Below are 239,354 nucleotides of genomic sequence, written 5' to 3' on the forward strand. Positions count from 1 at the left end.
TTCTCCCCTAACTTTGTTTGTTTTCCTTTATAAAGACTTTACAATAAAAATGATAAGCTATGTGAAACCTATTTGGAGTTCAAGTCATTTGGCTCACCAGGAAATAGATGGCTGTTTGCCAGGCTTTTTGACTATAAAGTTGTCAAAGCCCAATGTGAGAAGTTCAAAGGGAGGAAGTGAACAGATCACCTTAGGCAACTCAATGCGCATCAGACACCCTAGTAGTGGTTTCTACTGCAGTTCAGCCAACACTTACAGAGGTGTCCTCCACGGCGGGGGCTTCCCGGGTGGCTCAGCGGTCAAGAATCTGACTGGCAAGAGGAGGCTTGGGTTCAGTCCCTGGGTCGGGAAGATACCCTGGAGAAGGGCATGGCAATCCATTCCCTGGAAAATCCCATGGACAGAGGAGCCTGGCAGACTACAAGTCATAGAATCACAGAGAGTCAAACATGACTTAACGGCTAAACAACAACAAAATTCCATGGCAATCACTGTACTGAGAATAGTTGAATAAAACATAAAATTTAGTACCTTTTTTCTATTATTTACTGATTTTTAACAATATTGCCACATTTTCATTCTCTTTATCCCTCCAAAATCCTCAGTTACTGAACCATTTGAAGTAAGCTGTAGACATCATGACACTTAACCCCTGAATGTTTCAACTTCTGTATCCTAAGAACAAGGGTTATTCTTCTACAATAACTACAATATTACCGTCATCCTGAGACCGTTAACACCAACATGATAATATTGTCTAAAATGCACTCTGTATTCCATTTCCCCAAGGGTCCCAGGAATGTTCTTTGTAGCTTTTTTTTTTTTTTTAAAGCAATCCAGGATATACTTGTGGATCATGCACTACACTTGGCTCCTTCCTAATGTTTTGATGGATGTAAAGAAAGAGTTAGAGCTGTCCAATAAAGACTTTTGAGAAGGAAACTTTAGACTTCAACTAAAAAGACAAATCTGTCCATAAGGACCCTTGGATGCTGCATAATTCTTGTTCTTCACCACAGATGGGCAGATTATTTCTTAGAGGGGCATATGGACTCCTAATTATTCCAACAGTTTAATGCCATCTGCTCGCTATGAGGAGGAAAAACTGTTCAAATGTGGTGTCGGGGAGTCTTAGGTCTTGATCAGGGTTTAGCCTGTGTTCTGTGACACAAGCCCATGTCAGTGTAGGCCTGTAGTAGGCACTGGAGAGGTGCCTGCTTGAAAAACAAGCCTGCCCTCACAGGGCTTCAGGTCTAGTTGAAAGTAACAGTGTTAGTCGCTCAGTTGTGTCCGATGATTCTCTGCGACTCCATGGACAGTAGCCCGCCAGGCTCCTCTGCCCATGGAATTCTCCAGGCAAGAATACTGGAGTGGGTAGCCATTCCCTTCTCCAGGGGATGTTCTCAACCCAGGGTTCCAATCTGGGTCTCCTGCATTGCAGGCAGATTCTTTACCATCTGAGCCACCAGGGAAGCCTCCCAGGTCTAACTGGGGAAGGGAAAAACAACGAGAGAGAGGGGGAAATGACGAGGCTGGATTTCTGGGTAAAGTAGATGAAGGAACACGTAACTCAAGCCTGGATGGTGGGGAAGAGGTCTCATCTAAGCCACAAGCTGAAGAAGGGGTGGGGGGTGATGAGGGCCCACCTAAACTGAGCCTTACAAGACATATTAAGGTACTTTGGATCTATCCTAAGACCAGTCAAGTGCCACTGAGGGGTGGGACACAACCAGATGTCCTGGTGCACTGTCAAGGATGATGAGCAAGTGGGCAGAGGAACCACAGCTGGGAAACTGTACCAGGAACAGGTGATGAGCGGCTGCAGTTAAGACAGTGGAAGTGGGGATGGACAGAGGGAAACAGACAGATTTTGCATTTTTTAAATTTTTTTTAAATTGAAATATAGTTAATTTATGATGCTGTGCTAGTTTCAGATATAGAGCAAAGTGATTCAGTTATATATATATTTTCTTCTTCAGATTCCTTTCCACTATAGGGTATTACAAAATATTGACTACCATTCCCTCTGTATTTAGTAGGTCCTTGTTGATTATCTTTTTTTTTTTTTTAATTTTATCAGAGTATAGTTGATTTACAGTGTTGTGTTAGTTTCAGGCATATAACAAAGTGATTCAGTTATACTTATACATATATTTATTCTTTTTTAGATTCTTTTCTCATATCACATGCATGCATGCATGTTCAGTTGTATCTGATTCTTTGTGACCCCTATGAACTGTAGCCCGCCAGGCTCCTCTGTCCATGGGATTATCCAGGCAGGCATACTGAAATGGATTGCCATTTCCTTCTCCAGGGGATCTTCCCCACCCAGGGATCAACCTGCATCTCTTGTGTCTTCTTTACCAGTAGAGCTATCTGGGAGAGATTATCTATTTAATATATTGTTGTTGTTCAGTTGCTAAGTTGTCTAACTCTTTGTAACCCCATGGACTGCAGTATGCCAGGCTCCTCTGTCCTCCAGTATCTACTGGCAGTTGCTCAAATTCATGTCCATTGAGTCAGTGATACTATCTAACCAATTCATCCTCTGCTACCCACTTCTCTTTTGGCCTTTAATCTTTCCCAGCATCAGGGTCTTTTCCAGTGAGTCAGCTCTTGGCATCAAGTGGCCTAAGTACTGGAGCTTCAGTTTCAGCAACAGTTCTTCTAATGAATATTCAGAGTTGATTTCCTTTAGGATCGACTGGTTTGATCTCCTTGCTGTCCAAGGGACCCTCAAGAGTCTTTTCTAGCATCCAAATTCGAAAGCATCAATTCTTTAGCACTCAGCCTTCTTTATGGTCCAACTCTCACATTTGTACATGACTACTGGAAAAACCAAAACTTTGACTATACGGATCTTTGTTGGTAAAGTGATGTCTCTGCTTTTTATTATGCTACCTAGGTTTGTCATAGCTTTCCTTCCAAGGAGCAAGAGTCTTTTCCTTTCATGTCTGCAGTCACCCTCTGCAGTGATTTTGGAGCCCAAGAAAATAAAATCTGTCACTTCTTCCACATTCTCCCCTTCTGTTTGCCATGAAGTGATGGCACCTGATGCCTTGATCTTAGTTTTTTAAATGCTGAGTTTTAAGCCAGCTTTTTCACTTTCCTCTTTCACCTTCATCAAGAGGCTCTTTAGATCCTCTTACTTTTCGCCATTAGAGTGGTATCATCTGCATATCTAAAGTTGTTTATATTTTTCCCCAGCAATCTTGATTTCAGCATGTGATTCATCCAGTCTAGCATTTCCCATGATGTACTCTGCATTTAAGTTAAATAAGCAGGGTGACAATATACAGCCTTGACGCACTCCTTTCCCAGTTTTCTGCTAGTCAGTTCTTCCATGTCCAGTTCTAACTGTTCCTTGTGGTCCTGCATACAGGTTGCTTAGGAGGCAGGTAAGGAGGTCTGATATTCTCATCTCTATAAGAATTTTCCACAGTTTGTTGTGATCCACACAGTCAAAGGCTTTAGCATAGTCAACGTGGCAGAAGTAGATGTTTTTCAGGAACTCCCTTGCTTTCTCCATGATCCAATGAATGTTGGCAATTTGATCTCTGGTTCTTCTGCCTCTTCGAAACCCAACTTGTATGTCTGGAAGTTCTCAGTTTATGTACTGCTGAAACCTAGGTTGAAGGATTTTGAGCATAACCTTGCTAGCATATGAAATGACTGCCGTTGTATGGTGGTTTGAATATTCTTTTTCATTGCCCTTCTTTGAGATTGAAATGAAAACGAGCCTTTTCCAGTCCTGTGGCCACTGTTGGGTTTTCCAAATCTTCTGACATATTGAGTGCAGCACTTTTAAGAGCATCATCTTTTAGGATTTGAAATAGTTCAACTGGAATTCCATCACCTCCACTAGCTTTGTTCCTAAATTTATAAATAGTAGTGTGTATATGTTGACCCCATACTCCAAATTTATCCCTCCCCACTCACCCCTACTATCCCCTCTGGTAACCATAAGTTCTTTTTCTATATCTATGTGTCTATTTCTGTTCTGTAAAAGAGTTCATTTTTATCATTTTTTTAAAATTCCACATATAAGTGACATGACATTTGTCTTTCTCTGTTTGACTTACTTCACTTGATATGATCATCTCTAGGTCTATCCACATTGCTGTGAATGGCAGTATTTCATTCTTCTTATGGCTGACTAATCTTCTATTGTGTATATATACCACTATACCACATCTTCTTTATCCATTCCTCTGTCAAAGGACACAGGTTGCTTCCATGACTTGGCTATAGTAAACAGTGCTTCTATGAACATTGGGGTGTATGTATCTTTTTGAATTAGATTTTTCTCCAGATATATACCTGGCAAAGGGATTGCAGAATCATTTTTTAGTAACTCTATTTTTAGTTTTTTAAGGAACTTCCATACTATTCTCTATAGTGGCTGCACCAATTTACATTCCCACCAAGAGTGTAGGAGGGTTTCCTTTTTTCCACACACTCTCCAGCATTTGTCATTTGTAGATATTTTGAAGTTGGCCATGCTGACTGATATGAGGTGATAACAGACAAATATTTTGGAGATAGGATCCAAATAGAATAGATAGAAAGTACATAGGAAGTAAAGAAAAGTAAGAAATCTAGGACAAGGCCTATTCTGTAATTCAAATGAAGTTTTGAAACAGGGGTGGGCAAATTAAAACCTGAGGGCCAGTGGCCTGTTTGGAAATAAAGTTTTATTGGCACACAGCCCCACCATTTGTTTACATATCATCTGAAGCTGCTTTCAGCTACAACAGAGGAAATGAGTCCTTATGACAGAGACTGACCATATGGCCTGCAAAGTCAAAATATGCATTATCTGGTTCTTTGCAGAAAAAGTTTGCATTCCCCTGCTTTATAAACATTGTGTTCCAGAGATGCCTCAGGAAGCAAAAAGATGTTTTAGTCAAATAAGTTTAGGCCATTCATATTCTATGTCATTTTCTTGATTATTTACCACAGATGTAGGTACACTGAGAGCTCCGAGAAGTCTCATAGTAAAGAAATCTCTTTATTAAAGTCAACATTTCCCAAATTCATTTGCTCCCAGACTATTTTTTAGTTTGACTCTGAAGAATGCACCTAGGGACACTTGCTTTAATAATTTATTTATTGTATTTTGGGCTGTGCTGGGTCTTTGTTCCTACGTGGCTTTTCTCTAGTTGCAGTGAGCAGGGCCTACCCCCTAGTTGCGATGTGCGGGCTTCTCATTGCAGTAGCTTCTCTTGGGAAGCACGGATTCTGGGCGCACACACTTCAGGAGTTGCGGCGCACAAGCTGAGTTGCTCCTCAGTCTGTGGGATCGTCCCAGACCCGGGATTAAACCCGTGTCTCCTGCATTGGCAGGTGGGTTCTTAATACTGAGTCACCAGGGGAAGCCCCTGGGGACAGGTGCTTTAGAAAGATGAGGAGGGGGACTTCCCCGGTGGTCCAGAGCTGAGACTCCAAGCTTCCAACACAGGGGCCCCAGGTCTGATCCCATCCTGGGTCAAGGAAATAGATCCCGCTTGTCACGATGAAAAGATCCTGCCTGTTGCAACTAAGACCCAGTACAGCCACATGAATAACTCAATAAAAATTTTTTAACATTAAAATAAATTTTAAAAAAGTAAGATGAGTAGCTACACTGAAATGGTAAAGACGAATGACAGTACCAGTCATGAGATCAGTTAAGAGACCATTAAAATGACAAGAATCAGATAAAAGAATCTGGACCAGGGCTCACATCAATAAGGAAGGAAGCGACATAAGGGAGACCATGAAGGCAGAGTCCTCAGTTTAGTATTAGATAGCTGTGAGGAACGTGAATGGCGATAAGGAGACAGAAAGTAGAGGAGGAACAGGAGGAAGAGATGCTGGCTTGAGAAAAAGTGAATTCCAGCTTAGATACACTGGGTTTTGTTGGCTCAGAGTAAACAATGAACTTCTGCTTCCAGGATTATGCAGTAGGCATACTTCTTCCATTCCTCCCACTAAGTAAAACCAAGACAAACTTTGGATGTTATATACAAAACCCAAGAAGACTCTGAAAGTGCAGAGAGGAAGGCAGATGGCTAGGGACCTCAGGATCTGATGAATGGTATGGTGGGGAGTTCTCTGGGCTTTCTTTTTGCTACATATCCCAGACTGGGTGCTGGAGAAATGGAAACCCACAAACACCAACAGTCCCAACAAAAGTAAGTTCAGCAAAAGCCTGCTCTCTCTAGCCAAGACCTAAAAAAGAGGTAGACTGGCAGACAAAAAACTTTCAGACAATAGCCACCCTACTCTAGCTAAATACCATGAGGGGAAAAAAATGTGGGCACACTTTCACTTACATAGGCAAAGGCTGAGGAGGGACCCTAAACTTTCACCCTCAAGAGACTGTGATGAGATTCCCGACATTGCCCTGGATGACGTTAGAGAAGGCCCGTGAGCAGTGTGGACCCCCCCACCTCCAGGTGTCAACAAGGCCCAAGTGGGTACCATGACTACCACCTCTACCTGGCAGTAACAAGGTACCCCTCCCCCCCATCCTTCATTCCCCTGCTGGAATGGTATCAGAACAAACCAACTAAAACCGGTTTGCAAAAGATTCAGAGTCTCAGGACATGTAAAAATATCCTGGTTTCAGTAAAAAATCATTCATCATACCAAGAACCAGGAAGACCTCAAATGGAGTGAAAAAAAAAAAAAAAAAGGTGGTCAATAGATCAACCCCCACCCCTAACAACAACAAAAAAGAGATTTAGAATTATCCAACAAAGAGTTTAGAGCAGCCATGATAAAAATGCTTCAATGAGTTACTTATCAACACACTTGACAAAAATGGAGAAACACCCTCAGCATGGAAACAGAAAATCTCAGCAAAGAAACAAATGACATAAAGGAGAACCAAATGGAAACATTTGAACTAAACAACTTATTACAACTGAAATGAAAAGCTCAGTGGCTGGGTTCAAGGGCAGAGTGGAGGGACTTCCCTGGTGGTCAGGAATCAAGATGGTTAAGAATCCATCTTGCAATGCAGGAGTCAAGGGCCTTTGATGGGAATCATCAAGCTACAGCTTCAAAAAGCTGATTTGTAAATGTCAAAGAAGATAACTGTCCCTCTACCCCAATCCTGTTCCAATTCACATCATGATATATAACAACGTCTAAAAGTAAAGACAGAGAAAGCGAAGTACCCAACCTTTACTAGGCTGTCTTCAATTCTTAGAGGCTTCTGCAGCTGAAGAGCATGGACTAGGGAGCAGGGACTCTGCTTAGCCTGAATCAGGATGTCAATGACGGTGCAGGAAGACACGTGATTGGGGTCAGAGAACCTTGGAAGGTTTTAGGGCAACCACCCACTAGCTCGAATCCCTCAAGAAAAACAACTTCCCATGGTTTACAGAGGAATAGAAACAGGATTCTTTCGATGTGTTGAACACACCAAATCTTTGCGTGCTTTCTATCTGCTGCTCCCTTAACCAGGAATGCACGTTCTTTGCCCATTTACATTGCCAGCTACATCAGTGTGAGTGTGTGCTAAGTGACTTCAGGTGTCTGACTCTGTGTGATCCCATGGGCTATTGCCACCAGGCTCCTCTGTCCATGAGATTCTCCAGGTGAGAATACTGGAGTGGGCTGCCATGCCCTCCTCCAGGGGATCTTCCCAACCCAGGGATCGAACCTGTGTCTCTTTTGTCTCCTGCATTGGCAGGCGGATTCTTTACTGCTAGTGCCACCTAGGAAGCCTGCTTAAATATCACTTCCTCAGAAAGGCCTTCTCCTCTGGGCATATTTAAAGTAGATTTTCCACTAACAACTGCCCGAAAGAAAGAAAGTGAAAGTTGATCAGTCGTGTCCGACTCTTTGCGACCCCATGGACTATATAGTCCATGCAATTCTCCAGGCCAGAATACTGGAATGGGTAGCCTTTCCTTTCTCCAGGGAATCTTTCCAACTCAGGGATCGAACCCAGGTCTTCTGCATTGCAGGCAGATTTTTTACCAGCTGAGCCACAAGGGAAGCCCAGGAATACTGGAGTGAGTAGCCTATTCCTTCTCCAGGAGATCTTCGCGACACAGGAATTGAACCCGGGTCTCCTGCATTGCCGGAGAAGGCAATGACACCCCACTCCAGTACTCTTGCCTGGAAAATCCCATGGACGGAGGAGCCTGGTGGGCTGCAGTCCATGGGGTCGCTGCGAGTTGGACACGACTGAGCAACTTCACTTTCACTTTTCACTTTAATGCATTGGAGAAGGAAATGGCAACCCACTCCAGTGTTCTTGCCTGGAGAATCCAGGGACGGGGGAGCCGGGTGGGCTGCCGTCTATGGGGTTGCACAGAGTTGGACACGACTGAAGCGACGCAGCAGCAGCAGCAGAAACTCCTGCATTGCAGGCAGATTCTTTACCAACTGAGCTATGAGGGAAGCCCAACACCCACCCGACCATGCTATATTTTTTCATAGCTTGCTGTCTTCTTCTTATCGGTCTCAATAGGCAAATATTTGTTTGTTGATTTGTTTATCTCTATATACCAGGGATACTAAACTGTACTCTCTCTGAGACCAAAAACCACTCTCTGTCCTGAGGGCTTGACCCATTGTCTGTTACAATTGACAGACAAGAGTCTTTTTTTTTTTTCCCCAGACAAGAGCCTTGTTGAGTGAATGAATAGCTGAGGAGGGAAGGGACCTACCTTTAAATGAACTCCTATGTTTCGGGGACTGAGCTAACACTTTATTTGCATCACTTCATTTAGTTGACAGGGAGGTAGGTACAGTAGCTCTCATTTCACAGATGAGAAAACCGAGGCCCAAAAAGGTACTGTTTCATACCCAGAGTCACACATCCACCATGATGCAGAGCCACATTTCACAAACAGGTATTTCTTTTCTGCCCATGTATTTTCCACCACTCCACCCAGCCACCCTGTTCAGGCAGGTTATCTGGGCTTAGGTCCCAACCCTATATTCTTCCTGATAGTATCTTATAAAATTCAGTCTTTTTGCTCATATAGAATTCTGAGAATGAAGTATCGAACCTTGAGCAGTGGACAGGTACAGAATACTTCATTCCACCAGTCTCTAAGCAGTTGTGCTTCAGGCTAAGTCGATTCGGTCAAACTCTGTGCGAGCCTATGGACCATAACACCCCAGGTTCCTCTGTCCATGGGGATTCTCCAGGCAGGAATACTGGAGTGGGTTGCCAGGTCCTCCTCCAGAGGGATCTACCCAAACCAGGGACTGAACCCATGTCTCTTTCATCTCCTGCAACGCCAGGCAGGTTCTTTACCACTAGCAGTTGGGGTGGACTATAAGTGCCTGGATACCATGGCGATGCAAGTCCTATAAATACCCTAGAAAGGCTTCTTTCAGCCAGCCTGTTGGTTATTGCGCTTGCACCCCCACTCCTATTTCCCACCAGGGCTCCTCTTCAGAGGTTGGGGTGGGGGTGGACGAAAGCACTGCTTTGCAGGAACTCCTTCCCTCTGTTCACACTCTTTCTTTCTCCTCTCCACACCCCCGCCCTTGAAACTGAGATTTCATCTCCACCTCCTCCTATGGTTCATAATTCATTTTCTCATTGGTGAAAGACACAACAGCTCCCAGCCCCCAGGACGCAGAGGCCTCTGGGATGAGAGAGTGGAAACCTCTCCTGGTGGCCCCAGGATAACCTCCCATCGGGAAGAAATCCAGTTCAGCTAATGAATGAAGCAGCAAGAAAAAGGCAGGGAGGTAGGGAGGCAGGCTGCATAGGGAGAAAAGTGCCCCTCCTTCCAGAGACAGCGCCTCTGTTAAAACCCCAGCTATCTAAACCCCAGGTGGGTCTTGTTGACACATTGCTGGAGGCTGAGAACCAGGTTGGTCTGTCTTCAGCTTGGAATTCAGAGCCCCCACCTCAACTCTGCCCTTTCATTGTAAACTCAGCTATGACCTCAGGGTGCCCTCTCCCACCTCCAACAGATATGCAATCTGAGTGAAAGCAGAGACTAGTAGTCTCCAGGCTGCTCTCTGCCCCCTTCCAACTAGACTGTTTATAAGCTGAAGTCCCTTCTTGGTTGACATTCTGGAGCACACACCACCCTGAGTTCAGAAGTAAAAACTCAACTGAGAGGAACTGAGTTGGATTCTTGGCTCTATTATTTACCGTGTCACTAGAGGAAAGTCACTTCGCCTCTCGAGTCTCAGTTTACACATCTGTAAAATGGGACTAATAAGAAACCAGGGCAATGAGTCAGTATTCAGAGACACTCCATCAATCTGTAAAATGAATCGACTGTGCTAGACTTATTTTGATGTATTTTCAAGCTATTAAACACTGAGGTGTGTGCTCAGTCACTTCAGTCATGTCTGATTCTTTGCAACCCCATGGACTGTAGCCCACCAGGCTCCTTTGTCCATGGATAGAATACTGGAGTGGGTTGTCATTTCCTTCTCTGGGGGATCTTCCCAACCCAGGGATCGAACCCACATCTCTTGCGTCTCCTGCATTGGCAGGCAGGTTCTTAACCAACTGCGCCAACTGGGAAGCCTTAAACACTGAAGACCTAGAGATAAATATGTCTGTATTTATCTCCACTTCTGTCTCAGCTCTCATATTGCCAAGGTTTCCTGCACCCTAATTTTCCCTGGCTTACGACTTGTTTTCCCATTATTGAAAGAAAATAGTTCATGGGCCCAATTATGAATCGCACATAATGCATGACTAAAGAAAGGGCACATTATCAGCTCCATCACAGAAATGCAACTGTGCATCCCGCAGGGTGCGTAGGAGGGAGAGCATGATGTAGGGAGAACAGTCATGGAGTCAGAAAAAAAAAAAATCTCCGCAGAGGTTTCTTCCATTTCCTTGAAGAATGTCGATGCTAACAGGAAAGTACTGCTGGTATTTCTGCTCCTTTTTTTTTTTTTTCTAAGCTAATTTCTTCTCCTTACCATCTTCATAAAATATGTTACCCGGCCGCTCTGAAATTCTCTGAAATGAGTGTGTGTTCTCCTTTGCTGCTGCAGTGGGGGAAAGGATTTTAGTGGGTGTCTTAAGAAAACAAAACCCCCAAAAATACAAGACCATCTGTTTTAGGCTCAGGTGTGTCCAATGGGCAAGCTGGCTGTGAAAGCAGACCAAGAGAGGGTTATCCCGTGGTCACTTCTGCTTGGCTTCAACAACTGACTGCGCCTCCAACTTCCTGGGCAGGCTTACGCAGCCCCAGCAGGAAGGCTGGGCTTCTCGTCTTCGCTTCAGATTCCTGCAGTTCATTCACCTGTAGAATAATGTCCAATTTGCCCTATCACGTGGCTGAGCTGGTTTTTACCTTTAATCCCTTTCACGTTTGTCCTCAGCCTCAAAGAATGCCTGGGGATGATTCACCCACCATCACATGGGGCAGACAGTCATCTGTTTTATTACCTCACCCTTCTTGCAGCTTCTGAGAGATAACCTAGGATTCTTCTGTTCTGGGAGGGGGGGGCGGTGGGGGAGGGCAGATGGAGGTAAGGCAGGCAGAGGAAGGCTTTCAGGAGTCCATTCCTGCTCTGGTCTTGATTTCCTACTTTCCAGCTCAGGTCAAAAGATCTGCAGGAACAAGTCATGTGGAAACTCCAGGGCTTAGGCAAGAAAGTTGGATTTGGAGATCTAAAAGGGGTTTTCCCTTCACTACCAACATCAGCCGTGGGAAGTCTTGGTTGCAAAACAAGACAGAAAATGAAAGCAGGAATTAGGAAGCTTGTCAAACACACACACACACACACACTTTTCAGGAGGGGAAAGGACATGGGCTTGTGTTTGACACAGAAAATACTTCAGTTTCACATGAGTACTTGGTGTTCTGTATGTACCAAAAGGAGAACCCTGAAATGATGGCATACTGTGACATGTCAAGCCCCCTACATTTCTGATCTGTAGTCCTTACAATAAGCCCTATAGAGTCTATATTATTATGGTGTCTTTCAGGACTAAGACTGAAAATTTGATCAAGTTACTCAAGGTCACACAGTTAGAAAAGAGGGAGGGTTTAAGACCCAAACAGACTGATTCCAGAGCTTTGGCTTTTCAGCCAAATAATGACAAAACAAGCATCCAAAGAGACAAAGTCATCAGCATCTGTAATATTCCAGATCCAGACCCTGGGTAGGATCAGGAGTTTCAGTGTAATTAAATAGAAAGAAAGAATAGGTTAATGGTGGATAGCATGAGTACTGAAGTCAGACCTATGTTCACTTATTAGCTTTGTATCCCTGGTCAACAATATAGCATCTTGGAGCCTCGGCTTTCTCATCAGTGAAATGGGTATAATAAGTAGTATTCCTTATTCCAGAGTGGTGGTGTGAGCTTATGTGAGATCATGCTTGTGAAGCAGCTAGCACCATGTTGGCTTTAATTCTGAGCTATTGCCCTCATCGGGGCTTCCCTGGTGGCTCAGATGGTAAAGCCTGCAATGTGGGAGACCTGAGTTCGATCCCTGGGTTGGGAAGATCCCCTGGAGAAGGAAATGGCAACCCAATCCAGTTCTCTTGCCTGGAAAATTCCATGGATGGAGGAGCCTGGTAGGCTACAGTCCATGTGGTTGTAAAGAGTCGGACACAACTGAGCGACCTCATGCATGCACGCATGCATTGCCCTCATCACTAATGGGAGTATTTTGCACCCAGTGGCATGCATGCATTGCCCTCATCATTCATGGTAGTATTTTACACCCAGTGAAGTTGAGGAGTGAGTTGTAGAGGGCAGTGGGAATCTCCCCAGAAGAAGTAGGAGGGTGAACTCCTACTTCTAGGTATTCTGAGGCCAGCCTGAGGTCTGTGTTTCTGGACTTTTGTGCATGGCATCTATGGAATGAGGGAGGGAGGGAAAGGTCAAATACTGAGCCCATGGGCCTGGCCGTAGGGAAGTAACTGGCTTAGCAGAAGGCATCTGGAGGTAAGAAGCTGCCACGACAGGTCTTCTGTACCAAGAGCAGAGGAGACCACAAACGTGGGATTCTCCCCATGTGTTTGGCACTCCCTGGCCCACACAGCACAGGACGCTGGCTCCTCTGGGAGACTGTGGGACCCAGACGAAGGATCCAGCAAGCTGGGCTTCATCCCTCCAGTCCAGCTCCCTGCTATACATCCAGGGCAAAAAAAAAAAAAAAAGAAAAGAAAACAGTTAAAGACATTCAGGAGACACAGACAGCTGATTCTTAACTGTAATTAAATAATTTCTTTAATTTCTCAAATTATTAATCTTTAATTTCTCAAGAAATATTGATTTTTAAAATTTCTCATTTGTTCAACATGGAATTTTGCTTTGTTTGCTTCCTTTTTTTATAACCCTTACCCCCCCAAAGCCATGACAGATCAACTAATATCTCAAAGAAGGCAGGAGAGGCTGCCTAGGACAGGTTACCTATTCAACTTAACGAACAACAACATCATTACTATTACAAAGTGCCTCCCCGACACCCACTGGAGGTCTTTGGGGTTTGGGGGTGGGAGATGCCTAGCACTCCTCATTTTAGGGACCCAGGGAAGAGCCAGCTACACTTGCAAGTAAGAGAGGTGGGGGGATGGGTGAAACAACGCGCGGAAAGAATAGAATAAGAGGGAGACAGATGGTGTGTGTGTTGGGGGAAGGGATCAGAGATCCTGGAAAACTTATGTTCCCCGATTTGCAAGAATGTTTCCATTTAACCACTTCTTGTCTGACTCCTGATTCTACAAAAAGAGAAGCCGGGAGTTATAAGATTGGGGACACCTGTGCCAAGCGCCCGGCCACTCGGGGTGGAGACAGCCCGGAGCGCCGGGAAGCCGAGGCAGAATGGGGCTGGCTCGCGCCTCCCGGGGCCCCAGCCTGGGTCCGGGACCCAGGTAAAGGGCGGGCTCCCATTCCTCCCGGCAGAAGCCGCGAAGGGGCGGCCGGCGGTTGGGACTGTCCCACGAGGGGGCGCGTCTCGGGCCCTAGGACCCGCCCTCGCGGCGCTGGGCGCGGGGAGGGGACGCGGGAACCCTGGCGCCCGGCGCTCCGCCTCCAGTTTCCGGGGCAGCGCGGTTACCTGCACGGCCCGAGCCGCACCTGGCGCAGGCAGGAGTCGCAAACCGAGCGAGCGCTGAACGGCGGAGGGAGAGCGGGGACAGCACCCGGCTTGGGGGAGCGAGAGGCGGCGGCGGCGGCGGCGTGGAGGCTGCAGGGCGCCGCGCGCCGCGGAGGAGGACAGGCGGCAGCTGCGCTCGGCTCGCTCTGCCCCGCCGGCCGGGCGCGCACCCGGGCCCGCACCGCGCCGCTGCGGGCGCACATGGCAGCGTGAGAGGCCGGCGGCGGGAGGAGCGGGAGGTGCCGGGCCGGGGCCGCAGGGCCGCATGGACAGCGCCGCCACCCCGGCCGGCCCTCACTAGGGGCCCCCAGTCCGCGGACGCCACCTTCCCTCCCCACCACCCCGATCATGGTGCCTCGGCGGCCGCCCGAGCCGAAAGGAGCCGGCCAGAGCCGCTGAGCCGGGGGGCCCCCGTGGCGGCCGGGAGCTGCATGGGGGAGCGCGGGCCGTGCTCGAGAAGATGCCCCGGCCGGAGCTGCCCCTGCCGGAGGGCTGGGAGGAGGCGCGCGACTTCGACGGCAAGGTCTACTACATAGACCACACGAGCCGCACCACCAGCTGGATCGACCCGCGGGACAGGTAGGACCCCGTGTGGCCCCCCACCCCGCTCCTGCCCCGGGCGCCACCAGCCGGGACGTGGCGGGGGACCCCGGGGAGCTCTGCGAGCCTCTTGCGCTGTCTTCAGTGCACCCCCCACCCCCCGTGCCCTTCCGGATCGCTGGCTCCTGCCGGGTGAGCTGCTGGGAGGAGGGGTCGGCCGGTGAGTTGGTCCAGGCTACCCCCTCGCCCCGCGCCATCCTCTGAGGGAGGACTCAGCCCCCCGCCGGCACCTGCCGGGAGTTTTGACCTTAAGCTCTAGCCCCGCCTCCCGCCGTCCCCCCTCCCCCTTAGTTAGGTCGGGCGGGGGTTGGGGGAGCGATCTAGCCGAGTGATGCTGGGGCTTCCCGGGGAGGCTTTCCCCAGCACAAGATGGGGTGGGGTGGGGGGGAGAAGCGGGGGATGGGAAAGCATCTGGTTTGGAGGGGGTGGTAGGCACCCAGGACTCAGCGGAAGGCTGCTGGAGGAAGGACACTGCGTGCTGGGGAAGGCAGCCCGGAGTGTGATTTTTGACAGGTGCCTCCCAGGCTCGGAGTGATGGGGCGCAGCGGCATTCTGGGGGCCGGGAGGCCGACCGTGGGAAGGAGAGGAAGGAGCGGGGGAGGGCTGATCGGGGAGACTGGTTCTCCAGGAATCTCACGGCAACTTGGAAGCTGTTAGGATGTAGATGGAGGTGAGAGGCCGCCGCAAAGCCCTGCCCATCGCCTCTTCTCCTCCCCGCCTTCCTCTCCTCTGAGGACCGGGGTTCCTTAATCCTGCACCATCGCGTCCTGACCTTGGTGGGCCCCACGCCGGTTGGAGCACCGGATTTTTTTTTTTTTTTTTTTTTTTTTTTGCTGAGGCAGGTGGAGTGTGAGATGGCTGGTGTGGCTTTTATTTAGCATCCAGACTTTCTCCTGGTTTTGACTGCTTGGCATTTTTTTCTCTTGCACAGCACCTTCTCTCCTTGAATATCTTGGGGGCGGGGTGTCGAGGACCACCCTCTGGGACCGCTGGTTGTCCTTTTCTGTTATCTCTGTGGTCAGTGTCCCAGGAATGTGGAATTTTCACCTGGTAATTGTGACCTTGAGTGTCAGGTGCTTGTAAAGCAATGAAGTTGAATTGTTTGGCTGCTTCATCTTGTGGGGTGGGAATGGAGGTTCCAGAAGTCTAGGATGGGGTGTGTAATCAAGATGAGAGTTGAGAAAAAGAAAAAGCAAGAAAGAAAATATGAGCTGAGATTGCTCATAGTTTCTGTGAGCACTTTGGTTCATTCATTCAACATGGACTGGGTGTCGCCTCTGAGTTCAGTACTATGCTGAATGTCTCATCAATTTAATCCGAAAGAGACATTTTTAATGCTGAAGACTCAGTGTCCCATGGGCGAGCTGTTTAACCTCTGAGCCTCAATTTGCCTGTTTGTCAGACAAGGGAAAGGGTAATAGTGGAACTCTTGAAAGTGGAAGGGATATGGACAATCGGGGCCCAGGTCCCATTTTCAAACATGAGACAAACTTTGGGATCTGGAGGTGGGATGTGCTTGGGGGTTTGACCTTCTCACCACCACTCTGCCTTTTGCCAAATTCTTTACCAGCTCTGAAGTTCTCGCCTCCACAGTCCCTTGTCCTTGCCTAAAACAGACACAAGTTCAAGTTTGTGGGTCTTCCCCCATTTAGGTCCCCGCCGCTACAGAGTCCAGTGTGCTGTCAGCAGTTGAATGTCGAGGGCATTGCTAACTCACCCCAGGTCCTGGGAACTTCTCTGGGGCACTGAAAGGATAACACAGCTGCAGAAAGCTGCTTAAGCAGCGGTCATTCTTTACCCTTGGAAGAGGGCACTCAGTATAGCTTCCTTGGAAAACTGACTTGGCTACGGCATAATTTCCCAAGTTTCAGTATTATGTAGACCACCTTTTTTGCTATATCACTTGTGTTATTGCTGACTTAATACTTGACATTGAATCTACCCAGTCTGAATTCTTTTTAGCCACTTTTGCAAATGGGAAACTAGCAATATCTATTGCTTCAAAGAGAAAGAAACCTTTAAAAAGTACAATGGTGGGGGGTTGGGGGGAGTGCCTTTCTATTTGAATTCACTCCTGTGGCCAGTCCATGGCCCCAGCCACAGGCCTCCGCAGCCTGTTTTTAGGCAGATTGGCAAGCAATGGAGAGGAATTAAAAATGTAACTGGCGCTTAAAGAACTGCTCACTTTCTCCGCCTTGCTGTTCACTGGTTTTACGCTGTGCCTTTGTATCTCCGGTCAGCCCACCTGCACCGGCCTGGAGTGGGGCCCCTGATCTTGGGATGCTGAGGGTTTCTGAGCTCACTCTTGCAGTGAGCCAACTTTGAATATTTGGGGAAACAGCTGAACAGAGGGTGTCCACCTCTGCCTCCCTGGAATTCCCTCCCGCACACCCCAGAAGGGAGATCGACCTTCTCACCCTATCTGTGTGGCCTCAGGCAAATCTCCTGACCTCTCTGAGGTGCAAGCGCTTCTTTAGTGAGAGATGAAAGTTGAAGAGATGGTCTCTGAGGCCCCCTGCCAGTTCTCAGATATGATCTCATGGACTCGGGTCTGGCCTCACCTTATCCCCCCTGATTCCATGGCAGAATTGGGAGGAGGGCAGTAGGCAGAAAGATGAGGGAGCTGTAAGGAGGAGGAAAAAAATTGAGGAGAGCTAAAAAAGAGCCAGACTCTTTGAGGTGGTGGGGTCTGGGAGGGGGTGGGGGGCAGAAATTCTGCCAGGGTGGTTGCATCTCTGCAGCTGGTTAATGCTATGATACAAAATATCACATAAAAGAAAAAAGATTCTGCTGGGTGTGTGTTTGTCTGTATGTCTGTGTGTTCATGCATTTGTCATTTTTTTTTTCCTTATCTGAATCAAGGAGATATGCCTGCCCATTCCCCTGAATTTAAAAGAAGTAAGTCAAATGGTCCTTCAGTTAGAAAAGTGATTTCTTAGCCACCAAGAACAAAATAGCGTCTCGGGTTACCAACCCTGAAGAATGTCTTGGCACATTCCTCCCTCCGGCCTGAGCTGTTTTGTGTGCTGTCCGCCATGGAGGCTGCTGGGGGTAGGGAATCCAGTTTTCAGCTTCCCCTTTCACCAGGGGGTTGGAAGAGCAGCCAGGCAGCCAGCCTTGCCAACTCTCTCCCCTTCTCACCCAGGGGAAGACTGGGAGTCCGAAATTCCTGAGGACGGTTGTCCCAACAACCAGAGAGGGACCAGTGGGCAGCTCGGGGCCCTGCCGACTGGGCCAAAGCCTCCGCCAAGCTCCGCGGGCTCCTCCTGAGGTCGGGCTGGTCTTAGAGAAGGTGCCAGGTCCGTGGGGAATCAGGTGCTGCCGATCTGGCCACGGAGCAATACCCCTTCAGCAGAATAACCACAGATGCTTCTGGAAGCTTCCAGCCAAGGGCCAGCACTCCGGGTGTATTTAACTTAGTGGTATGCAACAACAAACGCACTGATTGTTCTCCGAGGAAGAATGGATTGTTGGAACTGGCGCTGCCAGAGAAGGTTCCTGAAGCCTAATTCCTGCTCCTTGGTGTGTGGGGGGGGCGGGGCGGGGGGGACTGTGTTCAGACTTTCTTCACCTGGGAGCTCTGTGGGAACAGTCTCTGCATCTGGGCGATCAGGCCTGGAGGCCCACGTGGTTGGCAGGCCTTGTTGAGAGAATCCAGCAACTTCTCTCATGATATGCAGAGGAATTTTTGCCAACCCTGTTATTACAGGAACAATTCACAGTGTAAGATGTTGGGCTTTACAGCAGGCAAAAGATCTTAATCTCCTTCTGGTCACAGACCCTTAGAGGCTTCCAACAGAGGTTAAGGACGTTTCTCAAAGAAAAGCATGATCAGGGCTTTTGGCACATCTTTTCAGGGGGTTTACCGACCCCAGAGTCATAACCCCTGCCATGGATTAGCTTAGAAACTGCTCATCACTACCTGTATGTTCTCCTGTTTAGCTGAGACATAATGATTGAGCCCTGACTGTATTCAGGCGGTCTGCTGAGCACTTTACATGGAGGATTTCTTTTAATCCCCCTAACAACCCTGGGAGTAGATTATCTACCTGAGAAAGCTCGGGGCTTAGGGGGCCTAAATTTGGAGAAAACCACTCAGCTTCTGAGGAGCTGAGATGTGAATGCCAGGCGTGTCGACTCAGAACCCACATTTCTGGCCACTCAGCTGCCTGGAATCCCTTGCAGAATCAAAACCTCTGCTCTACTGCCTAAGGAATTCAGCCTTGGGGAATGGAGCCGGGACAGGCATGATTTCACTTACCTGCTGCCGTTCTGGTGTGGCCAGGCCAGTTATTCAGAGAGCAGTGTAGAAAATGGAAAGAGGGGACTCCCCTGGTGGCCCAGTGGTTAAGATTATGCACGTCCACTGCAGGGGCTGTGGGTTCAATCCCTGATTGGGGAACTAAGGTCCCACAAGCCATGTGGCGGGACCAAAAATAAACAAATAGGTAAAATTAAAAAACAAAAGAAAATGGAAAGAGTCTTTGAAGAAGAAAATGGAAAGACATCTTTGATCTGCTGCTTATTACCTGAGTGACCTTGATAAGTTATGTATTCTCTCTAAGCCTCAGTTTTGTCTTCTTTAGGATGGGATGGTATACATGAGCTGTCAAGAGGCATTATGAGCATGAAATAAGTTAAATTGGGCAGGGAAACTATCATAGAGCCTCATGTAACAGTAGACACTTGGGAATGTCAAATCTTTTAGCTTTTACAAGGAGGTCAGTAAAGAATCTGCCTACAATACAGGATCTCCCAGAGTCAGGAAGATCCCCTGAAGAAGGGAAAGGCAACCCATTCCAGTATTCTTGCCTGGGAAATCCCATGGACAGAGGAGCCCAGTCAATGGGGTCACAAAGAGTCAGACTGACTAAGCAACTAACACTTTCACCTAGAAAATGCTTGAGTCAAATGGAGACCAAGTCCCCATCCAGTTCTGTTCAGATCAGTTCAGTCACTCACTTGTGTCTAACTCTTTACGACCCCATGGACTGCAGCACGCCAGGCTTCCCTGTCCATCACCAACTCCCGGAGCTTACTCAAACTCATGTCCATCCAGTCAGTGATGCCATCCATCTATCTCATCCTCTGTTGTCCCCTCCTCCTCCCACCTTCAATCTTTCCCAGCATCAAGGTCTTTTCCAATGAGTCAGTTCTTTGCATTAGGTGGCCAAAGTATTGAGTTTCACTTCAACATCAGTCCTTCCAGTGAACACCCAGGACTGATCTCCTTTAGGATGGACTGGTTGGATCTCTTTGCAGTCCAAGGAACTCTCAAGAGTCTTCTCCAACACCACAGTTCCAAAGCATCAATTCTTCAGCACTCAGCTTTCTTTATAGTCCAACTCTCACATCCATACATGACTACTGGAAAAACCATAGCTTTGACTAGACGAACCTTTGTTGGTAAAGTAATGTCTCTGCTTTTTAAAATGCTGTCTAGGTTGGTCATAGCTTTTCTTCCAAGGAGCAAGCATCTTTTAATTTCATGGCTGACATCTGCAGTGATTTTGGAGCCCTAAAATATGAAGTCTCTCACTGTTTCCATTGTTTTTCCATCTATCTGCTATGAAGTGATGGGACTGGATGCCGTGATCTTAGTTTTCTGAATGTTGAGTTTTAAGCCAACTTTTTCACTCTCCTCTTTCACTTTCATCAAGAGACTCTTTAGTTCCTCTTCACTTTCTGCCATAAGGGTGGTGTCATTTGCGTATCTGAGGTTCCGAATCGGGAAAGGAGTACATCAAGGCTGTATATTGTTACTCTGCTTATTTAACTTATATGCAGAATACATCATGTGAAATGCCAGGCTGGATGAAGCACAACCTGGAATCAAGATTGCCAGGAGAAATATCAACAGCCTCCAGCTCTGTAGCAGTTTGCAACTGGTATGGACCTTTCTGGTCATGTCTAGCCCTCTCATTTCACTTGATGAAACTGAAACCAAGGCCTTGCCCCAGGTCACACAGCAAATGTCAACCCTGAGTCTCTGGTGAAAAGTGAAAGTCGCTAAGTCGTGTCTGACTCTTTGTGACCCCATGGACCATACAGCCCATGGAATTCTCCAAGCCGGAATACTGGAGTGGGTAACCTTTCCCTCTTCTAGGGGATCTTCCCAACCCAGGGATTGAACCCAGGTCTCCTGCGTTGCAGGCAGATTCTTTACCAGCTGAACCACAAGGGAAGCCCAAGAATACTGGAGTGGGTAGCCTGTCGCTTCTCCCAGGGATCTTCCTGACCCAGGAATTGAACCAGGGTCTCCTGCACTGCAGGTGGATTCTTTACCAACTGAGCTACCAGGGAAAGGCCTCCTTTCTTCTTTCTCTTATGTAAACTTTTCCTTGAAAATCAGACCCAGTTTCTTCTCATCCACTGTAATAATTTGAGAGCATTTTATGGTTGTGGTTCATTCTCTGTAATCCGTTTTGGCTGTGCTGATGACCAGCAAGTTTCTTTCATAGCGTCACAATCATGTGTGAGTCGTGTCATAGGAATGTGTTATGTGTCGAGCAAAGTACAGCAATTGGAAGTGCACTACTATTTTTATAATCAGTTTAAATAGATTTAAGGTTATTGTCAGACTAATGTCACTTTCCACCAATTTACATTCTGACATGCTTTCTTAAGCGGGAATTATAACCAGCCTGCCAGGGAATTTACCCAAAGTCTCTATTCTCCATGCTTCTGCTCTTAATGATCCACTAATACCTTTATTTGGGCCTTTACAATTATGAGAGGGCTTTTCTTCTCCTTCCAAGGCCTGAATTTATGATCTACATGTCTCATGGGCATCTGCAGTGCATGGGAGTATCTTATGTCATTCATTAAGAAAGAAATAAGGTTAAAAGGCACTAGTCTAGCTAACTGGAAGAAGTAAGAGGCTTTGGAACCCACAAATGAATAACGATAAATGTTAATATGTACTCTGAGCTGCACGCAAAGTGTTTTATATTATGATCTCATTTAATCCTTTTGCCAATCATGTAAGGTAAATAGTGTTACTCTCTCCATCTTTAGATAAAGAAACAGAGACTTAGAAAGGTTACGAATTTATATTTGCTCAAGGTCCCCACCATGAGGTGATGCACCCAGGGATGGAGCCCAGGTGTTTGAACTCCTGAATCCACACTCGGATGGTGCTTTATGCTTAGTCGCTCAGTCGTGTCTGACTCTTTGCCAACTCATGGGCTGTAGCCCACCAGGCTCCTCTGTCCATGGGGATTTTTCCAGGCAGCAATACTGGAGGGATTGCCATGCCCTCCTTATTGTAGCCATTTTAGGACTCCAACTGCTGTGTCGACAGACTGGGCTGGAAGGTTACCATTCACTCCTAAAATGAGGCCAGCCTGCTGCGGATCTCAGGGAAAGATGCTGGCAAGGAGGCTTGATCAGAAAAGCCAGTGAAATCCACATGGTGGCTTGGGAGACCAGCGGGCACAAAGGCTACCCTCTGGGAGCAGCCAGCCAACCAGAGCTCTGGGAGGGAGGCAGGGAACAGAGACGGAGGCAGGGAAACTCTGAAGGATGCAGTGTGTGGAGAGTTCAAAGCCATTCCCAAATTGCTTGGATAAATGCTCCCAAGCATTTTTACCAAGCCAGGGATTTAGTAACCACTAAGGCAGCTCCTCGCTGTTACCGCCCCTCCTGCTTTTGGCCTCACCAAACTGACCTGATTCCCCACTCCCCCGGGAGTCAGGGGAGCCGAGCAACACGGCCCTTTTGAAGAAAAGAGAGTCAGGTTGCCTTAGTTACTGGGAAGGTTGGAACGCCAAGCTCAGGTGCACATAAGGAGAGACGAGGCTAGAATAAGTGGGAGGTGGAAGGTGGCGGCCTGCTGCTGCAGAAGCCTCGGTCAGGTTTTGGCCGCATCTGCAAGGGTGCCAACTTCACGGCACTTGCCTGTCCATGCCGGGTGCGCCTGCAGCTTTCTCTCTGGCCATGTTCTGCCTTTAGGCAATGAGGATCTGCCCCCAGCTCAGTGAGGGGCCCAGGATAGGAGAAGCCCCCTCCCTTGGAGAAATGGCCTGGGTAGCATCTCCTTGTGCTTCCACTTGGACAGGGCGGAGGGCTGGATAGGGGCTGAGTCTGGGTGAAAAATACATGCCCTGCTTCTCCCAGTACAGAGGGGCCAGCCGCCCAGCCACACACACTTAGGTGGAACAGCTAGAGGCTCTGGTTGCTACTGCTGACAAGCTTCTCAGCTGCCCTGGATGCCTGTTTCAGACTGAGATAAAAGAAGAGAAAACTCAGAAACTGGATACAGTGGCGTTTTGTTATTTAACCTTCACCAGCAGGCCATTAAGCCTCTGGCTCCTGAGCAGCAAATCTCCTGCCAAAATAACGGGGCCGGGGCTGGGGTGGAGGGTGGGGGGGTGGGGGGAGCATTCACTGTTGTGTGGGAAGAACATAGAACATTCTATAAAGATGCTGGACCAGGGAGAGGGGGTGGAGAAGAGAGCAGAGAGGGGGGAAAAAAGGACTAGTGCAGTGGGTTACGTCCCTTCACCACCACCCCCACCCCCATCGCTTCTTCAGTGCTTCTAGCCATGACATCTCACCATTGCAAAGAAACGGGATCTTTCAGTTTCAAATGTCTGCCAAAGAAAAAGGACCGAGGCTTAAGTTCTCCTTCAATGGTCGGCCAGGAAAAAAAAAAATGAAGTTGCATCAAGATTAGGGACACCTTTGTTGGCTTTTTTTCTTCCCCTGCTCCATTCATCACTCTCTGGCAGCCAGGACGCCAGGCCAGCAGCAGCTGCTGACTTTCCCCAGCCGGCTGCCTGCTGCTGCCGGGCCCAGTCTGATGGCAGCCCGGCTGTCCCCAGGCTGGCTTCCTCCTGGCCCAGGGGCAGTTACTTGTCTCTGGGCTGCCCTTAGGATCCGCTGACTGGTGCCTGACTAGGAAGGATAAAATATCAAGATCCGGGCATCAGGTGGCTGTTCGGATGAGATGATCCTGGGACAGCCTTCTGATCCTGCATCTGTTGTGGCTGTTCTTGGATAGTTAGGGCTCTGAGCGCGGCGCTGTGCAGCCCAGGAGTTTCTTCCACATGCATTTATGTCACAGTGAGAACCGTAACCGGCCCCTGGCAATCACGATGATAATGGTTATATTTAGTCATCTTTATCTAGTACCTGGCATGTGCCAACCACAGTCTTTTGCACATAGTATTTTTCTGACTTAATGGGGAAACTGAGGTTAAGAATGGCCAAGGGACAAATTCAAGGTTGCACAGGTAGAAAGGGGCAGAGTTGGAATCTGAATCTAGGTCTGTCTGATTACAGAGCCTTAATCTTTGCACTGCTGCAAACTTTTCAGTGCATTTGGCGAGAAGAAGGGAAGAGAAGAGGAGAGCAAAGGTAAAGGGACCTTTTTAACTACAGAGATAACACGCCTATTAGCATATACACCTATTAGCATATATTAGCATATATCACTATGGAGGAAAATGTGCGGCTCCAGCCCAATGCTGGTTTGACATATCATACAGTTCCCTGCAGTGGATAAGGTCTCCATAAGGATCTCCAGAGGCTATTAAGTCAAGTCCTGCCTCTGTCATTTCCAGGTAGTAGGTCACCTTGAACAAATCCCTTCTCAATTGTGTAAACCACAGGTAAGAGGATGGCTTACCAACCCCCGAGGGTTATGGGGAGAGGAAAGGCGGGTCTTACCCAGTGCCTGCTGCACACCAGATTTTCACATGGGAGCTGGGACTAGATAGGTGAGTTTACCCTTCTTTGCCTTGGTAGGGGAACAAGAACCATTGTCTCCTCCTTTCCAATTCGTTTCTTCCTGCTGAACCAGGGTTCACTTGAGCCACGTTGACATCAGAGTTTGCAAACCACCTTGGGGCACTCACTGTATAAATAAATCAATAAATTCTTTTCCCCCTGGTCTTATCAGAGACAAGCCCTTCTTTGGAATTTCTGGAGTGAAGTGACTCTTGCCAGGGAGCTGGCACTAGGGCGGTGTGTGAAGCAGGGGTAATGAATTGCAGTGGTCATAGCTGAGCAAAAATGGCTGCTGGGGTCAGTGGGGAGGGTGCAGGGGACAGGCAGCGTCTCTGGAATTCGTTGATAACTGCTTTGATATCCTGGTCCTTCACTGGGGCTTCCCCGTGCCCTGCTGAAGAGCCGTTTGAGAATCTGTGTGGAGGTGGTACAGAAGGGCATTGGTATTTATCGCGTCCCACCCAGCCTGGGGTTGGCCATTCATTCAGCAGGTATTTATTGAGTGCCTACTGGGCTTCTGGCCCTGTTGCCCTAGCCGAGGATCAGAGCAAAGTCCCTGCTACAATGGGGTGTACCCTCGGGTGAGGGAGATGGGCAAACAGTTAAACAGGTAAATTACATTATGACCAGGGGCTTGGTATTTGCTAGAATTTGACCCATCTCCGGTAGATGGAGGGAGGACCCTGTCTTAGACACCAGTTGGTAGTTGTGGTGTGAGCTTAGATTTGGATCTGAGAGACCTTTGTGCCTTCCATAGATAGAGTGTTACCCAGAACCAATGAGGATGAGCTGGTCTAGGAATGCAAGGGTAACACAAGACCATCTCCAACTCATAACATTTACTACAAATTAGTGAGAAATAGTCATCAAACTGTGCAAATAGAAATCCCAGCCTCTCTGAACCTTGGTTTCTTTCCTCTCCTGTTTCATTTGTACTCAGTTTAAAAATATTTATGGAGCGCCTGTAAATGAATAGAGTATCTGAAATATGCTGGGCATTGTTCCAGCTTTGGGGATTCAGCAAGTGATTAAGCCAACAAAAATCCTGTCCTCATGGAGTTTACATTCTAGAGCAGTGATCATCACACTTGGGAAGCATCAGAATCACCTCGAGGACTTGTTAACCCCAATCCCGCCTCTCTGATCCCACCACTGCCCCTAGTTTGAGTCAGTTGTTGTTTAGTCACTAGGTCATGTTCGACTCTTTTGCGACTCCATGGACTATATCCTGCCAGGCTCCTCTGTCCATGGGACTTCTCAGACAAGAATACTGGAGTGGGTTGTCATTTCCTTCTCCAGGGGTCTTCCTGACCCAGGGATTGAACCTGCGTCTTCTGCATTGCAGGCGGATTCTTTGCTGCTGCTAAGGGGCCCGGAAATTTGAGTTTCCAATGGGTGATACTGCTGGTTTATGCCCTGTGCTTTGCACACCACAAATGGTTGGTTTATTGACTCCTCAATAGTAACCTGGAAGTGGGGAGAGTAGGGGAGCACCAACTCAATCCCTGTTTCACAAACAGGGAACCAAAGAAGGCAGATGAGGTAGCTTGGCCCTCTTTTTTACGCTAAGTGGGCTAAAGGAAGTGACTTCAGGAGCAAGCCTTGTTTACCTGCATCCCTATGATGCTACGAGCAGTTCTCTTCTGGTTCTTTTGCTGACCCGAAGCCTCAGTGGTGGCACAGTCCTGTAGGGTTTTCTCCCACATTGTGAAATACAGCACAGGGAAGCGAGAGAGCTGAGCAGATCCAGGGAGGACATTCTCTTTATCCAAGAATGTGTGGAGTCACGTATCCATGGTCTCAGAGAGGAGCAGAGGGAACAGTCTTCCCTGTTCCTCCCTGGGCTGAGCCAGGGTACCTGTGCCAAGCAGCTCTCCTATCCCAAGTCTAGGAAGAGGCAAGGTCCTGCACCCAACAGAATCCCCTAGGGAGGCCTTGCCCATTGCTCTTCCCCTTGACCATGACTTGGACTGTCCATCTCAGCCTTGTCACTGGCTAGTTCACCAATCTTGGTTAAGCCCCTTAAAGCCTCCTGAGCCTCAGTTTCTTCATTTACAAGATGGGAATACATTAGAACCTACCTCATAGGCTTGGTCAGAATCAAATTCAAGGTCACTGTCCGTATAGTTCTAAGTGTGGTGATTAAGGTCTCTTTGCTAGCTTTATCTATACTTTGGTAGTTTCTGCTCAGTTCATGTATTTTGAGCACCAGGATTTTTTTGGATATAAGCCATTTCTCATTTCTCTAGAAAAAAAAGGATCATACTTAAGCATATACACATCTTCCTGGTCAACAAAGACTGGGAGGAGTATCTTAATAACTCAAAACATTTCAAACCAACCTGAGTGGTTTATTCCCACTGCTGATATGAAACAAATATTTGCCAGCTGCTAGTGGAGGACCTGGGTGTTTCTTCAGCCTCCTTGCTGGTCACCAGGCCTGAGTGGTTCTCAAAATGTGGTCCCCAGCTAGGACATCAGCTTCACCTGGGAACTTGTTAGATCTGCAGACTCTCCTGTCCCATCTTGGACCTACTAATCAGATACTGTGGTGGGGGCCAGGGGATGGTTGGGAGCCCTGAGAGTTGTCTTTCAAGGAGCATCCTAGGGGACTCTGCTTCCCCCTGAAGTCTGGAAACTACTGGCCAAACATTTGTAGCCAGAATGCCGTAAGGTATTTTGTGGGTGGTTGCTGGCAAAATCTGGCCAGGGTTGAACAGCCTTCCAAGTACAGGTAGATGCAGCCTGTTGAGGTGGTCATCATCCTGAGAACATTTTTATGTCAACCCCTAAACACTTGTTTCTTTTTAAAAATATTTATTTATATATTTGTGTCTTAGTTGTGGCATGTGGGATCTAGTTCCCTGACTAGGGATCGAACTTGGGCCCTCTGAATTGGGAGCATGGAGTCTTAGCCACTGGACCATCAGGGAAGTCCCCCCAAATACTTATTGTCCAAGCGGGACCTCTGCACTTCTCGCTCCAGGTGTCACTGTCACTTGACATCTTTGCATCAAGATTCAGCTCACATCCCCCTGTCCCTGGTGGTGATCAGCCTCTTTGCTTCACCTTCTTCACAGACCATTGTGGTCAAGGGAGCCCCATCTCTTGTTACTTCGGCGTAAAAGACTTATCAGGAATCAAATTTACCTTGGACACTTTGGTATCTGAAGGGCCTATGGACTTGGACTGCAGCATTCTTGCTTGCCCAGTGGCACATCCGTCTGGATGTTTGTTTGGGGTTCCCTGGAAGTTAGTTGGGTCATCTCAGGTCTGAAGTGGCTCCAGCCATGCATGAATTACTTTCCACTTCTGTTGCATGTTGGCTAGAATTGAGAGCAAAGGATGCATTGCCTTGGTGTGTTTCATTCCTGGTGAGAACGGTGCTAAGAAGTAGGTACAGCAGTGACCACAGACAGATATCATTCCTCATGAAGCTTACAGACACATAATGAGGGCATGAACCAAATCCTTACAGATCGGGGAAATAAAGAGGATGCTGTGTTCAAAAATAATAGGCCTTGTAAATGATTCCACACGTCAAGTTATAGAATTTAAAAGTTCTGTAGTCAGAAGAACTGTTTGCTTTTAGCTTTAAGTAAAAAAAAAAAAGAAAGATGGATCACTATTCATCTATAGTGATGACCATGAGACCTCTTCAACTGAGTTTTCTTAATTCTATTCCGAAGATCATGGCACTCACTGTAGTGGCAACAAGAGGTGTTTTTCTTTCTTTTGTTTTTGAATGAAAGATTCTTTCAATTCTGTAGTGCTTTACAACTTTCAAAAGTTTCGCACATATGATTTCATATGGTCCCCTAACCTCTTCCTAACCCTCGCCTCCTATATTGTCCCTCTCCTCTTCCCTCTCCCCACTGGTAACTACTAGTTTATTCTCTATATCTGTGAGTCTGCTTCTTTTTGGCTTTATTCACCAGTTTGTTGTATTTTTTTAGATTTCACATGTGAGTGATATCATCATTCTTTCCTTGTCTGACTTATTTCACTTAGCATAGTGCCCTCAAAGTTCATCCATGTTGCTGTGTATAGCAAAATTTCATTCTTTTTTATGGCTGAGTGGTAATCCATTGTACATGTATATCACATTTTCTTTATTCCTCTGTTGATGAACCTTTGATACCATCCTAAGTTTAAGAAACGATGATCAACAGACTTGTCCCAAATCATTCTGGAGACCCACCCAGGACTGGAATCCCTTCAGCCTGTCCCCATGACCTGGCCTGCTTCTCGGCCCTCACATCCAAGACATCTCTTCCTTTCTTCAGGCGTCTATGGATGTTTCTAGTGCTCAGGTGTTCTCCTTCCAAGAGTAAGTCTTCAAGTCTTCGGTCTGATCAAAGCTCCAGAAGTGTCACCAGGCGACATGCATGTCATCTTCCTTGACTTCCCTGTCGCATCTAGCGGTGTTGCCAACTTCTGCCTTTACCGGCGGTCTTTCTCATCCCTTAGCTTCTCCCTAGTGGCGGCCTGTGTCCAAGCCTTCAGCCACCTCCTGTGCAGTGAAACCTCAGGTGCCCACTTCCAGTTTCCTGCTGGATATCACTTCTCTGCCCAGACAAGCACTTCAAACTGCCACGGATCTAAAGTCGAACCCAGTCTCTGACCCAACCAATGGCTTTGCCCACTGGGGCCCATCAAAGCCACCCCCACCTGTGTCTATTGAAACCCCACCTCCCCATAGCCCACACCCACTGGTGGCCATTGAAACCACGCCCACCTTGTCCTTTGAAGGGCCACCTCCCTCCCTGGCCACTTGGGACACCACTTGCTTCTCGAAGCCTTCATCATCTGTCATCTCCCCTGGCTGCTCTGCTGGAGGGGATCTACTTTAGTCAGGCCTAGTCAAAAAAGCAACATGTTGCTTGGCTCTAGGAAAGAGGCTACTGTGAGATTTGCGGTTTCATTGGAATTTAAGGAAGGTCATGGCAGCCCCCACCGCTGGACTGGCAGGAGCTACAGGTGGCATCCGTGAAAAACAGCGTCTCTATACATGCCTCTCTGTTCCCTCCTGTTGCCCCCCTGCCCCCAAAGTCATGGTTTCCACTACCTCCTGAGACCTTTATACAGACTATACAAGCCTAAAGTTTGTCCATACATTCGTAAACCACGTTATTAATTAGTTCTGCTTCGAACTTGCTGTGTGACCCCCAGGCAAGTTACTTAATCTCTGTGAGCCTCAATTTCCTCTACACAAATAAGGCTAAGAGTAATAAAATAATAGCCCAGATTTTATTGAGTGCCAAGCCCCGCTCTAAGCGCTTTACATTTATTAACTCAATTAACTGTCACACTAACATTCTGAGGGAAGTACTATTACTATCTTCTTTATAGATGAGGACATGGAGGCACAGAGAGGATAAGTAATTTGCCCGAGGTCACACAGCTAGAATGTCGCAAAGCTAAGATTCAAACTCGGGCTCTCTGGCCCCAGAGCTCATGCATTGTGAGGGTTATTGTGAGAATTACAGCACGGATTCTCTTATTTAGGACACACAGCCCAGAGCAAGACCCGGAATAATTACTTAAGAATGCTAACAGTCATGACATCATCACAGCATTAGCTTGCAGGTGACCCACATGACCTTCGCAGCGCCAGCCAGTCTCGTAATTCTTCACCTCAGCAACCACAGCTAACCCCATGTCCCCAGCTGAGATTCTTGCGAGACACTGATTTGGAAAGATGACAGAGCCGGCCTTGAACTGGGTTCATCCGGTTACAGGAAACCGCATCAGGGCTCAGGGGTCATGTACCCCCACGGGAGCTGTCCACTCAGGTGAGGCTGCTGGCACCCCGAGACTGTTCTTGCTCAGAACCCCCAGAGTCCATTTTTTGGAATGCTGTGGCAGTTTGGGGACCCAGTGGTTACTCTCTGAGCACATGCTCCATTCTGAGCCCTGCTTTTGGCCTCATCCTCCTTGTGACAAGTTCCCATTCATTTGCGTGACCCTGACTCGTGCTCCTGGAAGTGGGGACTGTGGACCAGCACACCAGCATCTCCTGGGAGCTGGTTAGAAACGCAGACTCTCAGGCTCCACCTCAGACCCCTGAGACTGCGTTTTGACAAGATCCGCAGCGGTCCTTCGTCAGGTTAATGTTTGAGTAGCACTGGCTGGCCAACACGACTGATGTTTGCATAGCCCTGTTTTATTCTTTTGTTCTGTAGCTGACTCTGCCTCTAGACGCAGATAGCAGGTAGTGTCAGTAAGCAGTGGGTTCTCGCATCCAGGTATAAACACTACCGAGGACCAGGAGCTTCTCAGCCTGTTCCTGGAACTCCACTTGGGATGAGGGATTGAAGCTGGATCTGGAAATGGGGGTGGGGTAGGGCTCAGTGGAAAGAGGATCACACCTGCCGAGAAAAGGCCTTAAGAAAAGGTCTTGAGCCTACAGCATGCCCAGCGGCAGGGTCAGAGGTCAGAACCGATGCAGGCTACAGGGCAGTCCATCCCTGTGGCCCCCGGGGGGCAGGGGACAGTCAGAAGATGGGAACTTTGGTGGCAGGGGCAGTGGCCCTCGGCTGTAACAAGGAATGAGGTGGTGGCCCGGCCGGCACCTAGTAGAAACCACAGAGGCAGGATTCCAGCCCTAGACAACAGTGGCAAGAGCAAGACAAGGAGGTCTGGGTCCCAGATAAGCTTCCCAGACAGGGGCATGAGCTGGCGAAGTAAACAGCAGATTCCATGCAACTCTGTCCCTAGAACTATCTTTGAACAGGGTGAGATACTGCCCTGTGGGGACTAGTAGAAACAGTGCTGATGGCCAAAACTGGGGGCCAACTGAGCCAGCGCCCATCACCCCCTCCACACACATTCCCCCCTACTCCCACCCCCGACCCCGCCCGGGTGCAGCCCCTGGCTGGGACCAGCCTGAGTGGGATGGCCCCCCGGGCTGGAGAAGGCAGTCTTCTTGAGGGGCCCCCGGGGGTGGGAGGGGCAGGGAACCAGCCTCAGGCTGCAGAGAAGTCTGTACAAGGCCGCTGAGGACTGCCTCACCTTCCTGGCAGAATCCCAGAGGGCTTTCCCATCGCTGCTCCCTGACCCAGCTTCACCTGTGAGCAGTGTTCCTGCCTAAGCGTGGACCTTGCCCCGTCGCATTCCTGAGATAACCGCCCACCAGCATCCTGGGAGCGCAGTGCCAGGGCCTCCGGGAGAGCGAGGCCCCTGACGCCCTCCCTGCATTCATTTCCAGTTTGTTGGATATTGTCTGTGTGTCTGTGTAAGATGACTGAAGGACGAGTCATTAGTGAGCCGTCCAAAGTTCCTTTGGGGACATTCCAGAAAAATGAACCAATATCCCATCAAAGCCAGGGATGGCTATTTTGCCGCATTCCTTCAAAGCAGAGCTTCTCAGTGTGGTCCACAGATCTTCCCTCCCTCCCCTGTGAAGCTTATAAAACGCAGATTCCTGGGCCCCCATCTAAAAACAACTGGATTTGAATCTCAGTGAGGTTTCCCAGAATTTGCATTCTTACTAGGCTCCCCAGCCAATTCTAATCCACCTTAAACTTGAAAACTTGGAAACCTCTCCTCCCACCGCCCATGGGGCAGGTCCTCTCCCTTCCTGGGAGCCCGCCTTGCTATCTTTGTCCCAGATCATGTAGGGGGGCCACTGTGCCCCCCTTCTAACACGGCTCTTGCTGCATCGGTGTCATTTTTTTCATATCTGTGTTCTCTACTGAATGATAAAGCATCCCGTCAAAGCTCCCCAGGCTCAACACAAAGTTGTGTACATAATTAGAACTAATAAATGCCTGAATGTACGTGAAGGCAGCTGAGAGGGATTGATGAAGCCACAGAGCAGGGGTGAAAATTCAACACACCCCAATAGTAAGCTACCATATTCCGATTCTCCTCTCTGTCAATCTGAAGCCCTCGGTTAAGTTTTGGAGCCAGAGAACAAGTATTGGGCCCAAGGAGAGTTCAGGGTTCTGGCTGGCCTGGGGCACAGCCCACCCGTGTGGGCCTGAGGTGTTCCCAGTGGAAGCCTAGCTCCCTATCTACATTTTAGAAAAACTCCAGCAGGAAAAAAAAAAGGGTGGGGGGTGTGATGCAGAAGAAAAATGACTCAAGGATGGTTTGCTAGCCCCAAGCCTGACTCCAAACCCCAGGCCTCTAGAATGTTCAACACCCCCTCACCTTGTAAGGCAGAATAGGTCAAAGAATAGAGCTATCAGACCATGAAACTCCCAAGAGTCAGTCCTCTCCCCCAGCCTTTCTCAGAGATCACTACCACCGTTTTCAGTGTGAGGCTCCAAACTGCCATGTGCCAAACTGGGAAATGTTGACCCAGCAGAAATCGCACAAAGATAGGAGAAGCCCCGGACTGTCTGCCTTCATGGAGTCGGTGAAGGGAGAGCCAGGGGCCTGTGAGCTGAAGAATGTGGCCCATCTCCTCTCTCTGAAAAACAAAATGCATTTCCTTATTCTTAACAACTTGAGCACCATGAAAACCTGCTTTACCAGTCCAGGGTACCTCCTCTGATCTCTGCCTGTCTGTGTATATGTGGGGTAGGGAGGGGAACAGGGTGGCTTTGGAAAAAGACCTGGCCTGGTGAGACTCTAGGGTCAGCCCAGACGCCTGTGACCACAGAGGACCTCAGCCCTGCAGGCAGATTGACTTGTTAACGTGTCACCGTGGTCCAGTCGGAACTTTCCTTGTTTCTTTGAAGAGAAAGGATTGGCTGAATTGTAGGTGACTGGGCAGAGCAGCTGAGGGGGAGCTCCCAGTGTTGAGTGGGGGCTCTCGGAATCCTTCAGACAGTTGCTGATGAGACGCGGAGTATTTCCTGCCCTATCAGTGAACAAGGATGTCCAGTCGTCAGCGAGTGCGTCCCTCCAGTGAAAGCCGTTGAGCCCTAAGGGAACACAGAGAGTAAAAGAATACCTGCCATCTAGCAGCCATCAGACTATAGCCATTCCCTTCGTTGAGCCCCAAGGAGGCTCAGAATGTAAAAAATATAAGATGCTGGCCCCAGATAGCTGAGATGCACATCAAAGGAATGGTTTCATGTGCACCTCAGCCCAGATTCTTGCATCTTCCCTTGTGTAGAAAAGCACTAAATTCCTTAATCTGGGTTATCTAGTTTTCTTGAGTTAACAGTAATCTTTCAACGTTCAGACTATCTGTTCTTTGTTGTAGAGCTTCTATATAACCTGGCTTCTCTCCTCACCTCATGCAGCAGTTCTCTCAGGGTTACTTGAGATGTTGTCCTCCAGGCTTGAAGTCCTAAAAATTCCCACCGAATAAAACATAACTCTCAACTTTTCAGTTCAGTTCAGTCGCTCAGTCGTGTCCGACTCTTTGTGACCCCATGGACCGTAGCATGCCAGGCCTCCCTGTCCATCACCAGCTCCCGGAGTCCACCCAAACCCATGTCCATCGAGTCGATGATGCCATCCAACCATCTCATCCTCTGTCATCCCCTTCTCTTCCTGCCCTCAATCTTTCCCAGCATCGGGGTCTTTCCCAATGAGTCAGCTCTTTGCATCAGGTGACCAAAGTATTGGAGTTTCAGCTTCAACATCAGTCCTTCCAATGAACACCCAGGACCGGTCTCCTTTAGGATGGGCTGGTTGGATCCCCTTGCAGTCCAAGGGACTCTCAAGAGTCTTCTCCAACACCACAGTTCAAAAGTTTCAATTCTTCGGTGCTCAGCTTTCTTTATAGTTCAACTCTCACATCCATACATAACCACTGGAAAAACCATAGCCTTGACTAGACGAACCTTTGTGGACAAGTAATGTCTGTGTTTTTTAATATGCTGTCTAGGTTGGTCATAACTTTCCTTCCAAGGAGTGTCTTTTAATTTCATGGCTGCAATCCCAATCTGCAGTTACTTTGAAGCCCAGAAAAATAAAGTCAGCCACTATTTTCATTGTTTCCCCATCTATCTGCTATGAAGTGATGGGACCAGATGCCATGATCTTAGTTTTCTGAATGTTGAGCTTTAAGCCAACTTTTTCACTCTCCTCTTTCACTTTCATCAAGAGGGTCTTTAGTTCTTCTTCACTTTCTCAACTTTTAGGTGGTAAATATTTTTTAAGTAGACACTGAAATTCTATGAAGGCATCAGTATGATAGGATTTTTAGGTCATTACTGAATTTCTTTCATACTTAAAAAAAATGTTATTTATCTATTTGGCTGCACTGGGTCTTAGGTGCAGCACACAGGATCTTCTGTCTTCCTTGTGGCTTGAGGAATCTTTTGTCAAGGCATGCAAACTCGGTTGCAGTATGTGGGATCTAGTTCCCTGAGCATGGATCGAACCCAGCCCCTCTGCGTTGGGAGCACAGAGTCTTAGGCACTGGACCACCAAGGAAGTCCCAGAAGGATGTTATTCCTGAATCCCCTCTCTATCTCTTCTCATGTCCTCAGATTACACTTGGATAGCTTCCAGGAAGAAGACAGGATGATGTTACTGTTTGTTCACTTTCAAAAAATGAAACAAGTTCAAAAATCTTGTTTGATGCCTCAGCAGTCGCTCCACCTGCCACCCCAGCTGGAGGTTGTGACAGCTGCCATTTACTAAGGAACTTTACTGATTGACTTGCGCCCCCCTTCCAGAGGAGGCAGCTAAGGCCCAGAGAGGCTAGGGAGTTTATCCAGGTCACACAGCAAGTTGGAGAGAGAGTTGGTTTTTAATGCAGGCCTTGTGACTCCACAGCCCCAGGTGCTTCTCATTGCTGCGTGGTTGTCTCATAGAGGTCATTGGTGCTTGGGGATATAACATCACTTACCATTTCCCCACCATTCCTCAGAGCATTTTGTGTACATGTCCTGGTTAGAGGATTAGTTAAGCTCTCACACTCTCCAGGGAGCAGTGGCTAGACTCCTGGCCTCCTTCCTAGAGTCCACAGGCAGTCAGATCCCATAGACCCTAGTTGGTAGGGCGGTGAGGATGAGAGATCTGTACCTGTGACTGGGGGAGCCAGCAGCCAGGTCATGATGACCCATGGGCCATGTGCTCCCTGTCACTTCCCAGGTACCCTCCGCCTCCCAGCACCTCCTCTCCTATCTCCCTCTTTGCTACCTGCCCTCCTGGGTTCGACAGCTGTTTGGAAAGGTGAGCACAGAGACCTTTCCAGAAAGAATTCTGTTCTCCCAGCATCCTGGTATCCTTGCTCACTCGAGAGAAAGGAGAGAAAGAAAAGAGGATTGTGTGGGAGCGAGAGGCAAGTGTATGGGAACAACTTAGACGCGGTTGTTCATCATCCTAGAAGAAGGTCTGGCTCCCGAACATCCCCGTTTGCAGTCAGGGGTGCCGCTCGCCTTTCTGAGGGGCCATGCCACGCCTAGTGATGTGTTATCAGTGAAATGCAATAGCCCGATGATGTCATGAAAATCCAGGCTTTGGGGGAGAACATGTTCACAGGCAAGAATACAGAGATGAGGAGATGGAAGGGCCCGGTTACCAGGCATAAGCCAGCTTTTATTGTATAACCCCTGAGTTTATTGGCCCCTCGTTCCTATTCTCTTTGACAAAGAATGATTTTTTTTTTAGACTTTCTGATTAGCAATCAGTAGTTTAAGCCTGCTAATCACCTCTTTAGCTTGGCATGTGGACCAAGGAAAGGCCATGGCTTGTAATCTGTTCTCTCAGGTCCAGAAATTCAAAAGTGTTGTCAGCCCCAATTTAAAAAAAAAAAAACAAAAACTAGACTGTTATTCAGGATAATTCTTATCATAATTGTAATAAACATTCTGAGGTTTATTAAGTAGAGATTTGTTTTAGTTCACTTTAAAAATGTTTTCTTATTCTTTTTTTCCAAAACTTTTTTAACTGGGTAAAGCATACATAACAAAATATCTCATTTTAACCATTTTTAAGTGTACGAGTTCAGGGGCCATAAGTACATTCCATTGCTGTGTAGCCATCACTACTATCAGTCTCCAGAACGCTTTTCCTTCTTGTAAATCTGAAACTCTATCCCCATTAAACACTAACTTCCCCCTTCTCTCTTCTCCCCCAGTCCTGGCAACCACCATTCTACTTTGTGCCTCTGAATTTCACTGCTCTAGGTACGTCATATGAATGAACTCATACAGGACTTGTCCTTTTCTGAACAGCTTATTATACTTAGCGTAATGTCCTCCAGGCCCATCCATCCTGTGTGAGTGCACGCGAGCATTGTGCTCAGCTGTGTCCGACTCTTTGCGACCCCACAGACTGTAGCCCGCCAGGCTCCTCTGTCCATGGAATTTTCCAGGCAAGAATACTGGAGTGGGTTGCCATTTCCTTCTCCAGGGGATCTTCCCGACCCAGGGATCAAACCTGAGTCTCTTGCCTTTCCTGCCTTAGCAGGCAGATTCTTTACCACTGCACGCTGTAGCATGTGTCAGAACGTCCTTCCTTTTGAAGGCTGAATGCTATTCTATTGTATGTTTACACTATGTTTTGTTTATGCATTCATTTATTCATGGACACACTTTCACCTTTTGATTAGCATGAATAATGCTGCTATAAATATGGGTATACAAATACCTACTTTACATACTTGCCTTCACATCCTTCTGTGTACGTACCCAGAAGTGGAATTGTTGGGTCATATATTAGTTCTAGTTTTCGTTTTTTGGGGGACTGCCACACTGTTTTCCACAGTGGCTGCACCATTTTCCATTCCCGCCAGCATGTATAGGGTTCCAGTGTCTCCACACCCTCACCAACACCCTTGTTAGTATCCGTTTTTGTTTTGTTTTTGATAGTAGCCGTCCTAATAGGTGTGACATGGTATCTCGTGATTGTGATTTGCATTTCCCAGTTGATTAGTGATGCTGAGCATCTACACAGATATTTCTTTAAAAAACTAACTTCTCCTATCATTTCAAGGCTATGCCTGCTTAGTCACTCAGGCAGATTCTTTACCACTGGAAAGAGTCGTGTCCAACTCTTTGCGACCCTGTGGACTATAGCCCACCAGGCTCCTCTGTTCATGGAGTTCTCCAGGCAAGAATACTGGAGTGGGTTGCCATTCCCTTCTCCAGGGGATCTTCCCAACCTAGGAATCGAACCAGGGTCTCCCACATTGCAGGCAGATTCTTTACCATCTGAGCCACCAGGAAAGCCCAGTATTTCAAAGCTAAAGGCAGTAAAATGTCCGGTTCAAGCGCTGAATCTGAGAAGCCACACTGCCTGCTTTAATGCTGGCTCTGCTTCTTTCTGATTGTAGCTGCAGGTCGCTTGCAGTATCTCTGTCTGCTTCAGTTTCTCATCTGTAAAATGGGGTAATCAGCAAGCTGTCTCACAGGGCTGCTGGGAGGATTCCGTGATCTAATACAGATCAGTCTCATGGAAAGTGCGAGACGGGCTGAAAGTGTCTGCTGAGTGCTGGGCTTCATCGCTCTGAGTGAACAGAGTAGCATCTGTTGCTCGTCCCGCCTCCAGGGCTGGTTTTCCTCTCTGCCTAGTCTTTTCCAAGTAGGAGCCTTGGGAATCTGAGGTGAGATGGCAGCTGGGACCTGAGGTTGGGCATGTCGGGGAGATCCATCCTGGAAGTCGGCAGCATCTGGTTTTGAGGGTGAGCGCTTGCAGAGCTGGAGGCCAGGAAATGGACCGTTCCTGGGAATCCAGTGCAAAAGTAGCTGCTCTGGTTCCTTCGGCCAAGAGCTGTTGGAGCTGATAACCACGTGGATGAGGAGTGGCTCCTCACTGCCTTGAAGTAAGGCGGCTGGCTTAGGGTTTGTGCTCCTGCATGTGTCCTCGTGGGACACTGCGCCCAGACCCACCTGGAGAACTGTCCGCGGGCATACACACTTAGTCCTCCCCGGGTTTTGGGCCTCCCTGCGGTGCCCCACCCATAGGACGTCAGCCTCCTCCCGGAGAGATTAGGGCTTCGCCTGTCCCTGGGGTAAATTCCAGGAGTGTCAGACGGCCCCTGGGCTCCACTTCCCAGGACAGATCTCTGGCTTGGTCACTTAGCCCAAGCGAAGGAGTCATGGGAAAGTAATCCTCATCTCTGAGCCTTCTCTGAAGCCTAACCCAGCTTCCTTAGGAAACACACAGAAGGTAGGGGAACTTCCACCTCTTCTGCCAGTTTACTTGGTTAACTCCTTCTCAGGGCCCAGCTTTTAGCCTCAGTTCCTCAAGGGATCATCCTCTTACTCCCCGAATGGTGCCAGTGTTCACATTTTCTCACAGAGCAGTATTCTTTCCCTTGAAATCAAAGGTTCAACTATTATTAGTTAAGATCTCACCTTTTTTTTTTTTCTGTTTAATGTCAGCCTTGGACTTTTCTAGACCAGCCATTCCCAAAGTCTATTTCCTAAAGGTCCTCAAGATTCTCTCAGAAGGTCTGCAAAGTCAAAACTGCATAATAATCCAAAGAAGTCATCTGCCTTTTTAACTTTCCACCTGTTACTAGAGAACTGTGGCATTTCCTGGAGGCTATATGACATGCAGTTTTGCAACAGACCTATGCAAAAGCAACTCTTAGGACCCAATTGTCTTCTGTTATTAGTTGCTCAATTGTGTCCAACTCTTTGGGACCTCATGGAATGAAGCCCGCCAGGCTCCTCTGTCCATGGGGTTCTCTAGGCAAGAATATTGGAGTGGGTTGCCATGCCCTCCTCCAGGGAATCTTCCCAACCCAGGGATCAAAGTCAGGTCTTCTGCACTGCAGGCCGATTCTTTACCATCTATCTGAGCCACCAGGGAAGCCCTTGTCTTCTGTCAAATCATACATTAAAACAATTTGCAAAAATGTGACATAATGACACTCTTCTCACAATGTGGGGAAGGGGAGCTTGGAGAATACAATTAAGAATCTGATTTGTGTTAATGTGCGATAGGTTTATTATTTTTATTTTCAAAATAATAAATATTTTCAAGTTTTCTCTGTTTTCAATTCTAGTATAATACATACTGATCAATAAAACCCATATAGGGACTTCCCTGGTGGTCTCAGTGGCAAAGACTCTGTGCTTTCAAGCCAGGGGCCTGGGTTCAATCTCTGGTCAGGGAACTAGATCCCACATGCCTCAACTAAGAGTTTGCAATACGCAACTGAAGATCCCACATGCTGCAATGAAGATCGAAGATTCTGCCTGCTGCAGCTAAAATCCAGCACAGCCAAATCAATAAATGCATAAATAAATAAATATTTTTTAAAAACCCACATAAACAACAACTCTTTGGGGTCCTCAAGTTTTAAGAGTGTGAAGGGATCCTGAAACCAAAAGATTTGAGTGAGAATTGCTGTCCTAAACAGGGATTAGGAACTTTTTTCCATAAAGGACTAGAGGACCATACCCTCTCTGTCTTAACTGTTTAATTCTGTAGCATGAAAGCCCCATAGATAATGTGTATACAAATAGGCATGGCTGTGCCCCAATGAAAACTCTCTTCACGAAAACAAGCATGAGTGAGTCTGGCCCCTGGGCCATATTTTGCCCTCTTCTGCTGGAGACCATAAGCTCCAAAATGCCAGGAACCACATCTAACCAGTGAATTGCTTGATCCGCAACAGGGCCTACTACTTAGTAGATGCTTAGGGATTGTAACAGAAATAATGTTTAGTGGCTGGTCATCCAAGTAAAAAACAACAGTGACTTACTGAATTTAATAACATCAAGGTAGATCTTGACTTCTTTAGCACATTATTAAAAAAAAAAAATCAAGAGACAGGCCAGTTAGGGCCAGGGTGATGGCTCCAGGGATGCAGGTTCCTTGTGCCTTTCTGGTACCCCATTCTTAGCATGTGACTTCCTTCATTAAACTCACCTCATGGCCCAACCAAACTTAGACCCTCAAGAGATTAAGTTGATCTGCCAATAAATGAACTGCCCTTCAGAACAAAACTTAACATTCTTTAAAGAAGGAACATAAAATCCAGATATGTGTAGCATTCAGAGGGTCTAACATCTAATAGAAAAGGTACTAGACTTAGGAAGAAACAGACCCAGGAATGGCAGAGTTGTTGACATTAGTGGAAAACAAATTTAAAATACTTATTATAGATATGTTTAAGGATTTTTAAGGAAAATAAGTCAGTAGGGAAATGGAACCAAATAAAGATTCTAGATGAAAATGACAATATCTGAATGAAAACTTCACTAGATGGATTTAACAGTTGATCAGATACTACAGGAAAAAAGATCATTGAACATGAGCTCAGGGCTGTAGAAGCTATCCAAACTGAATCACAGAAATAAAAATGTTGGAAAAAAATGGTCAGAACCTCAGTGATCTGTGAGATGTTATTAATCAGTCTAACAAATGTATATTTAGATTCCCAAAAGGAAAGGAGAGAGAGAGAATGAAAAAGAAAATATGCTTGAAAATATAATGGCTGAAAAGTTCCAAATTTGGTGAAAAATATTGACCCATGGATCCAAGAAGCTCAGGGAACCGTAAAGCATAATAAACATATGGACAATTAAACTTAGATACATTGTAGTCACCTTGCTGAAAACAAGAGAAAGAGGAAAATCTTAAAATCTCCCAGAGGATAAAAAGATACTGCATGTAGGAGAACAATAAGAACTGTTGTTATCTTATCAGAAACAATGCATGCCAAAAATTAATTGAATAATATCTCTAAGGTGCTGAGATATGGAAAAACAGCCAGTCTGCAATTCTATATCAACAAAAGTATCCTTTAAAAATGAGGGTAAAGTCAAAACCTTTATTTTCAGATAAAGGCTGAGAAAAATGTCAAAAGCAATTCTTCAGGCTGAAAGAAAATGCTATCAGATGAAAACTTGGATCTACATGAGAAATTAAGAGCACCAGAAATACAGAAGACTTAAATTTTTTTCCTTAATTTCTTTAAAAGATAATTGTCTATTTAAAGCAAACATGTATTATTTTTATTGAAAATTGTTAAAAAGCAGGAAAAGAGAATCAAGGAACAGCTGAGACAAATAGAAAACAACTGGTCAGCTAGTAGACTTCATTCTAGCTATATTAATTATTCATTAAAAGTAAACAGACTAAACATGCCAGTTAAAAGATATTGTCAGGTGGTGGGAAAAAAACAAAACTGCAGTTTACAGACTGCCTACAATAGATGCACTTTGATATGAATACACAGGTAGGTTAAAAGTAACAGGATGGGGACTTCCCTGGTGCTCCAGTGGTTAAGAATCCACCTGCAATGCAGGAGATGCGGGTTCAATCCCTGGTTGGGGAGCTAAGATCCCCCACACCATGGGGCAACTAAGCCTGTGCACTGCAGCTAGAGTCTGTGTGCCTCAACGAAAGACCCTTCATGCCTCAACTAAGACCCTGCACAGCCAAATAAATAAATATCTTTTTAAAAAGAGAAAGAAACTTTCCAAGGGAAGCCAGTTTGCCAACCACTGGGGCTTTATTCCTCTTGTGATTTCCCTGGTATTTAGGAGGTGTGCAGATGCTGGAATGCCTGAACCAACTGTTTTGAACTTTTGTTGTTGTTGTTTAGTTGCTGAGTCATGTCCAACTCTTTTGTAGCCCACCAGGGCCCTCTGTCCATGGGATTCTCCAGGCAAGAATAATGGAGAGGGTTGCCATGCCCTCCTCCAGGGGATCTTCCTGACCCAGGGATAGAACCCACATCTCCTGCATTGGTGGGCAGATTCTTTACCGTTGAGCCACCTGGGAAGCTCTGTTTTGAGCTTACTTTGAGGAAAAAGGACAATTTGGTCATCTGGTTTTGGCAGCAGTCAATGCAGAGGAACAGCGTGGAAGGGGTGAACTCTGGCTGCGTTGAGAGGTGGGACGTGGTTCAGATGTTCACCAGCTGGATGGTATCAGGCTCTACTTCTCAGATGCATCTGTGGCAGAGTGGAAACTCGTCTCACTTATATATGATGTGTGTGTTAGTCTCTTAGTCGTGTCTGGCTCTCTGCCACCCCATGGATTGTAGCCCATCAGGCTCCTCTGTCCATGGGATTCTCCAGGCAAGATTATTAGAGTAGGTAGCCATTCCTTTCCCCAGAGGATCTTCCCAACCCAGGGATCAAACCCAGGTCTTCTGTTTGGCAGGCAGATTCTTTACCATCTGAGCTGATAGACTGTACTAAAAAAATATATATTTTTTAACAATGTTTATAAAAAAGTTAAAAAGATGGAAAAGGTAATATACAGATGCTAATCAGAAGAAAACTGGAATGGCTATAATGGTGGCACAGAGTATATCCAAAACAGAATCGGCAGAAAGAGAAAGCTTTTATAGTAACAAGCCCACTCATCAGAAAGACATAATAATCCTAGATGTGTACACGCGTAATAGTTGAGTTCAAAATACATGCATAAGTAAGTGACTGGATCCAGTAGAGCAAGCTTGCTGGCTCTTCGAAAGGGGAAGGGCTGATGGAGACACTTCCTCATTCCCGGCCTGTCTCCTCCGAGTCAGTGACAGGACAGGAGTGGGCAGGGGCAGGCTGACGCCACCGCCGGTTCTGCGCTCAGCCCGGTGCCCATGTGTGCCTCGAGTGCCTCGGAGAAGGCAGGCGCTGGGGCTGTCCCCTGGGAGCCCCTGCAGAGAGTTCCCACAGGCTGCTTCACCTCTTCTTGCCATAAAGAGCTTTCTGGAACCTGCTACCCTCACATGGGATGCCAGCCAGGCCTAGAGGCTGCGCACCTGAGGTTGGAAAAGACTGGGGTCCTGGAGTGATGGATGGGGTCAGGGTTGGTCACGGGGAATCCAGGAGTCCCAGGACACAGGAGAGGGTGGCCGTGTCTCCTACTCTCGGGCTGGCTCCCGGCATTCAGATTCCGAAAAGGGGCTGAGTCAGCACCAGGTGGGGCAGGGGACGGGATTAGGGGAATTTTTCAGCAATAACGAAACGTTGCCTGGAAGGGAAGGAGGAGGAGGTTTCCAGATAGGGTGTGCCTGGCTGGCAAAGAAATTGCATCATTTTCAGCCCCATTTGCTGACAGTCCAGCGATACTTTTTCTCCTTTCCTCTCTTACCCTCCCCTCTCCTTCCCTTCCTTCCTTCCTTTCAAACTTTAAAAAAAAAAATTGTGGCAAAGTACACATAATATAAAATTTACCATCTTAAACATTTTCAGGGTGCAGTTCAGAGGCATTAAGTATTATACATTCACATTGTTATGCAACCATCACCACCATCCATCTCCAGAATTCTCTCCATCTTGCAAAGCTAACTCTCTGTACCCATGGAAACATTAGCTCCTCATTCTAGCCCCTGGCTTCCACCATTTGACTTTCTGTCTGTATGAATTTGACTATACTGGGTATTATTATTAGTGGAATCATGCAGTATTTGTGTTTTGATGACTGGCTATTTCACCCAACATAATGCCCTCCAGGTCCATCTATGCTGTAACCTGCATCAGAATTACCTTTTTGAAGGCTGAGTAATATTCCATTGTATGCACATACCACACGTTTCTTATCCATTTATCTGTCAGTGGACACTGGACTTGCTTCCATCTTTGGGCTCTTGTGAATATTGCTGCTCTGAACATGAGTAGAGAGCAGTGATTCCTTTTTGTGTAATTTTGCTTTGTGTTAAGGTAATGAGGTGAAGGCAGGGTTAGAAGTTAGTGGTTCAGGTATTTCCCTGGCAATCCAGTGACTGGGATGCTTCCACTGGAGAGGGCGCAGTTTTGATCCCTGGTTAGGGAACTAAGACCCCAAGTGCAGTGTGGCATGACCAAAAAATAGAAAAAAAAATAAAAAAATAAAATTCAACACCGTTTCCCCCTCCTTACCCCACCTTCTTTAAAAAGAAAAATAAGAAATTAGTGGCTCAGAACACTTGACAGCCTTATTTCACGTGGGTAACTTAGAACAAAAATGAGCGCCCGAGAGAGTCTAGCCCTGCGAATCTGTGTATTTGATGGTACAGAGCTGCCGACACCTTTGCTAGTTGTGTGCTTTAAAGTCCATCCCCACTCTTGCAGTCATCCTTTGTGCTTTGTGGTCCCTGTGGTCACAGTTAAGGTGTCATGTCTTGCTTTGGCTTTTGCAACAGGATGGCCAGGTTCCAAGACCATTTTCCCGCAACTCATGTTGCAACTACTTCTGGAATTTTGTTCCGCAGGGTTTTCCAGAGCAAATTGCTCCCCTTCTCAGAAACTTCTCATGGTTCTCCAGTGCCCATAGAAAACCCCAAAACTTCTTAGCATGACTCAGGGCCCCACTGCCCTTCTGAGGCCCCTCCCCTCTCCCTCCTTCCACTTCCCTCATTTATTGATTGGTCTATTTGTTCATCCTGTGACCTGTATTTCTGAATGTTTCCAATGTGCATTTCTTATATTGACGCATTGAAATGGTGTGTTAAAGAGCCCAGTACACAGGAAGTGCTGGAATGTTTCTGATGAATGAGTTTTACCTGGAGTCTTATTAGCTCTTCAGGGATAACCTTGTGCGGTAAATTGTCTCACTCCCCAATAGACTAACCAGGAAATCAAGCTTTAGAACTGTTGAGAAATGAATTGTAATGTTGGTCCTTGAATTGAATTCAGAATCAGAACCATGCCGTTCCTCTGAGCAAGACTGTGGCTTTTTGAGATCCTGGAAAGCCCAAGGCAGCAAGAATAAGGGTGCTTGGGGGCTCTGGGTGCATTCTTTCGCCAAGTAAAGATGAATTTTTGCTGGGGTTGAGTTTACCTGAAGAACCACGAGAGGTCAGTGCTTGTAGATGTCCGCTTAGTGAAAGCCTGAGTGTAAAATCCCTAGTGGAGCATTAAGTTGGCCGCTTTTCCAACTTTGGAAGGATATATAGAGAGAATATAAGCTCATGTTGGAAGGAATATGCTTCTCCATTTATAGGGAACCCAGGAGTAAGGAAAAGTCTTACCAAAATAGGTTGCATTCATGCTGGTAAAATTCTGAACGCTCAGCTGGATGGGTTAGGAAGTTGGAGCAAGTGGGTGGATGCTGACTCCTTCCTCCAATGGGGCTGCCCGAGGAAATGCTGCAGCTGAGGACAGGAGAGAAATCAGAAACACCCACGGTGAGTGGGGGTGCTGAGGGACTTGCTCAAGGTCACTCAGCTAAAAAAATGCTGAACTGGGCCAGCCACAATTTAGGAGTCTAGGTCCAGTGGTTCTGGCGTTTCATGCGGGCTGCTCTTAATCCACGTCTTCCAGTTGGAGGTCTGTAGTACAGTGCAGAGAACATGGACTTTTGAGCATCACTTGCAGTCTTGGCCAGGTGGGCCAGCCTCAGTGCCCTCACCTGCAGGGTGTGTATAAGAACCCTCATACACTGAGTCGTTGAGGACTGGAGAAGGCAATGGCGCCTCACTCCAGTACTCTTGCCTGGAAAATCCCATGGACGGAGGAGCCTGCCAGGCTGCAGTCCATGGGGTTGCTAGGAGTCGGACACGACTTAGCGACTTCACTTTCCCTTTTCACTTTCATGCCTTGGAGAAGGCAATGGCATCCCACTCCAGTGTTCTTGCCTGGAGAATCCCGGGGACGGGGGAGCCTGGTGGGCTGCCGTCTCTGGGGTCGCACAGAGTCGGACACGACTGAAGCGACCGGGCGGCAGCAGCCGTGTTGAGGACTGGAGAGCAGTCAGCTTGAGCAGCCGGCAGGCGCCCAGGACAGAGTCAGCTGTGGATGCTGCTGTTTCCTGGCGAGCTGTGCTTCAGCAACTCTTCCCTCGCGTGCTGTTTACGACCATCACCTGGGTCTGCCCCACGTGGTCAAGGTTCTTGGTCGACTACACCTTCGATGTGTGCTCGCTAAAGGAATAGAAGGTTCTGATTGGATCCAAAGGCCAAACAAGTGCAGCTTCTTTGCTTTTCTTGTTAGCGCTTTTCCAGTGGCCACACCAGGCAATCGTGGGGTGGGGTAGGTTTGGGGAATTTTCTCACTTCCTTTCCCCCCAAAGTATCTGCATGACCTCATGTTTGCCGTGGCATTTGGCGCTTACTCCATCAGCTCCATCAGCATCCACCCTGACTGGCTGTGCCCCAACCCCTTCCCCACCTCCAGTCAACCAGACATGCCTCATTGAGAGCATCAGGCTTGTCTGGAGCGACCAGGTGTACCTCAGACCCGCTTCCTGCCTAGAATATTGCCTCGCCTTTGGCTCCCCCTTCATAGGGTACCCTTTTCTTCTTCCCTCCTTGATGATATCTCAGGAAGAAAGTCCTACCCTAGAGTTTCCAGGAAGCCACTTGATTGATAACTCCATTTACCCTGGAGCAGAGGGACCCATAGTTCTGAGTTATGCTCAGAATTTACCATGTGCTGACGTCAAGGCCCAGGTGAAAAATTGAGAGGGTCTGGTTATGCGGAGTGCCTGCCAGACACCCCGGAGAAGGCTTTGAGGTCTCTTATTTTATATATTTTTTAAAAGGGCTCCTTCTTCTTTTGAGACAGAACTTCAAAGGAAACATTCCAGGTCACACTTCCTTTTGGTAAATCTTAACCAGTGTAAATGTTTGCTTTTGTGTTGTAAATCCTAGGAGGTGAGGTGGAGGTGGGGAATAATTTCAGAAGCAGGTGTCCTGCCAGCCAAAGTTAAAACTTAATCTGCTCTTTAGGGTGTTTGGGGAGACGGGTGGCTGCGGAGCGGAGCGTTTATAATTAACGAGCCATGCTAATGAACAGGGATTTGGAGACAGAACCTTTTTGCCAAGTTGTGCAAATTCCTGGACTTTGTGCCTGTGGTCCCCTGGAAAGGGGGAGAGTTTAGGAAAGCAGGACTCACAGGTGGAAACATCTGCTGGGGAGGTTGGTGAATGAATATGGGAGGAGCAAGGCAAGACAGCAGTTAAAAGGGTAGAAAGATCAAGGGGGAGGTGAAATGATATAGAGCAGTAATCGTTAACAACTAGCATAGTAGCTCAGTTGCTAAAGAATCTGCCTGCAGCGCAAGAGACCCGGGTTTGATCCCTGGGTCGGGAAGTACCCTGGAGAAGGAAATAGAAGCCCACTCCAGTACTCTGGCCTGGAGAATTCCATGGACAGAGAAGCCTGGCAGGCTACACAACTGTGCAACTAACTTCCTTTCTTTCTTCTTTGGTTGAAATGTCAATTCTTCAAACAGTTATTAAAAGAAGTATCCACTTTCCTCCCACCCCGGCCAAGTCCCCCTCACCACACACAGGAACATAATACACTGAACAGGAGGGTCTGGGGAGTTGGCCTAGGACCCACCCACGGGCTTCCCTTGTGGCTCAGCTGGTAAAGAGTCTGTCTGCAATGCTGGAGACCTGGGTTCGATCCCTGGGTTGGGAAGATCCCCTGGAGAAGGGAAAGGCTACCCACTCCAGTATTCTGGCCTGGAGAACTGCATAGACTGTATAGTCCGTGGAGTCGCAAAGAGTCGGACACGACTGAGTGACTTGCACTTTATTTCCACACTCTCCAGGAAAAAGACGTCAATTTGCTGCTTTAAATCTGGGGTGGGAGGGAGTTTGGGGGAGAATGGATACATGCATATGTATGACTGAGTCCCTTTGCTGTCCATCTGAAACTGTCACAACATTGTTAACCGGTTATACTCCAATGCAAAATAAAAAGTTAAAAAACAAAAACAAAAGCCAATTTGCTGCCTAAGATATACCCCCTTGGAAGAAGCCCTTGAAAACCTGGGCCATTGTGTGGAGGGAGGCCACACGTACCTTGTACAACTTGGGCAAAGGCATTCGCCTTCTCCTGGACTCAGTCTTCCTGAGCAGCTGACATGTGCAGAGAGGTGAGGATTCATTATGGTTGTGGGTGTTCGCTCTGGCATTCAGTGGTCATGATTGCTACCCTCACCGCTGCAGAGCCCATCCTGCGGGTGTGGGATGTGCTGGAGGGGGTGGCTTAGCAGGAGGGGCGTCTGGGGACCTCCCTCCACCTCCACCGCACACTCCCTGAGACCCCTTTTGCCTTTCTCTTTCCTCTGTTCCTCTAGAAGGGGTTGGGGCTGGTAGGGAGGGAGAGGGACAGAGCACAGAGCAGAAGGATGCTGTGAGGTCACTGGCAGGCCAAGGCTGGGTTTGGGGACTACAGGGCTCTGCAGTTCCGTAAGAGGAAGATGGGGAAAGAATGGGGTCCCATCCTGCTGAGTCCTCACTAACTCTAGGAAGCAGCTGGTGCCTCCAGAATCCTGGACCTCCAATCCCTCCCCGCCTCCCCTGGAGCCTGCAGTTGACCTCAAGGCAGAGCTGCCAGGAAGTGAGCTGGGTGACTCACTGCCTTCCCCAGGTTGGGGCCATCAGAACCCCCTCTCCCACACTGCGGGGGTCATGCTTCAAACCACAGCTTTGCCCCTTCCTCCTTTAGCCTTGAGCTTGAGAGCAACCAGGAAGTAGACTAAACATCTCACGCTGGGAGCTGCCTACGTAAGCTGGGGAGCATCCACACAGTGGGGCACCGTACATGTCTCACCATAACAGTGAGACAGAACTATGCTTGCCATTATGGAAAGAATTCCAGGGTGTATGGTTCAGCAGACTGCAAGATTCAGAAAAGTATGTTTTGTGTTTAAAAATGGGGTTAAAAATACACATCCATATGCAGTTGAGTCTCATAGAGGGGCTCCAAAGTATCATGTATTCTGCAGGAACACTGGGCCCACACGGGGTGAAAACACACCACTGTATATAAAATAGGTAACTGATAAGGACCTATTATAGACCACAGGGAACGCTAGTCAATACTCTGTAATGGTCTCTATGGGAAAAGAATGTAAAAAAGAGTGGGTGTATGTATACAGATAACTGATTCACTTTGCCATACGCCTGGAACTTAACACAATATTGTAAATCAATTACATTCCAATGCAAATTTTAAAAATAAAATTACTGAGAACCCCCTGCTCTGCCCCCCAAAATAGCCACTGGTCCAGCATCACCCTTTGAGCATCACTGCCTTGGAACTACTTTCTATTCCTACAGCCTCACCTTGCCCACTTCACTCCGTTACCTGCCTGACTCCTGTTGTAATCTGAGTTTGCAGCTCCCAGTCAACGGAGAGAGTGGAGGGAGCTTGTGTGTGATCCATCAGTTTGATGAAATGACTAATTTTTGTTTGCTTGTTTTACAAAAACAAAATGTTAACCTCTTCAAATGTTAACATGTTGCCACCTTCAAACTGGGGATGCATCTGAGAAATGTTGGCGTGGTCATTGCCGACACATGCACAAACTCTACTTTTCCTACAAATGTAGCTGGTACTATGACTCCTCTATTTCAGCCCCAGACGACTTAAGATCTCTTGTGGATGGACCTTTGTTCTGATCAAACAATCTGTCTCTGACATCTTCTGGTAAAATCATGAAAGCATCAGAACCCAAACTCAAAGTACTTTTCAGTAGCTTGGGAGAAAACCAGAGGCATTATCACGTAGTGCCCAGCAAAAGAAAGGCCCGGTGGAAGCCACAGGTGCAGATGAGTCAGAGCTCGGGAGGGTGCAGTCTTATCAGTCCCTGAGCTAACGTCATTCGCCTGTGTTTTTCATTTCGTGTATGGAAAAGAGAGCCATATAATTAAGTCCATATCTGAAGAAGCCTAAATGAGCGTTTTTAATGCATAAAAAGTAAATATTCCGAGATAAAGAAAGCGTTGGGACCATAGTTGATTGGCGGTGCTATTCTTTCTTTTTTCTTTACATCATAAAACTTTTGTTGGTGAGGCTTGCTCTCTTAGGTATGATGCAGTCAAGTGGATGTGTGTTGTGTGTATGCTAGGTACATACACATGCTGGTATGTCCATGAATATATTTCTTGAAGGACATACAGGAAATCTTTGAATTGAGGGTAATTGACATACAACATATGTTTTAGGTGTACAACATAGTGACTCAATATTTGTATGTATTGCAAAATGATCACCACAGTAAATCTAGTTAGCATCTATTTCCTTACATATTTTTTTTCTTTTTACTTGTGATGAGGACTTTTAAGTTCTACTATCACAACTACTATGTATAAAATAGATAAACAGCAAGTACTTATTGTGTAGCACAGGGAGCTATATTTAATGTCTTGTAACAACCTATAGTGGAAAAGAATATGGATTTCTATATGTATAGCTGAATCACTTTGCTGTACACCAAAAGCTAACACATTGTAAATCAACTATGTCAATAAAAAAATGAAGATCTATTCTTAGCAACTTTCAAATATGCAATACGTATTGTTCCCTGTAGTCACCATGCTGTACATTATTTCCTATGACTGTTTTGTTTTATAACTGGAAGCTTGCACCTTTTGACTCCCCTTACCCACTCCCACTCCCCCCACTCCCACCTCAGGCAACTACTGATCTCTTGTCTACATGTGTATGACTGGGAAGGAAATCTTAACTTTCCTGTTATTTGGGGGGATTGCATCCATGGGTGAGGAGGGGAAAGGTTTTTGTTGCCTGTATTTGCAGGTTGTTTTGTGTTAATACTTTCACTATATTTTTTCTGGCGTTTTTAGTTTTGTTAATTTTTTTTTTTTTTACTAGCAGTACCTCTGAAGTCTCGAGCCCCATCTCAGACCTCCTGACCTCCTGATCTCTGGGGATGGAACCTCAGGGGCAGGGGGGACAACCAGGTTCAGTTATCCATCTAACCAGGCTGAAAGCCAGTATCTTCCCCCCCAAGCCCCAAGTCAGAAGATCAAACATCCCCTGAGGCTCATCAGGGTTTCAGAGAAATCACTAATTAACTATCTTGTTGCCTTTCCCCCCTCTCTCCCCCTTGCTTCCTCAGATGTTTTTTGAGCACCTCTCCTGTGTATAGCCTCAAACAGGCTTCTACAGACTCTCTCCTTCCAGACTTCCTTGTAGAGCTGCAGGGGGATGTCCATTTTGCACTAGAGGTGCCTGCGAAACATGTTTGTCATTACAATCCTTGCCATCTCTCTGGAACCTTTAAGTCTGAGGGTGTGCCCTCAATGCTGTGACTCCCCGGCCCCTGCCCGCATTGTGGAGACTTCTCCTCCCTGGAGTGATCCTGATGCATGGATGGCCAGGTGCAGGTTTATCAGTTATCAGATTCCAGATGCCTGGCAGCGCCCCTGTGATCTTGGCAACCCTGAGAGGCTGCTCTGACGTGATGTCAGTCTAGAAGGACTAGAAGGAGATCAGTGCTGGCGTGGCTGCCAGGGCTTTCCAGAAGGAGAGGGACATGGAGGAAGAGGACAGCCTCTCCCCCACCTGCACAGCCCCTGGCCACCCCTCCCCCAAACCATTAGCCCAGACCCGTCATTTTGCAGACTTGGACGCTGCTACTAAAGTTCCCTAACTGATAAATCTGTTTCTCTCCTCTCCTTACTCCACTGTCGAAGGTGATCTTAATAGTAATATATATATAGTGTAATCTATAATTGTTTTATAGAAATTCAGTCTGATCATGCCATCCCTGCATTAAAAGCTTTTTGGTGTGGACTTTCCCTGGTGGTCCAGTGATTAGGGCTCTGAGCTCCAAATGCAGAGGATCCCTGGTGAGGGAAGATCTAGCATGCTGCATGACACAGCCCAAAAAAACAAAAAATGGAAAGAAGACACGCTGATGCTCTACCATGGCACATGGAACAAAAATCTTACCCTGATTTTGCCTCTCCTGCCCCCTCTTGCCCCCTTCCACCCCGCATTGCACTCTGACCACAGATATGCCAAGGCCTGGCAACTCTGCATTACTTGCAAACTCTAGTCCCTCTACCCAGACTCTTCTCTCCTCATTTCACCTTTTAATGCCTACTTACCATTCAGCCCTATGCTTAGTCACCACTTACTCAAGGGAGCCTCCTCTGACATTGCTGAGTAGTTCAGACCCCCATAGACAGTCACCATCTCATGCCACTGTGTGCTACCGCTTCATAGACCTGCTCACAGTATTTGTGTGACTGGCTGTCTTCTCTGAGATGCTTGCAAGCTCCCCGAGAGCAAGGGGTCAGGCTGTTTTTCCATAGAACTCCATCCTCAGTGCCTGGCCCTGATAAGTTCTGAACACATATGGTGAACAAATGAATGGCTCACCCTCCTGCTAAACAGTGATGCTTCTCCCAAGAGCCAGTGGCTGGCCCTGCCCCCAGCAGGATGTGACCGAGGAGGCTGATTGGTGGGATGGAATGCGACAGGTCCCTCTGGTATCCTGGATACGCGAGAGGGTGGGAATGTAAACTGGGCCCAGAGGCTGCATTCTTGAAATTTCACTTCAGCCCAGGAGGAGCCTGCAGGGAAGTGAACCTGACCTTGAAGTTCTTGCTTGTATTTTTTTTTTTTTTGCTCCCCTCTGTTGTAAAAGAGGCAATCATGCAACACATTCTTTCTAAGGGAGCTGCGAGGTGGGAGCTTCTAAGTCACGCTCCATTCATCACCCAAAACTACTACTTTCTGGTACAGGTGTGCCTTCCAAGACTTATTGGCCTCATATAGCCTGGAGGAGGTGAGGTTGCAGGAGCATACTCCCTGGGCACTTGCAGAACATCTCAGCTGCAGTTTCCCAAATGAGGTATCACAGACATTTAAAAAAAAAAAAAAGTAGGCTGATAATAATGGCAGGTGTTTACTGAGCATCTATTATGCCCCCAGGAAATGTGCTAAACACTTCGCCTGCTTCATTTCATCTGGTCCTCCCAGCACACCTGTAAGCGAGAGATTATTATGCCAGTTAGATGAGGAATTAGGACCCAAGAATTGAAAGAACTGCCTTCGTCCACACAGCTGGGTGTGGAAGTGCCTGTATGTGAACACAGCTCTGTCTAGGAACTTCCACATCTCTGTTCTAACCCCTGTGCTGTCTCCGAATTGCAGCTAGCACCTGACCAGGTATAGTCTTCCTAGTACTTCACAACCACTCACCTAACTGTTCACAAAACTTGACGAGGAAGATATGATCACTCGCATGTCTCCAATTACTTAACTGGAGCTTAGAGAACTTCATCAGGCAACAGAACCAGGATTCCAACCCAGTTCCATCCTCCTGCAAAGTCCTTGATTTCCTGCCTCTAGGGGACCTGGGAAGTTTGTATGTCTTAGATTGGATCACTTTGCCTCTCTCTGCTCCTCAGTTTCCTCATCTATAAACAAAGACATTGGACTCTCACTGGGGGTTTCAAACACTTTTTAGCCATGGAGCCCTATCTTCAGATGGAATCTTGCATTGAATCCTGGCCTGTGAACTCTTAGTTGTGGCATGTGGAATCTACTTCCCTAACCAGGGATCAAACCAGGGCCCCTTGCATTGGGAACATAGAGTCTTAGCCACTGAACCACCCTGGAAGTCCTACCCTGTATACTCTTATGTGTGGTGGTAAACATCCTTGCTGAGTATCCAAACACCCTGCTGTCAAACCATATGGCACTTGAAAAGAATGGTTTTTATCTTTACTTTTGACTTCCATCTTTCAACAGCTACATCAGTGATTCATAACTAGAGAAGATTTTGACAGCTTTTCCCACCTGTCCCGGGGAATATTTGGCAATGTCCAGGGACATTTTGGTTGCCACGTTGGGAGGGTGCATATAATGGCTAGAAACCAGGGATGCTTCCAAACATCTATAATGCACAAAACAATTCTTCCCATACCATGAAGAGTTATCTGGGCCCAGATGTCAGCAGAGGCTCCTGGTGAAGGCCAAAGTCAAGAAACCCTGTTTAGAAAGATGGTAACGATGACCGTATATGCAAGATGGCAAAAGAAACACAGATATAAAGAGCAGACTTTTGGACTCTGTGGGAGAAGGCGAGGGTGGGATGATTTGAGAGAATAGCATTGAAGCATGTATATTACCATATGTGAAATAGATCACCAGTCCAAGTTTGATGCATGAAACAGGGCACTCAAAGCCAGTGTACCGGGACAACCCTGAGAGGTGGGATGGGAAGGGAGGTGGGAGGGGAGTTCAGGATGGGGGACACATGTACACCCAAGGCTGATACATGTCAATGTATGGCAAAAACCACTACAATATCGTAAAGTAATTAGCCTCCAATTAAAATAAATAAATTAAAAAAAAAAGAAACCCTGAAATCTATGTTACGCACCCATCGTGTAGGCCTGGTCTCTGCCCACATGGATCATGTCGTCTAGTGTGTGTCGTGGGGCGTTTGGGGGGTGGGGACCAAACAAAGAAACAGGCATATAACTGCCCATTGTTGTAAGTTCTGGGAAGAAAATAAAATGCTGCCCTGGTGGAAAATAAATAGGGGGACCTAATTAAGATGACTCTGGTCAGATAAGCCCTCTCTGGGAAGGTGACAGTTAAACTGGGGCCTGGAGACCCAGGAGCTAGCCAAGCAGAAAGAGGAGGAGTGATTTCTGAAGTGATCTGAAATGTGTAGGCTGGCGGAGTGGAGGATGCCTTTGGACAAAGTGGTAAATGCTGAAGGAGGCTGGGGAACCAGCCAGGAGGGGTCTTTACACCTGGGCAAGAGGGTAATGGATTTGGTTCTAAACACAGTGAGAAGCTGTGGAAAGCCTGTAACAGGGAAGCGGCATGCTCTTGTTTATTTTTTTTTTTTTAAGATTTATCAAGTGTGAATTGGAAGGGGTTTTTCCAGTTTTAAAAATGTTGAGGGACTCCCCTGGTCCAGGGGTTAACACTTTGCCTTTCAGGGCAGGGGGTGAGAGTTCAATCCCTGGTTGGGGAGCTGAAATCCCACCTGCTCTGTGGCCAAAAAAGCAAAACATAAAACAGGAACAATATTGTAGAAAAATTCAATAAAGACTTTTAAAAAGTGTTGAGAGGTGCTAAGAAATCAATCCTGGCCATCGGAAGGTCCAAGGGCTCCAGGGAAGTCTTAACCAGAGAAGCCTGGCAGGTGTGAGGACACCTGGAGTTACAGGAACAAAGGTGCTTTGAAAGTGGGGGAAGCAGACTCCCCCAGAACAGAGGGCCGGGGCTGGGGTGGAAGCCCTGCCCCACAGCTAGCTGCCTGCAGGGGAGAAGATGCAAGCGAATAGCTCTTAGGGCCTGTGGGGCTCTCATTTGATGTCAGTGCTGTTAGTTTTTGCCAAGTGGCTTCCCTCTTCAAGTTCACGGAACCCCAGGGTTTAGGAAACGTTGCTCTGTCTGTATGTGATGGTTCGGCACATGGGTTTCGCCTGCTTCTGGTGCTTACCAGCCATGTAAGGTGAATTACTTAATCTCTGTGAGCCTCAGTTTCCTCATCTGTCAAGTGTGTGAGCATTTTCCTGAACGAGCTGTGAGGTTGAAACAAGGTACTCTTTGTAAAGTGCTTAGCATATAATCAAGGTTTAATGAGTATTAGTTACTACACAGTTAGTTTAGGTAACACTTTCACATTTAATTGCCTAAACATTACTATGAGATAGTATCTATGATTTTTTTTAAACAGCTTTACCGAGATATAATTCAAATGCCATACAGTTCAGCCATTTAAAATGTATAATTAAATGACTTTTAAAGTGTTCAGAGAGTTCTGCAACCATCACCCAGTCGCTTTAGAACATTTTTTATCACCCCAAAAAGAAACCCAGCTTCCCTTAGCCATCACCCCATCAATTTCTTCCCACCCTTTCTCCCAGCCTAGGCAGCCACTAATTTACTTTCTGTCTCTATAGATTTATCCATTTTGGACATTCCATCTAAATAGAACCATATGTGGATTTTTGTGTCTCACTTCTTTCACTTAAAGTTTTCAAGGTTCATTCAAATTGTTAAGTCCTGTGTCAGTACTTAATTCTTTTTATTGCCAAATGATATTCCCCTGTATGGATTTACATTTATCCGTTCTTCAGTTGATAGCTAGTTGGTTATTTCAACATTTTGTCTATTATGAACAATGCTGCCCTGAATGTTCGTTTACAAGCTTTGGGGTGTATAGAAGTTTGAATTTCTTCTGGATATGCGGGAGGTACTACCCCTTTCCTTTGGCTCTTCTGGGTCTCTATTGCAGCACGCAGGCTTTCTCTAGTTGCGGGGTGTGGGCTCTCTGGTTGTTGCACATGGGCTTAGTTGCTCTGCAGTATGTGGGATCTTAGTTGCCAGACCAGGAATAGAACCTGCGTTGCCTGCGTTGGAAAGTGGATTGTTAACCACTGGACCAGCAGGGAAGTCCCTGGTAGGTACTACTCTTACCTCATTTCACAAGTAAGGAAATTGAGGCATGGGAATGTTAAGTTACTTGCCCAGGTCCCACAGCTAGGGTGCAACAGAGCTGCAACCAGAATTCAGGCAACCTAGCCCCAGAGGAGGCTCCATGGAGAGCGTCCCATGTAGCAACTACTATGAAAGGAGCCAGAGAAACCAGACACATCTCTGCCCTTATGAAGCTTACTGGGAAACCACAGTACAATAGCCAAAGATGCACAGAACAAGTAGTGTGGCAGTTGTAACAGTAGAGTTACAGGTTCTAGTGGGTGGGCTGGCGGGCCCTGGGATGTGTCCTCGCCGGGGGTTAAAGCTAAGGCTACGTGTCCTCATAGGCTAAGAGCTGCAGGAGGCAGAGTTGCTAACCAGGCAGAGATGGAGGGAAGGGAAGGGCAGCCTTGAATGGGTGTGAGCCCTCCAGGGTAGGGCCAGTAGAGCATATATCCTCCAGGGGCCAGGCATTTACTTAGCATTTATTTAGCCCTCTTAGCAGGCTCAGGGTTCCATGGACATCAAGTCCCAGGGACAGTGTTGACTGAAAAACTCCCTCCAGCTCAAGCACCAGGCATGAGCATATCCCGCTCGGATATTACTGATGTCTCAGTCGGGCAGACCCAGATTTCAGTCCCCACATCTCATCTGAAACATCAAAAGGCTGAGATGCTTCAGATCTAAACCTGGGGTGGTGGTTTTCATCTCCTCCCCTCCCAATAACTGGCCTTTCACATAGGGGAAGAAGAGCCATTCCTCTTCAAAGGGGTCCAGGAGTTGTGGGCTGATGAAAACTGGGTTGGGGAAAAAAGAAGTTGTCAGTCACCAGATATATACGCCTGCTGGGGGTTTGGCCAGCCAGGTACCCCCCTGACTCCTTCTTAAGTGAGCCAAGAAGAAAACTGGGTGACTCACCCACAGGCGGCAGAAGAAAGCGCTTGTCATCTCTTACTGGCAGCGTTTGAACCCACTCCTTTTTTCCAGGTGGGCAGGAATTAGGTGGGGTTAGTTAACTATGACCACCAGGCTCATTCACAGCCCTGCTGCTCCCTGCCAGGGTCAGACTCCAACCTGTGTAATGGGAGGAAGCCCTGGAGGAGGGCTTGGCAACCCACTCCAGAATTCTCGCCTGGAGAATCCCATGGACAGAGGAGCCTGGTGGGCTACAGCCCATGGGGTCACAGAGAGTCAGACACGACTGAGCAACTAAGACTAACTAATGGGAGGAAGCAGCTCCCTGTCCCCAGGGCGCTGGATCCAAGCGTTTCATCAGACCATGGAATGGGCCCCCTCTGCATGCGGGCGTGTGTCAGTGGAGGTATGTGGGGAACCGTGGGGGTCTACTGTAAGCGACTTTCGGACATGGGGAAGATCAGATGCAGCTCCTGTCCAGCTGGCCTGGTTTTCCTCTGAATTGTGTGGAGCAGAGGAAGGGAGAGGGGAATCAGATCATGGTAATAGTTTCTGGGACTGATGAGGCTCAACCAGGGCACAGATCTTGGAGGGGAGAATCACTGAGCCAGACTCAGGGCATCCACAGCTGAGCAGGCGCGTGGCAGGCACTCGGTGGGGTCTGAGTCACAGTGTTAGGGACTGTGTGAATCCCAGAGGCAGGTGGCACAGGCCCTGCCTCAGAGGTTCTTGCAGTTCAGCCAGTGATGCATAAAGGTATGGGCTTCAATTTGTGCTGACAGGTTCAAGCAGGAGGAGATTCCCGGAGACTTAGTGGAGGCACTGAAAGTTGCACAACTTCTAAAAAGGCCAACCCTGACATGGTCCCCGGCAGGCCGAGGGTTTGGGGAAGGCTTTCAGAGGTCAAGACACTGAGGCAGGAAAGGGACACGGTGACCAGATTCTGCTGCATGGAGGAGGGGGCTTCTGGAAGGACTCAAAAGGGTAGATGAGGAAAAGCCCCGGAAACTCGGCTAAGGAAACCAGTGAGGGAGGGAAGCTGAGACCAAGCGGATGCAGGCGTGGCCAGGAGCTGACCATGCTGTGCATGGACCGAGGGCACTGTGTGGAGCCCCTGAGCATTGCTGCCCTCTGGGCAGCCAGACTTGTTCAGGTGCCCACTGCTAAGAACCTGCGCCCGGGCCCAGGCAAGAAGCAAAGAGCGTTTCAGTTCCAATGCTGAGTAGTTTCTCCCTGTTGTACCCTCCAAGAAATGACTGGCTCCCTCGTCCTGTAAACGGGGGGCCCTGCATGTACCTCCCACTGCAGGGATGAGACTCCTGTCCCCGACTTGCCCAACCTTAGTCCCCTCTTCTGTTTGCACAGGCCTGTAGTCGTGGTTTTGAAGGTCATGGAGCCCCCTTGATAGGGGACACAGAAATACCTTCTTGATGGAGAGGCCTAACATTTATCGAGTGCTATCATCTGCCCGGCACTTGGCTATGGTCATGACAGCCTCTGTGCTTTGAGCGTTTACTACAGAGCAAGCACTGGGCTTACTGTATGTCTCAGATTATCTCATATGCTTTTCAAACAGATGAGTGTTGATCCCCATTTTATAGATGAGAAGAACTGACCCTCACAGGGGGAAGGAAGTAACTTACCCAAGGTCACAGAACCAAGGTGCTTGTTGGCAGCAGCACACAACTGGTTGCAAAGATGTTGGTGACCACGTGTGTTTCTTCCCTGTCCTCAAAGATTTAGATCTCAGAGGTTTTGCCAACACCCAAGAAGAAGAGTCAGTCTTCCACTGGTGGGCATTTCTTAATAATTCATGTGCTTCTCCTTTGGCACAGCTAGGGATTTGAGAACATTGCTACCTCTGCCTGTAACTGACTTGCAAGGTCCCTGCATCCTCAGCATTTCCTTTCTTAACATACTTATTTTACTGAAGTATAGTTGACTTACAGTGTTTCAGGTGTAGAGCAAGGTGATTCAGTTATACATATACACATATATTATTTTTCAGATTATTTTCCACTCTAGGTTATTACAAGATATTGATTATAGGTCCCTGTGCTATGCAATAAACCTTTGTTGCTTGTGACGTATCTATTTTTTTAAATTAGAAATCTGGCGTTCTATGCACACCAAGTCAAACAAGTGGAATCAAAGTGTCATAAATTTCTTAGGCAAAAATGCATAAGTTTTCTAAAATATATATATTATACATACTGTTTTTATGTATGTATACAAAAGTTTTCCTACTATGCTTATTAAAGGCTTGAGAAAGAACATCCAAAAAAAAAAAAAAGGAGAGAGATGGAGAAATTGGAGACCAGGAACTAAATGAAATGGGAGAACTGAATATGAAATAGAAAAAGTGAAACAAACTAGAGAAAAGTAAAAGGTCATCATAGAGCCTGGTTGTTTTTAAACATGGCTGCTCATTAGAAACACAACTGGAGCTTTGGAGGAAAAAAAAAAAGAAATACCTGGGCATTTGTATTTTTCAAAAAATTCCAAGGTAATTCTGATAAGCATTTGAATTAGAGCTCCTCTGGTTTCTTTTTTTTTTTTTTCCACCTAGAACAGTCCTGATAAAGCAGTGGCAATGTGTTCATTGTCACTGTTCTGCTTTAAGACTTTGGGCTGTTTCTGTGAAAGGAAAGGAGATATGTCTGGGTGTTTTAAAGCAGATAGTTTCTCAAAAGACTTCACTGGTCTGAAACACTGTTCACTAGCCAGCAGAATTTTTACTTGTCCTTCTAAGTTTGCAAGAACCAGGTGTCGTGTGGGAAAGAATAAGAGGCTTAAAGCTGGATTCCGGTCCTGGAGCTGCCCCCAGTGAGTGAGGGGGCCTCAGCATGTTCTTTTGATCTAAACCTCCATAGAATTCTCACGTGTAATGTGTGAGTGTTATTTTCGCCTGGCACAGTTTTCCTGTTGGTTAAGGTGAGGTCGTAGAAGTGATCAGTTTTGTAAACTATAAAGTAGATGTACGCATGTGGAGTAACAGTGCACAGTTTACTTTGTTTCCGGGGTTCTTGAAGACATTAGATGAAACAGTTGATGGGAAAGTTGTCTGAAGAGTGAGAAACTCTCTGCATCTCTGAGGCTGTGAGATTGTTGTTCAGTTCTTGGCGATGGGTCTCCCAAGGCAGGAGGTCAGCAGGGCTTGACTAGGGATTCCTAGTTCAAGGAGAGATTTCACTTAGAAGAGAAACTACTTAAAACAGATATCAAATTTATAGGGAAAGGATTTTATTAGGTCTTTATTTGGACAAAAAACAGTTTGGACGATCGGTGGATTTTATGTTGTGGTTAACAAAATTTAAGTTGCAGCTGTAGTCATGCCCCAGTTCTTAGTACAAATAAAGTGTTGATTTATTTTTTGTGTAATTGTTTTGACATGATTAACAATAGCTATAAGGGACAGCTTTCTCCTCCCATTTAACTTTCCCAGAAGATGCATAAGGAAAGTCATTTTTGCAAAATATTGGCGAGAACTCCAGCAATTTCCCAAGAGTCTCATCGGATCCCTATTGTCATCAAAGTTCTCCTGTTCTGAAGAACCTCTTGTCTCTTCTTCATCCTCACTTGTTAACCCAGGGACTTTGCCACTCCTTGGGTGTAACTCTAGTAGTTCTTCCGAATCACTTTCACTGACTTCATGAAATGCTGCATCATTTAGAATATTAGTTATTTCCCCTTTAGATGCTGTGCACTGTACTTGCATCACTTTGTCAACATCCAACTAACCCAGTAGGTTGCTGACTTGAAATGTTAAGGTCTGTGCTGGACATGGATGTTAAATGGGGACTGATATTTAAGTAGGCACTGATTTTATAAGTGCTCAGTTCATGGGTTAAATGTTCAGATCATGATGACTCTTGCTTCCCAAGTTGGTCGTCTACGTACCCTGCCCTGTGCCATCATGTCTGACTCTTTGCAACCCCATGGACTATAGCCTTCCAGGCTCTCCTGCCCGTGGAATTTCCCAGGTGAGAATACTGGAGTGGGTTGCCACGTCCTCCTCCAGGGGATCTTCCCGACCCAGGAATTGAACCTACATCTCTTGTGTCTCCTGCATTGGCAGGCTGATTCTTTACCACTGAGCCACCTGAAAAGCCCCTCTGTGTACAGATATTGAGATAAAATCCAGTTTCTCATGATTAAGAGTGTGGGCTGTGGAGTCAGAGCTCTTGTATTTTTTTTGGGGTGGGGAGGGCGTGTGCTATGCCACATGACATGTGGGATCTTAGTTCCCCAATCAGGGATTGAATGCATGCTCTCTGCAGTGGGGCACAGAGGCTTAACCACTGGACTGCCAGGGGTGTGCCCAGCGTTTGGGTTAAAATTAAAGGGCCAAGGCCAGGTCCTCCCCAGGACAGAGGGCAGCTTTGGAGCCCTGGGCTGAGCACTGTTTCCTGGGACCTGGGATGCGGGGAGTTCTTGATTTAACAGGTCTGAGCCACACTCCCTCCGGGGCAGCCCCAGGGGAGAAGCATTTCCATGGGGACTGCTTATTCAGCCCACCATGATGGGGTCCCTTCCCAACTTCCCATCTGCCTCCCTCAGCGCCCACCGTTGTCTTGCCCGGAGAGGGAGCCTATACTTGAGTGCCCCGGATTCCAGGGTCTCCACACACCTTTTGTTGAGTTGCTGCTGCTGAGATAAAGGTCCTGTGAAGTCCTTGCTCACTTTCTTGGGACCTGTTAGTGAATCCCCTGCTAAAGTGGACCTAAAAACCCGCTTTTTGCCATTCTGTCATTTTATGGCCTGATTTGAACGTAGGCTTCATTTTCCCGAGTACACCCTCCACTCAAGCAAGCATCAAGGCAGGGCAGAGGAATCCACGTGGGGCTCCATTTCATTTATTAGCCTGGGTGAAATCTGATGGCGAGTTTTCAGTAAAATCATTGCCAAGCAAAATCAGTCCCCCAAATCAAATCCCTATATATGCATAGTCATCATACAAGCCAGCCTCACTCTGTGTGCTGTCCGCTGGGGCTATTGCAGCGGTCTGAACTGTCCGGGCGCCTGCCCTTGGGGAGGTCACCCTCCCCAGGGGAACAGTGTGAGTCATTGGAGGTCAGGCTGGGATCTAACCTGGTCTGGAGGGTCAGAGGAGTGATGTTCAGGCAGTGGTGACTTAAGCATTCAACATACCTCTCACCAGAGAGTCTTGAGCACCTGCTGTATCCAGGCACGGTGCAGACACATGGCAAGGCTGAGCTCCCTTATCCTCATAAGCGAGGTCCTCCTGTCGCCACATGGGACAGGCGGGCGGTGCTGTGATGAAGGGATGGGTGTCGGGCACACTCAGGACTGCAGGGCCGGTCCTGAGCAGAGGGGATGTGTCTGTGCTGTTGGGATGGAGTGGGGGGGAGGGTGCTGCTCAGGGAGACCCGAGCCGTCATCCTCACCCCCTTTCCTGTCTTCCTGCCAAGGAGGGGCACGTCCCCAGGATGTTTGCAGGCTTTATTCCGCCTGGGCACTTACCCAGGTTCCTTTAATCCACGGCCGGATGGGAAGAGCTGCTGGCACTGCTGGCAGAGGGAAGGGCCCCGCAGCTTTGTCCCTCTCGTGGAGCACACCTCTCAGCAAGTTCCGGGGTGGGGTGGGAGCTTGGCTGGGAGCACAGGCCAGTCTTTATCCCACCTCGACGTCGGATGGCCAGAGGAGAGCGTCGCCGACTTGCCAGCCGGGGGTGACGGCCATCACAAACAAGGGCTTCTCCAACGAGGAAACAGCAGAAGCTCCCCATGGAGAGCTGGGCACCGGGAGGATGAAGGAGGAGTTGTCTGGTTAGGGTCCACTTGGGAAACACAAAGAAAGACAGAAATGACCCACTCGGGAGAGGGCCCTTCCTGAAGGTGGCCTGAAAGGAAACTGGTTGGGAGAGGGGCTGGAGGTGGCTAGTCCCCAAACTTCAGTTTGGATTCTTTGCTTGGGGATGTGGGAAGGAATTTCTTTCCTGGTGGTAGGTTCCTGAGTAGTCTGAAAACTCTAATAGCTAATGTGCCTCAACTGCTTTCCATATGCCAGACCTAATGACCAGAATGGCAAACCCAGACTGCGTATTGAAAAGCAGAAACATCACTTTGCCAACAAAGGTCTATATAGTCAGCTATGGTTTTTCTAGTAGTCATGTACAAATGTGAGAGTTGGACCATAAAGAAGGCTGAGCGCTAAAGAATTGGTGCTTTCAAACTGTGGTGCTGGAGAAGACTCTTGAGAGTCCCTTGGACTGCAAAGAAATCAAACCAGTCCATCCTAAAGGAAATCAACCCTGAATATTCTTTGGAAGGACTGATGCTGAAGCTTCAGTACTTTGGCCACCTGATGCAAATAGCTGACTCATTGGAAAAGACCCTGATGCTGGGAAAGATTGAAGGCAGGAGGAGAAGGGGGCACCAGAGGATGAGATGGTTGGATGGCATTATCGACTCAGTGGACATGAGTTTGAGCAAACTCCAAGAGATGGTGAAGGACAGGGAAGCCTGGCATGCTGCAGTCCATGGGGTCACAAACAGTTAGACACAACTGAGCGACTGCCCAGTGTTATACACACTGTGTCCTGTGAGCCTTCCAGTAGCCCCATGATGGGGGACTACTGTTATTCCCATTTTACAGAGAAAACTGAGACATGGAGAAGCTAACAGACCTGCCCTCAGTTCTAGGACTGGTAACTGGAGAAATGAGCTGGCTCCTCTCAGCTCTACCGAGTGACCATAGCCAAGTCACTTTCACTCCTTCTGCGTTGTTTTCCCCTTCTCCACATGAGAGGCCTGCACGTGATGCTTTCTAAAAGTCCTTTTGCTCCTGAGGCCCTATGACTGTGTCACAGGGACCTGCAAAGTCATTCATTCACTCAGAGGGCAGGTGCTCTTGGGCACCTAGGTTTCTGACACCCCTGCCCAAGTCTTCCCCCGCACACCTGTTGCTGAGCCAGCCTCCTGAATGCTCCTTCTGTATACAGCATCTCCTACCTTACAAACCTAGGCAGGTGTTTTTCTTTTTTTTCTTTTTTTTTTAATATGTATTTGGCTGCACCAGGTCTTAGTTTAGCTGTGACATGTGGGATCCAGTTCCCTGACCAGGGATCTGAGCTGGGCCCCCTGCATTGGGAGAGCAGAGTCTTAGCCACTGAACCTCCAGGGAAGTCCCTAGGGAGGATATTATTTTTGTTTTGTTTGCTTTGGTTTTAAATGTTTTCCAACATGAGGCTCAAAGACCCCCTTTTCCTCTTCTCTGTAAACGCTTTCTGCCTCCCATCCCACTCTGCCAAGCAGCCTTGCCTCCAGCACAGGCTCGTAGGCGGGCATTACCAGCCCTCTAAGAGTTATTGAGCATCTGACATAGGATGTGCCCAGGGTCACACAGTCTGTGGATGGTGTCTCCAAGCTGGGACGTACCTCCTGGTCCGCTGTTACAAACGTGACAGGTGCTCAAGGAGTGCGACTTTCTCCTCCCCCTCCCCACCACCCCCTACATTTAACTGGCTCTTCTTTCCTTGGCTTCTGTTTGCAGACAGAAGGCAGAGCAGGGAGTGGGGTTGACAACCTCCGACCCACTGGGCCAGCTCTCCCAAACCCTCCTGCTGGTCTGGACCAGCAGCTCCACCAGCCCCAACTCGGTGACCAGAAGCATCCTCCCTAGTGCCTTTGCTTCCTCAAAGCAGTACTCAGCGTTTCACCTGCAGAAAGGACACGGGCCCCATCTTGCAAGGCCCTCCAAATGTCAGCTCTCCACCTGTGCCGCTTAATACCTGCTTCTCCAGGTCGATCTTCCAGGAGGTGGTGGCCCTCAGCCATGTTGGATGTTAAATATTATAGAGGTAGATTGGGGATGTACTGGGAAGATCCAGGAGAAGAGGCTGTCAGCTCCAAGGCTCAGGACTTGGATTCTCTCTGTCTCCTGACTGCACCTGCTACCCTCTTAACTTGATTGGCAGTTTCTACATGTCGGGTTTCTAGGATTCAAGACAAGTACAAAAAGAATCTTTTTCCCTCATGGCTCAGACAGAAGTCCTGGGATCTAATCATGCTGGTTCATACATGAGGGTTACTTGCCTACCTCTGAACCAGGAGTCAACATTCAGGGGCATAGAATGGGGTTCAATCAGGCCCACGTCAAATGCCTATCTCTAGAACTTGGCTGAAATCAACTCCCCAACAGAGCACACGGACTAAGAATCCTAGAGAGGTGATTTCCCCAGGAAATTTGCAATACACCCACTAAAAAGGCAGAAATGGGTGCCTGGTGGTAAAGCTCCAACTGTCCTCCATGCCTTCCCCTAGGGGTCCCCAGGGCTGGTCCACAAGGAGGCTGCCTCCATGGGCCAAATGGGCACCTGGACAGAAGTTGAGCGTTCTCTTCTGGATTGACTTTCCCACGCCCCCTGACCCCTCCTTTCCAGCACAGGCTCTCCTCTCGTCCACTCAAAGATGAACCATCTCTGACCAAGGACGGGAGGTAGGGAAGTGGAGGAGAACCTGTCATTATGATCATTCACTCATCCATTCACTCATTCTTCTGCCCGTTGGATTTCTCAACTATTTGCTCAACACAGGTTTATTAACATCTAAGACATCTCAGGCACCAAGTTAAATCGGGATTTCTCAAGCTTCAGTCATTAGCCTATCATCTTTCTAGTTTGTCGTTCAGACATAGGTGTGCTCTCTTTGCAGTTTCCCACTTCTCAATTGTTGGCAAAAGCCAACAGAAGCAAAATTATGTTATCAGTCCCTCGCTGAGAGGTTTGAACCTGTATTTGATCTCTTTTTCTTAAAAGGGAAGCTTGCCAGGTATTGGAGTTGTTAAAGACACTGTATCACCAGACTGAGACTCTATCTTTTAAAAGTTTTTATTGAAGTATAGTTGCTTTACAATGTTATATTCATTTCTACTGTATAGCAAAATGAATCAAATATACGTATACGTGTATCTCCTCTTTTTTAGATTTACTTCCCATTTAGGTTACCACCAAGCGCTGGGTAGAGTTTCCTGTAATATACAGTAGGTTCCCATTAGTTATCTACTTTATACACAGTGCTGTATATATGTCAATCCCAATCTCCCAATTCATCCCACCCTCCCTTCCCCCACTTGGTATCTGTAAGTTTGTTCTCTGCAAATTAACTCATCTGTACCATTTTCCTAGATTGCACATGTAAGTGATGCTCTATGATACTTGTTTTTCTCTTTCTGACTTACTTCACTCTTTATGACAGTCTCTAGGTCCATCCATGTCTTTGCAGATGACACTGTTCTTTCTTTCCTATGGCTGAGTAATATTCCATTGTCTTCTTTGTCCATTCCTCTGTCGATGGACATTTAGGTCACTTCCACGTCCTGGTTATTGTCAGTAGCGCTGCAGTGAACATTGGGATGCATGTATCTTTTTGAATTGTGGTTTTCTCAGAGTATCTGCCCCAGAAGGGGATTGCTGAGTCATATGATAGCTCTTTGAGACTCTATTCTTGATCAAATCTGGAAAACGGAAAGGGGATTTAGAAGGGGTTCACCTTCTCATTGAAAAAGCCATTGCCTAGTCCTGCCTTTGATGTATGCCACATAACACTGTCCTGTGTGCCAGAAAAGCATTGTATACACTTGGGAAAAGTGAAATACTGGTGGAATTCAGAAAGGAATCCAATGCAAACTTTGCCTTGAAGCAAATTCCAGTCTAGTGGGAGAGAGAGCAGGTGCAAATCAAAGTGCTCCAAGGCAGGACGTGACAGAAGGAGGGGTTCAGATGAAGAGCCGTGGGAGCTGAGAGGAGGGTGTGCCCCTCGGGGTCTGGTGGGGGTAGGACATCGCAGGCAGAGCAGGGGCAGGGGGTCGGAGAGCAGCACGGAGGCCCCCCACGGGCATGCTATGCGGGTGCCCACACCACCTGCCCAGCTGTGGGTCCTGTTTACGTGGGTCCTGATCCTAACGGCGGTGTTTACCAGCTCCCCGCTCACAGCTGAGACCAGACTGTCTGCCCGGTGACTTACTCTTTGCCCGCACACTCTCCCCAAGGACAGCCGGGCTTGCACCACGCTCTCTGCCCAGTCGTTCTGGAGGGGCCGCTGGTGTAGCTGGAGGAGCCCCTGTGGATTCAGAACCCGCAGCTGTGCCTTCCAGGGCCCCTCTCCCCCGTGCATTGGCGGTCATCCGAGTACCTACCTTGGAGGCTAGCTGGGAGTGTAAAATGAGACAATGCAGACAAAGCGCTGAGCACACGGTCTGGCACAGGCAAGCACTCAATAAACATTAACCGACATGGTTTGAAAAATGTCATTCCGGATGTACTTACAGCGGAGACACAGTCAGCCTCCCATTCCTATTGCTTCCCGACTCTGGGACCCTAAGCACGTTAACCTCCCTGAGCCTCAGTTTCATCATCTGAAAAATGGGCTATTCTCCCAGCCATTGAAGTAACATTTATTTCAGAGAACCACACATTATCCCTTGGCAGGTATTTTCTTTGCCCAGGCCTTACCTGGGTTTTGGGTTTATCTGGTGATTGCTCAAGTATCATTGAGCTCCAACTTGATTCCTGAGTCTTCCAGACTTTTTTTCTGATTGTCAAAGTAGCTTTGCAAGGCGTTCATATTTTTACTCCCTGATTTACTCATTGGTGTTATGAGCATAGAACCTACTGGCCTGGGTTCAGCTCCGCTGCTTTCCAGCTATAGAACCTCAAGTAACTGGCTCTAGGTCTTCATGCCTCAGTTTTCATCTAAAATATAGACAATAATCCTTAAGGACACCGAATAGTATCTTCTCACTGGATTGCTGGGAGAAGTAAACTGAGTTCGCACTTGGAGCTCGTAGGTCAACGCCTGCCAAACAGTTATGCTCTATAAATGAGAACTGTTGTTGTTGTTGTTATTAAGGAGGTGACGTTACTTACCAGTGGATCAATGAGTGCACTTACACTTGAATCCAGACCTGTGGGGTCTGATACCCACACCCCATCCATTCTGTCAGCAGCCTCGCTCCCATATGGAAACCCTTCTGTGTATTTTGGGCCCTTCTAGAGGGCTCAGGCGGAGAAGGCAATGGCACCCCACTCCAGTACTCTTGCCTGGAAAATCCCATGGACGGAGGAGCCTGCCAGGCTTCAGTCCATGGGGTCGCTGGGAGTCGGACACGACTGAGCGACTTCTTTCACTTTTCACTTTCATGCACTGGAGAAGGAAATGGCAACCCACTCCAGGGTTCTTGCCTGGAGAATCCCAGGGACGGGGGAGCCAGGTGGGCTGCTGTCTATGGGGTCGCACAGAGTCAGACATGACTGAAGTGACTCAGCAGCAGCAGCAGAGGGCTCAGGACAGCCCCCTGGGAGCGGCCTCTCATCGCTGGGGCACCCCAGGCTCACCTCTGCAGGAATGCTCACCTCCCTCTCCTGCCTTTCCTCCTCCTCCCTGGGCTTCCCTAGAGCAGCCCCGTCACCAGCCTGGCTCTTCCTTCCAGAATTTTCTTCCAGACCCTAATGTAGGTCTTGCCCTTTGCAGGTAAACTTCTTAAGCAAAGAGACAAGATGCTCTGGATGTGCAAACATGCGACAGCCTTGTTCTTGGCGTCACCCTGCTCTGACCTTGCTCCATCTTTCCACCCCAAAGAATTAGGGCTGCTGCACCTCCTCTACAGAAGCCTCCTGGCCTGGGGGCTGTTCCTCCTTAGCTGTGTGCCCTCGGGCCAACCTCAGCCCCTCTCCAGGCCTTTGTTTCCTCTGCTGCCTTGCCTGTCTGATTGTGAAGGCTGAAGATCTACTTTGTTACTTACTTGTGCCTACTCCAAGTGCTGCCCTTCAGGACCCAGGCTACTTCCTGCTTCCTTTTGGGAACCTCCTTGGAGCTGCCAGCCCGCGGGCCTCTTCTTTCTTTGAATCCGGTGGCCCCTTTCATGAAAGTTTCATTTTATACAATGTCTTCCTTGTTGTCATGCCTTCATATATATTATTGTGTGTGAATGAGCGTTTGTGTTTATTTCCAGCTGATTGTAAGTTCATATCCCTGGAGGAGGGCATGGCAACGCACTCCAGTATTCTTGTCTGGAGAATCCCATGGACAGAGGAAGGGATTACAGACAGGGGGGCTATAGCCCATGGGGTCGCAAAGAGTTGGACATGACTGAAGCGACTTAGCACAACATACACGTAAGGTCATATACAGTATGCAGTGCTGGGCACATAGTAACTGTAAAAGATATTTGTTCATTAGTTTAGGCTCCTCCAAAAGCTGATGTGTTTTCTTCTGTTTCTCAATATCAATACCATCGAGGAGACATAAGTCAGGGTTCATTGTTGAATCCTTTTACATTGGTTTGCTTGTTCTCTAGGGAAAAGTAACGTTTCAACGATTTTGATAAATTTCTGAAATATATTTTAGCTTGTATACTCAGTTACTTAGTCATGTCAGACTCTTTGTGACCCCATTGACTATAGCCCCAGGTGACAATAGGGGTAAAGAGCCTGCCTGCCAATTGCAGGGGACATAAGAGACATGGGTTCCATCCTTGGGTCAGAAAGGTCCCTTGGAGAAGGAAATGGCAACCTGCTCCAGTATTCTTGCCTGGAGAATCCCATGGAGAGGGGAGCCTGGTGAGCTACAGTTCATGGGGTTGCAAAGAGTTGGGCAGGACTGAAGCAAATTAGCACGCACACATGCACACGGACTATAGCCCACCAGGCTCTTCTGCCCATGGAATTTTCTGGGCAAGAAGACTAGAGTTGGTTGCCATTTCCTATCCCAGGGTATCATCCCGATTCAGGGATGGTCAAACCCGCGTCTCTTGTGTCTCTTGCAGTGACAGGCGAATTCTTTACCACTGTGCCACCTGAGAAGCCCTACTTTAAAAAAAAAAAACAACAACATTCTTTCCTCCATCCTATGAGAGCCCAGGGTGTGTCCAACATGAGCAGTAGGTACAAAAATAAATCACAGTTCCTGAAGTTTATAAGACCCTCAGGTATTCATCCTGGACCCAATTTGAGGATCTGATTTCTGCCAGTCGACAGAGAGACGTTTCCAGAGGCCCATGTCATCCCCTCCATCAGTGAGTTTCTCCTGCATGGACTGTTCTGGCCCTGTCAGTTCAAAGCCTTCTCACAGAGGGCCCTTGGGGCCTGTTCTTGGGCAATGGCCAGTTTGCTATGGGCTGTGTGCAGGGCACTGAGGTTCATGGCTAAACTATAACACCGGGGAGCGGGGCCATGTGCTTGGGGGCCCTGGAACTCTGCAGGAATCCGGGTGCTGGCTTGCTAAGTGTTGGGCTCAGGGACTGTGCCTCTGGAGGGAGGGTAAAGGAAAACAAAGACAAAAAAATAAACTCGAAACCTTTCCCCTTGGGGAGAGAGGGATGCTCACAAGTCCTCTGTCTCATTCATTCAGCAGACAATAGGGCCATCAGCTAACTCTGCTCCACCTTAGGGAGCCAGTGGTGAGCACAGACTGGCTCCGTGGGAGTGGGACAGACAGACAGACAGTCAACAAGGCTGCCTGGGAAGGCGTCTTAGAGATGGCGTTGTGGAAGGCAACAGCCGGGCAAACGGTGGATGGACATGTGGACAGGGACAGGCGGTGGCATCCAGGGCAGAGGGCGTTGTGTGAGCCGAGGCTGAGAGGCGGGAATTAGGTTGTCGAGTTCTAGGAACTGAATAGGCTGGAGAGGTAGGCAGGGGGCTGGGCCGTAGCCAAAGTTAGGGTTTCTTTCTAGTTGGGGTGGCCAGACTTTCAAGGGATTGAAGCAGTAGACGGCAAGGTTGGAGCTATTTGGAGTTTTTTATGGAGTGAGGGGTGAGCAGGAAGGAGGCAGTAGAAGAACTGAGGAAGCCAACAGCTGGAGGAGTGAAGAAAGGGGACTGCGGTGTGGGAAGGGGGGAGGTGGGGGGGTGTGGTGGGGGTGGGTGGGGAGCTAAGGGCCAGAGAAGAGAGGGACAGCAAGAAGGCGATGGTTTCGTTGGAGACCCCGAGGAGAACAAATGGGCGCAATCTGGGGGCTTTCGGAAATCCACCTGCTGAAGGTCCAGGTCATGGCCTGTGAAAGCTCGAAACTCAAGGATGAGTTTCCCCATCCGTGTAAGACATGGAGAGTGAGCCGGAAGGGAAGGACCCTGGTTCTTCCACGGGTGCGTCTGTGCGTGCGTGCTAAGACACTTCAGTTATACCCAGCTCTTTGAGGCCCTGCCAGGCTCCTCTGTCCGTGGGACTCTCTAGGCAAGAATACTGGAGTGGGGTGCCACGCCCTCCTCCAGGGGATCTTCCCAACCCAGGGATTGAACACAGGCCTCCACATTACAGGCGGATTGTTTCTCATCTGAGCCACCAGGGAAGCCCTCTTCCACTGATTCTAGACCCAAATATGTTCTTTTTGCACCATGAAATCTTGTCATGTGATTTCTACTGATCAGACTTGTTAAATAGCTAAAAGAGCATCTTTCTTGGAAGGCTTCACTCAGGAGAAAAAGTAGAGAGAAGTGATGGAGTGCATACTTCATGAGCCCTGTTCTATGCAGAATGGTGGGGAGCCAGCTGTGCACAGCCCACAGAGGTGAAGAGTCTGGCAGGAGATCTCACAACTGGGGACCCAAGCTTCTGTGGTCCCCAAACCCTTGCCCTCTCCCCTGACCTAATTAATTCTCTGGGCCACTGTGTTGATGTCTGTGGAAAAGTAGCTGAAGTACTTGAGTATCAGGCAAGGGTCTTCTAAGTCAGCTGATGGGAACATTCCCAGGCCACCCCCCACCCCCCCGCCCGCCGACCCCAGCTCTGACCTGGGGAACGTATATAGTGATGGAGTCAGCAGAGGCTCCATCCCTCAGAGGATGAATAACCAACCCTCAGAGACAATCCACAAGGCTCGTTTCCACCCTCGAGGGTCACCTTTTCCCAGGACTTCTGAGCAGAGCCCTCCAAGGCCTGCATGTGCTGGGGGCAATTCCGCTTCTGCCTGGTGATGATTACACTAAGGAGAGTGAATCAGGGGTAGGAGCCCCCCCTGGCTGCCCAGTGAGTAATCCACTACCGCGGAGGAGAATTAGCCGTTGCCACACGTCTCCAGTTACCAGCTGGGAATGAGCGGAGGGAGCCACTGAGACAGTTCCGGGTGGAGGGGACTGAGCAATGGGCCAGGTCCGATCCTGGCACAAACCAGGGTCTTGGGAGCCCTGTCGGTTGAGGAGAGCCTCTGAGTATTGATTTGCTCCTTCATAAAATGGGGGAATAGTCAAGATAGTAACGATGCTGCTTTTGTGATGGCTATTTGAGAATCAAATAGGGTCAAGAATGCAAAGGCACTCTGAGGACCTGCTCACAAATTCCTTTGTTGAGTCAAGCCTGACTTGGAACCTGGCAAACCTCTCTCTGAACCCTGCGGGGAATTCCCATGAACCATTTCACTCTTCGTTTGCTCTTTTGTAAGTACATTTATTCATTCAGTGAACGTTCCCTCCGTGTCTACTAATGTAAGATGCTGAGGTTACGGCAATGAATAAGACACCGCTTAGGTCCTCATGAAACTTTTGGAAGTGGCAGACATATAAACAAATAATAGAAGTACATATATTGTTTAAAAAGGAAGGGAGAGTGGGGAAAGGAGGGAGAGAAAAAGGGAGGAAGGAAGGAAGGAGTGTTCTGGGCTGAAGGAACAGCGATGACAAAGGCATAGAACAGGTGAAATAGCATGCAGTTTGCACGGAGTGATCTGGGAATTGGGTCCTTACCAGCAGCAACAGGAAGCTGCTACCATTTTTTCTTTGGCCAGAACCTTCTTGGGGCAGCGAGACTGGGGTGAGGGTTGTTTTAACAGCCCCTGCTGCTGATTATTCTAACGATGGTCTTATCACAGGTTGTGGTCTGATCTCTATCGACTTTCTGTTCTACACACGAAGTATTCCAAGCTGCCCCCTGTTTACTATCCTCTACTAGCCCTCCTCCAGCAAAACTTCACTTGGGGTGATTGGTAATGGTTCGGTTTTTTTCCCAAGGTTCTTCATACCCAGGTGTTGGCAGGGAGAGTACCTAGTAATGATTTTCCCATATCCTTAGGGCCTTTCACATCAGTCTCTAGACAGGCTCCCGGGCGGGTCCCTTCTGGGGTCTCCGGCTTTAGAGAGGAGACCCAGGAGTCTGCCTCTGTTTGTCTGCTGGCTGATGGACCAGGGCTGTGCTGGGGTATCTCTCATTGGCCTCCATGCTGCTTCATGGCCCCACTTCTTCTTCTTTTTAAAAAGTATTTATTCGGCTGTGCCGAGTCTTAGTTATGGCATGTGGGATCTAGTTTCCTGACCAGGGGTTGAACCTGGGCCCCTAGCGTTGAGAGTGCAGAGAAGTGGCCCTGCCTTTACACAGGAATCACAAAACTACTGTTTGTGTTTGTCTTCATTCGATATTTTAGTGCTTTCCTATACTCTGAACTTGTCTATAAGAGGAAAATTAGGATTCAATTTCAAATGACTTTTTTATGAAGAGGGAGTAAAAGGTTCTGGATAGTAGGGCTGAAAAATGTACTTGGTATTTTTAGGGATTTTTGCCTTAGTTCTGGTTATGAAAGCAGCAAAAACAAATGAACAAACCAACCAACCTGAACCCCATCCCCACCAGTGAAAGGCAGACACTGTCAACATTCTGGCATTTTTCCTTATAGTCATTTTCCTTTTTAGTTGCAGGCAGGTAAGATTGTGCTACATGCACAGTTTTGTATCCTGCTCTTTAAACTTCTTTTCAATTCTGTACTATAAGCCTTCTCCCTTTTATCATTCAAAATGCTTCCTGAGCATATATTTCAAACAGTTACTTGAATGATTATAACCAAAATTTTCCACCTGTTCATTCCCTACAGATATTGAGGCTGTGCACATTTTTTTTCTCCTATGATAACTAATGTTGCCTTGAACATCTTTGAATGTAAATCTTCCCTCCTGGGTCGGGTCAGAACAGCAGCTGGTCGCTGGAGCATTTGTGTATTTGTCTTTAAGACAGTGGGTTAAGTTTGTAAGTTTTTAAGAGGCCTCTTGTCTTTTATGCTTCTGACTGCTCCTGTCCTTTGTCAGCTTTGACTTCTGCTCCTGGGTTGTCTAAACTTTTAGAAGTTTGTCTAAAACTTTTGTCTAAAAACTTTGACTGAAAACTTGTTCTCTTTATCTTCCCCAGACAACCACCCCCTTTCTCATAGCCTCACCCACAGCATTCCTAATATCCATTCCTAATATTTGTAGCCAGGGCAAAAATAGCCCTCTAATTTTCCCTTCTTACCAAACTTTATAGTTTAAAGCTATAGGGGGTAGTTTTCAATCCCATGGTATTTAAAAAGCTACCCCTTCTGTCCTCCCAGTTATGTGGAGTCACTGTCTCCACTCACTTTCTGAGTCATAGTTAAGTCCTGAATCCAAATTCTCAGTCAATCTCTTAACATCTCTCTCTAAGGCTCCATGTACTCATGTGTACCATGGGAGATCATCATGAGAACCACGTAACTGGATTGCTATCAGAATTGAGTGACAAGTAGCACATGTAAAGTACTGTGTGTTAGTGATCTTATTCTTTAAAAGCTTTGACTTGCTAAAGGGTCAAAACAGGAGCATGCAAATCATCTCTGAGATGCTAGATTTTTGTGGCAAAATGGTACCATGAAATGTCAAACCTGGAAGGATCAGTTAAGGTGGAGCTCATATCCCTGGTTTCCTTGATGGGGAAGCTGAGGCCCACAGAGGGGAAGGAACTTGTCCAGGGTCTCCTGCATGGGTATAAGGTATGAGATCACAGCACTATTTCTGTGGTCAGGCAGCAGGAGGGGGCTGATGGCTTCAGAGCCCAGATAGAGTCCTTCCACCAAGTCTGGGGGACTCCTCCTTTATGTCCAGACCTTGGGTGGGCCCAGTGTGATGTGCAACTAATTGTCCAGATCCCACCCATTGCCTCCTGAGTCCCCAAATCAACCCCAGAGCAGCTGGGAATCTTGTGGAGTGTTAGAAACACTGTATGCATTCTCTCTTGCTCTGCACAGGTGATCGCCTATGACTCACTCCCCATGCCATATGTGCTTGTGCGACCACACACACACACACATACACACTCTCACCCACCTCTTGGACCAATTGGAAATTCATATATTCTCCCCTGGCACGGGAGCTGAAGGTGTCTGCCAACCTGTGGGTTTCTTTTCCATGTGGTTCACCATCTGGAGTAGCCACCTGGCCTCCTTGTGGAGGACACGTGCGTGCGTGTGTGTGTGTGTGTGTGTGTGTGTGTGTGTGTGTGTGTTTGCGCACACATGCGCACACACTCATTCACGCCCATGTCCCAGGGCCAGGGTATTGTGTCCCCTGCGTGTGCTTGATCGGCCGAATGAACAAGAGCAAGGGAACAGTAGCACAGAGGACAGTGCCCTGAAGTCATCCTGGCAGCGTGAATGAATAATTCATATTGTATCTGCTGCTTTCCAAGGCTTCCCAAAATAGCTATTTTAATTGCTTATTTGTTTCGCCGCTGACTTTAATTCAGCCGCCTTCAGCTCTGAAGGCGCCTTCCTCCTCTGGCGTTTAACGCTGACTCGCAGGTAGGGCTTCCCTTCAGGGAGCAACGGTTTATTTTCTTCTTTAGGAGGAAACGATGGGAGGAAAACATAAACCCTTCAAGTTGTACTTTTCAGAGGTGAAAACCATTTTCTTTTCAACTTCCGTGCAGAGCTCCTTTGTAATCAGTCACCGTGGGCCTCTGCAGTCTTGGAGAATAAAGAAATAGCAGTCAGGTGGACAGGCGAGGCGAGCTTCCGGGCTGGGTCCGCCCGCCACTGTGATGCAGTCGGCACACGCGGGCATCTGCAGGCTCTGAGATCCTTAGACATGGCCGGAACATGCCGTCTTGTGCTTCCCCAGCCGCAGCGTCTAGGGCGGGTATTGGGAAGGCCCTACCTGCCCGCATGGGAGACCTGGGTCTGATCCCTGGGCTGGGAAGATCCCCTAGAGAAGGGAAAGGCTACCCACTCCAGTACTCTGGCCTAGAGAATTCCATGGACTGGATAGTTCATGGGGTCGCAAAGAGTCGGACACGACTGAGCGACTTTCACTCACTCACTCACTCACCTGCCTGCATGAATAACCTGGGGCCGCCCTGCATCGACAGCCCGTAGAATAGTTAGGGGGTCCAGTGCATGTCCTCCGCGGGGCTCTGGCACGATTCCTTCAGTGTGAAACGCATGGCTCAGCTCTGAAAGAGCTTCTGCGGGTGGTCCTAGTGGAATGAGAAGGGGCATTGGGAGATTGGGGTTGACATGTGTACACTACTATGTATAAAATAGGTAACAAGTGAGAAACTACAGCACAGAGAACTCTAGTTAGTGCTCTGTGGTGACCTCAATGGGAAGGAAATTTAGAAAAAAGAGGGTTATATGTGTACATCTGACCGATTCACTCTGCTATCTAGCTAATACAACATTGTAAAGCTACTGTGTGCTGTGTGCTTTTGCTCAATCAGCCATGTCTGACTTTGTGACCCCAGGGACTGTAGCCCACCAGGCTCCTCTGCCCATGGGATTCTCCAGGCAAGAATACTGCAGTGGGTTGCCATTTCCTTCTCTAGGAGGTCTTCCCAACCCAGGGATCAAACCCATGTCTCCTGTGGCTCCTGCATTGCCAGGCAGATTCATTACCACTGAGCCATTATACACCAATAAAAGTTCCCTAAAGTGAAGAATAAAGTTTCTGAAATTATGAGATAGGGGATGTTGTACACTAGTGGGTCCTAAGTAGGGTGCTGGGACCAGAAGCATCGTTATCCCCTGGGAGCTAGTTGGAAATGCAGATTCTCAGTGCATCCCAGATTCAGAAACTCTGGGTCACAGCTCTCTAGGAAGCTCTGTGTGAGTTAACAAGCCCTCACTCTCCAGGGGATTGGGTTGCAGCTCAAGGCTGAGGATCACTGCTGTTTGCCACAAGGAGGTGTCAGAAGGAGTGTTCAGGGAACAAGTGCATATGAACCAGGGGATCGAGGAGAGTCAGAAAGCCTGGGTGCCAGGAGGAACCATTCCTCTGCGGCTGTGTGACCTTGGACAAGTCCTCAGGTCACAGTGTTAGAAACCCAGTCCTGAAAGGTCCCTTAGGGATCAATCACTGTGTCATCTCCTTATGTTGGGAATGGAGTGAGGCAGGGACGTGGCCACAGTTGCTCCATGGCAGAACTGAGACTGAAGCCAGTTAGATTTGCCTCTTGAAACAGTGAGTGTCCCAGGATGTGCCAGCTTGCTCCCTGTGCCTCAGTCTCCACATCTGTAAAATGGAGCTAATAATAGTACTTAGATTATTTTAAACAAGATAATATGTAGCATCAAAACATCAAATATGGGATTTTCTTGTATTTTTTTCCCCTTACAACAGTATTGAGGAATTATTGAAGCACACTAACTTGTATGTATTTAAAGAGTGCAATTTGATGACTTTTGACAGGCACGCACATACATCCGTGAGCCTGTTTTCACAATCAGTGTAACAACTATTCCCATCACCCCCAAAACTTTCTTTGTGCCCTGAACCCCTCTCTCCCTCTACCCATCCCCAGGCAACTACTGATCTGCTTTCTGTCCTTATAGGTTGGTTTGTGTTTTCCAGAATTTTACACACATGTAATTGTACAGAATAGTCTCTTTCCCCCGCTGGTTTCTTTTGCCCAATGTGTTTCTGAGATTCATCTGTGTTATTGTTTGTGCTAATAGTTTGTTCCTTTTTATTACTGAGTAATATTCCAGTGTACACATGTACTGATCTGTATATCCATTCCCCTCTTGATGGACATTTGAACTGTTTCCAGCTTGGGGTTAGTAACACTAATCAACTTAGCACTGATTTTAAGATGTGCCATTATTTTATCTTAGTGAAGAAAGGAAAAATGCTGCCATTTAAATTATGACCCAATGTTTTAAAATTAACTAGAATGTTTATTTCATACTTCTCAAATCTTTCAGATTTTTTTTTAACTCACATACTGCTTTTTTCATACAAAAATAAAAAGGAATACCGAAAGAAAAGTAAAACTCAAGTGTTCCTAATACATTTTCTCACTTTGAATCAAATTCTTTCAAGTCATTTTTTAACTCAGAATTATTGATGTCTATGCTTCTAATGTCCTCGTCCTTCATGCCCTTGAGTGCTGGTGATGCAGCCTTGTTACAGGACCCACAGAGCAGCTCAAAGGCTCTGGTGCTGGCTCTGTGGCCAGCATGGCAATTATGCAGAAGGAGCCTCCCTTGCACGCCTGCTTTGGGAATGTTGCTAAACGTGTCTGTTCACTGCCTCCTCCACCCTTCCCCACAACCGTGTGGTTCCTAGGGGTTAAAAGTGCTCCACTATTGTCTCTGGGATTTCATCCCAAGCCTGTGGCACCTTTGATGTCTGTGCACACATGGGCAGTGACAGCTCCATCAGGACCGCAGCCTGGTTGACACTGTTGAAAGATGTCAGCAGTGCTCACACACATCCCAGTCTCAGAAATGCTAAAATGTATTTTAAAATGTGCAGCTTAGAATCATTGAGACAGAGTCTGTGTGTGGGATTCTGAATTGTGCCTGTACTTTGTAAACACTCAGGGAGATTTAGCTTGTATTATCGTTATTTCATGACTCTGAAACATCAGTTTCCTGGTGGTCAAATAAGGGTGGCTCTATATGCCTCACAGAAATGTTGTGAAGATAAAGGGCTTGATTTATTTCACTTAGAACACATGGTCCAGGAAGATGTTTTGTTTCATTGCAACCTCACAATGCCCTTGACTTTGGGGATTGGCAAGATAGTGGACTTATGAATGCTAAAGCTGCAAAGGGGGCCTTAGAAACATCACATTTCAACTCCTTTGTTTTTCATATGGGAAGCCCAGAGAGGGTCGGTGCCTTGCCTAAGGGCCTGGTTCATCTAGTGGCCATGTCAGGATTGAAACCCAGATCCCTTTCTAATGCTCTGTCTAAACCGTGTAGTCAGGGAGGGAGCCACAGATCAGGATCCCAGAGAAACCTTCACGGCCATTTCCATTTCTGGAAGGACCAGCTCCTCAGGCTGCCTGGCTGGGGTGAGGGTCAGAACTCAAGGAACAGGAATGGCCAGATTCCAGGGAAGGGTGGTGGTGGCCTCTGTCCTTCGAGCGGGAAGCTCCTGGATAGACCAGCCCCTGGGAGGACCCTTGGACACCCAGTTCTTGAGACTGGAAAGGGGCTAAGCTGGGGGTCGAGTGCTCTCAGGGCCCTACATTCATAAAGGAGGAGCTCTTGTGGCTTCCCTGGGAAGGGTGAACACAGTTCTATCCCTAGTCAGGGAACTAAGATCTTGCAAAAAATTTGAAAACAAATCAAAAAGGAAGAGCTCTGCATGCCTGCCCAGCATCACATGCCAAGGGCTCTGCTGACTTATTCCCAGGTACTAATTCATTCAACACTACTAGAGCCCTGTGAGGCAGATTCTGTTGACTGCTTTATTTTAGACCTATGGGGAAACAGGCTTAGAGCTGGGGAAGGAACACCTAAGACTACATGGCTAAGGAAGATGGAACTGGAAATTCCACTTGGTTCTCTTGGCCCTTTCTATAGAGCCAGAACCTCTTTAGCCTAGTTCCCAGTTCGGAAATGAGAATGGTGTTGGAAGAAGCTGGATGAGGGGGGAGCATGTATACCGAGTGCTTTGTTCAAGAGAATTGCCCTTCAGTGAGGCAACAAGCAAGATGAAGGGGCCATGTCCCAACCTTATCTATCCATGAATGGGAACTCCATAGTTAAATATGAGCTCTGGCCCAGCGATCATTCTCCTTTCAGTATAATAGGGCAATACTACCCATAGCTGTTTCTTGAGGGCTGTTCAGGTGATCACTGCATCTCAAATGGAGCTAATCTTAGCACCAGGCCGACTTGACCTCTTGGTGTCATGAGTGATGCAGGCCTGAGGTCGGTCCCCAGGTTTCAGTCTCAGTCTTGCCACTGGGTCCTTGGGTGGCTCTGGCCAAGTCTTTCTCTCTGTGCTTCAGTTTTCTCACCAATGAGACAAGGACTTGATTTGTCAGATCCCAGATATCCCATTCAGTTTTAGCGTTCTTTAATACTCATGCATCAGGTGCCTCATTTGAACAGCAGTGAAAATAATAATGTGTTGCTGACATTTATTGAGGACGTACTGTGTACCAAAGTGCTCTTTCATCCATTAGCTCATCTAATCCTCAGAGAACACTCTAAGGTGGGTCTGAATGGTACTTACTTGAAGGCGTTGGTGTGAGGTCCAAGTGACTCAATATGTGTACAGGGCTTAGAACAGTTCTGGCACAGAATGCATGCTCCATCAGTATGTTATTATTTCTCCTGTTCTGCAGGTGTGAAAACTGAGCCCAAGAGAGTTTAAGTATCTTGCCCAAGGTCACAGAGCTAGAAACTGGCAGAGTCAAAGCCCAGAGAGTCTGGCTCCAGAGTACTCCTGATGACTTTTCTGTGCTGTTTCTTGTTGGGCTTGCTGGGTGAAACAGTGATAAAGAATCCACCTGCAATGCAGGAGACACAGGAGGTTCGAGTTTGATTCCTGGGTTGGAAAGATCCCCAGGAGAAGGAAATGGCAACCCACTCCAGTATTCTTGCCTGGAAAATCCCATAGATAGGGGAGCCTGCTGGGCTACAGTCCATGGGGTTGCAAAGAGTCAGACACAGTTTAGCAGCAGAGCACACACACAGACTGCCTCTTGATAAGACAAGATGCAAGAGAAACATGTTAGAGAGCCGAGGGGACTGTGCAACTAGTGAAGACCTGACTTCAAAAGGCACGCTAACTCCATTCTTAAAGTACAGCATTATAGTAGACAAGCAAACATATCTATAGGCCAAACTTGGTCCTGCTAATCCATAATTTGCTTCTCAGAATCTTAATCTTAAATTCCCAGCAAGTGAGATGTAGAGGAATAGCACAGTCACCACCGTGGCAGTGAGCTGGAGGGTATCTGGGCATGAGTAGGCATAAAGACATGGGGATGGAGGCGAAGGAAGCCTTGGGAAGACCCAAGGCTGGGGCGTGTGATCCCAAGAACTCAGTGCGGGGTAGGGGAGGTGAGCCACTGGTTCGTTGAAGCCTGGGTTGAAGACTAGGGCGGGTAGGGGGAACAGTCTAGAACCTCCCCTCCCCATAGAATTCCAGGAATGGGAGGGAGTGTCCAGGCCAAGAAAGCGTCTGGATAAACCAGCCCAACCAAAGCAGGGAAGGAAGGAAGTCTGGGGGTTGGATAACCAGAATGTCAAGACAGGTGTCTGGGGAGTAGAGGGAGGGAGGGGTTTAAGAGAAAGAGAACTTGGAAATCGCTGGTGTAAATGGCTTTCTTCAGAGTACACAGTTTGAGAGCCAAAGCCAATCCAGCTGTCATCTCTTAACTTTCTCTGATTTAATTTCAAAAAAACCAGGGCACTTAATCAAGCCCAGCTCCTCTAGGGAGGGAGGTGGTGGAATACAGTTCAAGATTTAACGGCTATTAGCATGGACAGGTTTTTGCCTCATCATGGAAAGGAATATAAAACCTCTCAGGGAACTCTACTCAGGGCTCTGTGGTGAGCTAAATGGGAAGGAAAACCAAAAATGAGGGGATATGTGTATACATATAGCTGATACACTTTGCTGCACAGTAGAAATGAACACAGCATTATAAAGCAAATACACTCCCCCAAAAAATTAATTTTAGAAAAAGATGTAAAATCTAACTGATAAGAAAGTGAATGTGGGTGGAGCCCTGTGTGCCATGGGCTCAGCATAGCTCATTTTAACCAGGTAGTCACTCTGAGTATCCCCACTCTACAGATGAAGAAGCAGGTTCAGGCAAGTTAGGGATTCATGCCCAACGGGATAGAGTGAGTAAGTGATGCCGCCTGCCTTGCAACCCAGGTGACTGACTCTAGAGCTTGTGAGTTTTAACCACCACTCATATCTCTTGAGATGAAAAATGGGGACAGTGATTATGAGAATGATAATAGCTAACATATCCAACAAACTGAAGATGAAAGATAAAACAATTCTCACAGCAGAGAGCACGGAAGTCTCTTAACAGCCCACATTTACCGAGGGCTTATCACATGCCAGGCCCTGTACACTTTGCATGGGTTATCTCATTACAACACCCTTATGAGATTGGACCTTCTTCTAAGCAGAGAAGGAAACTCCTAACAAGGTTAGGTGACACGCCTGTGGCTGTGGAAGAGGCAGAGTGTGGGTTTCACCCCAGCGTCACTTCCTCAGCCTATGTGGGTAGCAGCTACGCTACCTCCTTATTAGCCTCAAGGCTGACCACCACCCTCCATGGACTGCTTCCTTCTCCAGCCTCCCCTGACTACGCGCCATCCGCTCAGTCTCTCCCTTCTCCCACCCCTTTGCTCTTTCACATCTGTACAGCGGACCTGGCATCTTTTTGTTTTTAAATTAATTTTTATTTTTGGCTGAGCTGGGTCTTGGTTACTGCAAGGGCTTTTCTCTGGTTGTGGCGAGTGGGGGCTACGCTCCTGTTGCTTCTCATTGCAGTTGCTTCTTCCGTCGTGGGCCAGGGCTGTAGGGCACACAGGCTTCAATAGTTGCAGCACGTGGGTTCAGTAGTTGCAGCTCCCTGGTTCTATAGAGCACAGGCTCAGTCGTTGTGGCCCATGAGCTTAGCTGCTCCATGGCAGATGGGATCTTCCCAGATCAGAGATTGAACCCTTGTCTCCTGCCTTGGCAGGCGGACTCTACCACTGAGCCACCAGGGAAGCCTGTGACCTAGCATCTTATTAACTATCTCTGCATCCTCTCATTGCCCACAGTTCGCAGCCTAAGGTAACAGAACTGTCAGACATACTGTCACAGGGATGAGCTACTCCCTGCTTTAAGTATAAACCTCAGCTGCTTGGCCAGGCCCTCTGTTCTCGAAGGTGGAAACAAGGTTTATTCAAATGTCTGAGCTCTGGTCATGCCTAGCATGGGACCAGGCTATTGTGTCCATGCAATAAATTCTTGTTGCTTGGAGGATTGATGGAAAGTGGGGAGAAAGGAGATGAGGAGAGGGTGAATCAGAGAGCCTCTCTGGGTCACCATCTGTAGCTTGACACTAGGATGGCTCTCAAAGTCTTAACAGGGACCCCCAAAGTCCTAAAAGCCCAGCATCTGCCCCTGTCTATCTCTACTCCATCATGTGACTTTCTTTTCTGTTCCTCACACCAACATCATCCCACCCCAAAGCCGTTGTATGGGCTATTCCTGATGCTTCCCACACTTTGGTCTCGCCTCCAAGATCACCTCCTCCAAGAAGCCTCCCTTGATTGCCCCGAGCTACCCCACCGTTACACATAATCCCACTACCCTGTTGTATTTTTCTGAACAGGACTAATCTCTGAAATGATCCTGTGGGTTCACTTTCTGGTTGGGGTGTCTCCCCGCTGGGGGTGTATGGTCCTCTTGTCCACTTCTGTAGCTGGATGTTTGTTCAGATTCCGCTGTGGTTCGTGTGCTCAACCCTCCTAAGCAAGTATGAGACAGTGATTATTTTCATCCCTAGATGTGTTTAAGGAATGAATGAAGGTGTTTGAACCAAATGGAATTCAAGGAAGGAAGGAGAGCTTCATTGATTGCACTTTCTTTCAGCCACCCCAGCCTTGCAGCTGTGGAAGTCGAGGGTCTGCGTGGCCTGGGGCTCTGCCGCAGTCCCGGAGATGGCTGCATGTCCTCAGGAGTTGTGCAATCCTGAGCTATGGGAACTATGCATGTGAAACACCCCAGGGCGGGAAGAACCGGCCTGGCCATTGTGCCCGGGGTTGAGAGGAGAGGTTCAGCTGAAAGTTTGGACAGTTCTTGGCATGTAGTCCTCAGGGCCCTTTAGAAAGCGATCCCGCCCAGCTGGCCCTGGTGAGAGCCCGGTCGGGGGCCAGCATCATGCTGGCTGGCCATAAAGAGGTTACTGTGGGAAGCATTCAGATTGCTCGGGAGGCACTAGGAACATGAAAGATATGCTACGCGTTCTTCAGGCCCAAGAGAATCACCACCCAGTGTTAGACTTGGCAGAAGGCTTTCTGCTCCTCTGAGCTGCCTCCTTAGAAAAGGCGCACTGTCTGAATACCGAATGCCAGTCAGTCGTGGGGACATGGAGCTGGACAGAGGACAGGGGCCCGCGTTCCCGGACAGGTGATCCCACACAGCACTACCTGTCTCCAAGGCAACACATCCAGGCCCCTTCTTCCAGGAGAGCCTGTTGTGAAACATTCAGGAATGTTTGTGTTCCTCCAGAGATTGGTAATTAAGAAGAGGCAGAACTGGTTCTCTCTTGGCTCCCTCCCTCACTCCCCCTCACCCCACTAGCATTTGGGTCATTTGATTTCACGATCTGGGTTTTTAGCAGCCCAGGACTTGGAGCCTGGAGGCAGGGACTGCACCGGACAGGATGGGGGTGAATCTCATCATCACAGGATGGGGGCTGTGCATTGCAGGTGGGCCCCCAAGTCCTGGCAGCATCTGAAAGCAGACATCTCTTCCCAGCTCACATTCTTGGCACTTGCCCAAGGGGAAACACGGCAGGCCAGAGAAGCACCCACAGTTTCCCAGAGGGGATTGGTTTAAACGGACAGTTCCTCTCTCTGGGATGAGGAGTGGGTGCACACGTACATATACATGTGCGTGTGTGTATGTGTGTGTTTAAATCCTTGTACAGCTAAAAATGCTTCTCTTCATCCTGATTCTCTGAATGACACGTCCCTGCACACTGAATAATTCATCCCCCTCTTGGCATTTGTTCCAGAGAATCTCGCTGTCCAGATTTCTTGTAAGTTGTATAGTCTTCCAATAGAAGCTTTTCTCTTTCCCATGGAAGAGCTGTAGGAGTCAGAATGTCAGTCCTCTTGTTTTTCCCCATGATCACTTTTAAGGGAAGCCTGAATATCAAACCCAAAGCCTTCCTGTCTCCCCTTGCCCCCTCTGGCCAACACTGGGTCCTCTTGATCCCTCTTCTTTATACCTGTTGAGCACAAGATCTATGTTCACCATAGGCGGGAATCAGCATTTCAGCTTTGGTAGGAAATCCAGTGTCAGGTACATGACTGATGCTTGTAGCTAGCATTTATTTCAGGTCTGACTTCTTGATGTCCAAGCCTGGAACAAGCAGTAAAGTTCGTGGTTTTCTGGAAAAGTAATGCATTTTTGGTGTTTTAGACCTGCCTCTCCTCCCCCAATCTCCAGCCTCACACAGAGAGCTCAGTGAATCACTTGTCAGGATGACTTTAAAACAATTAATTGTCTTTTCATGAAACAATTGTGCATTATCCAAATGTATTGAGTAGTTTTGCACCAAGATGTAGAAAACTGAAGGTGCAAATAGGCTGCAGCTCAGGTGCCTTCTGCCTGCTTCTGATTTCCTCCCAGCCCAGCTTTGACATCTGTATCTCAGGCATAGCTTCTTAGCTTCATAGATTATTCTGTGACTCTCTTGGTCTTGTCGGTTTTTATTAGCAAAGCTCAGGTACTGGAGTGAGGCAGTGGGGCTTCAGGTTATACCTCTGGTGTTTGCCAACTGCAAGATGTTGGGTGTGTTTTCTCACTGGTCAAATAGAGGAAAAGCACCTGCTGCCTAGAGAGCAAACAAACTTGTTTTCTAGGCCTCAATTTAGCCATCATTAATTATTTTGATTACAACTGAGATAGGAATATTACAGAGAAACTAATTTTAAAAAGATTAAAAAGAAAAAAAATTAAATTGCTAAAATCCCTCTACCAAGATAGCATTTTAATGTATATCTTTCCAGCTTCTCTTCTACAAATGCACACACATTTCAGGCAAAAATACTGTATTAAAACAATATCCTATAGCGTTTCTTGTTCAACAATGTCATTTTTTTCATAGTATGTTAAGAACATTCTTCCATGTTAGCAAAATATAAAACACACCATTATTTTTTGTTCTTAGATATTCATTGTCATATTCACCCATTCCACAAATATTTATTGATCACCGATCACTGGGGACATAAGATTCTATTGCTTATATGCACCATTGATGAAATCATTCACTTCATCCCCATGGAAGATTTTTGTTTATTTATTTATTTTTTTGCCTGTCCTGGGTCTTTGCTGTGGCACATGGGCTTCCTTGCCCCATGGCATGTGGGATCTTAGTTCCCCAACCAGGGATCAAACTCATGTCCCTTGCGTTGGAAGATGGACTTTTATCCACTGGACCACCAGGAAAGTTCTCCTTCCTCTCCTCCCCACCTCACCCCCCCCCCCCACCCTGGGAGAGGCAAGAGAATTTTGATCCACACATGGATTCAGGGAGCTGTGGCGAGGGAACATATCTTTGTCTTCTTGGTTTTCTGGGTTGCAAAGTGTAAATAACAAGATTCCTATCTTCATGGCCAGGCTGGTAGGTGAGGCTTCTCAGGGCTGCGCCCAGGGAAAGGAATGAAGCAGAAGAATCTGACTGTGGTTGGCCCGAGCACTCCTGTTCCCTCCCCAGGTGTATCTGTCCTCAGTAACAGAGTTGCCTGCTGTGGAGGGGTAGGCCTGCGTGCAGAGTTTTCCTTCAGAGACCTTTTCAGTGATGTGTTAGATGAAATGATGTTGGATGAGATTTCACTGTTGGTCACTGGTCTTCATTCTCCATAAGGAAGAGGGAACGAACCATTTTTACAGGAGTTTGAGGAGAAGGAGGAGGAGGCACTGAGGAACATGATCTCTTGCTTCTGAAGTCTGGGCAGGGCTTGAGGTGTAGTGGCGGGTTGGGCTGAAGACAATTTTTTAGAAACTTTATCCAGGTTGGCATAGGTGCTTCCCAGTGAAGAGCCTTCTAGCCTAAAGAAATCACCTGTGTCTTCCCCAGCTCTTCATTTTTCACTCTTAGGACAGTGGCTTGTAATTTTCATTGGGGCTCAGCCGAAGATGTCAATTTTCCAGAGAACCTTTTGGTTGACAGCAGGGGCTCTGAAGGCAGGGTGCCTTGTTTGAATGTCATTGGTATAGACATTGAGAATGTTCTTTCATCTTTCTCTCAGTCTCCGTTTCCCCTTCTGGGAAATGGAGAAGAGTGTTCTTTGCGCATTCATGCGCACCAGGATATAAATGTTTTTACAATCATGACTTTATTTAACCTGACAACTTGGAGAGTTATTATCCCCACATTTTAGATAAAAATACTGAGGCTCAGAGAGGGACACTAAGTTGCCATACTTACACAGCTAATAAGTGATGCCTACTGAATCCTTATTGGATAGGGCTTAGTCTGTTGTATATCATATAGACCTCTGCCTCATCCTTCTTGTCTCCCATAATACAGAAGCATGATTAACACAGCTTTGGGGCTATCCATTCCTTCAGTCGGTAGATGCTGTTCTCTGTCTGCCAGACCCTGGATATATAGTGGTATGTGAACACACTAGATCTGTCCACCTGGGGCTCTTTCAGTGTTTCTTTTTTCCCCAACACATTTTGCTTTTCTTTCTTTTTTTTTTTAAATTTATTTAGCTGTGCTGGGTCTTAGTTGCAGCAGACAGGATCTAGTTCCCTGATCAGGAATTGGACCCGGGTCCCCAGCCTTGGAAGCACAGAGTCTTAGCCACTGGACCACCAGGGAAGTCTCAGCACGTATTTTGCTTTCAGCTTGATCTGGGTTGAGTTTAAGAGGGAAGGGGATTGCATGGGCTAGGAGAGTCATCTCCTATGACTTGGAGGGAAGTTCTTGACCAGGAACCCTAGACCCATCCCACTGATCTTTCCTCCTGTTGCATTGTACCTCAGTTTGCCAGTCTGTCGAAAGAGTGTTGAAGCACAGCCTTTCAGTCTTCCAGAATTGGGAGGGGACAGGAGCAGACAGGAGAGGGAGAATATTGTTGTTCAGTTGCCAAGTTGTGTCTGACTCTTTGCAACCCCGTGAACTGCAGCACTCCAGGGACAATATTATTTGTGTGTATTTTAGGCAGATACAGTGATGGGGAGAAGCTAACCGGGCCATCCAAAGGGGCCACTCAGGCTGACTTCGGTGTATCCAGATTTCCTGCTTGCTGCATGCTGGCTAAAGTGCTGAACCAAGGGCTTGTGATGCTTTTGAGCCCTGACAAATCTTCGTCCGTTTAGTTGGGTGGTTTGTCTGTCTGACGTAGTTGCCGAGACTGAGTGGTTACCACCACCTCACTCCCCATTTGGGAAGCCCCAATATGGGGACTTCGAGGGTGGTTATGGCTAAAAGATCACTTTGGCCTGGATTGTACAGAGAAGGATGGCAGTGGGTACAGGCATCTGGGAACCAGCCCAGGAAGCAAAAAAAAAAAAAAAAAAAAATACTGCATTTGGCCAAACTCACAGAGAGGGACCATCTGTTCTTCTAGATGCTGTAGCGAGCTAGCTTTTCTTTCAGAAGGGAAATAGGTAAGACAAACATGGACAGAGCCTGAAGGACGGCTGGGGCTGGAGTGGGCCAAGTGCCCTGCGGGTGGAGAAGCCAGAGAGAGATTCGAGTCTGAGTCCAAAAGCCAGGCTTGACCTTCGAGCCCTTCCCTGTGACCCCTCACTTAGAGGCATAGCAGTGAGGCCCAGAGAAGGCAGGCGACTCGCTCGAATCCCTTCCAAGTTGGCGGCAAAGTTGGGACCAGAGCAGATTCCCTGCCTCCCTCCCAGGTGACCTTATCCTGCTGTTCCGACTCGCGTTCATCTTCCCGGGGACAACGGGGCCAGGGTGCAGAGCTTCTGCATCTGGGGGCCAGCCCAGAGGGGCAGGGAGGCTGCAGGCAGCCACGAGTGCAGCTCCCTGGGGACCGTAGGCTGACGGAGTCTCTTTCTCCTCTCCCTTGCCAGGTATACCAAACCGCTCACCTTTGCCGACTGCATTAGTGACGAGCTGCCACTGGGATGGGAAGAGGCGTACGACCCACAGGTCGGAGATTACTTCATAGACCACAACACCAGTAAGTCCCCTCTACCCCTCCCTCCGCCTCCTGGCCAGCCCCCACGTCTGGAAGAGCTACCAGTAGGGGCTTGTGAAGCCAGATTGTGTTTCTTTTCACACAGAGTTGGATAGAGATGTCAGTGTAGATATAGATAGATAATGTATGCTCATATATAAATAACAGTTTAGAAGAGTTTTAAATAGAATCTAGAACTCTATGTCTCACAACCCATCTCCCCAATTTTACAGAAGTAACCACTGCTAGCCATTTCTTGTATATCACTCCAGAAACTTCCCAGTCATGTGTGCATGTACATATATTCTTTTTTTTTTTTTTTTTTAACGTACATTGATTTCCATAGGGCTTCCCTGGTGGCTCAGATGGTAAATAATCCGCCTGTAATGCAGGTGACCTGGATTTGATCTCTGGGTTGGGAAGACACCCTGGAGAAGGGAATGACTACCCACTCTAGTGTTCTTGCCTGGAGAATTCCATAGACAGAGGAGCCTGGCGGGCTATACAGTCCATGGGGTTGCAGAGAGTCAGGCATGACTGAGCAACTGACACTTTCACTTTCATTGATTTCCATGCACCGTATATAAGATAGATAGCTGGTGGGAATTTGCCATATGACTCAGGAAGCTCAAAATGGTGCTCTGTGATGACTTAAGAGGGCAGGGATGGTGGGAGGGAGGTTCACACATACAGATCTTTTTCACAGAAGGTAGATGTGTCCCTGTCGTCCCCAGATTATTTTTTAGCAGCCACTGCCCCTAGGGCAAGTCCCCAGCAGCTTACAGCATGTGTCTGTAATGGATGGTCTGAGTGAGGTGTGTATGTATCTCCAGCCCATCACACCAGTCAGCCCACCCTCAATTTGGATCTGTGGTCCAATTTGGATATCCTGATCCAGAATGAAGATTCCTAGTGTCTTTGTCTCTGGGACATTGATGGAAGTATAGGTTGAGAAGGGGAGAAGCATGTTGTCTGACAGGTGGAAGAACCCAGGTTGAAGTCTTCCAGGCAGGGAGAGTTGATGTGTACTTGGGCCTCATCCCTTGTGCACCTTCTTGGCCAAAATTATTCCTGTCCTCGGGAATTCACTGCCCTATTTGATCATGTGTAATAGAGGAAAGAGGATTTTTCTGTCTCGATCTCAGCCTTCTGAACTGTGAGATTCCTCTTGTCCTTTCAGGCAAGAGGAGAATGGAATGCAGTGGCACGTGTCCGAAGGTTGAGATTAGGGCACTGAATCCTAGTAGCCCTTGTTTCCTGAGCATGCACTCTTCGCCATGTGCTGGACAAGACACTTGATTAGGCATCATCTCATGCAATCCTCCCAACATCCTTGTGGGATGCTAGGATGATTGTGCGTGTGTGCTCTGTCATGTCCAACTCTTTGTGACCCCATAGACTATAGCCTGCCAGAAGGGAAAGAGCCTGGTTCTTCCACTGGTGCGTCTGTGCATGTGTGATAAGACACTTCAGTTGTATCCAGCTCTTTCAGACCCTGCCAGGCCCCTCTGTCTATGGGATTTTCCAGGCAAGAATACTGGAGTGGGGTGCCATTTCCTACTCCAGGGGCTCTTCCCCACCCAGGGATTGAGCCTGAGTCTGCTACACTGGCAGGCAGATTCTTTACCATTGGCGCCACCTGGGAAGCACTAGGATGATTGACTCTGTCTCATGAATGGAACTTAGAGATAGAAATTGACTGCCCAACTGTCAGGGCCAAAACATGGCAGGGCTGGGATTTGAATTCATCCTGGGAGTGGAGTTGGGCTTCTCCATCCACACTTCCTCTCCTGAGTTTCTGTAGCTCCTGGTCAAATCTCCGCTGTGCCCCTCACCATTCTGTAGTATAAACATTTACCTGTCAGGGCGGTTCCCCAGACCTTTGCCTGGCAAGGCACACAGTAGGTGTGCACTCGACCTTTGCTACCTAGAAAAGGGCATACGTGAATGAATGCATGACTAAATGGGTAAGCGAGCAGCCTTACTGGCACCAAAGCATAGGAGTTTCTGAGAGACAGCTAATGACATTAATTGCATTGTTGGGGGTAGCAAAAGTTTTTATTAGCACTCATGATTGCATATTGGCTAATGAGAATTAAATATGTCTAACTGAGTGTGTATGCGGAAGGAGGTTAATGCTTGGAGGGCTGCATGGTATATTGGGTTAAACACTGATGTGCAGGAACCCTCACTAATCCTTTCCTGTCTCTAATTGCTGAGTGAATCCCCCTCATTGAAATTTGATGGCAGGAGTGGGATTTTCAGGTGCTTCTGGGAGTCGTTGCAGAGATGGGAAGAGGATTATGCAATAGTAGAGTGTATTCTTGAGGGGATGGTGGCAGAAATGGGGGTGTGTATAGGAAAGTGAGCAGATGAAAACCACGATAGGAAGAATTCTCTCTGGTAGTTTTGCCAGCTGTCAGGCTGCAGGGTTTCTTTTGGCTGGAAAGTGCGCCCATTGGATAGAGGGCACCACTTCTACCACTCCTAGAGGACGGAGCCAGTGATACAAATGGTGACCATCACGGCCCACGCGTTCAGAGCTGTGGACTCGGACCAATGCTCTGTGAGTGACTGAAATGGCTGTTTTGTTTTGTTTAATAATTTTATTTATTTTTGGCTGTGCTGGGTCTTTACTGCTGCATGGGCTTTTCTCTAGTTGTGGTGAGCAGGGCCTACTCTCTAGTTGTGGTACACGGGCTTCTCATTAAGGTGGGTTCTCTTGTTGCAGAGAACTGGCTCTAGGTTTACAGGCTTCAGTAGTTGCAGCTTCTGGACTCTGGATCATCAGCTCAATAGTTAAGGCACACAGGCTTAGTTGCTCTGTGGCATGTGGGATCTTCCTGGACCAGGAATCAAGCCTGTGTCCCCTGCATTGGCAGGCAGATTCTTTACCACTGAACCACCAGGGAAAGCCCCTGAGATTACTGTTACAGAGTTATAGACACGATAGAATTGAACGCCAAATTAAATCCACCATCAAGCATTCATTCATTCAGCAAATATTTATCGACCTCCTACAATGTTCTAGGCACTGTACTGGGAGCATGGGGTGGATGAGAGTGCAAGGTGGCAATGATCCTTGCCTTCACAGAGCTTTCATTTTGGCAGAAGTAGCAGAAGATAAACAGAATAAGTAAGCCAATTATATAGTATATTTTAAAATTATCAGGATTATGAGAAAAGGGGGAAGCAGAGCATGGGGCTGAGGTGTGCTGGGTGCATTTGTGGGTGGCAGGGGAGGGACAGTGTTGAGAGAATGCTCTCTGAACTAAGACTTGAAGGAGGTGGGGGGAGTTTCAAGTAGAGAGGGTTGATTGAGCAAAAACTCCAATGTGTGATCACGCTTTGCTTCTCAAGGGGTGACAAGGAGGCAGGTGTGCATATAGCAGAATTTGTGAGGAAGTGGGGAGGAGGGCATCAGGCCAGGTGGTGGCAGGGCCTGGATGGGGCAGCAATCCACCTGAAGGGCTTGGACTTTTATTCCACATGATGGGAGCCATTGAAGGTCCCCTAGAGGAGGAAGTGGCACCCCACTCCAGTATCTTTGCCTGGAGAATCCCATGGACAGAAGAGCCTGGTGGGCTACAGTCCATTGGGTCACCAAGAGTCAGACATGACTGAAGCAACTTAGCACAGAGAATTTTAAGCAGATGAGTGGTGTGATCTGTTTTATGTCTTAAAAAGGGTCATTCTGGCTGCTTTGCTGAGACTAGACAATGGAACAAGGACAGACATAGGGAAACTTGTGAAAGAATATTGCGGTAGTCCAGGTAACAAAGAACAGTGGCCCAGACCAAGGCTATAGTGGTGGAGGTGGTGAAAAGTGGCCTGAGGCTGGAGGTGTTTTCAATACAGAGCCAACAAAGCTTCCTGATAGATTACGTGTGGGGTGTGGAAGAAAAAGGAATGAATGAGCCTCTCTGCGCAGGTGACAGGATGGAGCTGCCATCATTGGATGGAGAAAACTGCAAGAGGAGTGATATGTTTAGGAAGGAAGAACAAGGGCTTGCTGGGATGGGTCACATCCTCCAAGCCTGTTATCCATCTGAAAGAAGATGTTGGTCAGTGTAATGTAGGAATCTGGTGTTTGGAAAAGAGATCTGGGCTGAAGGTAGGCATTTGGGAGTTGTTAGCATATAGAGAGTATTCATTTATTTATTAAATATTTATTTGTTAATTTTTAGGCATTTATTTCTCAGATTTACAGTGATTGTAGCTTCATGTTCTTGCATTGATTTTATTTATCATGATTAGACGGTTTTAATCAGTGATCAATTGTGTTTTCTGTTTTCTCTTCACACTACATCATGGATATTTGAGAGATGCTACCATAGTCTTCATATTTGCCATTTTTAATGTATCGAACAGATGCATCAATATATTGTAACAGATAAAATGAGTGTAGGGTAATACCCATTACAACTGACCTTTTGGGTTCTTTCCATTTGTTTGTTATAAAAAAAATAACACTTGAGGGAGAATCTTTAAGCATATTGTTTGTTCTTCTATGATACTTTCCTGGAGTCACATTTCCAAATGTACCATTACCAAGTGAAAGGTTATGGACACTTGTGAGACTTCTAGTAACTCTTCCTAGTTTGATAATATTTCTAAAAGGTCGAGTCAATCCGTATTACTACAAGCAATGAGGGTCCTGTTTTCCTCATACCTTGATCAGTATATGACTAATTTCACTTCTTTACTTTTGATACATTCATCACAGGTTTAAACTGTTACTTCATTGTGTTTCATTTGCATTCCTTTGCATAGCAACAAGGTTGGACTTTCTCCAGATGTTCTGCTGTTTTTAAGACAAACGTAATTCAAGCCCTTGGAAAATTCAGTAGTGTTAGTCACATGGGTGCTTGTGTGGTGCATGTAGAAAGCAGGCGTGTGGTGGGGTGAGGAGTGTGTGAAGCCCGTGAACTGTGAGCTGTGTGGAGAGGGTGCGGTGTATTTGTAGGTAGAGGTTTGGGGCCTGGGGGAGGAAGAACTGGGTCTCAATGATGGTTGTATTCAATCAATTAAACGTTTGTTGGAAGTAGCTACCTTTTAGAGAGAGAGCGAATGAATTGGAGAGGGATGAAGGGATGATTTTATACAGAGTTGATTTTGTGACATGCTGAATGTTTTAACTATGTCCATGTTTAACTTTAATAGAAACAAGAACTGAAAAATAGTTGACCAAGGGCTTCCCTGGTGGTCCAGTGTTTGGGAATCTGCCCTGCATAGCAGGGGACACAAGTTCGATCTCTGGTGGGTGAACCAGGATCCCACATGCCACGGAGCAGCTAAGCCCACTCGCTGCTCTGAGCCCTCAAGTCAGAGTTAGAGTCTGTGCCCACAACGGAAGATCCCACATGATGTAGCTAAGAGCTGACACAGCCAGACAAATAAATAAACAAGGAAATAAATAGTCGACCAAGGGGGTCTCTAAGAACCTGCCCTGGCGTAAAGTTATCTATTCTGGTGAGATGGAAGTTAAGGAAGGAGAGTGAGCATAGATGGGGCTGGGCATGGGAGGATGTCCTCAGAGTGTGATTAGTTCAGGACAAACAGGCCATCTTCACACCTTGTTTTCTTTCCCAGAAAAAGGGAGGAGGAGAGCTTGAAGAACAGCTATTTACAGATAATTCAAACACTGGCCTCGGTGAATAGTTTTGGCTTTATTCTCACCATGGTTTGTTTGCTTTACCTGGGTGATTGCTCTGCAGCTTCCAGGGAAGCAGTGAGGCGGGGCCCCTTGTTCTCTTTAATAATCAGAAAAGTAGATTCAGAGAGGTTAAGTAGCCTGCCCATTGTAACACAGTGATTACTGGCAGGCATGCGAACGCGGCCCTGCTACCTCTGTGATCATTCTCCCTGTCTCTTCTTTCTTTCGTTGGAAATGCTCACTGGGGCCTATTCAGGAGGACCGAGAGTGAAAGGACCTGTGAGCGGAGGCTCTGACTCAATTCCCTGGGAGCCAGACACAGGACATCAATGAACGCAGCGGACAGATTGTGGACCCATGGTGGCCAAATCTTCCGAATGATCAAGAAAAACCAGAGATCAAGATTTTAATGTATAAAACTCCTTGTTAATCTAGAAAAATGGTATGATGAACCTATTTGCAGGACAGAAAGAGGCCAGGATGTAGAGAACGGATCTGTGGACCCAGTAGGGGAGGAGCGCTTGGGATGAATTGAGAGTAGCCTTGACATATGTATAGCATCATGCGTAGAACAGAGAGCTAGTGGGAAGCTGCTGAGTGGCGCAGGGAGCTCGCTCAGTGCTCTGTGATGACCTGGAGGTGTGGGGGTGGGGGTTGGAAGGAGGCTCAAGAGGGAGGGCTTATATGTATACACATACCTGATCCGAAAAAGTTGGACGCAACTGAGCAACTAACACTGCAAACCTGATTTACTTCGTTGTACAGCAGAAACTAACACAATATTATAAAGCAACTATGTTCCAATTTTAAAAAATTTAAAATGAATACAAAAAAAAGCTCCTTGTTTTTATATACCAGTAGTCAATTCAAAATTGCTAAATTTTGGCTAAGCAAAACTTACCTGCAAGCTGAATTTACCATATGGCTGTGATTATATAATTTCTGGTGTGTCCATCATCTCATACCCTACCTTCCAGCTGGGAAATGACTGAGGAGTTGGCAGTCGATGGGCATTGATTCTTTGACATTAACATTGCTTTGACCTCTTCCATATCTGCTCAGCTGCCAGCTACCCTTTTAAAACCATTTTTTTGTCCTATTCCTTTTTTCTAAATTATCACTGTGTATTTTTATTGGATACATAATTTAAAACATAAAGAAGAATGAAGAAAAAACATTCTACCAACAAGACATACCTACTGTCGATAATTTGCTGTTTCCTCCTAATCTGTTTGAGAATGTACATGTGTATTTTGATAAATACAAAACTATTTATGCAATTTTGTTCCCAGCTCTTTTTACTGTTTAGTTGCTAAATTGTCTCCAATTCTGTTGAGACCTCAATACTTACACCCATTTTTTTATTGTAAGCACCTTTCTGTTTTTTTTTTTTTTTTCAAATTTTTTTCCAAAGACATTATTTTTAATGGCTGTTTTAGTGTATTGTGTAAATATAGCATACGGATTCGAGCAGTAATTTCTTGTGTGACCTTGAGCAAGTCACTTAACCTCTTTATGTCTCAGCTTTCTCTTTTGTTTAACCAGAGTAATAAAAGAATTTTCTCTATAGAGTTAATGTGAGGATTAGAGGAGTAAATAAATACAAAGTAAATAAAATAGTGCTTGGCACAGAGTAAACATTAAATAAGTGCTTGTTTATGATGAAGATGATTTTATACAAATGCATCTTTGCTGAATTTATTACTTTTTGTAATAAATTACTATGGGAGGAATTATTGGATGAAGGGTATTAACATTTTAAGTCTCTTGATTTTCATTGTCAGATAGCCCTTTAGGAAGGCTGTTCTAATTTACATACTGTGTGGACACAGTATGTCTACACATCTTTCGAAATATCAGTTATTTTATTTTCCTTTACTGTTTACCAAAATGAATGATTTTAAGCATCTATAATATCGTTGAGCCTCTCTGTCTTACATTGGAATTCATATCTAATCATTCTGGGTATTCTCTGATTAACTGCAGGTTTGGAAATTGATGCTGGTTTTTTGTGTATGTTTGTTTGCTTAATCCAAATGAAGAGTTCTGCTATTCAGTAGGCAAGTTTAACCCATTTACATTTATTGTGATTTTATATTTATTACACTTTTTGTTCTTTGGTAGATTCTACAGGCCACCAATTCAAATCGTTTTTGAGGTGCTAACCTAGGATCTCTGGGTCTGTTCCAGAAACCACTCAGATTGAGGACCCCCGGGTACAATGGCGGCGGGAGCAGGAGCACATGCTGAAGGATTACCTGGTGGTGGCCCAGGAGGCCCTGAGTGCGCAAAAGGAGATCTACCAGGTGAAGCAGCAGCGCTTGGAGCTTGCGCAGCAGGAGTATCAGCAGCTGCACGCCGTCTGGGAGCACAAGCTTGGCTCCCAGGTCAGCTGTGAGTACCTCCCACACCAGCACCCCCACCAGCATGACCTGGAGGAGGAGGAAATGGCCACACTGCGTCCTGCATGTGTCGCCTCTCGATGCTTCTCAGACCTGCCTGCGTTCTTCCTCTCCCTTCTGGGACAAGCCACCACCCTTCTCCTGCTCCTACTTGTGCTTCGCTATGATTCATCTGCCATTTTCATTCCATTTCCTTTCATTCATTTTTCATCTCAGAATGCCAGCTGAGTTACCTATCTCCCTATTTGAAGCCCTTTAGTGAGTGGGAGAAGCGGGGGTAGTTTTTGGTTAATGTATAGAGTTTCAGTTTGGAAAGATGAAGACATTTTGGAGGTGGATGGTGTTGATGGCTGCACAACAGTAAAAATGTACATAACGCCTCTGAAATGTATATTTTGAAATGGTTAAAGTGGTAAATTTTATGTTATGTGTATTTTTTTCACATCACTCTTTCCATGGCTTACACAGCCCCGTGTGATCAGACTCCTGCCAGCCACTCCCACATCTGCCCATGCTCCCAGTCACTAGGATCTAGATGTGCTAAGCACACCCATTCTGCTCCCCTAGCCTGCCCTGCACCTTTCTACCTCAGGGCTTCTGTCCTTGCTGCTCCCCTGCCTAAAAAGATTTTCTACTGATCCGTTTGCACAGCTGGCTCCTCCTCACCCTTCCAGTCATCTCCTCCGAGAGGCTTGCTTCTGACAACTCCATCCTCAGATGCCCTTCCCAGCATTAGCCTCTGTAATGGCTGTTTATTTTGTTCATAGCACTATCACAGTACATCTGCTTATACATCTGTTGGTATTTCCTAGCGGGGGAAATTTCCTGCTTCCCTTGTTACCCTCATATCTGCAGGAGGAGAACAGGCACCCCAGCCCTTCATTCTCAGTGTAGGGAAATGCAGATCCATAGCTCTCAAAGAGCCCATTGACCATTTCTGATGTTTTGAGGGTTTTTTTTTTTTTTTAATCTTCTGCCACTATTTTTTAATAACTAATCCTTTTCTATGTTTACTGAGTGCTTACTAAATGCTTACCAACAATCTGAATATGTTATTTCAGCTAATTCTCATAACAGTTCTGTGGGGAAGCACAATTAATATCTTCCTGTAACATATGAAAAATCTGCAGTGTAGAAAAGACTAATAGCATACCCAGGGTCTTACAGCTGGTGACAGGTGGTAAGTTGCAAACACAATCCTCTCTCCCAGCATCTGCAGTTTGGGCCAAGGGGCCAGCTTTAAGCCATGGTGTCAGGGCGTCCATGCCTTGGCTGGGTCATCCAACACTCCCCCTGTATGAAGCCCCCGCTTTGAGAAATTTGGTCTGGGAGGAGGACAGTGAGTAGGTTAGTCAATGTCCCAGCCCTACCCTTTTCCTTGGCAACTCAGGGAAAAACCCAGAATCTCAGATTATAGAGAAGAACTGCATTACACTCATTAGCTGTTTCTAGGTCAAATGTCCTAGAGACCGTCATGAGGGTTTTAGCACTTAATCTGTCTTAATCAGCTGGGACTGCCATAGCAAAATACCACAGACCAGGTGGCTTTAACAACAGACACTTATTTTCCCACAGTTCTGGAGGCTGGAATCCTGAGATCAGAGTGTCAGTATGGTTGAGTTCTGGTGGGACCCTCTTCTTGTCTTCTCACTGTGTCTTCATGGCAGAGAGAGAAGAGAAAACAGCAAGCCCTGTGGTGTCTTGACCCTTATAAAAGGTCACTAATCCCATCATGAGGGCCCCATCCTTATAACCTCATCTAACCCTAATTACCTTCCAAAGGCCCCCTTCTCCGAATACTATTATAATAGGGGTTGTTGCTGCTGCTGCTGCTGCTAAGTCACTTCAGTCGTGTCCGATTCTGTGCGACCCCATAGACGGCAGCCCATCAGGCTCCCCCGTCCCTAGGATTCTCCAGGCATGAACACTGGAGTGGGTTGCCATTTCCTTCTCCAATGCATGAAAGTGAAAAGTGAAAGTGAAGTCGCTCAGTTGTGTCCGACTCTTCGTGACCACATGGATTGCAGCCTACCAGGCTCCTCCGTCCATGGGATTTTCCAGGCAAGGGTACTGGAGTGGGTTGCCATTGCCTTCTCCGACAATAGGGGTTAGGACTTCGATATATGAATTTCTGGGGAACACAATTCAGTCCATAGCATTATTCTTACCAGAACCCTGGAGGGAGATATTAATATCCCTAGTGAAATTCAGATTCAAATAGATAATTTTTTTTCTTTCTCTAGTCTGAAATAGTGACAAGTGTATAGAAAAAGAAACCTTCCTGTTTTGAAGATTAGAATGTATACAGGGACCCCAAGTATCACCCCCTGAATAACTTACTAACTTTGGAGGGTAAAACTTATTTTTTATATTGAAGAGCTGCAGCCACCACCGCCTTACACAGGGGTTAAATTAGCACCACCGATAATGAGGCAAACTGACATTATATACTTTCTGATGTGATGCAGTAAAAAACATCACCGAGGATTCTTGACAAAAATGTTTACTCTCAATCAAATCATGAAGAAACAACCAGACAAATCCATACTGCACAGTATCCTACAAGATAATTACCCTATACACTTTCAAAAAATAGTGCTGTGAAAAAAACAGAAAGAGAGGCAATGTTCTAGATTACAAAACGAAAAAAGTCTAAGGAGACATAAACCCAATGAAGTGTTTGCACCTTGACTAGACCATAGATAGAGGGGAAAGCAGCCATAAAGATATTCTCAGGCAACTGGAGGATTTTCTTAGGTATGATAATGACTTTGTAGCTGTGTAGGAGAATGTCCTGTTCCTAAGACATTCGTGTGACATCATGTCTGCAACTTAATTCCAAAAAAAAGTCCGGGACGGGGGGAAATGAAAAAACTATGATGTCAGCCTGAGTGAGATCAATGACACATTGATGGTTTTGGATATGGGATGGGTTTTTCCCAATAATCATATATTGAGGGCTTTTATGATCCAGACAGGCATCCTACTGAGAGAATAAGAGTGCAGGGTGGGATAGACAGAACAGATGTGGGGAAATGCTAAAATTGGTAGGTCTAGGTGAAGAATCTTTCAATATTCATCTCTTTATGCTTTCATATTTCCAGTAGATACAAAGTTTTCAAAATAAAAATTTAGGGTGGGGAAAAGAGCCAAGTGGCAGCAATGATACATTCTTGGTGGGAGCTATCCTGTGTGTTAGGGATATTTAACAGCATTCCTGGGCTCTGCCTATAGCATCTCCCACCCAGAGTTGTGATAACCAAAAATGAGTGCAGACACTGCCCCAGGGTGGGTGAAGTTGCCCCCAGCCAAAAACCACTGGTCTAGGTAAACCACTTAGCACAGTTCCCTTAGAACATATTAATAGCTCAATAAATATTCTCCTGATAAGAAATATATTACATAATCTTTTGAGAATGTGGACTCTAGCTGGACTGCTGGGGTCCAATCCAGGATATGCAACTTCCTAGCTGTTCAGCTTTGTACAAGTGATGCTGCTTCTCTCTGCATGAAGTTTTTCATCTGTAAAATTGACAGGGACTTCCCTGTGGTTAAGACTCTGTGCTTCCAATGCAGAGGGCATCTGGTTGGGGAACTAAGATCCCACATGCTGTATTGTGTGGTCAAAAATAAGTATGAAACTGACATAATAATAGTGTTACCTTCCACCGATGTGTTATGGGGCTTGTACTTGGAATACTAGTTATCACATTCTTAAGCTCACGATAGATAATATCAATATTTATTTGATATTATTAATTTGTTGGCATTGAAATGACCAAGATTTCTAACCAGTCCCTGGAACCAGTAAGAATAGGCAATTCCTTATAGAAAGTGATTGAGGCAGCCCTGTCGTATGACTTCAGTGCTTCCACTGAGTGCTCCATCAGGTTCAAAGGCACCGTCATTTTGAATGTTAAAGAAGGAATCAATAGATAGCTAGTGGGAAGCTGCTGTGTAGTGTGGGGAGCTCAGCTCTGTGACCTGTGATGACCTAGAAGGGTGGGGTATGGGGGTGGGAGGGAGGCTCAAGAAGGAGGAGATGTATGTATGTTATAGCTGATTCACCTTGTATAGCAGAAACTAACACAGCATTGTAAAGCAATTATCCTCCAGTTAAAAATTAAAAAAAAAAAAGAGAGAATCATCTCAGATCACTAGTTCTAGGATACAAATCAGCAAGGAATGGGGGCGTCCCTCAGCCCAAGCATCACAGTGAAACAGGCATGACCCAAGGCTCCTCATGACTTTCTTAGGGTTTGACAAGCCAGGTTTGCCTTCCAAGTCAAGCTCTCTGGCATGTTGATAGACCGGTGAGGTCACATGCCTCCCTCTAACTCAGATGACCTGTCAGGGCTTGAGAGTTTTGCCACCTGGCCTTGACTGCGTAGGGCTTGGCTACAGGTGGGGCTCTGCCTTGGGGAAGGAGGCTTTGTTGGCATCACTGATACACTCTCTCACCCCGTGGGGAATGAGGAGAGAACTCTGACTTAACATGCATCTATCGAATTTCTGCAGGTCCATGTGCTGGCCACTCTACATATGTTGTATCAAATAACCTTGCTACACACACACACACACAATCCTACAAGATACTGTTGTTCCCATTTTACAGATAAGAAAACTGAGGCCCAGAGAGAGAAAGTAGCTTCCCCAAAGTTTTCACACTGTTAAAAAGTGGCAGAACTAGTTTTTATACCCATGGTATCTGACCCCAAAACCAATTCTCTTAATTTAACCCAAGTCAGTCAGTCAAATTCTAAGGTTTGAGGGCTGCACTGGGGTTCTTCCATCCTCTGAAAGATGAGAGCTCGGGAGAGCTGTGTTCTTTGGGACCTCACCACACTCCTTCCTCCTCCGTGCCTTGGTTTCCCATTTGGAAAATCAGTCATTGGGCTCCTTGTTGCTAAAAATGCCAGTTAAACCACCTACTTGCTTTCACTCATTCCTGAAACTAAGAAAATATCAGATAAGAGATTTTTAAGGCATACATGCACAAGGACAGGGAGACTTGGAGGAAAAGGCAGCAATAAAATGTGGAGACTTAAAGGCAGAAGGACAGATAGCAACCTATCGGATAGACCAGAGGAAGGAGGAATTGGGCTGACAGTGAAGAAAATCAGGCCTCTGGTCTACCTGAAGCACATGCAGAAGCCTCAGGAATTGGAGGCATTGGCTGTCTCTGTGGCATGGGAGTGAAGTTAGGAGGCCATCAAAGAAGACCGGAGGAAAGTTATTTCTGAGACGCAAGCTGCCAGATCTCTTCCCCAAGTCAGTGAGACCCAGGCCACTGCCCGTCTCCAACCTGATGAAAAACTGGAGGCTTATTTTTAGGAGAGAGTAAAACAGAGTCGCTGGACCACAGGATACCAGGCAAGTTCAAAACCGAGGTGCGCCGTACTGAAAACATGATATTCAATGAACATGAACTTGAGGATTGAGACCCCAGCCAGCATGTACCACTTGACTCCCAGAAGAGTCCCAGGCTATTGCCTGCCAGGCTGGCCAGTAGAAGAATCTGGGGAATCTGAGTCTCTTCTTTTCAGAGAAAAGAGATATAAAGAGAAAAGATGAGACTTCCCTAGTGGCCCAGTGGCTAAGAATATACCTGCCAGTGCAGAGGACATGGGTTCAATCCCTGGTCCAGGAAGATCCCACGTGGTAGGGAGCAACTAAACCCATGTGCCACAACCAGAGAAGCCCGCGAGCCCTAGAGTCTGTGTTCCGCAGCAAGAGAGGCCACCGCAATGCAAAGCCCAAGCACCTCAACTAGAGAGGAGCCCCTGCTTGCCACAACCAGAGAAAAGCCCACACAGCAACAAAGACCCAGCACAGCCGAAAATAAGTAAATCAATAAGATTAAAAATAAAGAGAAAAGATGTGAAAACACTGACAACAAGGATTCTTGGATGAAGCGGTCCAGCTAAATCACATACACCACATAACCCGCAGTGAATCTTGTAACCCATCTCCCACAAACTCTGCTCCAGCCAGCTTTTTGGGTCCCCAGTTTAAGTGTGAGCGGACGGCTGAGTTTCTGGACATCTAAGGAAAGCCTCTTACAAGAACAGTAGAAATGAAACAAACACCTGGCAGTGGGGAGGCCCTGTAGGAAGTGGAGAGTGTGCGTGGAGAAGAAAACATGGAGAAAAGCTCACAACCGTGAAAGTAAAACAGGATGCTACAATTTTATAAATAGGAGCGTTCAGAGAGCACAAAAGAGCCTTTGGAAATTGAACTATGAAAGTAGAAATGAAAAAGCCACAGGAAGCCTGGAAGGTAAAACTGAGGAAGTTTTCTAAAAAGCAGAACAAAAATACAGTGAGATGGAAAAAGAGCATCAGGCCAAGAACTCTATCTGAGTAATGAAAGCTCCACATAGACCAGAAGAAACATAGGGAGAGAAGCATCAGTGACATAATTTAGAAGAAAATTTCCCAGAACTGATAGAGGAGATTGAAAGTGCTCAGTGAGCACCCAACACAGTGGATAAAAGTTAACTCACACCAAAGACATATCATTGTGCAACTTCAAACACTGGGAACGATTCGAGATTCTAAAAGCTTTTGGAGAGGAAAAACTAGGTCACACAAAAATGATCTGGACTCAGAATAGCTCCTGGCTTCTCAGTAGTAACACTGGAAATCTAAAAGACAATGGGGCAATGCCTTCAAACATTTAAGGAAAGTCATTTCCGCCCCAGAATTCTATATCCAGCAAAACTACCTCTAATCATGGATGTTGTTGTTGTTGTTGTGTTGCTAAGTCATGTCTGACTCCACACACAAGTCTTTCCAAGTGTTATTTCCTTCATGCCTCCTTTCTCAGGAAGCTCCTGGAAGTGATATTCTACCAAAATGAGGAGGGAGTCACAGGGGGGAAGACATGGAATTTAGGAAGGAGGAGAGAGAGAGGCGGTGGGGGTGAGCGTGGGGGAGTCCAGCCGTGGGATGCCAGGCATGCAAGGAGAATACAGACAGACATCCAGTGAGACAGAGCCCAAGAGAGGAGCTCAGTGAGAGGAGACTTAGATAACTGGCCAAGGGTGAGGTTGGTCAGTGATGAATTTGTGGAAAGTAAGCACACATAAAAATGATAATTATTAACTTTAAGAAAACCCCAAAAATGGGCTGGAAAGAAAAAGTAAGCAAAGTTGGCTACATGCCTTGGCCCTGAATAGTGTTCACAGAGTAAAAGTAATACAAACACTGACGGTGTCTCCGTCCAGAGTTATCTGTAAGGAAGATGAGGAGCTGAGAGGGGTTGCCCTGTGTGGGGTAAGGGCTGGGAAAAGGAGTGAGGCTAACACTCCATCCTCCAGAGAGAAATGAATAAATGATGCCTAAAGCAGGAAAAAAAAATCAAGAAACGGTGATGCTTGCATATTATCAGACACACAGGTTTGGACGCCCAAGCAACTGGCTGAACCTGTTGAAATGGTTCCTTTTTGCTAGTGAGATAAGCGGATTGGGGAATGCTCTTTTTTTATAGCAAATCTGGGATGTATAAAATATGTAGCATTTTATATAGACTGTTAGAGTGTTCATATATAACTTGAATAAAAACTAAAAAAAAACTAAAAAAAGATGTGATCTTAAAGGCAATCTCTCCTACGCCTTGTTTGAATAGAGATTATTTTGTTGTGAGTAGCTGAGGGGTCACGGACACAGAAAGGAAGTTGATGACCTGTTTCTTGATTGGAGTGCTGGTCACTTGAGTGTGTTTCTTTTGTGAAAGCCCACCAAGCTGCACACATATGATATATGCGCTTTCCCATTCCTGTATGTATTTTTTTTTTTTTACTTCAGCAAAAAGACTGCTTGAAAAATAACAAGCCACATCCTATTAGCAGCTTTGGACAGAAACAGCGCATGTCACAGTGATTCTCCAGAGGGCGATAGTTCCAGCCCCTGGTGAGCCAGTTGGCAGAGCCTCATCCTTCTCGGGTCCTCCCTCGAGGGTTTCTGAGTGTTCCCGTGGAAGAACTCCCGCCTTCCACAATCTGCCCTGGCAGCGCTGGTCCGCACGGCCACCCTCTCCTTGTTAGGGTCAGGACTTGCCGTGTGTCATGGGCTCTCCCCGGCTGCTACCACGCTCCCCTTGGCCCTTCCCGCAGTGACGGCCAAGCCCGGCAGCGCGGGTGAGCAGGGTGGCTGCAGGATCGGGTGCTCACAGAACAGGCACACTCCTTTTTCGGTGTATCTTGTTTCCTCACGGATGACTCTCCTGTCTTTTCACCAAGCTTTTACTAACCATCCGTGGGTAACAAAGATTGTCAATGACCTTAAAATTTTGTCCGGAAGTGCCTATCTGGGCAGTTTGCCTAAATCAGTGCTTCCAGCTTTGTATCCAACCAGGTCTCTCCCCTGAAACTCCGAAGTCCAGCGGAGTTAAAGAAGTTAGAGCGCAGGAAGGGAAAGCTTCAAACTGGAAACAAAACATGTATCCCTGTTCCATGCTCACAACAAGGGCTGTGAGGTCCTTCCTATCCAGGTGTTCCTGCCACTCATCTTTTCTGAGAAAGTCCAGCCTCAGTCACCGTCATCCTCATCATCACCATCATTCCAAACTCCGCAGAGGTGAAATGCTGCCCATGGTGCAGGACATCTTGTCAGTTTCTACGCAGAGCAATTTTATTTCCCAGACTTCCCAGTGTTTCATTTTAACTTTCTGAAAACCCAATTGCACTCATCTCACACATTAGTAAAATAATGCTTAAAATTCTCCAAGCCAGACTTCAGCAATAGGTAAACCGTGAACTTCCAGATGTTCAAGCTGGTTTTAGAAAAGGCAGAGGAACCAGAGATCAAATTGCCAACATCTGCTGGATCATTGAAAAAACAAGAGAGTTCCAGAAAAACATCTATTTCTGCTTTATTGACTATGCCAAAGCCTTTGACTGTGTGGATCACAATAAACTATGGAAAATTCTGAAAGAGATGGGCATACCAGACCTCCTGACCTACCTCTTGAGAAACCTGTATGCAGGTCAAGAAGCAACAGTTAGAACTGGACATGGAACAACAGACTGGTTCCAAATAGGAAAAGGCGTACGTCAAGGTTATATGTTGTCACCCTGCTTATTTAACTTATATGCAGAGTACATCATGAGAAACGCTGGGCTGGAGGAAGCACAAGCTGGAATCAAGATTGCCGGGAGAAATATCAATAACCTCAGATATGCAGATGACACCCCCCTTATGGCAGAAAGTGAAGAAGAACTAAAGAGCCTCTTGATGAAAGTGAAAGAGGAGAGTGAAAAAGTTGGCTTAAAGCTCAACGTTCAAAAAACTAAGATCATGGCAACTGATCCCATCACTTCATGGGAAACAGTGGAAACAGTGGCTGACTTTATTTTTCTGGGCTCCAAAATCACTGCAGATGGTGACTGCAGCCATGAAATTAAAAGACACTCCTTGGAAGGAAAGTTATAACCAACCTAGACAGCATATTAAGAAGCAGAGACATTACTTTGCCAACAAAGGTCTGTCTAGTCAAGGCTATGGTTTTTCCAGTGGTCATGTATGGATGTGAGAGTTGGACTATAAAGAAAGCTGAGTGCCGAAAAATTGATGCTTTTGAACTGTGGTGTTTGAGAAGACTCTTGAGAGTCCCTTGGACTGCAAGGAGATCCAACCAGTCCATCCTAAAGGAGATCAGTCCTGGGTGTTCATTGGAAGGACTGATGTTGAAGCTGAAACTCCAATACTTTAGCCACCTGATGTGAAGAGCTGACTCATTGGAAAAGACCCTGATCCTGGTAAAGATTGAGGGCAGTAGGAGAAGGGGACAACAGAGGATGAGATGGTTGGATGGCATCATCAACTTGATGGACATGGGTTTGGGTGGACTCCGGGAGTTGATGATGGACAGGGAGGCCTGGCGTGCTGCGGTTCATGGGGTCTCAAAGAGTCGGACATGAGTGAGCGACTGAACTGAACTGAACTGAAAAGCATAATCAGAGGCTTCCCTGGTGGTGGAGTGCTAAAGAATCCACCTGCCAATTCAGGAGATGCAAGAGGTGTGGTTTTGTTCCCTGGGTCAGGAAGATCCCCTGGAGAATGTAACGGCAACCCACTCCAGGGTTCTTGCCTGGGAAAACCCATGAACAGAGGTGCCTGGTGGGCTTCAGTCCATGCAGTCATGAACAGTTGGATGTGACTGAGCACTCACGCTACACAAGCATAATCAAAAGGTCCCCCTGGTGGCTCAGATAGTAAAGAATCTGCCACAGGTTCAATCCCTGGGTCTGGGAAGATCCCCTGGAGAAGGAAATGGCAACCCACTCCAATATTCTTGCCTAGGAAATTCTGTAGACAGAGGAGCCTGGCGGGCTACAGTCAGTGGGGTCACAAAAGAATAGGACACGATTTAGCAACTAAACAACAGCAGCAGCAAATCAAAAGGTCCACTCCAGTATTTAAACCAGGTCCAAAGAGCAGAGCAGCAGCCCCTTCATGATTGTTCCTTCTACTGCCATACCCTGAAAATTGCCTGCAATCTCCAAATAAGCCTCTTTAGCCTCAGAAAAATCCAGGTCCCAGCAAGTGATGTTAAACAGAAAGGGGAGGTGATGAAACTGCTCAGAGGGTAAGATTAAGGACTCAGGAGAAACGCTGCTCTGGCCTCTCTGGCCTTTTCCTGAACAGTGCCTGTCCCTTTCCTGGACAGCGGGATTGTGTTTAAAGACACCATGAGTCGTGCTCAGGGCCCATTTTCCTCTTCACATCAGCAGGCAGGAAGCTCAGAGCCAGGTCTGTGGTAGCGGCAGGTCAGAAATGGGACCTCATGCCATGCAGTGAGCCCAGCTTCACGCCACTGGCTTCCTCACTCTCGCTGTACATTTATTTCATTTTCCTTCCTTTTAGATGGCTCGCTCTGTGTCCATTTTTGTAAGCCTTAAAATCCTTTATCAAGACACAAAGACATTCTATTTTTAAAATGCACTAAGATTACAGCTGCAGGCATACCTCGTTTTATTGCACTTCACAGAGATTGTGGATTTTACAAATTGAAGGTTTGCAGCAACCTGGCATTGTCAGATGATGGTTAACTTTTTTTAGCAATAAAATATCTTTTTTTATTAAAGTATGTACATTTTTTAAGGCATAATGCTATTGCACATTTAATATATTGCAATAGTGTAAACATAACTTTTATAGGCACTGGGAAACAAAAAAATTCTTGTGACTCACTTTATTGTGATAATCACTTTGTTTCAATAATCCCTTTATTATGGGAGTCTGGAACCAAACCCACAAGATTTCTGAGGTATACCTGTGTATGACAGAACTGTAGGTAAACATTGAAAGGTAACGTGAAGAGAAGATAATTGTATTAGGATGATAGGGTTACAGGTAATTTATTTTCCTTTTCAAATGTACATTAATATCGTAAAGTACATTAAATGATATTTTTAGTCATTTCTTCTGTTTAGAAAATTATGTTTGTGTTAGAAATGGTAGAAAAGATAGAAAAATACAAAGATGAAAATTAATTTTATTCATCATCCAAATCTCTAAATATAAATATTATCTTTTTAGTCTATTTCTTTCTTGTCTTCTTCCACATATGTGTATGTGTGTTACCTCTGTATATTTTCAAATTTATTCTTTCTTTATAGTTTTTCATAAATTACTATTTTTTATTTAACAGTAACTTTTGGGGATCTCCTAAATATTTAGTATCCTTTATTTTTAGCACCATCATTTATTTGTTTGTTTGGTTTTTGTCATGCACATAGCATGAAGAATCTTGGTTCCCCCACCAGAGATCAAACCTGCACTCCTCCAATGGAAGTGCAGAGTCGTCACCAAGTGGACCACCAAGGAAGTCCCTACACCATCGTTTTAAATCACTTATGTTCTACAGTCCTCATTTTATATGTATACCCTATTTATTTAACAAATTCCCCTTTGATGGACATTTAGGTTGTTCACTAATAGTCATTCCTTTCTGAATTTATCTAGATGGCCAAATAAGCCAACTTGACCAAAATATGTTTCATCTACAGAATTCCTTTTTCTCTTTTTGCAGTGGTCTCTGGTTCGTCATCCAGCTCTAAGTATGACCCTGAGATTCTGAAGGCTGAAATTGCCACAGCAAAATCCCGGGTAGGTCCTCTCTGCTTATGCTATTGATGGGGGTCCCGGAGGCAGCTTTTGGCTAAGAGCCTACCCACAAGACCAGAGTAGATGCTTCAACCAGGCAGTGACAGCTGCTGCTGACTAACAAGCCCCTACGTAACAGCAGCAGTGGCTGCAGTAGCCCTCGTTTTAGTGATAGCTGTTCTGATAGCAGCTGCCCTTTCACAGGCAATCACTCTAACCAGGCGTAGTGCTGAATGGTTCATGAGTGATACCTTATGCTCTCGCGACAATCCTGTGAAGTAGCCACTGTCACTATCTGCATTTTAAAGATGAGCCAACAGAGGCTGGGTGGGATTAAGTAACTTGCTCAAGGTCACACTGGACTCAGGCTTACCCCAAATTTTTCTTCATGGAAGGTGCTGTCTTCCTAACCACTGCTTGTTCTGCATTGTCGTGTTTAATTACTTCCTGCTTACCTTAGGGGACAGATGGTTTTCGTCCCCCTTTACTGATGTGGAGACTGACTGAAGACCAGTACTTAAATGACTTGCTCAAGGTGAAGTCAGTGCTGTGAACAGGGGTTTAGGTCTACAAATCCAGATGCCTGTAAGAAAACATGAAAGGGGAGAAGGGGCTAGGGATGAGGCAGTAGGGGCCTGTGTAGCCTAGGAGGGTATGTCTCGTCTAAAGGAGTAGTGGGATTTTAGCCCTGAGCTCTTGTGCCCATGCTGGAACGTGGGCTCCGCATTGGCACATCTTCAAGTATTTTGAAGAATACTGTGTATCTAGGCCTAGTATATGAAATAGTTCAATATTTAATTATTAGCAACAAATTTTTAAAAATTTTTATTTATTTTTGGCTATGCTGGCCTGCGCAGGCTTTCCTGTAGTCACAGCAAACGGGGCTACACGTTAGTGGTGCACAGGCTTCTCTTGTTGCAGAGCATGGGCTGTAGGGCGAGGGGGCTTCAGTTATTGCACCCTGAAGCTCGCGGGCTCAGTAGTTGTACTTCCCAGGTTCTAGAGCACAGGCTCATTAGTTATGGTACGCAGGCTTAGTTGCTCCCTGTGTCTCCTGGCTTTGACAGGTGGATACTTTACCACTGAGCCACCAGAGACGCCCATCGGCAACTAATTTTTAAAAATTTAGTAGGACTGCAAGCCAAAGCATTTCTGCAGGCTACAGCTGGCTTCCCGGCCAGGTCGTGCCTATAAAGCTACTATGCTGCCTCTCGCCTCCCTGCCCTACAATAGTGAATCCAGTACCTGATTTAAGTAATGCCCAACCCAGAAAATTGCCCTTATCATCATCTGTCAGAAACAGGAAAGGGAGGCTCATAGAAGCAACGACATGACTTGAGAGAAGCCAGCCGACTAGTCGGGGAAGGCCAGACTGTAGCCCAGGTCAGCCAGGTCCTGTCAACTTCCTGTTTCCTCGGAGCGAGGGCTGGCTAGGAAGGACCTCCAGGACCACTGGACTGGGAGGCCGACCGAGTGGGCAGCTGCTGAGACCCCAGCAACATCAGTGAGGGGTGCCCAGGGGATGCTGACCTGAGTCATATGCAGGGGCAGCTGGCGGCTCTGGGTTAACATCAACCTCTGCCCCTCCGTGTGGTCTTCTGCCATCCAGGTTAACAAGCTGAAGAGAGAGATGGTTCACCTCCAACAGGAGCTTCAGTTCAAAGAGCGTGGTTTTCAGACCCTGAAGAAGTAAGTCCATCTTGTGCAGGGCATGGGGGTCACCCTCATCTGTGCTCTCCTCCCGCCCTCTCTGTCCCCCTCTCCTCCCACCCTATCTGTCCCCCCTCCTTCATTCTCTCCCTACCCTCCTTGAAACGGGGCTTTCTAGTTTTTCAGTCCCAGTTCTATTCTACTGAAGACTGTTCCCCAAGGCTGCGGTTTAGAAAGAGAAAAGGGGAATCATTTCCGATTCAGGTTCTCACGGTCCTCTGAATTCCAGAAGTCGTTAAAGTCTGTTCCATTCAGTTGAGTTTTGCCAGCCACAGAAGTGAGTTATCGCCAGGCATGTCTGTGTACCTGACTCCTCCCCTGCTGTAGATGGGGGAGAACCTGACACGCACACGGACAAAACCAGCTCTTTCCGTGGCCCCCAAAGTGAGCAATGACTCTGGCTTGTGCGTTCCCAGAAGAAACAAGGGTCCCTTCCACAACAAACAGATTTCTAGGAGAGTGGGCACCATGCCAGGCACACTGTGCTTTGCAGGTGACTGAAGAGATTTCCAGAACTTTGAACACATGTAGTTTTCCCTTTTAGAAGCTGACTTGCAGCCACGAACATGCAGTTCTCTTGTTCCTAGTCACTTTTATGATTATACTAGCAGAGATTTATTGGGCAGGTAGTCCATGCCAGAGATCACTTCCAGTGTTTCTATCTGGGTGACCCCTCGTGACAACTCTGTAAGGAATGTGCTTTAGCTGACTCCATTGTATAGATGGGGAAACTGAAGCACCTAGCCCATGTTCCTGAGTGTCAGCTTATTGTTGTTATTAAACCACTCATATCACTGAGACTTGTGCCTTGAGTCATGTTTAGTACGTGTGATCGGCTCATGGGACAGTCATTGCAGAGGTGCCTCGCAGCCCTCCTGGAAGCTCCAAAGAGGACGGTCAGTAGCTGTCTCTGTTCTAAGGGCTATCCGCTTAGATTCCCAGAGAGGTCACCTGTACACAGACAGCATCTTCTCCAGACACTGCTGTCTCACTCACACTGACTGTACCTTCTCCTCATTCTCCAGACCTCAAACCACTCTCACCACTCTTGGCCACAGCCCCAAGCCTTTGGGTGTTTATCTCCAAGCCCTATGAATCAAGGGGAGTTGTTCAGTTCAGTTCAGTCCTCAGTCGTGTCCTACTCTGCGGCCCCATGGACTGCAGCATGCCAGGGCTCCCTGGCCATCACCAACTCCCTGGCCATCACCAACTCCCAGAGTTTACTCAAACTCATGTCCATTGAGTCGGTGATGCCATCCAACCATCTCATCCTCTGTCGTCCCCTTCTTCTCCCGCCTTCAATCTTTCCCAGCATCAGGGTCTTTCCCAATGAGTCAGTTCTTCACATCAGGTGGCCAAAGTATTGGAGTTTCAGCTTCAACATCAGTCCTTCCAAAGAACACTCAGGACTGATCTCCTTTAGGATGGACTGGTTGGATCTCCTTGCAGTCCAAGGGACTCTCAAGAGTCTTCTCCAACACCACAAGTTCAAAAGCATCAGTTCTTCGGCGCTCAGCTTTCTTTCTAGTCCAACTCTCGAGGGGAGTTGACCAAAGGGGCCGGTGGGTTCCTATTCACATATCCCCACTCCCCAGACCCCTATTGTCCAGGTGAGCCACCAGGATATAAGAAAATAGGGCTCTGTATTATAGATTGCATTGAGTACCTTTTTGTGTTATGTCTTATGTTTGTGTTTATATAGATAAATATTGTTTGGGTGTGTGTATATACATATGCCAGTCCTGTCTCTCAAGCCAGTTTCTAGTCTCATTAGGACGAGGGGCCACACTTCATGCTTCTTAGTAATCTCCAGCGGTGCCAGGGGCAATCGGGGGCAGTAATGTGAGTTCAGAAAATTCCTGTAAAGCAAATAGCCTCATGAATCTTCCAAGGCAGTGGAGCAGGTTCTGAGCACATAGTTTAAGGGCTACTCACTCTCAGAGCAGGGGTCCTCCCCCTTCCTCTTCCTTCCTTCCCTCCACCCCCCCCCCCAAGTGACTCCCCCACCACTGCGTGCCCGCGCCTCCGTCCCCCCCCAACTCCTTGGTGCCCTGGAGCTTCTGGTTAAAACACTTGCCATTATTCTCTGAGCCACCACAAACCTGTTTTACCACTTTGTCACCCTGTACCAGCATTGATCATTCTTGTTGCTTGGTAAGCTGACGCTGAAACCCCAAAGACAAGACTCCCTTTCTCCCCCTCCCTCAGTCGGCCCACCCCCACCCCTTTGATATCAGGCCCAGATAAGGCCGCCTCTCAGGGCTCCTGGGCCGGAAGCCGCCCCCGTGTTCCCAGTGGAGGAAGGTTTCTGCTCTAATGCGCACCTTGGCAGAGAGGGTTAGAAATGTCGCTGCCAGGGGCGGATGGCCTAGGTTCAAGTCTTAGTTCCCAGGGAACATGAAAAAGTGGTTTGCTTCATCCCCTTGAGCTTCTGTTTCTTTATCTGAAAAATAGGATATTGTAAATATTGAATTGGAAAATCTGCGTCAAGCGCATGACCGTACCTGGCACATAGGGAAAACCCGGTGAGCTGAAGGGGGTGGTGACCTCTAGCTAGTTGGCTGTTGGGACTCGGGAAGGAACTCACATGAACTGTGCCTTCGCCCTGGGCACCAGTCACCTCCTTCCATTGTCTCTACTGAAGCAGCTTTTATTCTGCTTCTTTTTATAGGCCAGGGTACTTGATGGGGCTGCAAATAGAGCCCAGCTCGAGAGTGTCCGCGCTAGACCTCGGACTCTTGGGTTTTGAAGCTCATGTCCTTATACCTGCCTTCCTGGCATCATCCCAGATAAACCCCCCAGGCCCCGAAAACATCAGGCCCCTTTCTTTCTCCCAAGGGACTGCATTCAGTGTCCACTGGGGAACTGTCCAGTCACTTAGCATCCTCTCTTTGTGGAACCTGGAGGAAGCTAAAACTCATTTGGTTCATGGTCAGCAAGGGGCTTCCCAGATGGCACTAGTGGAAAAGACCCTGCCTGCCAATGCAGGAGACACCAGGGACACAGATTCAGTCCCTGGGTCAGGAAGACCCCCTGGAGGAGGGCATGGCAACCCACTCCAGGATTCTTACCTGGAGAATCCCATGACCAGAGGAGCCTGGCGGGCTATAATTCATGGTGTCAGAGTCAGACACAACTGAGGCGCCTTAGCACACACACATGGTCACCAAACCCAATTTTAAAAAGAGAAAAAGGTTGCTGAGGATGGAAGCAGACCTCTCAGAAAAGACTGAAAAGAAAAATCAGGACCAAAGCCAGGGATTTGGCCTCATCAGCTGCCTTGGGCCCTCGTAAATAAGGAAGACTAGGCATACCATCCCTGGGGGCGGTGGGCAGGACAGCATCTCTCTGCTGGTCCCCAGAGCCACCCTGCCCAGTGAGAGTTGTCTGGAAAAGACCCAGAGGAGCCGGCTACCATCAGAGCCTTTGCCCTGCTTCTCTGTGGCTGCCGGGTGTGACTGTCTCAAGTGCTTAGAGAAAGGACAGCCGTGTAATTTGGAAATCCTAAAACACACGTGTCCCGCTCCGCACCCCTCCCAGCACATACACACCCTCTCCTTCCCACCAACCAAGCAACTTTTCTTTCCCTTTAACACACAAAAAAAAAGATTCATTCACTGAGTGCATAATGGTAACCCTTTGTTCCACTCCCCCTATTCCCCAGTCCCCGAGAGTCCGAGCTCCTCTCTGGAGCCAAATTCCAGAGCCTGGGTTGCTAAGGCCCCTGAGAGCAGTCAGGTAGAAGCCCTGTGACGCGCCCGAGGCCCCGAAGACAGACCACTTCTGTCTCTTCCTGCTGAGGACTCAAAGCCACCCTCACCCGGTTGGCAGGGAACAGCGGGGCACAGCCCCCTGCCCAGAGCCCCCAGCCCCTGGCCAGGTTCAGACAATACAGCACCTCCCCTGCGCCCCCTTTCCATCTGGGACAGGGCCACCTCCGGCCCCGGGACATTCAGCTCTAGGGGGAGCCTCCTCTCCACCAAGCATGTTGGTCAGGCCTCTGTTGGGAACGCTCCCTGTAGACTGAGACCAGTCTTAGCCGACCTGGCAGGCTCACCCAGGCCCAAGTCCTCTAAAGGCATAGACAGGCTACTTTTAGCAGGGAGACATAACTGGGGCTTTGTGTTCCTCCGAGGAGGAAGCTGAAGGGATGGGGCCGTGAGACAAGTCTCCTTACCCTTCCCCGCTTGCAGACAAGGAGGCCAGGATAAGAACCTGTGATTCCCCACTCAGGTTATTTTTAGCCCAGGACACTTCGGCCTCTAGAAGGTCAGAAAAGCATGCCTCGGAGTGGGTTCTCATCCTGAAATAATGGCTTTGTGGTGTTCCCTCAGACTACAAAACTTCCTTTTCTTCACTGGGAACTGAAACCTCCACCCTGGATTTTGATGAAGGTGTGAAACAGTTAACATTTCTCTCTGTGCTCAAAGCCTTGTCCACGGCACAGCTCTGCTTCTCCAAGAGGGCTGGGCCCCACCAATAGGATTCGTTTGACCTTCAGAAGATGGCATTCTTCCCCTTCGCCCCCATCTTCCTCTATCAAAATGAACCTGTGTGTCGGGCCTGGATGAGCCGGCAGACTCCCCAGTCTGGAAGTACTATAACCCCTCACATTTGTCTTATACTTCCTAGCTCCCCACCTCATGTTCCAACCTCCTCCCTTTGAACATGGCTCACAGCTCGGTGAACATGGGCGAGGCATATGGCATTATCCAGGTTTTTTTCAGAGGAGGAAGCTGAGGCTCTGTGTACATGAGGGCCATGCCCAAGGTCATGCTTCTAAGTGGTAGCAAGGGGTTCCTTCATCCTTCTAACCTTTCCTTCGTGTGGCCAGTAACTTCAACGAATGCTTTTTTTTTTAATTATCATTATACTTTTAAAAATAGTTTACTTATGTATTTACTTTTGGCTGTGTTGGGTCTTCGTTGCTTCACTGGCTTTTCCCTTTTTGTGGCAAGCAGGGGCTGCTCTCTAGTTGCAGTGCACAGGCTTCTCACTGCAGTGGCTTCTCTTGTTCCGGAGCATGGGTTCGGGGGTGGACGGGCTTCAGTAGGTGCAGCTCCTGGACCCTAGAACACAGGCTCAGTAGTTGTGGCACATGGGCTTTGTGGCTCCGTGGCATGTGGGATCTTCCCAGACCAGAGATCGAACCCACATCTCCTGCACTGGCAGATGGATTCTCTACCCCTGAGCCACCAGGGAAACCCAACAAATGCTCGTTAAAGGCCGTGGTTCTCAGCAGCGGTGACTGCTCCTCCATCCAAGGGTCATTAGGTCAAGTGTGGAGACAGGTTCAGGTTGTCACGACTCAAGGTCCAGACGCTGCCGGCATCGAGCGGGCAGACGCCAGGGTCGCTACTGAACATCCCACAATGCGCAAGACAGCCCCGACAACAGAGAGTGATCCCGCCCCAGGAACCTCGAGGTTGAGAGACCTGAGTTAGGGAACACGGAAAGATGCTCACCATCGCTAATCTTCAGGGAAATGTAAAAGGATTGCCTCACACCTGTCAGCGTGGTCATCGTCAGAAAGAACACAAACGTTTGTGAGGATGTGGAAAAAGGGGAAACCTTGTACACTGTTGGTGGGAATGTAAACTGGTGCAGCCACGATGGCGAACAGTATGAAGATTTCTCAAAAAACTAAAAATAGAGCTACCACATGACCTAGTAGTTCCTCTCCTGGATATATATCTTAAAAATCACTAATTGAAAAAGATAACACACACCCCAGTGTTCATAGCAACAGTGTTTACCATTACTAAGATATGGAAGCAATCTAAGTATCCATCAACAGATAAATGGTAAAGAAGATGTGGTACATAGATACAATGGAATATTAGTCATAGAGAAGAATAAAATGTTGCCATTTGCAGTGACACCAATGGACTTGGCATTATGCTAAGTGAAATAAGTCCGACAGAGAAAGACAGATCCTATATGATATTACATACAACAAACTTTGAGCATAATAAGAAAGAAGCAGATTCACAGATATAGAGAAAAAACTGTGGTTACCCGTGGGGAGAGGGAAGGGGGAAGGGACAGCATGGGGGTAGAGGGCAAAAAGGCATTATTATGGGATTATATGAAATCATGTGTGTGAGTGAACCCTTTTGAAAATTGTAAAGCACTATAGAATTGAAAGACTTTCATTCAGTAAAATAAAATAATGTTAAAAGGGGAAAAAAGGGACTTCCCTGGTGGTCCAACGGCTAAGACTGCACACTCCCAGTGCAGGGACCTGGGTTTTATCTCTGGTCGGGGAACTAGATCCCACACGCCTCAACTAAGACCAGTTCAGCCAAATAAATAAATATTTGGAAAAGGAGATCACATTTAAAAAAAAAAGTATGGTTCTGTGCTATATAATAAAACTACTCAAACATATTCAAGCTTATCAGATGACACCACCACATAAATTTTTCATTATAACACAACATACCGAGTGCAGTGTCACAGCTCTGCAAGATATGAGAACATCTAGTGCAGCCTGGGGACTCAGGGAGATGATCAGGGAAGGCTTTCACTAAGAGTTGACTTCAGGAATGGTGTTGCTTCTGCAGCCTCACACTGACATTTGCAATTTGACAGGGACCTTCTGTGCTTTATCCAATAGGCAGGACCTGAAGAAGAAGGGACAGAGAGGAGACTTCTTTCAGGACTAAAGCTCTGTGGTCTGTGTTTTTTCCCTGGGGGAACCCCACCCATCACCCTGTTTTTGTCTGACCTTTCCCCTTGACTGTCTCCTAGAATCGATAAGAAGATGTCAGATGCTCAGGGCAGCTACAAACTGGATGAAGCTCAGGCTGTTCTGAGAGAAACAAAAGCCATCAAAAAAGCCATCACCTGTGGAGAAAAGGAAAAGCAAGATCTCATTAAGGTACAAGGCCGCCCAGTGACGGGGCCCCATTCCAGTCTCTCCCGGGCACCTTTCTGTGCCAGGCAGGACTCAGGCGGGCTGTTTCCATGTGCTGCCAGATCCCTGAGTTCTCTTCTGGAGTTCTCTTGGGCTTTTAGTCTCATTTTATAGAGAAGAGAATGGAGGCTCAGAAGCATGAAGTGACTTGCCTCAGGTCACACAGCCAGTGTCAGTGGCAGAGCCAGAACAGAAGCCCTCGGGTCTAGTTTAAAGGTCACATCCTGGCCACCAGCTCTAGCCGTCTGGTTTACAGAACCAAATGGCGGGAGCTGGCTTCAACATCGCTAACCTTGGCATCAAAATGGAGCATCCTTGTAAGCATTTCATTGCGTGTTCAGACTCTGTGCTGGGAACTGACAAATGGTGATAGCGGTGATGTACTGTGCCAGGCAGCTGTGCCAAGCCCTTGGCCCACACTGTGCCTCGCTTTCCCCTTATATCAGTGCTAGGTTATCCCCAGCATACAGCAAAAGACTGCGCAGATCAGAGAGTAGGCACTAGAGCCAAGATTCGACCCCGTCAACACCTAACTCAGAAGCCCATGCTCTTAACCGCTGTACATCCTGCCCACCCTCAGCGGAACTGCCTGGACCTCTGAGATATTCTATTTTCGGTCCCATGGGCAGATGAGCAATTAAGCTCAGAGTGTTGTAAATGACTTGATGAGGGAAGCTTTACACTCTGTGACAAAGAGAATAATTTCAAAGCCCCTGCCAGGACCGCAGCCCAGCACAAACACTGAACCCAGGCGTTAGTGGACAGTGAGGCATGTTCCATTCATGCTGAGCAGTTAAGCGTACCAGGCCTTAAGTCAGACAGACCAGGACCAAATCCTGGCTCTGTCAGTTGCCAGCTTCTCCAGGTAACAGCTCCTTCATGGATAAAATGGGGGTGCACATGTGCCTGCTCAGTCACTTCAGTCGTGTCCAACTCTTTGCAACCCTATGGACTGTAGCCCACCAGGCTCCTCTGTCCATGGGATTCTCTAAAGCGGGTTGCCATGCCCTTCTCCAGGGATTCTTCCTGACCCAGGGCTCAAACCCTGGCTTCCTGCGGCTCCTGCTCTGCAGGCAGATTCTTTACCACTGAGCCACCACTGGGGAAGCCCCAAATGGGGATAATCACAGGTTATTCCTTGTAAGATTGCAGTCAGGATTAAATGAGATCATGGTAAAACGGACAGTTATTAAGTATTGACTAAACCAGTGCTTTACACTGGTCATCTTGTCTGAACAATATGAAAGTCAGTATGATCGCCCTATGAGATAGGACCCATGGTTATTCCCATTTTGCAGGAAAACAAACTGAGGCGCAGAGAGGTTAATCAGCAAGGTCAGGGCACACAGCTAGAAGTGGCAGAGCAGGGGATCCCGACTCAGGCCGTGCAGCTCTGAAGCCGTTGTCCACACTGGTTTCTCCCCTGTAAGGGGCCCAGCACAGTGTCTGGCACCTAGTTGATACCCACCCACTGGTAGCTCTTTACAGGAGAAGTGGGGTGTCAGGGCCCCTTATAGATTCCTAGAGAGACAGACCCTGAGCACCCTCCATGGAGGGGGTGTTGCTAAGCCTGCCCTTCCCACTCCAGAGCCTCGCCATGCTGAAGGACGGCTTCCGCACCGACAGAGGCTCCCACTCTGACCTGTGGTCCAGCAGCAGCTCCCTGGAGAGTTCAGGTTTCCCACTGCCGAAACAGTACCTGGACGTGAGCTCCCAGACAGACATCTCAGGAGGCGTGAGTACACAGCACATGCCACCGGGGCCCCGAGAAACAGAGTACCCTTCTTGTTACTTGCCTGAGGAGCTGGCCGGGGCTCTCTCTGAGTCTAGGTGCTGCCCCAGCCTTCCAGAGCGCATTCTCTTGCAGCCCTCTTGGCCTCCTGATGACATGAGATGACGACGTGGAGGGGTAGCCAGCCCTCCACGTCTGGTCACGGGAATGCATCTCTAGATGCTGCACAGAAAGCGTGTTTGAAGGACCAGGGGTCTTTCTCAGGTTTTCCTTGTGCTGATTAGCAGCGCCATTCTGTTTCCGTCTCACCAGCTGAGAGGCAGAAGATAGTTCCCTCCTGTTCACCCCAGAGCAATGCATGTGGCTTTCAGACAGCCGCTCACCTCCCAGTTCAAAAGCTCAGCCCTGATTAGCGTAATGAATAGCACAAGTGCTGTCCAGACATGGCTTCTGAAAGCCTCAGAGCAGGACTGACCCATGGCAATCTGCAACTTTGAAGAGCTTTCGTTTTCTTGGAGCAGGTGACATGGAGTGAACAAGGCTCCATGGCTAAATGCTCTTCTATGTGGTTTCTACAGTCATGTTCCCACTTGTGAGAAGAAACTCCATTCATGTCTGATGGGGTGAGCCTCGTAGTTCTTGACAAACTGGCATGGCCAGTGGGGCCGCCCCCTCCATCCTCACACCACCCATTGTCCAGCTACAGGCCACCTGTGGTGAAGGAACCGTGTGCCTTCTTCCAGGTTCTAGGACCTTCTTGTTACTGGGTGTTGCTCTGCTGACTGCGGGCTCCCTGAGTATGGTGGAGCCCTCCCCAGCGGGCCCAGAGTGACTTTCTCGTGTGGTGGCGGTGCCTGTTTCCTCCTGGCTAGCTGGCCAACACACTCCTACGACCTGAATGAGCTCTAAGCCTTTTGGAGCTGCAAGATGATATTCCGAGCCCTCGGCTTCTCTTCTCGAACTAATGAATGTGTGCTTTGGGGGCTCTTCCCATGCCTGAAGGAAAGAAAATGTTTTTCTCCTAACTAGCTTCCCTGCGATTCACCCAGCCAGCTCAATAATGGGATACTATTTTTAGCTCCTTCCCACACAAGCTGTCAAGTCTCTCAGGAGCCCCCGAAACCCAGCTCAGCCCTGGCCAGCATACCCATGTAATTCCTGACCTGTTCTTTTCTCCAGTTCGGTACCAGCAGCAACAATCAGTTGGCGGAGAAGGTCAGATTGCGCCTTCGATACGAAGAGGCCAAGAGAAGGTAATTAGAGGCTGGGGCCTGGGGGTAGGATGGTCCCACAATAATAACTGGTTGGCCAAAAGGTTTGTTCAGGTTTCTCTGTAAGTACTTAAAATCCGAACACACTTTCTGGCCAACCCAGTACTATTGTAGCGTGTCTGCCCTGTGCCTGCTTTTTACACACTTCTTGATGTTTAATCCTCACAAAGATTGTGAAGGTGGGTATTATCATCTTCATACTTTAGTTTTCTCTGAAATTCTGGGAATGACTGAACCAGGGACACTTAGATAAAGAGTGCAACTATGCTTTGAACCGTACTTTAAACCTCAAACCTAGTAATCTTTCCACTTGCTTGCCTAAAAATCAGCCTCTAAAATCAAGGCTTACCATCAATCATGTAAATAGTTGTGTGTGAAAGAGCACACCTGGGGTTTTAGCAACAGGCTAGAAACACTGCTGACACCACCCACTTCAGTGTCTCCTGCCCAACTGGGAACAAGCTGTGCTTTTAAACTGTGTAGACACCAGGGACTTTAGATATTCTGTGACTTCACAGAATCCTAGGCAGTTGGGTTCCACTACTGCAAATAAAATAGTAATCAAAGCTGATGTTCTTAGAGAATCTGTAACAGTCCAAACAGTGTACTAAAACATCTGTATATTCATAATCTCACTTAATTTTAAAAGCAAACTTATAGCATAGCTTCTCTCATCTTCTCTCCATGTTAAGAGACAAGTAAGATCCAAGATGTTTCATGACCTTTCAAGGTAGATTCAGAATTTGAACTGGACAGTCCATGGTCTTCCTATACACTGAGCCTGTATTTCTAAGAAAAAACTCTCAAGGTCTGATGGTAAATGAAACCAAGCACATTGCATCTGTTCCTCCTTAGGCTACATTGGACATTCTAAGTCAGGCCAGGGAGAGTGTGGCGGTACCCAGCCCTGCCCCTCTGCCAACAATGAGTGAGCAGCAGAAACCCTTGGCAGCAATGACAAGAATCTATAGAAACTGGAAGCAAGAAAGGGAATTCATAGGCTTATTGAACTCCAAAGTGCAGGGGTAATCTAGCTTCAGGCACAGCTGGATCCAGAGTTTCAAATAATGTCACATAAACTCAATCTCCTTTTCTCCTTCCTGCTTGCCTTTGTGTCGACAGGTTTTTCTGTCAAAGCAAAAAATGACCCCTGTTCTTCTAGACTTACATACTGCCAGGCTAGCAATCCCAGCAAAAATAGAGCCTACCTTCCCCACACAGTTTTACAAAGCTTTGGGCTTGAGACTCATTGGCTTTTCTGGGAGAGCCAGTCATTGTCGCAGGGTGGGAGGAATTGGAATTCTCTGAAGGTCCAGACATGAGTCACGTGCCCGACTATAGGAAGGGGACTGAGGTCAGCTCTTTGGGAGCCAAGTGACCTGAAAGTATGAGAGGACATTTCGATTTCCCGAAGAAAACTTGGAATACTGTTAACAAAAGAAGCAGAAAGTGGATATTGTCCAGGTGGGGGAAAACACAGCCTGTGCACTATTTCAGCTCCCCCTAGAGATCCAGCAGAACAGCATGACTTCTTCTTGAGACAACCACTTCTTGGCCCCTCTGAACTCTGTATATATTGCAGTTTGCAGTGGTGGCTATCTTAGATGATCAGTTATGGAGACATGAAAGGGCTGCAATCTTTCCTTTAGGGTTGCACCACTAAACTTCTCACTACAGAGCCTTCTGACTCATCTACCTTTATCCAACGTTGTGCCTCCTCTTTCACCTAAAAGTAGTTTAAGGACAAAGAATAAAGTAGCCTGCTGAATGGGGAAGCAAAGGCTGTGTGACTTGAGGCAGGGAGGGTAGGTGGCCGTAACGCAAGGTCTGCTTGTTGCCAAGTTTGGTCACGTGTGCCTTTCTTGGGAGTGAGTCTAGCAGATTTCTTCAGATTCTCCTAAGGATGTGTAGCCCATCATTAAGGAGCACTGACACAGGGAAAACATCACCAGAAAGTACATTCAAGAAAACGTCAATTAGCGACCTAAAAGGGAAGAAAAATCCAAAAAACAGGGGATATGTGTATGTGTATAGTTGATTCATTTTTCTATACAGCAGAAACTAATGCCACATTGTAAAGCAACTATACTGAAATAAAAAGAATTTTTTTAAGGACTTTTCTGGTGGTCCAGTGGTTAGGACTTTGTCTTTCCAATGCTTTGGGTGCAGATTTGATCCCTGGCTGGGAGCTAAGACCCCACATGCCTCTTGGCCAAAAGATAAAACATAAAACAGAAGCAATATTGTAAAAAAATTCAATAAAGACTTTTAAAATATGTTTTGAAAAAATACGGAGATTGACCCTGGTGGATCTAGGACAAAAAAAAAAAAAGCATCAGTCACCCCTACAATGCCCCATGTACAGTAAAGTGCCTCCACTCCCTGACTTGGCCACACCACCCTATTCTCAAGCAGTTGGCTGGATAGCAGCTACAGTTATCCCAAAGCCGGTTTTGGTGGACTGCTGTATATGTGAGTCTGGGGTTAAGATTAATTCACTCTAAGAGTCCCTGCTGAGACACTTGACTGGGAAGGAGCAAATGGAGATGTGGTTCTCCATGTGAACTTCTCACTACACAGCCTGGAGGTCTCGTCTCCAACAGTGTTTTCGGTAAAATAAGAATTTGGCCACATGGTTTGCAGGTTAGATTACACTGAGGGTCTGGAGGCCTAATACTGGTCATTTGTATGACCTTGCAGTCTTAGGGGAACCGTATCCTCTCTGGCTACCTGTCCCACAGGATTACCACTAGGTCCTGTCCACCCCAGGGTAGGAGAGTGAAGGGGCTTCCCTGGTGGCTCAGATGGTAAAGAATCCACCTGCAATGCGGGAGACCTGGGTTCGATCCCTGGGTGGGGAAGATCCCCCTGGAGAAGGGAATGGCAACCCACTCTAGTATTCTTACCTGGAGACTCCCATGGACAGAGGAGCCTGGTAGTGATAGCTATTAATAAAAATACACATAATTGTTTTTAAGTATTTGTAGCAATACTCTTAGCAATATCGTGAATTTTAATTTGATCCAATAATAATCATACCAAATATCTATGTAGCACTTGGCCTTGTATAAAGAGCTCTTTTTTTCAAGTCTTCTTTAAAGGAATGGATTGTTCCAATTTTTTGAAAAATATATTAATTTTTAAAGGGTTCACTTACATCTGTGTAAAGAGCTCTTAATAATATGTTTTCATTTGGTCCTCACAACTCACCTTGCAGGTACCAGTATCATCCCCACCAGATGAAGACACATGCGTGTGTGCTAAGTCGTTTCAGTCGTGTCTAATTCCTTGTGACCCCATGGACTGTAGCCCGTCGGCCTCCTCTATCCCTGAGATTCTCCAGGCAAGAATACTGGAGTGGTTGCCATGCCCTCCTCCAGGGGGTCTTCCCCACCCAGGGAATGAACCTGTGTCTCTCAGGTCTGTTGCATTGGCAGACAGGTTCTTTACCACTTGGGAAGCCCACAGATGAGGATACTGAGTCTCAAAGCAATAAAGGGCTCCCAGCTCCTTCCCATAACACTTCTTAATGGCCTGCAGTGTAGCAGGCACTGCGCTAGCAGCTTGCGTTACCTAAATGATTTCTTAAGAAGGTCACAGCCAAGACTAACAGGCAGCCTCTGACCTCAAGTCTGCAGTTGTTCACAGGGTGCTTGGACTGAGAACAGCAGGGTAGCAACAGCAGTATTTGCTGTCAGCATAGTGGGCCCGAGACTGCCATTGGTTCAGCACTTACGTGCCAGACATACAGAACACATAATTGCTCATTTTCACACCAATTCTGATGCAGAAGTAACTGTTTTCTTCTATGCAAGGCTCAGGGAGTGTGCCCCGCATTACACACTTGAGAAGTGGTTAAATCAGGGAACGAGCGCAGTAGCAGCAGAAACATTCATTGAGTGCTGGTTTAGTATGTGCCAAATATTGCGCTTGGACATTTTATGAATTATGTCCTAAAACCTGCAACCATTACCCCACAAGGAAGGAGGTTTTGTTATTCCCTGCAGAGTGACAAAGCAACTTGCCCAAGGTCACATAGCTAGCGGTAGGAGGCTATTGCCTGGTGACGGATCCTCTTCTGTTCTCTCAGGCTTCATGTCCCTGAGGGCAAGGACACTGCCTCTACCCCCCTCCCTGCTGAGCCAGGATTGGCAGGTGGTAGGCACCATGTGTGTTTGTTAGATAAAAATCTGTTCCTGGAGACCACACACTGATCAAAAGGAAGCCAGTCAGGGTCAAAGAGGATGCTCTGAGAATGGCAGTGCTCCTCGGACCATGTAACCTTGGTGACACAGTCTGTCCCGCTGCTCCTGGGTTGCCACTGAACACACTGGTCAATGCCCACCCTCTTGGCCCGCAGGATCGCCAACCTGAAGATCCAGCTCGCCAAGCTGGACAGCGAGGCCTGGCCTGGAGTACTCGACTCTGAGAGGGACCGGCTGATCCTCATCAATGAGAAGGAGGAGCTGCTGAAGGAGATGCGCTTCATCAGCCCCCGGAAGTGGACCCAAGGGGAGGTGGAGCAGCTGGAGATGGCTCGCAAGCGGCTGGAGAAGGACCTGCAGGCAGCCCGGGACACCCAGAGCAAGGCGCTGACCGAGAGGTGGGGCTGGGCTGGGGGCATGGGGCCCTTCCCTGCTGCTGGTCATCCTCCAGCCCCCCAGCGAGAGGGACAACCTGGGACGCCGGGGCTCTACTGAGAGCACAGTTTAGAGAGCTCATTACTTTCCAGAATAGCAAATCTAGGGAAGTGACTCACCAGCCAACCATCCCAAAATTTTACCAGAGGGAATCACATTACCAAAACGTCTGCTCACATGCAGATTTTCAGAAATTCTCCTCTGAGATAAGCTCTATGTAATTTAGAGCGGTTGTTCTCCAGCTTTGTGACAGTGACTCACAGATTATTACCTAATGGGCAAAAGTTTCATGAAACAGTGTGTAGTCTTTCTGTGTGACAGTCCTCTGATAGTTTCTTTTATATTGCGTCTCTCTTCACACTGGTCGTGGCCCACTAAATTGGTTTTGCCACGTGCTAAGGAATTGCAATTTGCAGTTTGAAAAACACTGGTTTAGATGGCTTGCAAACTGAGATGCTTATAGGGGTGAGGCAGGTGATATAAATGCCAGGGGCCACTTGGCCATGGGCCATGTTAGACTGCAGTGCACAGACCCCAGGCTGCTAGAGGCCCCATTTTTCAAGAAAGAGTTCTTTTGATTTTTTTTAATATTGGCAACTAATCCAAAAAAAATTTTAATACCCTAGAGGCTAAATTAGCTTTATCCATGGGCTTGATTTAACATGAAAGCCACTGGTTTACATTCTCTGGTTTAGACTGTATAGTGAAAGTCGCTCAGTCGTGTCCGACTCTTTGCGACCCCATAGACAGTCCATGGAATTCTCCAGGCCAGAATACTGGAGTGGGTAGCCAGCCTTTCCCTTCTCCAGGGGATCTTCCCAATCCAGGGATCAAACCCAAGCCTCTTGCATTGCAAGAAGATTCTTTACCGTCTGAGCCACAATAGACTTTAATCCTTTAGTGTCTCACCGGCCTCCACACCCACACTACACAGAGCACATCTCTGTGTTCACAGAGTCCTACTGTTGGTCCTTCAACCCCCAGCTTCTCCATTCATGCAAGAGACGTTTTGTGGCACATATTTTGCATGCAAGGCAATTTGGAGGATTCAGAAGTGAATAGGTCATGATCTCTGCTCTGATACTCTTAAAGTGTATTCAGTTATTTTCACTTTTTTTTTTGGCAGCAGACAAAGTCCCTGCCCTTAATCTCATGGACAGAGGAGCCTGTTGTTTAGTTGCTCAGTCGTGTCCAATGTTTTGCCACCCCATGGAATGGACCGTAGCACGCCAGGCTTCCCTGTCCTTTACCATCTCCCAGAGCTTGGTAAAACTCATGTCCATTGAGTTGGTGACGTCATCCAACCGTCTCGTCCTCTGTCATCCCCTTCCCCTCCTGCCTTCAGTCTTTCTCAGCATCAAGGTCTTTTCTAATGAGTCAGCTGTTTGCATCAGGTGGCCAAAGTATTGGAGGTTCAGCTTGAGCATCAGTCCTTCCAGTGAATATTCAGGAATGAATAGTTCTTCCAATGAATATTCAGGAATATGCAGCATCAGTCCTCCCAATGAATATTCAGAGGAGCCTGGCAAGCTACAGTTAGCAAGAGTCGGACATGTCTTAGTGACTAAACCAGCACCACCACCTGCCCTTAAGGAGCTACAATTGAAGATGTGCTATGCTTAGTCGCTCAGTCGTGTCTCTTTGCGACCCCATGCACTGTAGCCCACCAGGCTCCTCTATCCATGGGAGGCAAGAATACTGGAGTGGGTTGCCATGCCCTCCTCCAGGGGATCTTCCCAACCCAGGGATTGAACCCAGGTCTCCCGCATTGCAGGCAGATTCTTTACTGTCTGAGCCAGCAGGGAAGCCCAGAATTGAAGACAGTGATTTTCAAACTTGTTGTGGGGTGGGCCTAGGCACGAGGGGAAGGGATGAGCAGGGGCATTCCTCTTTCTAGTGTAATCAGAGGCAGAAGCCCAGTGTATAAAGCAGATGAAGCTGTCTGGGCCAGCAGCAGGCCAGGTGTCCTAGGTGCCCGAGTGTGCTCTCTGCATCACCCCATGATGGGGGCGAGGATGTTTTCAGGGAGCCTCCTCTGTGCTAAGGCACCCTGCTTGCAGCCCCCCCTGGTAACTGACTGAGCTCTGTCTGCATATGGCAGGGTGCCAGATGGGTGAAGTTGGCCGCCTCTGCCTGGCCTCCTGTAAGCACATCAAAGAGCCCATTGACTGTCAGTGGTGGGAAACCTTTCCCCACCAAGCCCCTTGTCAGAACTATTCGCAGGGATGTGTCACTTTTCTCGCCTTTTCCTTCCCCTGGAAGGAGTGGCTGATTGCTGACACACCACCGGGCAGGTGGGAGAAGGAGGAAAGGGCTTCAGTAACGGTTGGTTTATAGCCCCAGGAAGCGCCTTCTAGAAATCTCCTTGAGTGCCAAGACCCTGTCCTCCTTTCCCCACGGCTGTGCAGCTTGGGGACAAGGCCTATGACAAGACACCTTTTTGCCTTTAGTGAAGGATGGGGAGGCCTGGTGTGCTGCAGTCCATGGGATCACAAAGAGTCATACACGACTTATCAGCTGAACAACAACAATTGTACTCCTCTCCCACACACAACAGCCTCTCTGTTCAAGATGGCTTTGATTAGGCCAGAAAGAGACACATCCAGGAACAGCACACCACAGGGCCTGCCAAACCCCCATCAGGAATCAGAACCACAAACCTCCCCCCAACCCACTCTGTCCTACCTCCTACTCCCACCTCCCTTCCTGTGGACCCCCCCCCCACCACTTCAGAGAGCTGCAGTGCCTGCTGGAGTGGGGTCTCTGCCCCCACCCCAAGGACCACCTCCTGGACCTGAGATGCAGCCCAGACTCTTGCATTTTTAACCAGCAGCCCAGGTGCTGAGCTGCAGCTTATGGGCATTCCAGCCCCACCCCCTGGGTCCTCTGCGTGCTTCCACGCTTGATGTGTCCTTGGCCTCCCAGCATGTGCCGGGCATCACACGCAAACGCCATATGGCCACTGAAGCCCATTGCCTCTGGGAGGTGGCCTCAGCACCTGCATGCTGTTACTGGCGGCAAAACCCCTGTGCTTAAGAAGTCAAGGCCCCCGGGCTCCCGGTCCCCTAAGCCTCCGGTTGGGCCTCCGGGGGCGCGGAACCTGCGTTTACTCCTGGTGCATGTGCTGTGATCTCCTCCCAGAGGAGAGGAAAACGAAGGTAGAAATGGTGACCCCCAGCTGTGCCTTGGCACCCCCCGCCCACTGCCCCCCAGATCTCACACCTTTCAAGGTCTTGCTCTTATAGAGGGTCACATTCCACAGTCCTGTCCAATCCATTGAAAACCGGGCTTTTGTTCATTACTGGCTCCATCTGCCGGCCTGCTGTCTGCCCCCACCCCCAGCCCCAGACAGGACTCTGGAGTAACAGTGCCAGGGGTCGAACTGGCCAAGATCCGTGCCGAGGCCACTACGCCCGCTGTTCCCATGGTCTTTTCTGAAATTTCACAAGACCAGCTCCCCAGTGACAGATCCTGCCCATCTCTCATCACCCTCCACTTGTGTCTCTGGTCTTCATGGCAGGGCCTGTGTTGGGAGCGTTGGGCGTGTCGGTGGAGGGGTGGCATGGTTAGCTTTTCCATGGGAATGACATTCTCCCAGACCCCAGGCTGGATTGGCTGTGCTTTGGGAGCAATGAGTCAGTCATTCCTCGTCCAGTAGGATGGCATAAGGGGATATGAAGATCTGTCCGTGGGAGAGTAATTTTTTATTTTATTTTTTACTTTTTGGCTGGGCTGGGTCTTCGCTGCTGCACCCTGGCTTTCTCTAGTTGCAACGAGCAGGGGCTATTCTTCGTTGTGGCTTCTCTTTGCTCTCGTTGCAGAGCACGAGCTCTGTCTAGAGCACGGGCTCAGTAGTTGTAGCACACGGGCTCAGTTGCTCTGCAGCATGTAGTATCTTCACAGACCTGTGACCCCTACGTCGGCAGGTGGCTTCTTAACCTCTGGGCCGCCAGAGGAGTCCCAAGGGAGACTGAACATCTGGGTCTTTTAAGGAGAGCAAAGGAGCTTTCCCTATTTCAACTGGGGAGGCGTCTTCCCTTCAGTGATGCCTTTTCAAACTCGTCCATGTGGTGGGCACCGTGCTCGGGGCTGGGAGAGAAAGGCACAGCTCCTGACTTACAACACTAAGCAACTCGGAAACCGCAATGTGCCAAAAAGTCACCTGGGATAGGTAATAACGATGCAGATTGCAGGGAACTGCCTGGTGGGCCAGTGGTTAGGACTTGGCACTTTTCCTGCTAAAGCCTGCGTTCAACCCCTGGTCAGGGAACTAAGATCCCACATGCTAAGTGGCGTGGGCCCCCCCAAAAAAAGAGAGTTGCATGTTCCTGAGCCCAAGAGTTCCCTGACTGTTCAATGGTTAGTTCTCCACGCTTTCATTGCTAAAAGGGTCTGGGTTTGATCCCTGGTCGGGAAACTAAAATCCCGCAAGCTGCACTATACCAGCCAAAAAAATAAAAATAAATAGAAGCCCAAGGATTTTTCTCTCAGGAAGGGAGTTGCAGAACTGAGCATTGTTGTCGGCTTGCCTGGGCACAGGCCTTTGCTCCCGGGCTCTGTGACGCTCCATCACACTCACCAGGATCTTCCCCAGGCGCTCTGGAACCATTCTCTCAAGCTCCTTTGCTGACTGCTTCTTGCCTGTTCAGCCTTGAGATGCTGTTTAGACTCAGAGCTTGGTCATAGACCCTACCTTTTTTTGTTCCTTCTATATTTTGCCCTAAGATGGTACATTTGTTAGTTAGGGCTGCCAAACCAGCATACCACACACAGGGTGACTTCAACAATGAAAATGTATTAAATATTTCCTCAGAGTCCCGGAAGCCAGAAGTCCGAGGTCAAGGTGTTGGCAGGGTTGTTTCTTCTGAGGCCTCTCTCCTTGGCTTCTGGGTCTGCACATGGTCATCTACACATCTTCACGTGGTCGTCTCTCTCTCTGCACACCTGTGCACACCACAGGAAGGGATGGTTGGGTGGAGTCTTAACTCTGCCACTTACTTTCTAGCTTTAAGTAAACCATTTAGCTCGAAGAGCCTCAGGTTTCTCAGGTATAAAGTGAGACGATAAAATTCTTACCAAGAAGGGTTACGTGTGCGAACGATTTAAGGCAATATCAGGGCTTCCCTGGAGGCTCCTTAGTGAAGAATCCTGCAGGTGCAGGAGATGCAGGTTCAGTTCCTGAGAAAGAAAGATCCCCTGGAGGAGGAAATGGCAACCCACTCCAGTATTCTTGCCTGGGAAATCCCATGGGCAGAGACACCTAGTAGGCTACCGTCCATGGGGTCGCAAAGAGCTGGACACGACTTAGCGACTGAACAACAACAACATAAGTCTCCTAGTCAGTCCCTGGTATAGAGCAGGCGATGCATATAGCAGCTACTATAAGATTGTACATAAAGATCATCTCTCTCCAAACATTATAGTATAATGCTCCCAGATGTTCCTGTGTGTGTGTGTGTGTGTGTGTTCAGGCCTGTGGACATCTTCATGAGTACATGCCTATGATTCCTCTCTCAGGGAGATGGAGGCTGGATCCCCCGGGGCTTCCCGCTCATGCCTTCTCTTGCTCCCTTCAGGTTGAAGTTAAACAGTAAGAGGAACCAGCTGGTGAGGGAGCTGGAGGAAGCCACCCGGCAGGTCGCGGCCTTGCACTCCCAGCTGAAGAGGTGAGTGGTGGGCCGTGGGGTGAGTGTTCCCCGGGGAATGGCCAGATGCACTTGAATGCACAGCAGGTCCGTGGATGGCCTGGGGGGGCTTGTGCTGGGCCAGGTGTGGCCCAGGACAGGGTCCTTCACCTCCCCAGACCGCAGCCTCCTCGGCCCTTCTGACAGCTCACAGAAGGCCCCAGTCGGGTTCTAGTGAGTCTCGTTCACATCCCTCACCCCTGCCAGCCAACTTGCTTGACACAAAGCGGGTTGGCTTCAGGCCAGGGCCCCGCTGGGCAATGTGACCGGCATTTTATCACAACATTATGTTTTTATCAGATATTTTTATCAGTTGACGGGGCTTTTCAAATTACAGTTAGGATATAAAAGCTCCTTTTGAAGATAACTATATTTATGTTTAAAAAGTGAGTTGATTTGGAAAAAAATATTAAGCCTTATTAATTGGCATTGGATTCAAATATGGGAAAATAGGAAAATGGAGTGCAGCTGGTGGAGGTTTGAGAAACAGGGATACAGAGGAGGAAGTGGACTCAGAAGGCAGCTGGCTTGGGTTCGAATCCCAACTCTGCCAGCTCCTGATTACACGGCCTTCTCTGGATATCCCCATCAGTGAAGTGGGGGTACATGGTCTGCCCTGGACCCCATCAGGGGGATCCTGAGTGCTTTCCGGGGGAGCTTCTGGGAGGCCCACCCCCTCAGTGTCCTCCGTGCCCCCCTGCCCCAGCCTCTCCGGCAGCATGCAGAGCCTGTCCTCCGGCAGCAGTCCGGGATCCCTCACGTCCAGCCGGGGCTCCCTGGCGGCCTCCAGCCTGGACTCCTCCGCCTCGGCCAGCTTCACCGACCTCTACTATGACCCCTTCGAGCAGCTGGACTCGGAGCTGCAGAACAAGGTGGAATTCCTGCTCCTGGAGGGGGCCACGGGCTTCCGGCCCTCCGGCTGCATCACCACCATCCACGAGGACGAAGTGGCCAAGACCCAGAGGGCGGAGGGGGGCGGCCGCCTGCAGGCCCTGCGCTCCCTGTCGGGCACTCCCAAGTCCATGACCTCGCTGTCCCCCCGCTCCTCACTCTCCTCCCCGTCCCCACCCTGCTCACCTCTCATCGCTGACCCCCTCCTGGCTGGGGACGCCTTCCTGAGCAACCTGGAGTTTGAAGACCCCGAGCTGAGTGCTGCTCTCTGCGAGCTGAGCCTTGCCGGCAACACGCGGCAGAGATACCAGCTGGAGGAACCTGGCCTAGAGGGCAAGCCACTGGGCCAAGGTAGAGAGCGCCGCATCCCCGCACCGCATCCCAGGAGGGAGGGAGGTGGGGACTGCGCTCAATAGGCCGAGTTCTGACCCCAGTGATAATTGTGAAAGTTATGGGCAACAGTTACTACTTTCTACGTGCCAGATCTATACACGGTGTATCGATTTATTCATTCATTCAGTAGGTATTTATTATGTGTTTACTGTCGTCTATATCCTGAGCAGAGGGTTTTTCCATGGTGGGTTCATTCATGCAACAGATGTTAAGTACATATTGAAACTATGTCTTAATGGGTAGGCATGGATTCATTCATTCTTTCATCTGACAGATAGGAGCCTTTCAGGTTGGGGTGGGGCTGCCATTTCAGGCTGGGTGGTGAAGGAAGGCGACATTTGAACTGTGACTTGAACAGTGAGAAAGAGCCAGCCTTCAGAGAAGCAAGAGCAAAGTGTCTGAGGCTGAAACAGGGGCTGCAGGAGAGACCAGAGGGAGGGGGTCACCAACAAGGCAGAGAATCAGGCAGAGAACGAATTGTGTAAGGCAAGGAGTTTACATTTTATGCTAATTGCAGCAAGGATCCTTATGATTGAAGCCAGGGAATGAAAAAAGATCACTCCTGTTATGAGGTCAAAAAGGGCATTGTAGTCTAGACTGAGATTCAGGTCAGAAGCTTCAAAAAGTAAAAGATGATGCCGATAATGATAGCTTAGGTTTATTAGAAAAATTTTCATCTGTAACAGCAACCACATAATAAATTATAATGGTGAATATTTATTGGGGTGCATTGATGTGATGGGCAATATGCTTGATATGGTGAAATAGGCTCCTTCTATTATACCCATTTCACAGATGGGTAGACAGAGGCTCAGAGAGGTACTATCACTTGCCAACAGGTGGGGAAGGTGGGATTGGAATCTGGGTTTTTCTGACCCCAGCGCCCAACCTCTTTATCACCACGGTCCCCTTAGGACATGAGGCAGCTCTGTGTATTTATTCCTAAGATACCCTGACGCTTGCTGATCCCATCTCGCATGTGGTATGAAAGTCAGGCCTGAGCAGGATGATTTATTGAGTTCAGGTGTACAAGATACAGGCACTGTTGCACATACTGATTCATGTAAACCTCAGAACAACACTATGAGGTGGTATTGATTTTATCCTCATCTTACAGACTGAAAGGCATGAGACTCAGTGAGGTTAAGTGACTTGGCTGAGGTCAGTGTCACTGCGCTAAGGCAGGAGAGTCAGGACTGGCCCCAGGACCACCTACCCAGAGCCCACAGTGTTGGCAAAGGTCTCCTGCTTCTGACTCCCATGAAGCCAGCTAGAAGCTCAACCCATCTCAGCTCCAGGAATGGGGGCAGGGGCAGCTGCAGCACCCAGACATATCAGTTCCTTCATATGCAAGGGCCACTGGGAGCAAGGGAGAAGCAACACGATTTCCTGGTTAATTAAAGGCTCTGCTGGGTGCATGCCAGCCACTTCCTTAGAAGAGCTGGGAGATCCCTGGGGCTCCCTCATCAGGAAGGCAGTCTTGCCGAGTCCTCTCAAACAAAAATAAAAACAGGCTTCCTACTGCAGCAGGTGGAAAGCTTCAGAAAATTGTTCCCTGGAGAGGAGGGGGTGCAGGCAGAACCTCTAATGAGGCTCAAGAAGGGTTCCCGGTGCTCCCTGTCTAAAGGGCTGCGATCAGCTGGATCAGGGATGCTCGGACCCCAGTGGGGTGTGGGGAGCGACCCCTCCCCTAGGCCCACCCCCATCCCACAGCGTCAGTGCTTGGGAGCCAGGGGCCGCTCACGTCTCAGGCCGGCGTTTCTTCATGGCATCTCCAGAAGCCTTGCCAGGCTGAGCTCAGACGCTAAGCAGGTTATGTGATTAGTGCCACTGTTCAGTCAGCAGACAAATTAATCTCCTTAAGTGGTTACGTGGAGGGTGGAGCGGGGTGGGTCTGAAGGCAGGAGGGCTCCAGGGCTGCAGATGTGGGATGCAGGCTGGGAAAGCCACGCCCAGATGGCCCCTTGGCCTCTGCCAGGCTCACGGTCACCATCCCCTAGCCCAGCCAGCGCACCCACTAGCCCCCCACCTGTGTGCCTGGCACACAGCAGGTGCTCAGAAGGGCTGGCCCTGAGGTTGGAACACCTGAATCTGTCCTTCTTGTGCTGCGTGGAGGTCAGGAGCTGTCCTATTCATCTTGGCAGCTCTGAACTTGGCAGTGGCCCTGGCACACTGTCTGCGCCCATTACTTGGGGAGGGAAGGAATGTGCAGCGTGTGCTAAGTCTGAGTCCCGGGTCAGAGACTTCAGAGGGCCTCTGTCAAGGGCAGGGGAGATGAGCTGACTTAGGAGTGCAATGGGATAGGCAAGCAGGAGAGCCAGTGCTTAAATCCTTCTTCCCCTTTTTGTCCTCCCGCAAGGGCCCAGGGTCTGTGTTATTGTCCCAAGTGTGTAGGAATTGATCTGCAAGGCATCACTATAGTGATGGGAATGGTAGTCATAGTAACTAAGGATAGCAGTACGGGTTTCTAGAGCACTTCCCCTGCCCCAGTCTCTATACTAAGGACTTCCCTATATCATCTTATTGTGTCCTTCCAACAAAGTAGGTGTTATTATCTCCATTTTACAGATAGGGAATGCAAGGCCTAGAGGGAATAAATCAGCGTCTCAGAGTCATAAAGCAGTGTGTGATTTGAACCCAGGTGGTTTGCCTGTGGAGTCTGAGGTGTTAGACACCACCCTTTCCTTCACCCCAAAACTCACAGGACCTTGCTGTGAAGATCAGAGTTGTAGGATTTTGGGGGGACCATCTTAAAGCGACAGAGGATCCACAGTTACATGTTGGGATGACAGTATCCTGATTTCTGAAGCCTGCCTTTTCCCCCTCTGTTCCTCCAGCTGTGAATACGGCTCAGGGGTGCTGCCTGAAAGTGGCCTGTGTCTCTGCTGCCGTGTCAGATGAATCCGTGGCTGGGGACAGTGGTGTGTATGAGGCTTCTGTGCAGAGGTGGGTCCCTGAGTCCTGGGCCTGCTCCAGTGTGTGGGAGGGACCCACAGGAGGGTGAGGGGCAGGACATGTTTCACGTCTGGAAGACTGCCGGTTTCTCCGAGTGCCATCAAGGGGCGTGTGGCCAGGGGAGCAAGTATTGGGGAAAGAACAGCCCCCTCGAGAGAGGGATCTGGAGTCGCTCTGGGCAGGCAGGGTCCACAGGGAGGCTCAGCAGACCCAAACCTTCTTCCTCAAGAATCTGCTGCTCCCTCCCAGAGAGAACCCTGTCTCTGGGAAATGACTTTGGCGCCAGGTCACTGCAGGCCAGCCTGACCCTCTCTCTCTGTCTTCCCCGTGTTGCCTTCCAGGCTGGGTGTCTCGGAAGCCGCTGCTTTCGACAGTGATGAATCGGAGGCAGTGGGTGCCACCCGAGTTCAGGTCGCCCTGAAGTAAGTGGCAGGGAGGGCGGGGCAGGGGGCGTGGTCTGCATTGGGTGCCCTCCTCCCCCTTCTGCAGCGTGTCCAGCATTTACCCTCCTCCAGAACCAGCAGGCCCCGCTGACAGCTGTGGGCTCCTAACTAAAGGTGGGGGTCTCTTGCTATGCCTCCCAGCTCCCCATTTCACAAAAGAGAAAAAAACAAGGTTTGAAGACTTTGTACCTTGCCCAGTGTCACTGAGCTGGGCAGTGGCCAAGCCAGGCAGGGACCAAGACCGCCTGCCGCTTGATGTGTTTGGTCATCATCGTTACTACAGCTTCTGTCTTATCATCTCATCTGGACTGAAGTCAACCCCTAGGGGGCTACAGCCTAGATTTCCTGTTGTTGCTCATCTCTTGATGGGGAATGGTCTTGATTATTTTTAAATAGGAATTCATTGCCTACATTTAGCTCTCAGGAAATTTTACACAACCTCTGGCTTCCCTTTAAAAAATCAGACTGACAGCTCTGGACCTGTGTCCCTGCATGGCCACAAACACTGGGTCTGTGATCTCCAGCTCACCATGGTCCCAGAGCAGTCGCAGCTCCATCCATGATGATTAAGGGAGAGAGAGATAAATGGGTTACCAACAGGTGCTCTGTATGCCCCCTTTTCATTTCAGGTATGATGAGAAGAATAAGCAGTTTGCAATATTCATCATCCAGCTAAGCAACCTTTCTGCTTTGTTGCTGCAGCAAGACCAGAAAGTGTGAGTGTGTAGCTGACTGTGTATCATCCTCTCGCCCCCTACGTCCGTCCCAGGGGACACTCTCCTTTCTGCCCTGCTCCAACCATGGGCCCCCTAGACTGCTGTGGGTGGTTAGTGCACATGAGCGTGGATGCAGGCAGGGTGGCAGACATGCTCAGTATAAAGAGGAGCGCCCCAGACAGCCTCCCATATGCGTCCTGAGCTCCGACCAGGTGCCAGCACTAAGAACGGGGTGGTGAGCAAACCCCGTCCTTGTGAACTTGAAGCCTGGTGAAGGAGGAGGTCACGGCCCCTTTTGTTTGCTGTAAGCGTTAGTGTTCCATGCAGAAAGAGCTGGGCCTGCCTTTCTCAAGAGCCAGTTTCCATCAGCGTGATTCTGTGGGCAGGTTGTGACGGGTGTTAACCCTACCGCTGATAATACGACAGAGACCTGCACTGTCAGCCTCTCTGCCCGGTGCAGACAGGTTTATGTTTCATTGAACTCATCTGCCTCCATGCCCCTCCTGTGCTAGACCGTAGGCCTCGAGGGCAGCAGTATGAGCTTGTCTCTGTGGTCTGCACCCAGCCAGCGCCTGGGGTGTGACTTGTGGGAAGGAGGAAGGGGCCCGAAAGCAGGCAAAACAGAAGGCAGACGAGATTGGACACACAGCGACTGGGGAAATGACAAACTCTTGTCCTCTGTGGTTTCCTGGGGGATTTGCAGCAGCCATGTAGCCTAAGGCCTGAGCCCCCGACCCGGGCTGACCTGACACCGGCTATCGTGCGTGCCTGCCCCTCTAGGAACATCCGAGCGGCTATCCTTCCGTGCTCCGAGAGCACCACCTGCCTGTTCCGGACCCGGCCCCTGGATGCCGCGGACACCCTGGTGTTCAACGAGGTGTTCTGGGTGTCCATGTCCTACCCAGCCCTTCACCAAAAGACCTTAAGAGTCGACGTCTGTACCACCGACACGTGCCATCTGGAGGAGTGCCTGGTGAGAGCTCTGTCTGTCTGTCCAGCCTTCTGTCCTTCTTGATCCACCTTTGTACTTCAGGGAGAAGGCTTGGAGCAAACACAGCTTGCGGTATCAGCCCAAGTCTTCATGGGTTTTAGGCAGACTTATTGGGAGCAGGCGAGAGAGAGCAGGGAGCTCCTTTATCTGCCGTGGAATTGCAGGGCCACATCCCCTCCTTGTGCCTGAAGCTGAGCCACTAGCCTTCCCCACCATGTGGCCTCAGATGCTTTAATTGCCTCAGTTTTCTTATCTGTAAAACCAGCTAACCCTGTCTACTTCACAGGTGGTTCTCGGGAGACTGAAGTGCTAAACCAGTGCCCCTCGAGCTTTCACGTGCACACAAGTTACCTGGGGCTCTGGTTAAAATGCAGATTCTGATCATCAAGTCTGGGCAGCAAGATTCTGTATTTCTCTCAAACTCGAAGGCAATGTCAGTGCTTCCGGTTCCCATAGCAAGGATATGAAGACTTGAAGTGTCTGTGCACACTGGTTCTCGCTAGAAATCACTTCCCATCACCTTCCTGCTCAGCAGGAGTTCATAACAGCTTCATTGCCACTTATATTGTTGTTATTATTACTGGCAGTAATGCAACAGCTTGTATTAATTGGATGCAGTTTATATGGTGGGCTCTGAACTGAACTCCCTACTTGTATTATTTCTGATGATCTTCCTTACAATCTTATAAACTAGGTACCATACTATTATACCAGTTGGGAAACTGAGGCGCAAAAAACTTTCTCAAGGTCAGAACAGAGTTAGAATATAGGCAGGTCCACCCATGTCAGACCTTGGAGTTTTTTCTGGGCCAGCACAGTGCTCCTTGGAGGAACCCAATACATGAGATGGTGACTCAAGGATTTGGCAAGCAGGGTGGGTGCTGCTGAAGGATGGAGCAGAAAGCTTTTCCAAATCTAGCCTCCAAGAAATTCCCCGGTAGCCTAATGGTTACGATTCTGGGCTTTCACTGCCATGACCCAGGTTCAATCCCTGACTGGGGAACTGAGATTCTGCAAGATGCATGGCATGCCCAAAAATATACGTCTATATTTATTTCTATAATATTAATTTCTATTCTATTCTTTAGGATATCCTTTAGGATTGAATCGAAATTAAATACAATATAAAAAAAAAATCCAGGCTCCTCCAGTGAAGCGTTTCCTCAGCCCCGAGCATTCCTAAATGAGAAGAGACTCAACCCTGTTTTATCCTCCTAATTGGATGCCTTTTATTCCTCCTTCCTAATTGAAGTCTGGCCACTGCTGGTTGCCATGGCAGCAGCCAAAGTGCTCATCCCACCGTGGCTTGTGTCCATCCATGGCCAACCGGAAGCCTCCGTCTCCCATGTCCCATGGGGACGTGGAGTGTCAGGCTGTCGTTTTGGTGGCTGGAGGAGGCATGGAAGTGAGACTGTTGGAGTGAGGGCTGTCGGCTCCCGAATGCTGTCTCCCCGCACTGCTGAGCTGGTGGCATCCCTGGTCTGCTTTGAGCCACGTAACCAGCCGGGCAAGGACAGTAGTACTCATCCTGAGCAGTGTCTGTGTGTCTAGTTCTGGGCTGAGAACTTTGAGTGCAGTATCTCATTTAATCCTCACAACAGGGAAGCAATATTAGCATTAGGTCCATTTGGCAGGTAAGGGATCAAGGCCCAGAAAGGCTAATTAACCAGCTCAGGTCATCCAGTAAGTAGGTAGAGAAGTCTGGATTTGAACACAGATTCCAACTTCCTTATGTCACCATCACACTGTGTGTGTGATCAGTTGTTCAGTCAAGTCCAACTCTTCGACCCCATGGACTGTAGGCTCCTCTGTTGGTGGAATTTCCCAGGCCAGAATACTGCAGTGGGTGACCATTTCCTTCTCGAGGTGATCTTCCCGACCCAGGTATTGAACCGGTGTCTCCTGCGTTGGCAGATGGATTCTTTGCCACTGTGCCACCTAGGAGCCATCACACTACCCTACTGGATTATGGGTTTGGATGGATATGTGTCTTGCCCTCCCCAATATCATGGGCAGCAGTTCCACAGTCACTTCATGGTGGTATCACAGGGTCACAGGCTTTCCAGCCAGGTGCTGGCTGCTCACCCTTCAACCGTGCAGCTTCTGTGAAGGCAGCCCGCTGCCCAGGCTCTCTCATACCCCGGAGCTAACCATCATAACCCTCCCTTGCTCCTTCTTCACTTTGCCATCCACATTTGGCCAAACCCCAGCCCTGTCAAAGTGAACTCTCCCCTCCTTTCTGCCCACGCCATTGGAGGAAAACACTCCCAGCACCAAGTTCTTATCCTCTCCTTTCTCCCCACCCTTACTCTCCCTCCGCGGAGGCCCTCACTTTATACCCAATCCTGGAACCGTAGAAGGAACCAGAAGGGAGTCCCCACAGCTGCCCCGCCATAGTTAGCTGTTCTTGCAGGCTCTGTGGTTCCTCCCGGAGCTCAGGGTGGACCCTCCACACTCCCATCCATGGCCATCCTTGCTCAAGGTCGTCATGCCAGCCCTCACGCTTCTGCTCTGTCTTCTGTCTCCAATCTTCCCTCTTCCACTAGATCTTATCTCTCAATATATGTCTCCATATATGTGCTGTTATTAATCCCATGCTGTAAAAAAAAAAAAAAAAATTTTTTTTTACCCCATTTCTTCTTCCAGCTACTACATTACTTCTTTTGTTTTCTCTGTAGCAACACATGAACGAGGTGTGTGTGTTCTCTCTGTATCTCAGACCACATGGGCTCTGGCCCTCATCGTTCCACCAAAAATGTGCTCATCAAGGTCATCGGGGACCTCCTCGTTGCTAAATCCAGTGGCCAGCTCTCTCCATCCTCGAGTCTCTTGGCCTATCTGCAGTGTTTGAATCAGTTGCTCACTCCATCTTCCACGACATCCTTTATCCTGACTTGGCTTCCTGGACCGCTCGCTCTCTTGGCCACCTTCTCCCATCACTGGCTTCTCTGTCTGTCTGCTCTGTGGATTCTTGCTCATTTCCCTGACCTCTCCCCAACCAAGGGCCCCAGGGCTCAGGCCTCCCCTTTTCTGCTTGCATGCACTGCTTCATTGATCTTGTCCTATCCCCTGGCTTTCAAACACCATTCCATGTAATAGCGCCATCCTGGGCCTCCCCACTCATCTCAGTGCTGTATGCCTGCTGTCTCTTCCATATCTTTTCTTGCATCCAGTCAGCATCACCAGTCATGTGTCCACAGCACACCCTGAGCTTTCCTTCCATGTCTTCATTCTCAGCTGAAGGCAGCCCCATTCATTCATGCATTGCCTAAGCCAGAGACCGCAGGGTCATCTTGGACCCCTTTCTTCCTCTCGTACCCCACGTTCAGGAACTCCTAGCTCTGCCTTCAGAAGATCTCCAGATTCCAGCCACTTCTCCCCGTGCTCCTGACCACCACCATCTCTCACCCGACAGTTGCAGAATCCCCTGCTGGGTCTCCCTGCTTCTGTTCTTGCCGCCCTTCATCCCTTCCCAACACAGTTGCCAGGGTGATGCTATTAAATCGCAGATTAGTCCATCCAGCCCTCTCCTTAAATCCTCAGGAAGGCTTCTGTCTCCACCCAGAGTCCACAGCTGGCCTTGGCCTGCTCTCCCCAGGCCCTCTGAGGTCTGCTCCTTGTCATCTCTCAGATTTAACCCCTGAGACTCTTCCTCCAGCCTCCTTGTGCCCCTTGAACACCCCAGCACACCCCTTTCTCTGGCCTTTCTCACTGCTATCCTTTTCGAATGTAATTCTTTTCTCCTGGATATTGATGGGCAAAAGTCACTCTCTCGCCTCATTCTGTTCTTGACCCAGATGTCACCTTCTCCATGAGGACTTCCTTCCACCCTACGTAAAGTCACATTGCCCCCTCCACCCTCTTATCCCCACCTCTCCACTATGCCTGTATCATTTTCTCTGCAGCACTTTATATCACCTAATATTTCTCCATATCATAGGTATTAGGGCACCTGTTATTTTCACATTTTTATCATCTCTGAAATCAAGATGCAGTGTGTACTAGCTGGCAGGCCATAGTCTAATTGGTAACTATTTTTCTTTCTTAGTGATACATGAAATAATAGTATACTCTATAATTGATGGCGTCTTAGACTCTATGAGACACAATATAGAAGTTACTTACTGATTATCTGATTCCCCCAGACTGGAATATAAACTCAGGAGGGCAGGGATTTTTCTCTGCCTTAAATCCTCCTGTGTTCCCAACACCCAGAACAGTGTCTGACACATAGAGGCAACTGGGCAAGTGTGCCTGTGTCAAATAAATGATTGAATGAATGCATAGATGCTGTCAAAGTGCATCCAGTTTATGAGGCAGACCATTCACACCTGTGAGACAGCCCCAAATAGTTGTTGTTGTTATTCACTCAGGTGTATTTGACTCTCTGTGACCCCATGGACTGCAGCACGCCAGGCCTCTCTGTCCCTCACCATCTCCCAGAGTTTGCTCAAACCCATATCCATTGAGTTGATGATGCCATCCAACCATCTTGCCCTCTGTCATCCCCTTCTCTCTTGCCTTCAACCTTTCCCAGCTTCAGGGTCTTTTGTAATGAGTTGGCTCTTCACATTAGGTGGCCAAAGTATTGGAGTTTCAGTATCAGTTCTTCCAATGAATATTCAGAATTGATTTCCTTTACGATTGACTAGTTTGATCTCCTTACAGTCCAAGGGAGTCTCAAGAGTCTTCTCCAACACCACAATTCAAAAGCATCAATTCTTCAGCACTCAGCCTTCTTTATGGTCCAACTTTCACATCCATACATGACTACTAAAAAAACCCAGCTTTGACCATATGGACCTTTGTCGGCAAAGTAATATCTCTGTTTTTTAATATGCTGTCTAGGTTTGTCAATAGCTTTTATTCCAAGGAGCAAGAGTCTTGTAATTTCGTGACTGCAGTAGACTGTATCTTGTCGGAATTAGACTGTATCTTGTTGGACAGCTCTCTACATTGGTACCTAGAAATCTTCCTTATTTTTTGTACATAGCTATGTAATAACTATATAGATATAGGTTATAGTTTATTACCCCAGTCTCCTGTTGCTAGAACTTTGAGTTGTTTTCCTTGACATCAGTCTTGGTGATTATCTTTCTCAACTCTAATAGCAAAAGCAAAAAACAACACATGCAGCTACCTCAAACTAAAAAGCTTTTGCCTAGAAGAACTTTCATTTTGCATCAATAAAATGAAAAGGCAACCCATTGAATGGAAGCAAATATTTGCAAATTGTATATCTGATAAAGAGTTAATATCTAAACAACCCATGAAAGTAAAGTGTTAGTCACTCAGTCGTGTCTGACTCTTTTGCGACCCTATGGACTATAGCCCACCAGGCTCATCTGTCCATGGGGATTCTCCAGGCAGAATACTGTAGTTAGTGCTCATTCCCTTCTCCAGGGGATCTTCCCAACCCAGAGTTCGAACCTGGGTCTCCCCCCATTGGAGGCAGATTTTTCACCATCTGAGCCATCAGAACCCATCCTTAAAATTAATATTTAAATAGATCTTAACCTATACAACTCGGTGAACAAATAAGGCGGTGAATGAGTGAGTTATTAGAAAACAATACGCAGCCATTTCTTCCTCCCAGGAAGCTTCTCTCTCGCCTGGAGTGGTGTTTCACCTACTTTCCCCAGAATACCTTGTCACTCCCTGCTTATGCTTTTTTTCCATCCTCCACAGGGAGGCGCCCAGATCAGCCTGGCTGAGGTCTGCCGGTCCGGCGAGAGGTCCACTCGCTGGTACAACCTCCTGAGCTACAAATACTTGAAGAAAGAGAGCCGGGAGCCCAGGCCAGCGGGAGCCACGGCCCCCATCCCGGGGCCTGAAAGCACGGTGAGCTGGCCCACAGCTGTGCACCCTTCTCCCACAAAAGGCAGCACCTGGGTGGCTGGAACGGAAAGCCTCTCGCAGAGTTGGAGATGGCTGGACATCAGAGGGGTGTGTGTGTGAGTGTGAGTGTGTGTGTGCGCGCGCACGTCACTCAGTCACTCAGTGTCCGACTCTGCACGACCCCATGGGCTGTAGCCCACCAGGCTCCTCTGTCCATGGGATTCTCCAGGAAGAATACTGACACGGGTTGCCATTCCCTTCTCCAGGGGAATCTTCTTGAACCAGGGTCTCCTGCACTGCAGGCAGATTTTTGTACCCTCTGGGCCAGCAGGGAAGCACGGACATCAGATGTGGAGTGATTATTAGAGAAAAAACTGAGTCTCAGAGACATTAAATAATTTCCTCAAGTCACACAGGCTTCCCCAGCACGGACACCACTCAGGGGGACCCTCTCCCTGACTACTCGATAATCTCCTTATAGCTATAGACCTGTAGTTCTGTCTCAAGCAAACACTAACCTCATCTTCCACATTTTGTCCATGTATACTGAGGTTATTTTCAGTAGAACTGCCAGTTAGAAGAACTAGGGATCATATTTCCAGTTGATGTAACCTTATGGCAAGACACCCTGGTCTTCAGTTTTATCCTCCGTTCGCTGGGAGGGTGATAGGGTCTGATTCCTGCCCAGGGGGGCTCTGCCTGCCACGCACAGAGGACTCATCGGCCTTTGTCTCCACAGGATGCCGTGTCTGCTCTGCTGGAACAGACGGCCGTGGAGCTGGAGAAGAGGCAGGAGGAGAGGAGCAGCACACAGACCCTGGAGGACAGCTGGTAAGTGAGGCTGCCCATGGGAACTGACCTGGTTTGGATCTGAGCCCAGGGCTGAGATCCCCAGACACCAGGGCAACCAAGAGAAGTGTTCCTCTGTGAAAACAGAGATCCTTTCTCATGGCTTCTCTATAGGCAACAAGGCAGTATGTAGTCTGGTACAGTGCTTCCCAAGTCCCTTCCCAGTTTGTGATTTTATGTTCTAGCAGTTATTCATACTGGTTCACATGTTAATGTTTATCATGATGCACTTACATTTATTTTAGTTCAAAAAAGTTCCTAAGAAGGTTTATATTACTAGAAGTGGAAATAAGCACGAAAGTGAAACTCACTCAGTCGTGTCCAACTCTTTGTGACCCCATGGAATATATAGTCCTTGGAATTCTCCAGGCCAAAATACTGGAGTAGGTAGCCTGTTCCCTTCTCCAGGGGATCTTTCCAAACCAGGGATCAAACCCAGGTCTCCCACATTGCAGGCGGATTCTTTACAAGCTGAGCCACAAGGAAGCCCAAGAATACTGGAGTGGGTAGCCTATCCCTTCTCCAGCGGATCTTCTTGACCCAGGAATCAAACTGGGGTCTCTTGCATTCCAAGCAGATCCCTTACCAGCTGAGCCAGAAGGGAAGCAGAAATAAGTATAATTTGCCATAAATTGAAAATTCCTCAGTAAGGAATTGCAATTGATTGCTAGGAATAGGGAGCAGAAATAACAAACTTAAACAAGATAGAATTTTACTTCTTATCTGTCAGCCCCATGATGTTACTGGGAACCCAGGCTCTTTTTCTTATTCTGCTTTGCTGTCCTTACTGTGTGACCTCCATCATCAAGGCTGCTAAGCACAGAATGGCTGCAGAATCACCAGCCATCAGGCAGGCATCAGGAAAGAGGAAAGACAACAGAGTCTCCATGAGTGCCTTTTAACCAACGAGCATTCCTGAAAGTCCCACCCAGCAATTTCCACTTGCTTTTCATGGGCTGGGCTTAGCTACCTGGCCTACCCAGTAGCTAAAGGAAGCTGGGAAATGAGGTCTCTTAGTTGGTTTAAAGTTGAGGATTCTGTTACTAAGGAAGGATGTAGGAGTGGATATTGAGTAGGTCATGAGCCAAGCCTGCCTTAGACGATAACTGTGGAAGATTAAATGTAATAAAAATACAATAAGAATATTAAAATCTACCTGGATATATTGCTAGCCAAGGTTCTAAGACTAAGATCGCTCCTACTGTTAAAAAAGAAGGTCAATTAGCCTCCAACTAATTTAAAAAAAAAGGGGGGGGAAGGTCATACATTCTCTACTTCTGTGTCTCTATTTCTGCTTTGCAAATAAGTTCATCTGTATAAACATAGACATAGAGAACAGATGCAAGGGAAGGGATGGGGGGATGAACTGGGAGTTTGGGATTGACATATATACCCTACTGTTTATAAAGTGGATAACTAATGGGAACCTACTGTATAGCACAGGAAACACTGCTCACTGCTCTCTGGGGACCTCAGTGGGCAGGAGACCTGGCGTGCTGCCGTCTACGGGGTGGCAAAGAGTCGGAAACGACAGGGTGACTAAACAACCATAGCTGATTCACTTTGCTGTACAGTGAAACCAACACAATGTTGTAAAGCAACTATACTCCAGTTAAAAAAAAAGGTCCATGTGTCAGCAACGTTAAAGACATGCCTACTGCCCAAGAGAGACTTCCTTCTTGATGTAACCAAGTCTGAAGGATTGGACAGGACACAGCTTCTCCACTATGTGATCAGTGCCCCTTAGTCCCTTGTGTATCCACAGAAGGTCTCATCACACACTTTAGGAAACAGTGATGTAGACTAGGGTTCACACCCTAGCTTTATCTTTTTTGGTGTAACCTTAGGCAACGTGTTTTTTAACTTTTTATTGTAACTCATGCACATTCAGAAAAGCTGATGTGTGTGTACAGCTCAGTGAATTTTCAGAAGCCAAACTGCCCACGGGTCCAAACTAAGGAGCATCACCAACTCTCCGGAAGCCCACACCATGTCTCCTCCGGTCATGCCTGCCCCCTCAAGAGCAGCCACTGTTAAGCAAGTCGTTCTGACCCTGTCGGATCCTTGGCTCAAAAGTGGGGACATCACACTGACTGTGAAGGCTCATCAGAAGAGACGGAAGGACCAGTCACTGATGAAGTATAAGGGCAAAACTTGTAGTAGACACGCAAGACACAACAGAGATTCTTATCAGGAAATGGAGGAGGAACACGGCTTACGTACCAGCTGGAAAGGGAGACAGCAAATCCCATCTCGGAAATGAGCACAGTCTCAGAACCTTGCTATTTGGGGGAGGTGTGTGTCGTTGTGCTTAAGTGCATGTGCTCTGAATCCAGACAACTGTGAATTCACAAAACCTCGCTCAGCCAGCTCCTTGTGGGATCCTAGGTCTGGGTGAGGCCTGAGCATCAGTACATTTAAAAGCATCCTGGGAGGACTTCCCTGGTGGTCCCATTGGTTAAGATTCCATCTGCCAAGGCAGGGGACATGGGTTCGATCCCTAGTCTGGGAAGATTCCACATGCCCCAGAGCAACTGGGCCTGGGCGCCACAACTACTGAGCCTGGTCTCCGAGCCCACAAATTGCAACTACTGAAACTTGCACGCCTAGAACCTGTGCTTCTCAACAAAAGAAGCCACCACACATTGAGAAGCCCATGCACCAAAACGAAGAGTAGCCCTTGCTGGCCGCGACTAGAGAAAGCCCATGCACAGCAACAAATACCCAGGGCAGTCAAAAATAAATTGATTTGGGAAAAAAAGAAAAAAAACCATCCTAGGTAATTCTAAGAAGAAGCCTGGGCGGAGAACCAGGCTCCAAACCCAGTTTCTCCATCTGTGAAATAGAGATTTAAGAAATAGCCATTACACATAGGGTATTTTGTAGATTCTGAAAATTATTCATGGGAAGCCCATAAAACAGACCTTGACCCACAGACAGCATGAAGGGACTTCTCTGTTACAGCCCTAAATTCTATGTCTGGTCTGACAAGAAGTCTTTCCTTAATACCTTTTACTCCAGGGGTCAGCAGGTATTTTCTGGAAAGGGCCAGATAGTAAATGTCTGCTTGGTGGGCCAGGCAGGTTCTGTGGCATCCACTCAACTCTGCCATCGCGGTGTGACCGCAATCACAGACAGTACACACACCAGCCAACCATGCCTCTGTCCTTGCACCTTCATTTATGGACACGGAAACTGGAATTTCACATCATTTGCACATGTCATAAAATATCACTCTCTTTTTCATTTTTTTTTCCCCCAGCCATTTAAAAATATAAAAACTATTCACAGCCTGGACCTTGTACTGTCCAGAAACAGGCAATGTGCTGGATTTGGCCCCTAGGCTGACTCCTGCCTTCCTGTTCTTGACTCTTCCTCCACGTGATAAAGAATAGGGCAAGGCTCCTGAATTCTTGTGTTTATGTTTGCTTTAGGGTTCTCTCTCGACTGTCTCAATTTCTCTCTTTTCTTCTCTGTCCCACCCCCTCTGTCTCTCCCCACTCTCCTTCCCTTCCCTCCCTCCCTGCTTCCTCCTATCTCCCCACTGCCGCTCTCCTTCCTCCCCTTCCTCTTCCTCCCTCCTCCCTCCCCACTTCTCTCTCTCTCTCTCTCTCTCTCTCTCTCTCTCTCTCTCTCTCTCTCTCTCGCCTTTCTCTTCTCCCTTCTCTTTCCCTCCCTCTCCCCCTTTCTCTCTCCCTCTCTTCCCCTCCCTCTGACACTCTGCAAAGGTCCCAATGCCGGAAATCGGGCCAGGGACCTGTCTTCCAAAACTCTGGCACAAGATCAGTGGTTTTCCACCAAATTCCAAGCTTGTGTTGAGGCTTTTCACACTGTCTCCTAGCAACCACCTTCTGTTCTCTCACCCTTTGTGGCCCCCTCTCTCCCCACCCTTGGCCATTCAAACTTCCCCAGACACTGACTTACAAAGAGGGCTGGGAATCCCCCGGAGCTGCTGCAGTAGTGGGGTGACTGCATCTGCAGCCCCCTCCCCCCACACTGGAGGCTTCCTTTGGTCCCGGAATGTTAACTAGCTCTGCTTTGCCTGCTCAGCTCTGGAGTGGAGGGCTCCGCAGACTGGTCCTCTCTTCCCATCTCCTCTCCTCCCTCCGCACCCAAGGCCCAGGGGAGGATGCCGTTGTTGTTCCCTCCTTTCATTTGTTTGGGTTTCTTTAATGCGTTTAATCAGAAGACTTGATCTTTTTTTAAGATCCACAAACAAAACAAAACTCTCAGAGGATTAGAAAATGTAGGAGAATATAGGGGCTTCCCCGGTGACTCACCAGTAAAGAATCCGCCTGCAATGCAGGAGCTGCAGGAGACGAGGGTTCGATCCCTGGGTCCAGAAGATCCCCTGGAGGAGGAAGAAATGGCAACCCGCTCCAGTATTCTTGCCTGGGAAATCCCATGGACAGAAGAGCTGGCAGGCTACAATCCATAACGTCGCAAAGAGTCAGACACACACACATGCAGGAAAATATAATCACAAACAATGCTAGAGTGAAAATCCTTGTATTTACCTCCTTGTGAGCTTACATGTATTTGTCTAGGACAAAGGTTGAGAAGTGGCCTTGCTGGGTCCCAGGGCATGTGTGGTTTATATTTTACCGGGTCCTGCAGCATCATTCTCAAACAAGATTGTAAATGCTCCCACCAACAGTGACTGAGAGTGTCCCTAAAGCTCCGTCCTCTCTGATACAATATAATCTAACAGTATTTAATCAAGAACATGTACATGTTTTTTTCTAGCAGGTACTGCTAAATTGACTTCACAGTATTCATTGGCTGCTCTAATTAACACTCCTCACAGGGATACACCTTTTTCCCAAACCCTCACTTGATATCAAATACATATTACAAATATCAAATACATAGTTTTTAATTTTTATTTATTTTTGGCCACTTTTCCAAAGGGTGAAAAGATGTGTCTAATTATTTTTCTCTTTGCAATTGAGGGTTTTTGTTTTTTTTTCCCCTTTCCTGGAAAATATGTTGATCAACTCCTTAGTCACAAAGAAGAGACTTCCCTAGCGGTTGAGCGCTTCATGGAATGGAAACCTGGCTGCACCACTGAGCAAGGCCTACTCACTCTCTGAGACAAGAGTGGCTTTCAGCTGTTGCAGGGCCTCAGCCTGGCACCTGCAGGTCATCAAGTCCATGTTTGAAAAGTGAAAGTGTTGGCTGCTCAGTCGTGTCCGACTCTCTGAGACCCTATGGACTGTAGCCTGCCAGGCTCCTCTGTCCATGGGATTCTCCAGGCAAAAATACTGGAGTGGGTTGCCATTCCCTTCTCCAGGGAATCTTCCCGACCCAGGGATGGAACCCACGTCTCCTGCATTACCCTCTGAGTCACCAGGGAAGCCTCTGGTACCCACGTTTAGTGGCTCTTTCATGAGTGGATCAAGAGGCAGAGGAGGGAAAGAAGAGGCGCTTCCATAGCGAGAGTCCCCATCTAAGTGCCAGGGAGGTTTTCAGCACAGGGCTGAGGTGGAGAGCCAAGATCTGTTTTCCCTGTTGGGAAAATCCCAAGGGAGATTTTGTGTTTATCCACAGCCTTACTGAGCCAGCTAACGAGATGTCAAACTCTCTGCTTTTGGCTGAAATTCCTTCAGCTCAGTATGGTAATACTGCCTCATGCTGATCGGAAGCCTGGCGGTTCTGTATGTCTTTGAAAAGTAAAGATGGGAATGGAGATAAATTACTAATTAACAAATGCCATCCATTTGTCACACCAACTCTTTCGAGGCTCAGAGTCCAAGGGGAAAGGATAATTATGAAAAATATCACCAAAAATAAAGTCTCTTCAACAAATGATGCTGCAACCCCATTGGATATCCATACAGAAAAAAATAAATGTTGGGTGCCATGGACAAAAAGTAATCTGAAATGGATCATAGTATTAAGCATAAAAGCTGAAACTAAAAAGCCTTTAAAAGAAAGTACAAGAGAAATTCTTTGCAAAGACTTCTTAGGTACAACATAAAAAGCACAAAGCATTAAAGAGAGAAAGGGATAAATTGGACTTTGTCACAATCAAAAGCTTCTGTCCTTTGAAAAACACCATTTAGAAGAGGAAAGGCAAGCCACAGACTTGGAGAAAATATTTGCAAAGGATTCCTATCTAGAATAAATAATGAACTCTTGCAACTCAGTAATAAAAAGACAACCCATTTTTTAAATGGGCTAAAAATTCTAATGGAAACCTTGCAAAGGAAAATCTGAATGGTCAATGAAATTCTCAACAGGAAAGTACACATTAAAACCACAATAGATTTGAGTACTCATCGGCTGAATGACTGCTTCCCTTGTGGCTCAGCTGGTAAAGAATCTGCCTGCCATGCAGGAGACCTGGGTTCAATCCCTGGGTTGGGAAGATCCCCTGGAGAAGGGAAAGGCTACCCACTCCAGTATTCTGGCCTGGAAAATTCCACGGACTGGATAGTCCATGGGGTCGCAAAGAGTCAGACATGACTGAGCAACTTTCACTTTCACAGTTGAATGACTAAATTTAAAGATGGATATTACCAAGCATAGGTGAGGAACCAGAATTCCCATAACATTGCTATGGAAACATAAAATGATATAACCACGTGGGTAAACCAGTTCACCACTTAGACTTATTGTCTGACCCAGCAGTTCTACTCCTGAGTATGTATACATATCTTATGGTCTGAATTATGTCTCCCCCAGTTACAGATATTGAAGCTCTGACCGTGCTTGAGAATGTGACTGTTTTTGAGGACAGGGTCTTCAGAGCTGATTAAGTTAACATGAGGCTGTTGAAGTTAGGGTGGCCTTAATCCAACGTGACTGGTGTCCTTGTAAGAAGAGGACTCTGGGGCACACAGAGAAACACCAGGGACGCATACGCAGAGGGAAGACCAGACGGGGACATGGCGTGAAGGTGACCGTCTCCAAGTCACCAAGCCTGCCCGCACCTCCATCTCGACTTTTACTAGCCTCAAGATCGTGGGAAATACACTTCTGTTGTTCAAACCACCCAGTCCGTGGTATTGTGTTATGGCAGCCCTAGCAAACTAATCCAGTGTCTTAAGACAAATGAAATCCTATTTCTACACAGAGTTGTAGGTGAATGTCTACAGAAGCTTTATTCATAATTTCTAAGAAATGGAAGCAATCCATATGTTTATCACCTGATGAGCAAACTGTGGTCCATCCATCCAGTGGAAGGTGACTCAACAATAAGAAGGAGTAAATTATTGATACTATGCGCCAAATGTGATGCTGAGAAAATGAAGCCAGAGACAAAAGCATATATCATCTGATTCCACTTCTGTGAAATACGAGAAAAATCAGATTTAATCTTCAGTCATGCAAAGCTGATCAATGATGGGCTGAGGGTGGGGGGAGATTAACTGGGAAATCATATAAGAGAAACTTTCAAGGCAATGGGACATTCTTTTTCTTGAGCGTGGTAGTGGTTACACAGGGGAACACAGTGGTCAAAACTCATCAAACATTACAGGAAATGCATTTTGTTATATGTAAATATACCTCGTTAAAATTGATTATTTTTTAAAAATAAGTGTCCTCAATCTGGAAAACGCTTGGAAGCCCTGCCCTGGATGCACTTAAAGGCAGGTGAGCAGATGAGAGTGGGTGCTATGGGTAATCAAAGTGTCTTGTCCTCAAGGAGGTATGAGGAGGGGACCAGCGAGAACGAGGCCGCAGCCGAGGAGGAGGAGGAGGAGGAAGAAGAGGAGGAGGAAGGGGAAGAGGAAGCCTCCCCTGACATGGACGGGTGCCCAGCATTAAAGGTAGGGAGGGCCGGGAATGGGAAGGGCTGTCTTGGGGGAGATAATCCTCAAGTCTTGAACCCAGGCAGTCAGAAAAGTCTCGGGGCTAAGTCTCATGCCCCAGCATCAGGGGACAGGCTTTCAGAGTGGGGTGACCTCCAGAAGGCTGTGTAGGGGTGTCCCTGCCTGGAATTGGAGTCGTTTCAGTGACAGAAAATCAAGAGGAATTGATTGACCCTCCCATCTCTCCCACCCTCTGTGGTTCTCAGTTCTCTGGGCAGACCCCAGGCTGTGCAGTCAGCTGGCCTGGATTCAAATACTGGCACTGCTCCTACCTAGCTGTGTGGCCTTAGACCGATGACTTCATCCCTCTCTAGCCTTGGCTTTCTTATCTCTAAAATGGGCACATAATGTCAGCCTTGCAGATGGGCTAGAAGATTTCAAAGCAGTGGATTTCTCCATTTGGGTCTACCTGAAGCTCAGTAGGAAAGGGGGTCTAGTTTAGTCACTGTCGCCTTCTGCTCCACTGCTGCACTAGGGTGACATGTTATAAGAGGCTTCATGCTCCATAGAGAGAGATCTCCATGTTCTTTCACCTGCAGGACCTCTGGGAGTATAGTGCACAGGGGTGGAGGTACAGGTTGTACACTGCACAAAGGTGCCTGGCCCCCGGACCAGGGTCAGGGGAGGTAGGGGTGTTGGAGAAGGATCTGGGCCTGCCTTCTAACTACTCCACACCAAGAGGAAATCTTGCTGCAGTTTCTCCAGCCAAAGGGGGTGCCTTTTTCGAAAGCACACAAAGGCGCTGTTTAGGCTAACCAAGGCGTTTCATTTCGGTGTTTTTATTTGTTGATCTTTACTGGTAATTACTGTGAAAGGACAACAGAAAAATTGATCACCTAGTTTTAAAAAAACGAGGTTTGCTAGTTGCTTCCATGACTCCAAGAAAACATCTGCAGTTCTTGGCTAGGGCGATGGAAGCCTTGGCTGTGGCTTTGTCAAAATATGGTTGGCACATTATTCTTGAGGGGTGAGGCCCAGGACATCCGTGCCTGACGTACCTCTGCTGCTCATGTGAGCTTGTTAGGGGACTGAATATCTCCCTCTGACCCCAAGTGCAGGTGCCAGGCAGGACTGGGGGCCAGCACGTGGGGCCTCGGGTGCCGTGCTGGCAGGGCTGGGTCCGCGGAAGCCCCCGGCTGTGTCTGAGGGCCAGGGGTGAGGTGCTCGGAGCGGGGAGCAGCTTCAGTGAGACTGAGGGTGGGTGGCTGAGACTCTGGATTCTCCCAGCCTCACGGCCATGCCTTCTTCCTCAGGTGGACAAGGAGACCAACACAGAGACGCCGGCCCCATCTCCCACGGTGGTGCGGCCCAAGGACCGGCGGGTGGGCACGCCCTCCCCGGGGCCGTTTCTCCGAGGGAGCACCATCATCCGCTCCAAGACCTTCTCCCCAGGCCCCCAGAGCCAGTATGTGTGCAGGGTAAGCAACCGCACGGCCGTCCTCCCCGGAGCACCCGCTTCTCACCCTGCAGCTGAGAGCCCTGGGCCTCGCACGGTTCTGGGTCCAAGTCCTGGTCCCATCCCGTTGTCAGTCATTCTTGGCATGTTAACACCTGTCTCCTTATGGGGTTAACAGACCAATTCTATGGGGTTGCCCTAAGGACTGAACTGGCTAAAGCGTGGGAACGGCTCAGTAACCAGTACGTGGCCAACACTTTTACATGTGTGTGTGTCTGCTTACTTACTTATAGCATATATATTTATTTACTTGTTTATTATAGAAATATAATATGTGTATTTATTTACTTACTTACCCAACCACACGGCACATGGGATCTCAATGCCCGACCAGGGGCTGAACCTGTGCCCCCTGCTATCAGTGTGAGGATTCCTAACAACTGGGCCACCAGGAAATTCGCATCCGAGTCTCTTTATCAATTCAGTTCAGTTCAGTCGCTCAGTCATGTCCAACTCTTTGCGACCCCATGGACTGCAGCACGCCAGGGCTCCCTGTCCATCACCAACTCTCAGAGTTCACTCAAACTCATGTCCATTGAGTCGGTGATATCATCCAACCATCTCATCCTCTGTCATCCCCTTCTCCTCCTGCCTTCAATCTTTCCCAGCATCAGGGTTTTTTCAAATAAGTCAGCTCTTCACATCAGGTAGCCAAAGTATTGGAGTTTCAGCTTCAACATCAGTCCTTCCAATGAATATTCAGGACTGATTTCCTTTAGGATGGACTGGTTGGATCTCCTTGCTGTCCAGGGGACTCTCAAGAGTTTTCTCCAACACCACAGTTCAAAAGCATCAATTCTTCGGCCCTCAGCTTTCTTTATAGTCCAATTCTCACATCCATACATGACCACTGGAAAAACCATAGCCTTGACTAGATGGATCTTTGTTGGCAAAGTAATGTCTCTGCTTTTTAATATGCTGTCTAGGTTGGTCATAACTTTTCTCCCAAGGAGTAAGGGTCTTTTAATTTCATGGCTGCAATCACCATCTGCAGTGATTTTGGAGCCCAGAAAAATAAAGTCTGCCACTATTTCCACTGTTTTCCCATCTATTTCCCATGAAGTGATGGGACCGGATACCATGATCTTTGTTTTCTGAATTTTGAGCTTTAAGCCAACTTTTTCACTCTCCTGTTTCACTTTCATCAAGAGGCTCTTTAATTCCTCTTCACTTTCTGCCATAAGGGTGGTGTCATCTGCATATCTGAGGCTATTGATATTTCTCCCAGCAATCTTGATTCCAGCTTGTGCTTCCTCCAGCCCAGCATTTCTCATGTTGTACTCTGCATATAAGTTAAATAAGCAGGGTGACAATATACAGCCTTGACGTACTCCTTTTTCTGTCTGGAACTGTTTATAATTCCAACCAGCTCTCCGCTCTGTTTACACCCGGCCCTGCCCTTCCGCGCCCCTTGCTGAGATCAGACTGACCCGCACCGTCCCTGAGGGACAGTCCCCCCGCTCCAGGGCAATGACAGCATGTAGCCTGAGTTTGCAAAATAGCAACAGTCCTGGATTACTTAGCCATGGGTTTAGGGGCTTTTTTTTTTAATCGAACTTTTTGGCTAGCATTGAAAACTTAAGAAATTCAATTAAAAATAAAATTTTAAATGCAGCGATGTCACATAAAACTCCAGTTTCTTTGGGGGTGGGGGAGAGGGAGACTGTCTGGCCCCAAGGGCTACACATTCTGGCACAGTGATGAGTGACTGGAGCTTAGCAGTGAGGGCCACTGCCCTTGGAGGAGGGATTGACCAGCCTTTTCAAGTTCACTGTGGCCTCCACCTGGCCCTCTTGAACATATTTGACTTGCTGACCTGCTCTTGCAGGCCATGGAAGATTTAGAAGCCGTGTGGAGGTCATGGCTTCTGGATCCCCTTGCCTTCTTTCCAATTAGTCTACCCCATCTGAGGAGTCATGCCAGTTGCTGGGGCTACAGAACCAAGACCTTGTTTCTGAGGTTCAGACGACACATTGACATCCTTCCTTATCTCCTACCGTACAAAATGAGCAAGCAACACCTAGAGTAATAAACAGAACCTTCCTGCCTTGTGTTCCAGTTAAGTTGTGCAGGAGAGGCCTCTGGAACACCTCATCAAACTGACATCCACTTGTCTATTGTTATAGAGGGAGGGGTTATGGGGGGATTCAGCATCTAATATCTGATATCCAAGGCCTCCAGTTATAAGCTTGAGTGTGTGTGTGTGTGTGTGTGTGTGCTCAGTTACCCGGGTGTGTCCAATTCTTTGCATGCTCCTCTATCCATGGGATTCTCCAGGCAAGAATACTAGAGTGGGTTGCCATTTCCTTCTCCAGGGGATCTTCCCAACCCAGGGATCAAACCTGCATCTCCTGCGTCTCCTGCATTGCAGGCGGATTCTTTACTGCTAAGCTAGTAGTAGTGAAGTTAATTTTTTCATAACGTGACAATTTTACAAATGCACCTGCTACTTTTCAAATTAGTGCCCACCCCAAAACACTCCCTGCAGTACCTCCCAGGAATAACATAAACCTCTCCTCTCTGTGTCAAGTTTCTACTTAATGTCTGAGCTCGTAAACGTCTGAAAAGACAGTGTGAGTACATGTAATGTAGTTGTGTATCTTGCAAAAGATACAGGGTTTCCTGCAGTCACTGAGTATGATTTTAATGCAAGGGACTTCCTGAACCACAAGTGAAGAATCCTGCTTAATCCCAGCTCACAGCTGAAGAAGAGAAAAACCCAATCCATGTTTCAAATGTGAATAACTTGAAGGATTTAGAAAAGCCCTCAGGATAATAGATAATCTGTCTTTGGCAAAATCACCGCCTTTATGAACGTGCAGTGGAAATCAACACAAAATGAAGGATGTTACTTGTTGAAAAAATCACAGCAAAAGAAATGAATGTTTGATTTATCCTTTGTCATCAGGATTTAGAATGCAGTTGTAATTTTGTCAAATGGAAGATATGAAATATAAATCTTTTAAAAAGTGTTAACTCTTTTCCAACTAAAAACTCAAACTTTTCCCCCCAATGTTTACTATAAAATTCTGGTCTCCTGTGTAAATGAATTCACTTTAAATGGCCTTTCCCAGAATTGGCATTCCTGATAACAAAGAGGTTCAGTGCCATGTCTCAAGCATTTTTAACACAACTAACACTATGTTGAGCCCATCCCATATTTTATTACCTGGACCAGTCTCCAACCTCAGGGTTGAAGATAAAGAAATTCCCCATCTGCATGGATCACCTGCCACAGGCAAAAAGGGCCTTTATTAGCAAAGATGTGTATTTTTTCTTCTTTTGCTTTCTGACTACACTTCAGCCGAAGCTTATCTGTTTCTGGTAGATTCTCACTTAAGGCTACAGGAAATAACCAATGGTACAACATCCTGAATTTTTTTCCCTGTCATTTCCCTTAAAACTCTGCAGGGGTGTGCAATCTGCCTGTCAAGATTCAACAGGTAACAATAATGTATCCCTCTGTTTCTCACCCATAAAATGAGCATTCTCAAATTCCCAGCAGGGAATATGTGTCTGTGCTGTGCCCCCTCCTACCTCCAGTACACAGCCAGCTCCCTGTTTTCCAGCCTGTGGTTTATAGCGCTCCACTCCCCTAGTACCAAGTCCTATGCTGGTCAGGGTTCTTAACAGCAAGCAACAGAAACAGACTGGGAGCAGTAAATGTGCGGAAGAAATGTTTGAACAGGAAATTGAGTAGTTCACAGATTCATCAGAAGGCTGTGGAAGCAACCTCTGAAATCAGGCAGGAACAAGGCGGGCCAGACCACAGCCAAAATCCCACCATAAAGACAGGTGAGGACACAAGTGCACTGTAGAGCGTGGCCCCCGCTGGCCCTGCAGCTGCCTTTGGGGTTCAGCACTGATGCCCCCACCAGACTCCTGACGCTGCAGAAGGCCAAGACAGTTCTAGCTGCTGCTGCTGCTGCCACCACTATCACCACTAATGGCTTCTTCTCCCTGAGAAACCAACAAACACAAATGCAACAAAAAAACCAACAAGCATGGAACAGAAGAGAATGGCCTGGCTGAATCCAGGAGGCACAGTGACAGAGATTTGGTCCAGCTGACCAGGTTGTGATTCAAACACCTGGGCGGTTGCATTGAATTGTCATAGTTGAGTCCTGTGCCGGATTCTAGCTGCAAGGGAGGCCATGAAGGCAAGACTCTGGTACTTTTGCCTCATGAGTGGGACGTGGGCTTTGTCTCCCACTGAGAGTCATAAGAGGATGGAGTTTCATATGCTAATTAAGTGAGCATCCCCCATCGCCCCCCCCAAAAAAATCCCTATTTTTCCTGTGTCATCTAATCTCACAAATAGCCCTGTAAGGCAAGTGGCGTTAATCCCATCTCATAGATGCAGAGAGTCAGGGCACTTTGTTGTGAACACAAGCAATCCCTTCCCCTGGCCTGATGCCACATCAAGAGCCCTCTGCTGGGTGTCCCCTTCTTTGGTCCTCAGCACAGCCTGTGTGACCTGGTGAGTTTCCTGGCCTTGGGCTCCCACTGGACTTTAAGTCATGAGGGGTGAGGACAGTGTGTTTTACTCTCCACAGCTCCCCACAAGCCCTGTGTCTCTGATACCTACATACTCATCAGCAGCATGGTCACATGTGTTGGTTGGCTCACTTTGACCTGAAGGAAACAGTCCTCCCAAAATTCTCATTTCCAAGTAGATCCCTCTGACTTCCAGTTATTTCACCTCTCTGCTCCTCAATTTCCCTCTAATGGAGATAACAAAAAGGCAACAATATTCTCTACCATGTCTGAGATCAAATGCACTAAAACATATTTAAGAAAAGTTAAATTCAAGGAATTAGTGTAACTTTCATCACTCTTTTATAACATGGTCTTTAACACATAAACAACTGTGACTTAAGTATCAATCGTCCTGACACATATTTCTAGCTGGTATGACTTATATTCTGTGAGTGCCACTTTTGGATTGAAACAATGCAGAATAAAGCCCCCTTCTGACATGATAACCAGCCAGTCCATTTGTATGAATCCACCCCAGTCAAGACAGTCCACTGCTCTGTCTTTATATTAGTTTCATCTCTGAGCATTACATGCATCCTGAAAAGGACGTGGCCTTGGATGGGACCTTGAACTCTTGTTCTGATGTTTACCAGCCGTATGGCTTATAAAAGTGTGGTAATCTCTCCCAACCTCAGTCCCCTCAGTTAGGATGGCCTGAGGATTAAATGAAGCTGTCAGTAAAGCCCGTGGCACATAGCAGGGGCTCCGTCCATATGGCTGTTGTTTTGTTTGTTTGTTTTTGTTTGACTGCACCAGTTGCACTTGTGGCGTGCGGGATCTTTCCTCGTGGCGTGTGAACTCTCAGTTGCGGCATGTGGGCTCTAGTTCCCCGACCCGAGACTGAACCCCGGCTCTCTATGTTGCTAGCGCAGAGTCTTAGCCCCTGGACCGCCAGGGAAGTCCCAGTGTGGCTTTTGTTGTTACTGTCATCTGTTTCGCATTCTGGTTGACACTCTGCCTAGTGCAGTAGCTATTTCATCAATGTAGCAGGACTGTTAATATCATTATTACTAATAATTATTAATAACCACAAACATGGCAGTGTGGACAGCTTCTCAGAGGAGACCCACCTCAGCGAGCTGACAGCTGCCGGAATAAATAGACTCTGGAGCATCAGCCTGTGACAATCCCACTGACCTGGAAATATGACTCCAGAGAGACCCCCGTCTCCCCTCCCTCTCCCGTCCTCCCGCTGGGGACACGAGCTGTCAGTAGAAAAGCATCCGCTTGACCGTAGCCCTGATCTCTGGCCACAGATGAGGAATGTTAGCCCTCCAGGGAGAGGCTAGATAACTGCGGGATTGAACGGATTCTGATGAGGAGAGAGCTGTGACCAGCACAGCCCTCCCAGAACCTGTCTTCCCCATCTTCTCCAAGGCCTGGCCTGTGGGCTGCCTTCTCACGTATGTGTCAGTCTCGACAGGGGCTCCATTCGAGCCCTGAAGGTGGGCTCTGTGGGTGACAGGAAAGAGTTGATCCAAACAGGCCTTAGCATAGGAGGTCAGGGGGCAGTGACCCCTGGAGTCATCCGTGTCTGGTGTCCACCCCACCAGGCTGCTACCAGCTCCAACCTTGAGCAAGTTGGGTAGCCCCTCACCCGCCGTCTTCTCACTAGTAAAGTAGCGATGCCCTCTCCCATGGGGCTGTTGGAAGGATGAATGAAGTCTTGTGTTTAGCACGCAGGGGCGTGCATTGTTGAATACACACTCAGTGAATGCTCACCCAGAGAGAAAAGGAAGGTCGAATGAAACCTGCCTCCTGCACGCAGTCCCCACGGGGAACACGGGGAGGAAGGACTGGGCTGGGGACCCCACCACCTTCCTGGCCCCAGTGAGCCTTTCCAATGCACTCGCACCTTCATGAGCGTCCCACGCCTCTTCTCTTTGCAGCTGAACCGAAGTGATAGCGACAGCTCCACCCTGTCCAAGAAGCCACCTTTTGTTCGAAATTCCTTGGAGCGGCGCAGCGTCCGGATGAAGCGGGTAAGACGGTCCCATTGTTTCCCCAAGTCTGGTGTCCCCCCTGACGCCTGACCGTTTCTCCTCAGCCACTGGTTGGAAGAAAGCGCTTGAAAGCATGGGGGTATTTGCAAATGGAAGTTGGTGAACTGTAAGGCCTGGGTAGGCACTGGGGAAAGTGCCAATGTAACATGGTTTTTGTGACCAATAAGTTAGGTCAGGAGTGGGCATCCTTGTGTAGAAATCAAAGTCACGAAGAACCAATCAACCCAAGACGTCACAGCTACCGCTGGGAGCCTGCCTCGTGCAGGTCTCTGCTTCCTGTGTCGTCCAACTGACCGAGCAGTTGAAGGTCCCTTGCAACAGCCTCCTTGCGGGAAGAGAAGCCAGGTGTCCCTGCCCCCCACGCCTCCCCACCGAGAGCTGGCCTGGAAGCAAGGAGGTGCGGACAGGACTCAATCCAGCTGGAAACTCCCAGGGAAGAGGCCCCAAGCTGTCCCTGCGGAGCAACCTGGCCTTTCCTTACGGAGAAGGTGGCTGCGGGATGGGGGCTGGCAAGAGGCCTTAGGCCAAGGCCCGACTCCTGCTAGGGACTTTCACTAGTCAGGGCTGCAGGAGGGGCAGGGGACCCTCCCCACTTTGGGCTTTCAGCACAGACTTGACAACAGTTCTGGTGAGCTTACAGAACTAGAAAAAACTCAGGAGCCAGAATGTCAGAAAGAGAAGCAGAGACAGCGAGGCGAAAATGCAGAGAAAGGAGAGCGTGCTGATAGCCCCATGTAGGGGCAGCCCCTTAGCATCTCCGGCAGGCCTGTTGCTGACCGCCGGCCTCGGGAGTGGTCCTGTGCCTGGCCGTACCCTGCCCCCGCAAGTCCCGAGAAAGAACCAGAGACAGCAGGAGAAAGAAGGCAGTGCCGAAGAGGCTCTCTCCCAGAAAGGAGAGAGTGCTGGCTGCCTGAGAACGTGGACATGGCTGCAAGTGACGGGGGCATCCCCTGCCCCACCCCGCCTGCTGTGGCTGGCCGGCACTCCAGTCCCTGGAGCGCTGAGTCACCTTGGGAGCTTGTTAATTATGCAGATTCCGAGGCCGTGCTTCCAGACCGCCTCATCCAGGTGGCTGGGGTGGGGCCCTGGAAGCAGCATTTTTGTAGGCCCCTCCGAGAATTCTGGAGCAGGTGTTCCATGATCCATTTCTGGAAAAATGACACCGAGGAGTTCCTACTCCGTCCCCACTACACGTCTTACAACTCCCTACCCGCAGGCAAGCCCCACAGAAGCTCCTGCTTCTTCACCCCCTCTTCCCCTCAGCCAAGGGGATGCTTTGCAAAGGGGACCCTTGAGAGCTGGCCTAAGCCCATGTTCCCTTCAGGTCCTTTCTATGTCCTGAGGAACAGGGGTGTCCAGAGGAGGCCAGGGCCCATGCACACTGCAGAGCCTCCTCCACTAGCTGCCTGAGCAATGCATGCTGAGAAGAGGGCCACCTGGCAAGGGCCTGAGAGGACTTCTGGTAGCCGTGAGCAGCCCCTGGTCAGCAGCTGAGTGAGAAAATGCAAGGAAACGAACCCTACCCAGGACCTGAGGGAGCCTGGCTGCAAATCATCCCTTTGTCAAATCCCCAGATAGGTACTCAGTCGGTCAAAACCTAGATTTCAGCCTCATGAGACCCTGAGCAGAGGATTCAGCCAACCTGTGTGCTAAACTCCTATCCACTGAAAGTGTGGGATGATGATTTGCTTTATGTTCAGCTGCAAGTTTGCATAATTTGTTTTATATATATATATGATACGCTCAGTCGTGTCCGACTCTTTGCGACCCCATAGACTGTAGCCTACCAGGATCCTCAGTCCATGGGATTTTCCAGACAAGAATACTGGAGTGGGTTGCCATTTCCTTCTCCAGGGGATCTTCCCAAACCAGGGATTGAACCCGGCCCTCCTGCCTTGTAGGCAGATGCTTTACCGCCTGAGCTACCAGGGATGCCCAGTAACAGAAAACCAACACAGTGCCCAATAAAGTGATTTCAAAAATGGTATTAATACAAAAGACATTAACTATGAGACCTGCCTTCACTTCAAGCTGGCCAGCATGCTTTTAGGAATGGGAAACCACTCAAGTGGTTCTGTGCTTTTCTAGGGTGACCATTGTCTAGTCTGTGCTTATAAATGAGCAAGACTGGGAGATCAGCTGAGTGATCTGAGTGACTCCAGGTCTCACGTGAAGATGCTTTTGCTTAGCTCTGCTGCCCCTGTACTGTCCTCAGCCATGTCCTACTCTCCATGACCCCGTGGACTGTAGCCCACCAGGCTCCTCTGTCCTTGGGATTCTCCAGGCAAGAATACCGTAATGGGTTGCCATTTGCTTTGCTCTGGCCAATGGCCAGTCTCAGAAACTTGTCTGGACATGTGGATACGGAGAGAGCCAGAGCTCAGGCAGTAGATAGAAGACAGAGTAAGGGAAGCAACTGCGTGTAGGGAGTGAGTGGGTGGGACCTGGAGCCAGCTGCCTGGGGTGGAATCTCGGCTTCAATGCTTATAACCTGTGTGATTTAACCTCTGGGAGCCTCATTTGTGCACATGATAACAGTCAGGACCTCACAGGGTCATGAAAATGAACTCAGGTAACGGAAGTAAAGCGCCCAGCACCGTGACTGGGACATAAAAATGCTCGCTAATAGAGGGGTAGACATGGAAAAAATCAAGACAGGCTCCCAGGGGCTGGGCGAGCCCCACTTTTGCAGTGGAAGCCCGCGGATGAATGAAGGAGGGTACCTGGGCTCCAGAGCAGGGGAGAGCGCGGGCTCACTGGACCTGGTCCGGTACTAACCATTCCAAACCATCCCCACCCCCGCAGCCTTCATCTGTCAAATCCCTGCGCACTGAGCGCCTGCCGCGCACCTCGCTGGACCTCGAGTTGGACCTGCAGGCCACCAGGACCTGGCACAGCCAGCTGACTCAGGAGATCTCGGTGCTGAAGGAGCTCAAGGAGCAGCTAGAACAAGCCAAGAGCCACGGGGAGAAGGAGCTGCCGCAGTGGGTGCGGGAGGACGAGCGCTTCCGCCTGCTGCTGAGGATGCTGGAGAAGTGGGTGAGTGGCGCAGCGGCGCGCAGCTGCAAGGGAGGGCCGCGAGAGCTCTGAGCCGGTCCTGCAGTTCTGTGACTCACAGAGCGTGCTCCCAGAGCGCCTCAAGCTCATCATCCTCCCCCAGGAAAGTTAATTCACGGTTTACTGGCTGCCAGGTCCTTTTGCTGCACGCCCAGTGTTTGCGTGCAAGCCCGTATTACTCACACGTTTATTCCACCAGCTGGTCCTTCATCAGACGTGTTGGGAGACACTTTATCTACGCTGGGGCACACACATGCACAGAGTAAATGAAAACGCTGACCTGCCCTCGTGCCTGCCTACCCAGTCCCACAGAGCACGTTTCTCCAAAGGGGAGAGGAGTGGGTCCTGGCTGGGCTTTATCCTGATGAAGACGCCTGAGAATACAAGCCTGCTGGCATCTCATCCCTAGTGTAATGAGTTGGAGCGATGTCAGCGCTGCTCAGGGAAAAAGATACAAGCACAAAGGGGCCAGAGCAGACGATGAGTTGGATTTGGGTGGCCGCTGCTCTCACACGTGTATTTGGGAAGGTCTCACACTGCATGAGCCACCCCCAACCCCAGCCTCCAAAGGCAGCTGTTTTGGCGCAGCTACCTAGAGGGGAGGAGGCCAGGCGAACTCCCAGGGGGAAAGGGGGTTGCAGAGGGGACCTAGACATGGCGATGATGTCACTTGGAGCACCATGAGGAGTCTTGGGTTGGAGAGCTCCAAAGCAGCAGGAGTTTGGGGTCTCTTACAGCCCTGGGGTTTAACACATCTATGGCTAGCAGATGTTGGGTGCAGTTTTAGGGGGTATATGTAACAGGCAGGCTCTAAAAGGCTAAAAAAAAAAAAAAAGAACTGTGATTTGAGCTTCATTTAAAACAATTGGATGGGTAAAAATTTGTCTTTGACACCACTGGGTTCTTGAGCTAACAGATCCCAGACTGGTGAAGAAATAAACTCCATAGGACTAACACACAGAGGCCATCTCTGACTCATTCCTTTCATATCTGCCAGGATGGCTGTCCACAGCAGAAATGGCAAGCTTTTGCTAGTTTTCTCTGCACACAGCCAAGCAATGCAAGAGCACCTTGCACACGGTGCCTCACTGGATTGTGGGGAGGGCCATTAGCTGAAATTCCAGCTCTCAATTCAGGTGATGAGAACATATAGCAGGGAGGTGGTGCTGGGCTTCTTAGGTCTGGACTTGTGGGAGCCTCAAATTGACTCTGGTAAATCATAAGTTCCCTAAACATTTCTTTCTTTCTTGTTTATTACTTATATCAGAGTTATAATAACAGCATTAAGAGAAAATAGAAAATTAGAGAAAGTTTTAAGGAAGAGAAGGAACTAAATATGTCTCTAGTGGTAGCTGTCTATTACATTTATCTTGGAGCTTCCTAGTAGTCAAGGCAAAAAGAGGTAAGCAAATAAGTATATATGTGTCCTGCCTTAGGAAAACACCTACCAAGAAAACCTGACCTTTCAAATAGGTTTTTTTTTTAATAGTAAATCTATGACTATCTGATGATGATTCTGTTAAAGAGTCATTTAAACGGTATAGCTTCACTAGCCAAAATTCTGTCTTCTTGCTATGTTTTCAAGTATGTAGAACATGGATATTTGAGGGCTATCTGGTTTGTTCTCTAAAGTGCTTCCTTAGGTTTGTGTCAGGAGGGAAAACTGTATTGTTCCTCAAACCCTTGACCATAATTGCATGATTTGAAATTGGGTTTCTACAATTTCTTAGTTGTATGCCGTTAAAGCAGTTTCTTAACATGCCTGAGGATTCGTTTCCACATCTGTAATATAGAGGTTATTACAAAGCCTACCTTCCTAAGTGGCCCTGAGGAGCAATGAGGTGACATGCATTTCACCAGGTAGCCCTTGTCGCCTTACTTCTGACAGGTGCACATAGGTATTCGGTTCCCTGGCCCCGAAAACCTATCCTGTCTGACACATGTTGGGATCCCTTCCCCTCATCATCATTCAGAATAAAGGGGAACAGGAAGCATCATGGTGTCTGTCCCATGACCCTTAAACCTTTTAACCACAGTAGACTCCTTTATGTGAAGGGTCTCCGTGGCTGACCCACTTCCAGAGACCCTAAGGACCCTCTTCTGTCTCCTCCTGCCCTCCAGATGGACCGAGCAGAGCACAGGGGAGAACTTCAGACAGACAAGATGATGAGGTCGGCCGCCAAGGACGTGCACAGACTTCGAGGCCAGAGCTGCAAGGAGCCCCCGGAGGTGCAGTCTTTCAGGTCAGAAAGTGGGCGCCGGGCCAGGCGGCCTTTCCCTTCCCACCCTGCCCTCCCAGCCTCGGTCTCCTCCTCTCCGTCTTGCTGCTCCCTGTCCGTGCGCCCTGCTGGAGCTGATCCCCAGCTCTCTGTGGCAGATGTTTGTCCTCTGCCGAGTCTTCCCCTGTGATCTGTGAGCCCCGTGGTGCTTCCCCTCGGCTGTCTTTATCGGTCCCCACGCAACTCAACCTAATTTGTTAGATCCTTTTGTTTAATGGATGAGCCACCTGCTCCAGCCTTTCCTCTTAGCGTTCCCATCACCGGTAACTGCAGAGGATTGGCCGAGGGATAAATCAGCCTGGGAGTAACGGATGCTTGCTGGGCCTCCCTAGTACTGCCTGCCACCTGCCAGTATCTTGGGGAGATGCCTTCTTGCCACCCCAGACCCAGGCATGTCCTGGGCCTCCCCGTTCACAGAGGGTTTTGCATTTAGGCTTGTGTTGTCCTCTTGGAAAAGGTATTCACGTTTGTGTATGTGCTAAAATGCATCCCTTTGTGGAATATAAAGATGTAAAATATACTGTCATTTGTCTAACCACACTTGGACATCTTTTCATTCTTAACCAACTGGGAATCTAAAACAGATCACCAGTGGAAATGGCCAAGGGCCCTTTGAGACTTCAGAGGCCCCTGATTGGAACTGGAGGTGACTGTTCCTGCTGATGTTCCCCCAAGGCAGAGATTCTCAGCCAGGGGGCTACTTGAGCCTCCAGGGAGGGCATTTGTCAATGTCTAGGAAAATCCTATGGACCGAGGAGCCTGGTAGGCTGCAGTCCATGGGGTCGCTAAGAGTTGGGCATGACTGAGCGACTTCACTTTCATTTTTTACTTTCATGCATTGGAGAAGGAAATGGCAACGCACTCCAGTGTTCTTGCCTGGAGAATCCCAGGGATGGGGGAGCCTGGTGGGCTGCAGTCCATGGGGTCGCTAAGAGTTGGGCATGACTGAGCGACTTCACTTTCATTTTTTACTTTCATGCATTGGAGAAGGAAATGGCAACGCACTCCAGTGTTCTTGCCTGGAGAATCCCAGGGACAGCAGAGCCTGGTGGGCTGCCGTCTATGGGGTCGCACAGAGTCGGACACGACTGAAGCGACTTAGCAGCAGCAGCAGGGACATTTTTGATTGTCAGAACCAGAGGAGGGCTGGCAGAGATGCTTCTGATGTTTTGTGGGTAGAGGCCAGGGATGCTACTAAACACCCTACCTGCACAGGATTAACCCCACAATGAAGAAATTATCCTGTCCGTAATATCTATAAAGTGAGGTTGAAAAGCCCTGCTCTAAAGGGATGGCCTGGGACTTCCCTGGTGGTCCAGTGGTGAAGAGTCCACATTCCCACTGCAGGCTCACGGATTCAGTACCTTGTCAGGGAACTAAGAGTCTGCATGCCTCATGGCGAGGATGGAAAAAATAAATACATAAAGGAATGGCCTTTTTTACAGGGAGAAGATGGCATTTTTCACGCGGCCTCGAATGAATATCCCGACCCTCTCTGCAGATGACGTCTAATCGCCAGAAAAGTATTTCTTTTGTCCCACTGATCACGCTGTGAACCTAGACTGTGGCTAAAGTTATTTATGTGGTGTTATATGAAGGTACCAAGTCATGAGTCGTCTAGCACTCTTGTCTGTTGGAAGATAAACAGAATTTTTTAGTTTGGGTTCTATTATTATTAAAAAAAAAAAAAAAAACAGACAAAAACAAAAAACCAAAAAAACAAAAAAAAAAACCCAGCATTATAATGACAAGATTGTATAGTTTGTATATTTAGGAATGTATTTTTGAGAAAGAAAATTTAAATGAACTAAAGCAGTATTAAGTTGCTGCTCTTCTTAAAATAAAGTTGTTTAGATTTTTTTTTTTTTTGTACAGATCTACCTACTAGAGGTTTCACTGCAATAAGAAGTAATGTTTGGGGGACAGTAATCCTCAAAGGATGTCCTGAAGGTGTCACAGCACAGCTGACCTTTCGTACTTAACGTATTTTGTACACTCTTTTTAAAAAGACGCACGGGAACTGTGCAGGGCTTCCGAGGTGCGTCCGTGACTCTTCACGCGCTGTGATGTGTTTGTATGTGGCCGCCTGGCGTGGAGCGGGCAGCGTGGGGCTGGCTGGTGACGGGCCTGCCCACGCTGGTCTGATGCCCAGTGAAGCACTGATGCGAGTGAGGGAGGGCTGTGGAGAACACCTTTCAGTTTTATCTCCATCAATAAAGTGGCCTTTCTGAACACACGTCCTCACTCGCTTTTTCTCCCCTACCCCTCCCTTCATCCGTGTTCCCCTGGTTTTTGAATCTCTGCTTCCCACTCATTCCCTCCCAACCCATCCCCAGGCCAGGAGAGTTGTTGTTTTTTTTTTTTTTCCTTTCCTTTTTGTTCTCTCACGTGCTCATGAAAGGAGCAAATGTCTGCTGAGCGGGGGCTGCTGCAGACATCCGAGGTCAGCCTTCAACACCACGGTCACAGAATCTCTTCCTCCTCCCTTCCTCTGAAGGGAGCGCTGCAGCTGTCTTCAGAGTAGGTCACGCTACCCGCCACACCAGAATCGTGGGCCAGCAGGCTTCCCTGGGGGTCCGGTGCTTATGAATTCACCTTGCAATGCAGGGGACGCCGGTTCCATCCCTGTTTGGGGAACTTGATCCCACATGCCTCAAAGCAACTAAACCCACGTGCCGTGACTACCGAACCCACGTGCTGCAACTGGAGAATCCATGCACCTCCAGAGAAGATCTCTCACGAGATCAATGAAGATCCCTCATGTGCCAGCTAAGACCTGACATAGCCAAATAAGTAAATAATATCTTTTAAAAATACAGGGGTCTTCCATGGTGGTCCAGCGGTTAAGAACCCATCTGCCAAGGCAGGGGCCACAGGTTCGATCCCTGGTCCAGGAAGATCCCACATCTCTTGGGGCGACTAAGCCCAAGCCCCACAACTACTGAAGCCTATTTGCCTGGAGTCCATGCTCCACAACAGGAGAAGCCACCTCCCTGAGAAGCCTGCGTGCCACAGTGAAGAGCAGCCCTCGCTCACTGCAGTTAGAGAAGACCCATGCAGCAATAAAGGCCCAGAGCAACCAGAGATCAATAAATAAAAATTAAAGAAAATACAGACTCCTGGACCCGTCCCTCAACCAGGATGGCCCAGAAACCTGCTTTTATCCACACTCCCACGTCAGTCTTACAATAAAAAGTTCGAGGGACCCACTGGCTTAATGTGAATGAATCCCAGGCAGAGGCAAAGTGGAGCAGCTCCACGTCCTAGCAGAAAGTCACACAGGGGACACTAATGGGAATGACCCTCTCCAGGCCACTGAGGACCACTGCTAAAGGGGTGATAGAGTAGACAGCCCCCCTCCCCTTCTTGGCTGAGAGGCTCTCCCCCACTTCCTTACCTGGCTGCCCCTCATGTATTATCCCTCATGTAGAAGGAACCTTTCTGTTGGCTCAGATGGTTGAGAATCTGCCTGCAATGTAGGAGACCCAGGTTCAATCCCTGGATTGGGAAGATCCCACAGAGGACAGCATGGCAACCCACTCCAGTATTCTTGCCCCGAGAATTCCATGGAAAGAGGAACCTGGCGGGCTACAGTCCACGGGATCGCAAAGAGTCGGACAGGACTGAGTCCGACAAAGTCCAAAGGGCACTCAAGTACTATGGTAGCAAACCCTTCCACTTCTGTAGGTGTTGGCATGGTCCCGAAGCTTTACTTATTTGTAAGTCACTTATCTTTACAGTAGCCCTCTCAGGTAGATAGTATCATGATCATTGCTATTTTAGATCATTCCAACTTAAGTTACTTGCCCAACATCACACAGCTGGTAAGTGGTATAGCTGGGATTAAACCTAGAGTGTACTCTTAAGACTCCTCACCACAGTGACATGTCTTCACATTTCTGTCCCCACCAGCTAGTTACCTCCCTGAAGGCATCCTGTATTGCCAGTTTTTCCTGTCTTTCCAGAAATAGGCAATGCATATACAATCTTACATATGTATTCTTTTTTTTCTACCTGAAAGTGCGTACTAACCAGACTATTTTAAACCTCGCCTTTTCTCAGTAAGATATCTGTAAGAAATTTCATTATTTTTAACAACCACAGAGTATTCCACTGCATGTCCAAATGAAGCGAGGGACATTTATGTTGTTGCCAATTCCTTGATTTTACAGCATCTAATTACTCTCTTTTCCATTTAGCCTTTCACAAGTTTATGAGAGTATCTGTAGATAAATTACCACCTGTTTTTAATTTTTTTAACTTTTTAGTTTATGTTGGAGTATTGTCAATTAGCAATGTTTCGATAGTTCCGGGTGGACAGCAGGGGGCTCTGCCAGGCATAACCCACTCTCCCCCAAACTCCCCTCCCATTCAGACAGCCACACAACATTGAGCAGGGTTCCCTGTGCTATAAAGTAGGCCCTTGTTGGTTATCCATGTCAAATATAGCAGTGTGTACATGCCCATCCCATACTCCTTAACTTTCCCTTCCCCACTGTCCTTCCCCACCTGGCAACCATAAATTCATTCTCTACATCTGTGAGTCTGTTTCTGTTTTGTAAATAAGTTTATTTGTATCATTTATTAGATTGTACATATAATGTATATAATGTATATAACATATTTGTCTTTCTCTGACTTAGAATGAAAATCTCCAAGTCCATCCATGTTGACGCAAATGGCATTATTTCATTCTTTTTATGGCTAAATAGTATTTCATTGTATGTACGTACGTACCCCATTTTCTTTATGCATTCCTGTGTCGATGGACACTGAGGCTTCATGTCTTATTACCTGCATTTTTCAAATGCTCCATGTAAAACTGTAAAAGTGCCTCTCAGTCATTTCTTCTCAGTATGTTTGCTGGCTTTATTAGGTGGCATGAAGATCAAGGACGTAATACATTATAGGCACTGAACAGAATTCAGTCATTAATGAGTGGTAGGGAACTTGTTATATTCCAGCAGAAATTATATTCCTACTATATTCTAGATGCTCCTGGGAATAACTAACGGTAGATGTTTGTCCTACACCACCAGTAAGGCTTCTCCCAGGGCACTTGGGACTGGTTTTACATTTATCTAGGTCATATATTTATAAGACTTCCCAACCATAAATATACATGAAGCTAATCAGAAATAACAAAATGACCTCTGCTTAAGATTATAATAGTTTTTACCACTTGAATTTTAGTTCATATTTTGGTTTTGAACCTGTGATCATGAAGGTATTGGACACCTAGGAGCAGGCATCATGCCTGTCTTGTGCAACATTTTAGCCCCTGGGCCAGAGCAGTCCTGACGGATGGCTGAGCCTCAAACAATTGTTCTGTGAATGAATTAGTCTAAGACCAAAGTTCTGACTACAGTCCTGCTAAGTAATAACATGAACCGGGGAAATTTCCAGTGGTCTTATTTTTTGTTTGTTCATGGGGATTTTTTGTGTTTTGTTTGTTTTTCAGGGGTTTTTGACCCTTTGACAGGCTGTCTTGATAACCAATGGTTTCATGCAGAGTTTTCCAAAGCATAGTACAAGAGGCATTGTTAGAGGGTGCCTCGGTGGATTTCGTATAATTATAATCAGATGTTTATTTTAACTTGGCCATCGAACTCCTGAATTCACAGCTACTACTCCTGACGATGAGGATGAACAAGCATTTAAATTCAGAAAGTAATTGATTTAAAAACTGATTTAATTTAATTTCCTATCTTAGGAAATTCCCTGGCAGTCCGGTGGTTAGGATTCTGTGTTTTCACTGACGAGGGCAGTGGTCAAACCCTGGACGGGGAGCTAAATGCCTGCAAGCCTAGTGGCATTGCCAAAAAAAATAAATTTTAAAAATCACATAATCAACAAAGAAACTTATCTGACAATGATTGAGTCAGTATGTCTAGAATGGTGCTAGGTATCTGTAAGCTACTTTTCAACAACCATATAGTATTCCACTAAACGAAATGGATTAAATAATTTGAATTAACTGATGGATATTTATGTTCTTGCCAACCCCTTGCTTTTACACACAGTAAAAGGCCTTCGTATTGGCTTAAGGCTGGTGTGACACTGGCCCCAGGTACTGTGCAAGCGGGGATGATGAGGACCAGGGACCAATGACTTCCCTACCATCTCTGACAGCAGGGAGAAGACACGGAGAGGCTTTCCCCTCCTGCTGGGTCAGAACTTTGTCTTGGTCCCCTCCTCTCCTTTGCAGAAGCCACTCACTCTGTGCTCGGGGCAGCCCTCATTGGGAGGTGGAGGCTCAGAAAGGGGGCCTGCCCCCCCTAGAGTTTCAGTCTGCTTGCTGCCTGATCTTTTTCACTTCAGAATTTGTTTTCGGTTTTAAAAAAAACCCTCAAAAGCTACAGAAAGATATGAAATAAGACACCCTACCCTCTGGAATCTACAATTAATAATTGTTAATCAGGTGGTTTCCACTTAAATAATTGACCTTTATTCCCTGTTCATCATCTGCAGGCAAGAGCTGTCCCCTCCCTGCCATAAAGATGAGGAGATTCTGCCACATACTTCCCGTTCTCCTTAGCAACACCTAATTTTTGTTAGTTACATGGTTATTTTTTTATGTAGTTTAAAACAGACAGTCACATTTACATGCTCCTCTGCAGTGATCATCCAGCTTCCTATTATGAGTTGATTTGAAAATTAAGAACCGTTAACAGCATTTACAGTGCGATGGTTGAAGTAAATATTATTCACTATGGAAACGAAGTATGTTGGGTCATTAAACTTTTGTTCCAGGAAGGAAAATTCAAAGATCCAATCATCTTTTCCTTCCCTATATAACCTTCTTCATTTCTTTCTGCTCATACTTAGTTCATTATTTCTCATTCCGCATACCTTTATTTTTGGATTCCTAGTCCAAGAGCAAGTTCCATCAGTTCTACCTCCAAAATTTATCATGAATCTATCCATTTTATTTTTCCCTGTTACCACTTGGGTTCATTATCTCTCACCTGGATCACTTGCAAACCTTCTGTATTAGTTTGCTAGTGATGCCATAACAGTCTGTCAAAGACTGCGGGGAGGCAGGCAGTGAGGGAGGCTTCACCAACAGTTTATTTTCTCATAGTCCTGAAGGCTAGAAGCCTGAAACCAAAGGGTCTGCGGGCAAGGGTGATTGCTTCTGAGGCCGTTCCCCTTGACTTGTAGATGGCAGTCTTCCCGGTGTGTCTGTACAGTCTTCCTTCTGTGTGTGTGAGTCCTGTCTTATAAGGACACCGAACATATTGGATTAGGCTCATGACCTCTTTTAAATTAATGCCCTCTGTAAAGGCCCTGGTGGTGGTTTAGCTGCTAAGTCGTGTCTGACTCTTGCGAGCCCGTGGACTGTAGCCCGCCAGGCTCCTCTGTCCCTGGGATTCTCCAGGCAGGAACACTGGAGTGGTTGCCCTTTCCTTCTGCAGGGGAGCTTCCCGACCCAGGGATGGAACCCCGGTCTCTTGCATCGCAGGCAGACTCGTTAGCAACTGAGCTACAAGGGAAGGAAAGGCCCTACCTCCAAATATAGCCACATTCTGAGGTTCTAAGGGGTCAGGCCTTTGACATATGGATTCGGGAGAGAATATAATTCACCCTGCAATAACTCAACTTCCTTTTGAAAGACAGAACCATCCAATGGTTCACTCTCTGCTTAGAACAAAATGAAACCGGCCCCCACCCCTCTCACCTTCACTTACAAATTCCTATCTGCTTTGGTTTTGCCAATCTTTCCACATCTGCTCACACCCAGTCCCTCTTTCTGCTTTCCAGTAGTTTCCTGTCCGAAACCATTTGCATTTGCTTTCCGCTCTGCCTAGAACCCTGTTGACTGGAGAAAAGAAAAGCGCAACCCGCATGTGGACTCTCTCTAGTTGCAGAGAGCGAGGGCTACTGTTTGTTGCGGTGGGTGGGCTTCTGATCGTGGCGGCTTCTCTTGTTTCGGAGCGCAGGCTCTAGGCGTACACGCTCCAATAGTCGCAGCACTAGGGCTCAGTAGCTGTGGTCCTTGGCCTTAGTTCCTCTGCGGAATATGAAATCTTCCTGGACCAGGGATTGAACCCATGCCCCCTGAATTGGCAGGCAGATTCTTATCCAGTTACACCACCAGGGAAGTCCAGTTTTTAGTTTTTATTTAAATTTTTTTTTTTTTGGTCGAATTGCATCTTCACTGTGGCATGGGGGCTTAGCTGCCCCCACAGCATCTCGGATCTTAGTTCCCTGACCAGGAATAGAACCTGTGTCCCCTGCATCCTGAGTTCCCTCAGGGTTCACTGTCCAGGGTGGCTGTCCTGTGATGGCCTGACGGCTGCAACATCCTTTATTTACTGATATGGCAGGAGACATTTTTCATTCACAACCCTCCTATTCATTACATTAAGAAAAAGTTTTTTAGCAACATCCTGTGACAAACTTGAGTTATGTGTAATTCAGGGTGTAGGAAGACATTCTAAGAAGGCTTAGGGCCTGGACACATGAGAAGAATCAATTTACAGATTGTGAGTTTTTGTATACTCCTTTCTAAAAAAATTTTTGCTTGCAAATTCAGTTATCTGATTCTCTTTTTATAGCTCTCTTTCCACAGAGAAAGGCATAACACTCCTCCCCCTGCCCTGGGTGTAAACTAACAGGCCCTGAACAAGGTAGACTTTGTCAGGAAGAGATTTTCCTCTACCCTCTAGGTTCTTTGGGCTTCCCTGGTGGCTCAGCTGGTAAAAAATCCACCTGCAACGCGGGAGACCTGGGTTTGATCTTTAGGTTGGGAAGATCCCCTAGAGAAGGGAATGGTTCCCCACTCCAGTATTCTTGCCTGGAGAATTCCACGGACTGTATAGTCCATGGGGTCGCAAAGAGTCGGACACGACTGAGTGACTTTCACTTCATTTCACTTCTAGGTTCTTTGAGCTGGCTGGTCTAAGAATTAAAGGGACACGAGACAGTTTAGCAGGAGAAATCACAGAAACGTTTAATAATATGTATACATGGGAAAGACTCAGGAGAAATGAGGAACTCCCAAAATGCCCCAAACGCTTACATTTCCACCTTCAGCTGAAGACAAAAGAGGCTGTTGGGAGTCATGGCTTGGGAGTGCAGAGAAGAGCAATTCACATGGAAATGGAAAAGCAAGTGTTGGGCAAGTAAACATTTGAGATAAGTGTGGACTGTGATCTCTAGGCCCTGCCAAGTTTCCCCCAGCACACCTAGCCCATATTCCTTGCAGAGTTCACTGGAGGTAGTTCTATGCCAGGAACAGGCCCTTTATCTAAATTCCTTAGGGAGCTGGAGACTTCTCTGGTGGTCCAGTGGCCAAGACTCCACACTCTCAATGCAGGAGGCCCAGGTGCAATCCCTGGTCAGAGAACTAGATCCCACAGGCCATATCTCATGATCCCACATCCTGCAACCAGGACCTGGCACAGCCATATAAACAAATATTTTTTAAAAATAAATACAATTCTAGGGCTTCCCTGGTGGTTCAGCTGGTAAAAAATAAAATTCTTTAGGCAGCTAGTTCAGTTCAGTCGCTCAGTCATGTCTGACTCTTTGCCACCCCATGGACTGCAGCACACCAGGCTTCCCTGTCCATCACCAACTCCCGGAGCTTGCTCAAACTCATGTTCATTGAGTCAGTGATGCCATCCAACCATCTCATCCTCTGTCAGCCCATTCTTCTCCTGCCTTCAACCTTTCCCACATCAGGGTCTTTTCCAGTGAGTCAGTTCTTTGCATCAGGTGGCCAAAGTATTGGAGTTTCAGCTTCAGCATCAGTCCTTCCAGTGACTATTCAGGACTGGTTTCCTTTAGGATAGACTGGTTGGCTCTCCTTGCAGCCCAAGGGACTCTCAAGAGTCTTCTCCAACACCACAGTTTAAAAGCATCAATTCTTCCGGGCTCAGCTTTCTTTATAAGTCCAGCTCTGACATCCATACATGACTACTGAAAAAACCGTAGCCTTGACTAGACGAACCTTTGTTGGCAGAGTAGTGACTCTGCTTTTTAACATGCTGTCTATATTGGTCATAACCTAACCATAATCTAACATAACAATAACAAGGAGTAAGCATCTTTTAATTTCATGGCTGCAGTCACCATCTGCAGTTATTTTGGAGCCCCAAAAAATAAAGTCTGCCACTGTTTTCACTGTTTCTCCATCGTGATGGCATATTAATGTGCATAATAAATGCTAATTAGTTTTGTTGGTTCTCTACCCATTTCTGCTGCTGCTAAGTCACTTCAGTCTGTGCGACCCCATAGACGGCAGCCCACCAGGCTCCCCCGTCCCTGGGATTCTCCAGGCAAGAACACTGGAGTGGGTTGCTATTTCCTTCTCCAATGCGTGAAAGTGAAAAGTGAAAGTGAAGCCGCTCAGTCGTGTCCGACTCTTTGCGTCCCCACGGACTGCAGCCTACCAGGCTCCTCGGTCCATGGGATTTTCCGGGCAAGAGTACTGGAGTGGGGTGCCATTGCCTTCTCCTGTACCCATTTCACGGAGGGTTAAATGAAGCCCTTTAGAGACACAGGCTTTCGTAAGATCCTCTGTCTAAATCGGTTGAGCACAGAGCAGATTTGGTCCGATTCCCCTCAAATTCTTTGCTCTCCTCCGAACATAAGACTCTGGAGGCTGCAGCCTCATCCAGGCAGAAAATTCCCCGCGAGTTTTCCCTGTAGTCTCTCCAGAATTCCACCAGGGGGCAACAGAGGCGGAGTCAACGACACCCAGCCAGCCCAGCGTGGCTTGGGGGGCCGGCGAGGGCCGAAGGGGAGGGGTTCCGCTTCCGAGGGTGCTCACCGCTTCCGCTTCCGGCGACTTGGAGGTTAGGGCGCTGACGCGAGGATGGACGCCTTGGTTGCTCATTGCTCCGCGCGGCTGCTGCAGCAGGTAGTACCGCATGGGGCCGGTGGGAAGGTTTGAAAGAGAGGCCCCAGGGCCCGGCTCCCGCCCGGGCAGCACTCAAACAACGGCCGCGAGGCGGGGACTGGCCTGCGCCCCTCCGACAGGGGCAGCGGAGTCCCGATTCACGGACCTGCGCTGCCTCGGAGGTTAATGCCCTCCCAGGAACGCTTTCCAAGAGATGGGAGAGGAAGAACCCAGCGTTCCTAGGCCCGGGTGACAGTGAGGTCCAGCGAGACGGAGGATCCCCCTCTCTTTGACACCCCCAAGCTAGCATCTACAGGGGGGCTGAAGCCTGGCATGTCGAGTCCCGCCTCGGCCAGTGCGCGTCCTTTCCCGAACACGCGCGCTCTGTCGGGGGGAAGCGCGGGAACACACACAGAGGAGGGTAGGGTGAGAGCAGGAGCGCTGGGCCCTGTTTGCTGCTCAGCACCCCGTTCTGTCCACGATACTGTGCAAGAGGAATCCGGAGATTCTTTCTTCTCGCCCGTGCAGGGGCCGATTATCAAGCTGAGGCTTGCTTCTTGCCATCAGTATTCGTGGGGAAAGAACTGCAAGAGCTTGTCAAGAAATGACAGTTTCCTTACTTTCTAGGTGCAGGTGGGGCGGGGTGGGAAGATGGGGACCGCTTCATTGCTAAATCCGTCACAAGTTGGTCAAGTAAATTGTCACGTTCTTTATTGTTTCGAGTCATATGGTCTTTTTCAGTGTAGGGACATAGGTATACTCTCAGTGGGTTGTGATAAGAATAATAGAGATGATTTCTGAAAAGTGTTTAGCTCTGTGCCTGGAGCACAGTATGCTCATTTATGGTATATTATGTTTTTTGTCTTTGCTATAATTATGCCCAGGTAAACAATCAAATTTGAAGTGAAGAATCTCTCCTTGAATAACGCAGTTTGGTAGCTTTATTTCTCTTGAATTGACATGTCTTTGGTTCTGGGTATTAGAGTAAAATATCTGATCTAGGACTTAAGACACTGGAAACAAAGAGGATTAAAGGGGAAAGTCCTTTTGTCTCAGAAAAGGCAGAAGCAGAGGGACTTGAACCAAAGAAACAAGCGATCTGAAGGTGGTCCCACTGCAAGCTTAACATCCCTGTTCCTCCTCTCCAACACACACAAATACTTTTTTCTTACCAAGGATAGTATCGATAATGTCATCAAAAAACTCAAAGAAAAACCACAAATTGTCAAAGGCAAAGTCCTTAATTGCTATACCTCTACCATGCTCAGGTGGAGAGGAGGGGAGATGAGGAAGTAAGTTTATGGTTCAGTTTATCACATCTGGGAGTCATCAGTCATGATGGGCCAAGGTGGCTGTTCTTTCCTAGGAAAAAGAGATAAAGTTTCTGACTGCTGAAATTGATCGATTGAAAAACTACAGCTGTTCAGAAGCTTCTTCAGATTTGGAGAATTTGCGAGAAGAAAATTTAAAATTAAAGTATCGACTGAATATCCTTCGAAAAGTGAGTACTCTGGGCTTTGGTTTCCTTATACAATTTAAATTATTGTGTCTTTTTAAAGAAGATGCTGAAAGGAATTTGGCAAAAGGACTTAAACCCTGTCCTTTCCCCCTGCATTAGACAAGTTAGGAGTAAGTTGTTGGTGCAAATAATAGAGAAATTGCTGTTTTCCTTTTGGGACCCTTTGAAATGTTTCATCATACTAAGTTGTTTAGCCAGCTTAATTTTCAGTAATTGCTTATATCAAATCAAAATATTTTTAACTACACCCACAATCCTTCTCTGCTTTAAGTTGGTTATTTTACAGTTTTATTTTTGTATTTTATGGTGTCATATTTGTGGGAAGGTTCTTTTCCACTCAATGTTTTGGAACATTTTTTTCCCATGAAACTTCTATTGGTTATTTCATGACTTCATAATCTTAACAGTGTTTATCGATTTTGTCAAAAGATTGAGCTTGCTTCCGTTGGCACTTTAATTTCTTGGCCTGCCTTTCAGGTCTGCTGATGACACATCCTGGGTGATGACCTCACTCCCATGATTGTTCTGCTCTGTGTGTGCCCCACTACTTTCAGGCAGGCTGCACTGGCATTATACCCTTTTCCCAAAGCTTACTCTACTTATTTATCTTAGACTCTGCCTGCCCCACTGCCATGAAGTCCTTTTTTATTACCTACTGTGATCTCTTATGCTTGAAATAGCTTTGAGTCTTCTAAAATAAAAAAATTCCTTTTTCAGGGAATTGTCCCCAACATATCTCACCTTTCTGATTATCTCACTCATTCTGCACTTACTTATATTCATTTCTCTTTATTTCAAGTCAGAACTATTGTTAAATACCTGATATGTGCTGGAAGCTAAGAGGGAAAAGATACAAAAGGAAGTGTTTTCTTTTTGTTTTCTACTGAAGTATAATTGCTTAATGTTGTGTTAGTGTCTCCTGTACAACGACTATGAATGAGCTGTATGTGTACATACCCACCCTCTCTCGGACCTCCTTCCCACCCCTCCAGTCCTCTGCTATACAACACGTGTTAGATCCTTCAAAAAGTGAGTGCTCTGGGCTTTGGTTTCATCCTACAATTTAAATCACAGTGTCTTTTAAAAAAATCCTTGTTAACGAAGATTCTGAAATTTGATAAAAGGACTCAAACCCTGTCCTTTCCCCCCCGTGTTAGACAAGTTAGGAGTAAGTTGTTGGTGTACATACTGGAGAAATTGCACTCCCTGTGCTACACAACAGGTTCTCACTAGCTGTCTGTTTTACCCGTGGAAATGTATTTATGTTGAACCTAGTCTTCCAATTCATCCCACCCTCCCTCTTCCAGGTTTGCACATCCATTCTCTACCTCTGCTTATCTATTCTTGCCCTAGAACTAGGTTCATTTTTCTAGATTTCACATACATGCATTATATACAATATTTGTTTTTCTCTCTCTGACTTACTACACTCTGTTTGACGGACTTAGGTCCATCCACATCTCTGCAAATCACCCAATTTCTTTCCTTTTTATGGCTGGCTAATATTCTGTTGTATTTATGGAATGCAGTATTCTTTATCCATTTATGTGTTGATGGGCGTTTAGGTTGCTTCCATGTCTTGGCTGTTGTAAACAGTGCTGTGGTGAACACTGGGGTTCACGTGTCTTTTTCAGTTACGGCTTCCTCCAGCTACGTGGGCTTCCCTGGTAGCTCAGGCAGGAAAGAATCTGCCTGCAATTCAGGAGACCCAGGTTCAATCCCTGAGTCAGGAAGCTCCCTTGGAGAAAGAAATGGCAGCCCACTCCAGTATTCCTGTCTGGAGAATTCATGGACAGAGGAGCCTGGCAGGCTAGAGTCTGTGGGGTCACAAAAAGTCGGACACGACTGAGCGACTAACCTTTTCCCGCTGGGTATACTCCCGGCAGTGGGATTGCTGGGTCATGTGGTAGTTCTGTTTTTATGTTTTTTAAGGAACCTCCATACTGTTCTCCACAGTGGCTGTATCAATTTACATTCTCACCAACAGTGAAAGAGGGTTCCCTTTTCTCCACACCCTCTCCAGCATTTATTGTTTGTAGATTTTTTTTTTAATAGATTTTTTGATGGTGGCCATTTTGACCTGTGTGGGGTGGTTCCTCATTATAGTTTTAATTTGCATTTCTCTAATAATTAGTTACATTGAGCATCTTTTCATGTGCCTCTTGGCCATCTGCATGTCTTCTTTGGAGAAATGTGTATTTAGGTCTTCTGTGCATTTTTTGATTGGAGTTTTATTCTTTTTTTTTTTTTGATACTGAGCTTCATGAGCTGTTTGTATATTTTGAATTAATCCTTTGTCCATTGCTTTGTTTGCAAATATTTTCTCCCTTTCTGAGAGTTGTCTTTTCTTCTTGTTTATGGTTTCCTTTGCTATGCAAAAGCTTTTAAGTTTAATTAGTTCCCATTTATTTTTATTTTAGTACACATTTTCATAATGGACACTAGCTCTAGTGTGTAAATAGGAGAATTCTGTCAGCATAATGTGGAAGGCATATTGTTTTTTTCCACAGATATTTTGCCCTACTGAGTAACAGCACTGAACAGAAGATGGGTAAACAACTGGAAATAGCAAGCCATGGAAGAATAAGTCGTGTAGGATGCCCGTTCTCCCCCTACCCTCTTCCTTTGGCTCACTTTGGCCACATGCCCTGACTTAAAAACACATCTTAGATGGTTGTCTGAGATGCATTTTGCCCTTGTTTTCATTAACTTGGCAGCCTCAACTGTTCTTTATACCCCCTCCCATTGAGCTGTCTTTTTTTTTTTTCCCCCAAGATTAAGTCTTAACATTAGTATTTATTAGAATGACAGGTACATTTTTTCATCAGTGACAATGTTAAGGTTGCTTTGTGATGGTGCTTTTGTTACAAACTCTCAGATTTTGAGTTATCTCCTTCTGATGTTGATTTTATTATAAGTTCTGTTGTTTTAGAAGGGTGTTTTAGTTTAGTTTTTTTTTTTTTTGCACAATGTGAAGTTTCAGGATGTTTATATTGAGTTGTAGCAAAGATGCTTGTACCACATGTAATATTTCTTCACCTCATGGAACTTAACATTTTAAATGAGTGTATTCCATTTCTGAGAAGGTAAGAAGTAGGAAGTACCACAGGGTTATTTAGCAGTAAGACAAAACAGTCTGTTACTCTGATATATTAATAGTATTCATCAGTATTTTTGACCTGTTTCATTTCACACTTGAAAGGGTCAGCGTTTTAATGGAGAGATTAAATATTTTTGTTGTTTTTGTCCATAGAGCTTTCAGTTCCCGCATTTGATAGGAAGTTATTTAGGATTGATTTTATATTATTTTCTCAGTACTTTAGGAAGCTGAGAGAATCATCAGCCCCTTACTCCCTATTGCTGGCCTCTGTTCTGGTTAAATATCTGTAGTAAAAAAGTACATGGGGTATTTTTACATGTATGTCTTAGATGCTGTGGGATAGACTTGTCCTATTAATGCTTCTCAGCACATCCTGAATATGAGTGTTACACTATGAGTGTGTGTTACCTTTCAGTTTCAAGATACTTGAAGGCTTCTTAAAATATTTGGGAAATTTTTGTATAATTTAAAGATTATTAACATTTGCATTCTTTTCTTACAGAGTCTTCAGGCAGAAAGGAACAAACCAACCAAGAATATGATTAACATCAACAGCTGCCTGGAAGAGGTCTTTGGTTGTGCCATTAAGGCTGCCTACCCAGTTTTGGAAAATCCTCCACTGATAGTGACACCAAGTCAGCAGCCCAAGTTTGGGGACTATCAGTGTAATAGTGCTATGGGCATCTGTCAGGTGACTATATTATTTGTTATAAAGCGTTCTTTGTGGTTTGATTTTTCTTAAGCGTTACAGTTATCATTGAGTGCATGGCTGTCTCTTTTCCAACCCCATGGACTGTAACCCGCCAGGCTTCTCTGCCCGTGTGATTTCTCAGGCAAGAATACTGGAGTGCGTTACCGTTTCCTTCTCCAGGGAGCTTCCTGACTCAGGATCAAACCCACACATCTGCATCAGCAGGCAGATGCTTTACCACTGAGCCACCTGGGAAGCCCATAATTATCATTATCATTTACATAAATAATAGCGCCTTGTATCCTCAGTGAAAACATTTCCCACAGTTCTGAAAAACTTGAGGAAAGGGAATGTGTGGTTTTAATTTTTAAAAAGCACAAATTTTAATATTTAAATTATATATACTCAGTATTTAAGGAAATAGCTGATACTGTTTTGTTTTGGCACATTCCTCCTTTTGTGTCCAGGATAACTGAGTTATTGTTGAGGGATTAGAAGTTAGCTAATTAGCACCAGCATTCCCATCAAATATTTGATGGAGATGAGTCTTTGAGATAGGCTTGTGTATTTCATATTCAGTCAGAGGAGTTCCCTGTTTTTAATAGCTAATGTGTTACTAGTTTATTGCCCTTGGTTTGGGACTTTTTGATTTCTTTTCATTGTTGAATAGAAAGGCTTCATCTAAAGAGATCAGATTTTTTTCTAGATAATTTTTGTGTGTCTGTCCTGGAAACAGGCATTATAACTAAAGACTTTAAATGTCTTCATTAAGGAGTTCTAGATCGTTGTGGCAGCTCATTCTGAAAAGAGATGCTGTGGTTTTGGCACTGGTCCATTCCTCCTGGCACTGTTGCTATTTGATGCTTTAATCTCTCTTTACAAGGCCGTTGGGCTCTGCTTCTGCCTTTTGATGAGTCTTAATGTCAGGTGAATCTGACGCTTTGTCAGCTGTGCATTTCCTAGTAATCTGCTGAGACCTGTTGTGTAATCAATCGTTTATGTTTTATAGATGCTTAAAACCAAGGAACAGAAAGTTAATCCAAGAGAAATTGCTGAAAACATTGTCAGACACCTCCCAGACAATGAATACACTGAGAAGGTTGAAATCGCTGGTCCTGGTATGTCACAGTGTACTCCATCCTAAGGAGTTCTGGTGATTGCTGAGTCCTTTTGAAATAAGAAAAGAAAACCATTTTAAATATAAACATAAGGTTAAAACTCATGTACTGAACAAGATGATGAAAGCACCTTGGATTGGGAGTTAGGAAACGGAGGTTTAAACTAGACTCACTCACCTGGTTGTGGATGAGTTACTTTATTGCCTTGTCACTCAGTTTCTCATCAGCAAAAAGGAGGTAAGTGATGGCAGATGTTCTGTGGCAAAAGGATCGTTTCTTTTCTGTTAAGAATTAAATAAAAAAAAAAAAGAATTAAACAAATCATTGGCTGGGAGTGAAGGGGTCCTGCATTAAGTAGGAAGCTTTCAGGAAAGTGGTGAAACTAGATGTGGAAATAGGGAGCTTATAAGAGGGCTCAGGCCAAGGCCCCAAGTGGTTTTGGGAGCCTGAAAAGTTTTACCAGAGCCATAGTAGGGTTCTGGAGCCAGCATAAGTGAAATTGAGAAGTGCTTTGGGAGTGAGTAATCTTCAGGTTTGGAGGCTGTCTGATTTTTTTCTCTTCTCTGTTTTTCTTTAGGTTTTATTAACATCCACTTAAGAAAGGGCTTTGTATCACAACAGTTGACCAATCTGTTGGTGAATGGTGTTAAAATACCTTCCATTGGAGAGAACAAAAAGGTATATGTATATTTTTTGATTGATTAGCTGTAGCTAAGAATGGTTTTCACTTTTTATATTGAGATTTAATCATATTTTGAGATTATGAACATAGCTGTGAAGTAACCTTTCCACTGGGTCTTTTTCTTTTTTTTTTGAAGTCTGGCATCTTCTGCCAGCGTTCAGTAGGTGATCTGTAGGAGTTGCTCCACATCCAGATGTATTTGTGGGGAGGAAGACAATCTCCATATCTTAGTCCACTGCTATCTTGAAAGTCCCCCTTCCCCTGGGTCTTTTTTTTTTTTTTTTTTTTCCGGTTTTCCCACTTGAATTTTATTTGGGCAGACCTGGGGACAGAGAGGGCCTGCACCTAAAAGAAGATATTGGGCCTCTTGGTGGTGAGGCATGGCTTGTGCTGGCGACGGAGGGCCTGGTGTGGCAGTGGGAACTTGATCTTGGAGTCTTGGAACTGCTTGACCGCTGGTTGGTGGCACTTGCTGGCTGCGATCTCCACCTTCACGATCTGGATTGAGTGGGCCCGGGCTCGGTGCCAGCGCCCACGTCTCGGTAGCACTGGGTGATGGTGCCAGCTGTGGTCAGATCCCGTGCTCCCGGTGCGTGCTGTGGGTGCCACTGTGGGGGTCACAGCACAGCCAGATGCCGAAGTTCTTCACCTGCAGGGGAAATTTCTCAGACACCTGTCCACAGTAGACCATTTCCCCCTAGGATTTCTTCATCGTCTTCAGTGGAGACACAAAAGTACCAGAATTGGAACTTGGCAACAGCATGATTAGACGCAAAAATTCTCATATGATAGAGGAGCGGCATTTGGGGTTGGCAGGCAGCGCCCCACCACCTTATACTCTCGAAGCACCCCTGAGGCCTTCATGGCACTCTGCCCAGAATCGCCACCACCCTTGAAAAAGCTCCCCTGGGTCTTGATTGCTATGTGATTTTTGTTTTCATTCCCCAAGTCATTTGAGGTAGCCAGCTGATATTTATGAGTTGTCTCTGAAATAAAGAATAGATAACTTATTTAAACAGATTTGATTATTTTTCAATTAATGATGGACAAGTTCCATCAGAAATCCTAACAGTTGAATTACAGTCCAAGCTAATGTTTAAGCCTTGTTTATTATTAAATGTTATTAATGAATGTATTAGCAAAAGAAAATGTTTATACCCCCCTCTAAAAATCTTTATTATTTATCCCAGGTTATAGTTGACTTTTCCTCTCCCAACATAGCTAAAGAGATGCATGTAGGCCACCTCCGGTCAACAATCATAGGCGAGAGCATGTGCCGCCTCTTTGAGTTCGCAGGCTATAACGTGCTGAGGTATGTATTCTTGCCTTTCTTTGGAGATTTCTATAGAAAAGAAAATGTCATTAGAGAAAGAATCTTTCACTAAATCAGTGATTCTTAAGTGTCTGCTTCATAATCACCCATTAGGCTTTTAAATTATGTCCTTGGCCCCTCCTTTAGACTAATAGCTATTTAGACTTGGGGTGGATGTAGAACCAAGGAAAAGGCTCCCTCATTATTGCACAAATATTTCTTGAGTGCCTCTTCTGTATACTAGAAGTATATATTTTAGTGGGAGAGGTAAGCAAGAAACGGATTGTACTGGACCTTATAGGCCATGATAGGAAATTGGGGTTTTATTAAATGCAGTGGGAAGCTTTTGGAGAGTCTTAGTATGGCATATAATATGATTAGAGATTACTCTGGTTACTTTGAAGAAACTAGGCAAAGAAGGGAAAAAGAACTATAGTAATGAATTAGATGTCTGTTTTAATAATCCAGGTAAGAGATGATCTGATGGTTTAAGGTTAGATGAAAGCAATGAGGAATGAGAAGTGATTGTATTGATATATTTTGAAGAATTTTGTCCATTGATATTTGGGAACTACTAAATTATACCAAAATAATTGGTTGAACAGTTACGTTTTCATAAAATTATGGTAATGACCAACATTGACCTGACTGCCACTGTCCCAGTTAACTATGCAACAAACAGATCACAGTCCATTCATAGGAACTTCATTCAGCAAATCCTGTAGGCCAGGTGTTTGCAGGCTCCATTACTAGGTATCTAATGACAAACATAACAGACCTTGTCTTTGCCTCAGACCAGATGAGGAAACACCTCCATAAAAAGGACAATACTAAACATGATGTATTGGCACTTAATGTTTGTGGTTCCTAATGGAATATCAGTTCAGTTCAGTAGCTCAGTTGTGTCCAACTCTTTGCAACCAGCCCCATGGACTGCAGCATGATAGGCTTTCCTGTCCATGACCAATTCCCGGAGCTTGCTCAAACTCAAGTTCATCGACTCCCTGACGCCATTCAACCATCCCATCCTCTGTCGTCCCCTTCTCCCATCTTCAGTCTTTTCCCAGCGTCAAAGTCTTTTCAAATGAGTCAGTTCCTTGCATCAGGTGGCCAAAGTATTGGAGTTTCTGCTCTAGCATCAGTCCTTCCAATGAATATTCAGGACAGATTTCCTTTAGGATTGGCTGGTTTGATCTCCTTTCAGTCCAAGGGACTCTGAGCAGTCTTCTCCAGCTCTACAGTTCAAAAGCATCAATTCTTTGGTACTCAGTCTTCTTTATAGTCCAGTTCATGTTTATCATTTTTAAGTGGTTTTTGTTCTGTGTTTGATATTAGATTAAACCATGTAGGAGATTGGGGAACCCAGTTTGGCATGCTCATTGCTCACCTGCAAGATAAATTTCCAGATTACCTAACAGTTTCGCCTCCCATTGGGGATCTTCAGGCTTTTTATAAGGTTTGGTGCCATTTATTATTGTATTATTTGTGTGTCTATCAGTTATCATAGTTTTTCTTAGGAAGTTTTAAATGGTATTTGAAGCTATGATGGGGTTAAATAAAAGTTGCTGCATTCTCTGTTCCTCAGTATAGCCTGTTTGCTTTTATCAGTGTATGCTAAAAGTTTAATTCTACAGCATTACCCATTCTTACATGAATTTAGGAGTTTGTTAGTCAAAATACATTTTAGTTTTTAAAAATTTTGATGCTGCTGTTGTCTTCCTGATTCTGTATATTTTGAAAGCATTAGTTAAGTATAAACAGTTTTTTAAAGACAAATTTACCATAAACCATAATTTTAAATAAATCACTGTAGTAAACAATCTTTGACTCTTTCACTTATCCATATATAAACATTTATTATATCAATTGTGGTTATAGTATCATTTTTGTATTGTACCTATTTAAAGTTTTATCATACTCTTTCATGTTACTTTGTGACCACATCTTATTTTGGATTTGTAGACCAAAGTGTATACTCCTTATTATTGGATTCTTCCCCATTTTGGAGATGCTCACTAAGTAACTTCATGTTTTTACTTATAGCTTGTATCTACATGTTTCTACATGTAGGTTTTCTTGTTTTTAAAATTGTTTTTTTATGATAGAGTCCTAGAAGAGGATTACTGTATTAAGAAATAATATAGTACTTAAAACTTTTTTTGGTTGGTTGGTAATTGGCTTTTTTAGAGGTTTTTTATTTTATCTTTTGGTGTGTATTTTCTAATGAAAAAATTAAAAATCGTTTACTGATATCAGTTAGGTGAAATAGCTGTTATAATCTACTGGGATTCTGTACACTGAATGGGCAGATCTATTAATGCCATAAAATATTTAAAATACACTGCTGAATTTTAATACCAAGGATAAAAGAAAAACCATATATTTATAGTTTTTAAAACATACAGATCTGTGATTGCAAAGAAATATCTAGAATTTTCATCAGAATGTTATTGCTGGTTAGTCTGGGATAGGGTTAACAATAATATTTTTCTAATAAGCACCTATTGCTTCCAAAGTAGATATGAACCAATGAAAGCAATCTTTTTGGTTGCACAGGGTCTCTGTTGCTGCGCAAGGGCTTTCTCTAGTTGCAGCCAGCGGCCCACTCTCTGGTGGTGTGCGCTGGCTTCTCTGGCTGCAGCGTCCAGACTCAGGCTCACGGGCTTCAGCAGGTGTGGTGCACAGGCTTCGTTGCCCCACGGCATGTGGTGTCTTCCCAGACCAGGAAGCGAACCTGTGTCCCCTGTACTGGCAGGCAGATTTTTATCTACTGTGCCACCAGGGAAGTCCACGATTTTATTTTTAATTACCAAAAAAAAAATTATTCAGAATGGAAAATAGAGCCAGGAAAATTCAGCCTCATCTGTTAGCTATACATTGTAATTCTCCTGGAACACGAGCACTAGTGTGAACTGGAAAGGTAGAGGTAGCATTGTGAGGCAAATGCTACATTTTTTAAGGAAAATTATTTCAGAAGCAATAATTGGGTTTTATTAGCACATTCATTTGTAACAACATCTTTGACTGTTGAGTTAGAACACTTGTTCAGTTGTTCAACAGATCTAAATTTTTACTTCCTCCGGTTGTTTTTTTTTTAAGAAATGTGTTTTATCTAGAAATATGGGGTTGATTGTTTACAAACCTTACGTTTTTTAATATAGGAATCCAAGAAGAGATTTGATACTGAGGAGGAATTTAAGAAGCGAGCATATCAGTGTGTTGTTTTGCTCCAGAGTAAAAATCCAGACATCATAAAAGCTTGGAAACTTATCTGTGATGTCTCCCGCCAAGGTAAACTTCTGGGCTTTGTTTGTTTATCCAGTGAATACTATTGCATTTAGTTTCTTGAGTATTCAGAATTGACTTTGAATGATGTATTAAATTTTCAAGGGCTAGCAAATCAATTTTTTTTTCTTACTTATTTTCTGAAATTGAAACTACAAAGAAAGTTTATAAAGACAGGCAGGTGCAAATTTTAATTTCTTTAGAAGTCAGGAAGAATTAGTTAGAAAAAAAGTAGAAAGGAAAAAGATGCTATTCACATTAAGCATCCAAAGCTATAAAATCCTTTCAGATAATTCTATCCAGAAATGTGTAGGGCTGAAATGAAGGGAAATACACGCCAGGGTGAACAGAGTGTTTGGGTAGAGTGTCATGCCAAGTCCCCTTGTTTTCCATATTCATTTGTGGTTTCAAGACAGTTCTGAGTGTTCACAGACTTGACTGTTATTTGAAAGGTCACTTTGAAGAACAGATGAACACTATATAGCCAGTAGATCTTTGGAAAAAATAGCCAGTAAGGTGTTTGGAAAAGGCTGGTGGCTGTTTTGCCACACTAGGCAGTAAAATGTGTTGTGTTACTGTAGGTTATCTCGTGTCACTAATGTGCAGCTAGACAAAAAGATAAATTATACCAATTAGGAAAAACTATAAGAAAATTCAATGAACAGTTGATCTCCAAATAGGAAAGGCTTTTTTTTTCCCTTATCATTTACATTTTCTAAGTACATTTTTTAAAAATTACATGAGGTATTTCTTTGGAGGAAAAAAAATGTATACAGGAAAAAAGAAAATAAGTTAGCTGTATTCTTACCCGCTGTTAATAATTTTGATGTGTATCTTGCAATATTTTCTTCACATTTTGAAAATGGCAATATGTATATATTCTGTATCATACATTTTAATGTAATTAATTTTCTTCCAAATATTTCAATTAAATAATAAGCTTCTTTGAAGGTAAGAGGCGTGTTTCTTTTTAAATTATACATTCTCTTTATGACTTTTTCCCTAGAGTTTAATAAAATCTATGAGGCACTGGACATCTCTTTAACAGAGAGGGGAGAATCCTTCTATCAAGATAGGATGCATGATATTGTAAAGGAATTTGAAGATAGAGGTAAGCACTCTACTTTTTTTTAAACTTTATTATACAAATTTTCAAACATAGGCAAAAACAGAGAGAGTATTATAGTGACCTCCCAGCTTCATGCACTGTCACCAACTTAATTATGAACACAGGCAGACCTTATTGTGTCTGTTACCTTCCTGTGTACCCTGCTTGTATTATATAATTTCTTCTATGACTGCTTTGGTTTGTCTCTGAAACAACAGACCCTTCATCCCACCCCAAAACCATGATATCATTATCAGTCCTTGACAACTAATACTTCCTTCCTTCCATGATACCATTATCAGTCCTTGACAACTAATACTTCCTTCCTTCCTTTTTTTCATTTGTTATTTGGTTCCGTCAGGCCTCAGTCACATCACGTGGAATCTTTCATTGCCGTGAACAGACTCTCTTGTGGCATGGGGGCTTCAGTAGTGTGGCCCGCTGGCTTAGCTGCTTTGTGACATGTGGGATCTTAGTTCCTTGACCAAGGATTGGATCCTAGTTCCCTGACCAGGGATTGAACCCATGCCCCTGCATTGCAAGGCAGATTCTTAACCACTGGACCACCAGGGGGATGTCCCAATGATTTCTTAATAGCAAGTTATGAGTTCAAATTTTCCAAGCTGATTCATATTTTTTAATCTTAAGTATTTTTTTCAGAGTCTGCACATTACATTTGTTTAATATAAAATTTGTTAAGTCATGGGTTTCTCTCCATAGCCCCATACTTCTTTCTCATTTATTATTGAACAAACTAGGCCATTTGTCTTACAGGGATTTCCATATGGTGTTGTGTGGCATAATTCCTCTATCTGTATTTTCTAAAGAGGCTAGATTAAACTCTGGTTTGTGTTTTGTTTTCTTCACTTGTTTTGTCTTGTTTATTTGTGAGAATGCCAATTTTTAGTTGGCTCTCTTGTTATGATGTTAAGATGAATTAGTGGGTTCAGGTCTTGTCAGCCTGATCTATCATTTAATTTCTCCATTAGACTTTCCTCTAGTGGTTGTAGCAGCTATTGATGGTTGTGACTTGGTTCCATTATTTTATTAGAGGTTGGGAAGTGTAGCATTCTGTCATTTATTTTGTTTGTTACCTGGAATTCTGTGCAGAAATTTGTCAAATAATCATTTTGGTTTAACCTGAGGTATGGTTCATAGGAGGCAAACAGTATAAATGCTTGGTTCTTTCTTTATTTTTCTTTACCAATTTTCAGAATAATAAACTAGTTTCTTAATATTTTCCAGATGTAACAACTGGATTATTTTTAGCATTATTGTAAATTGGGTTTAGTATATTTTATGTTTTCCACCTGTTTGCCTTTATTTTTTAATACTCAAATTGTCTTGTATTTAGCTAATGGTAGTCTCAAGTGGCTTTTCTTTTTTTACCCTTGGACCCTTACAGTTTTTGATAGTTTACTTGTTTTCTGGACAGAAACTTGTTTTCAGGATAAGTTTGTACATTTCCTGCCTTACTTGTGGATTCAGCCAGTCTGTTATCTCTGGGGAAACCTAGTTCCTTGAATGAGAAAATGGTATTTACTAATCACATTCTGGAAACTGGGGACCATACTTTTAAGATAAGGAATTTTTAAAAATTATTGTAACTTGAGATATAGTTGATTTACAATTAACTTCTGCTTTACAGCAAAGTGACTCAGTTATATATATAAATTTTTTTCATATTTTCCATTATGGTTTATCACAAGATTGATTCTGGTTACCTGTGCTGTATGATAGGACCTTGTGTACCCATTCTGTGTATAATAGTTTGCAACTGCTAACTCTAGACCCCCTTCTCTCCCTCGGCAACTACAGGTCTGTTCTCTTTGAGTCTGTTTCTGTTTCATAGATAGGTTCATTTGTGTCATATTTTAGAGTCCACATATAAATTATACCATATGATACTTGATTCTCTCTGTCTGACTTACTTCACTCAGTGTGACAGTCTTTTTTAGGTCTGTCCATGTTACTGTTAATGGCATTTCATTCTTTTTTATAGCTGAGTAGTGTTCCATTGTAAGTTTATACCACGTCGTCTTTATCCATTCATCTGTTGATGGCTGTTTAGGTTGTTTCCACATCTTGGCTATTCTGACCAGTGCTGCTGTGAAGACGAGGGTGCATGCATCTTTTTGAATTACAGTTTACCCAGATATATGCCCAGGAATGAGACTGATGGATCATACAGCAACTCCAGTTGTTGTTTATTGGGGAGCCTCCCTCCTGTTTTCCATAATAGCTGCACCAATTTATATTCCTACCAACAGTGTAAGAAGCTTCCCTTTTCTCTACAATCTCTCCAGCATTTGTTATTTGTAGACTTAGGTAAAAAAATTTTAATAATGAGAAAAGAAGCTGGCCATGTTAGCCATGCTGGCAGAAAGGAGGAATTCAACAAAGCAAGGCAAAGCAAGTGTGGGGTCCTTAGAAATAGTTTAGGATACTGGAGGGAAACTGTATTGTATTCCTTACTGTGAGGGGAAGATGAGAATCCAGATTGTCATAATGTGACAAACACTTTGTGTAATTATTTTGTACACATAACAAGAAAAGTAATGTCCATTAAAAAAAAAAGCACAAAGAGTTTAGTAACTTCCCAAGGTTACATAGCTAATAACTGCTAAGTCAAGAGTTTGTTTTTAACCAGGATTTTATACTGCCTTCACCCTACCAAGCATAAGTTTTCTAAAGTGTTTAAAAAAAAGAAAGGAAAAAGGCAGTAGTAATAGTATTTACTGCCTAAAGTTATTGTGAAGGTTGAATTTAAGACTCAGTATAGTATTTAGGATATAGTAGCACATACTGAGGAGGACATGGCACCCCACTCCAGTACTCTTGCCTGGAAAATCCCATGGACAGAGGGGCCTGGTAGGCTGCAGTCCATGGGCTTGTGAAGAGTCAGACACAATTGAGCTACTTCACTTTCACTTTCATGCATTGGAGAAGGAAATGGCAACCCACTCCAGTGTTCTTGCCTGGAGAATCCCAGGGACGGGGGAGCCTGGTGGGCTGCTGTCCATGGGGTCGCACACTTGGACACGACTGAGGTGACTTAGCAGCAGCACACACTGAAGTATGGCTGTTTTTACCGTCATGTTCCTTATTGTCCCTTCTTGCATCCAAGAATTTTGCCTTTTTCACCATGAGTGTATGAACGTGATTTTATTTTTCCATTTTACTAGTCATTCCGATGCTGAATCCTGCCATGTTTGTGCCCTGAACTCTGTTGTAGCTGTAACTCGAAAACTAAATGAATGAATACATTTTAAGAGGTAATGATAGAAATTGCATCTTTCTCCCAAAGGAAGGCTATGGCTCTGCTTGAAAACAAAGCACAGATTTCCATGTTTTGTGTCTGCTGAGCAGGTGGACTCCTCATAGAATGAAATGCTATATGAAGAATTTGGGAGCCAGGTGTCGTGTTAGTTTGGGAAGCTACCAAAAACACACCCTGGGTGCCCAGACAACAATTTTCTCTTTTTCTTTTTTCTTCTAGGATTTGTGCAAGTGGACGATGGCAGAAAGATTGTGTTTGTTCCAGGATGTTCTGTACCATTAACCATAGTAAAATCAGATGGAGGTTATACCTATGACACATCTGACCTGGCTGCCATTAAACAAAGACTATTTGAGGAAAAAGCAGATATGATCATCTATGTGGTGGACAATGGACAAGTAAGTTTGTACATTTGTATCAATTTGCATTGTCTGATTGGAGGTAAGGCAGTATGGTGAAGCATTTGGCATTCAAAAACCCTCTAAATTTTCCTCAAAGACAGAAAAGTGATATAAGAGAGAGAGCAGGGTTTGGATTTGGCCAAACTTGTTCACTTCTCAGTTTTCCCACTTGTCTCTATAAACTAGGAAGGATATTCCCTTATATATAAGGAATAAAGAAGAGCTTCCATAACTTTACTTGCCTTAAAAGGTTAGTGAGTGATTTGAATTTTCCAAATCTTTATTCCTAAGTAGAAGAGCTTTAAGTCATTTTTTAAATTAGAAAGTTTAGCAAGTTAACTTTCTCTTTCTATTTCTTTGTAGTCCTTACACTTCCAGACAATATTTGGTGCTGCTCAAATGATTGGTTGGTATGACCCTGAAGTAACTCGAGTGTCTCATGCTGGATTTGGCGTGGTGCTGGGGGAAGACAAGTAAGTCTGTAAAATGTGAAGGTGGTAACAACATACCTGACAGCCAGAATTCTTTAATAGAGACTATTTGATTTGATGCCATAGTCTACATATGCTATAGTATGTACGCAGCCAAGCTGTTTTGTACCTGTGTCTTATCACTGCCAGAGAGTGTAGCCTTTTAGGAAGAATTGAGAGAAATTTTTACATCTTCGATTTAATATTGTCTTAGGAGCACTTAGTTATTTAATTACCATATCATTTTTGATTTGGTGACATGGCCTAGATTCTACCATCACATAAATGTGGGTGGTGTTTCTAAAAGCTTCATGAAGTAACTTAAGATGCTTAACACGCTAGTGTGCAAAAGGGCTAACTACGCATATAAAAGGCCTAGCCCCTACCCAAATAAATGTCAGGGTATTTATTTTAGATGTAAGGTTATATGCAGACAAAATACCTTAGATCAAACATATAATTCTGTATAGCTGCACTTTTTTTGTAACTGGAAGACACCTGGTCCTTAAATATTCATGGTCCTAAGAAAGTGCTAAAAATCAAACGCATGAGTTGAGTATTGCTTTAAAGGATCTTATTTTCCTGTTTTGTTTTGGTTTTCTTTTTTTTTTTTTTTTTTGGTTGTTTTTATTTGTTTTTATATTATTTATTTATTTATTTATTGAAGGATAATTGCTTTACAGAATTTTATTGTTTTCTGTCAAACCTCAACATGAACCAGCCGTGGGTATACATATATCCCCTCCCTTTTGAAGCTTCCTCCCATCCCCCCCCAATCTAGGTTGATACAGAGCCCCTGTTTGAGTCTTAGCCATACAGCAAATGCCCATTGGCTATGTTACTCTTTTCATACATCTCACCCTCTCCTCCCATCTCCCCATGTCCACAAGTCTTGTTTCTCCATTGCTGCCCTGTAAGTAAATTCTTCAGTACCATTTTCCTAGATTCCATATATATGCGTTAGAATACAATATTTATCTTTCTCTTTCTGACTTACTTCACTCTGTATAATAGGTTCTAGGTTTATCCACCTCATTAGAACTGACTCAAAGGTGTTCCTTTTTATGGCTGAGTATTCCATTGTGTATATGTACAACTTCATCAATTCATCTGTCGATGGACATCTATGTTGCTTCCATGTTCTAGCTATTGTAAATAGTGCTGCAGTGAACAGTGGGATACATATGTCTTTTTCAGTTTTGGTTTCCTCAAGGTGTATGCCTAGGAGTGGGATTGCTGGGTCATATGTAGGTTTTATTCCTAGTTTTTAAAGGAATCTCCATACTGTCTTCCATAGTGGCTGTATCAATTTACATTTCCACCAACAGTGCAAGAGCATTCCCTTTTCCCCACACCCTCTCCAGCATTTATTATTTGTAGACTTTTTGATGATGGCCATTCTGACTGGTGTGAGGTGATAGATACCTCATTGTAGTTTTGATTTGCATTTCTCTAATAATGAGCAATGTTGAGCATCTTTTCATATGTTAGCCATCCGTATGAGAAATGTCCGTTTAGGTTATTTTCCCACTTTTTGATTGGGTTGTTTGTTTTTCTGGTATTGAGTTGTATGAGCTACTTGCATATTTTGGAAATTAAACCTTTGTCAGTTGTTTCATTTGCTATTATTTTCTTCCATTTTGAGGGTTGTCTTTTCACCTTGCTTATAGTTCCCTTTGCTGTGCAAAAGCTTTTAAGGTTAATCAGGTCCCACTTATTTACTTTTGTTTTTATTTCCATCACTCTAGGGAGTGGGTCATAGAGGATCTTGCTTTGGTTTATGTCATCGAATGTTCTGCCTATGTTTTCCTCTTAAGAGTTCTATAGTTTCTGGTCTTAACATTTAGGTCTTTAATCCGTTTTGAATTTATGTTTGTGTATAGTGTTAGAAAGTGTTCTAATTTCATTCTTTTACATGTAGCTGTCCAGTTTTCCCAGCACCATTTATTGAGGCTGTCTTTGTCCCGTTGTATATTCTTGCGTCCTTTGTCAAAGATAAGGTACCCAGAGGTGCATGACTGTAGCTTTGTAGGATAATCTGAAGTCAGGAAGGGTGATTCCTCCAGCTCCACTCTTCTTTCTCAAGACTGCTTTGGCTCTGCGGGGTCTTTTGTGTTTCCATATGAATTGTGAAATTTTTTGTTCTAGTTCTGTGAAAAATGTCATTGGTAATTTGATAGGGATTGCATTGAATCTTGGATTGCGTTTGGTAGTATAGTCATTTTCACAATATTGGTTCTTCCGACCCTGGTGGTATTGTTTTAGATATCTGCATTTATATAATTATGGTGTCCTACACCATAAAAAAGAAAAATTATCAGTGGCATCCTACCATATTTTAAACATTGATATAAAATGCTCAAATTCAGACCTCCCTGGTGGTCCAGTGGTTAAGACTCCGAGCTTCCACTACAGGGACATAGGTTCATTTCCCGGTCAGGGACGTTACACATGCCATGCAGTGCAGCCAAAAAAAAAAAATAAAATGCTCAGATTCTGCCATCTATTTTTTTAGTGAATTTTTCTTTTTTTAAGGCTTTTTACAATAAGTAATTTATCATTTTTTTAATCATCTTCCTGTTTATTGAGCACCCACTGTGCATGGCATTGGCTGGGTGCTCCACAGTGTGTACATGAAGGAAGATAACATAAAACACGTTCTCTTTCCTGAAGAAGCCTGTTCTCTAAAGCAGAGCAGTTCCCTTTGGAACCTGTTAAAATACACATGCCAGGCCCTCCCAGAATAGTTACTGACTTTCTAGATCTGCGGTGGGTATTAGGCATCTGTTTTTGAAAGCTCTTTTTGATACTCAGCTGTGCGTTCCTCTCATTAGAACCACTGGTGAGAGGAGGGGACCCACACACACGAAAAATAAAGATTCAAAGCAGCCACAGGTAGGGAGTAACGGAAAAGACCAGATTTTGCCAAGTGGAGACATTAAGGAAGGCTTTCTTAGCATTTTGTCTAGGCTTTATGATGGGTATCATTTCATCACACAGGAGGTTTGGAATTTGTTGGATTCTCAAGGATGGGAGGGGATGATATAAGGAAAGGCTGGGGAATCATGTAGTTTTGGAATAATAAAGGAGTTTTAATTCCATAATAAAGGGCAAGATGATCCCTTTTAAAGGCAACTCTGAGCGTACAACTTGAACAGGAAGTATCACAGTCACTTTGGCCGTCTTTGTGTTAGAAAAGCATGCTTCCTTTGTATCATTGTTGGGATCGAACAGTGTTTTTTTAATTTAAAAGAAAGAAAAAGACATTAAATATCTTGGAAACTTATTTAATAGGTAAAATCCAATTTTCATGAGATGCTTTTTAATAGTGCAGTTGCCCAGGGCAGTGCTTATCAGTATTTTTGACCCATCCACAAAGATTATGATTTCAGTGGGTATGGGTGGGGCCCTGACATCCAGTTTTAAAGTTCTCAGGCTGATTTTTGATATGTTCTTAGGCTTGGTTACCACTAAAAAGGTGGAATTACTAGTTAGGAAAATGCAAGTGAGATTCCAGTTAAGAATTTCTTCCCAAGCAATTCTAGAAGCAAAAGTATTAATAATTCTCTAAGAAGGCAAAAGAACTGACCCAAACTTCGTGTTCAGGAAAATGAACAAATTAACAGATGCCTTCTTTCTTTCCCTTTTAGGGACTGTATTAAAGATGGATATGTAGAGAATGCTATTAGGAGCCTAAAGCATAGAATGCTTGGAGTTGAGGGTTATAGATGAGAGACACTTGCAAGTGTCTGCTTTCTTTTGTCATCCTCCCTGGTTATCAGCTGAATAAGGTGGAGTCAGACTTAACTTTTAAAGATTTCTAAGTTGGAAGGTCTGCTTCAAAACCTGTTTAATTAGGACATCTAAATTTTATTAGGAAGAAGTTTAAAACACGATCAGGTGAAACAGTGCGCCTCATTGACCTCCTGGAAGAAGGACTAAAACGCTCCATGGACAAATTGAAGGAAAAAGAAAGAGACAAGGTAATCCAAAGACTGACTTGTATATTGTGTACCATGCATTTTGCTGTGGTTTTTCATTTTTGTTTTTATTGAGAGAACTGGGAAGGTTTATAAGCAGTCAGCTTCTGACAGGCTTATATCTCAGGTTTATTGCACAGTTTGTTTCTTGAATTGCTGAGTGTTTATTGTGAAAATATAGTTCTTAGCTATTTCAAAAGACCATGGCCTTTTCTTCCTTTGTTAATGTGGCATAGAATCTCTGCTGCTGTTTGGCATTCACCTGTCACTGCTTTGAACCAATGATAGGAGAATACTGAAGACTGAGGCGGTTTGAGTGAATCACCTACATTAGAGTGTACATCTGTTGAGCTTTTGAAGAGTCATCATTAGCAGTAAACACCGACCACGCGAGGCTTCCCGTGAACCCACAGAGTAGGCAACATGATGGCCTTTCATAGAACCCTTAGAAAGGACTATGGTTGGATTTGTGTGAAATTTGGATGAACTGCATCAAAGTGGGGGAAAAAAATTTTTTTTTAATATAGAAATAAACAGAGGTTAGAGAGTAAGTCAAAGGATCTTAGGTCTTTTACATTCCAGCAGTCAAATGGAATGAACAAAGCTACTATAAACAGAAGAGTAAAATTATAGAAAGAGACACAGAATAGCATGAAGGCAGGCTCTAAGGGAACATTCTCCCCACCTGTTCCATTGTTCGCAAAGTGAAACATGAAATTGTTTTTTATTGTTTCCAGTTGGTGGTTGTCGAGTATACCCAGTTGGTATCTCCAGAATAGTTTTGCCTTTTAGTCCTGTTCTAGGTATAAGTGGCACAATCAGATGAAAAGTGGAAAATTTAGTCACTAATCAGTTTGTTTAGTCTGCATAGTAACAAAAACTGCTTTAACTCTTTATTTGGCCGTTTCAGCTACTATTTTTTAATCTATATAGAGTAAAATGTAAAGCTTGATGAATTTTTACACACATGTATACATGCTAACATCAACCAATCAAGTTAATAACTCTTATCACCCCAGAAAGTTTCCTGTCACCATAGATCATTTTTGTTTATTTGAGGACTTTAAGTGAAATCATAAAGTATGTGCTGTTTTCCAGGCATATCAGTAGTTCATTTCTTTTTACTGATAGATAAAATAGATAATAGTTTTAATGTGTTTCTTCTGTTGAAGGACATTAGGGTTGTTTCTGTTTGTTGACTGTTACGAATAAGAAGCTGTTAATAATTTCAGCATTACTGTTCAAGCTACTTTTTGGGTACATGCACTTTTCTCTTGGATGTATATCTACGAATGGCATTTCTGGGTTGTAGGGTGGGCTTACATTTAACTGTATTAAAAATTGCCAAGGAGAGAGTTACAAGCGTTATATACTCCCATCACTAATAGGATTGTTCCAGTTGCCCTGTATCTTTCCACATAACTGATTTTGTAAGTCTTATTTTAATAGCTTTTCTGGTGAATATGTATTAGCATCTCACGGGTTAAAATTTGCATTTTTCTAATGAGTAATTACGTTAACTGTTGCTTATTGATCATCTGGGTATCTTTTGTGAATGATATGTTCAAGTCTTTTGCGTAGTGTTTGTTTTAGACCATCCATTTATATTTATCCACATATTTACACTTTGCTGTGAACTTTATTCCTCCTTGCAGTTTTTAATTGCCTAGGTGTGGTTTGAAGAGGGAGGTAGAGTGTTTCCTTCTTTCCTTTGTATTTATCTTGCTTGGAGTTGCTGAGTTTTCTGAGGATTGGGTTCCTCATCAGTTTAGGAAAATTCTCAGGCATATCTCTTCAAACATTGCATCTTTGCCCCATTCTGTTGTGGAATCTAAGTACATATATTATGTTAGAATTTTGACTGTGTCCCAGAGAGTTTTTCACTTTTTTTTTTTTCACTTTTCTCCTCTATATGCTTTATTTTGGATATTCTAAATACCTTAATCATAGTTTTCCATTTTGAAATAATTTCAGACATAAAAAATTATAAAATAGTACAAAGTATTCCTGTATCAGCCTCCCCAAATATTAACATCCTATAGATGCAGTATGATTTCAAAACCAGAAAATTAACATTGCTACAGTACAGCTCACTAATCTGCAGACCTGAGTCAGATTTTGCCATTTGTCTCCTTTTTCTAGTCCAGGATCTAGTCCAGGATCACATTTAGTCTTCATGTCTCCTTAATCTTTTTTAATCTGGGCAGTTCCTTGCTCTTTCTTTCTCTTTCATCATCTTGACACTTTTGGTCAGGTTTTCTGTGGAATGTCCTGTAGCTGGGTTCATCCGGTATTTCTTCGTGATTAAGTTCAAGTTATATAGTCTTAGGAAGACAAGTTTCCTTCTCACTTCATTATTTCAGGAGGCACACGATGTTGTTATGTCTCATGATTGTTAACATTAATTTTGATCACTTTTGTTACGGTGATACTATCAATTTTCTCCATTGTGAAGTTACTGTTTTTCCTCTTTGTAATTAGTAAGTACTCTTTAAACGATTCCAGACTTTTAAAAGATATATCATTTATTTTATTTTTGGCTGTGCTGGGTCCTCGTTGTGGTGCGTGGGCTTCTCATTGCTGTGGAGCATAGCCTCTAGGGAGCGTGGGCTTCAGTAGTCGTGCGCAGCATGTCCATTCCTGGACCAGGGATCGAACTCATGTCCTCGGCATTAGTAGGCAGACTCTTAACCACTGAACCACCAGGGAAGCTCCAGTTGCAGTCTTTAAAGTTGCTGTTGTTTGTATTGTCTTGTTCCCCCTCCCCCTACCTCACCTCCTTGGGTTTTTCAGTCATTTCATCTGACATGGTGGGTGAAAAGTTGTAACAGTTCTAGATAATGTCATCTTCCTAGTTAAGTTTTCTGACTGACAGATAGCACACCAGCTAGTTGTCTTAATGATGTCCTTGTGTTGATGGGCTCTGGAGACTTCAAACAGTTGCTTCTTATAATTTATTCAGCTTTTAAAAGTAGTTGATTCTGGTGGAAGCGGTTAGTCTGCTTCAAGCTACTGCATCATTTCCAGACCAGAAATCCTTCCTTACTTACTTGACCTAATAATGCTTCAGAATATATGACCAAATTTACCAAGACAGTGTTAGTTCTTTTCCAGTTCTTGACACCCAGTTTTCATTCCAGTTAATTACCTGACCCTAATTTTGTTTCCTATAACCTACATCAGAATAGTCTATGGAATGAAGCAGATAAAAACTAACAGTTGGTGCTTTGGTTTCATATCTACTGAATACACTGGGAAAAAAGTATTCAAGCTGACACTTCATATTTATAAATCAGGTTTCTCATGGAAGCATTCTTTGTTATGCAGAGCCGATGAGTTTTATTTTCATTATTCCCTTCCGTGTAGATTGGTCTATGTTTTCCTGCCTCAGTGTTGATATTGATTAAAGTGCACCATTAGATGCTCCTTGTGCTGTGCTCAATCGCTTCAGTCATGTCCAACTCTCTGCAGCCCCATGGACTGTAGCCCACCAGGCTCCTCCGTCCATGGGATTCTCCAGGCAAGAACACTGGAGTGGGTAGTCAGTCCCTCCTCCAGGGGATCTCCCTGACCCAGGGAGCAAACCTGCGTCTCTTATATCTCCTGCGTTGGTAGGTGGGTTCTTTACTACCATCGCCACCCTAGATGCTTCTTACCACCATCTTTGCGTGTGAGATGGTGGAACAAAACAAAGATCGGTAACTTAAGTATTTTTTGTTTTTCCAAAAGGTCTTAACCACAGAGGAATTGAAGGCTGCTCAGACATCTGTTGCTTATGGCTGTATCAAATATGCTGATCTTTCCCATAACCGGCTGAATGACTATATCTTCTCCTTTGACAAAATGCTGGATGACAGAGGAAATACAGCAGCTTACTTGTTGTATGCCTTCACTAGAATCAGGTAATTGGAGTGCAGCATTTTTTATTTTGAGTCAAATGATGATTTCTAGTTTGGATCAGTCATTCCTTATTATATGTTTTCAATGGAGAAGAATATACTTAACAAAGGGGAATGATGGCTGTTACCTAATTTTTCAGGTCGATTGCACGTCTGGCCAATATTGATGAAGAGATGCTCCGGAAAGCCGCTCAAGAGACCAAAATCATTTTGGATCACGAGAAGGAATGGAAACTAGGCCGGTGCATTTTGCGGTTCCCTGAGGTTCTGCAGAAGATTCTAGATGACTTACTTCTCCACACTCTGTGTGATTATATCTATGAGCTGGCAACTACTTTCACAGAATTCTATGATAGCTGCTATTGTGTGGAAAAAGATCGGCAGAGTGGTAAGTGGTTCATCCAGTAGTCATGTTGGGGATTGGGCACCAACAGAGGCATTCATTTGAGTTGAATGTGGGTAATTTTCAATTTATTTATGGAAACCCCCCAACACCCAATTTCCCCCTAGTTACACAGTAATCCATATCATATACAACAGAGAATTGTACTGGCTGTAATAGAAGCATAAATGGAATTCTTCCCATTCCCAAACAGACTCGTTTCCCCACCCTCAGGCACATGGGATGGAACCATAAAACTCCAAAGAAACGATTGGAAGGTCACTAGGAATAGGACATTGCCAACAAAAGCAGTGTGACTGATAGTCACAGAGTGAGTCTTTGGGTTCTTGATAATGAAAACTACTCTTGGAGGAAAAAAATAATACCTCTTTTAGGCTTTTTGCTCTATTGTGTTACATAGTTAATGATATAGACTGAACTAATGATTAATAATAATACAGCAAGTAGGCATTTCTGAGAGTCATGCTTGAGAACTTAAAATTTCATTAGGAAAAAAAATCATTATTTTAAAGTTAATTCAGACCATGAAGCCTAGAACAGAATAAAAAAAAAGAAGATAAAGTTACAGTCTAATAGTTCAGGCTCTACATATCTTATCAGTTAAAAACAGATTTCTTAAACAGAACACCTTTTTTCTTAGAGTCTCTCTACAGTTTAAGTAAAGATGATTCTAGTTAAAGCCCCCAAAACATCTGAGTTAGGCTATTTACTTCTCAGTAAAGTCCAGAAATTGCGTATTCTTTAACAGTGATTTGTAGAAGTAATTACTGTCTTTCTCTGTATTCTCAGGAGAAGTACTGAAGGTGAACATGTGGCGTATGCTGCTATGTGAAGCAGTTGCTGCTGTCATGGCTAAGGGGTTTGATATTCTGGGAATAAAACCTGTCCAAAGAATGTAATCCTCCTAAGGTCTGAACACTGTGTGTTTTCACCAAAGTGGCCATTAGCATTGTTTGCTTTTTTACAATCATGTGGATACAAAAACAAGTAAAAGGAATTTATCAACTATCTATAGAACTTGTGGTTCTTTGTCTGTCACAACTAAATTTCTGGAAAGTACTTTCACTAACTTTAATTAGATAAGGAATCCCATTTATTGAGCCCTAATGTAGTCCCCAAGAACACAACCTCACTGCCATTTATTCTGGAGAAACAAATGCTTAATATATATCGAATGTTACTGCACCATGCTGCTTCCAAGGGTCTCCACACTCAGAGGAGCCTTGGATATGATCTTAATGAATTATGACCATAGCTACCATTTACAAACTGGTCTGTACAGAGCCTGTCCACAGCATAAAGGATACCTTGGGAATAAATATCTAACCAAATAGAGAATAGCAATAAGAAGACAAATTATGAAGAAACTAAGTAGAAGCTCTAGGGGTGAAAAGTACAACTGAAATTAAAGATGTGCTAGAGGGATCCAACAGCAGATTTGAGCAGATAGAAAAAGGAATTTGAAGAGAGGCCAAATTTAAATTATACAGTCTGAGAAATAATTACATCAGTGCTTAGAATGAAATTTTTAAAAAATGAAGAGTGACTAAGATGAGCTTTAGGACACCATCAGCAGTACCAGCATGTGTAACAGGAGTCCCAGGTGAGAGGAGAGAAAGACGCATCAAATATGTGAAGAGATAATGGCTAAAAATTTCTCAAATTTGATGAAAAATTTTAATTACATATAGAAGAAGCATAGTAAACTCTGAGTAGGATAAAAACAAAGCCTTTTTAAAACAATCTGTGGAGAGACAAATTGAAAACTTTGAAAGCACCAAGAAAGAAAAAACAGTAATTATTTTGTCTAGGAACTGCCACATTTCCCACAGAAGCTCTACCATTTTACATTCCCACCAGCGGTGCACAAGGGTTCTCATTTTTCTGTTTTTGTCAACACTTTCTGATAGTAGCCATCCCATTGGGTGTGAGGTGGTATCACAGTTGTGATTTGCATTTTCCTAATTAACATTTTGAAGACCGAAGGAAGGAAATAATTAAGACCAGACTGGAGAGGAATGAAATAGAGAATAGGAAAACAATAGAATCAAAAGAAAATCTGGTTCTAAAGATCAGCAAAATTGACAAATGTTTATAGCTAGACTGGTAAGAAAAAGCTCAAATCACTAAAATCAGAAATGAAAGTGGAGCTATTACTACTAACCTTACATTATAAAATGTATTATAACTGTACATAGTCTAGTTGCATGCCAAAAAAATTATAGACAGCCTAGGTGAAATGTAAAAACTCTGGAAACAAAATACCAAAGCTGACTGAAGAGGAAATAGAAAATCTGAGTAGACCTAAAACAAAGAGATTGAGTCAATTATACCAAAAAAATTCCAATAAAATTCCAGGATCAGTGACTTCTCTGATAAAAAGAATTAACATCAGTTCTCAAATTCTTCAAAAAATAAAGAAGAATCACTACCTAACTCATTCTAGAAGGCCAGTATTACCATGATGTTTATTTGTTCGGTTGTGTCTGATTGTGACCCCATGGGATTTCCCAGGCAAAAATTCTGGAGTGACTTGCCATTTCTTTCTCCAGGGAATCTTGACCTAGGGGTCAAACCTGGGTCTCCTGCATTGGCAGGCAGGTTCTTTATACCACTCAGCATCAAGGGCTTCCCAGGTGGCACTCGTGGTAAAGAATCTGCCTGCCAGTGCAGGAGATATAAGAGACTTGGGTCCAATCTCTGGGTCAGGAAGATCCCCTGGAGGAGGGCACAGCAACCCACTCCAGTATACTTGCCTGAAGAACCCCAAGGACAGAGGAGCCTGGTGGGCTACAGTCCATACGGTCACAAAGCCGGACACGACTGAAGCAACTTAGCACACACGCATGCACCCTGATACCAAAGCCAGAAACATGGCAAGAGAAGCACAGTCATTATCCCTTGTGAATACAAATGAAAAAGAAAACCTCAAAAGTACTAGAAATCAAATTGAACAATTTAAAAAGAATTATGAGCAAATGAGGGGCTCCAGTCAAGATGGTAGAGTAGTAGGACATGGAACTCTCCTCCCACAAATACATCAAGAATACATTTACAAATGGATTCTTACAGAACACCTACTGAACACCAATGGAAGTCCTCAAACCCCTGAAAGGATGAGAAAGATCTCCACATAACTGGGTAGGAAGAAAGGGGGGAGGAGGGAGGGAGTGGGACAGGACTAGCACCCCCTGGGAGGGAGCTGAAGAAAGAAAAAGTTGCCACACCCTAGGACGACCCCTCACCAGTGGGGAGAGAGCTGGGACAGAAAAGGAGCTTCAGTGGCTCACAGGAGGGCGTGGTAGTTTGAGGCAGGCAGAACAGACAGGTGGTCCGTGCCACCGCCCTGTGGCCCCAGCCTAATGTGCATCTGCTGGTAAAGGCACGGGCTGGAAAACAGGGTTGAGGACAGACCTGGGGAGAGGGCTGGTGTTGGCTGCTTGGAGACATCCTGAAGGGGCTGGAGTGTGGTACAGCTGACCGCAACCAGAGGTAGAAGCCCGGCCCACCACAGAAGTGAAGCTCCAGTGTTAAGGGGCCCATTACAGCCTTTTTATCCACACGTCAGCCCCTCCGCCTTGGGATCCAGGAGAGTGTGCCCCGCCCGGGCAGGCTTGCAGGTGCGGCTCACCACCGCGGGAGCAGACGCCCGCGGGCTGCCCACGTGCAGGGTGGGGCGGAGAGCACAGCTGAACACGGAGGCCTGAGGGACACCCGAGCAGAGTGGGTGCTCCCGAAGCTGCGGGCGCCTGCACCGGGGGCTGGGCCAGGCCAGGCTCTAAGCTGTGGGCCCCCACGTCAGGTCCGGGGGTGGGACTTCTGCAGTCCTGGGGGACTCAGAGACCTGAGCGACACCAGGGCTGATTGCCGACACGCCCATGGCCGAGGTGGGGCAGCGGGCAGTACCCGCGACCGTGAACTCGGGGGGAAAGGGGACACAGCAGAGCACACACCCCGGTGAACAGCTCCAGCCCAGGAACACTCAGCGGGCCCCTCCCAGTGGGAATGCTCCCATCCCGTCCACCTCGCACCACAGCGCAGAAACCTATCTGGGGACGTCTGCCCCAACAACTAAAGAGCAGACCCTGCCCCTAACAGGGTAGTGACAGCCACAGGGCAAAGAGAAGTACCCGCTCCACCACCAGGGCGGGTCTGGTCACCACGGCACCAGTCACACCTCCTATCAAGGGGATTAACAGCCGGCCCTAAGAGGTGGCAGCCATCCATACCAAAACAGCCCTCACACCCAAAATATTAAACCTACGCAGGCTACACAGGGGTGTTCCCACATAAGCATAGACCTCCAAGACCACAGTAGATAACTGTTTTTCCTAAACTCATAGAGCAAGAGAAATACAAGTACAATGAAAAAGCAGAGGAACCTTTCCCAAATACAAAAGATCAGGAGAATTTCCCTGAAAGAACAAACAATGAAACAGACCTCTTAAGCTTAATAGACACTGAGTTCAAAAAGGGGATAATGAAAATACTGAAGGAATTAGGAAAGGCTATTGGGAAGAAATTTGCATGAAATGTTCCCTTGGTATCTCCAATTTTCTTGAAGAGATCACTAGTCTTTCCCATTCTGTTATTTCCCTGTATTTCTTTGCATTGTTCACTTAAGAAGGCTTTCTGATCTCTCCTTGCTATTCTCTGGAAGATTACTGTAAAAAGGAACTAGAAACAATAAGGAGGAACTAGGGAAAATTAGAAAAGTTATCATGAGCAAATGAGACTATCCAGGAATGTAAGGATGGCTCAACATTTGAAAAAAAGTATACATCATAGTAATCAATTGAGGGTGTGGGGAAACTCCACATGAGTATATCAATAGATAGGGAACAAGACAGGGAAATCTGCTTTGGTCTGAAACTCTAGCCACAGGGCAGTTAGGCAAGAAAAGGAACTAAAGGACATTCAGATTAGAAAGGAAGAGGTAAAATTCTCTTTTCACAGATTACATGATTTTATGTATTTAAAAACTTCCTAAAGAACACATACACATATAGACAAAGACAACTAATAGAGCTAGTAAAAGCAACAAGGTTGCAGGACACGAAGTCAAAGCACAAAAATTAGCTGTACTCCTATTTTGTTTGTTGTATTGCTTACAACAAACAATACAAAAATTAAGAAATCCATTTACAATGGCATCAAAAAAAAATAAAATAATTAGTAATACATTTAGCCAAGGGAGTGTAAGGCTTGTATGCTGAATTAAACTACAAAACATGGAAATAAATTTTTAAAATGTCTAAATAAATGGAACGACATTTCATATTCATGGTTTGGAAGACTTATTGTTAAGATGGCATTACTTCCCCAATTAATCTATAGATTCAGCCTATTCGTGATCAGTAGAATCCTAGCTAACTCCTTGGAGAATCTGACGAGCTGATCCTAAAGTTCATATGGAATTGAAAGAGACCCTGATTAGACAAAACCTTGAAAAAGAACAGTTGGAGAACTCACAATTCCCAATTTCAAAACTTACTACAAATTAACAGTAAACAAAACAACATGGGACTGGCATTAAGGATAGACATAGATCAATGGACTCGAACTGAGTTCAGAAATAAACCCATATTCTACGGTTAATTGATTTTCAACAAGCGTACCAAGACCATACAATGGAGAAAAGGCATCTTTTCAATAAATGGTGCTGGAATAACTAGACTGTTCTTGTTGTTCAATCACTAAGTCATGTCCAACTCTTTGTGACCTCGTGGACCATAGCATGCCAGGCTCCTCCGTCCTCTACTGTCTCCCAGAATTTGCTCAGATTCATGTTCATTGAGTCAGTGATGCTACCTAACCTTCTTATCCTCAAACAATTAAACGCAGAAATACCATAAAATAATGCTCCTAGGTATATATTCAAGAGACCTGAAAACATGCTCACTCAAGAACTTGTATACATGTTCATACCACTGCAGCACTATTCAACATTCATAATAGATAAAAGTAGAAACACCCAAGTGTCTATCAACTGATGAATACATAAATAAAATGGGGTAATCTATACAATGAAATACTATTTAGCCATAAAAGGGAATAAAATACTGATACATGCCACAAGACGGAGAAACCTTGAAAAAATTATCTAAATGAAAGAAGCCAGACACAAATTATATGATTACACTTATAGTAAATGTCCAGAATAGGCAAATTCAGAGACAGAAAGGAGATGAGTGGTTGCCAGGGTCTAAAAACAGAGGGAAAATGGGAAGTGGCTGCTTAGTGGATATATACTTTCTTTACAGGGTGATAAAAATGTATTCAATTTAGGTGGTGGTAACGGTCACTTTAAGAGCTCTCTAGTCTTTCCCTTTCTGTAGTTTTTCTCTATTGCATTGCATTGTTCATTGAAGAAGGCCTTTTTGTCTCTCCTTGATATTCTCTGGAACTCTGCATTTAGTTTGGTGTACTTTTCTCTTCAAGAAAACTGGAAATATCAAAGGAAAATTTCATCCAAAGATGGGCACAAAAAAGGACAGAAACAGTAAAGACCTATTAGAAGCAGAAGAGATCAAGAAGAGATGGAAAGAATACACAGAACTGTACAAAAAAGATCTCAGTGACCCAGATAACCATGGTGGTGTGGCCACTCACCCAGAGCCAGACATTCTGGAGTGTGAAGTCAAGTGAGCCTTAGGAAGCACTGCTGTCAATAAAGCTAGTGGAGGTGATGGAATCCCAGCAGAGCTATTTAAAATCCTAAAAAGATGACTATCAAGGTGTTGCACTCGATATGTCAGCAAATCTGGAAAACCCGTAAGTGGCCACAGGGCTGGAAAAGGTCAGTCCTCATCCCAATTCCAAAGAAGGGTAGTACTAAAGAATGGTCAAACCACCAGACAACTACACTCATCTCCCAAGCTTATAAGGTTATGCTCAAAATCCTTCAAGCTAGGCTTCAGCATTACACGAAATGAGAGCTTCCAGATGTCCAAGCTGGGTTTAGAAAAGGCAAAGGCACCAGAGATCAAATTGCCAACATTCACTGGATAACAGAGAAAGCAAAGGAATCCCAGAAGAACATCTATCTCTGTTTCCTTAACTATGCTAAAGCCGTTGACTCTGTGGATCATAACAAACTGTGGAAAACTCTTAAAGAGACGGGAATACCAGACCATCTTACCTGTCTCCTGAGAAACCTATATGTGGGTCAAAAAGCAACAGTTAGAACCCTGTATGGAACAGCTGACTGGCTCAGGACTGGGAAAGGAGTATGGCAGGGCTGCTTATTTAACTTGTACACAGAGCACATCACACGAAACGCCATCACACAGGTGGATGAGTTACAAGCTGGAATCAAGATTGCCGGGAGAAACATCGACAACCTCAGACATGTGGATGCTATCACTCTAATGGCAGAAAGTGAAGAGGAACTAAGGAACCTCTTGATGAGGGTGAAGGAGGAGGATGAAAAAGCCAGCTTAAAGCTAAATATTTAAAAAAAAAAAAAAACAACTAAGATCACGGCATCCAGCCCCATCACTTCATGGCAAATAGAAAGGGAAAAGGTAGAAGCAGTGACAGATTTCCTTTTCATTGGCTCTAAAATCACTGCAGATGGTGACTGCAGCCTTGAAATTAGAAGACGATTACTTCTTGGCAGGAAAACTATGACAAACCTAGAGAGTGTGTTAAAAAGCCACTTTGCTGACAAAGGTCCATGTAGTCAAGGCTATGGTCTCTCCAGCAGTCACATACGGTTGTGAGAGCTGGATCATAAAAAAGGCAGAGCGCTGAAGAATTGAGGCTTACAAACTCTGGTGCTGGAGCAGGCTCCTTAGAGTTGCTTGGGCAGCAAGGAGGTCAAACCAGTCAGTCTTAAAGGAAATCAATCCTGAGTATTCATTGGAAGGACTGATGCTGAGGATGAAGGTCCAATACTTTGGTCACCTGACACAAACAGCTGACTCACTGAAAAAGACCCTGATGCTGGGAAAGACTGAAGGCAGGAGAAGAGCGTGACAGAGGATAAGATGGTTGGATGGCATTGCTGATGAAATGGACATGAACTTGGGCAAACTCTGGGAGATGGTGAGGGACAGGGAGGCCTGGAGTGCTGCAGTCAATGGGGTCACAAAGAGTCAGACACTTTCTCTAGAGAAAAGTCCATGCAGTAACAAAGACCCAGCACAGTCAAAAATAAATAAATAAATAAAATTATATATTAAAAAAGAACTTATTATACAGAAGAATATTATGCAGCCATTAAAAAGGAACTCTCTGGGGAGACTTCCCTGGTAGTCCAGTGGTTGAGGGTCCACCTTGCAATGCAGGAGACATGGATTTGATCCCTGGGCTTCCCTAGTAGCTCAGCTGTTAAAGACTCTGCCTGCAGTATGGGAGACCTGGGTTCAATCCCTGGAGAAGGGAACGGCTACCCACTCCAATATTCTGGCCTAGAGAATTCCACGGACTGTATAGTCCAAGGGGTCACAAAGAGTTGGATGCGACTGAGCGACTTTCATTTTTCACTTTCAAGGAACTAAGATCCCACATGCAGCAGAGCAACTAAGCTTCCGAGCCACAACTAGAGGGCCCGTGTGCTGCAATGATCCCCTGTGCTGCAACTAAAACCTGATCCAGTCAAATAAATTAATTTTTTAAAGAAACAAAGGAACCCTTGGTTGACATAGAATCCAGCAATCTCACTCCTGGGCCTAAATCTAGACAACAGCATAATTGGAAAAGATACACGCACCCATATGTTCACAGCAGCGCTGTTCATGATAGCCAAGACACGGAAGCAAACTCAATGTCCACTGACAGAGGAACGGATAAAGGTGTGTGATGGAATACCACTCAGCCGCAAAGAAGAATGAAATAATGCCACTTACAGCAACACGGATGGACTTAGAGATTATCACACGAAGTGAAATAAGTCAGAAAGAGAAAGACAAATACCATGTGATATCACTTATCTGTGGAATCTAATGTATGACACCAACAAGCCTATCCACAAAACAGAAACACTCACACAGACAGAGCAACACACTTGTGGTTGCCAAGGTGGGTGGGGGTGGGGTAGGGAAGGACTGGGAGTTTGGGATCAGAAGACGCAAACTATTATATATAGGATGGATAAACAACAGGCTCCTACTGTATGGCACAGGGAACGACATTTAATATCCAATGATACACCATAATAGGAAAGAATACAAAAAAGAACGTATATAACTGAATCACTTTGCTGTCTAGCAGAAATCAACACAACATTGTAAATCAGCTACACTTCAATAAAATAAACTAAAAGAAAAAACAGATGGCAGAGAGCTTGTTTCCCCTCCCTACCAGCTAAGGACACGGTGAGAAGGTGGTCATTTACAAGCCAGAAAGAGACAGCTCTCTTTTTGGTGGTCAACCAGAAACCGACCATCGAATACACTGGCACCCTCACCTTGAACTTCCAGCCTCCAGAACTGTGAGAAAACTTGCTTCTCTGGAATAACACTGAAAAAGCTTTTTGAGAATTTCTTGAGTGTCGGTCACTAATTCTGTAGGGGGAATGGAGTGAGAGATGAAGCTCTTCACCCAGTGAGGTAGTGAGCAAACATCAGTGGAATCCCAACTAAAGGAGCTGAATCATTCTCCAAGGCCCAGATACCAAAAAAAGAGACAGTTCTCTTTTTCACTTAACATGTTATATTAGATATGTGATTAGGAATTGAGTACTACTTTGGGTTTTAGTCATGTGTTAGTAAAAGGTATTACATTTGCCTTGAAGAATACATTTATATATATGCACACTGAACAGTAAATTTTGTCTGTGATGTTTTGTGGGTACATTGATCCAGGTGTGCCAGACTGACATTCTACAGTAGATACCTGTGGCCAAAAGGTTTCCCATTCAAAAAGACCCCACTCACCAGTTAAGACAGGGCATGTGATTAGTCCTGGCCAATGGGCTGTGAGAAGAAATGACTGTGTGAAGCCCCGGGACACAACACAGGAAAAGGGAAGTGAGCTCTCCATGTCATTTCTTCCCTCGCGGTAGTGTGGTAACAACGGGAACCCTCTTGTTTCTCAGGTTACAGCCACAAGATGTTCGTGCTGAGCCTCGCAAGTGACTTTGTAGAACAAACCTTCCATAGGTCTTCAATGGACATGAAACGCAGGAAAGTAGGAAATGTTGTATTAATCCACTGAGATTTGGGGGTTGTAATATGTTGCTGCATCATAGCCCAGTCCATCTCCACCACATACAGCTGCAGCTGTCTCTGGGAGGTAGAGATGGAAATCCCTGGAGTCATTCTTGGAAGTCAACCATGGCTTCTAGAAGCCTCTTTGGCTGTGAACACTTAAGTACCAATGAGACTGGGGATGGGGCTGCACAACCTTCCAGCTGGTTTTACCTCAATCATGACTAGTCATCCCTAGGCAATTCTTTGGAATGTTGCGTGAGAGAAACAGAGCAAAGTTCCTCATATATCTTGTTAAGGCTATGGGTAGGATTGATGTACTCCATGTTACTACTGAACATAAAATTATGAACATCATTAGAGGGCATACATGCCAGAATAATACGTCAATGGTAAGCAAAAGTTGAGGTGACTATAGTTGTTCTTGGCTATCAGAGAGAAGTGTTTGGATCACAAGGCCAACTTATCCCTTTAAGAAACTTCTGGGGCTTCCCTTGGTGATCCAGTGGTTAGGAACCTACCTGCTAATGCAGGAGACATGGGTTAAATCCCTGGTTAGGGAAGATCCCACAGCCTCTGAACAACTAACCCCATGGACCACAACTAGTGAAACCATGCGCTGGAGCCCATGCACCACGAGGGAGACCACGGTGAGAGAAAGCCTGCACACAGCAATGAGGACCTGGCACAGCCAAAGACAAAACTACATAATAAAAAGAAATAAATTTCTGGAGCAGGTAAGACCCACTACTAAAGAACCTGTGGAAATGAGACACAGTTTAATATTATCAGTGGCCCCAAATGAAATTTGAGTGGCAGAGCTCTTTTTTGTTTTTTTTTGACCTCTCAATCTCTTTATGATGCCAGTGCTTGTCATGAGTCCCTGCCTTGGTTGCATTCCGGGTCATGCCCAGGAGAAGTGGAACATGTCCCACTGGGCCGAAAGTCTTGCTGGTGATGGGTGTTCTCAGGCTAGAGCATCTCAACAGAGAGCCTGTAACAACAGAGAGAGGAAATGCAAGGTAGGAATCAAAGCCAGGAGGCAGAAAAGATCTCTGTGGGAGCCATCAAATATCACCCTGGGGAAAGGTGACTCTGATCAGAAGCAAGATGTGAAATCTTGGTTTGTAATGTCTCCGAAGCTGTCAACAGCAATGAGGCAGTGGGGAAAAGCCTGAAAAAGCCACCTTAGGCTTGCATACCTTAAGGGAGAGTGGTGCTAGAATCGACAGCTGATTATTGAACATGTTATCAGTAATGTAAAGAAACTGGTGGGCAGCTAAGGGAAGGGGTAGGAAGATATCTGGGGAAACTATCATTGCTTCAAGTCCCGGTATAAAATCTAGGGAGAATGGTGGGCCAACAAAACCTGGGAAAATAGGCATCCCAGCAAGATGGCACACTCCTATGGCTAGCTTAAAGTAATTTCTCCCCAAGAACAACTCTAAATTCATGAAGATGCTGCTCATTAGATTTGTTCTGACTGTGCTGACTCTTCGTTGCTATGAGGGTTTTTCTCTAGCTGTGGAGAGAGGGGCTACTCTCTAGTTGCTGTGCATGGGCTTCTCGTTGTGCTGACTTCTCTTGTTGTGGAGCATGGGCTCTGGGGCTTGCAGGCTTCAGCAGTTGAGACAGGCAGGCTCAGTAGTTGTGGTTCCTGGGCTCTAGTGGCACACGGGCTTAGCTGCTCTAGGGTGTGCAGGATCTTCCCAGACCAGGGATCGAACCCATGTCTCCTGCATCGCCAAGCGGATTATTTACCACTGAACCACCAGGGAAGCCCAAATCATTAGATTCAGAATTTACTGTAATCACAAGCCACTCCTCCCAGTTGATTCCATTTAATGGACTCACGTGGGAATGCATGAATTGCTTGAGAGTATCAATTCCGACCCCTTCACGGATCACAGCTTTGTCATGGCAAAGGGGCTTGCATAACTCAGTGAAGCTATGAACCATGCCATGCAGGGCCACCCAAGATGGATGGGTCATAGTGGAGAGTTCTAACAAAATGTCATCCCTTGGAGGAGGGAAGAGCAAACCACCCCAGTATGGAGTGGAACAACTTACTTGTTCAAAATTGGGAAAGGAGAATAAGGCTGTATATTGTCACCTTGCTTATCTAACTTGCTTATCTCACTCCAGTACGCTTGCCTGAAAAATCCCATGGACAGAGGAGCCTGGTAGGCTACAGTCCATGGGGTCACAAAGAGTCAGACATGACTGAGCGACTTTTTCTTTCTTTTCTTTCTTCTTATCTAACTTATATGCAGAGTACATCATGCAAAATGCTGAATGGATGAATCACAAGCTGGAATCAAGATTTCCAGGACAAATACCAACAGCCTCAGATATGCAGATGATACCACTCTAATGGAAGAAAGTGAAGAGGAATTAAAGAGCCTCTTGATGAGGCTTAAAAAGGAAAGTTAAAAAGCTGGCTCAAAATTCAACTTTCAAAAAACTATAAGATCATGGCATCTGGTCCCATCACTTCATGCCAAATATAAGGGGAAAAAGTAAAATCAGTGACAGATTTTACTTTCTTGGGCTCCAAAATCACTGCTGATGGTAACTGCAGCCATGAAATTAAAAGACACTTGCTCCTTGGAAGGAAAGCTATGATAAACCTAGACAGTGTATTAAAAAGCAAAGCACTTTGCCAACAAATGTCCACATAGTCAAAGCTATGGTTTTTCTAGTAGTCATGTATGGGTGTGAGAGTTGGACCATAAAGAAGGTTGAGCACCGAAGAATTGATGCTTTCAAATTGTGGTGATGAAGAAGACTCTTGAGAGCTCCTTGGACTGCAAGGAGATCAAACCAGTCAATCCAAAAGAAAACCAACCTTGAATATTCACTGGAAGGACTGATGCTGAAGCTGAAAAGCCAACTGATGTGAAGAGCCAACTTATTGGAAAAGGCTCTGAGGCTGGGAAAGATTGAAGGGTGTGAAGGGGGTGGCACAGGATGAGATGGTTAGATCGAATCACTGAATCAATGGACATGAGTTTGAGCAAACCTGGCGTGCTACAGTCCATGGGGTTGCAAAGGGTCGGACATGACTTATGGACTGAACAACAACAAAATCAGTTCTGAAATGAACAGCAGGTGCCCTGTTCATTTAAAACAGAGGCTGTGAACAGGAGTCTAGGAGATGCTGGTATTGTGGTAAAGAATTAATGACAACACGACAGAAAGTGACATGACAAAGTCAGAACGTGTCAGAAGTTGTGCCCTCAAAGGCTTACACCTGGAGTGGCAAACAGAATTATCCAAACTATTTACAAGTTTGGCAGATCTCTTCGTGTTGGATTCTGATCTCCTTCAGTAGCCTGGCGGCATAGTGGAGAGGGTTCACTGTGGAAGACTGGGCTTTAGCACCCCCAAATATTAATAAAAGAGAATAAAAGGAATAAGCTATTCAGGTGTAACTGCAGACCTTCATCATACTGTGAGCCAGAGGGGACAATATTAATGCTTATTGATGAGAGCTTCATGCTGCTAACTTGAATGCCTATTTTACAGACAGTATATTTATAGCATGACATTTATAGTATCTCCTGATGTAATAAGCTTTATGAGTCATGTATTTCTTCCAAGTTCTGTTTGCACAACAAACTTCTGGCTGTATTTGAGATGCGGTGGGCAAATGAAGCAGGCACTGTTGATGCCTAATATCGCCTAGACTCACCTTGGAGCTCATCTGCAGCTGTGGGTGGCAAGCAGCTTACAGTATGGTTGCAGCTTCCCACTCCGAACGCTGGCTTCCCCACCTGAGGGCTGTCTGAAGCATCAGGGGAATCTGCTGAACCATGCACAGGAGCAACTCAAAGGATAAGACAGTTAATGCCTCAGAAACAACTCCTGACAATGGGGGAAGGAAGAATGGTGGATGACTGTCCCAGGCTCCCAGCCTGTGCTGGAACAATTCTGAGATGACCTGTACAGTTCTTCAGAGGGTAATCAGAACAATTGAGCTCTAATCATGCACTGTGCTAATCCACTCAATAATGACTCCTTTCTGGACTTCCCATGGTGGCCCAGTGGTTGAGACTCTACCTGCCCATGTAGGGGACATGGGTTTGATCCCTGATGCAGGAAGATTCAATTCGGACAAACACCCCTTGTGAGAAGTAGGAACCTCTACGGAGAGTGTTTTATGTGAACCATCCACCTCAGGAACCATACATTGCACTCTCTGACTCCTTGCCCACATTTCAGCACACAGACTTCTAGCCCACATTCAGGAGGCATTTTGACCAGAAGAGAAAACCAGACCTGTGGGTGTTGCTATCTATGAATTTGAATTATGAAGACTCCTGGTCCAGGATGAAATGAAAGCTTTGCTGTGTGCACCCTGCCTGACATTTGCCTTAATTTTCAGGTACGTTTTGTCTCTAGCTGGACCAAGCATTTAGTCCCACTCATAGAGAGGTCCACCGGTTGCTTACACCACCTACCTACGCCGTCTCCCATGGCTCCTAGTTGAGCCCGAAGCCAGCTCTAGTAGCTTAACTGGCACCATTGGTGTTGCTGTCCATGGTTCTGATAGAACGAGTATGCCTCTGCATTGACACCTGTTTTACCATCTGTGGTGCTGCCTAATGGTTCTTTTTTTATGCTCAGGAAGATGCTGCACATTTAAAGAGCAGATTTTTGAGACACAGACTAAAATTCAACTATAAACATGAGATTTTGGTTCTTGTTGATGTATTATAGGGGTTTCCCAGGTGGTGCTGTCGAATGAAGGAGACATTAAGATGCAGGTTTGATCCCTGGGTCGGGAAGATCCCCTGGTGGAGGGCATGGCAACCCACTCCAGCACTGTTGCCTTGGGAATCCCATGGGCAGAGGAGCCTGGAGGGCTACAGTCCATAGGGCTGCAAAGAGGCGGACACAACTGAAGTGATTCCACACAATGTGTTATAGGATTTAGGACTCTGGCCTATGTGTCCCCATTCATGCTGAAGAGTCAATATTTTCTTGCCCCATATTCTCAGAACAGGTTTTAGGATTTAGCACAGCTGATGGAAAAGAGCAGAACTAAATAAAGAGAAACCAGGGCTGTAGCTTGCAGGCTATTAATCACACCAGGGGAGCCACTATTCCTTTGGCAATCCCTGGCTTGGAATTGTCCTCTTTTTGTCTTCCCATGTCCTTTCCAGCAGAAAGTCCTGTGGATTCTATCTTCTAAACAGCTCTTAGATTAGGTTGCTTCATCACCTCCACCAACACTTCCATGACAATGACGATCATCACACTACCATCACCGCCCCCACTCCCCTGCTTCTACTTACCATCACTTCTTGTTGGAATCATTCCTCTAGGATAAAAACTTCCAAATGGAATAACTAAGTGGAAGTATAGGTATGTTGTTTAAGGATTTGATAGCTGTACCAAGAAGCATTTTCACCAACCTCATAAATGAGGGCCAGAGCCACTTCTAGGTGGCAAAAGCACTACCAGCAATATAGTTCAGTTAAAAATCAACCAAAAGGAATACTGCTGCGACTGCATGCTTCAGTCGTGTCCGATTCTGTGTGACCCCACAGACGGCAGCCCACCAGGCTCCCCCGTCCCTGGGATTCTCCAGGCAAGAACACTGGAGTGGGTTGCCATTTCCTTCTCCAACGCATGAAAGTGAAAAGGGAAAGTGAAGTTGCTCAGTCGTGGCCAACTCTTAGTAACCCCATGGACTGCAGCCTACCAGGCTCCTCTGTCCATGGGATTTTCCAGGCAAGAGTAGTGGAGTGGGTCGCCACTGCCTTCTCTGAAAGAAATACTGAGTTGGCCACAAAGTTGATTCAGATTTTCCATGTTACTGAAAAACCCAAATGAACTTTTTGGCCAACCCAGTACACTGAGAAACTAAACAGGGAGTTCTCTGGTGATCTAGTGGTTAGGATTCCACACTTTCACTGCACTGGACTGGATGCAATCCCTGATCAGGAAACTGAGATCCTGAAAGCTGCATGGTACAGCCAAAAGTTTTTTTTTTAATCTTTTTAAAAATGCTAAAGCTGGATTTCCATGGTGACACAGTGGATGGGAAATCTGCCTGCTAGTGCAGGCGATGCAGGTTCAACCCCTGGTCAGGGAAGAATCCACATACCTGGGAGCAGCTATCCCATGTGCCACAACTACTGAGGCCCCACTCTTAAGAGCGGGTCTGCAGTAACTACTGATGCCCCCATACCGTCTAGAGCCTGCCCTCAGCAACAAGAGGAGTCACTGCTCACCACAACTAGAGAAAGCCCTCACAAAGCAGCAAAGCAATGAAGACCCAGCACGGCCAAAAATAAAATAAATAATAATTTAAAAAAAGATTTTATGGAGAAGGAAATGGCAACCCACTCCAGTATTCTTGCCTAGAGAATCCCGTGGACAGAGGAGCCTGGTGGGCTGCTGTCCATGGGATCGCCCAGAGTCGGACATGACTGAAGTGACTTAGCAGCAGCAGAATGGGGTTAGGTGGGCCCTGCGGGGAAGGGGTGCCCATGCTGAGGCCGCCCTGGGAAAAAAAAAAAAAAAGATTTTAAGAAAATGCTAATGCTTTTTATAGAGCACTTAACACATACCATAGCTGAGGCAAGGGTTTGCAGTGCTTCAAAACAAACCTTTGAGGTAGGTTCTGCTTTACAGATGGAATAATGAGACCCAGATATGTCAAGACACTAGACCAAGTTCAGATAAGACGCTCAGAGGTCAGATAAAGCTTTCTGAGACTACACAGCAAGCTAGCAGCAGAGCAAAGACAGAAACCAATGTTTGTCTCCCCTTCTCCTGCCAAGGAGATTCTCCCCTTTCCGAGAAAGCAGAGATGGGGAAGTGCGAAAGGGATGCCTCCAAGGGAGCAGGCCGCGGGAGTGGGCTGGGAAGAGGGGCTTCCGGGGCTACCGGGTCGCCATAGCGAGTGTGATGCAATGACGCCCATCGCTGCGTCAAAGGGCGGCTCCTGGGATGCAGGCACTGCGGCAGAGCTGGTCCCCACCGCCCGCGCCCACCTCGCCCCTGCAACCTGCCGCGGCTAAGCCAGCAGGTAATCGCTGCTGCTAACCTTCCTTCGGCATCAGGACCACCGCCTGGGACCTCCAGCGACCCCTGAAAACCTCTCTCTGCCACAGGTGACCCCTGACAACCACGCCCAGGTACCAGCCGTCCCAGACAACTGCTCCAATCCATCGGTAACCCCTGACAACCGCCACCAGCCACCCCCACCCCCACCCTGGTCCCCGGGCGCACCATGAAGTCGGCGGTGGGCTTGCGTCGTGGTGGTTCTGGCGGCCGTGGAGGTGGCGGCTGGGGCGGAGGGCGCGGGGGCGGGGGCGGAGCGGGCAAGGGAGCAGGAGGCGACGGCGGCGGCCCGGGAGGCAAGGGCGGCTTCGGGGCGCGGACGCGCGGCTTCGGTGGCGGCCGGGGCCGGGGGCGCGGTGGCGGCGGAGGAGACGGCCGGGGGGGCCGCGGAGGCGGCGGGCAGCTGCGCGGCGTGGCCAAGAGCAAGAACCGCCGCAGGAAGAGCGTCTTGACGGTGTCGGTGGAGCCGCACCGGCACGAGGGCGTCTTCATCTACCGCGGGGCAGAGGACGCGCTGGTCACGCTGAACATGGTACCGGGCCAGTCGGTGTACGGCGAGCGGCGGGTCACGGTGACCGAGGGTGGCGAGAAGCTAGAATACCGCACGTGGAACCCCTTCCGCTCCAAGCTGGCCGCGGCCATCCTGGGCGGGGTCGACCAGATTCACATCAAGCCCAAGTCCAAAGTGCTGTACCTGGGTGCCGCCTCGGGGACCACTGTGTCCCACGTCTCCGACATCATCGGCCCGGACGGCCTGGTCTACGCGGTCGAGTTTTCCCACCGCGCCGGCCGTGATCTCGTCAACGTGGCCAAGAAGCGAACCAACATCATCCCAGTCCTCGAAGATGCGCGGCACCCGCTCAAGTACCGCATGCTTATCGGCATGGTGGACGTGATCTTCGCCGACGTGGCGCAGCCGGACCAGTCCCGCATCGTGGCTCTGAACGCCCACACCTTCCTGCGCAATGGGGGCCACTTCCTCATCTCCATCAAGGCCAATTGCATCGACTCCACCGCGTCGGCCGAGGCTGTGTTCGCCTCTGAGGTGAGGAAGTTGCAGCAGGAGAATTTAAAGCCTCAAGAGCAGCTGACTCTGGAGCCCTACGAAAGGGACCACGCTGTGGTGGTCGGGGTCTATCGGCCCCTTCCTAAGAGCAGCGGCAAGTAGCCACCCAGCTCGGGCGGTCCCTGAGATGTGCCCAAGACTGTACTGTGCTCCGTGTTACTGTATATTTTCTTCGTGCACTGTTTTTCTATTAAATGACATAAAGAAACAGTACCCAGGTGTATCAGTGAGGCTACACTGAGTTATCCCCACATCTCCAAATCCCCGAAACCCTAAAATAGCTAAGATACCTGATGAAAGGGGTCCATCAAGAACAACAGCTTGGGGACTGTGCCTACTCCAGCCACTCAAAATCCTGACTTTTAAGGGCCCCTCCTCACATGTACTTCCTCATCACAGGGGCTGGGGAAACGAGCTTATAAAGTTATCTTTGGAAGGGGGGGTAGAGTTGGGGGGAGCACTTCCTACACATTGACCACATCATGTGACCAAGCCTGACTCCAGGGAGTGACACTGGGTATTGGCACTGGGACTAACACACCCCATCTGTCTGACTCCAAGCCAGAGTTCTAATCATAATAAATAGTCAATACTTTTCTCTTCAGGCTTCCCTGGTGGCTCACTGGTAAAGAATCCGCCTGCCAATGCAGTAGACGTGGGTTCAGTCCCTGAGTCTGGAATATCCTCTGGAGAAGGAAATGGCCGTCGAGTTCAGTATTCTTGCTTGGGATATCCCATGGACAGAGGAACTTGGTAGGCTACAGTCCGTAGGATTACAAGAGAGTCGGATATGACTAAGCAACTAAACAACAACAACAACTTTCCTCTTCAAATAAGACCTTTTGCATTTGCTGTTATGTGTAATGGGGCTTCTTAGGTGGCTCAGTGGTAAAGAATCTGCCTGCCAATGCAGGAGACCTGGGTTCAATCCCTTGGTTGGGAAGATCCTCTGGAGAAGGGAATGGCAACCCACATCAGTATTCTTGCCTGGAAGATTTCATAGACAGAGGAGGTAGCAGACTACAGTCCATGGGGTGGCAAGGAGTTGGACATAACTGAGTGACTGAGCACACAGCACGTAGTGAGAATGCCAGCCCCGAGATGGCTTTGTTACCATTACCTTTTTACAGAAGAGGCAACAGAGCTTCCGAAGGTAAACTGGTTGCTCAAGTTTGCATAGCCAGATGGAACTCAATTGCCGGTCTTTGGAGCTCTTTATCCATTGCTATTTCTTGTACACCAGTAGGATCTTACCTCGCCCCCACAGGGCCCATGCTAAAGAGACCGCACAAGTCCTGACACAAAGACACGGATCAGGACTCTTGATTTCTTTGTTCTTTCTCTCCCTCCTGATGATACTCTTTACTTTTTTTGGCCATGCCATGTGGCTTGTGGGAATCTTATTTCTGAGGCTAGGGATTGAACCTGGGCCCTTGGCAGTGAGAGTGTGGAGTCCTAACCACTGAACCACCAGGGAATTCCCCCTTTTCTTAGATTTCAAAATAGTAATACAGGGTATGGAGGTAGGCTGTGAGTCCACCTAACAAAGTATTCCCAATGCAAGGCATAACACATTCAAAGTGGCATCACCAAGGGTCTGAGAAATAACCAGGAAAATGACTCTCAGAAAGTACCTGTCTCTCAGAGGCATTTCCTGCAGACCTGAAGTTCAGTACATCAATTCTGGCTCTCCACATCAGTCCAAAGGGAGCAGGAGAGTGAACAATCCCAGGAGAGCTGTGAATGTTCCAAATCATGCTTTTAAAAGGCCTTTTATTTATTTATTCACTCATCCATTTAAGAACTCCCCACTGCCAATTGCCAAGGTCCTGGACATTTCATCCAGGAATGACTGGTCCCTAAAGTATCATTTAGAAAGCGGGTCCACCTTCCTAAAGGTGTGTTCACACAGAGACTATGAGTAGTCTGTGTTTTCTGAGGACACACTTCCTTCACACAAGAAAAAAATAAATCTGATTTTTAAATGGCAGCCACCCCTCCTGCTCCTCCCCTCCACTTCCCTATCTCTCACACACACACACACACACACACACACACACACATGCTACAATGCAGGGGGAGAGCTATCGTTCAGATTTGTTGGCCAGACTGACTCAGGAAGAAGAGGGTGAATACAGTAAATGTCTGCAGAACCCCAAACCAGGCATTTCCATAAACAATGTGAACTCTTCATTAAAACCTTGCAAAGCCAGGATCATTTCTATTTAACAGATGAGGAAACTGCAGTTTGGAGAGATGACATGACTTGCTTAAGGTCCTCCAGTAAGACTCACAGCCAGAAACCAAATCCACAGGAGTCTGACTCCAAAATCACTGGCCTTTCCACTGAGGTCTGTCCTGCTTCCTCTACTTTGAAAAGCCCTTTCTACAATCCTAAGCTAACGGATTCATGGCTGAGATGAAACCTGGAGGCTGAAAAAAAACAGGGAAAGAAAAAAAGAGGACTGCCTTGCTGGTCCAGTGGGTTAAGACTCTATGCTTCTGCTACAGGGGGCACAAGTTCAATCCTTAGTCAGGGAACCCCACATGCTGGGTAGTGGCTGAAAAAAAAAAGAGAGAGAGAAAACCCTCAGGCTGAGAATGGACTCCCAGGAAACAGGATGATTACTTCCAGAATCTTAAGGGGTCCAGTCCTTCCTCAGAGTCAGCTCAGCCTCGATAAGGAGCTTTTACAGCCTCTGTACAGCGTTTCTGTCCTTCCAGATTGAGGACAGGGCAAGGGAACCTTGGCCTCTTTCCTTGGTGTGAGCATTCCCACATATACACAAACAATTTATAGTTCATGTGTGAAGCTGCTTGACATGTGACCATCAGTAGAGAAATGGCATTTAAAAAAAAATTCTCGTAAAGAATGTCTCTGAGCCACAGATTGGTTTTTGGGCAAATGGGATGAGATGGTAAATCCCAGGAGAAATATGGGAACAAGGACTAAGGGAATGTAAGGAGGGAAGCTGAAACCTGGTTTTGGAGGATAATGGCAGGAAGGAAGTATGGGATTGTAACTCCCATGGCCGGCGAGGTTCAGGACACAGGTAGCACCTGACTTGCTTGGGTCCCCAGAAGGCATTAAATTTGGGGTGCTTAGGAATCTTAGACTGTTGAGGCTGTATAACAAAATACCATGGTCTGCGTGGCTTCAATAGACATGCACCTTCTCCCAGTTCTGGAGGCTGGAAGCCCAGGGTCAAGGTGCCAGCAGGGTTGGTTTCTGGTGAAGCGTCTCTCCTTGGCTTGTCAAGGGCTGCCTTCTCCCTGGGTCCTCACATGGTCTCTTCTGTGAGTGCGCAAGGGAGATGAGAGAGAGAGGGGAGGAGGGTGGGCTCTCTGGTCTCTTCCTCTTTGTAGGAGCACTCCAGCCTTGTCAAATTACAGCTCCACCCTATGGCCTCCTGGAACCCTAGTTACCTCCATAAAGTCCCCATCTCCAAATACAGCCACATTTGAGGGTTAAGGCTTCAACGTTTTAATTTGGGGAAACACAATTCGGCCCATAACACTAGGGACTGGATGGGAACTTTCTGTCAAAATGCCTGTCTTGTTGGCTTCTGGGAAGTGACTGTGAAAAGCAGTGCACAACTGAAGTACCTGCACATTATCCCTTCCTCCCATCTTTCCTCCTGTTGTCAGTGTAAGATAACTGAGAGTTAACAGTTAACATGAAGGCTGTGGGTTGGAACGGTGCTGGTGGGTGGGTGGGGTGGGAGTGGTGGGGAGGGAAATTAGTTGAGCTTCTAAGAGGGATTGCTTCAAGCTGGAAGCTGGGTAGAATCTGCTGCTAGTTTCAGAGAATCAGGAGTGACAAGAGCCATGGCTGAGCCCAGCCCAGCAGAGGCAGTGAGGCTGGAGGCTGATGCTCAAAGGCCAGGTGAGATGGACCCTGACTCAAACAGTGTCAGCAGAAACCAGTGGGAAGAATCCATAGACCTCAGCCTTCCACACACCCTCACTATGATGTCCGTCAGCTTCCTCCACCCTGATGCCTCTGGGGACGAGGGGAGGAAGAATGAGGAGGGAGAAGAAAACCTTTGGGACTGTTTTAAGCCAGAAGAAACCAATTTTTTTTCAAGTGGCAGTTGCCCTCCCAGCTGCAAACCCTCGACCAAGCAAGATGCTTTAACCCCATCTGAGCTGCAGTGAATACATTTGAATTCTACTACACTTGTATTTATCAACCACTTACGACATCTCAGGCATAGAGATAAAGCACTTATTTGGTTGCAAAGTGTTGTTTTTAAATTAATCACAAGAACAAACATACCAGAAAATACTGAAACGGCAATGTTCAGATTAATCTTGGCTGTAAAATGAATACTGGTGTCAGAACCATTCGAAACGTCTGTGTTGCTGGAGTGATAGAGCATGTAAGAGCCCCTGACCAGCGACCTGCCCCCTTTTCTTCCCACCCCTGGTTCTGCCCCCACACCTTAAAGGAATGCACACATATGTCTGTAAATAGACTCCCAGACCTCAAATCCAAGATTTGATCCTGCCCCTCAAACAGCCTCCTTTAAGCCCCTTGGGCTGGACTTGCAAACTGGGAGGATGGTACCCTCAGGAGGACTGACCTGGGGAAGACTTGGCCCCGATGCATGATCTAGAAGGTGGGGCCGTGGGCTCCTGGGGGTATGGCGCTCGGCCACTATGGACTCCTTGCCCTGTTGGCCAAGGTGCAGATAGGGGAAGGCCAGAGTGCAGCCCTCAATATGTAGGGCCCTAGACTGGGGCCCTGATTGCTCAGATCTGAGAGTGGCCCCTCCACCTAACTGAATCTGTGTTCCTCCTTAAGGAGGCAAGTCTAACTCTTTCTTCTTAGTAGTCTTTCCTGGCTCTTGGGCTCACAGGAAATTCCTCTTGATTCACGTTCTGATGGAGACAACATTTACTGAGCACATGTTCCAGGTACCTCTAGACACTTTGTTTCACTTAATCCTCATAGCACCCCCAGGGTGGCAAGGGTTATCATTCCCACATCACAGAGGAGGAAGCTGAGCATCAGGAAAGCGACAGGCATCACCCAAGGTTCGACAGAGCTGGAGAATAGATCTGGGAATACATATAGGAGATCTGGGAATAGGAGTGCTGGAGAATACAGTTGTGAAGAACTGTATTCTTTCTCTAAGTCAGTGAAATTAAAACCTGACGCTCTAGGGGAAAGAAGGCCTGGCATCTGTTTTCAGTAAGTCCCCAGCTGATTCTAATGTGTGTCCAGGGCTGACATGACAATTTTATCCCATACCGTTCTTGCTGTCGAGTGGGAAAGGCAGAATTAGGACAGCACGTTGAATCACTGGAAGATGACACCTGAGCTTTTCTGTAGTGTCTCCAAGTCAGCCCAGGAGACCCCTTGAGACTCCCAGGAGGAGAAGGGTTGACGTCTGTGAATGAAGTTACTGGTGTTCCTGCCTCTTTGGTCCCTGATTGAGGCCTGCCTGCTAATCTTGTTTGTAAGGAGCTCAGCTGAGCTGGGAGAGAGAACTGAGCTGCCAGGTGTGGGAAGAGTTCAAAAGGCAAGGAGTCAAAAATGACAGACTTTGGTCTTTAATCACTTCTGTGATGGAATGGGCACTTGTGGTAAAGAACCTGCCTGCCAATGCTGGAGATGTGAGAGATATGGATTTGGGAAGATCCCCTGGAGGAGGACATGGCAACCCACTCCAATATTCTTACCTAGAGGGTCACGGTTCACAGGGTTGTAAAGAGTCAGAAACAACTGAAGTGACTTCACACGCAGTGTGATGGAATAAGCAAGAAGCTAAAATGTGAGAAAGTGCCAGCTCCCCTGTTCCACATTCCCCCATGGAAAGGCACCCCAGCTGAGAGTCAGTGGCATCAGAGCTGCATGGGGATGTCTTACTGCTGAAGGCGTCCTGGAACCAAAGGCTCCAGCAGTTTATGGATCCTGACACCGCTGGTGAGGGAACAAGGGGGAAAGTTTGGGAGTGGAAAAGTTTTCAAGATTCCCCCCTTCGCTCATAAGGAAGCAGAGGTCCTCAGATAGAAACCTATAAGGGACTTACCTGGTGGTCCAGTGGTTAAGACCAGCACTTCCAGTGCAGGGGGCAAGGGTTCAACCCCTGGTCGGGGAACTATAAGATCCCACACGCCACTCACATTTAACAAAAAACAAAAAACCATTTTGGAATGAAAGTGACGGATAGGAATGGCCCTAAGTCCTTGACTGCAAAACCCTTCAGAAACAGAAGTTCGCAGGCTGTGCCCCAGGTCTGGTGAGGGTAGGGCAGCTTCCTCGCTCATCCCACCAGGTATTCTGGATAAAGCCTTCTTAATTGCCTGGGGTCAGGCCTAAAAAATCAATCACACATCGATCCTTAACCAGAAGCTGATTCTGCAATGCCTATATCCCCATCCAAACTCTGAATAGTTTTCCCAGTCTTTCCTGTTTCTTGAGCAAAAGCATTTGGGTTTTATTTCCCCCCAAACTTACCTTTCCATTTTTCTTCTATTTCCACTCCCTGGGGGCCAGCAAGTCCCACATCATCAGCTATGGCTCCAGGCCCACTGCCTCCAGCCGAGCCTCTGCCTGGAGAACTTGGGTGCCTAAGAACATCACACAGGAATTCTTGCTGTGCGCAGTAGCTGTTGAGCATGGCAGAACACAGAAGAGCTGATGTTGTTTTTATGGAGCATATTTGACTTTCTTACTTTTCATGCGATTTTAATCTTCCCCCACTTTTCCTCCACACTTGTTTGTCCACCTCACTGCCTTCAGGAACCTGAAGTCCAACAATCATTCAACCCCTTGAGGACTTCCAACTCTCTCACCACCATCTTTTCACCATCCTTTCAACTCCCTTGCTCAAGTCTTCACTTCCCTCTTTACTGATTTCATGGTCTATAATCACTTCCTCTCTTAAAGTTCTGTCCCTGTCTGCATTTCTGTTGGCAAACTGGCCAATTCTTTCCTGAACCTGTTTCTCGTAGTAAATTATCAAATGGAAACAGCTGCCAGTATATGCTACTAACACTCTTTTCCAACTTCTCCTAAGGCCACACGTCCAGTGGTATGTTACCTACCTTCCAAGCTGTCAGGTGACCAAAGTTTCACTTCGTCACAAGATCAATCACCATCCTTCCATCCTTTGGTAGCAGTTTCTTTGCCACCTGCTGCCAGTCCCTAATCCAGCGCTTCAATTTGTTTAGGTTTCTGCTCAATAGCATTTACTGCTGGTACCAACATTTATATCAGCTGGGATGGGTATCTCAGATGGCTTGTCATGGTAACAAATGCCCAAAGCCTGTGCCTAAATGACCAGTTTGTTTTCTTCCTCATACTACACTACTTTCATTACTTTGTGGGGGGTTGAGGGAGAGGTTTAGAGGGGTGACTAAGTTAATTTTAGTCACTTAAGGATCTAGGCTAAGAGACCAGCCACCATCTTGAATACTGTTGGCTGTCAAGAAAGAAAAGATGGCTCCAGAAGGTCTCAGGCCGGTGATTATGTGTTCTAGCCATGACGTGGTAGTTCCAACCACAACTCACTCACTAGTGGGCTAGAACCAGTCATATGAACCTTCTCAACCACAAAGGAGCCATATTGGTTGACAGTTTAAGAATGAAAGCCTAAATACTATGATTATAAGCTATAATAGTATTTTTTTGTCTTAATATGGCATACGGTTTATGGTTTGCTGACAAGCTCATATGTGTTTTAAAACTTCTGTGTGTTCAGATGGATAATAACCAGCTTTGGCTAGTCAAATACAAGTTACTTGTTTACTCTGACACTGAAAGAAAAGGAAAAGACTGCAAAACAGAATAAAGATCAAATTACAGATAGAGTTTTGGGGATCTTCAGCACATGTGATAATTAAAGCCTGCAATAGATGAGTTTATGTATAGTTGTGGAGGAGAGAAGGACTTAGAACTGAGCTCTTAGGAGATCCACCATTTTGTGTTCTGATAGAGGAGAAGTACACAAAGCAGATTTACACAAAGCTTCTAGAACAATGTTGTGTCATGGAATCCAAAGGAAGACAGCATTTCAAGAAAGAGGAAGTGTCAGCTTTGCCAGATGCTGAGAAACCAAGGAAGATGACAGAAAGCACCTGATTAATTTGGCTTCGTGGGTCACTGTTAGTGTTTGCAAGAACAGTGAAGTAGTCAGGGACAATCCATTTTTGAGAAGGTTGAAGATAAAAACAAGAAGTGAGGAAGTGAGTCAGTAAGAGCAAACTCTCCTAAAAATGTGATGAGGGGAAGAAATACAGTGAAAGGTGGAGGGACAGTTTTTGTTTTTTGACTTTGCATTGACAATGTAATCATTAATTGTGTGTCCCAGTGTGGTTGAGAAGTCAGCCTTTATTCTGGAGTTGCAGTTATCATGCAGAGACTGTTCAGATCAATATTATTTGATGAATCTGTGTTCCTGCAAGAAGGCAGCTCCCAATGGCACCATGGTTCAATTAGAATGCGGCAGAAATTGCTATTTCCTCCAAATATCCATTTTCCCAGGCAGGTTAGAATTTTCAGCCAGGCACAGGGCCTCCCAAACTAAAGACAATTCCTCAGTCTCCCTTGTAATTATATATGACCAGGGGAATAAGTCCTAAACAATGGAAATAAGCAAGAGTATCCTGGAGCAGGGCTTCCCAGGTGGCTCAGTGGTAAAGCATCCCCCTGCTAACCAGAAGATGTGAGTTCGATTCCTGAGTCGAGAAGATCCCCTGGAGAAGGAAATGGCAACCCACTCCAGTATTCTTGCCTGGGAAAACCCATGGACAGAGGAGCCTGGCAGGCTACAGTCCATGGGGCTACAAAAGAGTAGGACACGACTTAGTGACTAAACAACAATAACAACATCCTGTAGCAACTTCAGAGAACCTTCCTTAAGGAACAGCTTACAGGAGTCATTTGACCCACTATGTCACTTTCTTCTTCCTTGCTGGTTGAAATATGGACACGATAGTTGGAGCTGAAGAGCCATCTTGGGCCATGAGGTGACCTTGGGAATAGAGGCTACAGTCGACAGAGTAAAAAGCTAGAAGGATCCAAAGTCTGTGTTGACTTCATAAAACAGAGTTCTATGGCAGCCCTAGACATCTGTGTCTGTTAATGTTACAAAATGTAACATTAATGCAAATTTTGTTAATGCAAAAGGAAAATAAGCATCTAGTTTAAGCCTCACATTTTGCAGGTTACTAATATCCTTGCTGTGTGCTGGGCCTAGTTGCTCAGTTGTGTCCAACTCTTTGCAACCACCTGGACTATAGACCGCCAGGCTCCTCTGTCCACCGAATTCTCCAGGCAAGAATACTGGAGTGGGTTGCCACGCCCTCCTCCAGGGGATCTTCCCAACCCGGGGATCAAATCCAGGTCTGCTCCGGGCAGATTCTTTACCATCTGAGCCACCAGAGAAGCCCAATAATACTGGAGTGGGTAGCCTATCCCTTCTCCAGGGGGGTCTTCCCCACCCAGGAATCATCTCCTGCATTACACGTGGATGCTTTACCAGCTGAGCTACCAGGGAAGCCCACTTAGTCAAATCTAAATCTAATGAATATATAAAAAGTCAGCAAGAAAAGTGCAGACTAATAAAATTGACAATCCATCCCTGAAATGAAAGCGGACTAAAAGTCACTGAAGAAAATTCTATTTAGGAAAAATAATAGTGTTAATTTAAGACCACAGATACTATTCAGGAGTCCTTGATATTAAGAAGGAAATTAAGAATATAAGTTTCCCATTTGCAGCAACATGGATGGACCTGGAGAGCATTATGCTAAAGTGAAATAAGTCAGATAGAGAAAGACAAATACTGTATGATATCATTTATATGTGGAACTTAAAATATACACGAACTAGTGAATACTACAAAAAAGAAGCAGACTCATATATAGAGAGAACAAACTAGTAGTTACTAGTAGGGGAGAACTTAGGTATGGGAGAGTGAAAGGCACAAATTAGATGTAAGATAGGCTACAGGATGTATTGAATAACACAAGGGATCAAGCCAGTGTTTTGAAATAACTATAAATGGAGTGTAACAATTTTTTCTAAGAAAAAAATTACAACTTTTAAATAAATAAATTTTAAAAATTAAAAACAATATATAAAAATAAACTCAAAGTCAATTAAAGATCTAAATGTGAGACCAGATACTATAAAACTCCTAGAGGAAAACATAGGCAGAACAATCTTTGACACAAATTGCAGCAAATTTTTTGCATCCATCTCTTAAAGTAATGGAAATAAAAGCAAAGATAAACAAATGGGACCAAATTAAACTTCAAAGCTTTTGTACCAAAAAGGAAACTATAAAAAACAAAAAGACAACCTGTGGAATGGGAGAAAATATTTGCAACCAATGCGACTGACAAGGGGTTAATTTCTTAAATATACAAACAGTTCATACATCTCAATATCCAAAAAACAAACAATCCAGTTAAAACATAGGCAGAAGACCTAAATAGACATTTCTCCGAAGAAGTCATACAGATGACCAACAGGCACATGAAAAGATGCTCAACATCACTGTTAGAGAAATTCGAATCAAAACTACAGTGAGGTACTACTTCATATCGGTCAGAATGACCATCATTAAAAGTCTACAAATAACAAATGCAGGAGAGGATGTGGAGAAAACAGAGCCCTCCTATCCTGTTGACTGGAATGTAAATTGGTGAAGCCACTATAGAGAACAGTATGGAGCTTCCTTAAGACTCTCAAAATAAAGCTACTATATGAACCAGCAATCTCATTCCTGGGCATGTATCTGGAAAAGACAAAAATACTAATTCAAAGAGATACATACATCCTGATGTTTAAACAAGTACTATTTATAATAGTCAAGATATAGAAGCAACCTAAATGACTGTCAACAGATGAATAGATAAAGAGGATGTAGTATATATATATACAATAGAATATGGCTCAGCCATTAAAAGAATGAAATACTGCCATTTGCAGCAACATGGATGAACCCAGAGATTTTCATACTGAGTCATTCAAAGTCAAACCTCATATGATATCACTTATATGTGGACTCTAAAAAAAATGATACAAATGAACTTATTTACAAAACAGAAATTGACTCACAGACATGGAAAACAAATTTATGGTTACCAACGGGGAAAGGAGAGAGTATAAATAAAAAAGAAAATGAGGAGGAAATGGGAAATGACCATAATAGGAAGAAAATGTCACATGAGGAAATGTGGTCTGATATTATCCAGTTTTTCAAATTTACTGGCATATTGAGTGCAACACTTTCACAGCATCATCTTTTAGGATTTGAAATAGCTCAACTGGAATTCCATCATCTCCACTAGCTTTGTTCATAGTGATGCTTCCTAAGGCCCGCTTGACTTTGCATTCCAGGATGTCTGCCTCTGGGTGAGTAATCATACCATCGTGATTATCTGGGTCATGAAAATATTTTTTGTACAGTTCTTCTGTGTATTCTTGCCACCTCTTCTTAATATCTTCTGCTTCTGTTAGGTCCATACCATTTCTGTCCTTTATTGAGCCCATCTTTGCATGACATTTTCCCTTGGTATCTCTAATTTTCTTGAAGAGATCTCTAGTCTTTCACATTCTATTGTTTTCCTCTATTTCTTTGCATTGCTCACTGAGGAAGGCTTTCTTATCTCTCCTTGCTATTCTTTGAAACTCTGCATTCAAATGGATATGTCTTTCCTTTTCTCCTTTGCTTTTGGCTTCTCTTCTTTTCAGAGCTATTTGTAAGGCCTCTGCAGACAGCCATTTTGCTTTTTTGCATTTCTTTTTCTTGGAGATGATCTTCCTCCCTGTCTCCTGTACAATGTCACGAACTTCATCCATAGTTCATAAGCACTCTGTCTAATACATCTAGTCCCTTAAATCTATTTCTCACTTCCACTGTATAATCATTAGGTATTTGATTGAGGTCATATCTGAATGGTCTAGTGGTTTTCCCTACTTCCTTGAATTTAAGTCTGAATTCAGCAATAAGGACTTCATGATCTGAGCCACAGTCAGCTCCCGGTCTTGTTTTTGCTGACTGTATAGAGCTTCTCCATCTGTGGCTGCAAAGAATATAATCAATCTGATTTCAGTGTTGACCATCTGGTGATGTCCATGTGTAGAGTCTTCTCTTGTGTACTTGGAAGGGGGTGTTTGCTACGACCAGTGCATTCTTTTGGCAGAACTCTATTAACCTTTGCCCTGCTTCATTCTGTACTCCAAGGTCAAATTTGCCTGTTACTCCAGGTGTTTCTTGACTTCCTACTTTTGCATTCCAGTCTCCTATTATTAAAAGGATATCCTTTTTAGGTGTTAGTTCTAGAAGGTCTTGTAGGTCTTCACAGAACTGTTCAACTTCAGCTTCTTCAGCATCACTGGTTGGGGCATAGACTTGGATTACTGCGATACTGAATGGTTTGCCTCGGAGACGAACAGAGATCATTGTGTCGTTTTTGAGATTGCATCCAAGTACTGCATTTCTGACTCTGTTGGCTATGATGGCTACTCCATTTTTTCTAAGGGATTCTTGCCCACAGTAGTAGATAGAATGGTCATCTGAGTTAAATTCACCCATTCCATTCCATTTTAGTTCATTGATTCCTAAAATGTCAACATTCACTCTTGCCATCTCCTCTTTGATCACTTCCAATTTGCCTTGACTCATGGACCTAACATTCCAGGTTCCTATGTAATATTGCTCTTTACAGAATTGGACCTTGCTTCCATCACCAGTCACATCGCAAAAACATGTTGTTTTTGCTTTGGCTCCATCCCTTCATTCTTTCTGGAGTTACTTCTCCACTGATCTCCAGTAGCATATTGGGCACCTACCGACTTGGGAAGTTCATCTTTCACTGTCCTATCTTCTTGCCTTTTCATACGGTTCATGGGGTTCTCAAAGCAGGAATACTGAAGTAGTTTGCTATTCCCTTCTCCAGTGACCACATTTTGTTAGAACTCTCCACCATGACCCGTCCATTTTAGATGGCCCTACACAGCATGGCTCATAGTTTCATTGAGTTAGACAAGGCTGTGGTCCATGTTATTAGATTGGTTAGTTTTCTGTGATGGTGGTTTTCAGTCTGTCTGCCCTCTGATGGAGAAGGATAAGAGGCTTATGAAAGCTTCCTGATGGGATAGACTGACTGAGAGGGATACTGGGTCTTGTTCTGATGGAAGAGGCCATGTTCAGTAAATATTTAATCCAATTTTCTGTTAATGGGTGAAGGTATGTTCCCTCCCTGCTGATTACCTGGGGCCAAACTATGGTGGAAGTAATGAAGATAATGGTTCAGTTCAGTTCAGTTCAATTGCTCAGTCGTGTCCAACTCTTTGCGACCTCATGAACTGCAGCACACCAGGCCTCCCTGTCCATCACAAACTCCGGGAGTCTACTCAAACTCATGCCCATTGAGTCGGTGATGCCATCCAGCCATCTCATCCTCTGTCGTCCCTTCTCCTCCTGCCCCCAATCCCTCCCAGCATCAGGGTCTTTTCCAATGAGTCAACTCTTTGCATGAGGTGGCCAAAGTATTGGAGTTTCAGCTTCAGCATCAGTCCTTCCAATGAACACCCAGGACTTATCTCCTTCAGGATGGACTGGTTGGATCTCCCTGCAGTCCAAGGGACTCTCAAGAGTCTTCTCCAACACCACAGTTCAAAAGCATCAATTTTTCAGTGCTCAGCGTTCTTCACATGCATGACCACTGGAAAAACCATAGCCTTGACCAGATGGACCTTTGTTGGCAAAGTAATTTCTCTGCTTTTTAATATGCTATCTAGGTTGGTCATAACTTTCCTTCCAAAGAGTAAGTGTCTTTTAATTTCACGGCTGCAGTCACCATCTGCAGTGATTTTGGAGCCCAAAAAAAATAAAGTCTGACACCGTTTCCACTGTCTCCCCAACTATTTCCCATGAGGTGATGGGACCAGACACCATGATCTTAGTTTACTGAATGTTGAGCTTTAAGCCAACTTTTTCACTCTCCTCTTTCACTTTCAACTCCCTCAAAAGATCCCAGGCATGTACTACCACAGTCTATGCCCCCAACCCTGTAGCAGGCCACCACCGACCCACGCCTTCGTCGGAGACTCCCAGACACCCAGAGGCAAGTCTGCTGTGGGGTCACTATTCCTTTCTCCTGGGTCCTGGTGCCCAAGGTTCTGTTGTGCCCTTCAAGAGTCTATTTCCCAGTCCTATGTAAGTCCTATAGTGGGGCTAATGGTGACCTCCTCCAAGAGGACTTATACCATACCCACACCCAGAGGCCCTGGAAAAGGTCAGTTTTCATTTCAATCCCAAAGAAAAGCAATGCCAAAGATTGTTCAATCTACCGCATATTTGCACTCATCTCACACGCTAGCAAAGTAATGCTCAAAATTCTCCAAGTCAGGCTTCAACAATACATGAACCGTGAACTTCCAGATGTTTAAGATGGTTTTAGAAAAGGCAGGGGAACCAGGGGTCAAATTGCCCACATCCGCTGGATCAATGAAAAAGCAAGAGAGTTCCAGAAAAACATCTACTTCTGCTTTATTGACTATGCCAAAGCCTTTGACTGTGTGGATCACAACAAACTGTGGAAAATTCTAAAAGAGATGGGAATACCAGACCACCTGACCTGCCTCTTGAGATATCTGTATGCAGGTCAGGAAGCAACAGTCAGAACTGGACATGGAACAACAGACTGGTTCCAAATAGGAAAAGGAGTACGTCAAGGCTATATACTGTCACCCTGCTTATTTAACTTATATGCAGAGTACATCATGAGAAACGCTGGGCTGGATGAAGAACAAGCTGGAATCAAATTGCTAGGAGAAACATCAATAACCTCAGATATGAAGATGACACCACCCTTATGGCAGAAAGTGAAGAACTAAAGAGCCTCTTGATGAAAGTGAAAGAGGAGAGTGAAAAAGTTGGCTAAAAGCTCAACATTCAGAAAACTAACATCATGGCATCCGGTCCCATCACTTCATGGCAAATAGATGGAGAAACAGTGGAAACAGTGGCAGACTTTATTTTCTTGGGCTCCAAAATCACTGCAGATGGTGACTGCAGCCATGAAATAAAAAGATGCTTACTCCTTGAAAGGAAAGTTATGACCAACCTAAACAGCATGTTAAAAAGCAGAGACATTACTTTGTCAACAAAAGTCCATCTAGTCAAGGCTATGGTTTTTCCAGTAGTCATGTATGGATGTGAGAGTTGGACTATAAAGAAAGCAGAGCACAGAAGAATTGATGTTTTTGAACTGTGGTGTTTGAGAAGACTCTTGAGAGTCCCTTGGACTGCAAGGAGATCCAACCAGTCCATCCTAAAGGAGATCAGTCTTGAGTGTTCATTGGAAGGACTAATGTTGAAGCCGAAACTCCAGTACTTTGGTCACCTGATGCAAAGAGCTGACTCACTGGAAAAGACCCCGATGCTGGGAAAGATTGAGGGCAGGAAGAGAAGGGGACGACAGAGGATGAGATGGTTGGATGGCATCATCAACTTGATGGACATGGGTTTGGGTGGACTCCGGGAGTCTAAAAGTCTGTTCTGTACATCTGTATCTCTTTTTCTGTTTTGCATATAGGGTTATCATTACCATCTTTTTAAATTCCATATATATGCATTAGTATACTGTATTGGTCGTTATCTTTCTGGCTTACTTCACTCTGTATAATGGGCTCCAGTTTCATCCATCTCATTAGAACTGATTCAAATGAATTCTTTTTAATGGCTGAGTAATATTCCATAGTGTATATGTACCACAGCTTCCTTATCCCGAGGAAGGCTTTCTTATCTCTCCTTGCTATTCTTTGGAACTCTGTGTTCAAATGGTAATATCTTTCCTTTTCTCCTTTGCCTTTTGCTGCTCTTCTTTTCACAGCTATTTGTAAGGCCTCCTCAGACAACCATTTTGCCTTTTTGCATTTCTTTTTCTTAGGAATGGTCTTGATCCCTGCCTCCTGTATGATGTCACGTATCTCCATCCACAGTTCTTCAGGCTCTCAATCAGATCTAATCCCTTGAATCTATTTGTCACTTCCACTGTATAGTCATAAGGGATTTGATTTACGTCACTGAATAGTCTAGTGGTTTTCCCTAGTTTCTTCAACTTAAGTCTGAATTTGGCATTAAGGAGTTCATGATCTGAGCCACAGTCAGCTCCCAGTCTTGTTTTGCTGACTGTAAAGAGCCTCTCCATCTTTGGCTGCAAAGAATATAATCCATCTGATTTTGGTATTGACCATCTGATGATGTCCATGTGTAGAGTCTTCTCTTGTGTTGTTGGAAGAGGGTGTTTGTTATGACCAGTGTGTTCTCTTGGCAAAACTCTATTAGCCTGTGCTCTGCTTGTATTCCAAGACCAAATGTGCCTGTTACTCCAGGTATTTCTTGACTTCCTACTTTTGCATTCCAGTACCCTATAATGAAAAGGATATCTTTTATGGCTGTTAGTTCTAGAAGGTCTTGTAGTTCTTCATAGAACTGTTCAACTTCAGCTTCTTCAGCATTACTGTTTGGGGCATAGACTTGGATTACCGTTATATTGAATGGTTTGCCTTGGAAATGAACAGAAATCATTGTGTCACTTTTGAGATTGCATCCAAGTACTGTATTTTGGACTTTTTTGTTGACTATGATGGCTACTCCATTTCTTCTAAGTGATTATTGCCCACTGCTGCTGCTGCTAAGTCGCTTCCATCACGTCCAACTGTGCAACCCCATAGATGGCAGCCCACCAGGCTCCTCCTGGGATTCTCCAGGCAAGAACAGTGGAGTGGGATGCCATTTCCTTCTCCAATGCATGTGCTGCTTCAGTCGTGTCCGACTCTGTGCAACCCTATGGACAGCAGCCCACCAGGCTCCTCTGTCCACAGGATTCTCTAGGCAAGAATACTGGAGTGGGTTGCCATTTCCTTCTCCATTTCCTCGCCCACAGTTTTAGATATAATGGTCATCTGAGTTAAATGCACCCATTCCAGTCCATTTCAGTTCACTGATTCCTAAAATGTTTATAGTCAGTCTTGCCATCACCTGTTTGAGCACACATTGGTGAGCAAAATATCTAGTCTAGGAAGACACATGTCACTTCACACAGTTCATCAACCTGAATCAGTCACTCGGCCCTATTCAACCACATGGGAACCAGAAGGTACTCTGCCATCACATGTCCAGAAGAGATAAGAACTAGAAATATTTGGCAAAGAATTCTGACCCCCTCAACAAGAAACCCTGTGTCATGATGTTGAAGCAGTATCAGACTTGAGCTCTGGGCATGACGGTACCAGGTATCGCCTCTAAGAGTGTATCCAGATACACGTGCTCATCAATCATTTTGGGTATATTTCTTTCTGATGATTCATAGTCATGAAATATATTACATGCAGAGATTGCATAATGAATATTAAGTAATTGGTTAACTCAGTTATGAATTCAGCAATTCTTTTTAAAAGGAACTATTCCATTTTTCCTCTTGGATTATTAAAGTAATATGTTCTCATTATTAAAAAAAACTTGGAAAATAATGGAATACTCAAAAGAAGAGGGAGAAGTCACCCATAATTTCACTTTCCAAAAATAGAGTTACTATTTTAGTAGAATTCCTTCCAAATTTTTTCTATGTATTTTTAAAAACTAGCTGGCATGGTCACCAAAACGATAACTATTTCTTCATCGGTGCCATTGTTCTGAATAGCTGATCTAACTGGCCCTAACTAGCCGACAATTTTTTTTTAAAGATGTTTCAGCTCTTTTCCTTGTAACACTGGTATTTTAGCATGGCTATATAGCACTTAAGTGCTAATCAGTAACTAACTGTTGCAGGTCACATTCTGTATTTTGGAGCAATGAATCCCTAGTTTAAAAATTGCTTTTTAGTCTCAGACCAGCCATAAAACAAATGAATAATTATAATAGTTATTTTTATATGTTTCCGGTATTTTCTCTACCCAGTTTACTTATGAAAATGGAACAGCTTTGGAAGTTCATATTACAATGAAATTTAAGCCACTTAAAATAATCAAGATTCTAGTTACCTTTCAAAATAATAAAAACTGCTGATGATCCAAATAATGGCTAGTCTAAGGCATAAATTAACCAAATATGTTAGAACTAGGATGATGGCTTTTCCAGAGTCCATTTAGTTATAAACTAGACTCTTTAGGTGAAAGATAATACATCAAAATATTTCAGTGATTATTACTCAACTTTTTCCAAGAACTTTTTCCTTAATACTTTTTCAGGCATTGCATTTGATGTGTAGATTTATTTCAACCAACAAAGAAATGTTGGCCAAGCATCTACACACAGCTCTTGTAATTTTACTATACTGCAGCAATCTTTCAGCTGTTTATGTTAATAAATGAAAGAATAACACAGTGGATTGTGAACTTCTTCAGGGAAAAAATCATAAATTATCCATCTTTACAGTACTTACAACTCCTAGCAAAATGCACTTTATAGAGGAAACACCCATAAACAAATAAATGTGATACAAAGTACAATCTGTATGGGAAAGGTATTTGAGTTTTTGATATATTTTCCTGTTACTCATCTAAATCTTTGTATTCTGAAATATATCCTTATAATTTCCAAAAGAAAAGCTACTTATTAGGTCATGTGAACATTTCTTGAAATGAGTTGACAAGTAACTTTACAAAATCTTTGTCCTCATTTATATCCCCAACAGGGCATGAGTGCTCATTTCATTCTACTCTCACCAATGGAGTTTACTCACAAAATAAACAAACTAATTAGATCCACTGGACATGTCTCTTTTGTCTTCTCATTATTAATGAGTTTGAACATTAGTAAAACATGCAGTACACATTTCTTATTTTGTGAATTGACTGTTTATGTCGACGCTTTTCCCATTTATCTGTTTAAGGTCTTAAGTGTTTTCTATTTCTAGTCTTTGTCCTCACATTGTGCAACATAAATACTTCTATCTCAAATAGGCACTTGTATACATGCATCACTGCTGTAAGACTGTTTCTATAAGGGTTAGTGACTTCTTTTCATTTATCTGGGAGCAACAGCATACATACAGTAGAGAAAATGCACATTGCACTCGGTAGAATTATTCTTAGGATTAAATGAGATAATCTAAGCAAAGCACTTAAAGCAGTGTCTGTCACATAGCAGATGTGACACTAAATTATTTTAAGAAATCAATACGTTTCACTGTTGAGCTAAACCTACACAATTTCATTTCAGAGTTTAGGAAAATCAAGATGAAGTATCTTTGAAAGATCACAAACCATACGTCCAAGTTGTAGATTTGGATCCTGACTCTCAAATCTTTCACCACAAATTTACCTCAGACTGAAATACTTTTGAGATGCTAAAGCTCTTGAAATTTCTGAAAGACCAGTATGGATTGTGAAATTTAAAACTTTTTGGCCACCGATGGATTATTTTCCCTAGTCTGTAATACTCTGCACCCACATTGATGTCTTTTCGTCCCTCATTTAAATTTATAGGAAATTGGTGGTGAAAACAGTAAAGCTCAAAGAA

General features: G+C 46.2%; 3 protein-coding genes and 1 pseudogene across 4 annotated transcripts; 3 read left to right on the plus strand and 1 right to left on the minus strand.

Annotated features, from left to right (window-relative positions):
• The first annotated feature begins 14,489 nt into the window (after positions 1–14,489).
• Positions 14,490–167,699, plus strand: WWC1 (WW and C2 domain containing 1). Of its 2 annotated transcripts, none has more exons than XM_065919050.1 (23): positions 14,490–14,621; positions 89,010–89,119; positions 96,963–97,166; positions 109,211–109,287; positions 110,894–110,973; positions 117,748–117,877; positions 119,502–119,648; positions 120,825–120,898; positions 125,277–125,519; positions 131,133–131,222; positions 131,947–132,482; positions 135,362–135,470; positions 135,821–135,901; positions 136,552–136,638; positions 137,419–137,611; positions 143,318–143,470; positions 144,207–144,298; positions 151,968–152,091; positions 153,387–153,551; positions 160,018–160,110; positions 162,937–163,170; positions 165,310–165,431; positions 166,913–167,699. In XM_065919050.1, the coding sequence occupies exons 1-23, from the start codon at positions 14,503–14,505 to the stop codon at positions 166,977–166,979; spliced, it is 3,330 nt and encodes a 1,109-aa protein (XP_065775122.1). In that variant the 5' UTR covers positions 14,490–14,502; the 3' UTR covers positions 166,980–167,699. The 2 variants fall into 2 exon arrangements, with proteins under 2 accessions (XP_065775122.1, XP_065775123.1); XM_065919051.1 differs by having other exon boundaries at positions 151,971–152,091.
• An 8,528-nt stretch (positions 167,700–176,227) lies between these two features.
• Positions 176,228–202,581, plus strand: RARS1 (arginyl-tRNA synthetase 1). Its single transcript, XM_065919052.1, has 15 exons — positions 176,228–176,337; positions 177,683–177,817; positions 181,438–181,626; positions 182,636–182,744; positions 183,322–183,422; positions 184,617–184,738; positions 186,074–186,194; positions 187,900–188,029; positions 189,030–189,134; positions 192,631–192,809; positions 193,176–193,285; positions 197,160–197,265; positions 200,992–201,164; positions 201,302–201,549; positions 202,354–202,581. The coding sequence occupies exons 1-15, from the start codon at positions 176,293–176,295 to the stop codon at positions 202,461–202,463; spliced, it is 1,983 nt and encodes a 660-aa protein (XP_065775124.1). The 5' UTR covers positions 176,228–176,292; the 3' UTR covers positions 202,464–202,581.
• Positions 183,451–184,610, minus strand: LOC136156358 (large ribosomal subunit protein eL20 pseudogene; annotated as a pseudogene).
• Positions 202,582–218,964: 16,383 nt separating the features above from the next.
• FBLL1 (fibrillarin like 1) lies at positions 218,965–220,032 on the plus strand. The gene has a single exon (XM_065936565.1). It carries the CDS (start codon positions 218,965–218,967, stop codon positions 219,961–219,963), a length of 999 nt encoding a protein of 332 aa, XP_065792637.1. The 3' UTR covers positions 219,964–220,032.
• The last annotated feature ends 19,322 nt before the right edge of the window (positions 220,033–239,354 follow it).

This window comes from Muntiacus reevesi, chromosome 1 (assembly GCF_963930625.1).
Source record: "Muntiacus reevesi chromosome 1, mMunRee1.1, whole genome shotgun sequence".
NCBI classification, from domain to species: Eukaryota; Metazoa; Chordata; class Mammalia; order Artiodactyla; family Cervidae; genus Muntiacus; species Muntiacus reevesi.

Coding starts and splice junctions, on each gene's coding strand:
- WWC1 (XM_065919050.1), top strand. CDS start 14,503: ATGCCCCGGCCGGAGCTGCCCCTGCCGGAGGGCTGGGAGGAGGCGCGC. Junction 110,974..117,747: donor GGTTTTCAGACCCTGAAGAA/GTAAGTCCATCT, acceptor ACTGTCTCCTAG/AATCGATAAGAAGATGTCAG. Junction 165,432..166,912: donor CCGGAGGTGCAGTCTTTCAG/GTCAGAAAGTGG, acceptor CCTTTTTTACAG/GGAGAAGATGGCATTTTTCA.
- FBLL1 (XM_065936565.1), top strand. CDS start 218,965: ATGAAGTCGGCGGTGGGCTTGCGTCGTGGTGGTTCTGGCGGCCGTGGA.
- RARS1 (XM_065919052.1), top strand. CDS start 176,293: ATGGACGCCTTGGTTGCTCATTGCTCCGCGCGGCTGCTGCAGCAG. Junction 193,286..197,159: donor GTGGTGCTGGGGGAAGACAA/GTAAGTCTGTAA, acceptor AAATTTTATTAG/GAAGAAGTTTAAAACACGAT. Junction 201,550..202,353: donor GGAAAAAGATCGGCAGAGTG/GTAAGTGGTTCA, acceptor CTGTATTCTCAG/GAGAAGTACTGAAGGTGAAC.